The sequence below is a fragment of the Oncorhynchus mykiss genome, chromosome 11 (assembly GCF_057628025.1).
Source record: "Oncorhynchus mykiss isolate SJ-2025 chromosome 11, ASM5762802v1, whole genome shotgun sequence".
Classification (NCBI taxonomy): domain Eukaryota; kingdom Metazoa; phylum Chordata; class Actinopteri; order Salmoniformes; family Salmonidae; genus Oncorhynchus; species Oncorhynchus mykiss.
Genome location: NC_143032.1, coordinates 46059642 through 46347999, shown reverse-complemented (window position 1 = coordinate 46347999; position 288358 = coordinate 46059642). Strand labels below are relative to the sequence as shown.

Genomic DNA, 288358 nt, shown 5'->3' with positions numbered 1-288358 from the left:
CAAGAATCCGACAAGGACAGGAACAGAAACAGAGAGAGATATAGGGACCTAATCAGAGGGAAAAAGGGAACAGGTGGGAAACGGGGTGAATGGGTAGTTAGAGGAGACAAGGAACAGCTGGGGGAAAGCGGGGGAGAAAAGGTAACCTAACAACGACCAGCAGAGGGAGACAGGGTGAAGGGAAAGGACAGAGACAAGACACAACATGACAGTACATGACAGTACCCCCCCACTCACCGAGCGCCTCCTGGCGCACTCGAGGAGGAAACCTGGCGGCAACGGAGGAAATCCTCGATCAGCGCACGGTCCAGCACGTCCCGAGAGGGAACCCAACTCCTCTCCTCAGGACCGTACCCCTCCCAATCTACGAGGTACTGGTGACCACGGCCCCGAGGACGCATGTCCAAAATTCTACGGACCCTGTAGATGGGTGCGCCCTCGACAAGGATGGGGGGGGGGGGGGGAAGACGAGCGGGGGCGCGAAGGACGGGCTTGATGCAGGAGACATGGAAGACCGAGTGGACGCGACGAAGGTATCGCGGAAGAAGAAGTCGAACTGCGACAGGATTAATGACCCGAGAAATACGGAACGGACCAATGAACCGCGGGGTCAACTTGCGAGAAGCCGTCTTAAGGGGAAGGTTCTGAGTGGAGAGCCAAACTCTCTGACCGCGACAATATCTAGGACTCTTAGTTCTACGCTTATTAGCAGCCCTCACAGTCTGCGTCCTATAACGGCAAAGTGCAGACCTGACCCTCTTCCAGGTGCGCTCGCAACGTTGGACAAAAGCCTGAGCGGAGGGGACGCTGGACTCGGCGAACTGAGATGAGAACAGCGGAGGCTGGTACCCGAGGCTACTCTGAAAAGGAGATAGCCCGGTCGCAGACGAAGGAAGCGAGTTGTGGGCGTATTCTGCCCAGGGGAGCTGTTCTGACCAAGACGCAGGGTTACGAAAAGAAAGACTGCGTAAGATGCGACCAATAGTCTGATTGGCCCGTTCTGCTTGACCGTTAGACTGGGGGTGAAAGCCGGAAGAGAGACTGACGGAAGCCCCAATCAAACGGCAAAACTCCCTCCAAAATTGAGACGTGAATTGCGGACCTCTGTCCGAAACGACGTCTGACGGAAGGCCATGAATTCTGAAAACATTCTCGATGATGATTTGTGCCGTCTCTTTAGCAGAAGGAAGCTTAGCAAGGGGAATGAAATGAGCCGCCTTAGAGAACCTATCGACAACCGTAAGAATAACAGTCTTCCCCGCTGACGAAGGCAGTCCGGTGACAAAATCTAAGGCGATGTGAGACCACGGTCGAGAGGGAATAGGAAGCGGCCTGAGACGGCCGGCAGGAGGAGAGTTACCGGACTTAGTCTGCGCGCAGACCGAACAAGCAGCCACGAAACGACGCGTGTCATGCTCCCGGGTGGGCCACCAAAAACGCTGGCGAATGGAAGCAAGCGTACCCCGAACGCCAGGGTGGCCGGCTAACTTGGCAGAGTGAGCCCACTGAAGAACGGCCAGACGAGTAGGAACGGGAACGAAAAGAAGGTTCCTAGGACAAGCGCGCGGCGACGGAGTGTGAGTGAGCGCTTGTTTTACCTGCCTCTCAATTCCCCAGACAGTCAACCCGACAACACGCCCCTCAGGGAGAATCCCCTCGGGGTCAGTGGAGGCTACTGGAGAACTGAAGAGACGAGACAAAGCATCAGGCTTGGTGTTCTTAGAGCCCGGACGATAAGAAATCACAAACTCGAAACGAGCGAAAAACAGCGCCCAACGCGCCTGACGCGCATTAAGTCGTTTGGCAGAACGGATGTACTCAAGGTTCCTATGGTCAGTCCAAACGACAAAAGGAACGGTCGCCCCCTCCAACCACTGTCGCCATTCGCCTAGGGCTAACCGGATGGCGAGCAGTTCGCGGTTACCCACATCATAGTTACGTTCCGACGGCGACAGGCGATGAGAAAAATACGCGCATGGGTGGACCTTGTCGTCAGAGAGGGAGCGCTGAGAAAGGATGGCTCCCACGCCCACCTCTGACGCGTCAACCTCGACAACGAACTGTCTAGAGACGTCAGGTGTAACAAGGATAGGAGCGGATGTAAAACGATTCTTGAGGAGATCAAAAGCTCCCTGGGCGGAAACGGACCACTTAAAGCACGTCTTGACAGAAGTAAGGGCTGTGAGAGGAGCTGCCACCTGACCGAAATTACGGATGAAACGACGATAGAAGTTCGCGAAGCCGAGAAAGCGCTGCAGCTCGACGCGTGACTTAGGGACGGGCCAATCAATGACAGCTTGGACCTTAGCGGGATCCATCTTAATGCCTTCAGCGGAAATAACAGAACCGAGAAATGTGACGGAGGAGGCATGAAAAGTGCACTTCTCAGCCTTCACAAAAAGACAATTCTCTAAAAGGCGCTGGAGGACACGTCAAACGTGCTGAACATGAATCTGGAGTGACGGTGAAAAAATCAGGATATCGTCAAGGTAAACGAAAACAAAGATGTTCAGCATGTCTCTCAGGACATCATTGACTAATGCCTGAAAGACAGCTGGAGCGTTAGCGAGGCCGAAAGGAAGAACCCGGTATTCAAAGTGCCCTAACGGAGTGTTAAACGCCGTCTTCCACTCGTCCCCCTCCCTGATGCGCACGAGATGGTAAGCGTTACGAAGGTCCAACTTAGTGAAAAACCTGGCTCCCTGCAGGATCTCGAAGGCTGAAGACATAAGAGGAAGCGGATAACGATTCTTCACTGTTATGTCATTCAGCCCTCGATAATCTATGCAGGGGCGCAGAGACCCGTCCTTCTTCTTGACAAAAAAAACCCCCGCTCCGGCGGGAGAGGAGGAGGGGACTATGGTACCGGCGTCAAGAGCTACAGACAAATAATCTTCGAGAGCCTTACGTTCGGGAGCCGACAGAGAGCATAGTCTACCCCGGGGGGGGGGGTGGTTCCCGGAAGGAGATCAATAATACAATCATACGACCGGTGTGGAGGAAGAGAGGTGGCCCTGGACCGACTGAACACCGTGCGCAGATCGTGATATTCCTCCGGCACCCCTGTCAAATCACCAGGCTCCTCCTGTGAAGAAGAGACAGAGGAAACAGGAGGGATAGCAGACATTAAACATTTCACATGACAAGAGACGTTCCAGGAGAGGATAGAATTACTAGACCAATTAATGGAAGGATTATGACAAACTAGCCAGGGATGGCCCAAAACAACAGGTGTAAAAGGTGAACGAAAAATTAAAAAAGAAATGGTTTCACTATGATTACCAGAAACAGTGAGGGTTAAAGGTAGCGTCTCACGCTGAATCCTGGGGAGAGGACTACCATCCAGGGCGAACAAGGCCGTGGGCTCCTTTAACTGTCTGAGAGGAATGTCATGTTCCCGAGCCCAGGTCTCGTCCATAAAACAGCCCTCCGCCCCAGAGTCTATTAAGGCACTGCAGGAAGCTGACGAACCGGTCCAGCGTAGATGGACCGACAAGGTAGTGCAGGATCTTGAAGGAGAGACAGGAGTAGTAGCGCTCACCAGTAGCCCTCCGCTTACTGACGAGCTCTGGCCTTTTACTGGACATGAAGTGACAAAATGACCAGGGGAACCGCAATAGAGACAGAGGCGGTTGGTGATTCTCCGTTCCCTCTCCTTAGTCGAGATGCGGATACCTCCCAGCTGCATGGGCTCAGCACCCGAGCCGGCAGAGGAAGATGGTAGTGATGCGGAGAGGGAGGCGACGGAGAGCGCGAGCTCCTTTCCACGAGCTCGGTGACGAAGATCAACCCGTCGCTCAATGCGAATAGCGAGTTCAATCAAGGAATCCACGCTGGGAGGAACCTCCCGGGAGAGAATCTCATCCTTTACCTCTGCGCGGAAACCCTCCAGAAGACGAGCGAGCAAGGCCGGCTCGTTCCAGCCACTGGAGACAGCAAGAGTGCGAAACTCAATAGAGTAGTCTGTTATGGATCGATTGCCTTGACATAGGGAAGACAGGGCCCTGGAAGCCTCCTCCCCAAAAACAGATCGATCAAAAACCCGTATCATCTCCTCCTTAAAGTCTTGATACTGGTTAGTACACTCAGCCCTTGCCTCCCAGATTGCCGTGCCCCACTCACGAGCCCGTCCAATAAGGAGAGATATGACGTAGGCGACACGAGCAGTGCTCCTGGAGTAAGTGTTGGGCTGGAGAGAAAACACAATATCACACTGGGTGAGGAACGAGCGGCATTCAGTGGGCTCCCCAGAGTAACACGGCGGGTTATTGATTCTGGGCTCCGGAGATTCGAAAGCCCTGGAAGTGGCCGGTGGATCGAGGCGGAGATGGTGAACCTGTTCTGTGAGGTTGGAGACTTGGGTGGCCAGGGTCTCAACGGCATGTCGAGCAGCAGACACTTCCTGCTCGTGTCTGCCTAGCATCGCTCCCTGGATCCCGACGGCTGAGTGGAGAGGATCCGAAGTCGCTGGGTCCATTCTTGGTCGGATTCTTCTGTTATGGTGAGTGAATGAGGACCCAAAAGCGAACTAACTTAAACAGAGCTTCTTTAATAACCAAACATAGGTAGGCTCAGATAGACCGGCAGATTCCGACAGGACAGGACAAGGTTACAGCAAACATGACGATAGTCTGGCTCAGGCATGAAACACAACAAACAAGAATCCGACAAGGACAGGAACAGAAACAGAGAGAGATATAGGGACCTAATCAGAGGGAAAAAGGGAACAGGTGGGAAACGGGGTGAATGGGTAGTTAGAGGAGACAAGGAACAGCTGGGGGAAAGCGGGGGAGAAAAGGTAACCTAACAACGACCAGCAGAGGGAGACAGGGTGAAGGGAAAGGACAGAGACAAGACACAACATGACAGTACATGACATATACACTGTATTCTATCCTATTCTACTGTAGCAGTCTATGCCACTCTGACATTGCTCGTCCAAATATTCATATATTCTTAATTCCATTCCTTTACTTTAGATTGTGTGTATTGTTAGAGATTACTTGCTAGAAACACAAGCATTTCGCTACACCCGCAATAACATCTGTTTAACACATGTATGAAACAAAAAACATTTGACTTGATTTGGATAAAAAATTACTGAGGATAATAGCGGACAATATTGCCACTCCTATTTGCCATATCTTCAATCTAAGCCTACTAGAAAGGGTGTGCCCTCAGGCCTGGAGGGAAGCAAAAATCATTCCGCTACCCAAGAAGAGCAAAGCCCCATTTCCTGGCTCAAATAGCCAACCAATCAGCCTGTTACCAACCCCTTAGTCAGTTGTGTTGTGAACAGATACAATGCTATTTTACAGAAAACAAATTGACAACAAACTTTCAGCATGCTTGTAGGGAAGGACTTTCAACAAGCACAGCACTTACACAAATTACTGATGATTAGCTGAGAGAAATTGATGATAAAAGATTGTGGGGACTGTTTTGTTAGACTTTAGTGCAGCTTTTGACATTAACGATCATAGTCTTCTGCTGGAAAAACGTATGTGTTATGGCTTTACACCCCCAGCCATATTGTGGACAAAGACTTACCGCTCTAACATAACACATAGGCTGTTCTATAATGGAAGCCTCTCCAACATAATCCAGGTAGAATAAAGAATTCCACAGGGCAGCTGTCTAGGCCCATTTGTAATTTCAATCTTTATTAATGACATTCCACTGGCTTTGAGTATGCGGATGACTCAACACTATACACGTCAGCTACTGCAGCGACTGAAATTACTGCATTACTTAACAAAGAGCTGCAGTTAGTTTCAGAATCGGTTTGGGACAAAATTTGGGACAAATCATTCACTAAACCCTAAACCTCAACTAAGTCGTGTAATGAATAATGTGGAAATTGAGCAAGTTGAGGTGACTAAATGGCTTGGCGTAACCCTGGATTGTAAACCGTCAAAGTCAAAACATGTTGATACAACAGTAGCTAAAATTTGGAAACGTCAGTCCATAATAAAGGGCTACTCTGCCTTCTTAACAACATTATCAACAAGGAAGGTTTCACAGACAATAGTTTTGTCACACCTGGACTACTGTTCAGTTGTGTGGTCAGGTGCCACCAGAGTATGTGAGCGGAGAGGAGCTGGAGTGAGGAGCAGAACATGCCCAATTTGGCTGGAGCATCGGCCTTCTCGCTTCACGAGGTCAGGGCATGCCCGGCCCAGCATGCATTTGTAGTCTACTTAATTGCTGCTATAGCCCCTTGCTTTAGCTACTGTCATGGAGTTCGCTAAATATTTTCATATAGGGGGTGGCAGGTAGCCTAGTGGTTGTAGCTTTGGGCCAGTAAACGAAAGATTGCTAGATCGAATCCCCGAGCTGACAAGGTAAAAATCTATCGTTCTGCCCCTGAACAAGGCAGTTAACCCACTGTTCTTAGGCCGTCAATGTAAATAAGAATTTGTTCTTAACTGACTTGAATAGTTAAAGATTAAAATAAAAAAAATATAGAAACTGATAAAAGAGAGGTACAAAATCAATTTGACTTACAAAGATGTGGACCAACAGCAAGAGAGGGAGTGCAGTGATGTAGGTAATCTGAAAAGAGACCCCGAAAGCATGATGGTGTATGTACTACATGTGTCACGACTTCCGCCGAAGTCAGCTCCTCTCCTTGTTCGGGTGGCATTCGGGTGGCGTTCGGCGGTCGACGTCACCGGCTCTCTAGCCATCGCCGCTCCATTTTTTATGTATCCATCCTCTGCAGACATGGTTTTCATTCCCCAATCAATCTACATGTATTTATTCCTCTGTACCCATCATGTCTTTGTGTAAGATTGTGTGTGTTACGTGTGTATTGTTGATGCGCCAGGCAGGCTAGTTTTTTCCGTGTTATTTTTCATGAAGATGTTTATTGTTAAACATAATTCTTGTGACTGTTTTGCGCAACAGTCACTGACGTGGTCTTCCTGTCTGGATTGGCGCCCCCCCTTGGGTTGTGCCGTGGCGGAGATCTTTGTGGGCTATACTCGGCCTTGTCTCAGGATGGTAAGTTGGTGGTTGAAGATATCCCTCTAGTGGTGTGGGGGCTGTGCTTGGGCAAAGTGGGTGGGGTTATATCCTGCCTGTTTGGCCCTGTCTGGGGGTATCATCGGATGGGGCCACGGTGTCTCCTGACCCCTCCTGCCTCAGCTTCCAGTATTTATGCTGCAGTAGTTTATAAGTCGGGGGGGGGGGGGGGGCTAGGGTAAGTCTGTTATATCTGGAGTATTTCTCCTGTCTTATCCGGTGTCCTGTGTGAATTTAAGTATGCTCTCTCTAATTCTCTCTTTCTCTCTCTCGGAGGACCTGAGCCCTAGGATCATGCCTCAGGACTACCTGGCATGATGACTTCTTGCTGACTTCTTGCTGAACATTTTAACATTGCCATGTTCTGTTATAATCTTCACCCGGAACAGCCAGAAGAGGACTGGCCACCCCTCATAGCCTGGTTCCTCTCTAGGTTTCTTCCTTGGTTTTGGCCTTTCTAGGGAGTTTTTCCTAGCTACCGTGCTTCTACACCTGCATTGCTTGCTGTTTGGCGTTTTAGGCTGGGTTTCTGTACAACACTTTGAGATAACAGCTGATGTAAGAAGGGCTATATAAATACATTTGACTTGATTTGAAATGCTGAGCGCTTTATGTCCCTACCAGCCTATTGTGTCACACTCGCAAATGCTTCACAATGTATTTCTTTGTAGGCTATAGCCTTGAAATTATTGAAATAATAAAGTCTAAATAATTCATCTTTGTTTCTTCTTAGGCTCCCTGTCTGGCTCCTGACCTATTTAGAGTGTTTATATGCTGTTTAATATGACATGTATTGTATTTGAAATAATGTGTGCTTTTACATTCATTTTTCATTGTTTATTCAAATACTGTACTTTTCATTCAAATCATATGGTTTGGTTTCAATACTTCAAAACCAAATGGTAAGTCCAGGGAGTCACAAAATAGATGGGTGCTGGTCAAATTATGATTTTAATGAATGGAGCGAATTCGGAGCTGCAGTTTTTTCACATCCAGAGCGATAAGTGGGACTTCCAACCACTCAACTCTGCTCACATACTCTGGGTGCCACAAAGAGGGACTTAGGAAAATTACAATTGGCTCAGAACATCGATGCACGGCTGGCCATTAAATGTACATGGAGAGCTAACATTAATAATATGCATGTCAATCTCTCCTGGCTCAAAGTGGAGGAGAGATTGACTTCATCATGACTTGTTTTTGTAAGAAGTGTTGACAAGCTGAATGCACCAAGCTGTCTGTTTAAACTACTAACACACAGCTCGGACACCCATGCATACCCCACAAGACATGCCACCAGAGGTCTCTTCACAATCCCCATGTCCAGAACAGACTATCGGAGGCGCACAGTACTACTGTGCTGCTATGGTGACCAGTGAGCTGAGATAGACCGGGGCTTTACCTAGCAGAGACTTGTAGATGACCTAGAGCCAGTGGGTTTGGCGTTGCGTATGAAGTTAGGGCCAGCCAACGAGACTGTACAGGTCGCAGTGGTGGGTAGTATATGGAGCTTTGGTGACAAAACGGATGACACTGTGAAAGACTGCATCCAATTTGTTGAGTAGAGCGTTGAAGGCTATTTTGTAAATGACATCGCAATGTGATTTGATGTCCTTTTATCTGTGGCCAATGACCTTGAGCCTTCTTGGATGGGCCCTTCTAATGTAACTCTATGGCAGCACCCAAGGGGCTTCCATTTTCGAGCTCTCCCAGTAGATTTTGCAGTGATGTTGTGTCCCCATGAGTGACATAACACTGAGCCAATCACGGTGCAACTAGAATACATTACCAACCCCAACGCTCCATATTTTCCGCTGGCTGCCCCACCACTACAGAAAGTACTGCGCTAGGATGAAACACCTGTATTTTGGAGCTGCCTTACTCAAGAAAGCGAAAAAATAAATCATGTTTGTATTCTTTATTAACTCAATGATTCATTATTATTATATATATATATTTTTTACATTGTTTGCAAACTGATATGTGATGCGTATTAATGCCAAAATAATGTAACGACCTTGGGTTTATAAGCGCGGAAATCGACTCTGCCGCACGAGCATGCTTTTGCGGCACAGTCGATAGTGCGCCGGACCTCGGTCCGGGATTAAGACCTGCTCCCTGCCTGTTCATTACATTGGCATCAGAAGTAAAAACGTTGATAAAAGTTAGCCAGCTAGCTAGCTGACTTCTGTGGCTAGCTACCGTAGGTGAGAACGGGGGTTGAAAATGCTTTGAGGGAATCCGAAAGTGAAGGTGGAGGTAGGGGACGATTATGGCCAAGGAGGTGCGTGTGCATGGACGTTGGAGGATCTGGCTGAGGAGATCGCCAGGGCGTCGGACCCCAGAGGCCGCTGAAGGAGGACATTAGAGTGATGGTGGCCGAAGCGGGCATGAGTCCTTCGTCGACTGTGGTTCGAGCGGATTCTGGTGGGCAGACTGAAGGGGTGACGTCGAAGCGGCGGGACGAGGAATCTGGGGCTCAGTATGTAAACAAACGTGGAGGCGCCCAGTTCCCGGCTGCGTCCGTATCTGTTAAGACCCCAAAGTATTCCGGTAACGCGGATTGGGAAGCTTTTCATGCTCAGTTTGAACTGTTAGCTCATTTTAGCGGGTGGTCGAATGAAGATAGGGCACTGCAGTTGGCTTTATGCCTCACGGATGATGCTCTGGCCTGTTTGATATTGATTAGCCCCGAGGACAGACGTGATTATGGTGCTTTAGTGGGAGCACTGAGGAGGCGCTATGGACAGTGTGTACAGCCTGGGCTACTGCGCTCCGAACTGAGTAATTGACGCAGGCAGCCTGGAGAGCCTCTACGGGTGCTAGCTAATGACATTGAGAGCCTCTCTCGGCGGGCATATTCTCACATGCCACCCTCTGTGCAGAGCGAGCTAGCACGGGACCAGTTCATACAGGTGCTCTCTCCTACGGAGCTGCGCATACAGACCCAGCTGGCTCTTCCTGAGTTACTGCAGATAGCCTTGGAGATGGCTTTGAAGAGGGAGCTGGTGTGGGCTGGGGCTTTGGTGGGGGTGCAGGGAGACAGACCCTCTGTACGAGCTAGGGGGCAGAGCAGCCCGGAGCTGGAAAAGCCTGCATGGGTGGCTGAAATGACAGAACTCATTCGTGCTGTGTCACTACAGGCGGCACGAAACACACGCCCTGATCCCAGGGTCTGCTGGGGTTGTTGCCAGCCAGGCCATCTGCGCCGGGATTGCCCCATGTCCCCCAGAGCTTAGGGATACAGCTCGGGGTCCGCATAGACCGGGTAGTGCGGACCCCTGGCTTTCTATCCCCAACCACCATCTTCTTCAGGAGGAGCCCACCAGCACAGACGGGGAAGCAAGGCTCCACTTCCCCCAGAAGCAGACGAGGGCAAGCGGATGGAGCCTGTTGTTGTGGTGGGCCGGACCTGTGTTGGGGACCTTTGTCATGTCACTGTGGAGGGGGTGCCCTGCTCTGTCCTGGTGGACACTGGGTCCACAGTTACCCTGGTGAGGCCAGATATTGTGCCAGGTTGGACTCAATGTGAGCCCACAACTGTGCAGCTCTGCAGTCACAGGTGAGCTGACACCCATGAAAGGGAAGGGAATAATGACTCTGACAGTGGAGGCAGGTCTGTGCGTCATCCTGTGTGGGTGGAGGCTGTGCAGGACCCTTGTATACTGGGGTTGGACTTTCTTAGGAGCACAGGCTGCCAGTTAGACCTAAATGGGGCTAGAGTTAGACACTGAGCTTCCAGGGATGGCCGGAATTCACCCTAATGTCACATTCACTCAACCCAACAAACCCTTTACTCCAACAGTTAAAGGTGCAGAGACTCATGGCCTTCAACACCCTCAAACGTGCACTTCCCAGTGCTCGCCCCCTCCCTGACCTCACCTTGCCCTTTAACCTGGACACAGACGCGAGCAATGTGAGCCAGGGTGGGGTGCTGGCCCAGGTGGGGCCAGAGGGGGAGAGAGTGAAGGCGTACTTCAACAAAACATTTGACAAACATGAGCGCCGCTACTGTGTCACCCGGCGGGAGCTCTTGGCTGTTGTGGCTTCCATCAAACACTTCAAGTACTACCTGGATGGCCTGCCCTTTACTGTAAGGACTGAACACTTTGCTCTCCAGTGGCCCTTGCCTTTCAGAGAGCCAGAGGGGCAGGTGTCACGCTGGTTGGATGAGCTTTAGCCGTATGACTTCACAGTGGTGCACAGGGCAGGGGCACGCCACTCCAACGCCGACGCCATGTCCCATCGGCCCAGTTCTGCAGACGGCTGCCTCCACTGTAAGCGGAGAGAGGGACAGGAGAGAGAGCTGTATGCAGAGGAGGGGGTCTGTGCCACAGTATGTCAGGCGAGCGGGCATGTCTGTTGTGAGCTGCAGACTGTCGATGTGACTGAATGGGGGCAGCAGCAGGGACGGGACACAGACTTACAGCCAGTGCTACAGTGGGTAGAGGCGCAGGTGAGGCCACCATGGGGAAGAGGTGATAGCGCTCTCACTCACGACCAAAGGGCTGTGGTCAAAGTTTGAGAGACTGCAGCTGGCTGATGGCAGAGGAGAGGTGGCAGGTGGTGGTCCCAAAAGCATTGCGGGAGGCTGCGTTCCAGAGTACTTATTGGGGGGGAGGGGACTGGACACTTTGGGGTCACAAAAACACTGCGCTGCCTCCGTCAGGGCTTTTACTGGGGGCAGCACAAGAGGGATGTGGAGGACTTTTGCCACCGCTGTGACAACTGCACAGCGAGAAAGGGCCCCCCAGGCCGCTTTCATGCTCAGCTCCAACAGATCCCAGTAGGGGCTCCCATGGAGAGGGTGGGAGTGGATGTAGTTGGGCCGTTCCCACCACAGACAGTGGAAACCGCTGGGTGCTCACGGCCATGGACTATTTCACAAAATGGCCCGAGGCCTATACTCTGCCTGACCAGGAGGCAGAGACCATCGTCGATGCCCTGGCAGCGGGATGTTCAGCAGGTTTGGAGTTGCGGAGTCCATCCACCTCGACCAAGGCAGAACATTTGAGTCCCGTGTGTTCGCCACCATGTGTGAGAGGCTGGGTATGCACAAGACCCGCACTACTCCTCTCCATTCTCCATTCAAGTGATGGCCATGTGGAGCGCTTCAACAAAATGCTTGTACAGCAGCTGGCCATCGTCTCTTCCAAACACCAGCGTGACTGGGACAAGCACCTGCCTATGGTCCTCATGGCATGCCGCTTCGCTGTCCAAGACTCCACCTCCTGCACGCCTGCCCTCCTCATGCTGGGGAGAGAGATCCGCACCTCTGCGGAGATGGCGTTTGGTCGGCCCCTGGATAGCCCTCATGTTCCCCCGGGGCCGGAGTATGCCCGGAGACTCCAGTACCGCCTGGAGACAGCCCACACCTTCACCAGAGAGCAGTTGGTGAATGCAGGTGTGAGGCAGAATAGGAACTATGACGTGCACACCCGGGGAAGGCACTTTGTGTCTGGGGAGCTGGTCTGGGTCTACAGCCCCCTAAGGACAAAAGGCAGATGCCCCAAGTTGGACAGTCACTGGGTGGGACCCTGCAGCGTCCTGGAGAGGGTTGTTTATCGGGTGCAGCTTCCTCCCAGGGGGAGAAAGGTGGCACTGCACCGGACAGGTTAGCCCCATACAGAGGGACCTCTGCTCCCCAAACCCCAGGGCCCCCCAAAATTCCCCACTCTGGCAATGATATTCTCCAGGCACCCACCCCCAGGTGCCGCTGACAAGGTTCCAGACAGCCCACTCCCTCTGTCTCCCTCCCTGTGTCATCGCATGGTTCCCTGGAGCCATGGACTGTATTCCCTGTTCCCGCTTCCTTGTCACCCATATCCCTTCCTTCATCCCCTGGGTCCCAGAGGGGAAGCCCCCTGCCACGAATGGAGCCCCCTGTTTCACATCTGGACACTCCGTGACCATCACGGCCACGCAGGCAAAGGAGACCTCCGGGTCGCTTCAGAGACTTTGTTTGTTCCCTCGGGGATGAGGGACTTTGTGGTCGGGGGGCTGTGTAGCGACCCGCACAGACATCGGTGTTATGTGTTCGGCTATTAGTGGGTTGTGTTGTGCTTACCAGTGTTCGCAGTGTCCGACATGCCAAACAACCTGCTATCTGCCAATCACGGGAATGCCTGGAATGTTCTGATGCAGGGCATCCTGGTGGTTGGTGGAGTGGTGTTGGAGAGGGTTGGGCAGGGGAATGGAGCATTGGAAGTTAAGACCAGGTTTAGCCATTGTTCTTTCTCTTACGTCTGGCCTTCCCAAACGACGGTCACGGTTGGCTTGTGGGGTATCTTTCATTTATTTGGCATGGGCTATGGCCAAACAGTAGCCCGTGTAAAGTTAGGTTAATAAACCGTCAATTCATAAACTCAATCCTCTGAACAATTGTTCCTTTATGATCTAATTCAGGTCATTACATTGGTGTCAGAAGTGATCGTAACTTTCATCCACGACAGTGCGTGTGCTTGGCCGGTGAGCGCGTTCCTGTAAGACGTAGAGTTGCAAGCTAGCGCGAGGACGCGCTCTTTGAAAGGAGGGAGTAGTGTAAGACCCCGGGTTTATAAGCGCGGAAATCGACTCTGCCACACGAGCATGCTTTTGCAGCACAGTCGATAGCGCGCCGGACCTTGGGCTAGAAGGTCGAGGATTCGAGACCTGCTCCATGCCTGTTTTAATTACAATAACATGCAAAACAAACACAACATTATTTATTTTTAGCTAAACAGCTGTATTTTTTATTTTATTTTTGCATGTTGTTATTTTGGCGTTAATACGCGTCACATAACAGAATGACGGGTCGCCACTGCACTTACTACAGAATCATTTATGTTTTCTTTTCTTCTTTTTTTATTGAAATGGTGCATCATGTCAAATTAGGCCATAGGCTTCACTAAAGTAGTACAACCCACTGTAGCGCATGAGGCTATGTCAAATTCGCAATAGGCAAATATTAGAAAATCTTCACCTGCCAAATAAAACATTTCTAAAACACTGCACATTCTTCTTTAGTTTTAACATTCAGATCTTGCTGGGTTTCTCATCCATTGACAGACTGGTGAAAAGAAAAGTCACGTGTACCTTCAGCCGTTCTAGGGGTCCTTATGTCCATTTATTTTGTTCTAAAATGCCTAAATAAAATCCACATATTACAATAGAAAGTACGCCATATTTCATTGTCCGTAAATATGGGTTTACATTAAAGATATCCGTATCAAATGCAATGCGCCAGGCTTTTGTTTAAAAGAAAGTAACGCCCACATATGTCACACTGTAAACAGGCATATCCAGAGACGCCTATATACCCAGAGTCTTAGCGTGACCTCTACTGCAGTTGAAAACATTTGGGAACCGAGCTTGAATGAATTGGTCATTGAAATATAATTGCAGCAGTTTGATTTATAAATGAATTAATCTTAAATATCACCAATTTCAGAAAGGCTTATGTGCTCCGCGCCGCTCGATTTCCGACTCGGGGAGCTTAGTGTGACAGTTGTCGGCGTTAAGTCCATTTCAGCACAACTGCATCAACATGGTGAGTATTCTATGCCACGGCAAGCTTACCATTAACACCAGTTACACGTTAGCTTGATATCAGAGAGCAACCAGCTAAGTAGCTGGATAATATTACACATCTGCTACAGCACTAGCGCTTAATGCATAACTTTCTAATATATACTGACGTTTCACAACCAGATGTAATATTGCATGTTTAGTTCCAAGTCATGCATTCGGTTCCTGCGCTAGCGACCTAACGATATCTAGGTAGCTGACGTTAGGTTAGCAAGCTAGCTAGCTAACGGCAGGTGGCTATCCAACCTCAGACACCTGTGCAGTGAACTCCAATTAGTTACTGTTACTCGATAGCCAATGTTTTTATCCATCTTATTCTGACAAATACTTAGATTTGGGAGAATTTGGCGCTCGTGATGATCAGCAAACAGCTAGAACCTTGCTAGCTTGCCATGTTCACTTTGATTATGTCAATCATTGAGAATGTGCAGGTAGGGAAAGGTGTTTCTCACCTCTATATAGAACACTCGTTTTGACCTCAGAATGCCCTCCGCGAGGCGGTATGCTTGTGGGTGAATTTCTACCTTGCCATGTTGTGATATTGCATTTTATCCCATGTCCCTCGTACTTTTGTCTTTTATAATATTATGGTACTGGTAATGCTTGCTAAATCCTCAGGGCAACCTGTAAAGAATAACTTTAAACTTCTCAAGTTATACTTTGTATGGCACCGAATGTACAAACGATGTAACACAAAAGTAAGATCAGATTCCGTAGAATCCCTTGGCATGTTCTGAAATTCAAATGTACTAGCAAAAACCAAACACTACAATTTAAAACATTCTGAATGGGAAGATGGGCCTACCATCTCTGATCTAAATGTAGATTTACGATTGATGTCCATTTATGTTTAGGTGAATTGTGTGTTATCATAAGGTCTCTTAAACTATAGGAGAAGGAGAATTCTTAATTTAGTAGTTAGGTTATACCAAAGCGCCTTATCTTTTTCAGATTGTGCTGGAATTCATTGCAATTTAGAAAAGGGACTTGAAAGCACTCATGGTTCATTTGTGAATAATGGAAGCACAGGGGTGAGATTTAGGATACTTTGTTGTTTTAAGGATGCACTCACCCACTGAGGATAACACATTTGTAACATCATGGAGATACCTTTTTTTTAATGGCATTTATGCCTTATGATGCCTGGGCTATTCAGATTGGACATGTTAGATAAACTATTAAGCTACATAGTCATGTGTGATGGTCAGTGCAACACACAGTCAGAAAGTCACTGATTTGCCTTACCTGTACTTGCAGCTCTCATGCAATTGGCCCACGATTCACAGGTAAGGTGGCCGTAGTAAGATTTTTTAATGGGGTGCACTATGGCTGCTCAATATTAGATATGGATAATAGCTTAACAATAATCAATCAGTGCGTGTGTAGCACACCATTATTGTCTATTATTCACAAGTGATATTGGTCTACACAGAATTATTTGACTGACTTTGATATTCTTGCATGTTTTCTCTGTGAATCCATATTGCTAGTAGTGAGTACCATTTCCAGGCAGGGAAACCTTGAAGCTTTTCACCAACTGTCAGCTTAACCAGAGAGCAGGGGCAGTGGAGATGGGCTCCCCTCTCTGGTCTCCAGTTGGTTTCAGGGGCAAGATGGCAGGCCGCCTGTTGGGGGCGATTGAGCTCTGAGGTGTTTGTTATCTCCCCTGTGCCTCCCCCTGGCCTTCAATTGGCCCCTGTGTGGATGGGGTCGTGGGGACTGGGGAAGATAAGAGAGCCCATGCTGATGTTCAATTTCCCCAGGCTTGGGAGTCCTAGAGGACCCTATGGAGAATGTTCAAGACCGACCCAACTGTGTGTTAGTGTGTGTTTGACCTATATACCCTGTACATCCAAGAGTTTGAGAAATTCCATCCTGCCTGTTATTGTCAGATACCAGAGGTCACATTTCTAAAGATGTCAGATGAAGAGTAAATTGCAACATTATGGGTCCTACTCCCCCCCTCTGTGACTCTAGTGGAGGTATTGACTTTGGCTTTAAGAGTGCATGCTGCACTGTGTGATGCCTGCCTGGGGTCTCCCAAATTCCAGTCAACCCCCCCTCCGCACGCACACACACACACACACATCTATTCCCTCCATCTTCTCTTCCGCATTCTCTACCCACATCTCCCTTCACTCTCTCAAATCCAGTAATAGTGAGTGGTCAGAATCAGGAAACCAGTGAACTTAAAACACTTAATTTCTCTTATTTTCTGCTCACAGAGCCTCATGAATGTGCTACATCAGCATACTCTGCAGTAGAGTACTCTTAGAGGGGAAAGTGAGGTAAAATTAGCCATAAAATGCACAGTAGAAACACTATGAAATTCACCCTTTCACTCACATTTCTTCCCCCACATGATGACCAAATTTTCTCTCATGGTAGCAGTCTCCCAGCTGATGGAAAAGGCAGTCTCAGTTGTCCAAGGCTTCTCGATGTATTCTGAGCCAGTGTTAATTTTGTCAACAGAAATAGTGACTAAAATATTCGTTAACACCCATCTTTCCATGGTAATTGACCAGACTATCGCTGACCAAATGGACCCAGAAAAAACTAAAACCAAAATTATTTTTCTAAAATGAGACTAGACACAATTCTCTGACTAAAATCTGACTACTAAATGGACTGGAAAATAGTTTTTGATAGAGATTGAGAGCTTTTCAGTGATAATCACAATCAATATTAGCTGGATAGATGCGCAAGCGTTGAGTGTGGGCAGACAGTCTCCGCTCCGGCTCTGATTTATATACATCTCGCAGGCGACTCTTGCTTCCCAGTAGCTATTCAGTCACCACCAGCCTTCTAGTTAGCTACCCTTTGCTTGGTTAAGAAGCACCAGCTGCTTTACAAAATAAAAAAATGAGCAGCATTGAGCTTCATAGTAAAACAACAGTTTAGCTATGTTTTCTCTCCCTTCAGTATAGAAAAGTAGGCCGTTTGTGGAATTGTTGTCTCGTTAAACCCTCCCACTTTCCACGCTGGATTTCATAGCCAGGTTCTGTAGCCCATGCAGCCAAGTCTCCTTATTTTCATCAGAGAAAACATCTTGTTTCTAGCCCTTGCCGTTCAAACGATATGACCCATAATAACGGCCCAACGTTTTTTTCACTACGTTTCTTTTTAAAATGCATTGGCGGCGGGGCTGTTCTAAAACTAGGGTACTTGCAGACCGTTAACCATTTGTTTAGGCTACACCTTGTTCAGTCATGATACCTCATTGGCTAGCTATAGATGACAACCTAGGGCGTTTTCAGTAGGACGCAACATTTTGGATCGTTCAGATCGAAACATGCTATGTAGAACACACGTGTATCTGACATTTTTGAATAAGGAATAACATCAGCTCTATTCATGGAATGTCTATCTGCCACGTTCAAGATAATTTTGCAACGGAACGTGGCCCTGGTAACATCATCGTTAGCCTTTATGCAAACATTTGGTGCCACATAAGAAGGGAAAGGGATAGCAACAGTGTCTAAATGGAAAAGGGACTTAATTTTATTAAGTTAATGTAGACCTAGTGACTCAAACTTGAGCACTTGGACCAGGGCTCGAGCACTGGAACTCGGACTTGTGACACGACTCGTGACTTGACCATTGTTGACTCGGACTTGGACTCGAGCACAGGGGACTTGGGACTCGATTCGGACGAAAGGTTTAGTGACTTGACCACATCACTGGAGTCATTAGCTCTTGTTCAAAGTAATGAGCCCCTGTTCTACTTTGGACACCAATGTGGCTGTGGGGTCTGTAGAATGTTGATAACAATGGCAATGATGCCACCGAGTGATGGAGGTGAAAGCCATACTACTTTTTATTTACAGTAGCAGTCAAAAGTTTGGAGACACCCACTCATTCAAGTTATTATTTTTAAAAACAAACTATTTTCTACATTGTAGAATAATAGTGAAGATTAAAACTTTATTGAATCATGCAGTAACCAAAAAACTGTTAAACAAATACAAATTTGGGAAATATTTGAGATTCTTCAAAGTAGCCACCCTTCGTGTTGATGACAGCTTTGCGCACTCTTGGCGTTCTCTCAACCAACTGGAATGCTTTTCCAACAGTCTTGGAGTTCCCACATATGCTGAGCACTTGTTGGCTACTTTCTCTTCACTCTTCAACTCATCCCAAACCATCTCAATTGGGTTGAGGGTGGGTGATTGTGGAGGCCAGGTCATCTGATGCAGTACTCCATCACTCTCCTGCTTGGTCAAATAGCCCTTACACAGCCTGGAGGTGTGTTGGGTCATTGTTTTGTTGAAAAACAAATTATTGTCCCACTAAGATCAATACAGATGGAATGGCTAATCGCTGCAGAATGCTGTGGTAGCCATGCTGGTTAAGTGTGCCTTGAATTCTAAATAAATCACTGACTCTGTCACCAGCAAAGCACCATCACACCACCTCTTCCATGTTTTACCGTGGGAACCACAGATGCGGAGATCATCCACCTACTCTGCGTCTAAAAAAGATACGGTGGTTGGAACCAAACATCTCAAATTTGGACTCATCAGACCAAAGGACAAATTTCCACCGGTCTTATGTCCATTGCTCATGTTTCTTGGCCCCAGCAAGTCTCTTCTTATTGGTGTCCTTTAGTAGTGGTTTCTTTACAGCAATTTGACCATGAAAGCCTGATTCACGCAGTCTCCCCTGAGCAGTTGATGTTGAGATGTGTCTGTTACTTGAACTCTGAAGCATTTATTTGGACTGCAATCTGAGGTGCAGTTAACGCTAACGAAGCAGAGGTAACTCTGGGTCTTCCTCCTCATCATAGCGCTCAATGGTTTTTGCGACTGCACTTGTAGAAACTTTTTTACGGATTGACTGACCTTCCTGTCTTAAGGTAATGATGGACTGTCAATTCTCTTTGCTTATTTGAGCTGTTCTTGCCATAATATGGACTTGGTATTTTTCCAAATAGGGCTATCTTCTATATACCACCCCTACCGTGTCAAAACACAACTGATTCTCTCAAACGCATTACGGAAAGAAATTCCACAAATTAAATTTTAACAAGGCACACCTGTTAATTGAAATACCTTCCATGTGACTAACTCACCACGCACACCTCCAACTCAATCAAGTTTGCATAAGACACAACAGTAGTAGGCCTGATTGCCAACAATGATGAGACAGCCTACAGGGAGGAGGTGAGGGCCCTGGGAGTGTGGTGCCAGGAAAATTACCTCTCACTCAATGTCAACAAAACAAAAGAGATGATCGTGGACTTCAGGAAACAGCAGAGGGAGCACCTCCCTATCCACATCGACTGAACCGCAGTGGAGAAGGTGGAAAGTTCCTCAGTGTACACATCACTGACAAACTGAAATGGTCCACCCACACAGACCGCGTCGTGAAGAAGGCGCAACAGCGCTTATTCAACCTCCAGGAGGCTGAAGAAATGTGGCTTGGCACCTAAAACCCTCAAATGTTTTAAAGATGCACAATTGAGCGCATCCTGTCGGGCTGTATCACTGCCTCAATGCCTAAAGCACCCAATGTCACAGGAAGGCCAAAAAGATCATCAAGGACAACAACCAACCGAGCCACTGTCTGTTTACCCCGCTATCATCCAGAAGGCGAGGTCAGTACAGGTGCATCAATGCTGGGACAGAGACTGAGAAACAGCTTCTATCTCAAGGCCATCAGACTGCTAAACAGCCATCACTAGCACCTTAGAGGCTGTTGCCCTATATGCATAGACTTGAAATCACTGGCCACGTTAATGTTTACATACTTTGCATTGCTCATCTCATATGTACAGTGAGGGGAGAAAAGTATTTGATCCCCTGCTGATTTAGTACGTTTGCCCACTGACAAAGAAATTATCAGTCTATAATTTTAATGTTAGGTTTATTTGAACAGTGAGAGACAGAATAACAACACAAATTCCAGAAAAACGCATGTCAAATGTTATAAATTGATTTGCATTTTAATGAGGGAAATAAATATTTGACCCCTCTGCAAAACATGACTTAGTACTCGGTGGCAAAACCCTTGTTGGCAATCAGAGGTCAGATTGTTCTTGTAGTTGGCCACCAGGTTTGCACACATCTCAGGAGGGATTTTGTCCCACTCCTCTTTGCAGATCTTCTCCAAGCCATTAAGGTTTCGAGGCTGACATTTGGCAACTCGAACCTTCAGCTCCCTACACAGATTTTCTATGGGATTAAGGTCTGGAGACTGGCTAGGCCGCTCCATGACCTTAATGTGCTTCTTCTTGAGTCACTTCTTTGTTGCCTTGGCCATGTGTTTTGGGTCATTGTCATGCTGGAATACCCATCCATGACCCAGTTTCAATGCCCTGGCTGAGGGATGGAGGTTCTCACCCAAGATTTGATGGTACATGGCCCCGTCCATCGTCCCTTTGATGCGGTGAAGTTGTCCTGTTCCCTTAGCAGAAAAACACCCACAAAGCATAATGTTTCCACCTCCATGTTTGACGGTGAGGATGGTGTTCTTGGGGTCATAGGCAGCATTCCTCCTCCTCCAAACACGGCGAGTTGAGTTGATGCCAAATAGCTCCATTTTGGTCTCATCTGACCACAACAGTTTCATGCAGTTGTCCTCTGAATCATTCAGATGTTCATTGGCAAACTCCAGACGGGCATGTATATGTGCTTTCTTGAGCAGGGGGACCTTGCGGGTGTTGCAGGATTTCAGTCCTTCACGGCGTAGTGTGTTACCAATTGTTTTCTTGGTGACTATGGTCCCAGCTGCCTTGAGATCATTGGCAAGGTCCTCCCGTGTAGTTCTGGGCTGATTCCTCACCGTTCTCATGATCATTGCAACTCCGCAAGGTGAGATCGTGCATGGAGCCCCAGGCCGAGGGAGATTGACAGTTATTTTGTGTTTCTTACATTTGTGAATAATCGCACCAACTGTTGTCACCTTCTCACCAAGCTGCTTGGCGATGGTCTTGTAGCCCATTCCAGCCTTGTGTAGGTCTACAATCTTGTCCCTGACATCCTTGGAGAGCTCTTTGGTCTTGGCCATGGTGGAGAGTTTGGAATCTGATTGATTGATTGCCTCTGTGGACAGGTGTCTTTTATATAGGTAACAAACTGAGATTAGGAGCACTCCCTTTAAGAGCGTGCTCCTAATCTCAGCTCGTTGCCTTTATAAAAGACACCTGGGAGCCAGAAATCTTTCTGATTTGAGAGGGGGTCAAGTACTTATTTCCCCGATTTTAAAATACAAATCAATTTACAAAATTTTTGACATGCGTTTTTCTTTTTGTTATTCTGTCTCTCACTGTTCAAATAAACCTACCATTAAAATTTATAGACGGATCATTTCTTTGTCAGTGGGCAAATGTACAAAATCAGCAGGGGATTAAATACTTTTTTCCCTCACTGTATGTACTGTATTCTATTCTACTGTATTTGTCTTTGCAACTCCAACATTGCTTGTCCAAATATTTACATATTCTTAATTCCATTCCTTACTTTAGATGTGTGTGTTGTTGTAACATTTTTGATATTACTTGTTCGATAATACTGCACTGTTGGAGTTAGAAACACAAGCATTTCGTTACACCCGCAATAACATCTGCTAAACATGTGTATGTGACTGATTTTAATTTGGATTTGAGAGAATACCAAGAGTATGCGACGCTGTCATCAAGGCAAATTGTGGCTACTTTGAAGAATCTCAAATATAAAATTGATTTGTTTAACACTTTTATTTGGTTACTACATGATTCCATATGTTATTTCATGGTTTTGATGTCTTCACTATTATTATACAATGAAGAAAATAGTAAAAACAAACTAAGAAAAACCCCTGAATGAGTAGGTATGTCAACGTTTGACTGGTACTGTATGTTTGTCATATATCTGCTGTTGGGAAGAGAATAGGATGTTATACAGAAAAATGTGTTGGTAGGACAAGGCTATGTATGTTTGCACATAGAAGTCAGAGATTTTATATTTACTATAGGTTAATGAGGCATACAAATGTGGCGTGTGACTAAAATGTGGCACATGAAAGGGCATTTTGTTGACCACAATGGCCCACTGTTTTTGTCAGTTTGACAACTCGACTCAATCATTATTCAAATGACAAAAATGTGTCTAAGATTTTGTGCTATTCAAGGGCCTACATTTGTGTGTGCGGGCGCACATCCACATGAGTACGTGCTGATATGGCTAAGGCACTTGCAAAAACAGCCATCAGTGTGTAAAAGTTGGACTACCCTACACTGAGCGTGTAAAGTAAGAGCACGATATGAATGATTCTACCCAGCCTGTTTAAGAGAGTATTGATCCGTAAGGGTTGAAATGAAATCCCCTGTGCTAAAGCCTAAGCTGGCTATCACAGGACCAGCTTCCCACTGTTGAGTGCTGCTTGTTCTCGGATGAGCATAATAGGTGCTGAGAGTCACACATTTTTTTTTATTGCACTGATGGCTGTTTTTGCAAGTGCCTCAAATGTGCCAATAAAAACATTTAATGGTCTCACTTCTTTGTTTCTGCAGTTGTATATCATAACAGAAGAAGTGCACCTTGCTGCTGTGTAGCCTACTCCATTGTTGGAAATTATTTGTTCAGTTTCTTCCCTAACAGCCCGTAACCTGTTATCTTCCAAGGACGAAAATCAAATCGAATTGTAATTTTCAAATGTGCTGAATACAACAGACCTTACAGTGAAATGCTTACTTACAAGCCCTTAACCAACAATGCAGTTTTAAGAAAATCCCTAAAAAAGTAAGACATAAGAATAACATATAAAGAGCAGTAGTAAATAACAATAGCGAGGCGTAATACAGGGGGTACAGGAACAATGTGCCGGGGGCACCTGTGTCAGGGGTAATTACATACATGTAGGTAGAGTTATTTAAAGTGACTACGTATAGATAATAACAGAAAGTAGCGGGGGGGGGGGGGGGGGCAATGCAAATAGTCTGGGTAGGCATTTGATTAGCTGTTCAGGAATCTAATGGCTTGGGGTAGAATCTGTTTAGAAGCCTCTTGGACCTAGACGTGGCGCTCCGGTAGGGTAGACTAGTGGTTAGAGCATTGGACTAGTAACCGGAAGGTTGCAAGTTCAAACCCCCGAGCTGACAAGGTACAAATCTGTCGATCTGCCCCTGAACAAGCAGTTAACCCACTGCTCCTAGGCCATCATTGAAAATAAGAATTTGTTCTTAACTGACTTGCCTAGTTAAATAAAGGTAAAAAAAATTAAAAAAGGTCAGGTAAAGGGCTTTGTTTGTCTTAAGTTGTGTTGTATTGAGACTGTCTTGAATAAGCTAAGTAGCCAATAGCCAGAGGCTAGCATCATTTTGGATTCTCTGTAATAATGGTATGGGAATAATAATTAATTTTATTTTGTAAAGTAGTTTCTAGCATCAAACAACACATTTTCAGTCACCTTGTCTGAAGGACAAGTGGATGAACAGGTTAATGTGTAGCCCTTGTTTTTTTGTTTTTCAAAAGTCTCATGGAATGTAGGCTTACATTGAACACATTTGCTGCTACTGTAGGCTGAATGATAGAACAGCTATTTCCATGTTAAAATGTTATGGGTTGCATTTTTCACCATTATTTTTTTATGGTAGGCCCCTCGTAGGCCTACATTATGATCAAATAGCCACAGTAGCCTACTTGGCCTCTGTTAAAACTGTAACTTAAAGTGTGTACAGCCTCAGTGTTCTGAGTAAATGTGTGCTGGAAGTTGCACACAATTTTCACGATGTTCAAGTTTTGTTCTCAGCAGACCTGAAATTTGCTCAGTGCCAGATTTCTATTTTCTTTTTTTTTTTACATTGGTTATGACCTACAATATCTGCGGGTCTTTAGGAAAAAAAGCTTATCTTTACTCTCGTGTGTTGGTCGGGAGGACAAGAAGGTGAAATGACATTGAGGGACAACTAAACCAGCTTTCCACTCTTAACTGTCCCTATCTCAACTCAGTTGAAGGTCACTGTAGAAGTTCCCAAATTGATGTAATCTAATCAAATGTAAACAAGACTTCCATTCTTTGCTTGGCAGTGATTTTTCAGTGCCTTGCACTGTTTTAATGAGACAAATTGCACAAATAGTCGGCTATTTTTCTTTAAATGAACAGCTACACCGTAGTCTAGGCCCAGTACTGTACATTTTAGTAATTTAGCAGACACTCCTATCCAGATTGACTTACAGTAGTGAGAGTGCATACATGTTTTTTCCCCCTACACTGGTCCCACATGGGAATCCAACCCACAACCCTGACATTGCAAGCGCATTGAGCAGCACGGTCCCGCACCTCACTATACGATATTATCACTTTACTTAGGTGGCGATATTGCTATTCTCATGATTCTATATGTATTGTAATTCAGTACTGTGATTTGATTTTCCAAACATATGTCTGCTGCAGAGAAACGAGTTTTGGTCCGTCAGGGAAATCAAAGTGCTGAAAACATGTTGGGTCACTATTTAAAAAGAAGATGGAGAACAAGTTATAGTTTTGGCGCAGGTACAGCCAACTAACAGAGGGGGGTGGGTTAAATGCGGAAGACATTTAAGTTGAATACATTCAGTTGTACAACCCTTTCTCTTTCCTAACAATGTTTTCTGTAAGTAGGCGTACATGGAGTAGCCAGCCAACTAGAAGAAGTAGCCAGCCAGCGAGTTATTAAAGAAGAAGCTGTATTTTGCTTACCTCTCTTGATTCCACCCGAAATACACAACTAAGTTATTAAATACTTTAACGACTTTACCTCCCAGCGTTGTAAGATTTGTTGTGTATTGAGTAGAGAGACAACTTTAAAATGACTGAACATGTATGAATTCAGTGTGTTGCGTTGTTTTGGATATCGCCTATATGATCGGGGGTATTTTCTAAGTAAGTGACCTTTTTAAACAGAAAATCTGTTTTGAGATTAAAGCCATAGTTACTGTTTTGCTGCAAGATATAAATTGCCACACTGATGTTTGTTCTTCAAATGATGTATTTTATTGGCTCTGCTGCTCTGGATACTTAAGGTAAGGAAACCAATTTTGTTTTGTAATTTGGGGGAATAATCCTTTTAACTGTTTGGCCTGTCAATCATTCACTGTGGGTGGGAGGGGGCAGGATGTGTTTGAGTCACAGAATTGGTAGGGTTTCAGACCTGTCAATCACTGTGGGTGGGACTTTGAGGGAGGGCGGTAGATTAGTAATCTAGTCTGAAAAACGACTCTTTCAATTGAATGTATTGTTGCAAAAACCTAAGAATAAAGGTTGTGTTCTGTCAAGAGCATGGATTCTGTCATAAACATTGATTCCCTGTTGAGAAACAATATAGAATTGCAGGGAAATTCAACCACAAAGACCCATTTTTTTTTTTTCAAATGCCTTGCAAAAAACGGCACCTATTGGTGGATGAGTAAAACAAAAAAAGCAGACATTAAGTATCCCTTTGAGTATGGTGAAGTTATTAAATACACTTTGGATGGTGTGTCAATACACCCAGTCACGACAAAGATACAGGCGTCCTTCTGAACTTCATTGCCGGAGAGGAAGGAAACCGCTCAAGGATTTTGCCATGTGGGTAATGGTGACTTTTTAAACAATTAGAGTTTAATGGCTGTGATAAGAGAACTGAGGATGGATCAATAAAATGTTAGTTACTCCTAGGATTGCACATTTTGGGGAATATTCAATAGGTGGGGATCTTTGGGGAAGGCAACCAAAGCTTCCCCAAAGAAGGGAATTAATGGAACTATATGCAAATTAATACCATTTCAATGTAGATGTTTGCATTGGATATATGTATCATATGGAGACAAACAAACCTTTTACCTTATCATAAGTAGACAATTGCAAATTCTTAAAATAGAAATACATGGAAATGTAAAATAGTAATAAAATGTACTTACAAATTGAACTTCAATTAAATGAGTTGACTTTTCACATGAGATGATTTCACAGAACAACAAAAGAAAGGGAATATTGAATGATCCCCAATGATCCATTGCATCTCCCCAAAAGCTTTGGTTGCCTTCCCCAAAGATCCCCAAAGTTCCTTCCGCCAGGTGGCTGAGGAAATATGTTGGCATGACTGCCATATTGCATCTCCATCCCAAAGCCCTTGCTTGGAAGTGTACTTTGCCAGAGTGCCAAGAACCTTGCCCTCATCCAGGTCAAGGTGGCGAGACACGGTAGTGATGACACCATAGGCCTTGTTAATCTCTGCACCAGACAGGATGCTCTTGCTAGCATACTTGGTGTCCAACATGTACGAGCTTCAGGTAGAAGTCTTCACGCTTTTTGATGTTTTTCAAAACTGCAGTTTTCTCTGCTTGGAGTAACAGTGAAGTGGGCAGGGCAGTACGGATTTATTCTCTTACATCTGCAAGCAGAGTCTGAACATCAGACAGGATGGCATTGTCTCCTTCAATCCGTGCAATGGCTACTGCTATAGGTTTCAGGCTGCTTACCACTCTCTCCCAAAATACATAATCCGGATCCTCTTGATGTGGCTGTCCATATCGGCAGACTGTGATCTGGCCATTTCTTGGAGAGACTCCTTCCCCACCAGGAGACTGTCAAATATGATGACACCACCCCAATGAGTGTTGCTGGGCAGCTTCAATGTGGTGCTCTTATTCTTCTCACTTTGCTTACTGAGGTAGATTGCTGCTATAACTTGATGACCCTTCAAATACCTAACCATTTCCTTGGCTCTCTTGTAGAGTGTTTTGAGGAGCAGATTCAATGCATGAGCAGCACAGCCAATGGGTAGGACTCCTCCACTTTAGACCCAGCATCCTTCATGTTCTCAGCATTGTCTGTCACCAGTGCAAATACCTTCTGTGGTCCAACATATGATTTGGCAGAGTGTTTACAAATGTACACTGCTTTTCCTTCTACATTGGCTGCAGGGAAATGTCTTCACACATCAGATAGTGCCCGTGGCATTTTCCTATAAAGATTAGAAAGAAATTTAGTAAAAATATATATATTTTTAAATTCCATGTACAGATAAATAGTTAATAAGTTGGATAAAACATTTATCTTACAAAGGAGTTGTTTAAAAATGAAACGTGTATGGAAACAGGTGAATTAACACTCCTCAGTTAGCAGACGCAAGCAAGCTAAAATCCACATGGTAGCAAAAACTAACTAGCAAAAATTGTTAACAAGTTAGAAATGATTTAAACACACTTTGCTGTAGGCCACTATTTACTAGTAAACAACAAATCATGCATGTCATATAAAATTATTCACCCCACCAAATATTGTAATCAAAACTTACCAGAAAGCATGTAAGTCCTTGGCTCAGACAGTGTAGTAGTTTGGGCTCAATAGCATCTCATTCGTGTACAAGATCTTGAGAATAAGTTGCACATGTGATGGAAGAATGCGCTGTTCATGCAGAGGGTTGCAATTTCATTGAATTGGGGATAGGTTAACCAAAATATGCCACAAGACCTAGAATTGCCTTGTGTATCTCACAAAAAAAAAAAGGTTCACTGTGCACAGACGCGTATGCGTGTCCGGTTTGGTCAGCATGTTAGAGACTTATCTAGAAAGACAAACCGCTGTAATCACTGCCAAAGTTGATGTATTGACTCATGGTTGTGAATACTTATGTACATTTGTCTTTCTGTATTTCCTGTCAAAATGTGCACACATCTAACATGTTTTCACTGTCTTTATGGGGTATTGTATACAGATGGCTGATTTTTGAATTCAGGCTGTAACACAACAAAATGTGGAATAAGTCAAGGGGTGTGTACATTCTGAAGGCATTGTAAGTATCATGACATTAGCTTTTATAATGCTCAATCTGTTTTCTTTTATATTCAACATCTTCATCAAATGTTTTCATAATTTATCTGCAGATAATTGCACAAAAGCAGTAGTAGCCTAGTATGCAAATTAGGGAGCCAAATAAATGTCTCTCTCTCCGATGATTTGATTCCGTTCACCTAAAATAAGTTTTTTAAAACAGCCGTTCGGTCGCGAACAACCCATTACTTTTGCTACACTGACGAGTCACTTTAGGGGTCGCTGGCAAGTCTCGACATGGGCTTAGAATATTGGGAAAATACACACAATCGTTGGTTTACTTGTCACTATGGACATACAACGTATTTATATGATTTATGAATAGCAAAGGGATATTGGAGATTGACTTTATTCAGTCAGTTTATTTTTTTTATTGTACCATTTTCTTCGCAAGCCATAGCTGCAACTCCCGTACGGACTCGGGAGAGGCGAAGGTCGAAAGCCATGCGTCCTCCGAAACACGACGCTGTCAAGCCACACTCCTTCTTGGGACACTGCTCGCTTAACCCAGAAGCCAGCCGCACCAATGTGTCTAAGGAAACGCGGTACAACTGGCGACCGAAGTCAATGTGCATGCTCCCGGCCCGCCACAGGAGTTGCTCGAGTGCGATGGGACAAGGACATTCTGGCCGGCCAGACCCGGACGACACTAGGCCAATTGTGCACCCCTCATGGTCTGTAGTGACACCTCTGCGCCACGCTGGAGGCCCCTTATTCAGGCAGTTTGACGCCTTTTATGAACTAGTCAACACAAGTTTGGTCGTCAATCAAGGAACAGTAAATAGCCTATGTGCCCCGACTCAGTGGCTGGTTAAAGACCTATGATACATGTGAAAGAAGATGAATTATTAAGTGGATTAGAACTCATCGTTAACACTTACATGGGATGTGTAAATTCACTCACAGGAGACGATGAAGAAGCATCATGCTCTCCATTCGTGAAAATAAATGTGAATGCAGCCAACGACATCGCAAACAAAAACAACACAGAGGCAGGACAAACCGCAGACTGACAAACCAGCAGTTTCCTGTCATCGCTCGCTTTGTGACAAAGGCACATGTCCTGTCAATAGATCACTAGAAGATGCATATTGTTCATTCTAGCGGGAGAAGGCTTCACAGACTTGACTAGCGAATTTAAACTTTTAAATGAAAAGTCTAGTTAATTTATAAGGTGGAAAATACTGGAAAAGTTTCTATTGAAAGCACTGGACTTGTAGTCAAATATTGATACACAGTATTCAGACCCCTTTTTTCCATTTCTTTTTTTTTTTTTTACCTTACAGCCTTATTCTAAAATTGATGAAGTAAACATGTAATCGATCTACACACAATACCTCATAATGACAAAGCGAAAACAGGTTTTTAGAAAGGTTTACAAATAATAATAATAATAAAACTAAAACAGAAATACCTAATTTACTAGTGTTCCGACCCTTTGCTATGAGATTTGAAATTGAGCTCAGGTGCATCCTGTTTCATTGATCATCCTTGATGTTTCTACAAATTGATTGGAGTCCACCTGTGGGAAATTCAACTGATTGGACATGATTTCGAAAGTCAGATACCTGTCTATATAAGGTCCCACAATTGACAGTGCATGTCAGAGCAAAAACCAGGCCATGAGGTCGAAGGAATTGTCCGTAGCACTCAGGCAGGATTGTGTCAAAGCACAGATCTGGGGAAGGGTACCAAAACATTTCTGCAGCATTGAAGGTCCCTAAGAACACAGTGGCCTCCATCATTCTTAAATGGAAGGAGTTTTGAACCCCCAAGACTGTTCCTAGAGCTGGCTGCCTTGCCAAACTGAGCAATTGGGGGAGAAGGGCCTTGGTCAGGTAGGTGACCAAGAACCCGATGGTCACTCTGGCAGAGCTCCAGAGTTCCTTTGTGGAGATGGGAGAACCTTCCAGAAGGACAACCATTTCTGCAACACTCCACCAATCAGGCCTTTATGGTAAAGTGGTCAGACGGAAGCAACTCATTAAATGGCACATGACCGCCCGCTTGGAATTTGCCAAAAAGCACCTGAAGGAGTCTGACCATGAGAATCGAGGCCTGGTCTGATGAAACCAAGATTGAACTCTTTAGCCTGAATGCCAAGTGTCACGTCTGGAGGAAACCTGGCACCATCCCTACGGTGGAGCATGGTGGCGGCAGCATCATGCTGTGGGGATGTTTTTCAGCGACAGGGACTGGGAGACTGGTCAGGATTGAGGGAAAGATGAACAGAGCAAAGTACAGAGATCCTTGATTGAAACCTGCTCAAGAGTGTGCAGGGCCTCAGACAGGGGCGAAGTTTCACCTTCCAACAGGACAACGGCCCTAAGCACACGCAGGAGTGGCTTCGGGACAAGTCTCAATGTCCTTGAGTGGCACAGCCAGAGCTCGGAATTCTCTGGAAAGGCTTGAAAATAGCTGTGCAGCGACGCTCCCTATCCAACATGACAGAGCTTGAAGGATCTGCAGTGAAGGGAGAAACTCCCCAAATATATATGTGCAGCGTCATACCCAATAAGATACAAGGCTGTAATCGCTGCCAAAGTTGGTTCAACAAAGTACTGAGTAAATGGTCTGAATACTTAGTGGGGCAAAAAAGTATTTAGTCAGCCACCAATTGTGCAAGTTCTCCCACTTAAAAAGATGAGAGGCCTGTAATTTTCATCATAGGTACACTTCAACTATGACAGACAAAATTAGAAAATAATTTGCAAATAAATTCATTAAAAATCCTACAATGTGATTTTGTTTCTCATTTTGTCTGTCATAGTTGAAGTGTACCTATGATGGAAATTAAAGGCCTCATCTTTTTAAGTGGGAAAACTTGCACAATTGGTGGCTGACTAAATACTTTTTTGCCCCACTGTATGTAAATGTGATATTTCAGTTAATTTTTTTTATATAAATTAGCTAGCATTTCTAAACTGTTTTTGCTTTGTTGTTATTGGGTATTGTGTGAAGATGGATGAGGGGGAAAAATACAATTTAATCAATTTTAGAATAAGGCTGTAATGTAACAAGATTTGGACAAAGTGAAGGGGTCTGATTACTTTCCGAGTCCACTGTAATAGTATTCAAAATAATATTGTGATATCTAACTGTATCCCCCCTCCCCCCAACAAATGCAGCACTAATACTCAAATCTCAAATCCACCACTTCCACCCTGTATACCTTTTGGCTAGGCTGTATCAAATTAAGCACGAATTATCCTTGTTGTGCCAATACTACAAGAGACCATGCATACCAAAGCCAAATGAATGATGCTCTCATCAGAAGTGAAGGCCACAGGTTGGATCCCATACACATGGTAATGCATCTACCTTGTTCACACTGCAGGCCTTTTTCAAATCCCATTCGGTATACTGACTGTTCAAACCAGTTACAAGTGACCAAATGTGGATTTGTGTTCAGACTGAAGTCCATTTTCTGACATGGCTACGCTAGTTGTCATAGTAACGACCTGTGTGTGTGCACGGTGGTGTAGGCTGATTGGTGGTGCTCATGCTCCCTATCACTCAGAAGTTGTATAGCAAGCTAACGTGACAACAATGCCTGTCATGAACATTTCCCAGTTTTTTTGAATGTTCAAAGTCAGTGTAAGAACACTTTTAAAGGCTCAAAGGAGAAGCTGATCCAACTTTTTAAATGAGTTATTTTTGGCTAGCCACAGCAGTCAAACTAGCTAACTAGGTAGCTGTTTAGCTTTCGAGTACATTCACTAATTTGTTTGTAAACCATTCTCAAGCTAGTTGGCTACCACATGTTCTTGTCAAATGGTCAACAGAGTAGCTAACTAGCAAGCAACAAGATATGCGATAAAACAGACTAAAAACCACTTGAGAGCAAATAAATCCAATTTGACCGTCTAGTGTGCACGTACAGTGGTTGCTCAACTGAAAATGTTGAGATTATGCTGTTTGATTTAGGTAATTTGTGGTTTAGTACGGTACCCTGCGTCACTGCTTCGTTGCTCCAGACCAACGCAAGGGGGTTACTGATTATGCTTTTTGGTCCTACTGTGTCTCTAACTGACAGTGAATGGGTGACATAAACCTAAATAGAAACTAATTGTGCACGACTTCACTATTACTTACTAAAACTGTTACACTAAGGTTTTTATTTTATTTTGTTAGGATTAGTTTGCTCTTACTGTAGTACTGTAGTCCACTCCCGACTGTTCACGTTGTACAGTGGTGCAACGGTCTAAGACACTGCATAACAGTGCAAGCTGCATTGCTACAGATGCTGGTTCAATACCCGTGCCGCCCTTGACTGGGAGACCCATGAGATGATTGTAGGTTTCTCTCCCTCTAAAAACAGAAATAAATCATTCTAAATAACAAACTGGCTTAATTTACAAATTAGTAGCAAAATTAAATTAGTGAGAGACCCCATGTTCAAGAATCACCTTTTTCTCACCAATTCTACATTATTTGAAAACAAAATCATCTCAAATATTGTAATTTTTTTATTATATATTATTATTATTAATTTAGAATTATATAAAAGCCTGCTGGATATTCTCAGATATATTATTAACCCTGTTATTAGCAGGACAATATATATTGGTCATGGCTCCCGAGTGGCGCACAGTGGGATTGCCTTGCAGTTCTCCAGCTGCATCCATTGAACGCGCGCAAGGTTGAAGGTTCCATGCAAGAGGGCAGGGGCACGGGATGGGCCGCAGAGCCGCGCACAGACCTGACCCATGGGGGGAGGGTGTAATTGGTTGGACTAGAATTAGAAAATTAGGGTGTAGAAATGTTATGCTCTTAGTGTAACCTTTTATTTAACCGAGTAGGCTAGTTGAGATCAAGTTCTCATTTGCAACTGCGACCTGGCCAAGATAAAGCAAAGCAGTTCGACATGTAGAACAACAGAGTTACACATGGAATAAACAAACATACAGTCAATAATACAGTAGAAAAAAGTCTATATACAGCATGTGCAAATGAGGTAGGGTAAGGCAATAAATAGGCCATGGTGGCAAAGTAGTTACAATATAGCAATTAAACACTGGAATGGTAGAATGTGCAAGTAGAGATACTGGGGTGCAGAGGAGCAAGATACATAAATAATACAGTATGGGGATGAGGTAGTTGGATGGGCTATGTACAGGTGCAGTGATCTGTGAGCTGCTCTGACAGCTGGTGCTTAAAGCTAGTGAGGGAGATATGAGTCTCTAGCTTCAGCGATTTTTGCAGTTCGTTCTAGTCGTTGGCAGCAGAGAACTGGAAGGAAAGGCGGCCAAAGGAAGAATTGGCTTTGGGGGTGACCAGTGAGATATACCTGCCGGAGCGCGTGCTACGGGTGGGTGCTGCTATGGTGACCAGTGAGCTGAGATTAGGCGGGGACCTAGCTGAGACTTGTAGATGACCTGGAGCCAGTGGGTTTGGCAGCGAGTATGAAGCAAGGGCCAGCCAACGAGAGCGTACAGGTTGCAGTGGTGGGTAGTATATGGGGCTTTGGTGACAAAACGGATGGCACTGTGATAGACTGCATCCAATTTGTTGAGTAGAGTGTTGGAGGCTATTTTGTAAATGACATCGCCGATGTCGAGGATCGGTAGCATGGTCAGTTTTATGAGGGTATGTTTGGCAGCAGGAGTGAAAATTAATTTTAATTTGATTTAAATTAATTTGATTTAATTTCGGATTGGAGATGTGAGTCTGGAAGGAGAGTTTAGTCTAACCAGACACCTAGAATATGTGGATAACTACAAATACCTAAGTCAGAACCGTCCAGAGTAGTGATGCTGGATGGGCGGGCAGGTGCGGGCAGCGATCGGTTGAAAAGCATTCATTTAGTTTTACTTGCATTTAAGAGCAGTTGGAGGCCACGGAAGTAGAGTTGTATGGCATTGAAGCTCGTCTGGAGGTTAGTTAACAGTGTCCAAAGAAGGGCCAGAGGTAAACAGAATGGTGTCATCTGCGTAGAGGTGGATCCAAAGAATTACCAGCAGCAAGAGCGACATCATTGATGTATACGGAGAAGAGTCAACCCGATAATTGAACCCTGTGGCACCCCCATAGACTGCCAGAGGTCCGGACAGCAGACCCTCCGATTTGACACACTGGGCTCTATCAGAGAAGTAGTTGGTAAACTAGGCGAGTCAATCATTTGAGAAACCAAGGCTTTTGAGTCTGCCAATAAGAATGTTGTGATTGACAGAGTCGAAAGCCTTAGCCAGGTCGATGAATACGGCTGCTCAGTAATGTCTCTTATCGATGGCGGTTATGATATCGTTTAGGACCTTGAGTGTGGCTGAGGTGCATCCATGACCAGCTCTGAAACCAGATTGCATAGCGGAGAAGGTATGGTGGGATTCGAAATGGTTGTTAATCTGTTAACTTGGCTTTCGAAGACCTTAGAAAGGCAGGTTAGGATAGATATAGGTCTGTAGCAGTTTGGGTCTAGAATAGAGGTCGACCGATCACGATTTTCAACGCCGATACCGATTATTAGAGGACCAAAATAAGCTGATACCGATTAATCAGTTGATTTTTATGTATTTATTTGTAATAATGACAATTACAACAATACTGAATGACCAATGAAAACTTATTTTAACTTAATATAATACATCAATAAAACCAATTTAGTCTCAAATAAATAGTGAAACATGTTCAATTTGGTTTAAATAATGCAAAAACAAAGTGTTGGAGAAGAAAGTAAAAGTGCAATATGTACCATGTAAAAAGTTCCTTGCTCAAAACATGAGAACATATGAAAGCTGGTGGTTCCTTTTAACATGAGTCTTCAATATTCCCAGGTAAGAAGTTTTAGGTTGTAGTTATTATAGGACTATTTATTTCTATACCATTTGTATTTTATATACCTTTGACTATTGGATGTTCTAATAGGTACTTTAGTATTGCCAGCCTAATCTCGGGAGTTGATAGGCTTGAAGTTATAAACGGCTCAATGCTTGAAGTACAGCGAAGAGTTGCTGGTAAATGCAGGAAAGTGCTGTTTGACTGAATGCTTACGAGCCTGCTGCTGCCTACCACCGCTCAGTCAGACTGCTCTATCAAATCATTGACATAATTATAATATAATAACACACAGAATTACGAGCCATAGGTCATTAATATGGTCAAATCCAGAAACTATCATTTCGAAAACCAAATGTTTGTTTTTTCAGAGAAATACAGTACCGTTCCGTATTTTATCTAACAGGTGGCATCCATAAGTCCAAATATTGCTGTTACATTGCACAACCTTCAATGTTATGTCATAATTACGTTAAATTCTGGAAAATTAGTTTGCAACGAGCCAAGCGGTCCAAACGGCTGCATATACCCTGACTCTGCGTGCAATGAACGCGAGAGAAGTGACACAATTTCCCTATTTAATATTGCCTGCTAACATTAATTTCTTTTAACTAAATATGCAGGTTTAAAAAAATATATACTTCTGTATATTGATTTTAAGAAAGGCATTGATGTTTATGGTTGGGTGCATTCGTGCAATGATTGCTTTTTTCGCAAATGCGCTTTTGTTAAATCATCCTACTTTGCCAACTTCGCCAAGTCTTTGTTAGGAAAAAATAGTCTTCACACAGTTCACAACGAGCCAGGCGGCCCAAACTCCTGCATATACCCTGACTGTTGCACAGAACAATTTCCCTAGTTAAAATAAATAAATGTTAGCAGGCAATATTAACTAAATATGCAGGTTTAAAAATATATACTTGTGTATTGATTTTAAGAAAGGCGTTGATGTTTATGGTTAGGTGCAACGACAGTGCTTTTTTTTGCGAATGCCCTTGTTGAATCACCTGTTTGGCGAAGTAGGCTGTGATTCAATGATAAGTTAACAGGCGCCGCATCGATTATATGCAACGCAGGACAAGCTGGATAACTACACATGGTTGGTGATATTACTAGTTTAACTAGTGATTATGTTAAGATTGATTGTTTTTTTAAAATATATGTTTAATGCTAGCTAGCACCTTATCTTGGTTCCATGCTGCACTTGCATAACAGGTAGTCAGCCTGCCACGCAGTATATTTATGGAGTCTAATGTAATCGGCCATGATCGGTGTCCAAAAATGCTGATTACCGATTGTTATGAAAACTTGAAATCATCCCTAATTAATCGACCATTCCGATTAATCGGTCGACCTCTAGTCTAGAGTGTCACCCCTTTGAAGAGGGGGATGACCACGGCAGCTTTCCAATCTATGGGAATCTCAGACGATACGAAAGAGGTTGAACAGGCTCGTAATAGGGGTTGATTTGTAGTGGTCCAGATTTTGCAGCTTTTTCAGAACATCAGCAATCTGGATTTGGTTGAAGGAGAAATGGGGGAGGCTTGGGCGAGTTGCTGTGGAGGGCTGTTGATCGGGGTAGGGGTAGCCAGGTGGAAAACATGGCCAGCCGTAGAAAAATGCTTATTGAAATGATCGATTTATAATAGATAAAACTAGTTTTTCAACCACTCCACAAAGTTCTTGTTAACAAACTATAGTTTTGGTAAGTCGCTTAGGACATCTATGCATGACACAAGTAATTTTTCCAGCAATTGTTTACAGACGTATTATTTCACTTCAGTTAGTTCCCTGTACCACAATTCCAGTGGGTCAGAAGTTTACATACACTAAAATGACTGTGCCTTTAAACTGCTTGGAAAATTCCAGAAAATTATGTCATGGCTTTAGAAGCTTCAGATAGGCTAATTGACATCATTTGAGTCAAATGTAGGTGTACCTGTGGATGTATATCAAGGTCTACCTTCAAACTCAGTGCCTCTTTGCCTGACATCATGGGCAAATCAAAAGAAATCAGCCAAGACCTCAGAAAAAAAATTGTAGACTTCCACCTCCACAGTCTGGTTCATCCTTGGGAGTGATTTCCAAACACCTGAAGGTACCACATTCACCTGTACAAACAATAGTATAAACACCATGGGACCACACAGCCGTCATAACGCTCAGGAAGGAGACGCATTCTGCCTCCTAGAGATGAACTTAGTTTGGTGCGAAAAGTGCAAATCAATCCCAGAACAACAGCAAAGGACCTTGTGAAGATGCTGGAGGAAACTGGTACAAAAGTATCTATATCCACAGTAAAACGAGTCCTATATCGACATAACCTGTAAGGCCGCTCAGCAAGGAAGAAGCCACTGCTCCAAAACCGGCATAAAAAAGTCAGACTACGGTTTGCAACTGCACATGGGGACAAGATCGTACTTTTTGGAGCAATGTCCTCTGGTCTGATGAAACAAAAATAGAACTGTTTGGCCATAATGACCATCGTTATGTTCGGAGGAAAAAGGGGGAGGCTTGCAAGCCAAAGAACACCATCCCATCCGTGAAGCACGGAGGTGGCAGCATCATGTTGTGGGGGTGCTTTGTTGCAGGAGGGAATGGTGCACTTCACAAAATAGATAGCATCATGAGAAAGAAAAATTGTGGATATATTGAAGCAACATCTCAAGACATCAGTCAGGAAGTTAAGCTTGGTCGCAAACGGGTCTTCCAAATGGACCATACAAGCATACTTCATACAGTTGTGGCAAAATGGCTTAAGGACAACAAAGTCAAGGTATTGGATTGGCCATCACAAAGCCCCGACCTCAATCCCATAAAAAATGTGTGGGCAGAACTGAAAAGGCGTGTGTGAGTAAGGAGGCCGACAAACCTGACTCAGTTACACCAGCTCTGTCAGTGGGAATGGGCCAAAATTCACACCTTATTGTGGGAAGTTTGTGGAAGGCTACCCAAAACATTTGACCCAAGTTTAACAATTTAAAGGCAATGCTACCAAATACTAATTGAGTGTATGTAAACTTCTGATCCACTGGGAATGTAATGAAAGAAAGAGATCTGAAATAAATAATTCTCTCTACTGTTACTCTGACATTTCACATTCTTAAAATAAAGTGGTGATCCTAACTGACCTAAGACGGGGAATTTTTACAAGGATTACATTTCAGGAATTGTGAAAAACAGAGTTTAAATGTATTTGGCTAAGGTGTATGTAAACCTCCTACTTCAACTGTATGTATTTCATATCTGTCCAATTCCTATTAAATTATAACTTGAGTTTTCCCTCCCTCAGGGGGTGATCGGTGTGCAGCTGGTGGTTACTATGGTAATGGCCAGTGTAATTCAGAAGATCATTCCTCATTATTCCTTTGCAAGATGGCTACTCTGCAGTGGCAGGTAATGTAGAACTCTGTACCTGACATTGTTTTTAATGGTGTATTTAAGAGCCATGATTTAATCTCCTCAGTGGTTTTCCCATCAGAACAATTCATTTCAAGTCTTGACAATGCGGGAAATAGTATTTGCTAAATTTGTACACAGTCTCTTTATTCATTGTCTGCTGAAAGGGAATAAAAAATAATAATAATTTAAGTTGCGTCGCATAGACCAAAGGGCATCATCAAATATTGGGAGAACCCGAGAGGACGGGCAATACAAATAAAGCACCCGTCTCGTTTCCTCTAATTAGTGCGATATGTGGTTTTGAGTAAACAGCTCCCCAGAAAACACTTAATAATTCACCAGTGCTTGTTTTTTTTCTAGGGGGCTGTTAATGCATTTAAAAAAAATTTTTTTAGCCCAAACAGGAGGCTCAGTGTTGCTTCAGAGAGATCTGCAATTAAGTTTCCCCTAATAATTAAATAAATAAAGATGAATGAATGAAAACAAGCCCTCCATCCCTCCCTCACGCCTATGCCTCTCAGGGCTTGTGACAAAGTTAGAGTTTGCGTGAAATGTTAGTCTTCAAAAGGCTGCTCTTAAATTAGCTCTTGTTTTAAGTACAGTCCTCAAAGGACGCGATAACTACCCTCTTTGTAAACTTCTGGCAAGTATTTGTCATAGGTGTATTAGTTGTCTTGAATACATTGAATTTGCTTTGATGCTTTGAGGGATGTCTTTTGTGTATTTTCTAAGGTAAATTATCGCAAAACCCAGATTGTTTGCTAATTGATGGTCCTAATCATTTTCAATCATGAAGGCCTGGAACCACAAACAATAGAAGGGCTCACTTTTTGGGGTATGTGAGGTATAACGTCACCAATACTGGTCCTAGTGGGCCATAGCCTGTGTAAATATATTGTTCTTGCACAACACAAAAAAACAACAATCCAACTGATGTATTGGTTAGTTAATTGAGTGATGTATAAAAGCCTGAACACCCTTCATCCCTCCAGGACATGGGACCACTGGTGTAGTTCTAAAGCTACCTTGATTACTCACTTGTCTCCTCCTTTCCCAGTCTGCGGTGGTACCAGCACCCTACGGAAGATGAGTTGAGGAGCCTTGCCGGAAAGCAACAAAAAACTAAGAGCAAGAAAGACCGGTAAGGAGGGGGGGGGGGGGTGGAGCAGAGGGGAGCGAGTGGCACCTCTCATCAGGCAGGAAGGAAAGGCAGACGTGTGAGATGGATGGTGAACACGGGCGTAGCATTTGAGAGATTAAGCTGATGTGTTTAGGAGGCTTGTTCAAGGCCCGTTTGAAGTGAGAGGACTGACATATTTTTTGTTTGTTTGCCTTGCCTTGCCTTCGAGAATGGTCTCTGGCTGTCTTACGGTAGTGAGTTAAGGTGGGAGAACCTTGAATGGTTGGTCAGTCCTGGCCATGCAGGTGACATCTTTCAGTAGTGTATAAACCGTAGTTTAAGACTCCCAACAAAAAAAGCTTTAGGGCCAACCCCATGTAATGGTTTCAGGTAGAAGTCATGACGATACTATGGCGAGTTCTGAAATAATACTTACGTTATGTTGATATTTATTCCTCATCTCCATTTTGTGTTCATGCCTTTTAGCCTAATTGAAAACGAAAAGGTTTGGCAATGTGAAATGTCCTCAAACATTTGAAAATTAAGTCTCATGAAGTTTATCTTCTAGATTCTTGCTTGGAGCCATTACGTAGTTCTAGTCCAATTCCTAGGCCTCCATGAGGCAGGTTGGAGCTCAACGCCACGTTTACTAACACGGAACCCAAACCGGCTGCGTGCGTGCGCTATCGTGAATAAATGTATTGTGTCCCCCTACACCAAACGCGATCACTACTCGCAGGTTAAAATATCAAAACAAACTCTGAACCAATTACATTAATTTGACAGGTCGAAAAGCATTAAACATGTATGGCAATTTAGCTAGTTAGCTTGCACTTGGTAGCTAATTTGTCCTATTTAGCTAGCTTGCTGTTGCTAGCTAATTTGTCCTGGGATATAAACATTGAGTTATTTTATCAATAAATTTTGAAATCCATGTTATTCAATTATTTCACCCACACTGCTAGTGCGTGCCAACGAGCATCTGCGTTGCCAAGGGCTAAAATAGAAGTCATTCCTATTTCTGACGCAGATCGCGCTTCAAGTCCAGCCTCTCCCATCTCCTCATTGGTTTATAGAAGCAGGTACCCACGTGCCATCTCCTCATTGGTTATACCCACATGGGTGATTGAAAGACGAAATGTCTTGGGTTGGGAAATGTCGGTTTGGGTTCCGTGTTACGCTTCAAAAACGGACCACTGTCCCTTTGCCTGCTTGTGCCACACATCTCCATTCCTTTTGTTGTGAAGCCAAGAGCACTTTTTCCTGTCAGGTCCCCCAAAGATGCCTTGGACACATTTCAAGTTTGGCCCCAGTGTCTTGCCATAGTATTGTCCTCTGAATCCAGCACACACACACATGGCTGAACAAACACTGCCCTGTGTCCCGGAGGCCCTCTAGAAAGGTTGGCTTGTCCAAGGAACAGCTGGCCCAGCCAGTGCCGTGTGCTGCTCCTGCAGTCTGTACTGCATGTTGCACCCTGTAGCCCTATGACAAAATATTGGACTTATGAATTATATGGGCCCTACTCCTTACTACAAAAGAGCTAGCGTCAGTGCTCAGTATGCCTTGGTTGGGTTGACAATAGACTGGTTGGTTGTTAGGCAACAAAACCGACACGTGTGCAACTATGGGCCAAAACATACTGGGTTGGCTTGGATTGTTGACAACATGTAAACTATATTCAGTCTTCAAATGTTTATTGAAAACATACATTTGCACAATGAGCACTTGGTGTCTCTCAAATACATGGTTACAGTTGTTTGTTAGCTAGCTAGCTAATTTTAGCCATATTAGGGTAGACCTGACATGAATCAACTAAAATTAAAATATACAATGAGCTGAAATGAGCCATCTACGATTCCTCCCATGGCAGCTTCTTGTCATTGTTGCTAACTATCTGACTGCTCAGAAACACAACACGGCCTTCTGCCTCATCAATGTTCCAGGTCGCAATTGTAAATGAGAACTTGTTCTCAACTTGCCTACCTGGTTAAATAAAGGAAATAAAAATAAAAAATAAAAAAATGTGCGCACATAGTATTTTGTCACGTTTTTCGTGACCTCCATGACGCTAGCTATCTCGCAGATGCCCAAATGACCTTGTACACAGATTAAGTTTGATATAGTCCGGGATATGATGTGTTTTTCTTTAGGACAGCCAGTAAATTGACACGATAGCAGTAGATTTTTATTTAGCACTCTGTGCTGTGCCCGTGTTTTAGAGGTGGACTAATGACCAGAAAAATGACAGAGTACACCTGCCTGCAACATAGGACATGTCTGTCTCTCTCTTCTCCCATGTCTGTCTGGTATTGATTTGGCGCTCTGTCTTTTGTCCCAGGAGGAACAATGGCCACATAGAGAACAAGCCTCTGACCATTCCCAAGGACATAGACCTGCAGCTGGAGACTAAGTGTATCACAGAAGTGGACACGTTAGGTATGAGGCCATATCTACTGGCACCATTCAGTTATCCTCTTATCTTTATAACCAGTTTTGTTTTCCCCTCTTAAACCTCAACAAATCTTCATCGTTCAGTATTTGAGCACATCATCACAGTCCAGAATTACTGTCATAAATCAACCAAGTAACAGAACAGTAAATCAGTCATCCTCCTCTTCGTCCTCCTGCAGCGTTGCACTACTTCCCAGAGTTCCAGTGGCTGGTGGACTTCACGGTGGCTGCCACAGTGGTGTATCTGATCACAGAGCTGTACTACACAGTGGCCCAGCCCTCTGGGGAGATGAACATCAGCGTGGTGTGGTGCCTGCTCGTCCTCGCCTTCGTCATGCATCCTTCAGTCAGTACATCGTCCAATCCCTTTTTCTCTCTTTCGATCATTCCTTCTATATAACATCCATCTGTCACAATGTCCTGCTGAACAGCGATCCAGGTCTAGAGGTTGTCGGGGTTTCAGTGGAACCCCAGTCTCAACGAATGGCAACGTTTGACAAGCCAAGTCATTAATGGCGAAACGTCTATTACATAACGAAAAGACGTTACTGCGAACAGTGAACACTGTTTTTTTTTTCTCCCCTTGTGACAATACCACATGCACGATGGTACATATTCTGCTGTTTTATTTATTTATTTGCACACTGCTCAACGTACCTCGCCCCTATTTTGTCCACAAATCAAAATCGATAACACAGGTGCTGTAAAAGGCCTAGTAAAAGACTTTCATTAGAGTTCTTGCTTTTAATCACTCCGTGCACATACTGAGAATCCTACCTTTTGTTCCCTACCTGTTGCCGGTTAACATCTCTTTGTCTACGAGAGTGTAAAAAAACATGTGAGAGAGAGCCTTGATTGTTCCCAGGTTCCATTTCAGCAGGCAGACGGCAGTAAGTAGCCATAAACTGACAGACACAGCTCCAGCCACTGCCTGCCACCACATGCTTCCCTGCTACTCTCTTCTGCCGACGCGTCACCAAATCATACGCATTATCCTCCGCCGCAGTCCATGGGGATCAATCTTTCCCACGCTCCCTGGCTGAGTGCGGTCAGAAGGCATGCCATTTCCTGCGTGCCTGCTGAGGAAGATTGGAGGCCCAATTTTTCACAGCCCACCAGACTGATTTGCTTGGGAAAAGAGGTGACTGGGAGGGGGTGGTACGTGGAGGAGGGGTTGCACGGCTAGGTGGATGATGAAGATGGTGTGTGTGTGTGTTAATGGCACACTTGATTTCATATTCCCTTCTCGGGCAACCCTCTTGGAGAAGTAAAGAGCCAGAGGCTGCAGCCGGGCAACTGTTGTGTTAACCTCGACTTAACACACCTCAGCCATGGAATGGAGTCTTAAAACTGCCAAATTGGAATGGATTTAGCAGATTGCATTTTTTGTAAAGTTACAGTATGAGGTATTGGAACATTGGATTCTTCCCAAGCTCTGTGATTTCCACCTAACAGAAAGGGATTTCAATAAGCGTTTCTGAAGTTGAATGCACAACAGGTAGACATCCCATTGAGTGGCCTGTTGGTTAGCCTAGATTTACCCTGACAATCAGTGATGGTATAACGAAGTGGGCTAAAGCTACTCTCGCTGAAATGTTGCATCGAAATTTGCCACTTGCGTTCTGTGGCTGCTTCCCAAGGTGTATTTACGGCTACATTAGCAGCTGCCTCACTGAGCTCTGACAATGGGGCTTCATTGCTCCTTTGAGAGAAACTAGCTCTTAAGTTACCTTTTTTTTTTTTTTTTTTTTAAATGCAGCCTTTAGTATCCTGGTTGTGACCCCCAGGAAAAGGCAAATCCATTGGCTTGCCTACATTACCATGATTCCCCATTCAGAATGGCCTGAGAGATTGTGGAATAAAGGCTGAACTCCATCACCTTGGAGATGCAAGGCAGCTCTAGAAGCACGCTATGTCCTTACTTAGCCCCCTAGAAACACTGCAGCAAGGCACCGCAGAAAACACCATTCTAGTTCTGAGGAAGCCCGGCCCATTGAGCCCCATGGTAATGTGTGACAGCCGCTGCCTAAGAGAGTGAGAGAAGCTAGACTGCGTGTGCGCATGCTTGTTGCAGGGTCACTGTCGAGTACTGTTGCGTGCATCTGATCCTTCGAGTCCATTATGTTAATGAGCCACCACCATTACTCCAGAAATGTCTCTACACGGCCATGGCTCACAGCAATATGATTAGTAGGCTATATTTCATGAGTGGTGTGTTTCTGCTGGCATTTTCCTTAACTCCCCTGCCCCACAGTAAGACCCTGTTCTCCCTGACGGCCTTCTACTTCAAGCTGGAGGAAGGTGGCGAGCGCTCGCTCTGCATCACCTTCGCTTTCTTCTTTTTTGTCAAAGCCATGGCCATCCTCATCGTCACTGAGAACTATCTGGAGTTTGGCCTGGAGACAGGTGAGTGGGCGATGAGCCATCTGTCAGTATGGCTAGCCCACAATGCTCTTCCGTCTTGCACCTGGGTCCTATTCATTAGTATAAAACATAGCACAACATTTTGTAATGGAAAAAGAAAACTAGCGTTTTCGTCCCGTTTGCTTCCTAGTGATTACAACCCTTGGGACCCACAGGCTGTTGTTCCAGACCAGTACTAACACATCAAGTTCTATCTAACTAGCTGTGTTCGTGATGAGAGTGAACAAAAGCCTGCAAACTCTGTGCTTCCCTAGGACCAGGGTGGAAGAACACTACATTAGAGGAATAGATTAAATCTGTTACTAGAGGAATAGATTCCATTTGTTTTGTCTAATGTACTGTAATTGTTGTTTTTCTGGGCAATTTTAAAATTGAATCATGTTTTCATTTCAATCTAGGTTTTGCAAATTTCTCTGAAAGTGCCACACAGTTTTTGGAAAACCAGGGGTTAGAGTCCCAGTAAGTATGAGCTTTTTTTTTATCAGTATGCATGGGTCTTGGACTGTGTGTGTGCGCGTTTTCACAAGTTGTATGACTGTGACGTACGCTTTAGCCCAGTACAACTGGGTCTGTTCTTTTCTCCAGGGGTCCCATATCTAAACTCACCTTTAAGCTGATCCTGGCCTTGCTCTGCTCTCTGATTGGTGCATTCCTCACCTTTCCCGGCCTACGATTGGCTCAAATGCACCTGGACGCCCTCAACCTGACCACAGCCAAAGTCACACAGTGAGTCCCTCTCTTCTCTCCTGTCTTCCTCACCCTCCGCAGTTACACTGTTGTCCCATTCATAAATGGGCTGGTTGAAGTAGGTGTGAGTTTTTAAATTATTGTTTTTTTTGTGGACCCCAGGAAGAATAGCTGCTGCATCGGCAAAAGCTAATGGGGATCTGAATAAACCAAGAAGTAATGTGGTCTACTGGCTGGTCCTCAATGAGTGTAGAATAGAGGTCGACCGATTAATCGGAATGGCCGATTTAATTAGGGCCGATTTCAAGTTTTCATAACAATCGGAAATCTGTATTTTTAGGTGCCGATTTGTATTTATTTTATTTAAAAAATATATATATTTTTTACACCTTTATTTAATCTTTATTTAACTCGGCAAGTCAGTTAAGAACACATTCTTATTTTCAATGACGGCCTAGGAACGGTGGGTTAACTGCCTCGTTCAGGGGCAGAAAGACGGATTTTCACCTTGTCAGCTCGGGGGATCCAATCTTGCAACCATACAGTTCACTAGTCCAACGCAATAACGACCTGCCTCTCTCTCGTTGCACTCCACAAGGAGACTGCCTGTTATGCAAATGCAGTAAGCCAAGGTAAGTTGCTAGCTAGCATTAAACTTATCTTCTAAAAAACAATCAATCATAATCACTAGTTAACTACATATGGTTGATGATATTACTAGATAGTATCAAGCATGTCCGGTGTTGCATATAATCTGACTAAGCATACAAGTATCTAAGTATCTGACTGAGCAGTGGTAGGCAGAAGCAGGTGCGTAAACATTCATTCAAACAGTACTTTCGTGCATTTTGCCAGCAGCTCTTCGTTGTGCGTCAAGCATTGCGCTGTTTATGACTTCAAACCTATCAACTCCCGAGATGAGGCTGGTGTGACCGAAGTGAAATGGCTGGCTAGTTAGCGCGCGCTAATAGCGTTTCAAACTTCACTCGCTCTGAGCATTGGGGTGGTTGTTTCCCTTGCTCTGCATGGGTAACGCTGCTTCGATGGTGGCTGTTGTCGTTATGTTGCTGGTTCAAGCCCAGGGAGGAGCGAGCAGAGGGACGGAAGCTATACTGTTACACTTTCAAAACTAAAGTGCCTATAAGAACATCCAATAGTCAAATAGTCAATAGTTATTGAAATACAAATGGTATAGAGGGAAATAGTCCTATAATAACTACAACCTAAAACTTCTTACCTGGGAATATTGAAGACTCATGTTAAAAGGAACCACCAGCTTTCATATGTTCTGAGCAAGGAACGTTAGCTTTCTTACATAGCAAGTATTGCGCTTTTACGCTCTCCAACACTTTGTTTTTGCATTATTTAAACAAAATTGAACATGTTTCATTATCTACTTGAGGATAAATTGTTTTTAGTGATGTATTATATTAAGTTAAAATAAGTGTTAATTCAGTATTGTTGTAATTGTCATTATTACAAATACATTTTTTTTAAATCGGTATTGGATTTTTTTGGTCGGTATCGGCTTTGAAAAATCATAATCGGTCGACCTCTAGTGTAGATGATAGTATGCCATAAACATATAGTGCTCATACAGTATTCACATTGTACTCCTGGATAAGCAAAGCGTTTTACTGACAAGAATGTGTGACCATTTATTTTGTTCTTCTCTTCCAGGACTTTGCTTCATATCAACTTCCTTTCCCCTCTTATTATGGTACTGCTGTGGGTGAAGCCTATAACCAAGGACTACTTCCTGAATCCTGCCCTGGGGAAGGAGAGTATGCCTTTGTAAGTTCACCTTGTTTTGTTTGTCAGTACATTTTTCAACCACATGCATGGTCAAAGGATGAAGCCTTCCCAAAGTTTCACATCTCTGTAACATCTCTTTCCACCTCTCCCTGTCACTCCTGGCTTTCATACCCTCACATTCTCTCACACACTATCTCATCTTCTCACAATTGTCGACGTGGGTTGGCTTATTCCTTCACCCATCTCTTGCTCGCTCGCCTGCTCACTCACTCACTCACTCTCTCACACACACACACACACACACTTGCTGTGTCTGACTCCTCACCAGGATGACTGAGGAGACCTATGACACGTTGCGGTTGTGGGCCATCCTGCTGCTGTGTGTGCTGCGCCTGGCCATGATGAGGCACCACCTCCAGGCCTACCTCAACCTGGCCCAGAAGGGCGTGGAGCAGATGAAGAAGGAGGCGGGACGCATCAGCACCATTGACCTGCAGAAGATGGTGAGTGGCGCCTCAAATCAGCCAATCATTTGGCCTTGACAGATGGGCAGAGTATGATAAAACAAATGGGGTTTTAAGAGTTCCTCTTGACAGGGAGTACTCTTTTTTTCTTTTGTTTCCAAGGTGGCCCGTGTTTTCTACTACCTATGTGTAATCGCACTGCAGTATGTGGCACCCTTGGTAATGTTGCTACATACAACCTTCCTGCTAAAAACCTTAGGTGAGTTTGGCACATCATCTGAAATTTTTGCTCATATATTAAATTGAACCATTTAGCAGCCGTCATTAGTCCACCACACTGCTAATGTAGCACCCTACTCTTTGTGTTATAGGTGGACACTCCTGGGGGGTGTACTCTGAGGAAGACCTCCCCTGCCCAATGGAGATTAACTCTGACCCTGCTGTGGTTGCAGTAGCAACTGCAGCTCCAGGGCTGGCTGTGGTGGCCCAGGCATCGGTGGTCCAGTTGTCGGTGGCCCTCGGGGGCCTGCGAACAGTGTTCACCCCCTTGCTTTTCCGTGGCCTCCTCTCCTTCCTCACCTGGTGGATCGCTGCCTGCCTCTTTTCCACCTCCATCTTCGGCCTCTTCTACCACCAGTATCTCATGGCGGCATAGCAGCATTCCCCCAGGGTCAGGGTGGTGTCCCACTGGGCTCTGTTCCAGCCCCGTTCAGAAACGACTGTGTGGGGCAGGGCTCTAAGGATAACCCTTCTCCTCTCCCACAGCCACGTCACTCATGACCATATCTGCAGAGAACCCCTGGTTCACCCCCCAGTGCTTCCTTCATGGATGACTCTTAACTTGACTTTTACTACCTTTTTATTTTGAGAGCAGGATTCACAAATCCTTAACAAAAAGACACTAATATAAATGAGAGTAATGGTAATATTTATGTGTGTACAGTCTTAAACAGAGCAGCAGAGAACCTTGTGGTGGGGGGGGGGCGGCTGTGGATGTTGTAAAGGGATGTGTGAACTAAAGCAGCCAATAAGAGGTCACCACTGCGATGCTTGTCCTACTGGAGAAGGAGGGGACACCTCACTGGGAGAGTCCCTGCTGAGATCCCGTCACTTGAAACTGTTAAACTTAAATATGTCTAACTGGCTACCAAGGACGAACATGGGTTTTTAAATGTACGTTCCTTATGATTTCTGAAATATTTTATCCCCCCTTTACTGTCCTTGGTACAAACTGAGCCATACTGGAAGAGCTGACCAGTTGTGACGACAGTCAGGGAGGGCAGCAACACACAGGCCTTGGTCAAGGGAATGGTACCTGTGAATGTGAGTAAGATCCCTGCTGTTAGGTTGGTGTACAACTAAAAGGGCATGTTGATCAATAGGAGAAGTGTCAAGTCAAATGCCAATTGTAAGATACAGCCTCTTTCCTCCACCCTCCCCTGTCCCCGTCCACCCCTTGTAGAGCCAGTAGGGAAACTACCATTTTTATGTCTTCTGTTTTTGTTTCATGGATCAAATTGTGAATTTAGAAATGTTTTTATTTGAAAGAGCTGCCAAGTAAGAGTGACCCCTCCAGTGGGCTGTAAAATTTGATGACTGATAGTTTTACAGCAACAATGCGGCCTTCTGTCTTCAGAGTCCCCATGAGGAACCAATAGAGCACAAGTGTGTACTCAGAACAAGATATGCACAAGTGTATATGTACAGACTTTCATAGGCTTACTGACACTCTCTCTCACACACACACACACACACACACACACACACACACACACACACACACACACACACACATATATATATATGTCACAAGCTCAAACACAGGGATAATTGTCCAGCCCGTTCAGGAGTAAAGAACAGTTGTCTGGACAGAGTGGTATACTACAAAGCACGGTCAATGAGTTAGCCAGATAACTTTGTCAAACAGTTTATTTAATGGTTCATAATGAAAGCTAAACATAGATACAGTACCAGTCAAAAGTTGGACACACCTACTCATTCAAGGGTTTTTCTTTATTCTTACAATTTTCTACATTGTAGAATAATAGTGATGACATCAAAACTATGAAATAACACATATCACCCTCCTTATTGGTCAAATGGCCCTTAAACAGCCTGGAAGTGTGTTGGGTCATTGTCCTGTTCAAAAACAAATGATAGTCCTACCATGCTTCACGGTGGGAACCACACATGTGGAGATCATCTGTTCTACTCTGCGTCTCACAAAGACACGGCGGTAGGAACCAAAAAAAATGTGGACAGATTTCCACCGTTCTAATATCCGTTGCTCATGTTTCTTGGATCAAGCAAGTCTCTTCTTCTTATTGGTGTCCTTTTAGTAGTGGTTTGTTTGCAGCAATTCGACCATGAAGGCCTGATTCACGCAGTCTCCTCTGAACAGTTGATGTTGAGATGTGTCTGTTACTTGAACTCTATGAAGCATTTGTTTTGGCTGCAATCTGAGGTGCAGTTAACTCTAATGAACTTATCCTCTGCAGCAGAGGTAACTCTGGGTCTTCCATTCCTGTGGCGATCCTCATGAGAGCCAGTTTTATCATAGCGCTTGATAGTTTTTGCGATGGAACTTATCATTTTTTATATATATTTTTTAAAACTTTTACCCCTTTTTCTCCCCAATTTTGAGTTATTCAATTGGTAGTTAGTCTTGTCTCATCGCCGCAACTCCTGTAAGGACTCGGAGAGGCTTCTGTCGCGAGTCATGCGTCCTCCTTAACACACCCCAACCAAGCCGCACTGCTTCTTGACACACTTGCCCTCTTAACCCGGAAGCCAGCCACACCAATGTGTCGGAGGAAACACTTTACACCTGGCAACCTTGTCAGCCTGCATGTGCCTGGCCCGCCACAGGAGTTGCTAGAGCACGATGGGACAAAGAAATCCCTGCCGGCCAAACCCTCCCTTAACCAGGACAACGCTGGGCCAATTGTGTGCTGCCCCATGGGTCTCACAGTCGTGGCCAGCTGACTCAAACCAGTATCTCTAGTGGCACAGCTAGCAACTGCGATGCAGTACCTTAGGCCACAGCGTCACCCGCTGCCACTACTGAACTTGAAGAAACTTTCAATGTTCTTGAAATGTTCCCGGATTGACTGACCTTTATGTCTTAAAGTAATGATGGATTGTCGTTTCTCTTTGCTTATTTGAGCTGTTCACTGCAAAGGGTGGCTACTTTGAAGAATCTCAAATATAAAATATATTTTGATTTGTTTCTCACTTTTTTTGGTTACTACATGATTCCATGTGTTATTTCATTGTTTTGATGTCTTTGCCATTCTACAATGTAGAAAATAGCAAAACTTCAGAAAAACCCTTCCACGAGTAGGCGTGTCCAAACTTTTGACTCGTACGGTATGTTTTTGGATGTCGAGTACATTAGACCGTGCTCATTTCAAGCTTTTAAAGAGCGGTCAAGAGTCTTCACTTGTTCTTATTTATTTGAAAGGTGGAGAGTATGCACACTATGAATGTATCAATCCTGCCTAATTTCAGATGTTTCTTTGTGATTTAAATTATTGGTATGTGATTTTAATTTGTACCCTCAACGGTTAATGACTGCACTTGGCTCCTATTCCTAGCCCTATGCCTCGTGATTAGGTCAACAGAATATTATTTTTTACCTCTGAACACCATGTTTTCTTTTGTGACCAACTTTTTATTTAGTTTTGTCATTTTTCTTTTTCAGAGGGGGGGGGGGGGGGTTACAAGCACTAAAACAATCAAATAGAAGAATATGAAGCTAACCCTGACCCATCCCCCTCCTCCCGCCCACATCCTCCCTACCCACTCGGAAACTGGGTTTTAAGTTCAATATATTTTGGGGCCTGTAAAAAAATATATATAATCTTAACACCAAACATTGTATTATTGGACTATGATGTTTTCAATCAGTTCAGAAACGTGTACAAGACAAATCACATCTTTTTAGATATATATTTCCCCTGATATGTCAAAAGTAGCTGGGATACTTTTACAATCCATTGGCCAAAAAGGTGTTGTTTGCCTTGTCTGCCACCACTTTAGTGTTTTATTTAGTTAAAAAGTATTACTATTCCTCCATGTATTTATTTTTTTCTGGTTTAGTTTGTCTTTAATAAATTCCAATCATTACCATGTGTTTTGGAATTTGGTTTTGATCTCAATACTTTTTATTTACTGACTTACTGGTTGATAATTGGCCGGGATGAAATACTGCACAAGGAAAAGCTATTTTATTGGCCCAGAGGCTTATTATCCCAGAGGTATAGGTTGCGTGACTGTTACAAATAGTTACTCAGCTTGAGGGTTACATTCAAGTCTTTATTATCTAAAGTTTAAAAAATGTTTGAACAGGTTTGTTCTGAAATATTAGTGAGGACCTTTTTAGACTGCTGTTCACTTGAGCTTTCCGTATCAGAGGTGTGGACATTGCAGGAAGGACCCACTTTACCCACCATAGGCATGGTCTCGACAGCTAATGCAGACATTTGCCAATGGACAAGTGTTAAAATGAGGACTGTGAGAATATAGTGTCCAGACTCCTAATAATCCATATGTTACCAGTGCAAAACATTAGCTACAGTTTTAATTTTCTACTAGTCTTTCAGTATTGTTAGGTAGTGTTCAGTACAACACACATGGTGGACAACTTCAGAAACGGTGCCTTCCAAAAGACTGAAATGTGTCCTTGTCTTGTCCCTCCCTCTGTGTCAACCCCTCTGTCAAGGCATTGCGATGACAGTCAGTCAATGGTTGTGTTCCCCAGCTCAGACGTTGCAGCCCTCAACCAATGGTTGTGTGCCACGTCATCGATTGACAGATTTCTATAACGTATGATGTAGTTAGCTGATACTTAAAATGCCTATCTAGGCGTTGTAAGATCTGGCATTCATTAGCAATGCCTGGACAGTGGAACGTGCCCAATGTGTTAAGGCCCAATGTGTTATTGTCAATCCAAAAAGGCTCCCGTGCATCACCCAGGTAGACCTAAACATTGGCCATGGATGGGATGAGTTACATCCATACAATTTTGAGTGTTTTTAAAACCATAATGAAAAGTGCCAGATGAATATATTCTGAACAAAAAAATAAACACAACATGTAACAATTTATGAGATTTTACTGAGTTACAGTTCATAAAAGGAAATCAGTCAATTGAAATAAATTCATTAGGTCCTAATCTATGGATTTCACATGATATGCAGATATGCATCTGTTGGTCACATATACCTTAAAAAGGGTAAGGGAGTGGATCAGAAAACCAGTCGGTGTCTGGTGTGACCACATTTTGCCTCATGCAGCATGACACATCTTTCGCATAGAGTTGATCAGTCAGTTGATTGTGGAATGTTGTTCCACTACTCAGAAGCTGTGGGAAGTTGCTGAATATCGGCAGGAACTGGAAAACGCTGTCGATCCAGAACATCTCTCACACATGCTCAAAGAGTGACATGTCTGGTGAGTATGCAGGCCGTGGAAGAACTGGGACATTTTCAGCTTCAAGGAATTGTGTACAGATCCTTGCGACATGGGGCCGTGCATTATGCTGAAACATGAGTTGATTGCGGCGGATGAATGGCACGACAATGGGCCTCAGGATCTTGCCACGGTATCTCTATGCATTCGTATTGCCGTCAATAAAATGCAATTGTGTTCGTTGTCCATAGCTTATGCATGCCCATACCAAATTCCCACCGCTACCATGGGGCACTTTCTTGCAGTCAGCATGCCAATTGCACGCTCCCTCAACTTGAGACATCTGTGGCATTGTGTTATGTTACAAAACTGCACATTTCAGTGGCCTTTTATTGTATCCAGCACAAGGTGCACCTGTGTAATGATCATGCTGTTTAATCATCTTTTAGATATGCCACACCTGTCAGGTGGATGGATTATCATGAGAAATACTCACTAACAGGGATGTAAACAAAAGTGAGCTCAAAATCTGAGAGAAATTTGCTTTTTTTTGTACGGAAAATCTCTGGGATCTTTTATTTCAGCTCATGAAACATGGGACCAACACTACATGTTATATTTATTTTTCAGTGTAATACATACAGTATAATTACTGTTAGCTTGCATTATGACACTACATCCCTGCTTTTACTTAGCTCAGGGGTTGTCCAGATGGCGGGGCAGACTTTAACCAACTGTGAGACAACTCTGCAACTGTTACTGTTACAGTAGCATGTGTAACCTGGCCACAGTTAATAGCAACAACCTTTTACTGTTGCATAGTTAAACAGAAGCAAATAAAGAAATGTGCTTTAGTAAGTGGCCTTGTTATTCAAGATGTTTTGGTCCCTTCTGGCTCAGTCCAGGTTTGGTCCTCACAAGGTCAGCGCCAGCCTGTCAAGTACATTGATAAATTCATTGGTCTGATAAGCCTCTCACTCTAGATTACTTCGCGTTCCAAGGCCTCCAACTAGTCTCGTTTGAGAAACACATGTTCTACTTCATTGTAAACCAGATGCTCAAGATATGGTGTTCAATATAGTTTTGTCATCCTATATTTTGATTTAGTCCAGAATGTCACTTCAGACTAATTGGAAGTAATTGTATTACCTGAAATTGGCTAAATCAATCTATTGATTTGCTTTGCCTGTCCTCCGTTGTTGGGGTGGGGTGGTGTGTTGTAGGACCGGGGGGTCATTCTCATCCAACTCAAGCATTGTGAGGCATTCATTGGATAGTGCAGAGGAGCTATAATAAAGCCTGTGAGTGCCATTGTCCATATTCCATATGAACAGGAGAAACTGGGCCAATGCATTCATTTCAGAGGCAGGATCTCAAAACAAACCTCTGGAGAGGTTCCTTTCTTTCCCTTGAGAGGGGCCTATTCAGACCAGTCTGTTTCTCTACAGAGGGCCACAGAGTACCCCTTTGGGGGGGGTTTGGCGTACCCCTCCAGACCCCCACCACCCGATTCCACAGCAAGAATGACAGAACCTTCTGGAGAGGTGTCCCTTTAATCGCTAGCTCTCTGTCTGAGGGAGAATAGGAATTCCACCATTGTGTTATTTGGATTGTGAGAACTAGTAGCAATGAAGAGGAGCTACTCCATCAATGACCTGACCTTGCGGATTGAATGGCCCAAAAGAGGACATAACATTTCCCTGGAAGCATCTGATCTGTTTTTATAGAACATTAGCAATTCTACTTCAGATTTGGGACAAGGAAAAAACGTGGCCTGCCGAAAGGGCTGTCAATGAAATCAAGGGCAGATCACACATACCATTTTTTATAGCTTGAGCCCAGCAACAGCTTTTGTTTTCTCAAACCTGTAGTCTATTTGCAAAATCATTATCATTTGAAGCAGGGTATAGACTGAATTCGTTTGATTTGGTGTACCTTACCATCTCATCTTACCTAAGTTATGTACACAAATAAGACTCACATACTCCCTTGTATCACATTTGACTAAAGATAGACAAAATATCTTGGCCAGAATATTTGCAATGCTTCAAAAAAAGATTCCTAAAACATATTGTGCTACTGAGAGTGAACATCAAAAGGAATACTACAGTCTGAACAATCTGTGAATGGTATGGTAATGTCAGTAACACCAGTAGCCACAAGCTTACATACACCAAACATGACCTTAAAGAGGCAGTGCAGTTAAAAACGTGCTTTTCCAGGTTTTAAAAATCAAATATCCACACTATGAGGTTGAAATAACACTCTGAAATTGTGAAAATTATGATAATGCCCTTTTTGTGTAAGAGCTATTTGAAAAAATGCCTTGAATTTCAGTCTGGTTAGCCCAGACGTCACAATCTGATCTGATTATTCTGACCAATGACCAGTCATCTTTGATTTGTATCCTCTTACTTTGAAGGCTAAGTGGGGGAAAATACATTCTAGATCAGGGCTGCCCAACCCTCTTCCAGGAGATCTACTTTCCTGTAGGTTTTCAGTCCAACCCTAATTTAGCAGTTCTGATTCAGCTATTTAAGGTTTTATTGAGCAGCTAATTAGTAGAATCAGGTGTGTTAAATTAGGGTTGGACTGAAAACCTACAGGATTGTAGCGCTACAGGAAGAGGGTTGGGCAGCCCTGGTCTAGACGATCCTATCCACCAATCAGGGCTGTGTATGTAAATGTATTTAAATTCATATTGACACGCCCACACAATCAGACTGAGAATTTCAATGTCAAAAGGAGGCTCAGGGAAACAGTTGTTTTCATGAAATAAACAAACAGTAATTCATTAGACATACAAAAATACTGCATGGTGGCTTTAAACAGTGCTCCATAGCAGAGAGGAAGAGGTGAAGAGAGAGGCTTTACTGTCAAAATCTATCCACAAAAGTAAGACCACGAAGTGAGGAAATTTTGTATGAATGTCATTGAGAAAGTTTCGAATATGGTCAACAACAACAAATAATTGCTAATTTGCCACAAAGCTTATTTGATCGGATAGAAGTTTCGTGAAGGTGAGGTTGTTACGAATGCTCTGATATAAGTGGACACACGTGACATTTCGGGAACTCACAGGCGTATCTGCCCTCTTTGGCTAGAATGGTCCCACCTGAACTCGCCTCCTCCTGCATGCCCTCCATCTTTGAGGACATATACTTCCATTGTTAGAGCAGTCACTTGACTATCTTGTCAATATAATAGAACATCTTTGTCCATAGCAAATGTAGTAGGCAAGTGGGGGAGGGAGGGGGATGTTGGTCTGCAGAACATGCACACAAAAATGCAATTTAGGACCTGGGGATTTGCTGTGTATGATCTTTCAAAACCTTTTAGTTTTGGATCTTATAAAGGCCTTTGATATTGTGAATCATGAGGTCCTCCTATCCAAACTATCCTCTGTTAATGTGTCCACTGAAATTGTTGTTTGGGTGTATTCTGTATTCCTATCTGACAAACAGAAGTCAAAGGGTTCGTTTGGGGGACACTCAGTCAGACTCTCTTTAATGGTCAAGTGCAGTGGTCATTGTTGAGCTCTGTGTGTGTGTGTGTGTGTGTGTGTGTGTGTGTGTGTGTGTGTGTGTGTGTGTGTGTGTGTGTGTGTTATGTGTACATGATCGCTACGGGCCCCCCTAACATCAACAAAATAAAATAAACTCAGTCGGGGTCTCAACCAACTTTTGAGAGTTAAAATAGTAGAATACAGAAGGTGAAATTTCGACATTTGGTTGCGGAACAGCAGTTTTTCTCTTGTTATGTCAGTTTGTAGATTGGTCAGTTAGTCTAGCCAGCAATCTAAATGTGTTGTTATCATAGCCGAATACCAACTGATTATGCATGGCAGGTGCCCAGGGGCCCTGAACTCCAGGTGGCCCCCATTGATTTTGGTTGGGGCCCCCAAAAGGCTATTGCTGGCCCTGTGTGGGTATGTGTTTGTGTGAGGGGGGGCACATAACATCAGAGAGAGGACACTGTGTGATCCGTCAGAAACAAGCAAAGATGGGAAAATGAAGATTTTTCTCCCTTCACGGGCAAAATAAATCTACATCTAGTCATGAGTGAATTTTGGGTTGTGCTGGCTCCTCATAGCGATATGAAATGGCTGGCTACTCTCCTCGTAATCAACAGTGCTCTTACATCAATTCACATTGAGATGAATATTGCTCCTCTGCGGTCTCCATGGTGCATTCTAGCACAGCCTTTAATGAGCAGTTTCCTTTCTGAGCACTGTGTGTGTGTGTGTGTGTGTGTGTGTGTGTGTGTTTTGTTTTACTATCCTTGTGTGGACCAGAAGTCCTCACAAGGATAATAAAGCAAGGACAATTCGGACAAGTGGGGACATTTTGCCGGTCCCCACAGGAAAAAGTCTAATTAGGGTTAGAATTAGGGTTAGGAGTTAAGGTTAATTTTACCTTTATTTAACTTAAACAGAGTCACCATTGAGACAAAGGTCTCTCTTGCAAGGGAGACCTGCATATACAATTCACAAGATAAAATCACATCAAAATCAGATATTGTGCAAAATCTAACTAAAATACAGCAAACACAAACAAACAAAAAACTGCCACATTCCTCAGAAAGTAGTTTCGCAATCAATATTTTTTAATGCCCGAGCAGCACCAGAGCATCCAATTGCAGTGTATTTTGCAGTTGGTTCCAGGAATGAGATGCATTAAAACTAAAAGCAGATTTACCTAGTTTGGTGGAGACCCGAGGAACCTCAAGAGTTAACCAACCCTGTGAGCAGGTTTGGTATCTCATGTTTTTACACTTTTTTTGTTTTTACACTTTAAGAACCAATTTAGGTAAGTACCCCACCCCTTTTTTTAAAAAAGTTAGCTAAGTTGGAAGCTTGTAGTAGGGCTTTGCTAACAAAAAGTGAGCAATTAATCAATCTAGGGGACTTTAATGATGACCAGCCAAACTTTTGATACAGGATATAGTGGTGAGTATTTAAACTGTCACCAGTGATAAAATGGTAGACGGTATCCAAAGGTTTAAGAGTAGGGGCTGCTGCAATCTGGTAAATGGTGTCACCATAGTCAAGAACTGTCAGGAAAGTTGACTGTACAATCTGGCTCCTTGATATTTAGGTGAGAGGCAAGATCAATTTGTCATGACAATTCATGACAAAGGTGTTCGATGGGGTTGAGGTCAAGGCTCTGTGCAGGCCAGTCAAGTTCTTCTACACCTATATCAACAAACCATTTTTGTATGGACGTCACTTTCTGCATGGGGGCATTGTCATGCTAAAACAGGAAAGCGCAACAAAGTTGGAAGCACAGAATTGTCTAGAATGTAATTGTATGCTGTAGCATTAAGATTTCTCTTCACTGGAACTAAGGGGCATAGCCCGAACCAGGAAAACACCCCAGACCATTACTTCTCCTCCAACAAACTTTACAGTTGGTACTATGCATTGGGGCAGGTAGCAATCTCCTGGCTTCCGCTAAACCCAGATTTATCTGTCGGACTGCCAGATGGTGAAGCATGATTCATCACTCCATAGAATGTGTTTCCACTGCTCCAGTGTCCAATGGCGGCAAGCTTTACACCACTTCAGCCGACGCTTGGCATTGCGTATGGTAATCTTAGGCTTGTGTGTGGCTGCTCGGCCATGGAAACCCACTTCATGAAGCTCCCAACAAACAGTTCTTGTGCTGACGTTGCTTCCAGAGGCAGTTTGGAACTCGGTAGTGAGTGTTGCAACCGAGTCTGTTAGTGCATCATTCTCTACAATCTGTTCTGAGGTGACTACAGGACTCCCTCTAGTGGGATGAGATGACTTTTCAGAAATTATCCTTTCAAACAGGTGGCCAGCGAAAAGGTTATTAAAAGCATCACAAATATAAATGTTTTCTAGTATGTGACCAGAGGCTGTCAAAACTGCTGGGGCAATGAATGGGTGGAGTTTTGTTTAAAATATCCCTTTCCAGAAATTGGCTGGTTTACAACCACTCTCTGACACACTTTTCAAGAAATATGTTGATTTTAACCAGGGATAGACATCTATTTCTCAAATGTCTGAAGGAAGGCCAATCAGATGTAGAATCAGTCAGTCTTAGCCCAAGCTATACTGAACAAAATATAAACGCAAATTGTAAAGTATTGTTCCCATGTTTCATGAGCTGAAATAAAAGCGTTCAACTGGCATGCTGACAGCAGGAATGTCCACCAGAGCTGTTGTCACGATACCATCCCCCATTTCTATCCCCCATGGACTTGAAATTCCCTGCAAATTAAACGACAACCATGTTTAGCTTTCGCACTATGGTTAGGCTAGGCAGCTGGCTTCTATTTGGGGTGATGATCTGTGAGGTGACTGTAAATTACTTGTCAAGTCATGTGCTCTGGCTTTTGTATACACTGTAACAAGTACATTGAAGATTATTGATATGCTGAAAAGTGGCCAAATTAAGTTAATATTTTTGGGGCAATGGGCGCAGCCATCTTTGACTCTGACTATTTGCATTTTATAGTGAATGGAATTCTGGGATTATTCACTTGTCAAACATAAACAACTGTGGCTGTCATCATAAAGAATTGAGCTACTATTGGCTTAGCTGACACGCATCTCTTTTCTAAACAATATAAATGTCTCCCTTGTGCTCAAAAGAGAAGTGGTACATTGAAAAAAAGTCTAGCTGTTAGGTCACTACTGTCATGACTGTCCTGTGAGAATCAGAATGGGTCAGATCAGCTTGGTGGTGGATGACAGTAACCACACCTTCTCTCACCCACAGAAGAGGAGAGGAGGGAGCTGCTGCCGGTTTGACAGCTCACACCCTGTCGTACATTACAGGAGAAGAGGACTCTCTATCCCCCTTCAGTTTTAACCAAAGGAATGTCTTTGTTAGCAGACTGTCTTCCCACCAAAACTCTAACAGTTTCTAAAGCGAATACTGGAACAATATTTCAAACATAAGAACGTGGGGAATGGTCAGAGATGATATATAGAAAACTAGTGTCATATTGGTTTTTATTTTGTGATATCATTAAAAAGGTTATAAAGGAAATACTGTTACATGGAAAGTATATCCGTCAACTGTCAAGTTCCATCCTTAATGTAGTATATGAAATAAGAACAATTCTGAACTTTTCTTAACTTCTTATGGCTGGGGGCAGTATTGAGTAACTTGGATGAATAAGGTGCCCAGAGGTGCCCAGAGTAAACTGCCTGCTCCTCAGTCACAGTTGCTAATAAATGTATATATTGAAACTGTTTGAATGATGTCTGTGAGTACAAAAGAACTCACATGGCAGGCAAAAACCTGAGAAAAAAATCCAACCAGAAAGTGAGAAATCTGAGGTTGGTCGATTTTCAACTCATTCCCTATTGAAGATACAGTGGGATATTGATCATGTTGCACTTCCTAAGGCTTCCTCTAGATGTCAACAGTCTTTAAAAACTTGTTTGAGGCTTCTACTGTAAAGGAGGGGCTAATAAGTGCTCTTTGAGTCAGTGGTCTGGCAGAGTGAGAGGTAGCTCCCGGTCCATTGCTTTTCTACAGACAAAGGAATTCTGCGGTTGGAACATTATTGAAGATTTATGTGAAAAACATCCTAAAGATTGATTCTATACATCGTTTGACATGTTTCTACTTTTTGACATTTTGTCTGCTCCTAGTGAACGCGCTTTGTGACTTTGGATTTGTTTACAAAACGCGCTAACAAAAGTAGCTATTTGGACATAAATGGTGGACATTATCGAACAAATCAAACATTTATTGTGGAACTGGGATTCCTCGGAGTGCATTCTGATCATCAAAGGTAAGTGAATATTTAGAATGTTATTTCTGACTTCTGTTGACTGCACAATATGGAGGATATCTTTTTGGCTTGTTGAGTCTCTGAGCGCCGTACTCAGATTATTGCATGGTTTGGTTTTTCCGAAAAGCTTTTTTTAAATCTGACAGCGGTTGCATTAAGGAGAGGTTTATCTATATTTCCATGAATAACACTTGTATTTTCATCAACATTTATAATGAGTATTTCTGTAAATGGATGTGGCTCTCTGCAAAATCCCGGATGTTTTTGGAACTACTGAACATAACGCGCCAATGTATACTGAAATTTTTTGATATAAATATGAACAAAACATACATGTATTGTGTAACATGAAGTCCTATGAGTGTCATCTGATGAAGATCATCAAACCGTGGATTGATAGCAGCATTCGAGCGAAACTGAAAGCGCGAACTGAAAGGTGGCAGGGTAGCCTGGTGGTTAGAGCGTTGGACTAGTGGTTAGAGCGTTGGACTAGTTACCGGAAGGTTGCAAGTTCAAATCCCTGAGCTGACAAGGTACAAATCTGTCGTTCTGCCCCTGAACAGGCAGTTAACCCACTGTTCCTAGGCCGTCATTGAAAATAAGAATTTGTTCTTAACTGACTTGCCTAGTTAAATAAAGGTTAAAAAAAAAAAAAAACGGAAACATGACCGAATACAAACAGTGTAGCTATTCCCTCCGCAATGCAATCAAACACGCTTAGCTTTAGTATAGAGACAAAGTAGAGTCGCAATTCAACGACTCATACACAAGAGGTATGTGACAGGGTCTACAGTCAATCACGGATTACAAAAAGAAAACCAGCCCCATCGCGGACCAGGATATCTTACTCCCAGACAGACTAAATAAATGTTTTGCTCGCTTTGAGGACAATACAGTGCCACTGACACGGCCCGCTACCAATACTCTCCTTCACTGCAGCCGACGTGAGTAAAATATTTAAACGTGTTAACCCTCGCAAGGCTGCAGGCCAAGATGGCATCCCCAGCCGCGTTCTCAGAGCATGCGCAGACCAGCTGGCTGGTGTGTTTACGGACATATTCAATCAATCCTTATCCCAGTCTGCTGTTCCCACATGCTTCAAAAGGGCCACCATTGTTCCTGTTCCCAAGAAAGCTAAGGTAACTGAGCTAGCACTCACTTCCGTCATCAAGAAGTGCTTTGAGAGACTAGTCAAGGACCATATCACCTCCACCCTACCTAACACCCTAGACCCACTCCAATTTGCTTACCGCCCCAATAGGTCCACAGACGATGCAATCGCAACCCCACTGCACACTGACTTAACCCATCTGGACAAGAGGAATACCTATGTGAGAATGCTGTTCATCAACTACAGCTCAGCATTTAAGACCGTAGTACCCTCCAAACTCGTCATCAAGCTCAAGACCCTGGGTCTCGACCCCGCCCTGTGCAACTGGGTAATGGACTTCCTGACGGGCCGCCCCCAGGTGGTGAGGGTAGGTAACAACATCTCCACCCCGCTAATCCTCAACACTTGGGCCCCACAAGGGTGCGTTCGGAGCCCTCTCCTGTACTCCCTGTTCACCCACGACTGCGTGGCCATGCACGCCTCCAACTCAATCATCAAGTTTGCGGATGACACAACAGTGGTAGGCTTGATTACCAACAACGACGAGACGGCATACAGGGAGGAGGTGAGGGCCCTCGGAGTGTGGCGTCAGGAAAATAACCTCACACTAACATTGAGTGGCTGCTGCCAACATACTGACTCAACTCCAGCCACTTTAACAATGGAAATTGATGGAAATAGATGTAAAAAATGTATCACTAGCCACTTTAAACAATGCACTTAATATAATGTTTACATACCCTACATTACTAATCTCATATGTATATGTATATACTGTACTCTATATCATCTACTGCATCTTTATGTAATACATGTATCACTAGCCACTTTAAACTATGCCACTTTGTTTACATACCCTACATTACTCATCTCATATGTATATACTGTACTCGATACCATCTACTGTATCTTGCCTATGCCGTTCTGTACCATCACACATTCTTATAACTTTATGCACATATTATTTATCCCTTTACACTTGTGTGTATAAGGTAGTAGTTGTGGAATTGTTAGGTTAGATTACTCGTTGGTTATTACTGCATTGTCGGAACTAGAAACACAAGCATTTCGCTACACTCGCATTAACATCTGCTAACCATGTGTATGTGACAAATAAAATTTGATTTGATTTGAGGTTAGTGATTCATTCTTTCTCTATTTCAGATTTTTGTGACTCCACTCTTTGGCTGTAAAAATGGCTGTGTTTTTCTGTGACTTGGCAGTGACCTAACATAATCGTTTGTGGTGCTTTCTCTGTAAAGCCTATTTGAAATCAAACACTGTGGTGGGATTAACAACAAGATTACCTTTAAAATGGTATAAGATACTTGAATGTTTGAGGAATTTTAATTGATGAGATTTCTGTTTTGAATTTGGCGCCCTGCACTTTCACTGGCTGTTGTCATATCGATCCCGTTAACGGGATCTCAGCCCTAAGAATTAAGCTATGACTGTGATTTTAGGAGCCATCAGATAATCTCTCCTTTAAACTGTGCATAGTAAGTAGCCACGTCCCGAGTGAGGTCAGAGAGCATGTCAGACTGATGGAACCATCCCCTTCGGCCAGAGTGCATAAAATGATTGGTAGAGAGATTAACATTAGACCAGAAAAGCGTGGAGCGGTCTCTACACATTGGAACTTGGAATCTCAACACGAGGTGAAGAAAATATACTCACCTCCGAGACTAGACCAGAACATGGCTAGGCTGCAGCTGCCCGTTTGAAGTAGTTCAAACTCTGACTATCAACACGATGCGGAGAGAGGAGAAAACTCCCCTCTCTGACCATCACTGGTACGGCTGATTAGCTGTTCTAAGCCAAATATCTAGAAAAGCAAATTTAAGGGGGAACATCCCACTACTTTTCTCAAATCACCGTATCCTACTACGCTCATCACCAATGGTAACCGTCGACACGGCTGGCTAGCCTTTCCAAGGAGCATCTTCCAGAGTGAACATCCGTAGAAGACGGAACAGGGAAGACCCCTCTTGGACAATCAGAGCCATACAAGCATTCAACTGATAGGCCAACAACCTGGTTCTTCATTTTCTGTGTAACAAGCCACCATATGTTGTGTTAGTCCGCTAGGGACCCTTTTCTCATGTATTAAGTGTGCATGCTTATTCTGTGTTATTATTTAGTTAGCTAGTAAATAAATAATTTTACCAATCTGTGTAGTACTGAATCATAAGTAAGGCTAGGGTGTTTGCAGATCCTAGAAGGTTACGACTGTTCAGAATGATGATATGATATATAAGAGGTTATGATATAATATGTTGACTGTTTTATGGATGTGATAGGTAAAGACCTTTAGAGTTTTCTTCGGGAGATGGTAACTCTTTAAACAACCGCTCTTGTGGTGCCCAAAATTCCTAATGAGTTAATTGTTACATTATTAATTTAATCGGGTAACAATTAAACATAGTTAGTTGATTCGATAAATAACAGTCAGCAGATTAATGAAAGTAATGCCACGACACTAACTAACAGTGCATTCAGAAAGTATTCAGACCCTGTGACTTTTTTCACATTTTGTTATGTTTCAACCTTATTCTAAAATTGATAAAGTCCTCATCAATCTACACACAATCCCCCATAATGACAAAGAAAAACAGGTTTTTAAAAATAAAAAACTGAAATTACATTTACATAATTATTCAGACCATTTACTCAGCGTTTTGTTGAAGCCCCCTTTGGCAGCGATTACAGCCTTGAGTCTTCTTGGGTATTGACGCAACACGCTTGGCACACCTGTACTTGGGTAGTTTCTCCCATTTTTTTCTGTGGATCTTCTCAAGCTCTGTCAGGTTGGATGGGGGGCGTTGCTGCACAGCCATTTTCAGCTCTCTCCAGAGATGTTCGATCGGGTTCAAGTCCAGGTTCAAGACATTCAGAGATTTGTCCCTAAGCAACTCCTGCGTTGTCTTGGCTGTGTGCTTAGGGTCATTGTCCGGTTGGAAGATTAACTTTCACCCTAGTCTGATGTTCTGAGCACTCTTGAGCAGGTTTTCATCAAGGATCTCTCTGTACATTGCTCTGTTAATCTTTTCCTCGATCTTGAAGAGTCTCCCAGTCCCTGCTGCTGAAAAATATTCCTACAGCATGATATTGCCACCACCATGCTTCACCTTGGGGATGGTGCCAGGTTTCCTCCAGATGTGACGCTTGGCATTCAGGCTAAGAGTTCAATTTTGGTTTCATCAGACCAGAGAATCTTGTTTCTCATAGTCTGAGAGTCTTTAGTTGCCTTTTGGCAAACTCCAAGCGGGCTGTCATGTGCAATTTACTGAGGAGTGGCTTCCGTCTGGCCACTCTACCTTAAAGGCCTGATTGGTGAAAGTCCACAGACCCACTCCAAAAGGCTTTCGGAGCCATCATCGACTCAGTGGGTTTTGTCCAACATGTCTCTGGACCTACTCACTGTCACAGTCATACTCTGGACCCAGTTTTGTCCCATGGAATAAATGTTGTGGATCTTAATGTTTTTCCTCATAATCCTGGACTATCGGACCACCATTTTATTACGTTTGCAATTGCAACAAATAATCTGCTCAGACCCCAACCAAGGAGCATCAAAAGTCGTGCTATAAATTCACAGACAACACAAAGATTCCTTGATGCCCTTCCAGATTCCCTCTGCCTACCCAAGGACGTCAGAGGACAAAAATCAGTTAACCACCTAACTGAGGAACTCAATTTAACCTTGCGCAATATATCCTAGATGCAATTGCACCCCTAAAAACTAAAAACATTTATCATAAGAAACTAGCTCCCTGGTATACAGAAAATACCCGAGCTCTAAAGCAAGCTTCCAGAAAATTGGAACGGAAATGGCGCCACACCAAACGTGAAGTCTTCCGACTAGCTTGGAAACACAGTACCGTACAGTATCGAAGAACTGCTCGATCATCCTATTTTTCCAACTTAATTGAGGAAAATAAGAACAATCCGAAATGTATTTTTGATACTGTCGCAAAGCTAACTAAAAAGCAGCATTCCCCAATTGAGGATGGCTTTCACTTCAGCAGTAATATATTCATGAACTTCTTTGAGGAAAAAATCATGATTATTAGAAAGCAAATTACGGACTCCTCTTTAAATCTGCGTATTCCTCTGCCAGGACCTAGGATCAAGAGACACTCAAGTGTTTTAGTACTATATCTCTTGACACAATGATGAAAATAATCATGGCCTCTAAACCTTCCAGCTGCATACTGGACCCTATTCCAACTAAACTACTGAAAGAGCTGCTTCCTGTGCTTGGCCCTCCTATGTTGAACATAATAAACGGCTCTCTATCCACCGGATGTGTACCAAACTCACTAAAAGTGGCAGTAATAAAGCTTCTCTTGAAAAAGCCAAACCTTGACCCAGAAAATGTAAAAAACTATCGGCCTATATCGAATCTTCCATTCCTCTCAAAACATTTTGAAAAGGCTGTCTTCCTGAAGACAAACAATGTATACGAAATGCTTCAGTCTGATTTTAGACCCCATCACAGCACTGAGACTGCACTTGTGAAGGTGGTAAATTACATATTAATGGCATCAGACCGAGGCTCTGCATCTGTCCTCGTGCTCCTAGACCTTAGTGCTGCTTTTGATACCATCGATCACCACATTCATTTGGAGAGATTGGAAACCCAAATTGGTCTACATGGACAAGTTCTGACCTGTTTTAGATCTTATCTGTCAGAAAGATATCAGTTTGTCTCTGTGAATGGTTTGTCCTCTGACAAATCAACTGTACATTTCTGTGTTCCTCAAGGTTCCGTTTTAGGACCACCATTGTTTTCACTATACATTTTACCATCATTCGAAAACATAATGTTAACTTTCACTGCTATGCGGATGACACACAGCTGTACATTTCAATGAAACATTGTGATGCCCCAAAATTGCCCTCGCTAGAAGCCTGTGTTTCAGACATAAGGAAGTGGATGGCTGCAAACTTTCTACTTTTAAACTCGGACAAAACAGAGATACTTTTCTAGGCACCAAGAAACAAAGAGATCTTCTGTTGAATCTAAAAATGTATCTTGATGGTTGTACAGTCGTCTCAAATAAAACTGAAGGACCTCGGCGTTACTCTGGACCCTGATCTCTCTTTTGACGAACATATCAAGACTGTTTCAAGGACAGCTTTTTTCAATCTACGTAACATTGCAAAAAATCTGAAACTTTCTGTCCAAAAATTATGCAGAAAAATGAATCCATGCTTTTGTTACTTCTAGGTTAGACTACTGCAATGCTCTACTTTCCGGCTACCTGGATAAAGCACTAAATAAACTTCAGTTAGTGCTAAATACGGCTGCTAGAATCCTGACTAGAACCAAAAGATTTGATCATATCACTCCAGTGCTAGCCTCCCTACACTGGCTTCCTGTCAAGGCAAGGGCTGATTTCAAGGTTTTACTGATAACCTACAAAGCATTACATGGGCTTGCTCCTACCTATCTCTCTGATTTGGTCCTGCCGTACATACCTACACGTATGCTATGGTCACAAGACGCAGGCCTCCTAATTGTCCCTAGAATTTCTAAGCAAACAGCTGGAGGCAGGGCTTTCTCCTATAGAGCTCCATTTTTATGGAACGGTCTGCCTACCCATGTGAGAGACGCAAACTCGGTCTCAACCTTTAAGTCATTACTGAAGACTCATCTCTTCAGTGGGTCATATGATTGAGTGTAGTCTGGCCCAGGAGTGTGAAGGTGAACGGAAAGGCTCTGGAGCAATGAACTGCCCTTACTTTCTCTGCCTGGCCGGTTCCCCTTTTTCCACTGGGATTCTCTGCCTCTAACCCTATTACAGGGGCTGAGTCACTGGTTTACTGGTGCTCTTTCATGCCGTCCCTAGGAGGGCTGCGTCACTTGAGTGGGTTGAGTCACTGATGTGATCTTCCTGTCTGGGTTGGCGCCCCCCCTTGGGTTGTGCTGTGGCGGAGATCTTTGTGGGCTATACTCGGCCTTGTCTCAGGATGGTAAGTTGGTGGTTGAAGATATCCCTCTAGTGGTGTGGAGGATGTGCTTTGGCAAAGTGGGTGAGGTTATATCCTTCCTGTTTGGCCCTGTCCGGGGGTATCATCGGATGGGGCCACAGTGTCTCCTGACCCCTCCTGTCTCAGCCTCCAGTATTTATGCTGCAGTAGTTTAAGTGTCGGGGGGCTAGGGTCAGTTTGTTATATCTGGAGTACTTCTCCTGTCTTATCCGGTGTCCTGTGTGAATTTAAGTATGCTCTCTCTAATTCTCTTTCTCTCTTTCTTTCTCTCTCTCGGAGGACCTGAGCCCTAGGACCATTCCTCAGGACTACCTGGCATGATGACTCCTTGCTGTCCCCAGTCCACCTGGCCGTGCTGCTGCTCCAGTTTCAACTGTTCTGCCTGCGGCTATGGAATCCTGACCTGTTCACCGGACGTGCTACCTGTCCCAGACCTGCTGTTTTCAACTCTCTAGAGACAGCAGGAGTGGTAGAGATACTCTTAATGATTGTCTATGAAAAGCCAACTGACATTTACTCCTGAGGAGCTGACTTGCTTGCATTTATGAACATTTGAACATCTTGGCCACGTTCTGTTATAATCTCCACCCGTCACAGCCAGAAGAGGACTGGCCACCCCTGATAGCCTGGTTCCTCTATAGATTTCTTCCTAGGTTTTGGCCTTTCTAGGGAGTTTTTCCTAGCCACCGTGCTTCTACACCTGCATTGCTTGCTGTTTGGGGTTTTAGGCTGGGTTTCTGTACAGCACTTTGAGATATCAGCTGATGTACGAAGGGCTTAATACTTACATTTGACTTGATTGGTGGAGTGCTGCAGAGATGGTTGTCTTTCAGTATGACCATCGGGTTCTTGGTCACTTCCCTTTCGAGTCTCATAGCAAACGGTCTGAATAATTATGTAAACATGGTATTTCATGTTTTCACTTTGTCATTATGGGGTATTGTGTGTAGATTGATGAGGGAAAAAAAATATTTTTTCCATTTTAGAATAAGGCTGTAATGTAACAAATTTTGGAAAAAGTCAATGGGTCTGAATACTTTCCGAATGCACTGTATGTTTAGTTTTTTTTGGCAACGCAACCTGTTATTTAGGCAGGTTTATGGAATGAGTTGGCTGTGGTTGTGTTCCGTGTGCTGTTTGGATGATGAAGTTAAGTTTGCATTTATGTTTTCAATAAAAGGTGAAATTGAGAAATAACGCCTTTATTTCCCATCAGTATAAAACATTGTTTAGATGCTTTTCAGATATGTTTGTTGCATCATACGTTATTTTGCTACTGTTCCAATCACATATTTGCGAGAGTACGCTGCATGGAATACTCAACAATGATCACAAACATGTGATCATACATGTAAAAGGGTTCAAATTCCTAAAATGTGTTTTTGTAATAATGAGCGAGATTTAGACATTTTAACATCTCTTATAAAGGCAACGGGACAACGGTCACTGAACAAATATTCCATTGGCTGTAAACTTATGAGGGGCATTTGCTAGAATAATATCTACAAGATTAGATTTTTCAGGGTGTTGAAAGTTGGGGTGAGTTCGTTTAGTTCTCAGCTAAATTAGATTTAGCTCAGTACAAATATCTTCCAGCCCATCAGATACTGTCATCAACCAATCGAGACTCAGAGCACATATGGAGTCCGAGGGAGGGTGATACATTTCCGGTAGCATCAGGTGGTCCCACATTTAGGACTAGACATTCAAATTGCTTAGGGACAGAGGTTTCTGTATCCATTACCACATTTAAGTTGCTCTGTATGTATAAGGCGACACCCACTCCTCTGCAGACTGTATCAGATATAAAAACATTATAACCAGTCAGATACACGTCAGAGTCTGGCACAGACTTCTTTAACCAATATTCAGTTACAACCAAAATGTCCTTATTGGTTTACAATAAAATAAATTTTCGAAATCAAACTTCTGGCTTTTACACGAATCAGTTCAAGGCCGCAGCTGTGGGATTTCAGATCAGACGGATTTTCTAATACAAACATGCCATGTTCAGCAGGTAACCCCCTACTAGTTAATACCATGGGGTTGGCTTGAATTGGAATAGATACTTAGAGATTGCCCAGAACGGAACCTTTAAGCCTATGCCTCGAACAAGAGTCAATTCGGGTTACCTGTTGAGGGTAAGGACTGATATCCCATAATACATGTTTTCTTCAATATTAGCACTCAGCATCCTAGCTCCTATCCTATTCGGGTGCATGCTGTCCTTTTTTAAGAACTGAGGACGTTCTCAGAATAAGTCGAAATTGACAATAAATTCGCTCTTTCAACTCAACGATCGTGTGTAGGGATAGTGCCAGAAAAGATAATCAGCTTGTCGGTAGCCAATGGCCTTTCCCTCAGGTTTTAGAAATCCTGTCTCAACTCTCCTCATTGCCGCAGCCTGATGTTGTTAGTACAGGCATGCATGACCACCGTGTGCAGCTCCGGATTTCAGTCTAGGATGGCCGTAAGCTCCCGGTAATGTCATACACCATGGCTTCAGGGAAGCAGAAAGTCTTTGCCCCAACAACCACCACATCCCGGACAATGAAACTCCCGACGATGGCTTACCTTGGGAGGAGGGGTCGTGGATTCCCAGAGCCAGAGATCCTGGATGGCTGATGTATGAAGGGGGCGTGGCTGGCTCAGCAACCCAGGACCAGAGGTTGAGTGGGAAGGGCGTGGGAGGGCGGAGTAGGTCATTTGACAGAGGGCCGCAGTGAAGTCAGGGGGCTCAGAGCCGAAAAACAGTTAGAGAGCCGTAGGTCTGAACGAGTGGGAGAGGGAAAATTCATTGGAATCGTCCTCATCTCTTCCTTCTAACTCGATTCCACTTTACTTCTGATGGTGTAGAAGAAAATGCAGTAGATCTCCGGTTCTTGTCGGTGGGATGTGAAAGTGGTCCAAGGTAGTATCCACAGTAGCTACTGCAGAGGAGCCCAATCTCGTAGAGCACCCAGAACTTCCCCTTGGTCATTTAGAATTGTCGCATCAAAAATAGCATGCAGTCTTGAAGTCTCCTTAGCCAGAGCGTGATGTTCTCTTAGGACCCTGTTCTCCTCTAGTAGCTCAATGATCCTGGCCCTTTGAGGCACGGAGCTGTTTGCATTTATCACAAGTATATAGGTAAGTATCCTCTTCCTGTTTGACTGCAATGAACATGTCACAGGTCTCACATTTTATGGCTTTTACTATCCATTTCCACATCCGACTCCAAAATAGAGGAGTTTGACATGCTTATAACTCAGGTCAGAGACAGGAAATATCAAACGTATAGCTAAGTGTTTATAAAAAAGTATGAATCTCTGTATTACCACACCGAATGTCATTTTATTCTTATCGCCACACCAAACGTTATTTTTTTCTTAAGTTTAGAGTTAGAGGTGAGGTGTGGTGTTAAGGTTAGGGTTAGGGTTAGGTGTTAGAGAAAATACGATTTTGAATGGGAATCAGTTGTTCGATCCCCACAAGGACAGTAAAACAAACGTGTGTGTGTGTGTACAAGTTTTACTATACTTTTGAGTACCACAAGAATAGTAAACCAACAAAAATTCTGAGAAGTGAGGACATTTTGTCAGTTCTCACTTGTAAAAAGGCTATTTTAGGCTTCGGGGTTAGGTTTAGGCTTAGGGTTCGATTTAGGGTTGAGTTTAGAGGTTAGTGGTGAGGTTTAGGGTTAGGAGGTCGGGTTGAGTTTAGATTGAGGTTTTATTTGTTAGGTTTTGGCAAGTGGGTACATTTCTACGGTCCCCATAGGAAAAAGGCTATTTTAGGCTTAGAGGTTTGGTTTAGGGTTAGGGTTAGGATTAGAATTAAAGTTAGGTTAAGGGTTAGGTTTAGGGAAAATAGGATTTTGAATGGGAATAAATTGTTAATCCCCAAAAGTCCTCACAAGTATAAAACAGATCTGTGTGTGTGTGTGTGTGTGTGTGTGTGTGTGTGTATGTGTGTGCGTGCGTGCGTGTGAGGAATCAGTGAAGTGATACAATGATAAAAGATTATAAAACACAGCTACAGCAAATGTGGTTTTCAAAATAAAAACATAATAGCTGTTAGATCTGGTAGTTTATCCTTCTGTACAGGACATTTTAAACAGATAATGTAAGTACAGTAGGACAAACATAGGGCTTTGCATTAGACTTTTAGACTACAAAGGATCACCCGGAAATCAGATAGACACTGAATTGTTGCACCAAGTGGAAACACAACGTCAAAGTCAATGCCAATCAACTGATATTTTTCTTCAGGTTTGATCACTTATAGGGATCTCCTCATTTATGAAGAAACAGGGTTGACTTCCCCCTAGTGTCTATGGACAGAACTGCGCTGGATTGTCCAGTGAGAAAGCAGCTTATTAAAGCATTCATATCCAACAGAACCAGGTGACAAATGCAAATCTATACTTTTTAAGCGTAAGATCTTGGTTTCTATTCAGCAATGGTACCGCACTTCTATTTCTTTCAAGTTCCAATCATGATAGTAAGGGGTGGAATAGCCTGAAATTCTGCTGTAGTTTATAGGGATGTGGAATGAGGGTGTCTGTGATTTGAAATGCATCACACGATATTAGTGTCACACATGGAACATCAGCATGACTGACAGATTGTGACCGCTGTCCTCATCCATTGGCCTATTGTGCTATCATTACATTGCAGTGCATCGAAGAGAGTGGGGAAAAAAGTCTACCCAATAAGTAATCTTTCCCAATTCAATTAAATATTGGTCCCTGGATTGCATTTTGGTTTGATAAGATTTAGACTCTGTGATAGATTGATATAATGTGCAACACCACTAATTGAACCTCCGAAACCCTGGGCCTCACACACACACACACACACACACACACACACACACACACACACACACACACACACACACACACACACACACACACACACACACACACACACACACACACACACACTCACACACACACACACACACACACACACACACACACACACACACACACACACACACACACACACACACACACACACGTACACACACGCACACACACACACACACAGCTGATATCTGCATTATTGTGCTACAGGCCATGTTTCCTGCATGTCTCAATTCTAATAGAGTTAATTTGCAGCACAATATTTCATTAAGGCTGATGATGAACAATACATTCACGGAGTGCTACACCCAGCCCTTCCACACAGTTCCTGAAAATCAAGCTATGTTCCTCATTAAGACAATTTAACACTGTACTATACTTTCAGGAAATTACATTTAAATTAGATTGAGAACAATAGAATCTCATCATATAGAGGATATTAAACACATATAAACTATTTCATGGATCAATATACTGCTAAGTGCACAATAATGGAAATACTTGAGTAAATGATGGATTCAAAGTATATTGAAAGTAGGTGCTTCCACACAGGTGTGGTTCCTGAGTTAATTAAGCAATATACATCCCATCATGCTTAGGGTCATGTATAGAAATGCTGGCTGGGCAGGCCATTATTTGGGCTACCATGGCTATGGCCCAACAGAATGACAACAGGGCACGAGTGGTCACTTAATGACTTGATGAGCATGAAAATTATATAAATCATGTGTCATCGCCATCTCAGTTACCAGATATCAACCCAATTGAACACTTATGGGAGATTCTTTATGTTGGTGTTTCCTTTATTTTGGCAGTTAGCTGTATATTATGGAAATAATCTGGGCAATTATGCAGAAAAATACAGCAGTCTTAAGTATCCATATTTAGTGTAGCTACACTATATTTGTGAAAATAAAAATTGGATCCAAATCAACATGTTTTGGGCTTTGTTTTGACAACTGTATTTTTGTGTTTGGTTGGTTTTCAATAAGGTTGACTTGACCAAAATAAAGCAAAATATACACATATAAATGTAATTTGTGAAGAGGTTGTTAGTATCGTTGAGAATGAATGAGTCTGTTTGATGAGCGTGAATAAGGTCCTGCTTTAGAGTTATTGTTGTGATTTAATTTTGTCTCTTAAGAGGTCACATATTGACATCCACATTGACCTGACCTCTGACCTCTTCATGTCACCTGTTAGACAAATGGCGGCCTGGGAGTAACTTAGGTCATTAGGGCCATTCAGTGGAATCAATGGAGGCTCCCAGGGGAGACTGGGTCTGGCCAGGCCAGCGGACAGACACTCGGATTCCTGCACTGCCCGCAAGGCTAAGCCTCTGCTATAGCAATAAGCTGGATGATGCATGCAAAACCAAACCACTGCTGTGGATCTGCTGAATTTGTGTTCAAGTTCAAGTTTGTTTATTCGTCATGGCAATTGTCATTTGTATGTGTATGTTTTGTATTGTCTAAAAATGAAATAAGGACAAATTATATGCTGATTATTCATTATGAATAGAATTTATTCAATTTATTTTGTTTACATTATTCATTGTAACCACAATGTCACAAATAATTGAACAAACACAACATGAGTAGTTTTTTTTTTATTTGACCCCTTTTTCTCCCCGATTTCATGGTATCCAATTGTTGTAGTAGCTACTAACTTGTCTCATTGCTACAACTTCCGTACGGGCTCGGGAGAGACGAAGGTTGAATGTCATGCGTCCTCCGATACACAACCCAACCAGCCATACGGCTTCTTAACACAGCGCTCATCCAACCCGGAAGCTGCACCAATGTGTCAGAGGCTACACCGTGCAACCTTGGCTAGCGCGCACTGCGCCCGGCCCGCCACAGGAGTCGCTGGTGCGTGATGAGACAAGGAGATCCCTACCTAACCCGGACGATGCTAGGCCAATTGTGCGTCGCCCCACGGACCTCCCGGTCACGACAGAGCCTGGGCGCGAACCCAGGGACTCTGATGGCACAGCTGGCGCTGCAGAACAGCGCCACCCGGGAGGCCAACATGAGTAGGTTAATTACTAAATAGTACCTCTGGTCTTGAAAATATGGGCAGCCTGTTTCCTAGTTGGACTCTCTTTCATTCAGTTTCTTCTTCACATCAGCAAAGAAGGACTCTTCCAGAAACTCACTTTATATAGAGGGGCTATCACTCTTTCACACGGTGGTAAATAAAGCCAGTTTGTTATTTAGAATGATTTATTTCTGTTTTTAGAGGGAGAAAAACCAAAAGCCCACCGTGTCTATTTAAAAAGAAATCATCATGTCAAGTGTAATTGCGCAATTCTATTTACCCAAGTTCTCTCTCAACTCCGGGACCACCTGCCAGCTAATATATATTTTTGCCAGATGCAGGACTATAGTGCCAGAGAAGAGAGACTCTCGGACTGAAACATTCACACCTCGATTCATTCCGAAAAGATAGTCAATTTGTGCCACAGTTTAGACTACCGACAGATCAGCGTTCTAACTCATCCTTGTGTAGTGTGGTACAATGACAGAATGACGTAATTTACCACAACCTGCCACAATCTACTACAATAAGCTCAAAACATTTAATTGAGGAACAAGGTGTACATATGATAAACATGGGTACACAATGCAACAAAATGCTTACTTACATGTTCCCCTACTGATAAGCGACAACAATAGGAAAGTGATTAAGTTAATAAAAGGGTACAAAAAAATACAAGCTCAATGAATGAGAAATAGGATCAAATGTAGCTAAAATATAATACAAGGAGGCACTCAAACTAATTAAAGTAGGATATGTACACATATGCCGGGGAATTGTGCAATAGATTGTGCAATAATAAATAGACATTTTGCAGTAATATGAATAGGTGTCCAGTCAGCAAAATTGATAATGGAGTTGGTGTTGTGCTTTGCCACGTAGTCATGGGTGGACAGGGAGTACAGCAGTGGGCTGAGGACACATCCCTGGGGGTCACCAGTCTTGAGAGTTACACTCTCAAGAAGATTAAAAGGTGATATCTATAGGAGTATCCTTTGAAGAACCCCTTTTGGTTCCAGGTAGAACCCTTTTGGGTTCCATGTAATACCCTTTTCAGAGAGGGTTCTACATGGAACACAAAAGGGTTCTATCTGGAAACAAAAAGGAATCTCCTATGAAGACAGCCGCAGAACCCTTTTGGAACCCTTTTTTCTAAGACTGGGGGAGGTGTTGTTGCCAATCCCCACAGCTTGTGGCCTGCCCGACAAGAAGTCCAGGATTCAGTTGCAGACGGTGATTTCGAGACACAGAGCCCTGAGCTTGGTGACAAGTTTAGAGGGAAAATAATATGTTGAATGCTGAACTCTAGTCAATGAATAGCAATGGAGATGGCATCTTCTGTGAATCTGTTGGAATGGTAGGCAAATTTTAATGGGTCCATATTGTCTGGCAAGCTGGCCTTGATGTGGGCCATGACCAGCCTCTCAAAGCACTTAATGTTGACAGGTGTATGTGTGTGTCTTAACTATATTCATTGTGTTTCTTTACAGTCAGTTACACATGTGTACACACTTAGGAGACCTACCTACAGTGCCTTCAGAAAGTATTCACACCCCTTGACTTTTTTCCACATTTTGTTGTGTTACAGCCTGGATTTAAAATGGATTACACACAATACCCCATAATGTCAAATTTGACCTGTATTTAACTAGGCAAGTCGGTTAAGAACAAATTCTTATTTTCAATGACGGCCTAGGAACAGTGGGTTAACTGCCTGTTCAGGGGCAGAACGACAGATTTGTACCTTGTCAGCTTGGGGATTTGAACTTACAACCTTTTGGTTACTAGTCCAACAATTGGCTAAACTGCTGCCCCACTTTATTTCTCAAAGTGGAATTATGTTTTCAATTTTTTTAAACAAATTATAAATGAAAAGCTGAAATGGCTTGAGTCAAAAATATATTCAACCCCTTTGTTATGGCAAGCCTTAATAAGTTTAGTAGTAAACATTTGTTTGACAAGTCCCACATTAAGTTACATGGACTCACTCGGGGTTCAATAATAGTGTATGACATGTATTTGAACATACAATGATCTGTAATTTCCCTCAGTCAAGCAGTGAATTTCAAACACAGATTCAACCACAAAGACCAGGGAGGTTTTCCAATGCCTTGCAAAGAAGGGCACCTATTGGTTGATAAAAAAATTGCAGACATTGAATATCCCTTTTAGAATGTCACTACAAAAGGGGTTAGTCACTACAAAGACACAGGGATCCTTGTTAACTCAGTTGCCGGAGAAGAAGGACACCACTCAGGGATTTCATCATAAGGCCAATGGTTACTTCAAAACAGTTACAGAGTTTAATGGCTGTGATTGGAGAAAACTGAGGATGGATCAACAACATTGTAGTTACTCAACAATGCTAAGCTAATTGACAGAGTGAAAAGAAGGAAGCAGGTTGTCACACCCTGACCTTAGAGAGCCTTTCTATTTCTCTATTTGGTTAGGTCAGGGTGTGATTTGGGTGGGCATTCTAGTTTGTCTGTTTCTTTGTTGGCCGGGTATGGTTCACAATCAGAGGCAGCTGTCTATCATTGTCTCTGATTGGGAATCATACTTAGGCAGCCTTTTCCCACCTGTGTTTGTGGGTAATTATTTATTTTCTGTGTGTGTTTGTGTGCGCCACGGTTGGTTCACGGTCGGTTTCTGTTTACCTGTTATTTGTGAAGGTTTCACTTTATTAAAGATGTGGAATTACATGCACGCTGCGCCTTGAATCATTTATGGCAGGGAGTTTGAAGACAGTTAACATGACACAGGTACAGAATAAAACTACCCCAAAACATGCATCCTGTTTGCAACAAGGCTCTAAAGAAAAACTGCTAAACAGTTAACAAAGAAATACACTTTTTGTCCTGAATACAAAGTGTTAAGTTTGGGGTCAAATCCAATACAACACATTACTAAGTACTACTCTATATGTTCAAGCATAGTGGTGGCTGCATCATGTTATGGGTATGCTTGTAATTGTTAAGGACTTGGAAGTTTTTCAGGATTAAAAATATATGTAATAGAGCACAGGCAAAATCCTGATTCAGACACTTGGGGATGAAATCACCTTTCAGCAGGACAATAACCTAAAACACAAGGCCAAATCTACACAGTGAATGTTCCTGAGTGGCCAAGTTACAGTTTTGACTTAAATCTACTTGACAATCTATGGAAATTCTTGAAAATGGTTGTCTAGCAATGATTAACACAGCCCATCTGTAAATAGCCCATCCAACTACCTACCTCATCCCCTCATCCCCATATTTTTAATTTACTTTTTTTTGCTCTTTTGCTCACCAGTATTTCTACTTGCACATTATCATCTGCACATCTATCACAATTACAAATTTTTGCCTTACCTCCTTACTGCATTTGCACACACTGTATATAGATTTTTCTATTGCCTGTACTTTTGTTTATCTCACGTGTAACTCTGTGTTGTTGTTTTTTGTCGCACTGCTTTGCTTTGTCTTGGCCAGGTCCCAGTTGCAAATCAGAACTTGTTCTCAACTGGCCTACCTGGTTAAATAAAAAAATAATAATGAACAAATGTTGTACAATACAGGTGTGGAAAGCTCCTGGAGACTTACCCAGAGAGACTTCTACAAAGTATTGACCCAGGGGTGTGAATGTTTAGTAAATGAGATATTTCTGTATTTCATTTTCAATATATTTGAGAAAATGTCATTTTGTGTTATTGTGTGAACTTCAATCCATTTTTGAATTCAGGCTGTAACACAACACAATTTGGAATAAGTCAAGCGGATTAATACTTTCTAAAGGCACTATACAGAGTAATGGGAAAGGCGTTGCTTAATTGTCTTTACACGTCCATACTTTACCCGTGAATATGAAAAATAAAAGCCAAGTACCTTTGAAAAGAAGATGGACCAGACCACCTTTTATCAGTATCTGTTTGGAATCTTATGAAATAATAAGAATTATTTCACTTTTAGCACCTAGCAATTGTGACCACAAATGTTTTATTTATTCCTCTTACCAGTAGGCTATTATCTGTTAAAGGCTAATGTGTACTACGTTGAAAAAAGACACTATCATTCATGTTCCACAATGCTTGAAAGTAAATTACAGCATTATCTCTGTAGACATGGACGACGAGAAGGATGGACAGAGGGAGCGAGGGTTAATAAAGAGAGGGAAGGCTACAGAACAAGAAAAGGAATAAGCCTTAGTCTACAGAGTTGCTGGGAAAGATTAGGCCTGGCCCTTTCCAATAGGGCCTGTCAGATTTATTTCCAACATCAAGGGCCTCTCTCCTTTCTCCAGCCAGCCCCATCCATCAGAGACCTGTCTCGGGTTTATGTGTGGCCAGAGCCCTGGACGCAGACTGGGGACGTTGGGTGGTTGGCTAGAGGGATGAGGACTGCTCGACTAAAGGGGTAGGGGGTAGAGGGTTGGAGAGGGGGGCTGTGGGCAAGGCTTGTCTGGCTCCAGGAATGGTTGCCAGGGAACGTGGGCCAGAGGCATCCGCCATCGTCTGGTATCCCAGGGTGCAACGAGAGCATCGGCCCCCAGTAAGTCACCGGTGAAGGTGAAAAGCACTGTCCCCAAGATAAAAGGGGACTTTCCCCCTTCCTCTGATCTGTGAGAGAAATTAAAGAAAGAGAGAGATGGGAGAGAGAGCGAAAGGGAGAAAGGAGGGAGAGAAATAGAGAGAGAGCATAAAATCACTCACTGTACTTCATGTCAATACGTCTCGCATTTGAAATCCTTATTATAGACTGGGTGTGACAAAGGGATGTGTGTTCATGGTTCAGGGACATGTCCCCTCCTCAAACAAACTCCTCCCTCTCCCCCACCACTACTACCCCCACCCCCCTCGCCAGGCGCCTGTCCCACCACCTACCTACCCCTGTCGTCTTTCTCTGTGTAACCTAGCAACTATTTAATTAAAATAGCATCAGCAAAGATAGGTATTTTTTTCCTAACCCAGGATTTCTTCCAGTCTTAGGGCTTTCCAGCACAACGTGAATCAAAAACCGTGACACGTCTGCCAGTGTATAATACCGTTCCTATTCCCTGTCTTCTTTGTCGATTTCTAACATGGCCGCAGTTTGTCTTCTGCAGATGATGTCATATCCACACCAAAAACATACTAGCGATGTATGATGCTTTAACTGTGGACAGATTTACTATGGGTGTTTAAGACATCGAGCTACAGAGAACTACAAGCTAGGTCTTCACCTCTCTGTCCTTCACTTGAGGTTATCAAGAGCACTGAGGCGCCTCCTCCTCCTCCTCCTCCTCTTCAACCCCCCCCCCCCCTCCCCCCAAATCACTGACCCCTCGCTCGACCCTAAAAAAGCGCCTTTCACCACCTTTTACAAACGTGCCAGGACCAAGCAAGGCAGAGCAATTAGTGGAAATGTACAGCAGGTCCTCACGTCAACATTCATCACCCATGCTGTCATTCATACCGCATCCTGCACTTCTGTTCCGAGAAAGAAACAATGGAGTAAAATATGGTTCAGGGCTGCCAGTATGAAAATCTCCATCTTCTTCTCTCCTCTTCTCTACCCATCTATACACTCTACAGGTATAATGGAGATCCCTATGCATCCCAAAGTGATGTAATAACAACCTTAGCTTCCTCTCTGGATGCACTGTATTCTAAGTGGGCTTTTATAGGATCTCCACCATTTTCTTCAACGCACTTGAGAGGGACCTACAGTGTAATTACCAGAGGACTAGAGTGTAGGGAAAAGTCATGGTAAATGCCTCTAATGATCCTCCCTCTAAATTGGCACATTATAGGGTTGACCTGCTTTTCAGGTTCACGCCTACCTTCTAAACAGTCTAATCTTCCCTCTTATGTCCCCCCTCTCACTTTCTCCCACACTCGCCCTATTTCCATTTTTACCTCAAAATCTCTTTGACATTTGGATTCAAACACAGACAACTTAAGGCCAATGAAAGTGAGAGAGAGTTTGAGAAAATGTAGTTACATGTGCAGCTCTATCTAATATTCTCTGTGAAAATCATTTAAAAATGCAATTCAAAGAGATTAAGTCAATGCTAGGATATGTATATTTAGTGTGATATTGGTGAGGGCTGATATCAATGATGAAAATCCTCTTAAGCAAAAAGTCATTCTCTGAGCAATTTTATAAGCAGAATTTTTTTGGAGCATACTATATAACTCAGTATTTGTATTATTTATTTTATACAAGTCTTTTTTGCTCATCTTTATCAAGGGTGCCAATAATGTTGGACCTGATTGAGAATTGTTTTCATCTTTTCCCAAAAATACTACAACGCTTATTGAACATTGATAATGAACATCTTAATTTAATCAGCCTATGTGAATTGAGTGTTTTGACCTTCTAAGTCAAATAAAGATGACTCACTGTATTTCATAAATGTATGTAGAAATATATTGTTACACTAGCACTTTTCTTAAATCATTCCCTATTTCTTCTGAAAGAAGTTGAAACTGAAAAAATACCGAAGACAAATGGCATGGACAAAAGTTTTAGCACCGCAGAGCCAAGACTTGGTTGCACAGCCTTTGGCTAAGATAACTGCAGACAAATGCTTCTTGTAGCCATCAGTGAGCTTGTTGCACCTTTCTATAGCAATTTGACCCACTCTTCAACCACAACTGCTCTCATTCTTCAACGTTTGAGGGGTGTCCTCCACCAACTGCTGTTCTCAGCTCTCACCATAGTATTTTGATGTGATTCAGATCTAGACTCATCCCTGGACACTCCAGAACAATCCAGTGTTTCTTCTTGAACTATTCCAGGGTGCTTTTGATGTGTGTTTGAGGTCGTTGTCCTGCTGGAAGACCCACAACCTTGCGGATGTTCAAGACCTCCAGTATCAGGGGCAGCAAAGCAGTTTATATAATGCTGTGGGGTTGCTTTGCTGCCCCTGGTAATGGAGTAATGGAGGCCTTGAATGTGCGCAAGGAATTGTGAAATTAGCAGATTATCAAGGGGTTTTGGATATTCAACACAGATTCCAAGAACTGTGTCTCTGTTGAAGGATGTTGATCTTCCAACAGGACAACAACGCCAAACACACATCAAAGCCCACTGGAATGGTTAAAAATAGGAAGCGCTGGACTGTTCTGGAGTGGGCATCTAAGAGTTCAGATCTGAATCACATGCATAACCTATGGTGAGAGCTGAAAACCGTAGTTGGTGGAGGGCACCCCTAAAACATTGAAGAATTGCAGCAGTTTGCTGCTGAAAAGTTTGCCAAATTGCCAGTAGAAAGGTGCAGCAAGCTCATTGATGGCTACAATAATAATTTGTTGTGGAGTTATCTTGGCCAAAGGCTGTGCAACCATTCGAGGCACTTTACCGGAGAATATAGGTTGTAGAGAAAGAACAAAATGTAGGGACCTCAAATGGCTCAGCATTATCCAAAACAGAGACCTATGATGGGGTTGTTATTTTGTATTTTATAGCTTGTGTTTTGTAGTTTGTTGTTGGGAATGCAGGGGACACTTACTTCCCCTTAACATACATGGACCTTCGAAACATGCAGGTGCAAAAAGCCGCCCCTACCCTGTTTGGTTATGGGCATCCGCATAACTAAATATGCAATACTTACGCAGTTTAAGACTATGGGAAAATGTATGTATTTAAAATGTCTAAATGGCAAATAAAAAATGTTCATAGCATTTTTTTTGCGATACAAATCTCTGTGGTCCAAGAAGGCAAGAAGGGGTGGAAATTAAAGTCAGTTGAGTGGAGATGTAAAAACTAGAACTAAATTTGAGTACATTTGTCAGAGAGCTGCATTAGATATTTTTGACAGTATGTTTGTTGATATTGTGACACAATTAGTAAAAGACAGTTTTATAAATATAGCGCAACAGTTTCCATGTATGGACTGCCAAATAGAAAAGAGGAATATCATTTTGTAGCACAGAACATCAGTGCACTGTGCCCTATGAGAGACATACTCATTTTGATGTGGCAGAGTGTCAACTTTTATAAATCATTTCCTTTTTATCAAAGGCAGTAGTTTGACATTTCAAGAAAAATGTCCAGATATTTGAACCATTATATGAACACTATTTCCACGTACCACATTAGACATGGTAATGAGATCGATAGCATACTAGTAAAAAACAAAATATAGATGTTCCCTGTGAAAGCTAGTGACATTGATCAAGTTCCGTACACCCATGTTTTTGTGGAGTGGGAGGGTACAGACGAGACAGAGGTCTGTGGGAGAAGTCACGGGCTGTTTGGAAGGCTGTGCACCCTATTGGCCCTCTCTTTTACCCTTTCAGTCTGGATGACACGTGCAACAATGCTGTCCCTCCACTCGACCAACCCGACACGACTGGCTCAGACAATGGTGTGGCCTATGGCCAAATCAAAATCAAGTCAAAACTAATTTTATTTGTCACATGCTTTGTAAACAACAAGTGTGAACTAACAGTGAAATTCTTACTTACGGGCCCTTCACAACAATGCAGAGAGAAAAAAACAACAATAATCAAAAGATTATAACACAAGCAATAAATACACAATGAGTAACGATAACTTGGCTATGTACACGTGTTACAAGTCCTGAGGTGATTTGCAGGGGTACGAGGTAAATGAGGTAGATATGTATACATAGGTAGGGGTAAAGTGACTAGGCAACAAGATATATAATAAGCAGTAGCAGCAGCGTTAGAGATGAGTCAAAACAGTTAGTGTAAAGGGGGGGGGGGGGGGGGGGGGTCAATGCAGAAAGTCCTGGTAGATATTTGGTTAGCTATTTAGCAGTCTTATGGCTTGGGGGTAGAAGCTGTTCAGTATCCTGTTGGTTCCCGGCTTGGTGCGTTGGTACTCCTTGTCGTGCGGTAGCAGAGAAAACAGTCTATGACTTGGCTGGCTGGAGTCTTTGACAATTTGTAGGGCCTTCCTGGTATAGAGGTCCTGGATGGCAGGGACCTCAGCCCCAGTGATGTACTGGGCCATACACATTACCCTCTGTAGCGCCTTGTGGTCGGATGCCAAGTAGTTGCCCCACCAAGCGGTGATGGTGCAGCTGTAGAACAGCTTTAGAACTGTTTGAGGATCTGAGGGCCCATGCCAAATCTTTTCAGCCTCCTGAAGGAGAAGAGACGTTGTCATGCCTTCTTCACAACTGTGCTGGTGTGTGTGGACCATGTTAATTGACTACAGCTCAGCATTCAACACCATAGTTTATCATAGCTCATCATCAAGCTGGAGGCCCTGGGTATCAACGTTGCCCTGTGCAATTGGGTCCTGGTCTTTCTGACAGGCCACCCCCAGGTGGTGATGGTAGGAAACAACATCAATATCTTCACTGACCCTCAACACTGGGGCCCCACAAGGTTGCATGCTCAACCCCCTCATGTTCTCCCTGCTCACCCTTGACTTTGTGGCCATGCACACCTCCAACACAATCATTAAGTTTGCAGACAACACAACAGTAGTGGGCTTGATTACCAACAACGACGAGACAGCCTACAGGGAGGAGGTGAGGGCACTCGGAGTGTGGTGTCAGGAAAACAACCTCTCACTCAATGTCAACAAAACAATGTAGGTGATCATGGACTTCAGATGGAGCACCCCCCTATCCACATCGAAGGGACAGCAGTGGAGATGGTGGAAAGTTTTAAGTTCCTAGGCGTACACAGACTAACTAAAATGGTCCACCCACACAGACAGTGTGGTGAAGAAGGTGCAACAGTGCCTCTTCAACCTCAGGAGGCTGAAGAAATTTGGCTTGTCACCCCAAACCCTGACTAACTTTTACAGATGCACAATCGAGAGCATCCTGTCGGGCTGTGTCACAACATGGTACGGCAACTGCACCACCCTCAACCACAAAGCTCTCCAGAGGGTGGTGCGGTCTGCACAACGCATCACCGGGGAAAACTACCTCCCCTCCAGGACACCTACAGCACCCGATGTCACAGGAAGGCCAAAAAGATCATCAAGGACATCAACCACCCGAGCCACTGCCTGTTCACACCGTTACCATCCAGAAGGTGAGGTCAGTACAGGTGCATCAAAGCTGGGACTGAGAGACTGAAAAACAGCTTCTATCTCAAGGCCATCAGACAGCTAAAAAGCAATCACTAACTCAGATAGGTTGCTGCCTACATTGAGACCCAGTCACTGGCCACTTTAATAAATGGATCACTAGTCACTTTATACAATGCCACTCTAAATAATGCCACTTTAATAAAGTGTACATATCCTACATTACTCATATCACATGTATATACTGTATTTTATACCATCTATTGCACCTTGCCCATGCCGCTCGGCCATTGCTCATCCATATACTTATATGTACACATTCTCATTCACCCCTTTAGATTTGTGTGTATTAGGTTGTTGTTGGGGAATTGTTAGATTACTTGTTAGACATTACTTCACTGTCGGAACTAGAAGCACAAGCATTTCGCTACAATCGTATTGACATCTGCTAACCATGTGTATGTGACAAATAAATGTGATTTGATTTGGTAATCCACTTGGCCCCGCAGCATTGTGAGTGTTAACCTGTTTAAAGGTCTTACTCACATCGGCTGCAGAGAGCGAAATCACACAGTTGGCCGGTACAGCTGTTGATCTCATGCATGGTTCAGTGTTGCTTACCTCAAAGCAAGCATAGACGGCATTTAACTCATCTTGTAGGCTTGCTTCACTGGGTGGCTCACGTTTCCCTTTGTAATCTGTGAAAGTTTGCAAGCCCTGCCACATCCGACAAGCATCAGAGCCGGCGTAGTAGGATTAGATCTTAGTCCTGTGTTGACTAAGGGAAAAGTGATTACAAAGGGAAACGTGAGCCACCCAGTGATTACTTTTTTTTACGTAACAGCACTGGAGAGAGAGAGGGATGTGAAGCAAGCCATGTATTGGGTTGATTACTGCACTTCTCAAAACAAAAACTGGTGCCTCCTAACATCACTGGTGAGTGTTGTCAATGCTGACTCAAATTTGATGCAGGACATCACCCTCAAGTTTCTCGAGCCGGGACACACCTTCATGAGTGCAGACAGTTTTTGTCATGGTGTGGAACAGGAAATTAAATCTCGACCTGGAGGTATGGTGTACGACTTCGGGGAACAACTTCGGGGACTTCCTCCATGTGGTCGCCAGGCAAGGTGGAGGTGGTTGAAATTAAAAGGGAAAACATCCTGGCATGGAAAGCTGGCCATTCATTCGTCAAGCTGAAGAAGGCAGCGGCACCAAAGCTGGCAGAGATGGCTGAGATCAAGGTGAGGCATGGATCCAGGAGCCTCTTCTACAAAATCTCCCATGAAAAAAAGGACTTCACAGAGCTTGACTTTATCATGAAGAAAGTCACTCTAGAGACACCCTCGACATTAGATACACAAGATAGAGGGATAGAAGAGTCCAAGAAGATGGACATAATCACCAAGATGTGTCCTCTGATCCCGGTCACACCTTGGGTGTGAACAGCATTGCTGAGGATGAGGAGTGATATGGAAGAGCACTGAAGAAGTTTTACTTAAAAAGTGAAATGTTACTGAAAAATTAAATGTAGCTTTTCACATTTTAGCAATTGTAGCTAAATGTCATTTGTGTCCTCTTATGAATATGAACATGTCAATATGTTTAAAATGTTTTCTTAAAGCTGTTATTTATTTATTCAAGTGTCATTTGAAAAAATAAAAATAAAATGTTTTTATTAGCAATCTCATGGTATTTTTTTAATAATTGGTATTACCCTATGTCATACTTCTATCATGTTCCATCATTATATATTACAAGACAGGTAATCATTTCATGTAATTCAAACAATTGCAGGGCTGCTTTTCACATTTATTCTTATAACAAGACATGGGCTACTTGTCAAACACCGTATGTGATGTGACTGACGCAGAACCTACATCGCTACGTAAATGCAACTGGTATCTTAGTGGAAGACACACAAAGGATGCAGTTTCATCTCTGTTACATTGTCAGTAATTACACTGCTCTTTTATTAATAGCATAAATGAGAAGTATAGTAAACTAACAAATGAAAATGGCAGATACTGCTCTTTGCTTTGGTATTACCCTGCAATTTATAACATATCATGCCAAGGAAGAAGGCAGTAACTGCCGTTTAAGGGTCAAAGGTCATGTCCGAGGTCAGGGTCAACATGAGTAAAACATTTACTCATAGTAAGGCAACAGATCACTACATCTCCAATGATATCCCTAGAATTCATTTGGCTGGACAATTAAGAAACTTTGAAGCCATTTTTATCAGTTCCACACTATGAGCAGTTACTGCCTTCTTTGCTTGGGAGGGCAGTATGGGTCTCCCAATCACGGCCGGTTGTGATACAGCCTGGAATTGAACCAGAGTCTGTAGTGACACCTCTATCACTGAGAGGCAGTGCCTTAGACCGTTGCACCACTTGGGAGCCCAAATGAAGCCAGTAACTGATGTATTAAACTCCTCAATGTTATCGGATGAATCCTTGAACATATTCCAGTCTGTGTTAGCGAAACATTCTGTAGCTTAGCATCCACTTCATCAGACTACTTCCGTATTGAACCCGTCACTGGTACTTCCTGATTGAGTTTTTGCTTGTAAGCAGGAATCCGGAGGATAGAGTTATGGTCAGATTTGCTGTATGATCAAATTTGCCATATGCTGCGCCTGCGAACAGAGAGGTGTCTTCCGGCCAAACGTCCTGCCAGCCTAGAGGTATGAGAAAAGCCTTTTGCTGCAATGAATACTACTGACATGAGAATCTGTCTGACAGGCTGTACTGGGCTGTTTTTTGGTAAGGGTTTTATGAAGTGGTGGTTAACTTTTGTCAGGGGGAGGTGCCTTCCCATTGTACTGATCAAGAATTGTAGTGAAGAACATGTATTGGATGACTCCAATGAATCCCTAGGATGCCATAATGCTATATAATGGAATAAAATAGCTGCCAACCATAGTATTTCAACCCTATAATGATAGTTATTTTGTCCTAGAATATCCTAATTTAACCAGGACAATTACATTGGTTGAAGAATCCAAAAAATATGCCCTATTAACGATGGTCAAAGGTTCTTTTTATGGTGGAAGGTTGCGTCTCAGCTTGTCAACAATTACATGAACAACTGATCTATCAGATAGGAATATTTCTTCATCATGGTTTATCACCCTTTGCAGCTGGGCCACTATTACATACCCAATCCTCACATCCCACTCAGCCCCATGCTTCAAAACCCTGCCGCTACACACACACACACACTCACACACACACACACACACACACACACACACACACACACACACACACACACACACACACACACACACACACACACACACACACACACACACACACACACACACACACACACACACACACACACATAAAAACAACATGGGGATGAGGTAGGTAGATTGGATGGGCTATTTACAGATGGGCCGTGTACAGCTGCAGCGATCGGTTAGCTGCTCAGATAGCTGATGTTTAAAGTTAGTGAGGGAGAATATAAGTCTCCAACTTCAGCGATTTTTGCAATTTGTTCCAGTCATTGGCAGCAGAGAACTGGAAGGAAAGGCGGCCAAAGAGGTGTTGGCTTTGGGGATGACCAGTGAGATATACTGTACCTGCTGAAAGGCATGCTACGGGTGGGTGTTGTTATCGTGACCAGTGAGCTGAGATAAGGCGGAGCCAGTCGACGAGCACATACAGGTCGCAGTGGTGGGTGGTATATGGGGCTTTGGTGACAAAACGGATGGCACTGTGATAGACTGCATCCAGTTGGCTGAATAGAGTGTTCTTGTCTGTCAGTGTATCAGTGTTTTGTTACTTCTCATATTTTATGCTGCTTCAGCAAAAGTTAGTGAGGATCTGAATAAACCAGTAAAACCCCTCACACCTCTATCGCATGCATTTATTAGCACTCTGGTAACAAGCTAGCTCCCTCCATTCACACCCCAAGACCCTTTCATTAGCATGACAGTGGGTAGCAGCGGCCGCAGGACCACAGGCAGCAGTGCTCTCTCCACAGGGCCCCTGATTAAAAGGAGAACCTCTCGGACGCAAACCTTTCATCTTCTTTCATCATCCTCACGTGTTGCACCTCTCGACTGATCCCTCGCCCAAACCGCAAACTGTCAAGTGTACCTGTTTCCACGGGCCCCACCCCTTCCCATCTCTGTCCTCTCCGCCCTTCATCCCTCTCACCTCACGCCATTCCACTCCAGCCCACCACCTACTGCTCAATCTAATTGTCACCTCATTTTCCCCACTAGACCCTTGTGTTTTTTCTTCTTCAGTATAAGCCCTAATGTATGTATAGAACAGTCTGTCTTCAGATACAATATTTTCAGGTCAGCTCTTAGCTTTACAATGGCCCATAGTGACCCCTCCACTATAAAGGGTCTCTCTCTCTCTCCCTCTCTCTCTCTCTCTCTATCTCTCTCTCTCTCTCTCTCTCTCTCTCTCTCTCTCTCTCTCTCTCTCTCTCTCCAGTTTAGTTCAAGGGGCTTTATTGGCATGGGGAACATATGTTAACATTGCCAAAGCAAGTGAAATAGATAATAAACAAAAGAGAGAAAGAAACAAAGAAATGAACAGTAAACATTACACTCACAGAAGTTCCAAAAGAATAAAGACATTTCAAATGTCATATTATGTACAGTTGAAGTCGGAAGTTTACATACACTTACGTTGGAGTCATTAAAACTAGTTTTTCAACCACTTCACAAATGTCTTGTTAACAAAATATTGTTTTGGCAAGTCGGTTACGACATCTACTTTGTGCATGACACAAGTAAATATTCCAACAAATGTTTACAGACAGATTATTTCACTTATAATTCACTGTATCACAATTTCAGTGGGTCAGAAGTTTACTTACACTAAGTTGACTGTGCCTTTAAACAGAATGGACAATTCCTGTCATGGCTTTAGAAGCTTCTGATAGGCTAATTGACATAATTTGAGTCAATTGGAGGTGTACCTGTGGATGTATTTCAAGACCTACCTTCAAACTCAGTGCCTCTTTGCTTGACATCATGGGAAAAACAAAATAAATCAACCAAGACCTCAGAAAAAAATGGTAGACCTCCACAAGTCTGGTTCAACCTTGGGAGCAATTTACAAACGCCTGAAGGTACCACGTTCATCTGTACAAATAATAGTATGCAAGTAAAAACACCATGGGACCACGCAGACGTTATACCGTTCAGGAAAGAGACGAGTTCTGTCTCCTAGAGATGAACGTAATTTGGTGCAAAAATTACAAATCAATCCCAGAACAACAGCAAACGACCTTGTGAAGATGCTGGAGGAAACAGGTACAAAATGATCTATATCCACAGTAAAACGAGTCCTATATCGACATAACCTGGAAGGCCACTCAGCAAGAAAGAAGCCACAGCTCCAAAACTGCCATAAAAAAGCCAGACTATGGTTTGCAACTGCACATGGGGACAAAGATCGTTATTTTTGGAGAAATATCCTCTGGTCTGATGAAACTGTTTGGCCATAATGACCATCATCATGTTAAGAGGAAAAAGGGGGAGGCTTGCAAGCCAAAGAACACCATCTCAACCATGAAGCACCGGGGTGGCAGCATCATGGTGCTTTGTTGCAGGAGGGACAGGTGCACTTCACAAAATAGATGGCATCATGATGGAGGAAAAGTATGTCGGTATATTGAAGCAAGATCTCAAGACATCAGTCAGGAAGTTAAAGCTTGGTCTCAGATGGGTCTTCCAAATGGACAATGACACCAAGCCTCCATAAAGTTGTGGCAAAATGGCTTAAGGACAACAAAGTCAAGCTATTGGATTGGCCATCAAAAAGCCCTGTCCTCAATCCTATAGAAAAGTAGTGGGCAGAACTGAAAAAGCATGTGCGAGCAAAGAGGCCTGCAAACCTGACTCAGTTACACCAGCTCTGTCAGGAGGAATGGGCCAAAATTCACCCAACTTATTGTGGCAATGCTACCAAATACTAATTGGTTGTGTGTAAACTTCTGACCTACTGGGAATGTGATGAAAGAAATCAAATCTCAAATAAATAATTCTCTACTATTATTCTGACATGTCACATTCTTAAAATAAAGTGGTGATCCTAACTGACCTAAGACAGGGACTTTTTACTAGGTTTAAATGTCAGGAATTTAGAAAAAACGGATTTGAAACGTATTTGGCTAAGGTGTATGTAAACTTACGACTTCAACTGCATACATACAGTGTTGTAACGATGTGCCAATGGTTAACGTACAAAAGGGAAAATAAATTAACATAAATATGGGTTGTATTTACAATGGTGTTTGTTCTTAACTGGTTGCCCTTTTCTTGTGGCAACAGGTCACAAATATTGCTGTTGTGATGGCACACATTGGTATTTCACCCAGTAGATATGGGACTTTAACTAAATCGGGTTTGTTTTTTAATTCTTAGTGAATCCGTGTAATCGGAGGAAAATTTGTGTCTCTAATATGGTCATACATGTGAACAGAGCCCCAGGACCAGCTTGCTTAAGGGACTCTTCTCCAGGTTCATCTCTCTGTAGGTGATGGCTTTGTTATGGAAAGTTTGGGAATCGCTTCATTTTAGGTGGTTGTAGAATTGAATGGCTCTTTTCTGGATATGGATAATTAGCTGGTATCGGCTCTACATGCATTGTTTGGTGTTTTACGTTGTACACTGAGGATATTTTTGCAGAATTCTGCATGCAGATTTGGTGTTTGTCCCATTTTGTGAATTCTTGGTTGGTAAGCGGACCCCAGACCTCACAACCATGAAGGTCAATGGGTTCTACAGCACATCTCCATTTTGGATAGATATAGTGCCTTGCGAAAGTATTCGGCTCCCTTGAACTTTACGACCTTTTGCCACATTTCAGGCTTCAAACATAAAGATATAAAACTGTATTTTTTTGTGAAGAATCAACAACAAGTGGGACACAATCATGAAGTGGAACGACATTTATTGGATATTTAAAACTTTTTTAACAAATCAAAAACTGAAAAATTGGGCGTGCAAAATTATTCAGCCCCCTTAAGTTAATACTTTGTAGCGCCACCTTTTGCTGCGATTACAGCTGTAAGTCGCTTGGGGTATGTCTCTATCAGTTTTGCACATCGAGAGACTGAATTTTTTTCCCATTCCTCCTTGCAAAACAGCTCGAGCTCAGTGAGGTTGGATGGAGAGCATTTGTGAACAGCAGTTTTCAGTTCTTTTCACAGATTCTCGATTGGATTCAGGTCTGGACTTTGACTTGGCCATTCTAACACCTGGATATGTTTATTTTTGAACCATTCCATTGTAGATTTTGCTTTATGTTTTGGATCATTGTCTTGTTGGAAGATAAATCTCCGTCCCAGTCTCAGGTCTTTTGCAGACTCCATCAGGTTTTCTTCCAGAATGGTCCTGTATTTGGCTCCATCCATCTTCTCATCAATTTTAACCATCTTCCCTGTCCCTGCTGAAGAAAAGCAGGCCCAAACCATGATGCTGCCACCACCATGTTTGACAGTGGGGATGGTGTGTTCAGGGTGATGAGCTGTGTTGCTTTTACGCCAAACATAACGTTTTGCATTGTTGCCAAAAAGTTCAATTTTGGTTTCATCTGACCAGAGCACCTTCTTCCACATGTTTGGTGTGTCTCCCAGGTGGCTTGTGGCAAACTTTAACCGACACGTTTTATGGATATCTTTAAGAAATGGTTTCTTCTTGCCGCTCTTCCATAAAGGCCAGATTTGTGCAATATACAACTGATTGTTGTCCTATGGACAGAGTCTCCCACCTCAGCTGTAGATCTCTGCAGTTCATCCAGAGTGATCATGGGCCTCTTGGCTGCATCTCTGATCAGTCTTCTCCTTGTATGAGCTGAAAGTTTAGAGGGACGGCCAGGTCTTGGTAGATTTGCAGTGGTCTGATACTCCTTCCATTTCAATATTATCGCTTGCACAGTGCTCCTTGGGATGTTAAAATCTTGGGAAATCTTTTTGTATCCAAATCCGGCTTTAAACTTCTTCACAACAGTATCTCGGACCTGCCTGGTGTGTTCCTTGTTCTTCATGATGCTCTCTGCGCTTTTAACGGACCTCTGAGACTATCACAGTGCAGGTGCATTTATACGGAGACTTGATTACACACAGGTGGATTGTATTTATCATCATTAGTCATTTAGGTCAACATTGGATCATTCAGAGATCCTCACTGAACTTCTGGAGAGAGTTTGCTGCACTGAAAGTAAAGGGGCTGAATAATTTTGCACGCCCAATTTTTCAGTTTTTGATTTGTTAAAAAAGTTTGAAATATCCAATAAATGTCGTTCCACTTCATGATTGTGTCCCACTTGTTGTTGATTCTTCACAAAAAAATACAATTTTATATCTTTATGTTTGAAGCCTGAAATGTGGCAAAAGGTCGCAAAGTTCAAGGGGGCCGAATACTTTCGCAAGGCACTGTAATTATTTGCGTTGTTGTTTGTTTATTGTTTTCCAATTTTTGCAGAAGTGGTTAGAGTCTATGTATTATTCAATTGCGTTGAGCTGATTTCTGATGTGCTGTTCCTTCTTTTTCCGTAATGTATTTCTGTATTGTTTTAGTGATTCCCCATAGTGAAGGCGTAGACAAAGGTTTTCTGGGTCTCTGTGTTTTTGGTTGGACAGGTTTCTCAATTTCTTTCTTAGGTTTTTGCATTCTTCATCAAACCATTTGTCCTAGTTTTCTGTTTGAAATTTTTAGATTTGATGGGGAATCTGAGAGGTCAAATATACTGTTTAGATTTTCTACTGCCAAGTTTACACCTTCACTATTACAGTGGAGCGTTTTGACCAGGAAGTTGTCTAAAATGGATTCAATGTGTTGTTGCCTAATTGTTTTTGGTAGGTTTCCACACTACATTCCTTCCATCTATAGCATTTCTTAATATTACTCAGTTCCTTTGGCTTTGATGCCTCATGACTGATTATTGCTCTGTTCAAGTAGACTGTGATTTTGTTATGATCTGATAGGGGTGTCAGTGGGCTGACTGTGAACGCTCTGAGAGACTCTGGGTAGAGGCCAGTGATAAAGTAGTCTACAATACTACTGCCAAGAAATTAGCTATAGTTGTCCCTACCATTGGAGTCCACTCGAAGCCTACCATTGAGTATTTACATACCCAGCATGCGACAGAGCTGCATGAGTTGTGACACGTTTTTGTTGGTTATGTTGTCATATTTGTGCCTTGGGGGCATGGGACTACCAGCTCTCTGTAACCAAGAGGGCAACCAGTGGGTCTGTCTAATCTATACCATATTTCTTGTAGTATGACAATGTCTGTATTTCTGATTTATTTGATGAAGTCCAGGTTCCTGCTCTTTAGGCCAAAGGCAGATGACCTCAGGCCCGGTTATTCCAGGATGAGATAGTAAATGCTTTGTCTCTCTCTCTTCTATGAGATGCATATGTCTTGGGGCTTATCTGGACAGCTATACCTGACTGGGATGTCATTTTCAGGCTCTGTCCAACAGGGTCTCTTGTCCAGAGGGGAATTCAAGGCAAAACGTCTCATTAGCTCAGTTCCTTGAAAGATGGGGCACTGCATTTTAAATTCAGTTAGACATTCCCTTTGAATGGAGGGAAAATGAGAACGGGGGAGAGAAAGAGGAGGGGAAAAAATTGTGAGAGATGGGCTCAACACAGAGACAGAGAGAGAGAGAGTTGAGGGGGAATACAGTCTGCTGAGACTACAGTGATTTCATGCCATCATTGTCACCTTGGGCAGGAGACATATTCTAATGTAGTTTCTGTGAAGATCTCCTGGACAATAAAGCTATTGAGAGATAAACATGTGGTTTGTGTGGAGTTGGCTTCCCATGCCACATTGAAAGGTCTGAGCATAGTTGAATTGTGACATAGTGAGAAATTGCAATCTGAGGTGAATGTTATAGACTGGATAAAAGCCTATTCTTTTAGTGTGTCATATAATGAGTGCATTGGATACAGTATAATTTTAACTAATTGTGTGTTAATGGTGTTAATTGTGTATTCATCCAAAGGGTGACATTTCTCTGTTCAAAGGAGCAAAGCAGAATTGGTCAGTGGTCTGACAGTTTGATAAACTCTACTTTTTCTATTCACCCTTCCAATAAAGAGTACTGTGAAGCAGAGCAGCAGTATATCAATTACCCATGTACTCAAATGAAAGACTGTGACCCATTGTACAAGTCCCTCTCGGTATCTAGTATTTAAATAAGTAAAATTAATCTAAAATGCCCTCCCAGCCATTCACCACTCTGCCCTGTTGTCACAAGCAGGAAGGTGGAATCGCCTTGATCCAGTCACCCGCGCCCCAGCCCCAGCCCCGGCCTACAGAGCACTGTGCCCAGACACATTTGATATTAAGTGCCATAGTGGCACCATAGCTATAAGCTGAGTGGTTGGATCAACCTCCAGTCTGTGGCAAGTGGGTAAGTTTGGACCCGTCCTGGTTCAGAATTGTCTCTTAGAATGCTGGTCTGAAACCCTCCCGCCTATAGCCATGAGCACGCACGGGCATAGCCATGGTAGTCGTTTACCTCTGTCACTAATGATGTAGACTGATATGCTGGAATACAGCAGGGGTAACTGGGTTTCTCCAAATGAGGACTTTCTCAGAGAGAGGACTGTCAAGGGTGGCAGGGCCAGGGAGGTGAAACACCACAGCCAGAGAGGAGAGACGTTCCTCTTTCCAGTCCTCCAAGTGAGCTTATAACTGTGATTAGCTGATGCTATAGAAGGCACCCAGGGAGTCTTGGTGGCCTGCTGGTTCCATGATGAATGTCCAACATCTAATAAAGCAATGAGACAGAAAAGGGTGTGTGTTCCTTGGATTATTGCCAAAGCTATGATCCAGTCAAAGGAAAGATGCAAAGCCAGGGAGTCCAAATGGTATATCAGTCAATTGGTACAGACCTTACTGTGTAATGACATTCTCTGTGCTCACAACTAGAGTGTGGTAGCAACTATCCTGCTGTTTGCTCTACAGCCACCCCTCTGTCGTTAAGGTGGACGGGGGTATTTATTGACCACCTGTCACCCATCCTCTACCCCCTCAGCAGACCCCTTAATAAACACTTCAGGGGGCCAGGGGCTGGGTTGTCATGAGGAGGACCAAAGGAATTAGACCTGTTCTTTGCCAGACAGACTGATGAACTGAAATGGTTAAGGTGGTGGACAACCTTGGTTGCAGATGTAACCTTTCTCTTAGATATAGTTTTTGTGTTTAATTGTATAATCCATTTAGACAAATCCATTTAGACTTTTCAGTCTTCCCAAAAATGGTGTGATTTGATTTCAAATCCGCAGTAAATAGACCTATGTAAGTATTGCCAGTTCTTGAATTCATTCATTGAATGTATTTTGATTTGGCATCATGGAGCTTGATTTCGGTATGTAGAAACTCTGCTCTCCTTTTCAATCAATGGACTATTTATAATGTCCGTATATGTGTGTTTTATTGTCTACACCGAGTGTACAAAACATTAGGAACGTCTTCCTGATATTGTGTTGCACTCCCTTTTGCTCTCAGAACAGCCTCAATTCAACGGGGCGTGGACTCTACAAGGTGTCTAAAGCATTCCACAGGGATGCTGGCCTATGTTGACTCCAATGCTTCCCACAGTTGTGCCAAGTTGGCTGGATGTCCTTTGGGTGGTGGACCATTCTTGATTCACAAGGGAAATTGTTGAGCGTGAAAAACCCATCAGCGTGAAAAGCCCATCACTCAAACCGGTGCGCCTGGCACCTACTACCATACCCCGTTCAAAGGCACTTAACATTTTCTCATGCCCATTTGGAAGGTAGCCTTGCGGTTGAGCGTGTTGGGCCAGTAACCGAAAGGGTAATGGTTAGAATCCTCGAGCCGGAAGGGTGGAGAAATCTGCCATTCTACCCTTAAGCAAGGCAGTTTAACAACAACTGCTCCTTGGGCAGCAATGACAATGGATGTCAATTAAGGCAGCCCCCCGCACCTCTCTGATTCAGAGGGGTTGGGTGAAATGTGAAAGACACATTTTGGTTGAATGCATTCAGTTGCGCAACTGACTAGGTCTCCCCTTTCCCTTTCCCTTCACCCTCTGAATAGCACAAACGCTGGCGAGCATTTGTGCCCTACGGCACACTGCAGGGGCTAAACGTTCCTCCACATCTGCCAAGACAGCTGAGAGACCGGGAGGCAGATACGGGATTAGCATACCCCGCTGTCACCGTAGGCAGTTTCTACCAGAGGTGCATGGCTGCTCACATACACACACATGTAGCTTTTCGTGGAGGGGAGAGTAGGCTCATCATTGAGATACCCCCACTCGGAATGCAAATTTTCAGAGAAAACGCACACAGATCTCATTGAGTCTTTCCTTTATCAGGTTTTCACTGAGTTTGTCAACGGGTTGGTGGTGGTGATTCTGGGAGGATACGTTCAAGCTGTGTTTTAGTGGGGTAATAATGGTCGGAATCACATTAATTCCAGGTACTAATGATTTAAAGGTATTACGATGTAGGCTTACTATATCTGATTATTTACATTTCAAATCTTTAATTGAAACAATAACAAAGCGGTCACCCCACCTACATTTTATTAGAAAGCTGAGGGATGGGCGTTGAGAAATGTAACCACTCTCAAATTCATAGACCGAGCTATGGATGCAAGGGCTGACCGACCATCCATGATATCAAAATCATCAAATTTAACCATGTTCTGAGGCTATACAGTGCTTGTTTACATCTACATTGTTTATGCCGTCCCTAGGAGGGGTGCGTCACTTGAGTGGGTTGAGTCAATGACGTGATCTTCCTGACCGGGTTGGCGCCCCCCACTTGCTTTGTGCCATGGCGGAGATCTTTGTGGGCTATACTCAGCCTTGTCTCAGGATGGTAAGTTGGTGGTTGAAGATATTCCTCTAGTGGTGTGGGGGCTGTGCTTTGGCAAAGTGGGTGGGGTTATATCCTACCTGTTTGGCCCTGTCCCGGGGTATCGTCGGATGGGGCCACAGTGTCTCCCGACCCCTCCTGTCTAAGCCTCCAGTATTTATGCTGCAGTAGTTTATGTGTCGGGGGGCTAGGGTCAGTCTGTTATATCTGGAGTACTTCTCCTGTCTTATCCGGTGTCCTGTGTGAATATAAGTATGTTCTCTCTAATTCTCTCTCTCTTTCTCTCTCTCTTTTCCTTTCTTTCTTTCTTTCTTTCTTTCTTTCTCTCTCTCTCTCAGAGGACCTGAGCCCTAGGACCATGCCTCGGGACTACCTGGCCTGGTGACTCCTTGCTGTCCCCAGTCCACCTGGCCGTGCTGCTGCTCCAGTTTCAACTGTTCTGCCTACGGCTATGGAACCCTGACCTGTTCACCAGATAAGCTACCTGTCCCAGACCTGCTGTTTTCAACTCTCTAGAGATAGCAGGAGCGGTAGAGATACTCTGAATGATCGGATATGAAAAGTCAACTGACATTTTGCTGACCTGTGGCACTCTCGACATCCACTGTGATTGTTATTATTTGACCCTGCTGGTCATCTACTAACATGTGAACATCTTGGCCATGTTCTGTTATAATCTCCACCCGGCACAGCCAGAAGAGGACTGGCCACCCATCATAGCCCAGTTCCTCTCTAGATTTCTTCCTAGGTTCTGGCCTTTCTAGGGAGTTTTTCCTAGCCACCTTGCTTCTAGACCTGCTTTGCTTGCTGTTTGCGGTTTTAGACTTGGTTTCTGTACAGAACTTTGTGACATCAGCTGAAGTAAGGAGGCATTTATAAATACAGTACATTTGATTGATTGACAAACAGTGGTGGAAAAAGTACCCAATTGTCATACTTGAGTAAAAGTAAAGATACCTTCATACAAAATCATTCAAGTAAGAGTGAAAGTTATCCAGTAAAATACTACTTGAGTAAAAGTCTAAAAGTATTTGGTTTAAAATATACTTAAGCATCAAAAGTAAATGTAATTGCTCGCAAATATACTTAACTATCACATTTTGAAACTATAATTTCAAATGTCTTATATTAAGCAAACCATTATTATATATTTTTTAAGATTTTAATTTACGGATAGCCAGGGACACACTCCAACACTCAAACATAATTCACAAACAAAGCATGTGTTTGGTGAGTCGCCAGATCAGTGGCAGTAGGGATGACCAGGAATGTTCTCTTGATAAGTGCTAACAATTCAAAATGTAACGAATAGTTTTGCTTGTCAGGGATAATGTTTGTAGTAAAAATTGCATTATTTTATTAAGAGTATAGTGAAGTAAAAGTTGTAAAAAATATAAATAGTAAAGTACAGATACTCCAAAAAACAACTCAAGTAATACTTTCAAATATTTTTACTTAAATACTTTGCACCCCTTTTTACAAATATTGTATTTTGGGTTCTGATGGGGTACGACAGTTGAACTAAGCTCATGATACATTTGTAAGTTATATTCTTTAAGAATCACTGGGTATACCCTGAGTGTACAAAACATGAAGAACTCCTTCCTAATATTGAGTTGCACCCACCCTTTTGCCCTCAGAATAGCCTCAATTTGTCGGAGCATGGACTCTACAAGGTTTCGAAAGCGTTCCACAGGGATGTTGGCCAATGTTGACTCCAATGCTTCCCATAGATGTGTCAAGTTGGCTGGAAGTCCTTTGGGTGGTGGACCATGCTTGATAAACATGGGAAACTGTTGTGTGTGAAAAACCAGGAAGAGTTGCATTTCTTGAAAGACTCAAGCCGGTTTACTTTGCATCAACTACCATACCCTGTTGAAAGGCACTTGAATATGTTGTCTTGCCCATTCACCCTCTGAATGGCACACATACACATTCCATGTCTCAAGTTGTCTAAAGGCTTAAAAATAATTGTTTAACTTTACTTCTCCCCTTCATCTACACTGATTGAAGTGGATTTAACAAGTGACATCAATAAGAGATTATAGGTTTCACCTAGATTCACCTAGTCAGTCTATGTCATGTAAAGAGCAGGTGTCCTTAATGTTTTGTACACTCAGTGTATATCATTACTGTCACATCCTGATCCGTTTCACCGGTCTTTGTGCTTGTCTCCACCCCCCTCCAGGTGTCGCCCATCTTCCCCATTATCCCCTGTGTTCTCTATTTGTCTGTTGCCAGTTTGTTTTGTTCATCAAGCCTAGCAGCGGTTTTCCCCTGGCTCCTGTGTGTTTCCAGTTCCTGTTTTCTAGTTTTCACAGTTTTGACCATTCTGCCTGCCCCGAGCCTGCCTGCCGTTTTGTACCTTGTCACACCACACTGGATTATTGACCTTTGCTTGCGATGACCCTGAGACTGCCTGCCGTTCTGTACCTTTAGGAATGATCTGGATTACTGACTGCCTGCCCTTGACCTGTCGTTTTGCCTGCCTGTGAAGCAGTAACAAAAGCGGAGGATCGGACAGTGAGGAAACAGACAGGATGTCCTGGTGCTCACCTCTCTTAGGGGCTTTCATTTACAATATTAACAGGTGTACGAATAATTGGCCAATAAACCTTGTACAGAAAATAACAAATGGGACGTTGACAAAGACTTGAATAAATCAAACATATTCTCAGTATAAATTATTTTCCGGCAACAACTCTTTGCCTATAACAAAGGGCAGGTATAACTCTGCTCTAGCCAACCTGTTGCCTGCTCTCCCTCAGGGAAAAGCCAAATGAGCACCTAAGTACTCTTTCCAGGAACTCTCTTCAGCTAAGAATGTTCCATCATGATAGCCATAAAACACATTTCTACCATAATGCATAATTTCCCATTGACATGTATTATAAACAACAGTTTTACATAAACACACTCTTCAATAACTTGTGCCATAACTTCTACTTTAAGTCACACAATACACATTCATGAAGTAATTCACCGCCACGATAATTCATCCCTTTTTGTTATTCCCGTCAACCAATAAATGTTCCTTGATGACTAGTAGACTAATTTGCCTCATGCATGCTTAATGCACACCTACACTTCAACAAGGAAATAGCACGGCGCTTCAGACAGAGGTAGGTTAAATTATATGGTTATACTCTACTAACAGAAGTAGAGTTAAATTGTTATTCTAATAATACATTTCACAATGCTAGAGCATGTACAATTAAATGGGCAGCTTTATACACAGTAGAAACATTGTTAGCAAGTTACATTGTTTTAGTAACTGGCGTGCGCAACAAACATTTGACTTTGGCGCAGTATTGTTGGCAAATGGAATGTGCTACTCAATCCAACATTCGCTTTGGTTTCAGGATTCTTGGCTATACCTTGAAGAGATACAATAAAGAGTCTTTCTTCAACCAATAATTTGTTTCAGTGTCATTGTCTACAAGTCATGGACATGCGCTCCGGGATACTGCCCCTGTTCCAGTAATAAACTTTTGTTACTTCGACATTGTCTGCATCTGGGCTTTCCCTGAAATGCATGAGCACTAACTGGCCATGACTGACCCAGCAGACTCTGACCAGCTCCACAACGCCATCTTCTCCAAAGGAGCCACCATTGGTAGGAACGAGAAGTTGCTTCGTGATCTCATGGAAGGGTTCCAGACCTTGTCTGAACGGCATGACTGAGCGTTGAAGACATTGCTGGAGCAATTCCGCGGGTTGTCTGTTAGGCAGCCTACCGCAAGATGGCGACGACAGAGATGGTCACCTCGCTTCAGGTCCTTAGAAAACTATGCATTTATTATTTTTTTATGTACTATTTCTTACATTGTTAGCCCAGAAAATCTCAAGTGTTATTACATACAGCTGGGAAGAACTATTGAATATAAAAGTGATGTCCACTTACCATCATTACGACCAGGAACACGTCTTTCCCGAAGCAAATCCTTTGTTCGGACCTCCACCCTGGACATGCGATCTTATCGGTCGCCGCAGGAGAGTCAGACGGAGCGGCCTACTGGTCAGACTCAGAAGGTGAGCACACCATCCATCGCTTCCTAGCATATTACTCGCCAATGTCCAATCTCTAGATAACAAGGTGGACAAAATTAGGGCACGAGTTGCCTTCCACAGAGACATCAGAGATTGTAACATTCTGTGTTTCACGGAAACATGGCTCACTCGGGATACGTTGTCAGAGTCGGTACAGCAACCCGGTTTCTTCACGCATCGCGCCGACTGAAACAAACATCTCTTTGGTAAGAAGAAGGGCGGGAGTGTATGCCTTATGATTAACAACTCATGGTGTAATCACAACAACATACAGGAACTCAAGTCCTTTTGTTCACCTGACCAAGAATTGCTTACAATCAAATGCCGACCGCATTATCTTCCAAGAGAATTCTCTTCAATTATAGTCACAGCCATGTATATCTCCCCCCCCCCCCCCCCCCCAACCAGATACCTTATCGGCCCTAAAAGAACTTCACTGGACTCTATGTTAACTGGAAGTCATACATCCTAAGGCTGCATTTATTGTAGCTGGGGATTTTAACAACGCTAACCTAAGCTAACCTATCAATACTCCCTAAATTCTATCAGCATATCGAATGCACAACACGAGCTGGAAGAATTCTGGATCATTGCTACTTGAACTTCCGTGGTGCATGCAAAGCCCTCCCGCGCCCTGGCTAAGGCAAATCAGACCATGAATCCATGTTGCTCCCAGCCTATAGACAGAAACTAAAACAGGAAAAGCCCATGCTCAGGTCAATACAACGCTGGTCTGACCAATCAGATTCCATGCTTGAAGATTGCTTCGATCACGTGGACTGGGATATGATAGCCTCAGACATCGGAGATATCATACCCGCTGTGACTATTAAACCCTTCCCTAACCAGAAACCGTGGATTAATGGCAGCATTCGCGCAAAACTGAAAGCGTGAACCATTGCTTTTCATCATGGCAAGGTGACCGGAAACATGACTGAATACAAACAGTGCAGCTATTCCCTCCGCAAAGCAATCAAACAAGCAAAGCGTAAGTATAGAAATATAGTAGAGTCGCAATTCAACGGCTCAAACACGAGTCATATGTGGCAGGGTCTACAGCCAATCACGGATTACAAAAAGAAAACCATCCCCATTGTAAACATAAATGTCTTGCTCCCAGACAAATTAAACAACTTCTTTGCTTGCTTTGGGAACAATACAGTGCCACTGACACAGCCCACTACCAAAGCCTGTGGGCTTTCCTTCTCCGTGGCCAACATGAGTAAAACATTTAAATGTGTTCACCCTCCCAAGGCTGCCGGCCCAGATGGCATCCCTAGCCGCGTCCTCAGAGCATGCACAGACCAGATGGTTGGTATGTTTACCGACATATTCAACCAATCCCTATGTTGTCCCCACATGCTTCATGATGGCCACCTTTGAACCTGTTCCCAAGAAAGCTAAGGTAACTGAACTAAATGACTATCACCCCATTGCACTCACTTCTGTCATCATCAAGTGCTTTGAGAGACCAGTCAAGGATCATATCACCTCCACCCTACCTGATACCCTAGACCCCACTCTAATTTGCTTACTGCCCCAACAGGCCCACTGACGATGCAATCGCCATCATACTGCACACTGCCCTATCCCATCTGGACAAGAGGACTACCTACTAAGACTACAGCTCAGCATTTATCACTATAGTACCCTCCAAACTAGTCATTAAGCTTTAACCTCCACCCCGCTGATCCTCAACACTAGGGCCCGACAAGGCTGCGTTCTCAGCCCTTTCCTGTACTCCCTGTTCACCCATGACTGCGTGGCCATGCATGCTTCCAACTCAATCATCAAGTTTGCAGACAACACTACTGTGGTAGGCCTAATTACCAACAACAACGAGACGGCCTAAAGGGAGGAGGTGAGGACCCTCAGATCTGTCTGTCCCCTTCCTCAGATCTGTACCTCAACACTATTGTGTCTCGGAGCTCTATGGACAATTCCTTTGACCTCATTGCTTGGTTTTTGCTCTGACATGCACTTTTATCTGTGGGACCTTATATAGACAGGTGTGTGCGTTTCCAAATCATTTCCAATCAATTGAATTTACCACAGGTGGACTCCAATCAAGCTTTATAAACATCTCAAGGATGATTAATGGAAACAGGATGCACCTGAGCTCAATTTTGAGTCTGATAGCAAAGTTTTTCGTATTTAAAACATTTGCAAAAATGTCTAAAAACCTGTTTTCACTTCACCATTATGGGGTATTTTGTGTAGATTGATGAGGATTTTTTGTTAATTTAATCCATTTTCGAATAAGGCTGTAACGTAACAAAATATTGATAAAGCCAAGGGGTCTGAATACTTTCTGAATGCACTGTATAGACTGAATACACTGTACACACACACACATACACACACACACACACACACACACACACACACACACACACACAATAGCGACATGCCTGAGGTGATGAAAGCATTCCAGCTGCAGTGTCCCTGTTGGGAGTGGGGCGGACACACAAACACACATATAAAACGACCTTCTATACTATAGCCTGCCTTACAAAGGACCCACAAAGTTCACATCAGTGCACTATGTGCTAGTTTATTCTAGTTTTCAGGTAGCCATATAATAACTTTGAAATTCCCTCACAGGGCAATGTATCGGGTTGTGACATCGTTATGGTAGAGTTGGAGTTAATACTTGAAGATGGACCTAAAATGTATAGCCTTACAGTAAGATGAACATTTACAGTAAGTCATGGGTTTTTCAATGGTGTGTTACGATGCACTATTTCAATGCTTAATTCAAACTTTTGCTTAGTTCATGCTTCACTTTACACCTCCCGATGTGTCATCACTATTACTCAAAGAGAGGTATAAAAAATAAATGGCAGACAATTACTCTCTCTCTCTCTCTCTTTCAACAGTTCTGCCCATTAACAGTCAGGGGCTGTGATTTGAACCTAACCCAGAATCTCTTTAATGAGTGCAATGATCCACAGCGAGAGCACAGGTAAAGTGCTTCTTATGAGAGGGTCCCTATTCCAGCGGCCGCTTTTATTCCATATCCTGCTTCAAAGCAGTGCTTCAAATCAAGCCGACGAGACTCCATCGCCTCTTATCTGCCACTGTGTAGGTCCTCCAGAGTGCAAGTGAAGATGTAAAGGAATGATGGGGGAGGATGTATTGCATGCAGGGTGGCAAAATTCCAGGAACTTTCAATGGATTCCCTGGTTTTCCAGAAGTCCTGTTTGGAAGATTCTGGATTTCCTGCTTATTTACTCCTGAATCTTCCAACCGGGATTTCTTGAAAACCAGGGAATTTGTTGAACGCTCCTGTACTTTTTCAGCCCTAATTGCATGCACACGTGGATACAGGGGAAGTTAGCTGAATTCGCTGCATACGAGGTAGGAGAATTCCAGGGAGTTGATCGAGGCCTACATACACAGCTCTGTCCTTGGTGAGGAGTGTACAGTTCTACCTGTCTCTGTTCGTGTTCTTCCTTCCTCAGACCTGTACAGGCACTTCAGTAACTGTAGTGAAGGGATGTAACTGTAGTAACTGTAGTGAATTGACATTGGAACTCAGTCCGGGTCCCAACTTACTATTGCAAGTTAGAATAGTAGAATACACAAGGTGCAATTTAGACATTTGGTTGTGCATCAGCAGTTTTTCTCTTGTTATGTCAGCCATTGACAGTCACTCAAATAGCCCACGTCAGCTAACATGTTTTAGATTGGTGAGTTAGTCTAGCGGCTAGCTATCTAAACTTGTAGTAATCATGGTCAAATTTACCTCCATTGATTTTGTTAGTCACTCTAAACACTGCAAACATTTCTCTCCACCGTATGGCCAAATGTGTAGAATTGCAGGAAGTTAGATGTTAAAACTGCCCAAAAAGTATCTGCCCCATGGAAACATTTGTAGAATTGCATGAAATTAGATATAAAATTGCAAAAACTTCTCTACGCCCCATTGCAAAATGTGTAGAATTCCAGTAAATGTGCTTTCTAACTGAAACATTTTCTCTATGCTCCATGGCAAAATGCACAGAATTGCAGGAAATAGACTGTGAAACTTCATTTGTTTTCTTCGCTGTCAAGGCGGGAGCTGCGGGGGCTCAAATGTTTGCTTAGGACCCCCCAAAGTCTATGGCCAGCTTTGACTGCATGTGTGGGTGTTGATGTGGGTATGCAGACCCGTGAGCCATTGTGGCCCATCATGATGAGTTCAGATTTTTCGTGGCCCCCAACCCCATCAAGTTGCCCATCCCTGCTGTATTGAAAACAGTATATTTCAGTTGGAGTATGAACTATACCTGTTCAAAGTTAGATTGTGTTACATGATTGGTGTCCTAAAGGGTGAGGATTGGTGAGCATCTATGTGAACAACCTTGTGGTGACCCTTGGTGGAAGTCAGTCACACCCACGGGCCCTTTGTGGGGCTATAATTAAGGCCCTCATTTATATTCAGAGTGGAAATGAAATGGCCATCTGAACAACTTTATGTGCCCTCGTAAATAAAGCCTAGGACTTCCAATACTTTTTCCACAAAGGAGGTTAACTTGTGTGTGTGTGTCCCTGCGTGCCCGTTTGTGCTAGCTCGTTTGCTGAAGAATCAGTATTTGTAAAACCTTTGAAATACATTTGCACCTTCACGCTTGACTGTGGATGGAAATAAAGTATTAGAAATAAGTATCAAAACTACACTGTAGACATCGGGTTGTTGTGCGCAAAAATGTGTGTGTGTGTGTGGGGGGGGGGGAGTACATTTTTATTGTTAGATCATTACTCAGTTCTCCTGGTGTTCCATTACAATGTGATAGACATCCTACTGGGTAACTACATACAACTTGAACGGCCCAATCTAGCTAATAACAAAGCATCTTGTGCAAGAGAAATACAGTTGGATAGCTTTGAGGTTGGATTGAATGAATGAAAAAAGGAAATGTCACCAAGTCCATACCCGAATATCTCAGAGAGAGGCTGACAAGGAACATACATCAAAGGGAGATGCAGACCCCACAGTCTTCAAAAAGGCACACTGAGAAGTGCATTCAGGGTTATTAAATAGATTAATATTGACAGGATCTTTCCTATTCGAGGTGAACGGAAGAAAGGGGGCAGAGAGACAGTGCGCACAGCCTAACACTCTCCCCCAACTTGCTCATTGGACCGAGCCGTTGCTGAGCCAATCAGGGTAAGTTTTGTTGGCACGAACTCTGAGACGTCCTTCAACACTTTGGCCCCATTCATCTCGCCAAACCACCCTCCTAAGAATTTAACTGGCGGGCAAACACAGAGCGTTCCAGTAATGGTGGGGAAACCTTGGCTGTCTGTGTGAATATTTACCCTTTCATCAAAGGAGGAACATGCATATAAATCTCTACCCTGGTTTGGAGGCTCAGGATCAGGCTTTATGAAGGAAGAGGAGAGGAGGGATGCTGGGGGAAATGATGAATTGTCAATGGCCGTCTATGGAGGAGAGATTACTCAGAGATGCACAGCCAGGTATATGGGTGTAGGAGGGAGCACCATTGGAGGAAACACAGTGATAAGATTGCTTTTCAGACCCACAAAATCCAAATTAAAAGAAAGTACGAGTTTTGAAGATCTGTTTAAGACAATTTCTACTCTACTATGAAACTTAACACCATTTTGTACATAATGTAGCTGCTACAGTCTCTTATGACTGAAAGTAGCTTCTGGATATCAGAACAGCGATTACCCACCTCGAACAGGACAAATATTTTTTCTTTCATGAGTCTGACGCGAAGGATATACTGCTTCTCAGAGACCAGGCCCAAATCCCCGTAATTTGCGTGAAGAAAAGGTGGACGCGGTACATGGGGCGGAGATCGGGGTGCCTTGTGAAAATTTGTCTGCGAGTGGGTAGCCCACCTCTACCATCTGTTCTATTGGCCAACTTGCAAACACTGGAGAATAAACTGGATGATCTCCATTCGAGACTATCCTACATCAATAACAGCTGGTCTGCAATGTCTAATATTAAGGTATTGGTCGCGTGAGATAGAGTACCTCTGATTCAGAGGGGTTGGGTTAAATGCAGAAGACACATTTCAGTTGAAGGCATTCAGTTGTACAACTGACTAGGCATCCCCCTTTCCTTTCCTTTCATGATAAACTGTAGACCACACCATCTACCAAGAGAGTTTTCATCTATATATTTCATAGCCGTCTATTTACCACCACAAGCCGATGCTAGCACTAAGACCTCACTCAACGAGCTGTATATGGCCATAAGCAAACAAGAAAAGCTCATCAAAAAGCAGCGCTCCTAGTGGCTGGGGACATTAATGCAGGCAAAACCTGTTTAAAACCATTTAACCTAATTTCTACCAGCATGTCACCTGTGCAACCAGAGGGGAAAACATCTCTAGACCACTTTTACTCCACACACAGAGACGCATACAAAGCTCTCCCTCGCCCTCCATTTGGCAAATCTTCTCTCCTCCTGATGCCTGCTTACAAGCAAAAACTAAAGCAGGAAGTTGTAAGCAGGAAGTACCAGTGATTTGTTCAATACGGAAGTGGTCAGATGACACGGATGCTACGCTACAGGACTGTTTTGCTAGCACAGACTGGAATGTGTTCCTGTCACCGGCTTCATCAATAAGTGCATCGACGACGTCGTCCCCAAAGTGACCATACGATTATCCCTACCAGAAGCCATGGATTACAGGCAACATCTCTACCGAGCTAAAGGCTAGAGCTGCCGCTTTCAAGGAGCAGGACTCTAATCCGGATGCTTACAAGAAATCCCGCTATGCCCTCAGACGAACCATCAAATAGGCAAAGTGTCAATACAGGACAAAGATTGAATCCTACTACGCCGGCTCTGACGCTCGTCAGATGTGGCAGGCTTGCTACTATTACAAGCCTACAAGCCTGCCGCGAGCTACCTAGTGACGCGAGCCTACCAGACGAACTAAATGCCTTTCACGCTTGACTCGAGGCACCCAAATTTGAAGCATGCATGAGAGCATCAGCTGTTCTGGACGACTGTGTGATCACGCTCTCCATAACCAATGTGAGCAAAACCTTTAAACAGGTCAACATTCACAAGGCCGCGGTGCCAGATGGATTACCTGGATGTGTACTCAGAGCATGTGCTGACCAACTGGCAAGTGTCTTCACTGACATTTTCAACCTCTCCCTGACTGAGTCTGTAATACCTATGTTTCAAGCAGACCACCATAGTCCCTGTGTCCAAGAAGGCAAAGGCAACCTGCCAAAATGAATACCGGCCCGTAGCACTCATGCCGGTAGCCATGAATGCTTTGAAAGGATATTAACGCTTCACATCAACACCATCATCCCGGAAACTCGAGACCCACTCCAATTCGCATACTGCCCCAACAGATTCACAGATGACGCAATCTCAATCGCACTTCACACTGCCCTTTCCCACCTGGACAATAGGAACACCTATGTGAGAATGCTGTTCATTGACTACAGCTCAGTGTTCAACACCATAGTGCCCACAAAACTCATCACTAAGTTAAGGACCCTGGGACTAAATACCTCCCTCTGCAACTGGATCCTGGACTTCCTGATGGTCCCAGGTGGTAAATGTAGGCAACAACACGGGGGCCCCTCAAGGGTGCGTGCTTAGTCCCCTCCTCCACTCCCTGTTCACCCACGACTGTAAGACAGTCTATAGGGAGGAGGTCAGACACCTGGCAGTGTGGTGCCAGGGCAACAACCTCCCCCTTAACGTGAGCAAGACAAAGCAGCTGATCGTGGACTACAGGAAAAGGAGGGCCGAACATACCTCCATTCATGTTGTCGGGGCTGTAGTGGAGTGAGTTGAGAGTTTCAAGTTCCTTGGTGTCCACATCACCAATAAACTATCAATAAACACACCAGGACAGTCATTACGACAGTGGGGCGGCAGGGTAGCCTAGTGGTTAGAGTGTTGGACTAGTAACCGGAAGGTTGCAAGTTCAAACCCCCGAGCTGACAAGGTACAAATCTGTCGTTCTGCCCCTGAACAGGCAGTTAACCCACTGTTCCTAGGCCGTCATTGAAAATAAGAATTTGTTCTTAACTGACTTGCCTAGTTAAATAAAGGTAAAATAAAAAAATAAAATAAAAATTAAGAGGGCACAACAACACATTTTGCCCCTCAGGAGACTGACAAGATCTGGCATGGGTCCCCAGATCCTCAAAAAGTTTGACAGCTGCACCATTGAGTAGTGCGTACGGCACAGTACATCACTGGGGCCAAGCTTCCTGCCATCCAGGATCTATATACTAGGCAATGTCAGAGGATGGCCCAAAAAATTGTCAAAGACTCCACTCACCCAAGTCATAGACTGTTCTCTCTGCTACCTCACGGCAAACAGTACCGGAGCGCCAAGTCTAGGTCCAAAAGGCTACTTAACAGCTTCTACCCCCAAGCCATAAGGGTTTCTGTACAGCACTTTGAGATATCAGCTGATGTACGAAGGGCTATATACATAAATTTGATTTGAAAAATACATTTGATTTGATAAGACTAATCAAATGGCCACATTTATTACATTTACACTGCTGCTATTCAGTGTTTATTATCTATGCATATTCACTTTACCCCGACCTACATGTACAAATTACCTAGACTAACCTGCACATTGACTTGGTACCAGTACCCCCATATATAGCCTCGGTGTTGTTATTATATTTTTTACTTCAGTTTATTTAGTAAATATTTTCTTAACTCTATTTCTTGAAGTGCATTGTTGGTTAAGCAATGACTGAATTGTAAGACACATAACATGAAAGCTCGTTATTTGGAAAGAGTAGCATTTAATTGCCAGCTGTAACAAAGACATCTGAATAGACAGAGGAGATCTGTTACTTTTATTAACCTGTGCTGGTTACACTATGTTACACATTGGATAGTGACCTGTATCTCACTCACTGACGCTAGTGAGCGGGAGATCATCAGCTGGAACTATCTCCAAATTAACTGAACCTGAATGGGCCTTGAGGCTAACACATAGAAAATGATAGAGAGAGCATCCCTATGCACTTTCCATTATGTCGACTGTAAGCGCACGGGCAGCACCATTGATGCAATCTCCAATTTTATTCTCCAGTTCCATCTTCAGTTGCAGAGAAAAACCCACATCTCAGACTGGCCAATAATAAAAAAAAAGATCAAGATGGGCAAAATAACACATACACTGGACAGAGGAACTCTGCCTAGAAGGCCAGTATCCCGAAGTCGCCTCTTCACTGTTGACATTGAGACTGGTATTTTGCGGGTAATATTTAATGAAGCTGCCAGTTGAGGACTTGTGAGGCATCTGTTTCTCAAACTAGACACTCCAATGTACTTGTCCACTTGCTCAGTTGTGCACTGCGGCCTCCCACTCCTCTTTCCATTCTGGTTAGAGCCAGTATGCGCTGTTCTGTGAAGGGAGTAGCATTGTATGAGATCTTCAATTTCTTAGCAATTTCTTGCATGGAATAGCCTTCATTTCTTAGAACAAGAACAGACTGACGAGTTTCAGAAGAAATGTCTTTGTTTCTGACCATTTTGAGCCTGTAATCAAACCCACAAATGCTGATGCTCCAGCTCCTCAACTAGTCTAAAGAAGGCCAGTTGTATTGCTTCTTTAATCAGAAGAACAGTTGTCAGCTGTGCTAACATAATTGCAAAGGAGTTTTCTAGTGATCAATTAGCCTTTTAAAATTATAAACTTGGATTAGCAAACACAATGTGCCATTGGAACACAGGTGTGATGGTTGCTGACAATGGGCCTCTGTACTGTACACCTATGTAGATATTCCCTTAAAAATCATCCGTTTCCAGCTACAATAGTCATTTACAACATTAACAATGTCTACACTGCATTTCTGATCAATTTCATGTTATTAAAATTATTTTCTTTCAAAAACAAGGACAGTGTAGATTAATCTATTTTAGAGTAAAAACACATTTTGCTTAAGGGTTTATAAGTAACACACAGCAGTCAGCATGGTCAATTAGATATAAACAAGCAGAACATTGAAAGTTTCATTAAACTTCAGTCTGATATATTTTAAAAAAATGTTTCATTTCTTTTATTTAACTAGGCAAGTCAGTTAAGAAGAAATTCTTATTTACAATGACGGCCAAACCCGGACGACGCTGGGCATATTGTGCACCGCCCTATGGGACTCCCAATCACGGCCGGATGTGACACAGCCTGGATTCGAACCAGATACTGCAGTTTCATAGTCCAATCATCAAAATAAAGATTCCCAATTTCCCCAACCCTCCAACTTTCTATAATTCACTAATGCCTTATAAATTATTTATAATGTTACAAATTAAATAGTATCGAAACCATGCAAAAAAGTTATAAACCATGAGTGTCCTGAAATACAGAGCTATGCTTACTTGTAGGGGAAATTCCAGGAGAAATTCAGATGACTCTTTTTACTTGGGGGAGTTGTGAGATACTGGGGATCTCTAATGCATACAAACAAAATGGCTTCCATTCTTCAATAGAAATAAGCACTACTGCTCTAAAGGGAAAGAGCTGATGGAGTGCCAAGGAACCTCTCCTCACACACATGGGAATGTGTTTCACCCTCAAGTACTGAACCGTTATTCCTTTTCCCCTTTTCCTCTCCATGGGAATGCGAGAGAGGGTGGAAGGCAGGCATGAGGGAGGTTTTCTCCCCTGTCATCTCTCAATGCTAGCGAGTGTGCTCTGCTCTCAGATCAACAAAGCCCCAGTAACATATTATGTGTCGGCTCTACGCGGCTCTGCAAACCTGTCAGAGACCCGAAAGATACGGGTACATTAAAAAAGGATGACCTTATTATGAGGTAGAAAAACAGGTTATATTTTTCTGGTATGTAGACAGAGTAAAGGTAGTAATGGCAGGACCAAATGTTTTATTTATTCATTTGTTGACGTCTATTCATAATTTAATAGCTCACTGTGTAAGCTTCAAATGACGTCGTAAGACTACAAGCGGTACAATGCAAATGGCCATCTACTTAGCAGGGATGAATATAACAAAGAAGCAACTCACAATATTAATATTGCAAGATCATGTTCCTCTGTACAGTAGCAATCAATATATTGCATAATATTTACATAAATATAACTCCATAGAAAATAACAGCATAGAATATTAATGTGAAAATAATCTAACAATGTACTCTTTTGGTTTGTGGTTTCACTAGTGTCAATACGGCTATGTCCCAAGCCTTGTGAAAAACCATTTCAGATAATACACCTCAACATTATCAGCTGAAGAAGTTATCTTGCCTCAGTCATGTTCCTCTTTTCAAAGAAGAACCATGCATAATAAAACATTGTATTACTTCCACCAAATTTAAAGTTGTATTTTAATCTACAACATATCTAATGTCATGAGTGATTCATTATTTCCCCCGCAAAAAATGTAAATAAGATTTTAAAACAAGATTTAAAACCCCCTTTTTTAAATTTTTTTTTTTTTTTTTTTACATATTGGTAAGATTCCCCTCAAATGGATTCTGCTATGAACATGACCCTAAGTTTTACATTGTCTACTTGGAGATGTGGAAGACCAATTCTGATCCATGCCTCACAACAGCACAACATCACAGCAGTGTCATCAGCACATATCTCTCGGGCCTTGGTAGGCCACCATTTTCTCTCTCTCTCTCTCTCTCTCTCTCTCTCTCTCTCTCTCTCTCTCTCTCTCTCGCTTTCGCTGCAACGCTGTCTCTTAGTTTGTCGGTCTATCGGTCTCTCTCTCTCTCTCCCATTGCTATCTCATGCCTACACTTATTTATTTACACTCATATGTTTGTAGAGCCACAAACACCCACGTACATAAAATAATCATCCGGTTAAAGCATTCACAAATCTTCAAACTCACAATCCCCCCACTCCACAAACGCACACACACGCACGCACGCACGCACACACACACACACACACACACACACACGCACACAGCCCTTTGTGCTCTCTCCCACACCAGCACTCCTCTGGGGTCCTATTCTGTGCTCCAGACCCCTTTAGAGGGGCAGCAAGCCGTAAAATGACCCCATGCTGTCCCCGCTCGGCTCGGCCCCGCCTGGTTCCGCCTGTTTCCCAGGGATCCGCTAAGGGGCCAGCTCCCCCAGGCCCTCCTCTCACGCCACACCACCTCCTAGGGCCAAACGCTAAAGAAGGCTCCCCGCCCAGGACAATGGGGGCTGGAGAACGTGGGAAAGAAATGTCATAAGGCTCTCTGACAGCGACAATGCGACCCCTTGACCCCCAGGCCTGGTCCCATGAGGGTCCTTTATGTAAACAGAGGTTGGCCAAACAAAGCAAGCCTCCGTGTTAATTAGATTCATAACCCTTATGAGGAGCTATAGAGCTGAGGAGGTGAGTGAGGCTGTGTATGGACAGCTCATGACAGCTCATGACCAGCTCATGATAGAGATGGAGCTGTCCTGAATGTGGCAGAACATGCCCTCTTACCGGTCTGTGGAACAGGCTCCACAAATTGCAGATCATTTATTGATAACATCCTAATCTTGGCAAACTTTTCTTGTCTACACCAAAAAGTTATACACATTAATTTACAACAAAAAGTAATCAAAGGTCTTAACTTATATTCATTGGGGCTAAACAAGGCATCAGCCAACAGAAGGGATTCAAGCAACAATATTGAAGAGACTCCACTATTTAATAGTCGTCAACAAAGAGGGAGAACACTAGCTCAAAAGCGGTGTGGTGTTTACAATCTCATCTCCTTGTTAACAGTCCTGGTCATTTAACCTTTGACCTTTGGGTATGACTAATTCAGACCGCTGGTCTTTCCATATGGGAGATAGAGATGCAGGTCAAATAGGGATGGCAGGACAGTCGGTTGGGGAGGAGGAGTAGGAGGAGGAAGAGGAGCGAGATGTAAAGGGGATAGACACTCCACTGTGGTGTGGGATGGTTGACCAGTCAATTGAAGGTGTGCTGGTCACTTCCCACCCTGACCTCTGACCTTATGTGTTGTTGATGGGGTTACCCCAAGAGAGAGCTTCATGTTGGGTAATTTGTATAGTGGTTTTAATGGTTGTCATTATGTTGGAGCCTTCATTATATACAAAATAAAATATCTGTAAATAATTTATTATAACTCAATGGAAAATACATCTGGAAATTACTTGTGCTGTTAATTGGAATCTTTCAATAAAACAAAATGTGTGTACTCAAAACAATTGTGGTTATGGTCAACCAAGGAATCAACCGAATCCAACATCTTGTTGTGTATTTGACGAACAGGCATCTTAACCATTGACCCTTAATAGTGGTATTATCACCAGTACCGTGGCCTGAGCCCTTATTAAAGCAGGCCACGTGCCAGTTATCAAGGTTCAGAGGTCAGCCCATGATGGTGTTGGACAGCGTGGTGGTTGGCCGTCCCATTCACACTCAATGGCCTTATCTGCTTGCTCACGATCCCTGACAACATCCCATTGGTGACCTCATCTGGACACCAACACATGTCTGGGTCAGGTCACTGTGGTGGCTCGGGGTCAGAGGCTGAGACCTGGTTCCCAGGGGGGATCATGGCTATTGACTTCACGTTCAGTTAGTGGACATCATTTTTAAACAACTCAGGCAGGACAGGGATGAGGAGAAATCCACCCCAATGCTTTGCTGATGGCTGGTATTATAATTCTGCTATAACGTGAACATGAAAATTCTCTGTGGAAAGGTATGTAGAGGGAAAATTATGATGTGTAAATTGGAGGATGATAATTAACTCTTTGAAGTCGGACACTTTAAACTCAAGGTTAACGATGCCACGTGTAAATATGGGCTGAGGGCTCTACATTTCAGACCAGGTATTGTCAGGAACCCTACAGTACCAAATTGGATATGTGAATATTTGATATCAGTTGAATTAAGTGTAGCACCATCTCACAGCATCATGTTCCACAAACTAAATCATGTTCTATTCATCCAACTGTGAAGATCATCATCACCACATCCCTTGAGATATGCCCAGTTGAATCAAATCAAAATCAAGTCAAATTGTATTTGTCACATACACATGGTTAGCAGATGTTAATGCGAGTGTAGCGAAATGCTTGTGCTTCTAGTTCCGACAATGCAGTAATAACCAACGAGTAATCTAACCTAACAATTCCACAACTACTACCTTATACACACAAGTGTAAAGGGATAAAGAATATGTACATAAAGATATATGAATGAGTGATGGTACAGAACTGCATAGGCAAGATGCAGTAGATGGTATCGAGTACAGTATATACATGAGTAATGTAGGTTATGTAAACAAAGTGGCATAGTTTAAAGTGGCTAGTGATACATGTATTACATAAAGATGCAGTAGATGATATAGAGTACAGTATATACATATACATATGAGATGAGTAATGTAGGGTATGTGAATATTATATTAAGTGCATTGTTTAAAGTGGCTAGTGATACATTTTTTCCATCAATTTCCATCAATTTCCATTATTAAAGTGGCTGGAGTTGAGTCAATGTCACGTTCTGACCTTAGTTATTTTGTTATGTCTTTGTTTTAGTATTGTCAGGGCGTAAGTTGGGTGGGTTGTCTATGTTTGTTTTTCTATGTTGTATTTTGCATTTGGCCTGGTATGGTTCTCAATCAGAGGCAGGTGTCGTTAGTTGTCTCTGATTGAGGATCACACTTATAGGTAGCCACCCACCAGTGTTTCGTGGGTGATTACTTTCTGTTCTGTATTTTATGTATGCACCGTATAGGACTGTTTCGGTTTCATTTCGTTCTCTTTGTTGTTTTATTATTTAGTGTTCTGAGTTTATAATAAATATAATGAACACTTAGCACGCTGCGCATTGGTCCTCCGCTCCTTCCTACTACTCCTCCTTGTCAGAGGAGGAAGACGAAAACCCTTATAGTCAGTATGTTGGCAGCAGCCACTCAATGTTAGTGATGGCCTTGAGATAGAAGCTGTTTTTCAGTCTCTCGGTCCCTGTTTTGATGCACCTGTACTGACCTCGCCTTCTGGATGATAGCGGGGTGAACAGGCAGTGGCTCTGGTGGTTGTCCTTGATGATCTTTATGGCCTTCCTGTGACATCGGGTGATGTAGGTGTCCTGGAGGGCAGGTAGTTTGCCCCCGGTGATGCGTTGTGCAGACCTCACTACCCTCTGGAGCCTTACGGTTGTGGGCGGAGCAGTTGCAGTAACAGGTGGTGATACAGCCTGACAGGATGCTCTCGATTGTGCATCTGTAGAAGTTTGTGAGTGCTTTTGGTGACAGGCCAAATTTCTTCAGCCTCCTGAGGTTGATGAGGCACTGCTGCGCCTTCTTCACAACGCTGTCTGTGTGGGTGGACCAATTCAGTTTGTCCGTGATGTGTACGCCGAGGAACTTAAAACTTACTACCCTCTCCACTACTTTCCCGTCGATGTGGATAGGGGGGTGCTCACTCTGCTGTTTCCTGAAGTCCACAATCATCTCCTTTGCTTTGTTGACGTCGAGTGTGAGGTTATTTTCCTGACACCACACTCCGAGGGCCCTCACCTCCTCCCTGTAGGCCGCCTCGTCGTTGTTGGTAATCAAGCCTACCACTGTAGTGTCGTCCGCAAACTTGATGATTGAGTTGGAGGCATGCATGGCCATGCAGTTGTGGGTGAACAGGGAGTACAGGAGAGGGCTCAGAACGCATCCTTGTGGGGCCCCAGTGTTGAGGATCAGCGGGGTAGAGATGTTGTTACCTACCCTCACCACCTAGGGGCAGCACATCAGGAAGTCCAGTATCCAGTTGCACAGGGCGACCCAGGGTCTCGAGCTTGATGACGAGTTTGGAGGGTACTGTGGTGTTAAAGGCTGAGCTGTAGTCGATGAACAGCATTCTCACATAGGTATTCCTCTTGTCCAGATGGGTTAGGGCAGTGTGCAGTGTGGTTGCGATTGCATCGTCTGTGGACCTATTGGGGCGGTAAGCAAATTGGAGTGGGTCTAGGGTGTCAGGTATGTTGTAGGTGATATGGTCCTGGACTAGTCTCTCAAAGCACCTCATGATGACAGAAGTGAGTGCTACGGGGCGGTAGTCGTTTAGCTCAGTTACCTTAGCTTTCTTGGGAACAGGAACAATGGTGGCCTTCTTGAAGCATGTGGGAACAGCAGACTGGGATAAGGATGGATTGAATATGTCCGTAAACTATCCTCGACTTCACGATGTCATTTAAAAAATATACTCCAACACTCTACTCAACAAATTGGATGCAGTCTATCACAGTGTATCCATTTTGTCACCAAAGCCCCATATACTACCCACCACTGCGACCTGTACGACCACCTGTGGTGGTCCTCATGAGAGCCAGCTTCATCATAACGCTTGATGGGTTTTGCGACTGCGCTTGAAGAAACGTTGAAACTTCTTGAAATGTTCCTTATTGACTGACCTTCATGTCTTAAAGTGATGATGGACTGCTGGACTGCCAAAATATATGTTTATTTGTTTAACACTTTTGTGGTTACTACATGATTCCATTTGTGTTTGATGTCTTCACTATTATTCTATTATTATGCCCCCACTCATTTGGGGGCAGAATAATAGAATAATATAAGTTATTGGCCAGTATTCCAGTTATGGCCCTGAAGCTCCTGCACTACCCCATCTGAGTGAAGGAAGCAGGGAGAACAAGCCATGGCTCAGGTGGCTGGGGTCCACGATAATCTTCTTGGCCTTCCTGCAACACCTGGTGTTGTAGGTGTCCTGAAGGGCAGGCAGTGTGCACCCAAAGGGGCGTTCGGCTGAGCGCACCACCCTCTGTAGCTCCTTGTCGTCTGTGGCGATGGAGTTGCCGTACCAGGTCATGATGCAGCCCGACAGTGTCCTCTCAATGTTGCTCCTGTAGAACACTGTAATGCCCTCTGGGACGGGATGAATTTCTTCAGCATCCTGAGGTTGAAGAGTCACTGACGTGCCTTTTTCACCACAGTGTCCGTGTAGTTTGACCATTTCAGCGTCTCAAGATGTGCATGCAAAGGAACTTGTCCACAATCAGCTCCTTTGTTTTGCTGACGTTGATGGAGCGATTGCTTACCTGGCACCACACCGTCAGAGTGCCTACCTCCTCCGTGTAGGCCATCTCGTTGTTGTTGGTAATCAGGCCTACTACTGTCATGTCGTCAGCAAACTTGATGATGGAGTTGGAACTGTGTGTGGCCACTCAGTCATGGGTTTACAGGGAGTACAGGTGGAGACTGAGGATGCACCCTTGTTAGCATTGCCTACATTCACCACCTGGGGGTGACCGTCAGGAAGACCAGGACCCAATTACAAAGGGAGGAGTTCAGTCCCAGGGCTGTGAGAGTTGTGGTGAGCTTAGATGGCACTATGGTATTGAAGGCCGAGCTGTTGTCGATTAACAGCATCCTTACATATTCCTTACTTTTGTCCAGGTGGGTAAGAGCAGTATTCAGTGCAATGGCGATTGCATCGTCTGTGGATCTGTCAGGGCGGTAGGTGAATTAGAGAGGGTTAAGTGTTTTGGGGAGGGAGGAGGTGATGTGGTCTTTGACCCAACGTCTGGAAGTACTTCATGATGATGGAGGTGAGTGCTACGGGACGGTAGTCATTCAGTTCAGTTACTTGTCTTTCTTAGTCTCAGGGATGATAGGGGACATCTTGAAGCAGGTGGGGGTAGCGGCCTGAGCTAGAAAGAGATTGAAAATGTCAGAGAACACAACAGCCAGCTGGTCTGCACATACTGTACGCTGAGGGCGCGGCTTGGGATGCTGTCTGGGCTGGAAGCCTTGCGAGGGTTAACACATTTGAATTACCTACATACGTCCTCCACGGATACCGTACGTACGTAGCCCTAGTTGTCCCCTGGGGCTCTCCTAGGCAGCTCAAGGTCTTCGTTGTGCTGTGAGGGTGTTTAGCTCGTTTGGTAGGGCAGCGTTGATGTCCACAATGTGGCTTGCTTTCTTTTTGCACTCCTGGATCATTAGGAGCCCCTGCCACATACGCCTCGTGTCTGAACCGCTGAAATGCTCCTCCACTTTAATCCCTATACTTGTGTTTCACCATCTTGATCGATCTGCGTAAGTCGTCATCTCCCTGTTTAATTAACCAAACTATTGTCCCCGGTCACCTTGCCGTGTTCATAAGCAGCATCTCTCTCCTTCAGGTTCCCTATAAGGGTGCCATAAATCTACGGTTTGGATTCAGGTAAGTTTTGATCACTGTCGGTATCACATCATCTATGCATGTTTTTATGAAACCAGTGACTGAATCAACATATTCATTGATGTTATCCACAGAGGCAACCCGGAATATATTCCAGTCCAGTGATCAAAACAGTCTTAGAGCTTGGATTCTGATTTTTCGGACCAGCGCTGTACAGACCTGACCCCTGGAACTTCCCTCGAGACTTTGTTTGTAGACGGGGATAAGCAATATGGCGTCGTGATCAGATTTACCGAATGGAGGACAGGAGACAGACTGCCTTATACAGTGCCTTGCGAAAGTATTCGGCCCCCTTGAACTTTGCGACCTTTTGCCACATTTCAGGCTTCAAACATAAAGATATAAAACTGTATTTTTTTGTGAAGAATCAACAACAAGTGGGACACAATCATGAAGTGGAACGACATTTATTGGATATTTCAAACTTTTTTAACAAATCAAAAACTGAAAAATTGGGCGTGCAAAATTATTCAGCCCCTTTACTTTCAGTGCAGCAAACTCTCTCCAGAAGTTCAGTGAGGATCTCTGAATGATCCAATGTTGACCTAAATGACTAATGATGATAAAATACAATCCACCTGTGTGTAATCAAGTCTCTGTATAAATGCACCTGCACTGTGATAGTCTCAGAGGTCCGTCAAAAGCGCAGAGAGCATCATGAAGAACAAGGAACACACCAGGCAGGTCCGAGATACTGTTGTGAAGAAGTTTAAAGCCGGATTTGGATACAAAAAGATTTCCCAAGCTTTAAACATCCCAAGGAGCACTGTGCAAGCGATAATATTGAAATGGAAGGAGTATCAGACCACTGCAAATCTACCAAGACCTGGCCGTCCCTCTAAACTTTCAACTCATACAAGGAGAAGACTGATCAGAGATGCAGCCAAGAGGCCCATGATCACTCTGGATGAACTGCAGAGATCTACAGCTGAGGTGGGAGACTCTGTCCATAGGACAACAATCAGTCGTATATTGCACAAATCTGGCCTTTATGGAAGAGTGGCAAGAAGAAAGCCATTTCTTAAAGATATCCATAAAAAGTGTCGTTTAAAGTTTGCCACAAGCCACCTGGGAGACACACCAAACATGTGGAAGAAGGTGCTCTGGTCAGATGAAACCAAAATTGAACTTTTTGGCAACAATGCAAAACGTTATGTTTGGCGTAAAAGCAACACAGCTGAACACACCATCCCCACTGTCAAACATGGTGGTGGCAGCATCATGGTTTGGGCCTGCTTTTCTTCAGCAGGGACAGGGAAGATGGTTAAAATTGATGGGAAGATGGATGGAGCCAAATATAGGACTATTCTGGAAGAAAACCTGATGGAGTCTGCAAAAGACCTGAGACTGGGACGGAGATTTGTCTTCCAACAAGACAATGATCCAAAACATAAAGCAAAATCTACAATGGAATGGTTCAAAAATAAACATATCCAGGTGTTAGAATGGCCAAGTCAAAGTCCAGACCTGAATCCAATCGAGAATCTGTGGAAAGAACTGAAAACTGCTGTTCACAAATGCTCTCCATCCAACCTCACTGAGCTCGAGCTGTTTTGCAAGGAGGAATGGGAAAAAATGTCAGTCTCTCGATGTGCAAAACTGATAGAGACATACCCCAAGCGACTTACAGCTGTAATCGCAGCAAAAGGTGGCGCTAAAAAGTATTAACTTAAGGGGGCTGAATAATTTTGCACGCCCAATTTTTCCATTTTTGATTTGTTAAAAAAGTTTGAAATATCCAATAAATGTCGTTCCACTTCATGATTGTGTCACACTTGTTGTTGATTCTTCACAAAAAAATATAGTTTTATATCTTTATGTTTGAAGCCTGAAATGAGGCAAAAGGTCACAAAGTTCAAGGGGGCCGAATACTTTCGCAAGGCACTGTACCTGTGTCTAAAAGGCAGTGAACAAGCTTAGAATTTCCACAAGTATGAAAGTTAATTTGTTGGTAATAATTTGGGAGACGGACCTCTAATTATCTTTGTTAAAGTACTCTGCCTCTGGGTATGCGGGTATGCGATCTCCAGTGGAGAGCATTTTTTTTAGTGTCTGCTTGGGGCGGGATGTGCACAGCCGTGGTCAAGGGTTAAATGGCTGATGTCAAGGGTTAAATGGTTGATGTCAGGGGGTAATGGCCCTCTGTGTGGGGAACCCTTAGATCACTGAGAGGGTGTTGAACATGTGTACTTAGATTGGGAGATAGATTGAGATAGTGACAAGTGTATGTTTTTTTTGGGGGGGATTGGCAATTGGCTAAACTGTAAGCATGGACAATTGTAGTGCTAATTAAACCTGAATTTGATGGAAGTCCTAATCATAGAGTGGTTATTCTGAATTGACAAATGCCAGATATCCCAACAATATGTATTAAAAACAGAATAAATCCCTGTTTTGTAGCCACTCCCCTCACTAAATCTTGTTGGCCCAGATTAATGCCGGTGCTGGTGCTGTGGCCAGGCACTGGCTGTGTCCAGGCAGATAGGGGCTCAGGCCAGGCCAGTGCAGCGCGTCGCTCTCTCACCAGGCCTACAGATTAGAACACGTCCCCCCGCCACCCGCTTTCATCCACAGCCAGCTCCCCAGCAGAGCACAGACAAGAGACGGATCCGCTTTCTCTCTTTTCGCTCTCTCCCCCTCCTCCTCCACCTCATCCTCCCTCTACCTCTCCTCTCACAGGGGGATAGAGAGCTAAGGCGCGCAGGGACAAACCTGGCGCCGTGGAAAGAGGAGGAGGAGAGAGAAAGGGGAGAAAAGGGAGAAACGTGCATTGTGCTTTTCAAATGGATGGGAAATGATTCGGTGGGATTTGCTGACAATTATACGGTGGGGTTTAATCAATTCGGCCCATTCACAGTATGGAGAGGGCTGATCCTCCAGTACAAAGGGTCTGGCCATAGGGGGGCGGTACCTGAGAAAGCACCGGCCTGGTGTAAGTAGCATGGGGCAACACTCCCCTCCTCACACACGGCATAGGAGCATATGGCCTCGCTCTGAACTTATTAACTGCCGGATTAAGGGCAATTGCAGAGACCTAAGGGCCACTGTCCGCCCCCCTCCTCACCCCCAGGAGTAGGGTTGACTGACAATGGACATTGTGTGAGGTACCCAGCTCGTCACACCCCTTACTTACCCTGTCATCCGCTCCTGTTTGATGAGGTTATTTAGAGGAGAAACCTGGTTCTGAACAACCATCTACATCCGTCAACACACTTGTCTGGAGACTTTGTTCTGTGTTCAAAATGTTGAATTTCTTAATTCCAAAACTACCTAACACACCCATAGTTTCTACTGTATTTAAAAAAAAACATGTTGTACCTAGAGATTTCATATTGAATAGACTAAGTGCACTTGAATGTGCCCACAGATCTAATAATCGTTGCTACTCACCAGGCCTGCTCAACATGAGGACTACAGGCAGAGAAAAGGCCAATTGGCCATGGGGTTGATTAAAGGTCCAGTATGCACCATTGTAATTAGTGACTGGCTAAGAGTAGACATGTATGGGAACCGAGAGGGGCTTGGTGGTGGAGTGTGGGTCTAGGGGTGTCGACACGATCTCACGGAATTGCTAGTTTGACTTCAGAGTCTGACGCTTATCCACGTTTCTACAAACACACAATTTTGAAGTTGCTCCAAATATCAAATTGTGTTTTTGGTGTTTTTGACACCATCAGTTGCTAATCCTGCTCATATAATTTTGAGGTTAAGGGTTAAGGTTTTGGATATGGTTAAAACATTCCATTTAGGCATGAACATCAAACATTCGGATTCGGAGTCATGGGATTGCGCACATCCACCTCCCCCATCCACAACGCCCTAGCAAAACCCATGCCTACTTGATGGCAATAGCCTAACCCTAATCCTTTTCGTCATGAATCTTGTTCTGGAGGTAGCTCTGCAAAGTGGTCACAAGCTGGCACAGTCACAAAGTTAGAAAATCTGATTTTAAACCCAACCCTAAGCTTAACCATGACCTCAACCACACTGCTAACACCAATACCTAACCATAACCTTAAATAAATTTTGTTTTCATAAATATTTACAATAAAGGCCATTTTAACATTGCACCTGGCCTATATAACGGGAAATCTCTCAGTTCCCCATCCAGGACAATAAACGTCAACCTGCGTCTTGGACAGGAGCTGTAGCTGGGAGAGTTCACCCAGTAACACCTGTCTGGCCTGTCTAAGTATTCATGGGGATATTTGAAGAGAGGGGAGCCTCTCTAAGCCCTCATTTGACCTAGAGAGAGGCAGGTGATCCTGGCTCATTTTGTGTAGCACTGTGGGGGTCCATCTACCCAAGTGACCTCCCTTACCTGGTGTCTATCAGCGTACCTCATTTACGGGGGAACAGAAGGGCTAATGCAGCCTCCGGTGCCCACCCATAGTGAAGCTCCACCTGGTCTCACAGGGTGCAGGGTCACTCGGTCAGCTCCAGACTGCGACGGTGAGGATTTTTGGGGCCTTCTCTGCTAATCCACTCACACAGAGCAGACCCAAAGGTCAAGGCAGAGCAGAGGAGTCCTTCCTCCTCATTCTTAAAACAGGATTACAGGCCCAGCAGGGGTGGGTCTTCAGGAGCCTGGACTCATGCCGGAGACCACAGAGAGACCATACAGAAGACTACAGATAGGACCCTTAAGAATGGACAGACGTGCTCAGCGATCTTCCCCCTCTCCTGAGACCACCTGTGACCTCTGACCTATAATACACTTCAGGCTACACACCACAGCCCTACAAGATTGACAGCCAGTCACACCTCTTTCAAAGCATCCATTCTGGGTCCGTCTCTGCTAATGTCTAGAATCATGTGCCTGTGTCTTATGGTTACCTCCGAGTGTTTGTTTGTTTTCTTCCAGGGAGAAGGGCTCGTTAGTCGGGCGCTGAGCGGTTGATCTTTAATGAGAGGGGAATTGCTCTTCCCCCCTGCCCCCTTTTGCTGCACGGGCTCTCTCTCTATACCTTATCTTTAAAACCCCTCGCTGGCTTTCATGTGGCTTGTCGTTGCAAGGTGAGCGGCTGCTCCTCAGAGAGGCTTCTGTCTTTGAGCACCACTGATTAATGCTCTTTGAGGACAGGCGAGAGGCAACAACACCTCCCCTATTTTACATACAAAGCAAAGAGACCCTGTTTTCTACACAAACAGTAATGCCACGGAGGAAAATGAAAAGCAGAAATATACAGCCCTTGCTGGCATTTCATATTAATTTAGGTAAATGGCCGCCTAATGGTCAAGTCTTTTTCTCTCCCGATCGCTTCCCCACACGTGGGCTCAATCAGATGTTTGTGTGTTTTATATCTCACCGCTGGCTTTCTTGACACTACCTCACTTTTCCAAACACTTTGGTAATCCAGTATCATTAAAATTATTTATCGTGACAAAATTAGCCACAGTATGGGTTATGATAGCTATTTCAAGAATGAATAAAAAGAAATATAGAATTGCAATGCACTCAACACATATCTTAAAAGTGCAGTGCTGTAAAAAATGAGATTTTCCTGTGTTTTATATATATTTCCAAACCATGCGTTGATGATAATGCCTTTTTAGTGTAGGAGCTGTTTGAAAAGACCGCCTGGAATTTCTGCCTGTTTTGGTGGGATAGAGTTTTGGCCTGACTGGCGACATCACCAAGTGGTAAATTAGTTAAAGTTGCAATATTTAACTTTTTGGGTGACCCAACCAGATTCATATTGAAATGTGAGTTATAGATCGGTAATTCACATTTAAAGCAAGTCTAAGAAGCAGTAGATCTGTTCTAAGTGTGCTATTTCTATGCTCCCAGTTCTTAAGTTTAGTTTTTGCGTCTTTTACTTTTGGTTTTGTAAACCAGCTTCAAAGAGCTGAAAATAAATATTGTGGGTTAATGAAAATATATTTCACAGCGGTTTTGATGGTACAATGATTCTTTACTCTATACATTGCTTGTTTTGTCACATAAACTGAAATTAGGCAAATTATTCAAATTTTTTAAACCAGGAAATGGTTGAGCAATTTTTGCAGATTGCACCATTAATAGACTCCAAGTCAAGAACTGGCTTAAACATTCATACATCATCAGATAGAATTGATAGCAAGCATTAGAGAGGGGGTGGGAAAATTAAAGGGACATAAATTGACAATAATAATAATTATATATTTTATTTGGCAGATGCCTTTAAGGACACTCAAGGACATCTTACATAAAATCCACTGGTGTAAATAGAATCTATTTAATTTAGGCCTACGTAATGAATTTGAATTATGCTCGATTATTTACTGGGGAAAAACAATAAAAACAAGTTGTAAAAATAAAAAAATGGCTTATCAATTTCAAAATAATGGGCAGGTTCTGGCACATGTGCTACCCACCATTAGCCAGTTAAGACTCACTAGCCAATTTGGCTAGCAAAAACAAACAAAAAAGCCAAACATAGCTCACTGTTAACATTTTTCAAGAGGCCATGTATAGAAGAGGACATTGGAGAATTTGCCAAGTTAATTGATATCAGTGATTCCGCCATGAAGGGCTAAGTCCCCCTCCAAATAAATCACTGCTTGCATTGATCTAATCGATGACCCTAATGTCAGTTTCAGTACATTCAGAGACAATGATCAGCACTACACCACTGTTTTATTTAACACTTTGAGTAATCATGAAACACGCTTCTTCACTTCGACTCACACCTCCACTGAGACATGACTATCAGTCCAGTGTAATAAAAAAATCTGATATTTCAATTTATGCTCCGATGTGCCTTGCAAGTAATAGGCTACAAGAACTACCCTCTTACCAGTGTTATCATATATTGTAGCTTGAGACTCTAGTTTTGATTTATAATGGGACTACATGGATAAATTATTATGCATTATTTACAATAAAGGGTAGGCCTACATGGAGAAAATCAAACCTCTCTTATTATATATGAAAATAGGCAAATACATGAAACAATATTTATTTCCAGTCAATGAAAATAGCCTATACATTTTAGAAATTACATTTAATTGGAAATATAACTTTGCCCTGTGTTTTTTTGCCCATGCACTACAGTTAGGCCCTATAGGCTATTTATCATTTAATTGATATCACACAATACATTGTTGTCACACCCTGATCTGTTTCACCCGTCCTTGTGCTTGTCTCCACCCTCCTCCAGGTGTCGCCCATCTTCCCCATTATCCCCTGGGTACTTATACCTGTGTTCTCTGTTTGTCTGTTGCCAGTTCGTAATGTTTGTCAAGTCAACCAGCGTTTTGTCTTAGCTCCTGCTTTTCCCCAGTCTCTCTTTTTCTCACCCTCCTGGTTTTGACCCTTACCTGTCTTCACTTGGAACCCGCCTGCCTGACCACTCTGCCTGACCCTGACACTGCCTGCCGTCCTGTACCTTTGCCGCAAACTCTGGATCATCGACCCCTGCCTGCCTTGACCTGTCATTTGCCTGCCACTGTTGCTGTAATAAACACTGTTACTTCAACACAGTCTGCATTGGGTCTTACCTGAAACGTGATAATTGCAGGCACACTTGATCGCTTGCGCCCAGCAGAGAATTGAACTCAGTTTGCATTTTGACTCCTAAAGTGATTTTGACTAAGAAAAGGTAAGTGACAACTGTTCTAGTCTATTTAGGCTATGGTTGAATATTACTGTTATATCAGGGCATTATGTTCTAGTATCATAGTTTATTAACTATAAGCCTAGGGTTTATTATGTGTAGGTCTATGTGAATTACATGTTAAATGCAAGTCAAGGATTTACGTAGGCCTACAACACTTTGGTCTGTAATGCGAAATCACATGTCAGATGGTTTATTGTGTGCAATCAATTACAGTAGGGCAGGGGTAAGCAAACCTGTTCCTGGAGTGCCACAGGTACTGCAGGATTTTGTTCCAACTGGGCACCGCACCTGACCAACTAAGCTAATTGACCAAATTCAATACACCTGGTCTTCCAGGTTGGTTAAATCAAAGACATCACATACCTGCAGCACTCCAGGACCAGGGTTGCCTAACCCTGCAGTAGGGTATCCAGTGCATTTGGAAAGTATTCAGACGCTACAAGCTTGACACACCTGTATTTGGGGAGTTCCTCACATTTTTCTCTGCAGATCCCTCAAGCTCTGTCAGGTTGGATGGGGAGAGATGCTGCACAGCTATTTGTATGTCTCTCCAGAGATGTTTGATCGGTTTCAAGTCTGGGCACTGGCTGGGCCACTCAAGGACATTCAGAGACTTGTCCTGAAGACTTGTCCCGAAGGCGTTGTCTTGAATGTGTGCTTAGGGTCGTTGCCCTGTTGGAAGGTGAACCTTCACCCCAGTCTGAGGTCCTGAGTGCTCTGGAACAGGTTTTCATCAAGGATATCTCTGTACTTTTGTCCATTCATCTCTCCCTCCATCCTGACTAGTCTCCCAGTCCCTGCCACTGAAAAACATCCCTACAGCATGATGCTGCCACAGCCATGCTTCATGATAGGGATGTGCCATGTTTCCTCCAGAAGTTAAGCTTGGCATTCAGGCCAAAGACTTCAATCTTGGTTTCATCAGACCAGAGAGTACTTTTAGCAAACTCCAAGTCAGCTGTCATGAGCCTTTTACTGAGGTATGGCTTCCGTCTGGCCACTCTACCATAAAGGTCTGATTGGTGGAGTGCTGCAGGGATGGTTGTCTTTTTGGAAGGTTCTCCCATCTCCACAGAAGACCTCTGGAGCTCTGTCAGAGTGATCATCTTATTCTTGGTCACCTCACTGACCAAGGTCCTTCTCCCCCGATTGCTCAGTTTGGCTGGGCAGTCAGTTCTAGTAAGAGTCTTGATGGTTCCAACCTTCTTCCATTTCTGAATGGTGGAGGCCACTGTGTTCTCGGGGACCTTCAATGCTGTATAAATATTTTGGTACCCTTCACCAGATCTGTGCCTCGACACAATCCTATCTCGGAGCTCAAAGGACATTTCCTTCAACCTCGTGGCTTGGTTTTGCTCTGACATGCACTGTCAACTGTGGGATCTTATATAGACAGGTGTGTGCCTTTCCAAATCATGTCCAATCAATTGAATTTGCCACAGATGGACTCAAAGTTGTAGAAGCATCTCAAAAAGGATCCATGGAAACAGGATCCCCTGGAGCCCAATTTTGAGTCTCATAGCAAAGGGTCTGAATACCTATGTAAAAAAGGTATTTCTGTTTTTATTTTTAATACATTTGAAAAAAAAATATAAAAACCTATTTTCACTTTGTCGTTATGGGTTATTGTGTGTAGATTGATGATGCAATTGTTTTATTTAATCCCTTTAAAATAAGGCTATAACGTAACAAAATGTAGAAAAAGTCAAGGGGTCTGAATACTTTCTGTTTGCATCCTTTGACACATAAGAACACGCATGTGTGATCATTCTACAGTGGTCCCTGCAGCATACGCTGAAACCTGTGTGATTAGAACACTTCATTAGAACGTCTAGTTACGATTGACACAACAGTCAGCGTTTGAGCTGGCCACAGTTTTTTCACAGAAACATTTAGCAAAAAGAGTCTTTCCGATGATATGTCCTCCATTTGAGCAGTTTATTTCTGGATGCAATGTTCAGACATTCACAGAAGTAGTAACAGCACAACAAAATGCTCATCCAAATCAGAATATGTAGTCTACATTAGTCCCAATGCTTATCGAGGAAAGAGTGAGCTAACACAAGCGGTCATATTTAGATAAATCTCAGCTGATAGAAATCATAATATGAATTAGCTAATAGCAGCTACTACAATTCATCAAATCCCGAGTGAGCTCACCAGAGATTGAAATAATTTAGTAAAACACTTTCTAAAAGTATAAAGTAATCTGACTGTGGGTAGAGTTTATGCACGCAGCCATGTTTGTTTTTCTGCGTCAACCAAAGATAAGAAGAGTTGACAAGATAAGTTGGGTCTGATTGCAGTATGCATGTTGAAGGGGGTGTGTCGTCTACCATCACTCACTTCTGGAAATTTACTCAAAAGACGAGTGAACCATCCCTTTACCTCGTTTTGTTATAAACTCTTTGGTTTGACAACCACAATGCATTGTATGATGTCAACAAACATAGCTCCACACATAGCTGGCAATAAGCTTAGCATTAGCTCATCATAATTAGTACACCATCAAAAAAAAATGGATTTCACGCACATCATATAGTTGAAGTCTGAACTTTACATAGATCTTAGCCAAATACATTTAAACTGAGTTTTTCACAATTCCTGACATTTAATCCAGTAAAAATTCCATGTCTTAGGTCAGTTAGGATCACCACTTTATTTTAAGAATGTGAAATGTCAGAAGATTTGTAGAGAGAACTATTTATTTCAGCTTTTATTTCTTTCATCACATTCCCATTGGGTCATAAGTTAACATACACTCAATTCGTTTTTGGTAGCACTGCCTTTAAATGGTTTTACTTCGGTCACATGTTTTGGGTAGCCTTCCACAAGCTTCCCACAATAAGTTGGGTGAATTTTGGCCCTTTCCTCCTGAGTCAGGTTTGGAGGCCTCCTTGCACGCACACTCCTTTTCAGTTCTGCCCACAAGTTTTCTGTGGGATTGAGGTCAGGGCTTTGTGATGGCCACTCCAATACCTTGACTTTGTTGTCCTTAAGCCATTTTGCCACAACTTTGGAAGTATGCTTGGGGTCATGGTCGATTCGGAAGAGCCATTTGCGACCAAGCTTTAACTTCATGACTGATGTCTTGAGGTGTTGCTTCAACATATCCACATCATTTCCCATTCCTCATGATGCTGTCTATTTTGTGAAGTGCACCAATGCCTCCTCCAGCAAAGCACTCCCACAACATGATGCTGCCACCCCTGTGCTTCACGTTTGGGATGGTGTTCTTCGGCTTGCAAGCCTCCCCCTTTTTCCTCCGAACATAACAATGGTCATTATGGCCAAACAGTTCTATTTTTGTTTCACCAGACCAGAGGACATTTCTCCAAAAAGTACAATCTTTGCCCCCTTGTGCAGTTGCAAACCGTATTCTGGCTTTTTAATGGCGGTTTTGGAGCAGTGGCTTCTTCCTTGCTGAGTGGCCTTTCAGGTTATGTTGATATATGACTCGTTTTACTGTGGATATAGATACTTTTGTACCTGTTTCCTCCAGCATCTTCACAATGTCCTTTGCTGTTGTTCTGGGATTGATTTGCACTTTTCACATCAAAGTACGTTCAGTTCTAGGAGACAGAACGCATCTCCTTCCTGAGCGGTATGATGGCTGTGTGGTCCCATGGTGTTTATTCTTGCGTACTATTGTTTGTACAGATGAACGTGGTACCTTCAGGCATTTGGAAGTTGCTCCCAAGGATGACCCAGGCCTTTTTTTCTGAGATATTGGCTGATTTCTTTTGATTTTCCCATGATGTCAAGCAAAGAGGCCCTGAGTTTGAAGGTAGGCCTTGAAATACATCCACAGGTCCACCTCCAATTGACTCAAATTATATAAATTAGCCTATCAGAGGCTTCTAAAGCATGACATGATTTTCTGGAATTTTCCAAGCACAGTCAAAGGCACAGTCAACTTAGTGTATGTAAACATCTGACCCACTGGAATTGTGATTAAGTTAAATAATCTGTCTGTAAACAATTGTTGGAGAAAGTACATGCATCATGCACAAAGTAGATGTCCTAACCGACTTGCCAAAACTATAGTTTGTTAACAAGAAATGTGTGGAGTGGTTGAAAAACAAGTTTTAATGTCTCCAACCTAAGTGTATGTAAACTTCCGACTTCAACTGCATGTGTCCATTACAATCTGCGCAATAATCGGAATGTATGATTTGTCACCAGTACTTGAAAATGTGAATAAAACAGTATATAAATAAATTATTACCACACAAACCATTTGTTGATAATGATTTATTAATACTAGTGCCGCGTGCCGGAAGTCAATCACGTAACCTCTGACACCCACTCGGAACCATTCAGTGTTGTTTATGTATGTAGTTAGTGGACTATGCTGTAGCATTAGCAATGTCTTTCGAAAGGAGACAACTCATAAATGTGGAAATTCAGAAGATTTTTGTTATTTATGACAATGAGTCTGAGTATGAAAGTGAGGAATCAGATTCTGACAGTGACAGTGAGGAGCTGCCCCCCAACCTGCTGGCCATTGAGAACCCTGAATATGAAGACCCCTTGTCCACCAATGAAGTCCTAGGTTCCTCTGAAAATGCTGGTGGTTATGAAGGCAGAACAACAGTTGGTGAAGAATGGGAGGTCTGCGGTAGCTGTAAGGCCTCCAGCCATTTCACCCCTCCAGGCTTTGCTGAGTTCCAGTCTGGAGTGAAAAGCCCCTAGCCATCTCCCTCTGAGGCAGAATGCTTCGAAGCTGTTTCTGACAGAAGAGCTGGTGGGAGACATTGTGGAGAAGACCAATCGCTATGCCTTAGAGCTACAGGAGAAGAGAGAGCCCGGAGTGAGGGGGAAGCTCGCTAAATAGGTGACAACCAAAAATAGTGAAACGTATACTCTTGGTGACAGTCCTTCTCATGGGAATAGTGACCTGCCAAGATACTATGCCTTTAGGATTCGGGGATGGGAATTAAGTTTTTGTTGTTCAATCACTACACGAACATTGAAATCTGGGTTATGCGTATTAAGAAGTCGTCAGTCTTTTCTTGTGTTTTTTTTCTCTCCCTCTATAGCAAAACTAGCTTTTGTTTTTGTTGCCATTACATATGGTATTTTCTTGCAGTTTTTCCCTCAAGTAAAACCGTAAAGGCGTGTACGTTCAAACCCTATGTGGCTCGCCTCAATAAAAGCTCGCCTCAATCTTCAGCAAGAAAGATGTCCGGCTCCAGACAAAATCACAACTAGAATGATATAAAACACAGTAAGAAACAGTAACTGAAGAGCTCCACAAGGGGGCAGGGCAGCTGAGAGCAGAGCTATGCTTAACAGGCCACGTGGCTACACAGGCCATGGTCCTGATAAGGCCAGGGCAGCTTCAAAGGAAACAACACAAACTAATACTTCTGCATACTTGACCTGGGGAATTACTGGGGGAGTACTTGGGCTCTCATCGAAGAGAGAAGTTAGTCCGGCTCATCTAGCCCATCATTAGAATAGCATGCCTCAAACATAAATTGGTCTGCCACTGTGAAATGGGCTACTTCGACGTGAATTAAGGAGGAGGCAGAACACACCTAATTTAAAACTGCTGTTTGAAAATAAACTTTTTTTGAAAATAATTTGAAGTTGAAACATAGCCTATAGATAATTAGCAGGCAGTGTGCCTGGGTTTAAGGGCAGTGAAGGGTTAACTGTTCTGTTGAGTAACAATCACATTTTGGAACAGTGAGCACATTCTGATATTACACACATATAAAAACTCACGCTGGGGGGACAGTTAGAGATATTTGGAACTCACATGTAAAAAGGTTAACGATGATTTGAGTGCCCAAAAGGGACAGTGAGAGATATTTGGAACTCACACATGAAAAGGTTCATGTTTTTATTGCCCGAATGTTGGCCCACATAAATTTTTGCTAGCTCTGCCATCAATGGATTTCTTCCTATGCCACTGCCCCTCCCAGACAGTCCCAGCAAAATTCTTGCTTGAGAAATGTTGCTTTCTTCATTGACCATTTTAATTGAAAACAAATCACTTTAAAGTACTTGATTGTTAGCCAGAAATGATTGGATATTCAAATAAAATGGCTGTAATGGACCTTTCAAAGTTATCTTTAAATTAAAAAGGTAGGCCAGATATTGTGTTCCTCATTGGCATTGATGGCTAGGAGAAATAAGAGCCATCCAGACATGACTGAAAATGGCCTGGGATATACTTTTGATGATTGCAATGCGAAACCTTTGGCATGCCGTAGTGTATTAGATGATCAAAATGATCAACCTTTGCAGAGTTTGAATACATGCGCAGACGTTAGCATTTCAGATTAACCTAATGCTAACCCTTTGGCTCATTTGGCTCATTTGCTGCCATTAAAGGCTGAAAGAGATGCAAACCTGGCAGGAGTCCATCTCTCTTGTCATAGCGCTCTCTCGCTCACTATCAAAGCCCAGTCAAATCGAGTTAGCAAGTCAAATCAGGTTAGACCCTCTTTAGCGTCGAACTACACTTTTTTAATTCAGTGCATCACTTCATCAGCACCATGCCCACGAGTGTCAGCATGCCAACACCAACGTTCCTGACCTGAGAACTCGCCGTGGCGCTGATCCGTGTCCAGCAGGGTCAGCCCGGATCAGGCACAGGTTTTGGGCTATAGGATGCGGTTGTGTGAGGAGGAGAGGAGTTACTGACACTTCTGACTCTCCTTCGCTGTGACGTGTGTTCAGAGGTCTCCACACACCTTGTCGTCCCCCTCTGTGCCCTGTCGGCTGTCACTGGGGGTTGAGTGTGTGACAGTGTGTCGCTGTTTGTGCTCCCATGGAGTGGGGTTGGAGGGGGTGGCAGGGGCCATGTCCTGGCTGCCAGTCACTCCACACAGGGTTGGGCCTGGTGGAAACACACACAGTCCCCACCTCCACCATATCATCCACTCTTCACCACCTTCCCTCCTGCCCCCAGTCACTCATGGATATGCCTACTCTCTGGCTCTCCCTTTACTCAAAGTCCACCTCAGTTGGTGACCAAAATTGTGCATTCCCAGACATGTGCCCAAAGACACAAACAAAAACGGAGCGACGCATGTACACACACACGCACGCTCACACACTCGCACACACACGTACGCATCTATCTATCTATCTATCTATCTATCTATCTATCTATCTATCTATCTATCTATCTATCTCACACACACACACACACACACACACACACACACACACACACACACACACACACACACACACTCACACACACACACACACACACACACACACACACACACACACACACACACACACACACACACACACACACACACACACACTAACTGTTATCCCATCAAAACACATACACCCTATTATTCCACCAAAAACATATCGGCTAATGCACCAGTCCATTTCCATTGGAGAAAACTGCCATAGAGTGAGATACATTCAGGGAGCACATCGGGGAGAGATAGTCCTTTATTCTGATGTTGATACTCTCTCTACTGTTGCCTTAGGGCACCTTAACCTCAGCAGGGACTAATAGCAAGGGTCTGACCGTCTTTGCAAAATCAAAGAATAATGGGACTTAAACATGCATTAAGCACTGTGTCACCCACCATGACACACAAAACAACCACAACAACTGCTAAACCTTCAGCCTACAACGCATACAACATTGTTCTGATACAGACATGGCTTCAATACAGTCTAAGTATACAAAATAAACATCAACCAATCAATCAATAAACATAAACATCAACCACAATGGTTTTAGATTTAAGAAAAATATCTTGCCTCTGCGTTATGTAAATCATTTTCAGGCATGACAGATCATTTTCAGGCATGACAGATGCAAAGGTCACTATATTAAACCTGAGTTGATTTGGCTGATAATTGTTAAAGCGCATGCATATAAGATATGAGCTTTATTTAGACTCTATTAGGGAGCGGAAAGCATGTACTTCTCATTGTCTGGATTTTCCTGCTTCATATTTTGCAAATAACAGCAATAAAGACACAGACACGGCAATATACACTGAATATACAAAACATTAAGGACATCTGCTCTTTCCATGACGTAGACTGACCAGGATCCATTATGCTATGATGTCACTTGCAACATCCACCTCAATCAATGTGGAGGAAGGGGATGAGCCAGGGTTAAAGAAGGATTTTTAAGCCTTGAGACAATTGAGCCTTGGATTGTAAAACTCAGCAAGAAAAGAAATGTCCTCTCACTGTCAACTGCGTTTATTTTCAGCAAACTTAACGTGTAAATGTTTGTACGAACATAACAAGATTCAACAACTGTGACATAAACTGAACAAGTTCCACAGACATGTGACTAACATAAATTTAATAATGTGTCCCTGAACAAAGGGGGGTTAAAATCAAAAGTAACAGTCAGTATCTGGTGTGGCCACAAGCTGCATTAAGTACTGCAGTGCATCTCCTCCTCATGGACTGCACCAGATTTGCTAGTTCTTGCTGTGAGATGTTACCCCACTCTTCCACCAAGGCACCAGCAAGTTCCCGGACAGTTTTGGGGGGAATGGCCCTAGCCCTCACCCTCCGATCCAACAGGTCCCAGATGTGCCCAATGGGATTGAGATCAGGGCTCTTTGCTAGCCATGGCAGAACACTGACATTCCTGTCTTGCAGGAAATCACGCACAGAATGAGCAGTATGGCTGGTGGCATTGTCATGCTGGAGGGTCATGTCAGGATGAGCCTGCAGGAAAGGTACCACATGAGGGAGGATGTCTTCCCTGTAACGCGTTGAGATTCCCTGCAATGTCAACATGGGCCAGCATCCCTTTGGTACACTTTCGACACCTTGAAGAGTACATAGGCCAATGAATTGAGGCTGTTCTTAGGGCTAATATTGCAACACAATATTAGGAAGGTGTTTCTAATGTTTGGTATACTCAGTGTACGTCTCTGAATGTACGTATCGCTCTGATCTTCTTTATAAATACTATATGGGTGGAGATTTGTCTAATACCTACAGTATGTGTATAAGCGCGTGTAAAATAACTTGAGGCTACTGAGGCTGCAGGTGTGAGTCATGCATGCAGAGAGGCAGTGGCAGCTGTCCTGCCACTGGGCACAGATGTCAATTCAACATCTATTCCACGTCTATTGCACATTTTCAAATTGTGATTTCCATTGGTGCAAAGCCAACCCAATTGTCATACTTGAGTAAAAGTAAAGATACCTTAATAGAAAATTATTCAAGCAAAAGTGAAAGTCACCCAGTAAAATACTACTTGATTAAAAGTCAAGTATTTGGATTTATTAAATATATTTACGTATCAAAAGTAAAAGTATAAATCATTTCAAATTCCTTTTATTAAACAAACCAGACGGCACCATTGATTTAAAAAAAAAAAAGTTTTACTTATGGATAGCCAGGGGCACACTCCAAAACTCAGACATCACTTACAAACAAAGCATTTGTGTTTAGTGAGTGCGCCAGATCAGAGGCAGTAGGGATGACCAAGGATGTTCTCTTGATAAGTGTGTGCATTTGACCATTTTCCTGTCCTTCCAAGCATTCAAAATGTAACGAGTACTTTTGGGTGTCAGGGACAATGTATGGAGAAAAAGTACACTTTTTTCTTGAGGAATGTAGTGAAGCAAAAGTAAAAGTTGTCAAAACTATAAATAGTAAAGTAAAGTTCTTATTCCCCACCAAAATCCTTAAGTAGTACTTAAAATTATTTTTATTTAAGTTCTTTGCACCACTGATTATATTCTTAAAACATTCTAGTAACAAAAAAAATAGTATGCTTTGTTTTGCTTAAAGCTATTTATATAGTATAAATCTCCTGTTGTTGTCAACATGAAGTCATTCATTCAGACACATTGGCTGACAGGAGGGATGTGAGTGTGTGTGTGTGAGAGAGAGTTCACTGAATCAAGGGGGCTGCAGGGTCTTGGTGTAGGCGTGGTACCCTAACCCTTCTCTGAATACTGCGTAGGCTGTGTTAAATACACTTCAGCCACAGCCTAGAGCCACTTTACCATAGGAGATAGCCTGAGGGGCCTCTTTCTCTGGTCCCCCCCTCTCTCCCTCCTCCACCTCATTTTCAAACATGTCAATTTCCTCTGAATGAGGATTTCTAACCTTTTTCAATGCTACATGTAAGCTCTTTCTTTTCCTCGCTTTTTTGGTTGCAATGTATTGCACTCCAATGCAACCTAGTGTCAATGTGAAGAATACATTAATTCTCTAAATCAAGACACATTTTGATTTAGGGGTTGTCTTTTTATTTTATTTTATTATACCAAAGGTATAACTAGTTATTGCCTATCCAAATGATTTCTAATGGAATGAGGCCAACTTAGATTCCTACCAGTATGATTAAGATGTTGATTTAGAATTAAGCAATAATGTGATCATCAAACTATTACAAAAGCATACACAGACAAACCACAGTCCCTTTACATGTTTGTTACAGTTCACATTATTTATAATATTTAGTCCAATGCACATCGCCCTCTGTTGTTGGAATAGGGAACAAGCTGTTTAATTATTGAAAATGTTCAGTAGTAGGCTACAGCACAAGTTTTCATAATATATTTTTAACTCTGTATTTTATCAATAAAAATACACAATATTGTAACGCATGAAATATACTGTATGACTTAATCGTTTCGTAAAAGCGATTTTAGCATATCAAATTATGAGTGATGCAACACAAAATTCAAAAAACAAATTAAAATATAGGGAGAGGTCTGCTATAGCACAGAATGTGATGGAAGTGAGATGTAGACAGAGAAAAGGATGATCAGTTTTGATCAGGAATTTCCCCTGGATAATTGTCAGGATACATTGTTTGGAAGGTGACTTACAAAGGAAAAATATGACACGGGTATTTGTTGGGGAAACATGAATATGTGTCAAACTTCCGTCAAACAAAGAAATACAATATTTATGCTGTTTTTGGGACTCTCTCTCTCTCTAGACACACACACAAACATATTCACAGATATGCAAAAAGCTAATTTATATTCCAAAGCCTTTCCTATGTCGTCATACAGGCAAAAAAAGCTTGTTTACATAACAATGACAAGAGTCCTTTCAATGAGGCAACACCATACAGTGTGGAAAATCATCCTAATTATGTTATTAATGGAGGCAAATGCAAAATAGCAAAACTGTCACCGAAAGTATACTGAAAGGATGCATAGACTGAATAAAACCAAAAGCGTGTATTCTGAGTTAAGTCCTTCTCTACTTCTTTTTAGACGCAAAGAGAGAAAGACACACCAGAAACAGTCCTCAGTTGAATTAGATTAATGACAATTTAATATGCATTAATGATGCATTTTACAGAAGCTGATTGAATGGTATCAATTAAATTGAAAATCACTTTATAGATACAGTATAAACCTCAAATTATAGCTCAGCATTCTTTCCCACCGTGCACAGATGTCAGTTCAACGTCTACAGTGGCTTGTGAAAGTATTCACCCCCTTGGAATTTTTCCTATTTTGCTGCCTTGATTTTTTGGGGGGGTTTGTATCATTTGAGTAACACAACACGCCTACCACTTTGAAGATGCAAAATATTTTTTAATTGTAAATCAAAATAGAAATGTGACAAAAAAAAACGGAAAATTTGAGCGTACAAACTGCTCCAGCTCCTTCAAGTTGGATGGGTTCCGCTAGTGTACAGAAATCTTTAAGTCACACCACAGATTCTCAATTGGAATGAGGTCTGGGCTGTGACTAGGCCATTCCAAGACATTTAAATGTTTCGCTTAAAACACTCGAGTGTTGCTTTATCAGTTTCTGATAAAAAAATGTATAACCCAACCCTGATCTGTACTTCTCCACAACTTTGTCCCTGAACTGTTTGGAGAGCTCCTTGGTCTTCAGGGTGAGGCTTGCTTGGTGGTGCATCTTGCTTGGTGTTGCAGACTCTGGGACCTTTCAGAACAGGTGTATATATACTGAGATCACGTGACAGATTATGTGACACTTAGATTGCACCCAGGTGGACTTTATTTAACTAATTATGTGACTTCTGAGGGTAATTGGTTGCAGCAGATCTTATTTAGGGGTTTCAAAGCAAAGGGGGTGTATACATATGCACAGCCCTCTTTTCTGTTTCTTGTTTTGTTTTTGTATTTTTTGAAACAAGTTATTTTTTTCATTTTACTTCACCAATTTGTACTATTTTGTGAATGTCCATTACATGAAATCCAAATAAAAATCTATTTAAAATACAGGTTGTAATGCAACAAAATAGGAAAAATGCCAAGGGGGATGTTACGTTCGTTGTTAGAAGGAGACCAAGGTGCAGCGTGGTAGGCATACATTATACTTTTATTTTAAATGACACCAAAAAACAACAAAATGCAAAACGAACATAAAGCTAAATGCAGTGCAGAAAGCAACTAAACACAAACACAAGATCCCACAAACTCAGGTGGAAAACAGGCTGCCTAAGTATGATCCCCAATCAGAGACAACGATAGACAGCTGCCTCTGATTGGGAACCATACCCGGCCAACAAAGAAATAGAAAACTATAATGCCCACCCAAATCACACCCTGACCTAACCAAATAGAGAAATAAACAGGCTCTCTCCCCCCCTCCTCAAAGGTGCGGACTCTGGCAAAAAACCTGACTCTATGAGGGAGGGTCCAGGTGGGCATTTAGCCTCGGTGGCAGCTCCGGTTCGGGGTGTAGACCCGCTTGTTGATCCCTAAACTTCAGTGGAACCGGACTGTGGATCGTCGCTGGAGGCTCCGGACCGTAGATCATCGCTGGGGACTCCGGACCGTAGATCATCGCTAGACTCCGGACCCTAGATCGTCGCCGGGGACTCCGGACCGTCTCGTCGCTGGAGGAACCAGACCGTGTATCGTCGCCGGAGGCTCCGGACCGTGGATCGTCGCCGGAGGCTCCGGACTGTAGATCGTTGCCGGGGACTCCAGACCGTAGATCGTCGCCGGGGACTCCAGACCGTAGATCGTAGCCAAGGACTCCATACCGTAGCTCGTCGCTGGAGGCTCCGGACTGCTGACCGTCGTTAGAGGCTCTGGACTGCCGACCGTCGCTGGAGGCTCTGGACTGCCGACCGTCGCTGGAGGCTCTGGACTGCAGACCGTCGCTGGAGGCTCTGGACTGCCGACCGTCGTTAGAGGCTCTGGACTGCCGACCGTCGTTAGAGGCTCTGGACTGCCGACCGTCGCTGGAGGCTCTGGACTGCCGACCGTCGCTCGAGGCTCTGGACTGCAGACCATAGCTGGAGACTCCGGACCTTGGATCTTGACTGCAGGCTCCGGGCCATGGATCATCACTGCAGGCTTCGGGCCATGGATCATCACTGCAGGCTTTGTGCCAAGGATCATCACTGGAGGCTTCGGCGCATGGATCCTGGATCGTCACTGGAGGCTTCGGCCCGTGGACCGCCTCAGGAGGTTCCGGACTGTGGACCACCTCAGGAGGTTCTGGACTGTGGACCGCCTCAGGAGGTTCCGGACTGTGGACCGTCGCCAGAAGCTCTGGAGTGGGAACCGTTGCCGGAAGCTCTGGACTGGGAACCGTTGCCAGAAGTTCTGGACTGGGAACCGTCGCCGGAAGCTCTGGACTGTGGAGGCGCACTGGAGGCCTGATGCGTGGGACCCTTACAGCTGGCACAACCCGTCCTGGCTGGAGGCTTACTTTAGCCCGGCAGTGCGGGGCGCTGGCACAGGACGTACTGGGCTATGAAGGTGCACTGGAGACACGGTGCGTAGAACCGCATAACATGGTGCCTGAACGGTGACACACACCCCAGGGTGAGTGCGCGGAGTAGACACAGGACGCACCGGACTGGTGAGGCACACCGGAGGCCAGATGCGGTGCACATGACACCGGACTGGTGTCACGCTCCACAGCACGCCCGCTCTGCAGCGCTCTCAACGCCAGCACTTCTCTCCGGAATCTTGCGCCGAGCTCCTCACTCGACTCCCTGACTGGCTCTGGTTCAACCCTCGGCTCCGCCGACCACTCCGTGTGCCCCCCCAAATTTTTTGGGGGGGGAGGCTGCCTCTCGTGCAAGATTCCTGATCTCGTCGCCGTTCCTCTCTCGCTGCCTCCGCCTTCTTCCATGGCAGGGTCTTGTCCCCTGCCATTACCTCCTCCCAGGTCCATGATGTCCTCCACTCCTGGGCACGCTGCTTGGTCACTTGGTGGTGGGATCTTCTGTTACGTCCGTCGTCGGAATGAGACCAATATGCAGCGTGGTAGGCGTACATTATACTTTTATTTTAAATGACACCAAAAAACACCAAAATGCAAAATGAACGTACAGCTATATTGCAGTGCAGAAAGCAACTACACACAAACACAAGATCCCACAAACTCAGGTGGGAAACAGGCTGCCTAAGTATGATTTCCAATCAGAGACCACGATAGACAGTTGCCTCTGATTGGGAACCATACCCGGCCAAAAAAGAAATAGAAAACTAGAATGCCCACCCAAATCACACCCTGACCTAACCAAATCTCTAAGTTCAGGGCGTGACGGGGGGTGAATACTTTTGCAAGGCACTGTAGTTTTGATTTACATGTGGTTGAGTTGTCAACTAACGTGATATCAACGTGAAATTCTACCAGAAAACTTGAATTGATTTGAAATCAACAAAATATTTCACAGTCATTGGATTTAGGTTAAAAGTATTAGTTATATTGATAAATTATATCAAATCCAATCAGTTTTCCATGTTGATTCAACATCATCACATGGAATTTCTTGGTAAAAATGACGTGAAAACAACGTTGATTCAACCAGTTTTTGCTTAGTGGTTTAACACTTGACTTCACTTATTCATCCCAATTTCCTTCAATGCAAATCCCTTCAAGACAACAGAGACAGTTTCTTTTGGTATACAGTATACAAAGAAACTGTGCATTTGCTCATATTGCTTTGAAAGATGGGTTTACAAAAATACTAACTGAGATGAAACACAGAAAAATTAAGGACTTAATTGTGAATGAGATATTATTACTTTTAATGCAATCAAAAATAGCAAATTGAACAGGGCATGGGAAACACATCAAGCTATACAGACACGGTTGTCTTTAGAGTCATTGTGTCTGACATTGTACTTGTGAGAAAGAATGTACAGTGAGATCTTTCTTTCCTCGTTTCCTGAGCAACCTAACCTCCAAATTAATTATAGCCTTCTCCTCTATACACCTCTGGCATAGACACAAGCACACACACACACAAACACACGCACATGCACACGCACACACACACACACACACACACACACACACACACACACACACACACACACACACACACACACACACACACACACACACACACACACACACACACACACACACAGAAAACACAAACCTCACAAAGCATTTCATCCCCAGCCTTTGGGGGAGGGCCTTATTATCTTTTGGGGGATTCTGGCGCAGGATTTGTGTTGGTTTTAGTTTTGCACCCTCAATCAATACCTAACAGGAAGTGCTTTAATCATGTTTTTAATGTGGTGGTACAAGAGGTGGGCAGGGTATTGTCCACATGTGAAAGGCTGGTCGGAGGGGAGTCCTTTGGTGTTTCTTTACATTCACCTGCTGGGCCCTATTGGGTCTCTTTCAGAGAGAAAGGGACTGGGGAAATGAATAAAGAAAACAGGCAAAGGGGTCCGTTAGACTGGACTATGGTTTAATGAATGGCTACCTGTAATCTCCATAGTGTCTCACAGTGCTGGCAGTTTGTACGTCTCCGGTGCTTCCCCCCACTCTCTTTACCATAGCTATTCAAACCCACAGAGAATCTGAGACAAGACAAACAGGGTGGCCCATAACACAACTATGAGCTAATAATATGCTGCTCTAATTTGTGTGTGTGGAAAAGAGAGCGAAAAAGAGTGAGCGAGAAAGAGGGAACGGGATATAGGCTATACATAGCTTGCGCCATTAAGAATATTTCCAAATCGTGATGGGCATATCCCAGCACAAATCAATTAATATCGTAAATATTATAAAAAACCCACGGTATGCTAGTGGTTGATGTAGAGCAGTTTCTGTGTTGGGAGATTGTTAGGTTGAAAAATGAACCCATTAGCCTGTTAATAACGCATAGTGATGAGCTAAACTATAAATTAAACAGTAAGAACATTACTTTTCTGGGCGGTCCTTATTAACTTCTATGTGAACAATAACCATATGATTTAAATATACACCACACTGAAGACATTTCCCCTGAAAGTTAACAAATGCATCCTTGCATTCCTTTACCAAGAGTATTGTCCAAAGCATCAGAAACCCACGTAATAGTACCTTGGCACCATCTAGTGGATATTATATTTACTGTAACTATACTATAGTTATCACTTAAGCTGGGTGATATTGGTCTTTTTGTAGGTGCATCATACACACACACACACACACACACACACACACACACACACACACACACACACACACACACACACACACACACACACACACACACACACACACACACACACACACACACAGAGAGAGACAGAGAGATCCTTAAAATGCATTATCCCGAATAAAATAGCATACCATTTAAGACAAAAGCACTTCCTACACAGAAACCCAAAGCCTTTGCTATTGACCGTGCACATGAATCAAGCCATCCATACCTTGGAAATTGCTTGAATCAAATCAATAATTAGAGTGCTGTTGAATTGAAATGTGAGAGAAAATTAAAGAGAATTCATGGACCCATAGGCATTATGGGCTTAATCAAATTGTCTTTATAGTTAGCAAAAGGGATGCTTTATATAGCCTACAATAGAAATGCAACATGCACATACCAAATTGTATTGTCTATTCTCTAAATAATGATTTAGGAAATGAATTTGTTCCAAAAATAAGAGGAACAAAAATGATGGAAATGATTTTGGAAATTAATATAGCTTAATTCTAAATTCTAAAATCCCTGCATGAGCAGCATGATCAAAATGCCTCAGTTAGAAAGCGTTCAATTAAAAACATGTCTAATGCAAATATGTGTTGTATTATATGCCAGTTGTGAACTTGTTCCCAGTATACCTACCCCTCTGGATACACACTGGTTGAATCGATGTTGTTTCCACATCATTTCAAGGAAATTACAGTGAACCGATGTGGAAAAGACGTTGAATTAACGTCTGTGCCCAGAGGGATGCTATTGTTTAACTTGTCTCCGTCTCATGTCAAACCCCAATCTTTTTAGGTGTTCACTAAAAGGTTAGGACTTCCATTTGCAATATTTATAGAATAAAATGATTGTAATTGCCAAACTACTAGAGTGTTTTAAAATGATTTGAGTGTGATTTAAACTGCACATTTGTCAGGGAAAACAGAGAACTTGTGACTGCGATGCCTGATCCACCTGCCATGCATTTTGTTGAAGTCCCTGGAAGGCTTGACACGTTCAGCGGTGAATCATCACTGGCCATTTAATGCTTTTCATGTGAGGGAAGGCAATTAAAGACGGCATAGATCATAGGGGCACCTCGTGATTATAGTGCAGCACTTCAGCCAATCAACACCCAGCTTCTAACCCTCGAATTTCCAATCAGTAATAAAAACTAAAACAGCCTCCATAAACTCAAATATTGCCGTTTTTTTTCCGGTACAGCCTATCTCATGTCTTAGATTAGCCTATTTGAAAATGACAGGACATCCCTGATAGGCCTACTAGTAATTTTTTTAAATTCTATTTATTTAGCTCAAATAAATGTAAGCTTCACCACAATGTAGGCTAATTGATGGAATGCACAACTATTACAATATCAGACAGAAGGCCAATGGAAACATGAAACAAATATGGCTTGTTTATCACTGGTAGGCCTATTTGAAGCACTGAAGCATTGATATTTCATTAAGCAATAGGCTATATTGTATGACAATACAAACAAGGTTAACAAAATGGAACAAAATATTTTCGCTGTGCGTTATTAACAGGCTAATGTGTTCATTTTTTCAAACAAACAAACAATCTCCCAACACGGAAACAGCTCCACATCCACCACTAGCATACAGTGAGGTTTTCAGATATTTAAGCTACTCATTGATTTGATTTGGGATATGCCCATCATGACTTGGATATATTTTCAATGGCGCAAGCTATGTATAGCTTATATCCCGGTCCCATCTCAATTCCAGTAGCTACTAGCTTACAAGAAAATCAGAGGAAAACCTCCGCACCAAACCACGAGTAGTAGGACATACTGTAAAGGTAGGTTATACAACCTATCTTCATTCAGTCAACCTTGTGCATCTTTCCATTGGAGCCTCTCATGTATTTCTCCATACTTTACACTGCTGTCCATGGAAATGTTCATTCTCACATGCTCCCTCTCTCCTCTCTCTATTCGATCTCACTCCCTCTCTCACTCACTCTCTCTCTCTCTCTCTCACTCACTCACTCACTCGCTCGCACACACACACACACACACACACACACACACACACACACACACACACACACACACACACACACACACACACACACACACACACACACACACACACACACACACACACACACACACACACACACACACACCAGAGGGGCAGACAGAGAACACATTGCACAGACAGGTCATACATTACTCAAGCAGCAGCCTACATGTATCCATGTCGGTGGAATGGGCTGGCTATTTGGAAAGGTGCGGACATGGCACATTGATATAAAGGGTCATTTGGAAGACTTTGCAGGGGCTGTGTACTGTGAAGGATTGGATTTTCACATGAATGCCTGCACTTTCACATCTCTCTCCCCTTTTCACCTCGGGATGGAGACAGTCTGAGTGACAGAGCACAATATGGGTCTTCAGCCTGTGTCCACATATGTATCAATATTTACAAAGACATACAGTACCAACCTTGAAACACAGCCTCTTACCCAAACTTTTGTAGTAGGTCTACACTTGCAGCTAACATTCACACACTAATGGATCCATAAAACAACAAAAGCAGAAACATTGCCATAGCAGATTTGTATTCCTGGTGAATGCGTTGATAAATTTGATCCAATAACTTGTCCATTGGTATATCCGAGGAGGGATTCTTGAGTGCAGCCCAACCATTGTCTACCAAGGACATCTCTGTTAGACTTCTATTAGACGGTGGAGCATCTGATTTCAGCGAACCTTCAAGTCAGTCTTTTGAATGAATCCAGAAATGAGTTGCAATGTGAGCAAGATCCAGCCAATAAGTGAATAAAATATTGGCCTTGGGGTCTTAACATTCCCCTTAAGGATGTGCATACATCTTTAATGTAGCTTGGAAGGTACATTGGGGTTGTAATTCAGACCAGATAAGTAATATTGTACTAATAGAAACACTTACTTCTGTCAGAATTCCTTACTTCGCTCTGTATGTGTGTGTGTGTGTGTGTGTGTGTGTGTGTGTGTGTGTGTGTGTGTGTGTGTGTGTGTGTGTGTGTGTGTGTGTGTGTGTGTGTGTGTGTGTGATATATCACCATACATTTATGGAAATAAACTGCCAGCAATTTATTTCTGCCCTTTTCCTCCTCTTTCTTTGCTCCTCCCAGTGTGGATGGATAGATGGATGAATTGATGTGTTTCCAGGGGAGAAGAGTAGAGCTGGTTCCCTGCCTGTTAAGAATGCACATCACGTAAAGCAGGTCCGTGTTCCTCCTTTAGTGCGCTACTGTACAGCTGTGGAGTTGGCGCACAGCGTATGCAAATGTGTCTGGATTTGAATGGAGAGAAGGTAGACACAAAGCTCAATTAGGGAGAGGGGTGGAAGGGGAGCGCTAGCTGTCTGAGGGAGAGGGGGAGGGGAGGGAGGAGGTTTAATGCCAACCTGGCTGGCTGGAGAAACCCATACACACTCAGACAAACACACACACATACACACACACACATATGCACACGGGCACTCTCACAAGTTAATCTGATACAACAGAAAGCACTTACATTGTCAGATCAACAAGTTTGGTGACATAATGTATGTGGGATATATCCATACAAAAAAAGACTAAATTAATAACAAACAAAAAACTAATTTGGTTTCATTACTGATCAAGCACAGGAGTCGATTCTGTATCAGTGTAATTCCATTCACACACTCCAGTGGTGGTGAGGTGTGCTCTTGAGGGAGCTCTATGTCAGTACTCACCTGACCCAATGCATGTCCTTGGGGGAGCTACTGACATTACCACAGCAACTCCTGGTCACCATGGCAACCACTGCATCAAGGGTGGGTAGGGAAATTAAAAGGGGTGGGTATTGTGGAGAGCAATAATTAATATTGGCATGATGGGGATTTAAATAAGGAATTACCTGAGTCTGTCTAAGCCAGAATACACATTGATAAAACAAAAAGTAACACTGATTGTCACGTAATATAGACTAACATGTTGGTAAGGAAGAACGGGCCATAAAAATAACATGCATCATTAAGAATTGATACACACATCTGTACAAATAAACAGCATTTTAACTCCAATCTCAAACCAAATGTTATGTAATTTTCTGTCAATGACCACTGCCAATACCTGAATGCCATAACATGATTCTGAGAAAAGTTAATAACAACCATGAAAATTAAAAAACAAACTCAAAGGTAGGAACCCATCATTATCATCATCAACCTGGTCAACACCCTCATAATCATCATCATAACCATCATCATCATCATCATCATCATTGTTCCATGGTCATCATGGCTCTAATCAGTTTTCTTCATCATAATCCTAATCATACTGACTGGGTCCACAACATATAAGGTTGATTGGTAGAGCAAGTAGCCTTCCTTTTGGCCTGTCTTGTCCCTCATCATGGTAACCACCTTACAGAGGACAGGTGTGTAGTGTTTTTAGAGAACATTTAGAGCTTCTAGATTCACAAGGAATAATAAACGGTAGGCTAGTATTGGACCCGCTAATTTTAATTGCACAAAACATATATTCAATTTGAATGGAAATCCTTTAGTGTCTGGTATTCCGTATGTGGTACAGTGTAATGCTTGTAAAAAAAAAAAAGTGTCAATCAATCACTCAGATAGCAATATGCACTACAATCAGATCATGACGACGACATCACAAAAAGCATCATCACAGTAAAGTACAGCCAACAAGGCAATCCCCATTCCACACTATCATTCCTATTTCATATTCAAATTGCTGCTCAAAGACAATCTCTATGTGAATCTCTGGAAGTAGCAGTAATGTGTCAATGCCTAAAGGTTTTTAGAGGAAGCAATATTTTTGCATCGTGCTGCACAGGCTAGTGCGAATGCAGTTCATTTTAGACTAAATAAGAGTAACTCGATCAGGGTGTTGCTCAGATCATTTGGTTGATCTGCTGATGCCAAAGCAACCCTGTGTGATTTCCCACCACTCACATTCTGTCAGAACGCATAAACACAGCCCTTAGTCACACAGATAGCAATATGTATCAAGACTCTCTCTCTCTCTCTCTCTCTCTGTCTGTCTGTATTTCTCACTCTTTCTTTCTTTTTCTCTCTCTCACACAAACACACACACACACACACACACACACACACACACACACACACACACACATACACACACACACACACACACACACACACACACACACACACACACACACACACACACACACACACACACACACACACACACACACACACACACACACACACACACACACATACCCACATCCCATACACAGGGGAAAAATAATGCAAATAGGGAAACTAGGCAACATATTGTTGACAACAACAGGAAAGTGTAGATTTATGCTATATACATGCCTAGCTGCATGTTATCAAATGCAGGGTAAAACCACCTAGAAGTGAACACGAACACACCCACATACACGCACATATGCACACATGGCGCGCACACACACACACACACCATAGCTTGTATACGTTGCTATGGTCTCATCAATAATGCATTGATGCTTCATGTTTATGCAATTCACAGGGCAAAGAACGAGCGGTCGGTATTGTAGGCTAGATACAAGCTCCCTGTACATAGCATGCCATAATAAAACCATATCTGTTAAAACGCTCAGACTGAAAATGTACTGCCAATTGACAGCGTGTGCAAGAAATAAAAATATTGAAAAGTCCCACATACCTGCTATAGCATTTCCTTTGCTTTTGGTTCAATATGCAGGCTTTAAGGGCTTCGTGATAACACCGCACACAGGACATACAACTGTAGTGCTATGATGATATTCAAATGAATGGCTCCCACTGAACGCAAGGACATTTATTATTCATACATTTCTAATGTTTATGCAAATAAGGCAATACGGAACCACTAGGTAGAGTGGGGGTTGAGTAAACCTTTTTTGTCTGCTATAGTAAACATTTGATTCAGTTGCTGATTTTTATATTTCAATTAGAAACCTTTCTCAGAAACAGTAAATTTGTCCTTGATTTTTTTTGATCTAACTAGACAAGTCAGTTAAGAACAAATTCTTATTTTCAATGATGGCCTAGGAACAGTGGGTTAACTGCCTGTTCAAGGGCAGAACGACAGATTTGTATCTTGTCAGCTCAGGGATATGAACTTGCAACCTTTACAGTTACTAGTCCAACGCTCTAACCACTAGGCTACCCTGCCACCCCATTGACTGGCTAAAGGCTAAAAAATATCCCCTTCTATGTTTTGGCCATAGCCTATGATTTTGGTGGGACGGATCTGACAAATAGACAAATAAAATTGGCCAGGAGATGACATGGCTTTTAGTTTGGTGAATAGATGTGGGGGTTTCAGTGATTCCAAAGAAATGTCTTGTCTTTAGCTTGTAGCAAGCCTCTGCATACTTGTTATTTCAAATGTCAAGAGAAAATGGAACTCAACGGGTTGTTAAATGGACATTTATTTGATATTTAATAAAAACTATGTGCTGACAGTGCCTATAACAACAACTAAACAATCATCTATGTTGATGCCCAAATTTTTCTAAATGGAATAGGCTACCACTGATCATAGGTTATGTTCTCCTATGGCCAAAAGGCCAGCTTGTGTATCCACACCAACCTTGGTCTTTCAATTTCTGACGTTCTTCTCAGCATAAAGCCCTACCCATAATTGTACTTACAGTGGGGCAAAAAAGTATTTAGTCAGCCACCAATTGTGCAAGTTCTCCCACTTAAAAAGATGAGAGAGGCCTGTAATTTTTTATCATAGGTACACTTCAACTATGACAGACAAAATGAGGAAAAAAATCCAGAAAATCACATTGTAGGATTTTTAATGAATTTAATTGCTGCTCTCTCTCTCTCTCTCTCTCCTTCCGCTCGCTCTCTTTCCCTCTCTTTCTCTCTCTGTTTGTGTGTGTGTGTGTGTGTGTGTGTGTGTGTGTGTGTGTGTGTGTGTGGGTGTGTTAGATAGATATGGAGAGTTATGTTGAAGAGCTGTTTGCCTTTGATATAATCAGTTATCAAAATCACACTACCACAGCTTTATGCCCTGAACAAAAGAGCCCCAGCTGTGATGATAAAAAATCATATAAAGGTGTAGTCTAATTATTCATCCTAGGTGATCTTGACTTTAACCCATACATGCACCCCACTGTACAGTACAGCAGGTTGACGTGTATTGTCATGAATCCTGGAGGCCGCACTGAGCAATTTCCATTTGATGTGCCAGCTGCTGAGTCAAAATTGTATATATGATAAAATTCATGAAAACAAAAATGTGCTTTTTGGTCTTAATTTAAGGTTTGGTTTAGTCATTAGGGTTAGCAGTGTGGTTAAGGTTCAGTTGTACATTGTTTGTTTTACTTTGTGGCTGTTCTAGCTACTCACCACTCTTAAGAGCTGCCTCTGGGTCAAGCTTCATGACAATAAATGCTACCTGCCCACCTACATGCGCATATCAATTTGCGCACTTTACCATATATTACGGTACAACTACGCAATGGACATGCTGTTGATATGAATGTGCAAGCTACTTGCTAAGATAGTTAGTTACTTTCAAAATCATAAAGATATTAATAGTTTATCGAGCTAGCAAGTTAGTTATATCATAACGTTTGTACGGATCATCTGGAGTTTGATTAGACAGCTAGTAGAAGCTTCGCTAACAAGTCGAACAGCAACGACCGACTAGATAGTGCTAGCCGGCTGTTGCTAACGCCTTAGCTACCATCGGCTAGCTAAACGGTAAGGAAAGAACGGGGCCTCTTCTTCTTCTTCAATGTTGCCAACCAGCTTGCTTAATACTCGCTACCGCTTAATGTCACTTGCTTCTTTAAACTAGCTATAATATTTTCTATTGGACAGGCAACGAACTATCAAATGCTATAGCATAGGCTAATCCGTTTGTTGGCTTGCTAACGTAGCATGCACATGTGATGTTATGTAACTCTTATTCAAGTAACAGTATTTGACAATCAATTTTCTGTTATGTGCAGTCAGAGCTTCACCATGTTTCACATTAGCTCACAGAAAAAGTACTGGACATTCGACAATGAAGAAAGTCTGGAACAACTGAGATATGAAGCCAACCAGAAATATCGCAACAAAATGCTTGCCAGTGGGAAGGTAAAATGATTTAAAACATTTGACATTAGGCTAGTGTTAAAAGGCCAGGTGCAGACAACGTGATTTCCTGTGTTTTATATATATATATATATAGTTGAAGTCCGAAGTTTACATACACCCAATGGTGTGACTCTGACCCAACACACAGTAAGGCTGTAAATGTGTGCTCATTTTATTTGCCGGCCTCCCAAAGACAGACACACAAGTTGAAGTTGGAAGTTTACATACACCTTAGCCAAATACATTTAAACGTTTAATCCTAGTAAAAATTCCCTGTCGTAGGTCAGTTAGGATCACCACTATTTTAAGAATGTGAATAGTCAGGGTAATAGTAGAGTGATTTATTTAAGCGTTTACTTCCTCACATTCCCAGTGGGTCAGAAGTTACCATACACTCAATTAGTATTTGGTAGCATTGCCTTTAAATTGTTTAACTTGGGTCAAACGTTTCGGGTAGCCTTCCACAAGCTTCCCACAATAAGTTGGGTGAATTTTGGCCCATTCCTCCTGACGGAGCTGGTGTAACTGAGACAGGTTTGTAGGCCTCCTTGCTCACACATGCTTTTTCAGTTCTGCCCACAATTTTTTTTATGGGATTGAGGTCAGGGCTTTGTGATGGCCACTTCAATACCCTGACTTTGTTGTCCTTAAGCCAAGTATGCTTGGGGTCATTGTCCATTTGGAGACCCATTTGCGACCAAGCTTTGACTTCCTGACTGATGTCTTGAGATGTTGCTTCAATATATCCACATAATTTTGGATATATGCCATCTATTTTGTGAACTGCAGCACCCCCACAACATGATGCTGTCACCCCCGTGCTTCACGGTTGGGGTTGTGTTTTTTGGCTTGCAAGCCTTTTTCCTCATGTGCATTTGCAAATGTAGTCTGGCTTTTTTTATGGCAGTTTTTGAGCAGTGGCTTCTTCCTTGCTGAGCGGCCTTTCAGATTATGTCGATATAGGACTCGTTTTACTGTGGATATAGATACTTTTGTACCCGTTTCCTCCAGCATCCTCACAAGGTCATTTGCTGTTGTTCTGGGATTGATTTGCACTTTTCACACAAGTGCGTTCATCTCTAGGAGACAAAACGCGTCTCCTTCCTGAGAGGTATGACGGCTGCGTGGTCCCATGGTGTTTATACTTGTGAACAATTGTTTGTACAGATGAACGTGGTACCTTCAGGCGTTTGGAAATTGCTCCCAAGGATGAATCAAACCTGTGGAGGTTTACAATTTTTTTTCTGAGGTCTTGGCTGATTTCTTTTGATTTTCCCATTATGTCAAGCAAAGAGGCACTGAGTTTTAAGGTAAGCCTTGAAATACATCCACAGGTATAGCTCCAATTGACTCAAATGATGTCAATTAGCCTATCAGAAAGCCTTCTAAAGCCACGACATAATTTTCTGGAATTTTCCAAGCTGTTTAAATGCATAGTCAACTAAGTGTACGTAAGCTTCTTACCCACTGGAATTGTGATACAGTGAATTATAAGTTAAATAATTTCTGTAAACAATTGTTGGAAAAATGTATTGTCATGCACAAAGTAGATGTCTTAACCGACTTTAGTTTGTTAACAAGGAGTGGTTGAAAAACGAGTTTTAATGACTCCAACCTAAGTGTATGTAAACTTCCAACTTGGAGGTTGGAATAATACTGTGAGAATAATGGTGTATGCATCCAGTTGACGTTTGCACACTCAGATGTGAGAATGCCAGTGGGAAAAGATGGATTCTTTCCAAAATTCTGCACATTTTTCTTATCGCTCTCAATGCAATTTTCTGTTCCCAAAACTAAAATCTTTTACGAACAGAATGGACTAAGTTTAGTAGACTTTACCCCTTGCCAAAGTAAAAAAATAATAATAATCTGTTTAGGAGTGCAATGGTGAATTGAGTTATTGCACACTTCAGAGTATGCGTTCCCTAACGGAATTATGCAAATAGATGCTAGAACCCGACAATAGGATCTCGTGCTTGGCTCTTCCCACCTCCTCGCTTGTTCTGCACACTGATTAATTTGCTCCTATTGTAAAATAACAGGCTGTGTTCTATCTTGGGTAAGTTATAACAAATATTTGGCTTTGGACTGCCTGGTGAATTAGGCCTAGTTAACAGACCAATAAGAAAGAGTTCCAAACTTCTCTGCCAATAACAGCTAATTTTAAGTTTTCCACTCCCCACTCAGACCACTCCCAGCAAAATTATTGCTCGGTACTTGCTACACAGAAATGATTTGATTTAGACATTTAAAAAAAAATTCCTCATTGGATCTTTTAACTTTGATTATAGTTGCCACCTGCTTCCAACATTGAATTTGTTAATGCCCTTGTTGTTCCCCCTCTCATCCTTTCCTTTGACCCTGCCTTGATAAAGCCTGGGGTTAGTGACGCCGTGTTCCTGGAGGCTCACGAGGAGAATGTCCTTTTCAGACACTATGAGAAGAGACTCCTTGACTTCTGTAATGCTTTCAAGCCTGTGATGCCCAAGTCTGTTGTGGTATGTATTTTGTAAGGGTACACTGTAAATCAGATCTAGACCACCTGGATTTATCTAAGGGGCTTAAGAGTGCAATCATCTCAACAGGGTACAGCTATCATGTATTTCCGGAGATTTTACCTGAACAACTCACTGATGGAATACCACCCCAGAACAATCATGTGAGTAGTAAAGGGCTTGTCTTTGACCAGTAGTCCCAGAGCCTTATGTTGAGAAACTCCTATTTAGATACAGATACACACTTTATTTTCTGAACTCACTGTACATAACCTCTCTCGCCCTCATTCTCTCACGTCTTTCCCTTCTCCCAACCTTCCTTTACTCTGCTCTTTTTTTCTCTCATCCAATCTCCTTGCCACCCTTATCCCTTTTTGGCCCACCTCTTCCCTGTCTTCTTGCTTTCTTTTATTTTCTTTCAGGCTGATCTGTGCCTACCTGTCCTGTAAGGTGGATGAGTTTAACGTGTCCAGCACCCAGTTTGTGGGGAATCTTGTGCAGGAGAGTGCGGCTGGGCAGGAGAGGGCTCTTGAACAGATTTTGGAGTATGAGCTCCTTCTCATTCAGCAGCTCACCTTCCACCTGGTGGTGCACACCCCCTACAGACCTATGGAGGGCCTGCTCATAGACATCAAGGTGGGTAAGATGGAAATGGAGATACTTACTTGGTCAATGATGCGCAGTAGAGATACAGCAGATGAACATAAACCTGGTGGAGTGTTGTGCAATTGTATGCTGCTGAGATTGAAAGAGCCATGTTGTGGACTTGGTTGATTTTGTAAGAATAGAAAACCCAGCAGGTTGTGTGCCAACTAAGGCTTCAGTCAACAGCTCTGTCTATTGGTGACCTTTTCCGCAGACAAGGTACCCTCTTCTGGAGAACCCAGAGTCTCTGAGGAAGAGTGTTGATGACTTCCTGACGCGGGCCACCCTGACAGACAGTGGGCTGCTGTTTCCCCCATCTCAGATAGCCATGACAGCCATCCTGAACAGTGCGTCGCGGGCCGGCCTCAGCATGGAGAGGTAGGCCACTAACAGGGCTCTGTGTTCTAGACTAGAGCAAGGCCATGTTCCAGGGGATATGGGCTGAACATGGCCTAGAGAGCAGCAAGTGAAAACATTATTCCATAGTGTATTGTAGACAGGGTAGTATTCTCACAATCTGTTTTCATGAATTATGATCAATTTAGTCTTGAACTAGTTTTGTTGTCCCTTTTGTTATAGCTATCTGACTGAATGTATGGGACTGAAGGAGGACAAAGAAACTCTCTTAAAGATGTACGACGCGATGAGACGTGAGTAGTTTTTCCCTGCATTGTTGCATTTACCAATTACAACCACTTGGTGGCAAGTTAGATCTGTTTGACAGCACATCAACATTCTACAAAGCAACATTAACATGTTGTTTCAGTGACAAACATCAAAATGTATTTTTCCTTTTCATACAGGGATAAAAAGTCTCATGAAAAAGTATGAACTTCCAAAACCAGACGAGGTGAACGCTTACAAAGTGAAACTGGAGAGGGTCCATGCTGACTTTGGCACAAACTCCAACATGTACGTATAGCCTTCTTGAGTGCATGCATCTGTCAGTTACAAACGCACACATTTGTTAGATTGTATTTGTGCAGAGTGTATGGTTACATGGTGCACTACCGCACAATTAGGGAGTGAATTTCAAGGTAGAAATGATCAGCTGACTTGAGTAACAGGTTAATATTGTGTGATAGGAATGGCTGACCGGTAACGAGAGGATATTCCGGCTTCTGAGACTACTATAACAATCAGGACTCATCCAAACTCCCTTCATAATAAATAGTCTAGCAGCAATACCTTTCTCCATACATACTAAGTTTTTATTTAGCCAGGTCGATCAAGTGTATATAAGATGCAAAAGATTCACGGTTCTGTCTATCAGATAGAAAAATAAAAACATCAGCTATATGAAATAAAGAGGAAGCAGAACAGTTTCACGCTCCATGAAGCACAGCTGACATTTTATATATTTGAAGAGTGGGGTTTAATCTCACCCATATCAAGTCTATGAACACTTGGGTGAGGTATGTAAAGTCTGTATACTCTTCAGTGCATCTAAATTAAGTCTGACTTTTAGAGGGGTTTGAATGAGCAGTACTAAGTCAGCCAGTTCTCATCCAAATGACAGAGAGGTGAATCTGTATATGGCCTGCACAAAATTAATCAAGTATCTTGGTCAGTGTGGTGTTGGCTTGTTATCACCAAGGAAAGTGGGTTAGTGAGGGTTACATTTGAAGTTGCAAATATATGAAAGCTTCAGTTGATGTGCCCAGGCATAAAGGGAGGATTTCTCAGTTCCTTTAGTTTCTCAGAGCAGCACATACTGTATGTAGGCCCAGTCATCGGCAGTTTCCATAGGGTTATACATGCACATGTTACAAATAGTTCTTACAAACTGTTAGGTTAACATTTTGTATGATAAGCTATCATACAACAGGCAAAGCAGCATACAAAAGATATAGCTAGTAGCTTCAGTGCTATATACAGGTAACTGAAAAAATAAAGATAACCCCAAGTGTCTTAATAGGACGTTGGGCCACCACAAGCCGCCAGCTTCATAGCGACCTTGGCATAGATTCTACAAGTATCTGGAACTCTATTGGAGGGGGGCAACACCATTCTTCCATGAGAAATTCCATCATTTGGTGTTTTGTTGGTGGTAGAAACGCTGTCTCAGGCACCGCTCCAGAATCTCCCAGATATCTGGTGACTGAGACGACCGACCATGGCTTACATCGTTTACAAGCTCATCAAACCATTGTGACCACGCCAGGAAAATGCACCCCACACAAGAGCCTCCAGAACCCTCATTTACCCAGGGGTTTCCACTATTTTGGCAGTTACCTGTATAAGAAGCTAGTGTGAATTGTAAACTACCATTTTGGAGTTAGGGTTGTGAAATCAAGTGGTGTGTGTTAAGGCTTGTGTCTTGGAGGTGCTATGTTAGATTTCCCTGAAGATCGTTGTTATCGCTACGATGGTTTGGCTCACCGCTGCCCCGAGGCCCTCTGGGAAGGTTCCACTGTTGAAAAGGCAGTGTCTCTAGGGTTCAAGTCAGGCCCCCTCCCAATTTCAGGACAAAGGCCAAGCCAATCAACATATAGGTGATCCAGTTCTGTTTTCTTTAGCTGTCTGTAAGCTATAATATAACTGGCAAAATAGGCTAGCAGTGTCCTGTTCATGTCAGTCTGGCCCTCTCAGCTTGAATATAGTTCAACCTAGCATTGGGTTAGGAGTTCTTCCTTATTTCACCAGTGTCTGTTCCAGGGCTTTGGGACTGGCAAGAGATTCCCAGATCCAGTCAGCTATAGTGGACCGACACATCCAGAAAGCTACATGCTCAATACAAATTCACCTAGTCTCCGGTCCAGGGCTTGATGGCGGTTTGGTTGACTGACCAACCCGTCCAGTCTTTGTAGAATTCACATTACCTGGATGGTGGCAGCCAATGCCATGATGGTGCACTCGGTCCTGCAAGACAAAGTGTACGCTGTTGAAAAGGCCTCACATTGATCAGTTACATCTTAATACCATTTATTTAAGACTGCCACCCTACCCCTTCTATATCCATTCAATCGGATATGAACTCTGGAGAGTCACTTTGCAGGGTGTTCACCGTGGTGTCATGACAGATGACATGGGACTGGAGATGTGCATGACTTGAAGGGATAACATGTTTAACAAATGTGGCCTGCTAAAACAGCTTCCAGCAGACTGATCTCCATGATTCTTTACCTTCCATAAATCCAGTCAGTTTTAGCCTACCGGTCACCAATACTTCATATACCACCCAAACAAAAGATTGTGCGCTCTTTCATCTGACAGTCAAATCTTAATCCGTTCTACAGGAAAAGAAAACGAGGATATGAGGATGACGATCATGTAGCGAAAGAGCCCCGCATGACAGAAGAAGTGAGTGAAACCACATACATTTTGGCTACCAGTGCCTCTACATTTCATGTCATTAATAGCATGCTGTGTTTTCTAGGAGGAGTGGACGGATGAAGATTTGGATGACTTATGAAAACAATTAGTGCTTTATTCAATCTGTATCCCTGAATTTCCGATTCAGCTGACATATTGCCTTTAAATCACTAACGCTGAACTTCTGCTATATGGATTGAATAGATCACCCAACCATTTTGCCACTGAAGGATCAGCAATATTGTCTCATGGCCTCACAGGTGGTCTACCCAGTGTGGGGGGAAAAAATCCACCATTAGTGTTCTTATCAGGCCATACATTATGGTCTTGTAATATAATAAACCTATTTTTGTACTTGTTTTATGGTGTCAACCTTTACATACCAAATGTGTTTCTCTTGTGATAACGTGCTATAACTGTATGCTTGAATATTCCATGGAAAAAGTTCAGGTGGGCATCCTGTGTCTGAGCAGAGCTTCAATACACTATAACAGTGCGCTATGATACAGAGCTGCACTTCTAAATCTCAGACATGTGTTCTCAGGAGAAATACACCAGTTACCTGGGGAAGAAAAGATTCCACTATCTACTTTACAAAAAAGTTTAATAAGTGCATGCATGTCTGATACAATCTGTACTGCTGTTTCTTTGATTATGTATCTTGTCTGGCATTGAGACTGAACTAAACAAACATGATACAGTTGGAAAACAAAACAATTCAGTTTGTCTCAATTATATACTCATGATTCCAGCAAGAGAATTTGACATACTTTCTGTATTAACATTTCCAAACTAAAACCGAAAAAAAAAAAACACGACATACAAGAAACGCTAGTTTCAGCACTTTGTGGATATTGTCACAACCATAAGGAATCAGTCAAATTACAGTATAAAGCATTATCGCTCATAATCCAGTTATAAGAAACAGGTTTGACTTTCCTCATAATGGAGATGGCAAACATGTCTAGGGTATGTGACGCTTTGCAATAAAATCTTTGACCCTTGTAATAAAAGGGGTACGATACATACAGAATCATTAACAGTTTGGTTCTGTTTGCTGCTGTTCTCATGGCATGGGAAATTTTGGCGGGGTGGTGGGCGGGGCTTTCGGAGATGAGGGGTGGGTTGCCATGGTGATGGGTGGAGCATGCTTGGTCGGTTCCCGTGTGCAACTCCGTGCGAGGAAAAGGCGGGATGGATGGAGAGGGGAGGAGTGCTGTACTACCTGTTGCTGTTGGACATGGCATAGTGAACCTGTTTCTGCTGAAGGAGCTCAGTGATGGCCAGCAGCTTTTTCAGCACGTGCTACAAAGAGAAACATGAGACCGCCATGGTTTACAATCATCATGGCATGTTTGGTACCATGTCATTAACAGATTCCAAAATACTTTTTGGCCTTTCAATCACTGGTTGAATGCACTTGCTACACACACACACACCTGCTGTGCTCCCCTCTCGTTGCTCAGGGTGCGGAGATCGTCTGAGTGAGAGACACAGATCTCATGCAGGGCTGCAAGGTCACGGGACAGGTCTGTCCTAAAGTGCTCTGTAACTTCAGGGAGGTCAGGGACATTCTGTGAAGGACACGCATGTTAACGTCTGACCTAGACATTGGAACAGAACTGCCACATGTCTGCAGGTTGCTAAAGACTTCCAACGATGTCTTAACAGAAATGGAAACAAGTAACCTACCCCCAACTCATCCAGAAACATGATCATCCTATGTTTGTTGTTTTTGATGAAGGGGTTCACACCCTCCATGTAGGGCTCCTGGATTGAAAAGAGGAACACACTCCATTAACATCTATGTCAGAAAGTAAAGATATAAATACTGTTCCCTGAAGGATGGAAACAAGGTACAGCGCTTAGACAACAGGGAAGCAAATGTCCCTACACGGAACAGTGTAGGAGCTTTAAGATGGTCGTACCTTAGCACCAAACTCCACCAGGTTAGCCAGGTTCTGGACAGACTTGGCAATCAATGTGAGGGTACGGCCTGCTGTTGCAGAGGGAGGGTCTACAAAAAAAAGATGAACAAGTAAATTAAGCAATGTATGGACACACTCTTCATTCCATGCTAAGAAATAATCTATTTATGCAATACCAAATACAAAGGTTAAAGGCTCACCAGCAATGATGTTGAACATTCTTGGGTTGAGGATGGCAGGACAGATCAGTCTCAGGAACACAAAGCCACTGGAAGAGCGAAACAAGTATCCGTTAGATCAATGCTTCCCAAACATTCCTGATATAGGCCCCCCTTGACCAAAGGCACCATAACACTAGAATGGTTTCTAATGATCTAATGCTGTGAGCTGCCTATCCATGAGGGTTGCAGATGGCAAAGTAGATCCATGGTGGGTACAGTTAGTTACCTTACGACTCTGGTTCTCATGGTGGTGTTGGTCGGCCATTTCTGCTGCACTGATTTCTGCAGACACCCATAGATATACCTTAGAGTCCTGGAAGGGTCATGGAAGAGAGAGTGAGACTGAATTTACTGGAACATGACTTAAATAGAAATTTATGAACTTCAAGCTAGCCTATGGATGTATTTAATGTGTTCAGTTCATTTGTTGGTTTGTCTGATGACATAATAGATTGACTAGATTGTACAGGAGAATGTCATGATATACAGGGTTCAAACTATGGAGATGGTTATTTAAAATGGCAGTGTATATTTAACCGGCAGAAAATGAATGGCGGCGTTACGCTTACCCCAATGTTACTTTTATGCCTCACTGAAACTATTCCTAACCTTAAACTCAATTTCGACCCCTATGCCTAAACTTAAGTTTTTGTTCTGCCGGTCGGATATACACTTCCTTACTTATTAGGGTTGGGCCGATGAATGATGTCATCGGGTGACGATAATGATTGACAGCCATCGTCGATGGGGACGTCATCGTCGATGACAGATGATAGCCTATTTACACTTGACAAAGCAGAACAGTACAGACAGTGACATTTCAGAATTCTAGTCAAATTAACGGATTGATTCGTCCTTTTGTTAGTCCAAATCAATGAGTCCCGATCGACGATATGCCAAAAGTTCATACATCGCCCCAACCCTATGTGGATGGTTCCCGTGTTAGTTTGTTGGTATGTGCAACGTGGATTGGTGTGTGCTTACGGGGGCAGGATCTCAGCAGCCATGAAGATCTTCTCCACCAGCTCAGACAGGATGTTGAGGAGGTGGGCTAGGTTCAGATTCACATCCTCGTTCTTCTCCAGTTTTGAGGGATTCAGCTAGTGAGGGGGACACAGAAAAACAGGAAAGGAAAGAGAGATGTTTCATTATACAGACAGAAGTGTGCTCGTGAACAAAAACAAGATGGGCTACATAAGATTATTTCACTAGAGTAGGATTTACTGTTGAAAGCAACTGTGGAAGATAATGTGTAATGCCCTCTGTTCCACTGGAGGAGACAGTCAGTCTGAAGAGTCCTGTGAGATCACAACAGCACTGTGAATCTGTGTCATTGTGACATGAGTTACTGTTTTGTCTTCTGTGTAGCCAAAGTACTGATATGATGTTATAAATGCCAAGTGTTCCACTCCACTCGGGAGATAAAGTGAAGAATAGCTGAGTTGTTGCCCACACACTTCTCTGCTGAAAGAGTTGACTAAAGTAACTTTACAGACGTAAGATGTTGCCAAACTGATACAGTAGGTAGAGCTTGGGCTAAACGAAATAAGGCTAAAGCCTTTCTGCATGTCAGAAAATGTGTATGTGTTGTGTGTTTACCTCGCAGGACTGCTTGCTCTCCATGATCTTAAGGATGGTGTCTTTGAGGGCGTGGTGGACGAAGGGTGTGGCCGTGGCCTTCATGTACTGCTCCATCAGCGTGCTGGCCAGCGTGGTCGCTCGGAACAGGGTTGTCGCCTCGTCTGGGAACCACCAGAGAGAGGGGACTTCTCATCAGCCAAGTGTGTGTGTGTGTCATAGCTTTCATGTTGGAATCATAAATACAAAGCATCTAAAAGTGGAGATTGGCTCTTTATCATTGTGAAGTAGGCTTTCACAATGTCGCTACAACATGCAGAGGTGTGTGTCTTTGTCTTACCCTCCATGTTGATCTCTCGGTCATTGAGTGTCCTGAGTAAGGGGGCCTCTGTCTTCTCGTGTCTGAAGATGCGCAGCAGGATGCTGGCCAGCAGGGTGCGGTCCTGCCCACACACATGGGCCAGAGCATAGATCACATGGAACTCTTTCAGCAGGATCAGCTGTGGGGATACACAGACAACCAGACAGAGTCAATGTCAGTGACCTATGGTCAAACAGGCGGCCATCATTTTGACATGTAGTTTTCCAGGACACATACTATGTACCTCACACGTAATACAGTGTTTGTTACTAACTGCTGATCCATGTTTTGGTGTCTCACTTATTGCAACCGAGTGCTGGTCTTTGTACCTTGACTAATGGTAATCCTTAATTAACCTCTCTAGGGTATGTGGGGCGCTAGCGTCCCACCTGGCCAACATCCAGTGAGATTGCAGAGCGCCAAATTCAAATACAGAAATACTCATTATAAAAATTCAGAAAACAAAACATATTTTACATAGGTTTAAAGATGAACTTCTTGTGAATCCAACCACTGTCAGATTTTTAAAAATGCTTTACGGCGAAAGCATACAGTACGATTATTTGAGAACATAGCAGACAAATCATTACAAACAGTAACCAGCCAAGTAGAAGAGTTACACAAGTCAGAAGTAGAGATAAAATGAATCCCTTACCTTTGATGACCTTCATATGGTTGCACTCAGAAGACATTAATTTACTCAATAAATGTTCCTTTTGTTCAATAAAGTCTCTTTATATACCCGAAAACATCCATTTTGTTTGCGTGTTTTCTTCAGTAATCCACAGGCTCAAACGCAGTCAAAACAGGCAGACCAAAAATCCAAATTGTATCCGTAAAGTTCATAGAAACATGTCAAACGATGTTTATATTTAATACTCAGGTTGTTTTTAGCCTAAATGATCTATAATATTTCAACCGGACAGTAACGTCGTCAATATAAAAAGGTAAACAAGAAAGGCACTCTCTGGTTGCGCGCATGAAAAAGCTCTGTGACACAGCAAGGTCCACTCATTCAGACTGCTCTTACTCCCTAATTTTTCAGAATACAAGCCTGAAACAATTTCTAAAGACTGTTGACATCTAGTGGAAGGCATAGGAACTGCAATTTGAGTCCTAAGTCAATGGATACGGTAATGGCATTGAATAGAAAACTACAAAACAAAAACCCTGCTTCCTGAATGGATTTCTCAGGTTTTCACCTGCCAAATCAGTTCTGTTGTACGCAGACACTATTTTAACAGTTTTGGAAACTTTAGAGTGTTTTCTATCCAAATCTACCAGTTATATGCATATCATATCTTCTGGGCCCGAGTAGCAGGCAGTTTAATTTGAGCATGCTTTTAAACCAAAATCCCGAATACTGCCCCCTACCCTAGAGAAGTTAATGAATGACTTCATCATCATCTTCATTAATAAGTGTGTGTGTGACCTCTTTGAATTCGCTGTACTCCTCCTCAGGCATTATCTTCTCCATGGAGTAGCGGGCTCGCACCCTCAGGGAGCCCGGCTCGATGCCTTTCAGAGGCACGTGGGAGCTCAGAGGGAACCACTCGTCTATCATCTGGCCCTTCTGCAGTCGGCTCAGCTGGCAACGCATGAATACTGAAGCAGATGGAGAGAGACATTTAGTGGAACACAGATAATAAAACGCTGATTTTCTCATATCAATATGGAATGGGATTATAAAGAGATTGTTAGATTTCGTGACATAGCTCTAGTCTAAGTAGAACAGACTCACAGATGTCACTTTCTTTGCTCTTCTTTGTCTTGTTACTGAGGCTGATTTCAAACCTGTTGATTTCACTCGACAAGTCACTGAAGGGGGGAAATTTTTTTAACAATATTGTCTGTCAATATAGTGAACCCAAACATGATTGGACAGCTGATGGCAATGATTACATCAGTAAGTGCAGTATGGAAGCCAAATAAAAATGTCCCAATTCCCCCTAAATTGCCAATAACACTTTGAATGAAGATGGAATTAGGACTCACTCAAAGATGAACTCCTCAGTGAAGACTGGGTTCTGGCCCTCTCGAGGGTGGGTCTTGGCCACCTGCACACTGTTCAGGTAGATGTTGCAGTAGGGGTTGGTGAAGTGCTTCACCGGCAGCTTGTGGGCCTCCTCCACGTACAGGACCAGACTGCTCACCTGATGGGACACATACCAGGTCAACAGTCAGGCAGTCAGTCACAGCCAGGGCTTCTGATGACTCAGCTGCTTGGAACTACAAATTAGTAGGTTTGAATCCCGCATGGGCCACCTACATGTGTTCGCTGTAAGACACTTTGGATAATGGCATCTGCTAAAATGTCCAAATCTATAATTAAACTTTTTTCTTTGGAGAGTGAAGGCCCAACTTGGATTTCAAGATTCAATACTTTTTTGCCATATCAAACAAAGGAATTTCATTTGGCGCAGCTAAAAATAAAAAGAGAAACGCATATTGTGCATATATTTGTAAAAATACTTATATATATTTTTTTATGTATGTATGTATGTATGTATGTATGTATGTATGTATGTATATATATATATGTATATATATATATGATAAAAGCACAATAAAAATAGCACTTGACATTGCGTTTGTACCTGTCGGAGCCTCTTGTTGGGAGTGGGCTGGGTGGGTTTCCTAAGGTTACTGCAGAACGTCTGCAGACATTTCATCCAGTCCTACAAAGAGGGAAAAAAACACTGTTAGATTAAAGAAAGGTGTGATTGAAGAATGTCCCAAAGAGAGAGAGTGTGCGAGACAGATCAGTACAAACCTGTGCCTGTTCAGGGGTCTCGCCAGCAAAGTAGAATATGTATTGTTCCTCACTAAAGTGCTGGATGACAACTTGGAAACAGTTTGGCCTGCAAACAAAAACAGGAGCAGATTGTTGTGACTCAACAAGCACGTGCCCAATCGAATGTATGCACTCCTATCAAACTCAGACAGAAGAACTTAAAGAAAAGAAAAAGAACTTAAAGAAAATTAACAACCAACCATAGGCTTATGTTCTGTCGCAATGATTAGTTCTTGTCCCATTCAATGTTCTCTCAGATCTAGGATCAATGGTAAATGGGTGAAATGTCTCACCTGCCAAACAGACTGTCGTGCACGCCATACACCGAGCACACGCTCAGGTCAATCAGGCCTTTGGGTTTAGTGGCCCTCTTCTCACTCTCAAAGTAGATGAGCTGGGCGTCGTTCCCCTCCAAGATGAAGTAGAGGTTCTTCCACCGCTTGCCTTTGCCTGGGGGTAGGAAGAGGAGAGGGGAGAAGACATGAGGCCAATTCCCTCCCATCTGCCTGCACTTGTTCACTCCCTCTCAAGTTCAAGGGGGAGTTTGCATCATATTTATTATTACACCAATCCGTGCCTTTTAAATCCACGAGGGGTGGTATATCAGTGACCACTTCAGGGAGAAGTGGGAGAGAGAGAAATGGGCTACGGTCTGGAAGATTACATTTACAGGCATTTGAGCGTAAAAACATATGGGTACCTTTGTTGAATAGGAGGTAGCCTTTCTTGACAATGTTTTTGTAGAAGGCGTCTTTCGTTTTCCGTCTGATAGTGTTATAGATCTCCTTGCCGTCCACCAAGTCTGAAAGCACTTGTTCCTGTTGCTGAAATACACAAATGTCAATAAAACCCCACATCAACACCATTAAATACCTGTACATCTATAGCCGTCTCAAACTGTTATGGACAGAAGTAGCACCACAACGGAGGTTAGTGGACTCAGGCTTACCTGCACTGAAACAGCATCTTTCAGGTTGTAGCCCTCCACGATCTGCTCTTTCTTATAATGCTCAATAATGTCATCAACACTGCCAGAGAGAGAACAGACAAGAGCACAGCAGTTATTTCTAATGACCAGCACTAACCTCCATACTCGTTCCTAATGCATCAGACTTTTATATAGTCATTTCTATATAACCTCCACTATGTGGAACTGTATACCTGGATATCACCACAGCTTTATACTGTATGATTACAGGTAATGCCAAAAAGGATTTCCTGACCACATCCCACAACCAGGAAAACCTCCCGGCACTATTTACAGGCCAGGTTATTTTCTGATTCTACTAAAAATCTAGATTCATCACTACTGCACTGGGAGACCGTACGTGCCCCTGCTACACATACCTGTTGTAGTATCTCCCCCCCATCATGTACTGATTGTTGGGCGTGGGGCATATCTTAAACCTTTGGATGTTCTCATTGGTGCGAAAAAACAGGGAGTAGTCCCCGGGTGTGTTGTCTGACGGCCGGACCAGGAAGCTGGACACTTGGCCAACTAAATAAGGGAGAGAGAAATCACATTGATTGTTGACACTGACAGTATTGGAACATACAGTACCGGTCAAAAGTTTGGACATCTACAAACATCTACACATTCCAGGGTTTTATTTGACCATTTTCTACATTGTAGAATAATAGTGAAGACATCAAAACTATGAAATAACACATGGAATCATGTAGTAACCAAAACAAAAAGTTAAACGAATCTAAATATATTTTACATTTGAGATTCTTCAAAGTAGCCACCTGTGCCTTGACAGCTTTGCACAACCAGATTCATGAGCTAGTCACTTGGACTGCACTTCAATTAACAGTTGTGCATTGTTGGAATTTCTTTCCTTCTTAATGGATTTGAGCCCATCAGTTGTGTTGGTATACAGAAGATGGCCATATTTGGTCAAAAGACCCGGTCCACATTATGGCAAGAACAGCTCAAATAAGCAAAGATAAACAACAGTCCATCATTACTTTAAGACATGAAGGTCAGTCAATACGGAACAGTTCAAGAGTTTTGAACATTTCTTCAAGTGCAGTCGCAAAACCCATCAAGAGCTACGAAACTGGCTCTCATGAGGACCGCCACAGGAAAGGACGATCCAAAGTTACCTCTGCAGCAGAGAATAAGTTAGTTATCAGCAATTAACTGCACCTCAGATTGCAGTCCAAATAAATGCTTCAGAGTTCAAGTAACAGACACATCTCAACCTCAACTGTTCAGAGGCGACTGATATCAGGTCTTGATGGTCGAATTGCTGCAAAGAAACCACTTCTAAAAGGACACATGTTCAGGGGCGACTGGTAGCCTAATGGGTAGAGCGTTGGACAAGTAACCGAAAGGTTGCAAGATCGAAATCTGTCGAAATCTGAACAAGGCAGTAAACCCACTGTTCCTAGGCCATCATTGAAAATAAGAATTTGTTCTCAACTGTCTTGCCTAGTTAAATAAAGGTAAAATAAATAATAACACCAATAAGAAGAAACCAAGTAACATACACAAAGGACAGTAGACCTGTGGAAATATTTCCTTTGGTCTAAGGAGTCCAAAATTGAGCTCTTCGGTTCCAACCGCCGTGTCTTTGGGAGACGCAAAGTAGGTGAATGGATGATCTCCGCATGTGTGGTTTCCACCGTGAAGCATGGGAGGTGGTGGTGTGGGGGTGCTTTTCTGGTGACACTGTCAGTGATTTATTTAGAATTCAAGGCACACTTAACAAGAAGCATGGCTACCACTGGTTTGCTGGCTACTTTGAAGAAACACTTTTTTGGTTACTACATGATTCCATATGTGTTATTTCATAGTTGAGGTCTTCACTATTATTCTACAATGTATAAAATTGTAGAAATAAAGAAAACCCTTGAATGAGTAGGCATGTCCAAACTTTTGACTAGTAGTGTATATTTTAGCAACAGAAAAGGTTTGTTGATAACAGATCACAGATATGGGAGCATAATCCGATTGTACTACATTAATCGTGAGGAGAATGTAAAATCTAAATACAGAATATAGTGCTTGCTACCTGTCATCAGCAAGTTGTAGGCCTCTTGTTTGCTGATCTTGCCGTGATACCAACTACAGAGAGGATGAGGATGGACCATTAGAGATAAAAAAGGGAGAGAGGAGGGAAAAGAAAACCGACAGGTCAATAATGTGCTGGGTTTAAGGGGGGGGGTTTAGAAGGGTCAGATCAGAGTCTACGATGATGAATCACAACCTGATAGATCCTATTGGTGAACTCCAAACAGCAAGTCATTCATTCTTTTTTATTTTAACCACCTTTTCTCCCCAATTTCGTGGTATCCAATTTTTTTTTTTGTAATTACTATCTCGTCTCGTCACTACAACTCCCATACGGGCTCGGGAGAGACAAAGGTCGAAAGTCATGCGTCCTCCGAAACACAACCCAACCAAGCCGCACTGCTTCTTAACACAGCGCGCATCCAACCTGGAAGCCAGCCGCACCAATGTGTCGGAGGAAACACCGTGCACCTGGCGACCTTGCACTGCGCCACAGGAGTCGCTGGTGCGCGATGAGACAAGGATACCCCTACCGGCCAAACCCTTCCTAACCCGGACGACGCTAAGCCAATTGTGCGTCGCCCCACGGACCTCCCGGTCGCGGCCGGCTGCAACAGAGCCTGAGCGCGAACCCAGAGTCTCGGTGGAACAGCTAGCGATGCAGTTCCCATTTTGTTTTGTAATTACTATCTTGTCTCCATCACTACAACTCCTGTACGGGCTCGGGAGAGACGAAGGTCGAAAGCCATGCGTCCCCCGAAACACAACCCAACCAAGCCGCACTGCTTCTTAACACAACGCGCATCCCGGGAGGCCAATGTCAGTCATTCTAACGTCATCTCACTCCAAATACTCAAATACTCGTACAAAGCAACTTTAGTTAATTAACAGATACAATACAATTTCTTTAATGTTGGATTTGTAAAATTCATTTTTCACATTGTACATACAGTTGAAGTCAGAAGTTTACATACACTTAGGTTGGAGTCATTAAAACGGGTTCTTCAACCACTCCACAAATGTATTGTTAATTAACAAGCTATAGTTTTGGCAAGTCGGTTAGGACATCTACTTTGGGCATGACAAGTCATTTTTCCAACAATTGTTTACAGACAGATTATTTCACTTATTGTAACACTTATTGTAACTTGTAACACAATTCCAGTGGGTCAGAAGTTTATACACACTAAGTTGATTGTGCCTTTAAACAGCTTGGAAAATTCCAGAAAATGATGTCATGGCTTTAGAAGCTTCTCATAGGCTAACTGACATCATTTGAGTCAATCGGAGGCCTATTCAAGGCCTATCTTCAAACTCAGTGCCTCTTTGCTTGACATCATGGGAAAATCAAAAGAAATCTCGCAAGACCTCAGATATAAAAAAAAAATTAACCTCCACAAGTCTGGTTCATCCTGGACGCAATTTCCAAATGCCTGAAGGTACCACGTTCATCTGTACAAACAATAGTATGCAAGTATAAACACCATGGTACCACACAGCAGTCATACCGCTCAGGAAGGAAACAGGTTCTGTCTCCTAGAGATGAACGTACTTTGGTGCGAAAAGTGCAAATCAATCCCAGAACAACTGCAAAAGACCTTGTGAAGATGCTGGAGGAAACAGGTACAAAAGTATCTATATCCACAGTAAAACGAGTCCTATATCAACATAATCTGAAAGGCCGCTCATCAAGGAAGGAACCACTGCTCCAAAACCGCCATAAAAAGGCCAGACTACGGTGTGCAACTGCACATGGGGACAAAGATTGTACTTTTGTCCTCTGGTCTGATGAAACAAAAATAGAACTGTTTGGCCATAATGACCATCGTTATGTTCGGAGGAAAAAGGGGGAGGCTTGCAAGCCGAAGAACACTATCCCAACAGTGAAGCACGGGGGTGGCAGCATCATGTTGTAGGGGTGCTTTGCAGCAGGAGGGACTGGTGCACTTCACAAAATAAATGGCATCATGAGGCAGGAAAATTATATGGATATATTGAAGCAACATCTCAAGACATCAGTCATGAAGTTAAAGCTTGGTCACAAATGGGTCTTCCAAATGGACAATGACCCCAAGCATACGTCCAAGTTGTGGCAAAATGGCTTAAGGACAACAAAGTCAAGGTATTAGAGTGGTCATCACAAAGTCCTGACCTCAATCCTATAGAAAATTTGTGGGCAGAACTGAAAAAGCGTGTGCAAGTAAGGAGGCCTACCAACCTGACTCAGTTACACCAGCTCTGTCAGGGGGAATGGGCCAAAATTCACCCAACTTATTGTGGGAAGCTTGTGGAAGACTACCCAACATGTTTGACCCAAGTTGAACAATTTAAAGGCAATGCTACCAAATTCTAATTGAGTGTATGTAAACTTCTGACCCACTGGGAATGTGATGAAAGAAATAAAAGCTGAAATAAATCACTCTCTACTATTATTCTGACATTTCAAGTTCTTAAAATAAAGTGGTGATCCTAACTGACCTAAAACAGGGAATGTTTACTGGGATAAAATGTCAGGAATTGTGAAAAACGGAGTTTAAATGTATTTGGCTAAGGTGTATGTAAACTTCCAACTTCAACTGTATGTCTGTCTTTGGGAAGCCGGCAAACAAAATGAGCACACATTTACAGCCTTACTGTGTGTTGGGTCAGAGTCACACCATTATTGTTAGAGATTCATTGAGCCGTGTAGATGCAAACATGGATTATGTCAAAGTCAGTAACGGCGCATACTGTATACAGTATGCTCTCAATCAAGCTTCCCTATCCATTCGTGCACCACATGAAAACATAATTTGGCTAGAGGATAGGGTAAACATGGGTTGCGTATGTCGAGGCAGCCAGAAGGCAGGGACGTAATGAACCTCAAATGATAGGCTGTCTAAAAATATCCAAACAGTCATTTTCCGGAATTAATATCACCTATTGAGTGAATGTTTTGTGGGGGGTTGGATAATGGTGGGTATTGAGAAAAGTGTTGATGAAATTATCTGTATTGACAAAGGTTTACATATGAAATAACATATACTATACATAGACATTATGGCAACCTAAGAGGAAAAAGCCAAATCAGAACTTACACTTTGCCCTCGTGTGGGTCCTCCTCCCGTCCCTGAAAATAAGCACGAACAAATCAGTGGAGACGTAACAACAAATGAAAAAGAAAACACCTGAATAGACCCATAAAGACTCCAATTGCCAGCTGAGTAGAAAAGGTTGAGAAAATAAATGTTTAAATGGCAAACCATGACTGTCCCAAAATGCACCTTATTTCCTGTATATAGTAGTGCCCTACATAGGGAATAATGCAATTTGGTTATGGGTTAGGGCTGATCCCAGACCTGTGCAGAGCAGACATTGTGCTGTACTCAACTCACCACCTCCTCCACCAGGTCCTCCACAATGAGGCCCTGCTCCTCCGTCCTCACGTTGGTCACCCACATCCAGCCGTCATCCAGTTCATTGTGAACGATAAACATGTCCCCTTTCAGGAAGCTAACAGACATGGAGAAGAGGGAAGAAAAATAAAAACTGGGGGCAAAAAATATGTGTTACCATCTTAATGTGCTGCTACACATGAACTCACACCTGCATCTTCTGTTTCACAAAAACCGACTATAATGCACTAGAAACAGTCTTTGTTCTTTTCAATTACAATTAACTATTTAGTTATGAGATCTAAAGGCAGTGCGGACGCTTGAGGCTTTACAGCTTATTCCCGACTGAACTATTTTAAAAATATTTTATATATATCTTTTTTTTACATATGGGTCTTTGGGTGTCGTACCAGCCATTCTCCACAAGGTGTCTCATGTAAGCTACCAAACACCTTTGTGAAGAACGATAGCATGGTTCTTTCCAGCCAGCTAAGTCTGTGCTAGCAGTGTGTCTGTGTTAAGGGTTCAGACATTTTCTCAGATCTGACAACATGAAGAATAGCCAGGCTCATCTGTTCGCATGCTGGGATTTGCTAAATGAAAGGGAGAGGTCTGTTTTTGTCCTATTCAGATAATGTGATCTCCAACAGGGCAAACACACACTTTCACCTTCCACAAATGTCTTACGCTTCTTGTAGGGCTTACCTGATCTCATCGGTCTCTGGCACTTTGGTGTATGGAAGAATGGCTCTCACTCTCCTCCTGTCCTCCACAGGCTACACACATGAGCATAGACAATAAAAACACAGGACTGCACATTAACCCATGCCTCCACCAAAATCTTCCTATCTTCAACCCCCCTCGGAATTCCAAATTAAAAGTATTCCACCAGACACCCTCCAGGATGATTTCACAGCCTCACACCACTCATTAGTATTTTGCCTGGCTTCTCTCCTGAGAGTGGTTATGATATATGGCCTAGGGTGTAGGGGGAAGTAGATATTTCCCAGATATATTGAGTATGTGTCTAAGAAATTCTAACTTCCATTTCTACTCGAGTGCAATGAAATCTTACTTCTGGGGGTGCCACGGGCGATAGCAGCTTTTCACCTTTCAGCAGGCAAGACACAAAGCTGTAATAACCAATCAGGTCCGACAGGGACGAGAACCGCCGCCCGCCTATGTAATAATCTCCACACATGGCGATTATCCTGTAAACACACACAACACTAAGAATGATTAATTGATCAGCACAATGCATGCACAGACTGCAGAATGTATGAAAATACAAATAGGCCAAAGCTAAATTGACAGTTTGAACAATTTATCAGCAGACAACAGGTCTACATTTGCCACAATGACCCAAAACATCAAAGAGTACAAGAGCAGAGCAGCACAGTGCTAAAATTAGGCCCAGTTGCCCTGTTGCATCTATGAAACAAAAGGAAAAGACATGCATTAAACCACCATGACTCATCAGATAATAGTCTTGAGTGAAATTGCTCGAGTAATGATGAAAATTACATGATTAAAGTCTTGGCGAGGCAGCGAACAGAGGGGAGCACATCTCAGTCAGACTATGCGGTAATGTAGACTAGACACCATTCAAATACATCTTCTTATGGTTAGGCTACATGTTTAACCTTGCCTTCCTAATACCAATCCACACAGGTTCCTATAAAGCAATGTTGTGAATGAGATGTCATCATTTCTTTGTATGTTATCAATCGTCTACTGAAGTGCCTGGTGTTGATCAGGTCTAGGAGGTATTGGTCATCAATGAACGTCGGACCTCATTGACAGGTCTTGCAGACGCATTGGAACAAATACAGTTGAATAAAATAAAAATAAAAGTTTAAAACAGTATGCACTAGGGCTGGGAATTGCCAGGGACCTCACGATACAATATTATCACGATACTTAGGTGCCGATACAATATGTACTGTGATTATCACGATACATCTGTGAGTCTTTCTGGGTAAGTCTAAGTGCTTTCCACACCTGGATTGTGCAACATTTTTCCATTATAATTTTCAAAATTCTTCAAGCTCTGTCAAATTGGTTGTTGATCATCGCTAGACAAGCATTTTCAGGTGTTGTCAAAGACTTTCAAGTAGATTTAAGTCAAATTGCCACTCAGGGTCTTCTTGGGAAGGAACTCCAGTATAGATTTGGCCATGTGTTTTAGGTTATTGTGCTGAAAGGCGAATCAATCTCCCAGTGTCTGAACCAGATTTTACACTAAGATTTTGCCTGCGCTTAGCTCCATTCGGTTTCTTTTTTATCCTGAAAACCTCCCCAGTCCTTAACGTTTATAGCAATACCCATAACATGATGCAGCCACCACTATGCTGAAAATATGGAGAGTGGTACTCAGTAATGTGTTATGCTTGGGGCAAATCCAATATAACACTTTGTATTCTGGACTAAAAGTGAATTGCTTTGCCACATTCTTTGTAGTATTACTTTAGTGTCTTGTTGCAAACAGGATGCATGTTTAGGAATATTTTTATTCTGTCCAGGCTTCCTTCTTTACACTCTGTCAATTATATTGACTTACTGTAGCAGTTTTGCACCAATCCACGCAGCTATGGATGCCTCCATCTGACAAAACGGATGTTCCGCTCCATTTCCCGGGTTACGTTTATACACAGGTGTTCGGAGCACGCTATATCAACTCTACATTTTATTTGTCACATACACATGTGACATGTGGGTGTAGCAAAATGCTTGTGCTTCTAGTTCTGACAGTGCATTAATATCTAACAAGTAATCTAACAAATTCACAATAACTACATTATACACAAAATGTAAGGGGACGGAATAAGAATATGTACATATAAATGTATGGATGAACGATGGCCATGCAGCATAGGCAAGATGCAATAGATGGTATGAAATACAGTATATACACATGAGATGAGTAATGTAGGATATGTAAACATTAAAGTGGCATTATATGTAAAGTGACTAGTGCTACCTTTATTAAGTAAATGTTTTAAAAAGTCTCCATCCAGTGATTTGGGTCTGTATGTTGGCAGCAGCCTCTCTACATTAGTGACAGTTGTTTAACAGTCTGATGGCCTTGAGATAGACAGAAGCTTTTTTTCCCCACTCGGTCCCCGCTTTGTTGCACCTGCACCGACCTCGCCTTCTGGATGATAGCGGGGTGAACAGGCAGTGGCTTGGGTGATTGTTGTCCTTGATAATCTTTTTGGCCTTCCTGTGACATCGGGTGGTGTAGGTGTCCTGGAGGGCAGGTAGTTTGCCCCCGGTGATGCGTTGTGCAGACCTCACTACCCTCTAGAGAGCCTTGCGGTTGTGGGCGGAGCAGTTGCCGTACCAGGCGGTAATACAGCTCGACAGGATGCCCTCGACTGTGCATCTGTAATTTTTTTTTATGGTTTTAGGTGACAAGCCAAATTTCTTCAGCCTCCTGAGGTTGAAGAGGCGCCAGTTACACCTTCACCACACTGTCTATGTGGGTGGACCATTTCAGTTTGTCCGTGATGTGTACGCCAAGGAACTTGAAACTCTCCACCATCTCCACTGCTGTCCCGTTGATGTGGATATGGGGATCCCTCTGTTGTTTCCTGAAGTCCACAATCATCTCCTTTGTTTTGTTGATGTTTAGTGAGGTTGTTGTCCTGGCACCACACTCAGAGTGCCCTCACCTCCTCCCTGTAGGCTGCCTGTTGGTAATCAAGCCCACTACTGTTGTGTCTGGAAACTTGATGATTGCGTTGAAGGCGTGCATGGCCACGCAGTCATGGGTGAACAGGTAGTTCAGAGCAGAGGGGCTGAGCACGCACCCTTGTGGGGCCCCAGTTTTGAGGATCAGCGAAGTGGAGATGTTTCCTACCTTCACCACCTGGGGGCTGCCCGTCAGAAAGTCCAGGACCCAATTGCACATGGCAGGGTTGAGACCCAGGGCCTTGAGTTAATGATGAGCTTGGAGGGTACTATGGTGTTGAATGCTGAGCTGTAGTCCATGAACAGCATTGTTACGTAGGTATTCCTCTTGCCCACATTGGATCGGGCAGTGTGATGGCGATTGCATAGGATGTGGACCTGTTGGAGCGGTGTGTAAAATGAAGTGGGTCTAGGGTGGCAGGTAAGGTGGAGGTGATATGATCCTTGACTAGTCTCTCAAAGCACTTCATGATGACAGAAGTGTGTGCTACGGAGCGATAGTCATTTAGTTCAGGTATCTTTGCCTTCGTTGGTACAGGAACAATGGTGTCCATCTTGAATTTAGCGACACCAGACTTGGCTAGTGACTGATTGAATATGTCCGTAAAACTCACCAGCCAGCTAGTCTGCGCATTCTCGGATGACGCGGCTAGGGATGCCGTCTGGGCCAGCAGCCTTGCAAAGGTTAACACGTTTAAATGTCTTACTTACGTCGGCCCCTCCCTCTCCTCCTCTGTGCCCGACGTGAGTAAGACATTTAAACATGTTAACATTTGCAGGGCTGCTGGTCCAGACAGTATCCCTAGCCGCGTCATTGTCTGAGGCTTCCCGGAACATTTTCCAGTCTAAGTGATCAAAATGATCTTGAAGCATGGATTCCGATTGGTCAGACCAACGTTGAATGGTTCTAGTCATGGGTACATCCTGTGAGTTTCTGCCTATAGGACTGTACGAGCAAGACGAAGTCGTGGTCGGATTTGCCGAAGGGAGGATGGGGGAGGGCATTGTATGCATTGCAGAATTTAGAGTAGCAGTGGTCCAGTGTTTTGCTTAAGCAGGTACCACAGTCAACGTGCTGGTAGAATTTAGGTAGCCTTGTTCTCAAATTAACTAATTAGCACAGGTGGTCGGCTCGTCTTCCGTCTGTTTTCCATAAACAAGTGCTGTAACATCGAGATATGGCCGTGTGGGAACACTAACCCTAACCGTTTTAAGGTGTGTATCAATTTAATTTCTTACTGAAATGAAAGATAAGATGCAAAACCGTACATGCAAGCGATGCATGTTAATGTTCAGACAGAGTGTCAGGGGATCTTACAACTGCCCCTTACAGAAGACACCTTTGTCCAATGACTTAATGTGTAATGTAATGGAACTGAGTCATGATTAAGGCTGTCGTGGTCACGGTATTGTCAGCCAGTGATTGTTAAGCAAATAACTGGTCAGTCTCAAGGTAATTTACCGTTAATTAACAAACATATTTAGCATCTCCTAGCTTCCACACATAGGCTTTTTAAAATGAATTTTGGCTGATAAATCCATTTTAAAAAGCCCAATAAATCCATTTTAAAAAGCCCAATAAATCCATTTTAAAAAGCCCAATAAATCAATTTTAAAAAGCCCAATAAATCCATGTAATATAGCCTACGCCTTCCCAATAAATCCATTATTTATTATAGACAGGTCTAAAGAAGACAAAGACAATGTAGTCTATTTCAGAAGAAATTAATAGCATACTCCGAGTTGTCCTTATGTGGCTATGCCAAATAGCTGTGGGCTGCACTAGTTCATTTAGCAGACAATATTTTTTTTTTACGAGTTATGCAACTATGATTTGAAAAAGTCACAAAAAAAGGCATTGTTTCATGTGCTGGGCATCATTCACAAGAGATAATATATCATTCACAAGTGAAAGGCTAATATTGTCACCCATTAGACTATTCTTGATTTAAATCTGATCTTTACATATACTAAATAATGTGTGACATTTGTTTCAATTTAGAATGGACCATTATCGTATTACCTGTATCGAAAACAGGGGCACTTAAGTAGCGAATGGCGGAAACTTTTCCCCACGGTTTATTGTCATGCCAGCCAGGTAGGCTATACTCCTGTTTTAAATAGAAGCATTTTGCTTAATATTAGGAAAGTTGAGAAATAAATATAGGCCTTGTCTTTTTATTAGCAGACATCACCATGTTTTCTTCCGCAATTGCATAGCCTATAGAAATGTTGCGCAACATGAGCTCATGGGCTCTCGTGAACTGTTTGATTACATTTGCATTGATGTCAGATTGATTAGAGGGACAATAGCGTGCTGAGTACCAGTCAGTTAGAAAGTTTGGTAGGCTACTAAATGGCAAATCAGCAGCATCAGAGCTTGGAGAATTGCCGTGACTAAACAGTCATGTGGAATTTGACTGCCTTTATGACTCATGACCGCCGGTGTGGAGGTAATATGGTCACCGCAACAGCCCTAGTCATGATCAAGTGTTTATATGCTCAGTGTCTCTCTCGGTCTGTGTGGGTACTGACCTGAAGTGGTTGACCACACTGGTCATGCTGAGAAAGGACAGGACAAAGGAGCCGGGCCGGCGGTCACTCTCCCTGATGAGGTAGCTGCCGGGGGTCCTGGCCTGCCGCAACCGCTCCTCAGCAATGGTCCGGTCCAGCTTCCCATGGTACCACCTGACAAACAGACAGGGAGGGAAAGCTACAGTCAGCCTCGGGTGACTAGACCTGCATTTACATTATGTTGGACTCCGTTGTTTTTTTCCCTCTCGGGAAAACGTTGTCAACACGAAGACTATGTGCTCTATTTAGCGTACCATCCGAGAGGATTCCAGGAGGGAGTGACATGTGCACAGTTACACACAAACAAGGTCTTCATGTAGGCTTGTTACACGGCATGACATTATTCAAACATACTTCAGCCTAATAGCAGTGCAAGTTCAAATTTGGTTCACATCGTAAACACTATGAATAATTAAAATCACTGAATTGATGAATAAATATGTTGGGGCCATAAATAAAATAGCCTACTTACCTCATTCACCCAAACACCCACTCCCTTGTTCGCCCATTATTTTAGGCTACTCCATTTCAGTCAAATTAACTATCACTACTCGACTATTCACTAGTTCTCAAATCAACCACTCAGTTTGTCACACTTGTTCCCTCACATGCATAGACTCAATGGAGTCACATATTCAATGGACATTACACTCGTTTGTTCATTCATTCATTCATTCATTCAAGCTGCAATATTTAACTTTCTGGGTAACCTGGCTAAATTCGCACAGAAATGCGAGTTCTAGATCTGTCATGCTCATTGAAAGCGAGTCTAAGAAGCAATCGGTCTTAAGTTTTGTTTGAGTCTTACTTTTGGGTTTTGTACACCAACTTCAAAACAGCTGAAAATACAATATTTTTGGATATGTAAAAACAACAAATTCACAGCGGTTTAAATGGTACAACAATTCTCTACACTATACTGAAATTAGGCAAACTATTCCAATTTTAGCAACCAGGAAATGGCGGTGCGAATTTCTACATAGTGCATATTTAACACTCATTCATAATAATACACCGATTTTTGGGGGGATGGATTCAAATAGCCTACTGCTAAAAAATTACGTTGTAGTCCTAGTAGGCTGGGTCTTGACTGGGAGTGCTGTGGGCTTGACTTGAATAAAATAAAAACTGCGGGTGTGAGCAAAACATTACATTGATATCTTCTGAAATATTAAGCCAGTAAGAAACCGCACTAAGATTTTACCCTTTAGTGTACCTAGAGAGCATTCACTCTAAAACAGGCGAGAGGAGAGTGGAACGGAGCGCAAATGCTAAAAGCTTTTTAAGCTTCCACCTCACCATTAAAACCAGGCTGATTTTTTAATTAAACAGTAGCTTTTCGAACAACACTGGTTAAAATTTTAGCAGGTTACTGACTTGACACTCCTGACAGATGGAGGGGGGGGTGTACACGCTGGCCCAGATTTGGGCTAGCGACCTCAGGACAGGGGGCCTGGGGAGGCGGGATGCATGAGGTGCTGCAGTAGCTCTTTTCACACAGGACGTTAAGGGCTCCCATCTGGCTTAGAAGAGCAAGGGTCTGCACTTGTAAAATAATAATGAGAATGTGAAGTCTGTGGTGGTGGAGGAAGGCGTGCTGTGAAGGAGGAAATGGGCCAGTGGAGCTCCTGGGAGGGGGTTAGGGGACTGGCTAAAGGATTTGTGTGATGGAGAGAGTATTGAGGAGGACAGATGTGAGAAGTGAGTGTGTGATTGAGAGAAGCGCTAAGGAGTAGGGCCTATGACTTAAAGAATGATTGAGAGCAGTGAGTGCAAGTGTATCTGTGTGTGAACTACGCGTAATATGTAGCTTACGGGTGGAGTGCATGAGAATAAACTAGGTGTGTGAAGTGAGAATAGGCTAATGGTGTACACGTGACATCCAAGCCAGGGCCATTTCAAAGCAGTTTTCAGCAGTAGGCTTATGTGAGGAGTTAAGGTCCAGAGTGTAGTACCTATAAGAGAGGTCAATCAGTGGCTGTCAGAGGTAGTGAAATGGATATGCCGGTCAGGATGTGGTTAAATTCCATGTCATCGAGGAAGTTGACATTTAAAACATTAAACATTTTGCCCTCAACTACTGATGGCAGGGCCGGCTCCCAGTTACAGAAAAGCAGACATCCCTGTGGCATAGGCCTTAATGGGCAAGGGGTTGGGGGAAGGCACAGGCGGAAGGGGGCCTTCTCCTCCCACCTCAGTCATATCTGTCAGCATAGACAAAACATGAGACTGACTGTAGTACAGCGGAGTGGAGTGCCTTGCATACAAACCAGGTTGGCCAGAACCAACAGTGTTGCTGCTGAATTGGATGTTCAGGTCTATAGAAGGTCCACAGTAAACAGTGTGCAGATTTACACTGAGTCGAGTGGAAACACTAAGGCAGCAGAAGATGAGTTCCATGCAGAGAAACTCCCCCAGGCTGCGTTTGTCTTCCGGAGCTCAGGTGTACTGGCCTGCTATGGGTTAGACAGATGTCCAGGTATAGGCTACTGTATCAACTGATGGGCTAAATCATATTGCAACTGCATCTGAGTGAATTCATTTCGCCTAGATCAGAACTGTCAATAGCTGTTGGTCACTATGGTGTCTGATAGAGGATGTGCGAGTCTAGCTGTGAACGTTTCTTGGCTCATACTGTATTCTTGCATACATTCAAAAACTGCAACTCCCGCAGATGTGATTTTACTGAATCATATGAGATGTTTGTCATATTTAATTGCGCCACCAGTCATAAGTGTTCCAACCCCACCATGTCTGAAAACGCTTGTGTGTGCAAGTTAATGAACTGCAGTGAGATAAATATTCCACCGACCTATGTGCAATATCCATAACCAGCTAAAAGTTACTCAACAAGCTACTGCACACAATAACTTTAAAAGCAACAAAAACATGGCAACCAAACGAGATGTCTTATCAACATTAAAATAAGTTGAAGGCTACGAGCAACGCAGTCCTCACTAATGTAAGAGCTTATTTTCAATAGGCCTGTCTGTACGGTAGAACATTTTGGAGGATGGGTGGAGGGGTTAGCCAGGGTGTTGTGATATATGCAGTATGACCATAACCCATGACAGCAGCGATAGGACACGCTGGTTTTAGCAGTCTGAGGAATGCCGTGTCGTGTCGGTGCATGAACCGAGAGCAGCAGTGACGCTCTATTCTGCTCTGCTACTAGTTTAATAACACTCAAGCACTACTCTGAAATAAGGCTGCTCTGTATCCTGCATACTGTGCCGTGTGCACTTCAAAAGAGCAACAACCGAAACCTGTCAACAATAAAACTGATTGGTCATGCTGCAAAAAGAATTGCATCAATAGGCTAGTTAAAAACCAAAGAAAACTTCTGCACAAACATACAATGCAGACCTGATCTGACATAGGTTTGTTAAAATAGAGACCTAACACAATGTTAAATCGTAGCCCTGGCAGTAGCGTTACAGGTTCGGGGGTGTCCAAAATATGTTCCATTTTCACAACCGGAATTATGGGTGGAGTAGCGCGAAAGAGCTGGGTTTTGTTGAATAAACAAGCTGTGGGTGTCTGGAGCCCCTCACTAGCCAATCAGAATGTGCTCCATGGCTAAATACGTGGTTGCTTCAAGTTGTGTATTTACGGTCTTTAATGTAGTGTACGGTCATCAACTAAAAATTGAATTTTAGTCTGTTTATGGACTAGTTTGTTAAATAGCCTGCACCATATTAGCTAAATATTTTGTTTGCAGTCAACATTGTTATAATTGCATTGCTTCAACAAGGAAATACATTGGTAAACATGGGCTACAGCAATCGCACTATATCTATATTATGTTGTAAATTGATGTCCTAACCAACTTGCTAAAACCATAGTTTAAGAAATTTGTGGAGTGGTTGAAAAACGATAGAGATAGATATACACACACACACAGTTGAAGTCGGAAGTTTACATACGTTGGAGTCATTAAATCTCGTTTTTCAACCACTAAACAAACTATGGTTTTGGCAAGTCAGTTAGGACATCCACTTGTGCATGACAAGTAGATTTTCAAACAATTGTTTACAGACAGATTATTTCACTGTAACACAATTCCAGTGGGTCAGAAGTTTATATACACTAAGTCGACTGCGCCTTTAAACAGCTTGGAAAATTCAAAAAATTATGTTGTGGCTTTAGAAGCTTCTGATAGGCTTATTGACATAATTTGAGTCAATTGGAGGTGTACATGTGGATGTATTTCAAGGCCCAACTTCAAACTCAGTGCCTCTTTGCTAGACTTCATGGGAAAAATCAAAAGAAATCCGGCAAGAGCTCAGATAAAAAATAAATAAAAAAAACTGTAGACCGTCACAAGTCTGGTTCATCCTTGGGAGCAATTTACAAACGCCTGAAGGTACCACGTTCATCTGCACAAACAATAGTATGCAAGTATAAACACCATGGGACTACGCAGCAGTCATACCACTCAGGAAGGAGACGTGTTCTGTCTCCAAGAGATGAACCTACTTTGGTGCAAAAAGTGCAAATCAATCCCAGAACAACAGCAAAGGACCTTGTGAAGATACTGGAGGAAACAGGTACAAAAGTAACTACAGTGCCTTGCGAAAGTATTCGGCCCCCTTGAACTTTGCGACCTTTTGCCACATTTCAGGCTTCAAACATAAAGATATAAAACTGTATTTTTTTGTGAAGAATCAACAACAAGTGGGACACAATCATGAAGTGGAACGACATTTATTGGATATTTCAAACTTTTTTAACAATCAAAAACTGAAAAATTGGGCGTGCAAAATTATTCAGCCCCCTTAAGTTAATACTTTGTAGCGCCACCTTTTGCTGCGATTACAGCTGTAAGTCGCTTGGGGTATGTCTTTATCAGTTTTGCACATCGAGAGACTGACATTTTTTCCCATTCCTCCTTGCAAAACAGCTCGAGCTCAGTGAGGTTGGATGGAGAGCATTTGTGAACAGCAGTTTTCAGTTCTTTCCACAGATTCTCGTTTGGATTCAGGTCTGGACTTTGACTTGGCCATTCTAACACCTGGATTTTTTAAAATATTTTTATTTCACCTTTATTTAACCAGGTAGGCTAGTTGAGAACAAGTTCTCATTTGCAACTGCGACCTGGCCAAGATAAAGCATAGCAGTATGAGCAGACAACACAGAGTTACACATGGAGTAAACAATTAACAAGTCAATAACACAGTAGAAAACAAAGGGGGAGTCTATATACAATGTGTGCAAAAGGCATGAGGTAGGCGAATAATTACAATTTTGCAGATTAACACTGGAGTGATAAATGATCAGATGGTCATGTACAGGTAGAGATATTGGTGTGCAAAAGAGCAGAAAAATAAATAAATAAAAACAGTATGGGGATGAGGTAGGTAAATGGGTGGGCTATTTACCAATAGACTATGTACAGCTGCAGCGATCGGTTAGCTGCTCAGATAGCAGATGTTTGAAGTTGGTGAGGGAGATAAAAGTCTCCAACTTCAGCGATTTTTGCAATTCGTTCCAGTCACAGGCAGCAGAGTACTGGAACGAAAGGCGGCCAAATGAGGTGTTGGCTTTAGGGATGATCAGTGAGATACACCTGCTGGAGCGCGTGCTACGGATGGGTGTTGCCATCGTGACCAGTGAGCTGAGATAAGGCGGAGCTTTACCTAGCATGGACTTGTAGATGACCTGGAGCCAGTGGGTCTGGCGACGAATATGTAGCGAGGGCCAGCCGACTAGCGCATACAAGTCGCAGTGGTGGGTGGTATAAGGTGCTTTAGTGACAAAACGGATGGCACTGTGATAGACTGCATCCAGTTTGCTGAGTAGAGTGTTGGAAGCCATTTTGTAGATGACATCGCCGAAGTCGAGGATCGGTAGGATAGTCAGTTTTACTAGGGTAAGCTTGGCGGCGTGAGTGAAGGAGGCTTTGTTGCGGAATAGAAAGCCGACTCTTGATTTGATTTTCGATTGGAGATGTTTGATATGAGTCTGGAAGGAGAGTTTGCAGTCTAGCCAGACACCTATTATTTTTGAACCATTCCATTGTAGATTTTGCTTTATGTTTTGGATCATTGTCTTATTGGAAGACAAATCTCCGTCCCAGTCTCAGGTCTTTTGCAGACTCCATTAGGTTTTCTTCCAGAATGGTCCTGTATTTGGCTCCATCCATCTTCTCATCAATTTTAACCATCTTCCCTGTCCCTGCTGAAGAAAAGCAGGCCCAAACCATGATGCTGCCACCACCATGTTTGACAGTGGGGATGGTGTGTTCAGGGTGATGAGCTGTGTTGCTTTTACGCCAAACATAACGTTTTGCATTGTTGCCAAAAAGTTCAATTTTGGTTTCATCTGACCAGAGCACCTTCTTCCACATGTTTGGTGTGTCTCCCAGGTGGCTTGTGGCAAACTTTAAACGACACTTTTTATGGATATCTTTAAGAAATGTCTTTCTTCTTGCAACTCTTCCTTAAAGGCCAGATTTGTGCAATATACGACTGATTGTTGTCCTATGGACAGAGTCTCCCACCTCAGCTGTAGATCTCTGCAGTTCATCCAGAGTGATCATGGGCCTCTTGGCTGCATCTCTGATCAGTCTTCTCCTTGTATGAGCTGAAAGTTGAGGGACGGCCAGGTCTTGGTAGATTTGCAGTGGTCTGATACTCCTTCCATTTCAATATTATCGCTTGCACAGTGCTCCTTGGGATGTTTAAAGCTTGGGAAATATTTTTGTATCCAAATCCGGCTTTAAACCTCTTCACAACAGTATCTCGGACCTGCCTGGTGTGTTCCTTGTTCTTCATGATGCTCTCTGCGCTTTTAACGGACCTCTGAGACTATCACAGTGCAGGTGCATTTATACGGAGACTTGATTACACACAGGTGGATTGTATTTATCATCATTAGTCATTTAGGTCAACATTGGATCATTCAGAGATCCTCACTGAACTTCTGTTGAGAGTTTGCTGCACTGAAAGTAAAGGGGCTGAATAATTTTACACGCCCAATTTTTCAGTTTTTGATTTGTTAAAAAAGTTTTAAATATCCAATAAATGTCGTTCCACTTCATGATTGTGTCCCACTTGTTGTTGATTCTTCACAAAAAAATACAGTTTTATATCTTTGTTTGAAGCCTAAAATGTGGCAAAAGGTCGCAAAGTTCAAGGGGGCCGAATACTTTCGCAAGGCACTGTATATCCACAGTAAAACGAGTCCTATATCAACATAACCTGAAAGGCCGCTCAGCAAGGAAGAAGCCACTGCTCAAAAACTGCCATAAAAAAGCCAGACTACGGTTTGCAACTGGGGACAAAGATTGTACTTTTTGGAGAAATGTCCTCTGGTCTGATGAAACAAAAATACAACTGTTTGGCCATAATGACCATCGTTATGTTTGGAGGAAAAGGGGATGCTTGCAAGCCGAAGAACACCATCCCAACAGTGAAGCACGGAGGTGGCAGCAGCATGTTGTGGGGGTGCTTTGCTGGAGGGGGGACTGGTGCACTTTACAAAATAGATGGCATCACAAGGAATGGAAATTTAAGTGGAAATATTGAAGCAACATCTCAAGACATCAGTCAGGAAGTTAAAGCTTGGTTGCAAATGGGTCTTCCAAATGGACAATGACCCCAATCATGCTTCCAAAGTTGTGGCAAAATGGCTAATGGACAACAAAGCCAAGGTATTGGAATGGCCATCACAAAGCCCTGACCTCAATCCTTTAGAAAATTTGTGGGCAGAAGTGAAAAAGCGTTTGCGAGAAAGGAGGCCTACAAACCTGACTCAGTTATACCAGCTCTGTCAGGAGGAATGGACCAAAATTCACCCCATGACAGAAGGCAACCGAGACACAATCACTACAACATGAGAGAAGAGGGCCTCCATTTTTCAATCAGTGTAGATGAATCAGGGTTAATGGGCAAGACAAGATTTAAGTGCCTTTTAACGGGGTATGATAGTAGGTGCCGCCAGGCATACCGGCTTGTGTGTGTCAAAAACTGCAATGCTTTCGCGTTCAGCAGTTTCCCGTTTGGGTAGTAGACTATTCTTGATGCAAAGGACATCAAGCCTACTTGACAACTGTGGGAAGCATTGGTGTCAACATCGGCCAGCATCCCTGTGAACGCTTTCGACACCGTGTAGTCCTTGCCACGACAAATAAAGGCAGTTCTGAGGGCAAATAGTGGGGTGCAAATCTATATTATGAAGGTGTTCTTAATGTTCTGTACACACACACAAAAAGTTGACACCTACTCATGCAAGGGTTTTTCTTTATTTTTACTATTTTCTATATTGAAGAATAAAAGTGAAGACTTCTAAAGCTACACAAAAACACAAATGGAATCATGTAGTAACCAAAAAAAACTTAAACAAATAACATTTTATATTTGAGATTCTTCAAAGTAGCCACCCTTTGCCTTGATGACAGCTTTGCATACTCTTGTCATTCTCCCAACCAGCTTCTTGAGGTAAATCACCTGTCATTTCAATTTACAGATGTGCAAAGTTAAGTCAATTTATAAAATGTCTTTCCTTCTTAATGCTTTTAATAATAAACAATGGCAAGGACAGCTCAAATAAGCAAAGAAAATGACAGTCCATCATTACTTTAAGACATGAAGGTCAGTCAATCTGGAAATTTCAAGAAAGTTTCTTCAAGTGCAGTCACAAAAACCAAGCGCTATGATGAAATTGGCTCTCATGAGGACCGCCACAGGAAAGGAAGACCCAGAGTTACCTCTGCTACAGATAAGTTCTTCAGAGTTAACTGCACCTCAGATTGCAGTCCAAATAAATGCTTCAGAGTTCAAGTAACAGACATCAACATCAACTGTTCAGAGGAGTTGAAATCAGGGCTTCATGGTCAAATTGCTGCAAAGAAATCACTAAAGGACACCAATAAGAAGAAGATACTTGCTTGGGCCAGTAAACACAAGCAATGTACACTAGACCAGTGGAAATCTGTCCTTTGGTCTCATGAGTCCAAATGTACAACCGCTGTGTCTTTGTGAGACGCAGAGTATGTGAACGGATGATCTCCGCATGTGTGGTTCCCACCGTGAAGCATAGAAGAGTTGGTGTGATGGTGCTTTACTGGTGACACGGTCAGTGATGTTTAGAATTCCAGGCACACTTAACCAGCATGGCCACCACAGCATTCTGCAGCTAATTGCCATCCCATCTGGTTTGCGCTTACTGGGACTATTTGTTTTTCAACACGACAATGACCCAAAACACACCTCTAGGCTGTGTAAGGGCTATTTGACCAAGGAGAGAGTGATGGAGTGCTGCATCAGATGACTGTTCCTCCACAATCACCCAACCACAACCAATTGAGATGGTTTGGGAAGAGTTGGACAGCAGACTGAAGGAAAACCAGCTAACAAGTGTTCAGCATATGTGGGAAATCCTTCAAGACTGTTGGAAAAGCATTCCTCATGAAGCTGGTTGAGAGAATGCCTTGATGACAGCTTTGCACATACTTGGCAAAGGGTGGCTACTTTGAAGAATCTCAAATATATTTATTTAACACAGTTTTGGTTACTACATTTTATAGTTTTGATGTCTACACTATTATTCTATAATGTAGAAAAAAAACAAAAAACTTCAATGAGCAGGTGTCCAAACTTTTGACTGATACTGTATATGGATAATTTAAAGCCAGGCAAATTTAATAGTTAATTAGGTCTACAATCAATAGCTTAAGTTGATGTTTCATGTCTCTTCAATTTTCTTAGACAATTAGGGTAAGGCAAGGGCTGGTTCCTCACCTTTGCTGCTGCTGCCTCCGCCGCATTGTTCTTAATCCCAATATGCTGGTTAACTTCGCTATTATGCACACAGCAACATGGGGAAAGGCACCAATTCTACGGCACACTGAAGATTACGTTTCAGAACCGCGGACTGTGACCGTTACCAACACTGCAGAAAGCGCATTTGTTATACATTTTCTTGGGGGCGGATTTATTAGAGTTTCGCCATTATTTGTAGATGTGAGACTGAATATTGTGTATCTTGTCTTAAGAGTGACAACTGTGCCATTCCGCAATGGATTAGTCCACTGAGACAGGCACAAATCAGACAGGTGTCTTGTGCACCATAAAAAAACTAAAATTGCAACTGCCCAGCTAAAGAAATCTTTGTCCACCAACAGCCTATCGACCAAACGACTAAATGTGGTCAGCCCTAGAAACATTGTAGAATTTAGGCTACCTGATTTTGTGTGCGATTTCTCTACAGATTTCTCTACACACTGAATGGTATTTTCAGTATGTAAAAATGGCCAATTAGAAGCAACAGGTTTAGAAATTAGCTTTTCACCGCTTGAGCGACAACTTCGACCCTGAAATGGTTTGAACACAAGGCAAAAGCCTATATACCATGTACTGCCCCCCCCCCCCCCAGGCTCCTCCTGAGATGAAGCAAAAATGCTTCTGTGTTGTTTGAGTATTCAGGATGTGACCTCTGGTTAGACCTGGACGGCTGGCGAGCAGGGATGGAGGGAGAGCGCGGGACTGAGACCTCTGGATTTGCAAGGGCTACGTCTCTAAGGCTTAGAGGGCACTTGGCTTGTTGTTGCTTGAATGAGGACTGAGTCTTATTCTCTCGCTCACTAGTTCTCCCTTGTGCATTTGCCTCTGCTGTTTTTCCCTCCCTCCGCCATGCAAAAACATCTCCGAAGTCGTCCAGTCACTGCTCATCAACGTCAACAAGTAATGAAACTGCACCACCACTTTACATTAGCAATATGCCTCGGCGGAGCTGCCAGCTGTCAGAGGGGAAATGGAGCTCATCGTGTCTTCTCTGCACGGATAGGACTGTCCTCTGTCACTGGCACTAACAATGTTTAGCCAAACAGTCCATATTTAAATGTATATTCCACACTAAATTGGAGATAATGAAGCTTGTCCTAATATTTATTGACACTGGCCTACAAAAACAACTAGATGCTCCTCTAGAATTTACTACAGGAGGAAAACATTGGGGACACATTTCTACACCATTATATGCACACACACACCAGCTTTTTAATCTATATCAATGAATCCAATTAATGTGGACTCAATCAATAAATATATGAATGTAAACTAGAATCAAAGCAATAACTCACCCAAACACAGCTCCAAACAAAAGCAAAGCATTACAAAAATATATTTAGGGGAAAAGGTATGGGTAATTCCAAAAACCCAACTGTCTGGGAGAGATTAATAAACAGAGAGACAAAGAGATAGAACATGCAAATCCTATATATCCTGTCCTACCAGCCTGTTAAGAGAGTAAAAGGAAAGCTGGCTGGCTAGGTGCCCCACTTACGCAGAGTTGGCTCTCTGCTGCATCTTGTCGTTTGTCCCGCTCTCTCACAAGGTGTGCCCGCTCCACTGACGCTACTTATTCTGCTGCTGAGGAGAATGTTGAGTCGGAGTGACTAGGGTCTGAATGCTCCGGCACGGAAAGCAACTCAAACACAACTCTAAATCAGTCTGTGCCATGATGCTATAAACCTGCTGTCCCGATAAAGTCAGTCCGCACTCTAGGGTCTGTGAGCAGCAACCGAAGGGGGCTGCTGGACTGGACCAGACCTCACATATGCTGGAAGCCTTGCTAAGCGATTTGAAAATATTCTGATAAGTTGTCCAGTTTTATTATCGTCCAAAAGGTTTGAGGGACAGTTTTTTTCTTACAGGATGAGGAGGTTGAGTCAGTCTGCATCTTAAAGGCAAGCAGAATGAACGTCTCTTTCCCTCTCTTTCTCTGGAGTCTAAAATAAAGCCACGCATCATGATCATGCAGCCAATTGGCTTTAGGAAAAGTGGGGCAGTGTAGGTAGGGAGTGACGTCACACGAGTATGGTTGGAAAGCAACAACACATCAGGGCTTGACATCCAGGTAAATTTGCCAGCGGCACACTGGGCCTGTGCAAACAATGCTACTGGTCAGAATGAAAATACTGGCCCAAGAAAGCTGGTGACGCACGCATAATTTCAATGCATCTTTTTTTACATTGATGGTGCAAATGTTTTATTTTCCCCCCTCAAACGATCTAAAAAAAGGGTGTTATTCTTAGCGATTTTCAACAAATCAGCAGTCATATATATATATATATATATATATATATATATATATATATATATATATATATATATATATATATATATATATATATATATATATATATATATATATATATATATATATATATAGGGCTAAAATAGGGCCCTAAAAAAGTCAGTTTTATTTTTGCTAAATTAAATTTTTCACTCTCACACTTTTGTTTACATACATACACACAAAATAAAAGAAAATACACATTTTGATGTTCTAAGTCCACAACAGTACTTACACCACATCGGGAGACCACTTATGAGGTCTGAAAAAAGTTGCCCTCTAATTAATTTGTGCACTTACCAAGAGAAAAATGGGTTTGGCAAGCAGCGTTTCTGTACAATGTACAGCGTAGGCTAAGTGTGACGGCAGGTTTCAAAACAAATTGATACAAATCCACATGATATCACTCCGCCAGGTAGGCCTACTTTGCAGTTAACATTTAAAATTGTTAAGGTTTACAGGGAAAGCCTATAAAACTAGAGTTTGACCGATTAAATTGGAATGGCCGATTAATTATGGCCGATTTCAAGGTCTCATAACAATCGGAAATCGGTATTTTTGGACACAGATTTGGCCGATTTCTTTTTTACACCTTTATTTAAATAGGCAAGTCAGTTAAGAACACATTCTTATTTTCAATGACGGCAAAGGAATGGTGGGTTAACTGCCTCGTTCAGGGGCAGAATGACGTAATTTTACCTTGTCAGCTCGGGGGATTCCATCTTGCAACCTTACAGTTAACTAGTCCAACGTTCTAACCACATGATTACATTGCACTCCACGAGGAGCTTGCCTTGCAGTAAGCTAAGGTAAGTTGCTAGCTAGCATTAAACTTATCTTCTAAAAAACAAATCAATCATAATCACTAGTTAACTACACATGGTAGATGATATTACTCGTTTATCTAGAGTGTCCTGCGTTGCATATAATTGATGCGGTGCGTATCGTTGCTCCAATGTGTACCTAACCATAAACAAAGTTTTTCTTAAAATTAAATACACAGAAGTAAATATTTTTAAACCTGCATATTTAGTTAAAAGAAACACAGGTAAGCAGGCAATATTAACCAGGTGAAATTGTGTCACTTCTCTTGCTTTCGTTGCACGCAGAGTCAGTGTAAATGCAACAGTTTGGGCCGCCTGGCTCAGAATTTTACGTAATTATGACATAACATTGAAGGTTGTGCAATTTTACCCGGAATATTTAGACTTAGATGCCACCCGTTAGATAAAATACGGAACAGTTCCGTATTTCACTGAAAGAATAAATGTCTTGTTTTCGAGATGATAGTTTCCGGATTAGACCATATTAATGACCTAAGGCTCGTATTTCTGTGTGTTATTATGTTATAAACTAAGTCTATGATTTGATAGAGCAGTCTAACTGAGCGGTGGTAGGCAGCAGCAGGCTCGTAAGCATTCATTCAAACAGCACGTTCGTGCGTTTTGCCAGCAGCTCTTCACTATCGACTCCCGAGATTAGGCTGGTGTAACCAACGTGAAATGGCTAGCTAGTTAGCGGGCTGAGCGCTAATAGCGTTTCAAACGTCACTCGCTCTGAGACTTGGAGTAGTTGTTCCCCTTGCTCTGCAAGGGCCGCGGCTTTTGTGGAGAGATGGGTAACGCTGCTTCGAGGCTGGCTGTTGTCGATGTGTTCCTGGTTCGAGCCCAGGTAGGGGCGAGGAGAGGGACGGAAGCTATACTGTTACACTGGCAATGCTAAAGTGCCTATAAGAACATCCAATAGTCAAAGGTTAATGAAATCCAAATAAATGGTAGAGAGCGAAATGGTCCTATAATAACTACAACCTAAAACTTCTTACCTGAGAATATTGAAGACTCATGTTAAAAGGAACCACCAGATTTCATATGTTCTCATGTTCTGAGCAAGGAACCTAAACGTTAGCTTTCTTACATGGCACATATTCCATTTTTACTTTTTTCTCTTTGCATTATTTAAACCAAATTGAACATGTTTCATTATTTATTTGAGGCTAAATTGATTTTATTGATGTATTATATTAAGTTAAAATAAGTGTTCCTTCAGTATTGTAGTAATTGTCATTATTACAAATACATTTTAAAAAGGTCGGCAGATTAATCGGTATTGGCTTTTTTTGGTCCTCCAATATATCGGTATCGACGTTGAAAAAAATCATAAACGGTCGACCTCTAATTCAAACGGCGCATGATGACTTAAGACTAAACTTTTGGAATACCTATTGTTGTCTAAGCATTTACTGGTAGATAAGTTTAAATGTATTTCCTCATTCTTCATTCTGTGAGCTCTTTCATGCAACAACCAGTTGAGAGCTGCGCGCTCTTGCTGCCTGACAGATTTCTCAGCTCAAACTAGGTTTATGTGCGCATGTGATAAATAATCTATATAACGAACAGCTTTGGGAATTTATATATTTTTTTAATTATAAATTATATAGCCCAGATTAAAAATAGCATTGTGATAATCTTTTTTTCCCACTGGCCCAAGCAGACCACTGATGTGGATGATTGACTGGCCCAGAGGGATTCCAAAACCTCCACTGGCACGGTGGGCAGCCCTGTATGTCGAGCCCTGAGCATGCTGCCATAACCTCTGTGGGGCTTCTGTGAGGATCTTACATACAACCACATGTCACCTGTAACTAGCTGTGTGCGTGGTTCAAGACACACTCACCCTGAAATTCCATATTGATTACAAACTCCAGGATTATTTTGGTAAATGTACAAAAACACAACATCTTCAAATGTAAACACTACATGGGTTTATGTACCAACCGGATCAGAAAAATGACCCATGTGCACCAACATGAGAAGTTTATAGGAGCATGTCACATTGTGTCAAATGAAAGCTAAGAGTCTATACTTTTTTATAAATTAAGGCATATACATTTTTCAATACAAAATATTTGGAAAAAGCAAAGGCTTGATTACTGCTCTATTTTTCTTCACAGATGGAGTGTCACAGCTTGTTACCCTCAGTCAGGGAGAGAGTGACAGCACACAGGGACTAGCTTGACGCACACAGATGGAGGGCTAAGGGCATCCTCCAAGACTTTAAAGCCCAGTCAGAATGTTGCCCCATCTCCATCACAGTGCCCACACAGAGAACAAATCTCCAACCTTATGGTTGCCAATCATGTTCCCTACAAAAGCTACTCAAAGCTTTTGACCCATTTAATCAGAGGGCCATTATGGGAATTCTGACTGCTTTGCTCCTCCAAAATGACTAGCAATCATGTTCCATCGGATTTAACCTGTTAAACTCTGATCCACTTTGATGGCATTTTCTAAACAACACAGAGTATCGTATACTACCCTCCAGGTACATTTTGGTTTCAAAACTACAAGTCCTACCAAAACCTGCTTAGTACTGTTAGTACTTTAAGAACTGTGGGATTATGATAAAGTTGTTACTACTACAGAGGCAACCCCCAGAAGCGTAGCAGTTCTTGACTCAAACCGGTGCACCTGGCACCTACTACAATGGTTGCTCAACTAAAGGTTTTGAGATTATGCTGTGCGACTTAGGTCATTTGTGGTTTAGTACGGTACCGTGCGTCACTGCTTCATTGCTCCAGACCAGCGCAAGGTGGAGTTAGAGCACTGATTATGCTTTTGGGTCCGAAGGCGCAAGTGTCTAACTGACAATGATTGAATGGACGACATAAACCAAAAATAAATTGATAATTGTGCACGACTTCAAAATTGAATTTCAATTGACTGAATGATGATATTCTGAGTGATTGTATTTAGAACAATAGTGTAAGAATTGCAATTCCTCTGTCCAGCATGCGCATACCCTGAAAAAAATAAAATAGTATTTCTACTTGTCAGTATTACTTACTAAAAAAAACTGTTACACTAAGGTTTTTATTCTAAGAGAAACTAAAATGTTAAATTATATTCTTAAGATATACATGTTGACTAAATATAAGCAAGTGATGTCGGCTAAATAAATGAAGTTGACGGCGCAGGCATATAGCCTCGGCACCTACATAAAGTTGAGTGACTCATTCATGGATTTGGATCAAAATAGACCTGGACACCATGTATAATAATAGCCCATTATGGGCTATCAGCAGGACAATAGACTCTTGCCAACACTTCCCTGTATTTTGATACTTTGTGGAAGGCAATTGATCAGCATTAACGTTGTGGATGGGGCCTCCCGAGTGGCACAGCGGTCTAAGATACTGCTGTGCAAACTGAGTTGATACAGATGCTGGTAAGATACCCGTGCCTGCCGCGACCAGGAGACCCATGAAATAGTGGGATTTTGGTTTCTCTCCCTCTAAAAACAGAAACAAACAACTAAATAACAAACTGACTTTATTTACAAAATGAGTAAGAATGCCTTTTTCCTCACTCACTTTAGGTTATTTGAAAATGAAATCTCCAAAATACACTGCTCAAAGAAATAAAGGGAACACTTAAAACAACACAATGTAACTCCAAGTCAATCACACTTCTGTGAAATCAAACTGTCCACTTAGGAAGCAACACTGACTGACAATAAATTTCACATGCTGTTGTGCAAATGGAATAGACAACAGGTGGAAATTATAGGCAATTAGCAAGACACCCCCAATAAAGGAGTGGTTCTAGAGGTGATAACCACAGACCACTTCTCAGTTCCTATGCTTCCTGGCTGATGTTCTGGTAACTTTTGAATGCTGGCGGTGCTTTCACTCTAGTGGTAGCATGAGACGGAGTCTACAACCCACACAAGAGGCTCAGGTAGTGCAGCTCATCCAGGATGGGACATCAATGCGAGCTGTGGCAAGAAGGTTTGCGGTGTCTGTCAGCATAGTGTCCAGAGCATGGAGGCGCTACCAGGAGACAGGCCAGTACATCAGGAGACGTGGAGGAGGCCGTAGGAGGGCAACAACCCAGCAGCAGGACCGCTACGTCCACCTTTGTGCAAGGAGGAGCACTGCCAGAGCCCTGCAAAATGACCTCCAGCAGGCCACAAATGTGCATGTGTCTGCTCAAACGGTCAGAAACAGACTCCATGAGGGTGGTATGAGGGCCCGACGTCCACAGGTGGGGGTTGTGCTTAAAGCCCAACACCGTGCAGGACGTTTTTCATTTGCCAGAGAACACAAAGATTGGCAAATTCGCCACTGGCGCCCTGTGCTCTTCACAGATGAAAGCAGTTTCACACTGAGCACATGTGACAGAGTCTGGAGACGGCGTGGAGAACGTTCTGCTGCATGCAACATCCTCCAGCATGACGGGTTTGGCGGTGGGTCGGTCATGGTGTGGGGTGGCATTTCTTTGGGGGGCCGCACAGCCCTCCATGTGCTCGCCAGAGGTAGCCTGACTGCCATTAGGTACCGAGATGAAATCCTCAGACCCTTGTAAGACCATATGCTGGTGCGGTTGGCCCTGGGTTCCTCCTAATGCAAGACAATGCTAGACCTCATGAGGCTGGAGTGTGTCAGCAGTTCCTGCAAGAGGAAGGCATTGATGCTTTGGACTGGCCCGCCCGTTCCCCAGACCTGAATCCAATTGAGCACATCTGGGACATCATGTCTCGCTCCATCCACCAACGCCACGTTGCACCACAGACTGTCTAGGAGTTGGTGGATGCTTTAGTCCAGGTCTGGGAGGAGATCCCCCAGGAGACCATCCGCCACCTTATCAGGAGCATGCCCAGGCGTTGTAGGGAGGTCATACAGGCACGTGGAGGACACACACACTACTGAGCCTCATTTTGACTTGTTTTAAGGACATTACATCAAAGTTGGATCAGCCTGTAGTGTGACTCCAAATCCAGACCTCCATAGGTTGATACATTTGAATTCCATTGATCATTTTTGTGTGATTTTGTTGTCAGCACATTCAACTATGTAAAGAAAAAACTATTTAATAAGAATATTTCATTCATTCAGATCTAGGATGTGTTATTTTAGTGTTCCCTTTATTTTTTTGAGCAGTATATACAGTGCCTTGCGAAAGTATTCGGCCCCCTTGAACTTTGCGACCTTTTGCCACATTTCAGGCTTCAAACATAAAGATATAAAACTGTATTTTTTTTTGAAGAATCAACAACAAGTGGGACACAATCATGAAGTGGAACGACATTTATTGGATATTTCAAACTTTTTGAACAAATCAAAAACAGAAAAATTGGGCGTGCAAAATTATTCAGCCCCTTTACTTTCAGTGCAGCAAACTCTCTCCAGAAGTTCAGTGAGGATCTCTGAATGATCCAATGTTGACCTAAATGACTAATGATGATAAATACAATCCGCCTGTGTGTAATCAAGTCTCCGTATAAATGCACCTGCACTGTGATAGTCTCAGAGGTCCGTTAAAAGCGCAGAGAGCATCATGAAGAACAAGGAACACACCAGGCAGGTCCGAGATACTGTTGTGAAGAAGTTTAAAGCCGGATTTGGATACAAAAAGATTTCCCAAGCTTTAAACATCCCAAGGAGCACTGTGCAAGCGATAATATTGAAATGGAAGGAGTATCAGACCACTGCAACTCTACCAAGACCTGGCCGTCCCTCTAAACTTTCAGTTCATACAAGGAGAAGACTGATCAGAGATGCATCCAAGAGGTCCATGATCACTCTGGATGAACTGCAGAGATCCACAGCTGAGGTGGGAGACTCTGTCCATAGGACAACAATCAGTCGTATATTGCACAAATCTGGCCTTTATGGAAGAGTGGCAAGAAGAAAGACATTTCTTAAAGATATACATAAAAAGTGTTGTTTAAAGTTTGCCACAAGCCACCTGGGAGACACACCAAACATGTGGAAGAAGGTGCTCTGGTCAGATGAAACCAAAATTGAACTTTTTGGCAACAATGCAAAACGTTATGTTTGGCGTAAAAGCAACACAGCTGAACACACCATCCCCACTGTCAAACATGGTGGTGGCAGCATCATGGTTTGGGCCTGCTTTTCTTCAGCAGGGACAGGGAAGATGGTTAAAATTGATGGGAAGATGGATGGAGCCAAATACAGGACCATTCTGGAAGAAAACCTGATGGAGTCTGCAAAAGACCTGAGACTGGGACGGAGATTTGTCTTCCAACAAGACAATGATCCAAAACATAAAGCAAAATCTACAATGGAATGGTTCAAAAATAAACATATCCAGGTGTTAGAATGGCCAAGTCAAAGTCCAGACCTGAATCCAATCGAGAATCTGTGGAAAGAACTGAAAACTGCTGTTCACAAATGCTCTCCATCCAACCTCACTGAGCTCAAGCTGTTTTGCAAGGAGGAATCGGAAAAAAATTCAGTCTCTCGATGTGCAAAACTGATAGAGACATACCCCAAGCGACTTACAGCTGTAATCGCAGCAAAAGGTGGCGCTACAAAGTATTAACTTAAGGGGGCTGAATAATTTTGCACGCCCAATTTTTCAGTTTTTGATTTGTTCAAAAAGTTTGAAAAATCCAATAAATGTCGTTCCACTTCATGATTGTGTCCCACTTGTTGTTGATTCTTTACAAAAAAATACAGTTTTATATCTTTATGTTTGAAGCCTGAAATGTGGGAAAAGGTCGCAAAGTTCAAGGGGGCCGAATACTTTCGCAAGGCACTGTATATATTTTTTTAACAAAGTGATTATTATTATTTAATTCATTCATTCATTCATTCATTCATTCATTCATTCATTCATGTATAAAAGCCTCTAAGATTTTCTCACAGATCAGATTTGCCCTAACAAAAAATGCCCCTTAGATATTAATTTAGAATCCTCCAATCCTCTAAATCCAAGGGGCATTTTTCATTAGGGCAAATCTGATCTGTGAGAATATCTAAGGGGCTTTTATATAATTCTAAATTAATTAAATAATAATCACTTTGCTTAAAAATAATTATATTTTGAGATTTCGTTTTCAAATAACCTAAAATAGGGGAGAAAAGGCCATTCTTGAAAATGGGGTGGGACAATTACTACATTTGTAAATAAAGCCAGTTTGTCGTTTAGAATTATTTATTTTGTTTTTGAGGGAGAGAAACCAAAAACCCACCGTCGCCTCATGGGTCTCCCGGTTGCGTCCGGCACGGGTATCGAACCAGCATCTGTAGCAACGCAGTTTGCAATGCAGTGTCTTAGACCACTGAACCACTCAGAAGGTCCCATCCACAAAGTTACTGCTGATCAACTGCCTTGCAAATTATCTATTGTCCTGCTAATAGCCCATAATGGCACTGTACAACGTGACCGGTCAGGAGTAGGCTACAGTACGAAAGTAAGAGCCAAATAATCTTAACATTTCCACACCCTAATTGAAGTCCAACCAACCAATCGGAGACTGAGGGAAAATAAAAAGCTAATTGATTTATCAAGACCAGTCCCCATGCTTGTCTCAGAGCAGCACCAAATGGTACTGAAATAGTTGACCACACGCTGGTAGGCTATTGCTTCAAATCATATTCCTTCTAACTTAAAAATGCTTTTTAAATAAGACCCACACCACGTTATTCAACACTAGTGAGACTCATGTCGCGTACGGTAGGCCTATAGTATATGGAAATGTGTATATATATATATATATATATATATATATATATATATATATATATATATATATATATATATATATATATATATATATAGAGTGGGGCAAAAAAGTATTTAGTCAGCCACCAATTGTGCAAGTTCTCCCACTTAAATGAGAGGCGCCTGTAATTTTCATCATAGGTACACTTCAACTATGACTGACAATTATTAGCAGATTTGGATAGAAAACTCTAAAGTTTTAAAAACTGTTAAAATAATGTCTGAGTATAACAGAACTCATATGGCAGGAAAAAACCTGAGAAATATCCAACCAGGAAGTGGGAAATCCGAGGTTTGTAGTTTTTTTAACCTCTCTGGGATATGTGGGAAGGTAGCATCCCCCTTGGCCAAAAGCCAGAGAAAATGCAGTGCACCAAATTCAAATAAATTCCCATAAAAATCAAACTTTCATGAAATCACACATGTAAGATACCAAATTAAAGCTACACGTGTTGTGAATCCACCCAACATGTCAGATTTCAAAAAGGCTTTTCGGCAAAAGCAAACGATGCTATTATCTGAGGATAGAACCTCCGTAAACAAAAGAGAGAAAACATATTTCAACCCTGCAGGCGCGATACAAAATGCAGAAATAAAAATATCAATCATGCCTTACCTTTGACGAGCTTCTTATGTTGGCACCCCAATATGTCCCATAAACATCACAAATGGTCCTTTTGTTCGATTAATTCCGTCCATTTATTTGGCGCATTTGATCCAGAAAAACACCGGTTCCAACTTGCGCAACGTGACTACAAAATATCTCAAACGTTACCTGTAAACTTTGCCAAAACATTTCAGAACTACTTTTGTAATACAACTTTAGGTATTTTTTAAAGTAAATAATCAATAAAATTGAAGATGGGCTGATCCGTGTTCAATACAGGAAGAAAACAAACTGACGCTAGCTCTCTGGTCATGCGCCTCTATCAAACAGTACACATGAAGTGACCCTCTTTTTGAAAAGGGCTACTTCATTACACAAAAAAAAAACCTCAACCAATTTCTAAAGACTGGTGACATCCAGTGGAAGCAGTAGGAACTGCAAGCAAGTCCCTTAGAAATTTCTGGATTTCCAATGAAAACCCACTGAAAAGAGTGACCTCAAAAAGAAAAAGCTGAATGGTTTGTCCTCGGGGTTTCGCCTTCTACATAAGTTCTGTTATACTCACAGACATGATTCAAACAGTTTTAGAAACTTCAGAGTGTTTTCTATCCAAATCTACTAATAATATGCAGATCTTATCTTCTGGGGATGAGTAGCAGGCAGTTGAATTTGGGCGTGCTTTTCATCCAAAATTCCAAATGCTGCCCCCTATCCTAGAGAAGTTGATCTTTAATCATATGTTTAACGCTCGTATCTTTAATCAATGTTTATGATGAGTATTTCTGTAATTTGATGTGGCTCTCTGCACTTTCACCGGATATTTGTTTTAGACAATGCATTTCTGAACATAACGCACCAATTTGAAATCAGACTGTGGCTGGATTAACATGAAGTTGATCTTTAAAAATGGTGTACAATACTTGTATGTTTGAGGAATTTTAATTATGAGATTTGTTTGAATTTGGCGCCCTGCAATTTCACTGGATGTTGGCGAGGTGGAAGGAATATTATGTGGATATATTTCAGCAAAATCTCAAGATAGCAGTCAGGAAGTTAAAACCTCTTAGTGATCCCTTCACGCGCCAATCCCATTAACGGGATTGATTTGACAAGACCCAGTGAAAAAGCAGCGTGCCAAATTCATGAACAGAAATACTCATAATAATTCACAAATTATACAAGTGTTAAACACCAGTGTAAAGCTTGGTTGCAAATGGGTCTTCAAGATGGACAATGACCCCAAGCATACTTCCAAAGTTGTGGCAAATTGGCTTAAGGGCAACAAAGTCAAGGTATTGGAGTGGCCATCACAAAGCCCTCACCTAAATCACATAGAACATTTGTGGGCAGATTTGAAAAAGCGTGTGTGTGCAAGGAGGCCTACAAACCTGACTCAGTTACACCAGCTCTGTTAGGAGGAATGGGCCAAAATTCACCCAACTTATTGTGGGAAGCTTGCGAAAGGCTACCCAAAATATTTGAACCAGGTTAAACAATTTATAGGCAATACTACCAAATACTAATTGAGTGTATGTAAACTTCTGACCCACTGGGAATGTGATGAAATAAAAGCTGAAATAAATCTCTATTATTCTGACATTTCACATAAAGTAGTGATCCTAACTGACCTAAAACAGGGAATTTTTACTAGGATTAAAATGTCAGCAATTGTGAAAAACTGAGTTTAAATGTATTTGGCTAAGGTATGTAAACTTCCGACTTCAACTGTGTGTGTGGCATACACACACACACACACACACACACACACAAAATCAAAATAGCACATTTACACAAGTATTCAGACCCTTTACTCAGCATTTTGTTGAAACACCTTTGGCAGCGAAAACAGCCAGGAGTCTTCTTGGGTATGACGCTACAAGCCTGGCACACCTGTATTTGGGGAGTTTCTCCAATTCTTCTCTGCAGATCCTCTCAAGCTCTGTCAAGTTGGATGGGGAGCATAGCTGCACAGCCATTTTCAGGTCTCTCCAGAAATGTTTGATCAAGTTCAAGTCCAGGCTCTAGCTGGGCCACTCAAGGACATGTATAGACATTGTCTTGGCTGTGTGCTTAGAGTCGTTGTCCTATTGGAAGGTAAACCTTTGCTCCAGTTGGAGGTCCCGAGCAGGTTTTCATCAAGGATCGCTCTGTACTTTGCTCCGTTCATCTTTCCCTCGAGCCTGACTAGTCTCCTAGTCCCTGCCGGTGAAAAACATCCCCACAGCATGATGCTGCCACCACGCTTCACCGTAGTGATAGTGCCGGGTTTCCTACAGACGTGACGCTTGGCATTCAGGCCAAATAATGCAATCTTGGCTTCATCAGACCAGAGAATCTTGTTTCTCATGGTCTGAGAGTCCTTTAGGTGCACTTTGAAAAAATCCAAGCGGCTGTCATGTGCCTTTTACTAGAGGAGTGGCTTCCGTCTGGCCACTACCATAAAGGCCGGATCGGTGGAGTGCTGCAGAGATGGTTGTCCTTCTGGAGGTTTCTCCCATCTCCACAGAGGAACTGGAGCCCTGTCAAAGTGACCAACGGGTTCTTTGTTGCCTCCCTGATCAAGGCTCTCCTCCCCCGATTGTTGAGTTTGGCCGAGCGACCAGCTCCATGAAGAGTCTTGGTGGTGCCAAACTTCTTACATTTAAGAATGGAGGAGGCCAATGTGTTCTTCGGGACCTTCAATGCTGCAGAAATTTTTTGGTACCCTTCCCCAGATCTGTGCCATGACACAATCCCTCCCGAGTGCTACGGACAATTCCTTCGACCTCCTGGCTTGGTTTTTGCTCTGACATGCACTGTCAATTGTGGGACCTTACATAGACAGGTCTGCCTTTCCAAATCATGACCAATTCATTTAAATTTACAAAAAGGTGGTATCCAATCATATTGTAGAAATATCAAGGGTGATCAATGGAAGCAGGATGCACCGGAGCTCAATTTCCAGTCTCATAGCAAAGGGTCTGAAAACGTATGTCAATATAGCAGTTGTAACCAAAAATCTCAAATTTGGACTCATCAGGACAAAGGACAGATTTCCACCAGTCTAATGTCCATATACTCGTGTTTCTTAGCCCAAGCAAGTCTCTAATTCAACACGCAGTCTCCTCTGAACAGTTGATGTGTCTGTTACTTGAACTCTGAAGCATTTACTTGGGATGCAATTTCTTAGGCTGGTAACTAATGAAAATATCCTCTGCAGCAGAGGTAACTCTGGGTTTCCTTTCCTGTGGAGGTCCTGAGAGCTAGTTTCAACATAGCGTTTGATGGTTTTTGCAAAGTTCTTGACATTTTCCAGATTGACTGACCTTCATGTCTTAAAATAATGATGAACTATTGTTTCTCTTTGCTTATTTGAGCTGTTCTTGCCATAATATGGACTTTTTTTTTTTTACCTTTATTTAACTAGGCAAGTCAGTTAAGAACAAATTCTTATTTTCAATGACGGCCTAGGAACGTGGGATTAACTGCCTTGTTCAGGGGCAGAACGACAGATGACCTTGTCAGTTTGGGGATTTGAACTTGCAACCTTCCGGTTACTAGTCCAACACTCTAACCACTAGGCTACCCTGCCGACTTGTTGATTGGTACCGTATGTATGTATGTATGTATGTATGTATGTATGTATGTATGTATGTATGTATGTATGTATGTATGTATGTATGTATGTATGTATGTATGTATGTATGTATGTATGTATGTATGTATGTATGTATATATATATATATATATATATATATATATATATATATTCTAAAAACCTGTTTTCGCTTTGTCATTATGGGGTATTGTGTTGATTAGGGAAGACACATATTTTTTATTCCATTTTAGGAATAAGGCTGTAAGTTAACCAAATGTGAAAAACGGGGTCTGAATACTTTCCAAATGCACTCTCTCCCCTTCGCATAGAGTTTATCAGGCTGTTTGTTCATTAGCTGTCTGGTCTCAGATGATCCCGCAGGTGAAGATGCCGGATTTGGAGATCTTGGGCTGGCGTGGTTATACGCTGTCTGGGGTTGTGGGGCCGGTTGGACGTACTGCCAAATTCTCTAACAGAACGTTGGAAGTGGTAGATAAAAGAGAATTACATTCTCTAGCATCAGCTCTGGTGGACATTCCTGCAGTCAGCATGCCAATTGCACGCTCCCTCAGAACTTGAGACATCTGTGGAATTGTGTTGTGTGACAGAACTGCACATTTTAGAGTGGCCTTTTATTTTCCCCTGCACAAGGTGCATCTGTGTAATGATCCATGCCGTTTATTCAGCTTCTTGATATGCCACAGCTGTCAGGTAGATGCTCACTAACAGGAATGTAAACACATTTATGTGCAAAACATTTTGGAGAAATACGCTTTTTGGGCGTATAGTAGATTTCTGGAATCTTTTTATTTCAGTTCATGAAACATGGGACCAACACTTTACAAGTTGCGTTTATATTTTTGTTCAGTATAGATAAAATCCCAAACTATTGTAGAAAGTCTCTGAAGGTCCTATGGAGGCCACAATGAGCAGCTCAGAAGTCCTGAAAACAGGATGCAGGAGAAAAAGGCAGGGCAGTGTGGGTACTGGAGAGTCATGACAGGACATTGCGTATCATGCAGAAAATGCTTGGAAACCGTATGCCTTACCAATGCACCGAACAGAGCATGTGATCTAATATGAATGTTACCGTTACTGCAATGATGTATGCATTAGTTTGTAAGATGACAAACTTCATTTAGCAACAACTAAAGAACTTTCAACCAGCATCCAGGCAAAAAAGCTGAACACTGCAATACAAGCTGTATTTAGTTTTAGTGGCGCGGCTTGTGGTTTTTCCAGTTGTGGCATTGCAGAAATTTCAAACGCTAAGGCCCAGGAAATTAGGCTACATTCTTAATAAGGCTCTCCGAGGCCTACACTAATTCTAATTGTTGGGATTACCAGTCACCAAATCTTTGCAACGACAGACAAAAAAGTGAATTGTTATAAAGGACTGTCTCCTCAACAAGAGGATAGGTATGTGACTGGATCCTCGCGCCTTTAGGAATTCCACTGGCACCACATGTCAAAAAGGCAATTAGAGAGTGTGGGTGCTCAATTAGCCCTTCAGCAAGCAACGTTTTCATGACCAACTGCTATCTGGCAAACTCAATCACACACCCGCTGATCTACAATGCCTCCAGAAAGTATTCACACCCTTGATTTTGTGTTACAGCCTGGATTTAAAATGGATACATTTTTAAATTTCACTGGTTTACACACAATAGCTCAATGTCAAAGAGGAAATGTTTGACATTTTTACAACATAATTAAAAATGAAAAGCTGAAATGTCTTGTGTGAATAAGTATTCAACCACTGTTATTGCAAGCCTAAATAAGATCCGGAGTAAAAATGTGCTCAACAAGTCACATAATAAGTTGAATGGACTGTATGCAATAGGGTTTCACATGATTTCTGAATGACTACCTCGTCTCTGTACCCTAAACATACAGATCATTGTAAGGTCCCTCCCCTGTGCAGTGAATAAAATAAAAAAGATTCAACCACAAAAAACAGGGAGGTTTTCCAACGCGTTGCAAAAAAGGGCACCCATTTATACTTAATAAAAATAAAATAAAAATTTTTAAAAAGCAGACAGAATATGCCTTTGAGCATGGTGAAGTTAAGAATTACACTTTGGATGGTGTCTCAATACACCCAATCACTACAAAGATGCAGGTGTGCTTCCTAACTTAGTTGCCTGGGTGGAAGGAAACTGCTCAGAGATTACACCAAGAGGCCAGTGGTGACTTGAAAACAGTTACAATTGCTGTGCTAGGAGAAAACTGAGGATGGATCGACAATATTGTAGTTACCCCACAATACTAACCTAATTGACAGAGTGAAACATATTCCAAAACATGCATCATGTAAGGCAGTAAAGTAATACAGCAAAATAATGTGACAAAAAAATGATTTTGTCCTTAAAACAAAGTGTTATGCTTGGGGCAAATCCAATACAACACATTACTGAGTACCACTCCATATTTTCAAGCATAATGGTGGCTGCATCATGTTATGGGTTTGCTTGTAATCGTTAAAGACTGGGGAGATTCAGGATAAAATAATACACAGGTAAAATCCTAGAGGAAAACCTGGTTTAGTCTGCTTTCCACCAGAAACTGTGAGAAGAATTCCCCTTTCAGCAGGACAATTTTCTAAAACACAAGGCAAAATCTACACTGGAGGTGCTTACCAAGAAGACGGTGAATATTCCTGAGTGGTCAAGTTGCAGTTTTGACTTGAATATGCTTGAAAATCTATGGCATGACTTGACAATGGTTGTCTAGCAATGATCAACAACATATTTGACAGAGCTTGAAGAATTTTGAAAATAATAAAATGGGCAAATGTTGCACAATCAAGGTGTGGAAAGCGCTTAGAGACTTACCCAGAAAGACTCACGGCTATAATCGCTGCCAAAGGTGCTTCTACAAAGTATTAACTCAGGGCTGTGAATACATAGGGAAGATATATTTCTGCATTTCATTAACAAACATTTTCAAAAACATGGTTTTCACGTCATCATTATGGTGTATTGTGTGTTGATGGTTTAGAGAAAAAAATGGAATTCCATTTTGAATTAGGGAAACAGTTTACGACTCAAAATCCTCTTTAATCTTCATGGAAACTCAAAATCAATGGCTTGTTTCCTAGTGCCCTATTTGTTTTAGTTCAGGCACAGGGACGGTGTTCTCGGAGGTGGGGAGTGTGGCATTAGGGCTCCTGACGTCTCCCTTGCCTTCTTCGCTAAGCAGTTGTTAGCGTGAAACACTGATCCCACCATTGTTGATGAATAAGCCTCTGTTGTACAGGAGGTGTGATCGAGTCGCCCTCTCCGTGGCGTGCTACAAAGTGCTATGTTTAGCAGACTCACACTCTGGAAGAAAGAGTACGGAACCATGTCCAACTCTGTGAATGATTACCACCTCACTCCCGGCCTGCATGTTGGTGCCAGCTAACATGACACAGAGGAATAGCCTACACGTCCAGTCATGGAGCCTGATCACAGGACTCACAGAGAGGGGGGGGGGGGGGGGGGCTAAGAATCATAGAATGTGACAGACCACGGAACAGTAGATAAGCTGCAAATAGCAGGTCACCTCAGAATTGGAAAGCTTGATGACAGGCAGTGCAGAACTAAGGGCCACGTTGCTAGCCAAGTAACAGACCTTCTCAACTAGCTAGCTAACCTTAGCTAGCTATATGCCTTACTCTAACGTTACAATGTTACAACAGACAGTATGATTACTTTGGTTTGCAAGTCCATAAATATGGATATTATTGTACTTTCTTTTATAGACTTATGTTGGATCTTATTTTATTTCAACCAGGGGAGAGCCAGTCTCCAAATAGAGCTTTCCAAAGAGGATGAATAAACATTGTCACTGAATAAAACCATTGCCAGTTCATCTTCTAGATCCATATTCCTAAAGCGTCTTAAAGTAGGAGTGCTGATCAAGAATCAGACCCCCCCCCCCCCCGTTTGTAACTTCTTAAATATGGGTTGTGGTAATTTTCACTTCATTCTTAACCCTATCCTGAAGCAAGCAAATTCAAGAAGAAACCTAGCCAGCTGATTTCCCATCATGTAACAGGACAATATCTCTATGTCTTGCTGGGTTAATCACCTCTAGGTCTGTGAGGGACATGAAAGAATGACTGCTCAGAAATTAGGCTATTACTATCTGTATATTTGTTACATGTCCAAATGCAACTGAATAAGAAAAGTAAGTCACTGGTGTTTAATTTCAATTGTTAACACTATGGATTTTTTTCAAATTATTAATTCATCAAGAAGTTAAAATAAAAGTTAGATTTTTACTTTGTTACAGTAGAACAATGATACATGGGAAGTTCTACAGATAAAAAGTTTTACTGATAAATACAAACAGAACAATACATGTTTAGCGACAACAGTTGAGCCTAATCCTGACAGGGTTTGACTGTCAGGCTAAGCCAACCACATCCCAAGCTAGCCTGGCACCTAAAGCTGTTTCAAATCAAAACGGGAGCATTTCTCCACTCCAAGTTGGACCTCATCCACCCCCACAACTCACTGTACTTCACTTTTGAGAGAATGTTTCTTTTAAAACCAGGAAATGCTGTGAACTCTGCCTGGTTTGGTTTTGAACAGCTCTGCCTCCCTGAGAACCTCCACAAAAGCTAAAATGTCCCTGGTCTGTCAAGCAGCATGATGGACAGCATGTAGCCTAATGGTTAAGAGTGTTGAACCACTAACCAAAAGGTCTCTGGTTCAAATCCCTGAGCAGACAAGGTGAAAAATGAATGCCTCCAACTCAACATCTGGTTTCCATCAAGTCATCGAGTACACCAATGGACTTGCTAATCCTGTCTGCTGCTTGCTCAGTCATGTTTGGACCCAGGCTCTTCAAAATTGACTTAAAAGAAGTTGAGGTGTTCCAAGTCAAGAGTGATATTCTTTCCCTTCCCATTCCAGAACCAGGTAAGACTGTGCCAACCAAGGGCAAAGACTTGCAAGGTCAGTAGACGGGTACTGTAGGCATAATGGCTTTGACCATAGGCCTTGTAGAACAGAGCTACAGTGTATAACCTCAACCTCTCCCTCCTTTACTGCATCCTGTATGTTGGACAGGAAGAAGGGGTCTTGTTTTTGTGGTCCCCCTCACTAGACCCGGGGCGTATTCATTACGAAAACCATTTAAGAACAAAACAGGGGGGGGGGGGGGGGGGGGTATTTGAAATTGTCCAATAGAAACTTGTTTGCATTAACTGTTCCTATAGCAGCATCAACACCAACCCCCTCAAGAGCAGCCATTGTTATAATTTGACTTCAGCGCCCAGTACAGGTGCCACTCGTTGATTATCTGAGGACGTTGATTGGTTCCGCCATATGGTGGACGGAAGGGGGGGCTCAAAGGGTTTGAATCTAGTCATGGCCAGACTAGGCTTGGGTGATCTACCGTTTTACCGGTCAGACTTAGCTTGGGTGATATACTGTTTACCAGCGTATTTCAAAATGCCAACGGTATGATTTTAAAAATCCTACAAAAGAATTCAAAGAATATTTTTTTTTTTTTTATGCACAAAACTATTTTAGGGCTACAGGGCTCTTGATCCAGGAGGGGATTGGATGTCTCTGTTGTAACCTAAAAGCTTGATATCTAGCAACTTAGTTAGCGAACCAAATGCCAGTTGTGGAAAAAGAACCCAATTGTCATGCTTGAGTAAAAGTAAAGATAGCTTAATAGAAAATTACTCAGTCACTCAGTAAAATACTACATGAGTAAAAGTATTGTTTTAAATATACTTAAGTACATCATTTTCTTTAGAAACATATAAGTTGTCAAAAATATAAATAGTCAAGCGCTTAAGTAGTACTTAATACAGGGGACGGTCCGCCCAGGTCTTACCTAGGGTGCATAGACAGAGTATATACTGAAGGTATATGTATGCCCGCAGGCCTCTTGCCTTAAACACTCCCAAGGTGCCTTCCCCTTCCCCCCTGGGAACAAAAAAAGAATAATACTAACTTAACGTGAACAATTTCAATAATCAAAACACAGTCCTTATGATAAAAACATAACTCAGCAGGACCGGCTACAAAATACTTTACAAAAAAACTGTGAGCAACAACCAACACAGGACATACTAATAAGCTCTCTCTCTGAGCAAAGCAACACTGGCTTTTATACAGCTGGCGAAAGACTATGTAATTGCAGACAGCTGTATCCCCTGACGAGAGGGCGGGGTCAGCTCCACTCTGCAATGGGGCCGACCAATCAGCTGCTTGGGGGAATCCAGGAAGCCATTTCCTGAAATACATACAAACAAACCCACAACACAGAAACTGGGGAACCTAACACGTCCACCCCAAAACCTGCAAACTGTAAGTTTGCAATAACAAAACCCAACAGTTACAATCCTCAGTTACTAAACCCGTGATAGAGCATCGGCAACCACATTCGCCGAACCCTTCACATAGTGAATCTGTACATTGTATCCTTGTACAATCAGAGCCCACCGCATAAGGCGGTATAGGAATGTAGTTAGTCTCCATCTAGCCAGTGCTATGTGCGAACACTGGACTGGTGCCAAAATGAACACACACACTTGATACAAAAGACACCATTACTGTCTGGGCCTATTATGTTAGTGGGCTTATTTTATTAGTTTTCCCAAATATGCAATCTGCAAGACAGTTGGCGCAGATCTATCATTTGGACCATGTGATTGTGTTCATGATGAGATAAGATTCTAATTTAGCTAGCTAAAAACAATGTGTGAAACTAAAACGAGAGCAGAAAGCATTTCCCTGCATGAGTATTTGTTAACTCCTTGGAGCATAATGTGTTAAAATGGTGTTTTTCATTCTACAATATAGCTTCAGATATAAATCGGCATCGGACCCAAAAATCCCATATTTGTCAGGCTCTACCAAAAACCTTCTTAATTAAAATGGTAACTACAAAGTAGTCTATGCCTGCTTGGCAGAATTATATCATGAATTTTGCATCAATCCAGTGGCCATTTGTTTTTCAAACTCTGCAATCACATGACACTACAGAAACAACGGTTTCTTGCTGGTGCACACTTGCATTAAAAGGGTAACTATACACAAAAATATATTTTCCCAGGGCTCAAAATTGGTCTGCTGATGTGGTTTAAGCGTAGTTGTGGACTTAATAGAACAATTTAGTTGTTTTTCAAAAAAATACATATTTTGAGCGCGAAAACATGTAAAAAAAAAACTGGGAAGAACGTTAACCAGGAAAAACTAAAACAGAGAAAATGGAATAAGAGATTTTATAGGATCTTAACTGTGCACTTGTCTGCCTGTTTATCAGATGATGCATCATCCATGGGACGGCACCACTGCTTCAGACAGTCACCTCTCCACAGTGGATTAGTGGCACATGCGGATAAGACCCGTGTCTTAACTGGGTCATCATTTCGTGGCAAGGGCGGAATCCTCTCAACTACACTGTCCTCAAGAGGCGCCCATTACACTGCCAGGGATGTTAGGATGTCCAGCCCTGAGAGTGACAGTGTAAGGAGTCGCCTATGGACTTGGTGTGTGGACGGATGGTGTGTCACCACTAAGGCCCTGGTCGACAGTGTGTGCACTTTAATCAGCGAAGGTGTGCACTTCAATCAGCTTGATAAACAATGCTGATAATTCCACTCGGGCTAGATAGCTAAATTAGCCTACAGACAACATTTTGTTATTATTAATGCTGTTACAACAACAAAACAGTTGGAAACAAATATTTGGTGAAACTATGATGTGATGTATGACAGGATTGGATGTTGCATGCAATTTCAATGTTGTTCGAGTTGCTTTGTGTATTGGCAAAATTGTTTGAGAAAATGTCACTGCAACACTGCATCCATGTTGCTTCAAAGAACCACCAGTCACGGCGAGCTCCCCATCCACTCAGCCTACTAGCTCACCACCCACTCAAGTCTGTCTTTTCGGACTTCCTGGTAGTTTAACATGAGAAAATAAAACTCTTACATTTTGTTATGTTACAGTCTTATTCTAAAATTGATTAAATAGTCCCCCTCATAACACCCTATAATGACAAATAAAAAATAAAAACAGGAGCGCCGCAAAGCGGTAAGCTCACAGAACAGGACAATGCTGTTGAAGGTTGCTCGTAAAAATGGTCTGTCCTTGGTTGCAACGCTCACTACCGAGTCCCAAACTACCTCTGGAAGCAACATCAGCACAAGAACTTAGTCGGGAGCTTAATGAAATGGGTTTCCATGCCCGAGCAGACGCACACAAGCCTAAGATCACCATGCAAAATGTCAAGCGTCGGCTGGAGTGGTGTAAACCTCACCGTAACTAGAGACTCTAGAGCAGTGGAAATGCATTCCGTGGAGTGATTGATCACTCTTCACCATGTGTTAGTCCGATGGACAAATATGGATGCCAGGAGAACGCTACCTGCCCAAAAGCATAGTACCAACTGTAAAGTTTGGTGGAGGAGGAATAATGGTCGGGGCTGTTTCTTGATTTGGGCTAGGCCCCTTAGTTCCAGTAAAGGGAAATCTTAACGCTACAGCAAACAATGACTTTCTAGACAATTCTGTGCTTCCAATTTTGTGGCAACGGTTTAGGGAACGCCCTTTCCTGTTTCAGCATGACAATGCCCCTCTGCATAAAGCGAGGTCCATACAGATATGGTTTGTTGATATTGGTATGGAATAACTTCACTGGCCTGCACAGAGCTCTGACCTCAACCCCATTGAACACCTTTGGGATGAATTGGAACGCTGACTGAGAGCCAGGCCTAATCGCCCAACATCAGTACCCGACCTCACTTATGCTCGTGGCTGAATGGAAGCAAGTCCCCGCAGCAATGTTCCAACATCTAGTGGAAAGCTTTCCCAGGAGGCTGTTATAGCAGCAAAGGGGGAGACCAACTCCATATTAATGCCCATGATTTTGGAATGAGATGTCCAACGAGCACGTGTATACATACATTTGGTCATGTAGCATTAAATGTTTTATCAGAATAACTGTTTGAGACTTTTAAGGCATGAGCTAAAATGTATAAGGGCCTCAACTATGTGTCAACGATAAGTGATGATGGAAAATTGCTGACTGTAGCAGATCTGTAGTGCTATGCTACATTGACAACAATAAATATGAAATCAGGCAAAGAAGCCATAATGCTTAATGCAAAATAGTTTATCGGAGTCTTGATGTTGAATTGCAATGCACTTTGTTTTGTCTGACAAGACTGTGTACGTACGGTAGGGTAATTTGTAACCTTTGGCACAGCATGTCACACCAGGCACTAAGCCTGAACATGCTAGTTTACAGTGGCCAGGTCACCACAACTCAACCCACAGACCAGATAAAGAGGACTTGTGTTGCAGCAGATTCCAGTTGCGTGAAATGTCCCTATAGTTGATCAAAAAATACATTTAAAAAACAATTCTGACATCTCTCATTGTGGGGAAAAAAACAAGGGTAAAAAAAAATGTCCCATTCATTACACGTGACATTGTGTCACTGGCGCCCCTACAGAAAGGGATATAAAGGAAATTGTGGTGAAACCACTGGCGTTGTGCTAAACATTTATTTTCACTGCTTGTAAGCAGTGGATTTCCAGTTGGGCTGCTTCCAAAGCATTATTCATCACAAATGTAGAGACGAATGGGAGCTAAAAAGTTGGCCTTCCCCCTTCCTCTGCAATCTGACAGGGAGATATGTAGCTCCTAAAATAAGAGCTGATTCCACACTTCAGCCCCAGTCACTTCCATATCTCACAGCGTGAGGCCAGAAATGATAAAGCTCAGCACTTCTCTAATGAGACTGTGACAAACGCGAGTGCCACAAGCGCACACACTACAAAGAAAATATACATAGGCCTATATGATTGTGTAAGGAAACCCAATAAGTTCCATCTCCCACAATGGATAGTCCTACTGCAGCACACTGACACAAAAGCCTACAGTCGGAGGGCATAGGCTAGCCAAATACCTCAACTCCATGATGATTTCTCCATGGAGTTGAAGTGCAGAATAGCGTTTTTGAAATTACCTTGGACTTAAACATTTACATTTCTTAAACATTTACCATGTAGGCCTACCTATGTTTGTCCTCTGTTGTAGCGTGCTTTTTTGTTTGCTGAAATGTAATAAAACGTTAATGAAATTACAACCACCGACTGTTCTTATTGCTGTTGCTCTAAGATAGAAACTCAGTGTGAATATGCCAATTCAATTGCTAGAAGGAAACAGTCAGTGGTTTTAATTGATTAACGTTTTATTTAAGAAATGTGTATTTCAGCAAACAGACACGCAACAGAGAACAAACATATGTACACAGTAAGGTTTAAATAATTTACATTTGAAGTATCGACTGCATACTGACTCAAAGGAGTCTGGGGTTTATTTTTTATTTTTTTTAACTCTACATTTAAAAAAAGGAACTTCTGCGCCATCATATTTTGTACCTTTACACGATCAATGTATATTTCATGGTGGAATTATACTGTCTGTGGTAGAATTTACTTAAGGGGATAATCCACCACAAACCACTAATTCCTATGATTAACAGTGGTAAAGAGCCTTAAATAACACTAATATGTGAAAATAATTATTTGTGAAGAAATTGTTCATTTTGTCTTTATATAAAGTTGGTAGCAACATGTGAAAATCATTGCAGAAATCTGTTGCAGCTCAACTACAAAATGCAATGCTCTCTCTGGGTTGGGTGGCTAGCTAGCTACAAAACGTAGTTACACACAATAATACCAAAGTCAATATCAGCATGTGAAGTAGCTAGCTAGCGAGCTGTAAAATCGCATAACAAACTGGACTATCCATTTAGGCGTCTATCTCACAGAGTTCAACTGCAGTTCGCCTCTGCCCAGTGCAGAATACGCAGCTAATGCAACAATGGCCCTTCCCCAGGTTACCCACAGGGTGCTGTGCGATATGGTACTTGAAGGAGAAACCGTTTAGACACCGTTTAGATTGAGCACATCTAAGCGAAATATATACTTTGTCAAGATTATATAGACCGATGGATGTTTTTAGACAAGTATGCCCATACCCTCTATTGGATGATTTGGCAATCTGTAGTGCAGGTAATTGTTTTAAAAGCGTTATGAAATGTGATAGTGTGTTATCCCCTATCTCCAGTGATGAGAACCATGTAGCTATGACGCGTTCCTACACAATTTCCTGATTTCACAAATGGACCACTTAGAAGTGAAATCATAGGGATTGAACCTAGGCGTAAAAAAAAAATTGAATGATTTTTTATCTGGCTGTGGATTATCCCTTTAACTCAGTGAAACTTGATGTGCAGCAGATTAATTCATGTAGAAATTAACTAATCAAATTTCCTTCTGTCAAATGTATATATTTTTTAACTAAGTTAAATAAACAACCACATGTAAAAAGTTGAAAGTTTATGTAACTTTCACTGTCATTGTAGTTAAACTGGCCTGTTGGTTTGTTCCCTGCACTACACTGTTTACTGCTGGCTTAGGAGTTGGTAGAGAAGCTCAGAGAAGAGAAAGAAGCAGATGGGTGTACAAAGCTCCCTTCACTATACCAGTTATTTGGAAATAAAACTTTTGAATGTAAAGGGAATTTTTCATTTAGTTAGGACAAACAACTCAGTGCTAAAACTGACAACATTAATTTGGGAGGTACTGGTTCTAATTGAGTTGAAACATGAATACATTTTATCAATCGGACAATAATTTAAAATTATTATTTCTCAATTATTTCTCAACAGCATTTTAAAATGTAGATCTGTATTCATTATTTTTTTACAATAAATGATCTGTTTCCAGTAGTTGCAAACTATTGTCCTAAAATGTTATTGTCGATCCAAATATAATTGTGTGTGTAGTCTGAGCCCAACTCTGGATGAAATCATTGTGGAGTTCTTGGCTAGGCATGGGCTAGCCTTATTCAGGAGGGGGACATGTGAGATTAATTATTTCATGAGAACACCAATTAGAAAATCAGTCAATAAAAAAATTAAAAAGATGGCCACATGATTCTGTGGATTAAAAGAAGATCCTAATCGGTGCTCAGAATGATGAAGCAAAAATATTTTTGACAGGTGCTAGATTGGTTTCACATCTGCTACACCTGCCACAGGCTGACCAAATAACTTTAGTGTGGCCTTGAAAGAAACGCATTACAATTATTCCGGGAATGATATTGCATTCATAATTGTAAGCAAGTGAACGAACTGGTTTAGTTGGGAAAATAAGGCAACCAGTATGCAAATATTTCTCTACATTGAGAGATTCATGGAAATTGTTCTCGGGTATATACATTATTCATTACTTCGCTAGATTTGTGATTAACAACAACCTAGGTTAATGGAACACCCTGACATCTACCCCTTTAATTTGACTTGCTGCCATTAGCGACATCAGCTGCAACAAGTATAATAGAAACTTGAGCACTGGTGATGGCCGCAGCAGGAAGGAAATATACCCGGGTCGTTTAAACATACTATTTTGGTTTTCAAACTAAGTGTCAATGAACAATACACATAACAATTTGAGTGTATATAAAACAAATACTTACTGGTTCGTGGGCGGCGCTGAGAGGGGGAAGACCACCTCCTCTTCCTCGTATTCAGGTCCATCCTGCATGTCGCTTTCATCCACAGTTCCGAGTCCTCCGTAGCCTGGGGGCGGTGGGGGAGGTGGTGGCAGAGGGGGGAAGACACTTGACCCGTCGGGACCCACCGAGGTGGGTGACATCCGGATGCCGGGTCCCTCCGAGGTGGGGGAGTAGCACACACTGCCAATGGTCCCTGAACTTGTTCCTATAATAATTGCATGTCCGCCACTCCCTGTAGCGGACAAGGCAGGTCCGGCAGTATCTCCTCCAGACACGGGGTAAATCATACTTATATCAGGGGGGGAGTCTGGGGAGGTGTTCAACGGGTGGCGGAGGTTTGTTGCAGCTCCCTGGCCCAAATCAGTGACCCGCAGTCTGGTCGGGTTGGGATAAAACGGAAAATGGGCCGTCTCTGGGCCTCCACCGCTCGCCACCCCTTTCCCTGCCGAGACAGAGCCCGTATCCTCGCTACTGACCTCCGCAGCCATCATTTTCGGAAAATACGTAGAGGGGAATAAGTCGAGAAGGGAACCTGCCCTTCCCCTCTAGTCTTGCAGCACCCCCTCACTGTTTGGGTTGGTAAAAACAACACCAAAAGTTTATTGGAAAACAACACATTAACGGTAGCCAGCTAGCGCTAGCTAGTGGTTAGCTAATAACGCAAACTCGTAAGCTAAACTCTAGCCAAAGCTAGTTAGCTACAGTAGCTAGCTATGAAGACACGAGTTTTCATGAGTTTAAAGTTCTACTATAATTGCGGTTTTGAAAATAACGTTTAAATACCTGAAGGGAGAGGCAGATGACGTATTTAATTCCTTTTTTTCCCTAGTCCTGCCTGCTCCCTCGGCAGCCACCAGTCTACTTGTCGGTAAGTATTATTTTATTGTCACTGCCTGTGTGTGCAATCCTGTATTGTGCTGTTGTTGTTTTGCTCCTACGGAGTTCCCAAATGTCTTAGGTTGCCACCACAAACGGCCCCTTCTGTCGCCTGAACCTCTGGTGGACTTAGTTTAGCCGATGTAGCCCACCAACTGAACAAATTACAGCACTTCGTTCTTGCGTAAATTCGCGTTTCTTTCTCGATTACGGGGCTGGAGGCTTGCTGCTGCCGCCGCTATTCGCTCCCTCCCTCTCCCCACTCTGCTCGCGCAGGCCCAGCCAAGAGAGTACCGAGTAATTGCACGACGCGAGCTGCATCCATTATATCTGCTATCGGTGGTGAGGAAGTGAAAAGCAGTCTCGACACAGGATTAGACTACAATCCCTCCATTAAAAGGAGGGAAATATCATACCATTCACGCGATGAATGTGGCACGCCACATGTATGATACGCGTTACCTTTTGAATAGTAATTCAGAACCAACCACACATTGGGACCCTTTCAATGGTGATTTTAACTGAGACCGCGTGCGCATGTTCACCATAGAAGCCAAAACATTTCCCGGGATTTATTTTGTGTCAATTTCCTGGGTTTTCATATTTAGATTTAGCATGATTCTTATAAAAGCATGCTTGAATTATGAATTGGTGAGCTGTTTAGACCCTGATTGTAATAGTTTCGTAGTCTCTGAGCTAGCTAAATTAGCAAGTATTGACAAAAGAATGTTAGTTACGGCAGCTAGCTATAAAATAATTTTTTTGTAATTATTATTATTATTATTATTATTAAAGATTAACTAGCTAACGTTAGATGTAATTTCTCTGTTCCACTCTAGTCTGTTCCCACTCTGATGACTTCTCCCATCACTCGGGTGTGTTCAACAATTCCTTTCAATGTTTGTCTCAAAATAATAGGTAAAACACTGACGGGTGAAATATATAATCAGATTAGCTAGCTACTTGTCATTAGCCTTTTAATTGGGAAATCAGCAGTTTCTACATACATCTTTGGATCTATAAATGAATTATATGTACCCATTGATTCTTGAAGAATATAACTAATGCCTTATGAGCTTAGTTCAACTGTCATACCCCCACCAGAACCCCAATTATAAGATTGTTTTACTCCAATGTTTGTAAACAAAATTAATGAAAACACTGTATAGCCTCAAGCAATATCTTGGATGGTCAGTCCTAGCTTCCATTGCTCTGTCTAAGAATTTGAGAGTGGTAACATTTCTCCAGCCCTGTCAAATATAGTATATATATATATTTTTTTTAACCAACACAGAGACATGGAAGAAACTTAATTGCAGCTTTAGTGCTTTTCATTAGCTTCATATTGTAACCTGCAGTAGGCTATCTATGTGAGTGAAGTACAATGAAAAGACTGGTTCCAACTACCCTGACCAAGGGCTGTTGGTCTTGCTGGCAAAGGCTAATCCCCTGTCAGTTAGACCACATGGCCTGAAGGCTCTTATTCAAAGACTAGGAAACACTTACTTATACCCATGGTACAATTTAATATTTCTTATCTTTGTTGTTGTTGTAGGAAGACTCCTCATAATGACTAACATCAGGGGCATCCTTGTGTATTATCATGAACAGGGTATGAAAAGGAGGTCCTTAGCCCTGGTGATGGAGGCTGCTGCAGCTACAGGACTACCTGTGTCTTTAGTTAAGGTATGAAATGGAGGGAAGAGGTGGGGCGTGAGACGAAGGGAGGTGGAATTAGAGACGTGACTATAAGGTTGGTGGATTTTGAGGGGTTAGTGGCAAGAGGGGATTGGGGGGACAAATTGATTTTGGGGAGAGTGGGGAAAGAAATAGGCTGTGTTCTGATACCCTGCATCCAGAAGTGTTCACACTTTCATTTCACCCACTGCAATCAAAAGCATTGGATTGGTGCAAGCATAATGGGGAGACATTCCACCATAGCACAAAATTACTGACTGACCCCAGGCCAAGTTTTTTTTGGGGGGGGGCAATCCACTACCTAAAACACTGCTGATTAGGGAAGATCGGGCAACAGTGTAAAATCATGTTTAATTACTGTACTGTAAACAGCATTTTATCAACATAGAAGTTATACAGTGTTATGCTTGAATGTTTTTAGTTGACTTACATCTAATGACAATGCTTTCCTTTGAAATTACAGAACTGGATTTGTAACTATGGGTGTTCACTTAATACCTCCTGCAACACCCGGCGCCGCAAAGCTGCTGGTTATAAGTGCAGTGTCTGCCTATAACTTGTTTTGCGCAGAGCTGCTGAAGGGGAAAGGTATGTATTCTCAGATTAATGTTTATTCCAACATAAAAATCTAGTCCTACATTCTGATGTGAAATGTTGAGAATTGCTCTATCACTTTCACTTCTCCATTCCATAATGTGTCTTCCCACAGTAGTCCTATTTTAGTCAGAAAAATAAGATATATTCCTCATTTCAAATAAGACTGTTTCCTGCTGGATGTTTTTAAAGGGGGTTTTAAGTAAGAGTTTTATTTAAACAATGGTATTAATTCATTTTAATTTGGCGGACGCCTTTCAGGACACTCAAAGACATCTTACATTAAAAGTAGGCCTACATCAAATGAAATGTGATACATAAAGTCATACAATGAAGTGTGTCAATCAACAGTGCAATATAAAATAGAAACAATCTAAAATCAAAGGACCAGACAAAATAGGACAGATAAAAAAAAAAGGAGAGAGGGGTTGGGAAGAGGATACAAACCCAATTTAGGGCAAGGGTTTGGTTTAAGGTGGTGGGTTACCCAGTTTAGGGTAAGGATTTGGTTTAAGGTGGTGGGTTACCTGGTTTAGGGCAAGGGTTTGGTTTGGTTTAAGGTGGTAGGCTACCCAGTTTAGAGTAAGGGTTTGGTTTACGGTGGTAGGGGTACCCAGTTTAGGGTAAGGGTTTGGTTTAGGGTGGTAGAGTTTGGAATAGGAGCTGAAGAACCGGGCACCCATGGTGGAATGGGGGGAGACAAGGAGACCAGCAGTGGAGGAGCGGATGGAGCGGGAGGGGGCATAGACTCGGAGAAGATCAGAGAGGTAGGTTGTGGAGGGCTTTGTAGGTGAGGAGGAGGATTTTAAAGTTAATACAGGATACCACAGGGAGCCAGGATTGGTTTGATGTGTTCAGATGATCTGGTGCTGGTGTGAATTCTGTCAGCAGTTCAGAACCAGTTGGAGTCTATTGATGAGTTTGGTGGGGATCTGGTGAGGAGAGTGTTACAGTAGTCTAGTCGGTGTCACGTTCTGACCTTAGTTCCTTTGTTTTGTCTTTGTTTTTGTATGGTCAGGGCGTGAGTTGGGGTGGGCAGTCTGTTTGTTTTTCTATGTTGGTTTTTGTGTTCGGCCTAGTATGGTTCTCAATCAGAGGCAGGTGTCGTTAGTTGTCTCTGATTGAGAATCATACTTAGGTTGCCTTTTTTCCACCTGGGTTTTGTGGGTGTTTATTTTCTGTCTAGTGTGTGTTGTCACCTTACAGAACTGTTTCGGTTTCGTTGATTCACGTTTATTATTTTGTTCCAGTGTTCAGTTGTGTTTTTTGAATAAATCAATATGGACACTTACCACGCTGCGTTTTGGTCCGATCCTTACTCCTCCTCAGACGAAGAGGAGGAAATCCGTTACAGTCAGGAAGTAACGAAGGCATGGATGATGGTTTCGGTGCTGTAGTGGCGGAGGTGGAGGAATGCTGTCCGGGTGCTGGTTTTTATGTGGAAAGAGGGAACTATTCAGGAAGACACCAAGGCTTTTGACTTGTTTAGAGAGGGCCCAGGAAACCATCTTTGGTGATGCTTTGAAAGAGTGGATTTGGCGCTGATGAGCATGACCTCTGTTTGTTGCTGTTGAGTTTGAAAGGGTTCATGCTCATCCAGCTCTGGATGTTGTGAAGGCAGGGGAATGGTGGGTTTGGTGGAGAGGTAGAGCTGGGTGTCATCAGCATAGCAGTGTAAGTGAACTTTGATGTTGCATGATCTTGCCCAGGGGTACGAGGAATATGGATTCTTCTGACAATAAGCATGCATGGTTGAGGAAGATTTTTGCACATTAATTAGTGATTTACAGGAATGAGGTCCATGGTTTGAATCACAAGTGAAATGTATTCAGAAATCTATTACTTAAAACTATGTGGTTCACTACAAATCACTTGTCAATCCATAATAATTCAGCAGTTGTGAGATGGGATGCCTACAGTAAGTGGTAATGACAGTGTATCTATTCACGCAACATCAAGCTGCCCTCAAACCTATATAACTAGTACACAATAATAAATGCAGTATCAACATTGTTCTGAAACATGTTGACTAGAGTTGTGCTGTTATCTAACAACCAGTACTGCTTGACTGTAATTACATAGCAGTTACATAGCAGTAAGTACAAAGTGATGCCATGTTTCTTAATTAGTTTCCAAGTGAACAGTAAGAAAGCTTTTTTATCCAGGGTTAGGGCAGTGTGCAGTGTGGTTGAGATTGCATCGTCTGTGGACCTATTGGGGCGGTAAGCAAATTGGAGTGGGTCTAGGGTGGAGGTGATATGGTCCTTGACTAGTCTCTCAAAGCACTTCATGATGACGGAAGTGAGTGCTACGGGGCGGTAGTCGTTTAGCTCAGTTACCTTAGCTTTAAGCGACTAAGTCGCTTAAAAGTGTCTGCTTAATAATGGCGTATATTATTAGATAATATTATGTGTGGACTATAACTTTATAATATTGATATATCATGGGTCACGTGTGTTATTGTGTGTTTATAACCTACTGTATCTGGCCTGTTAATCAGTTTAATATCTGATTAAATAGTGAAAGAACATGGTATGCTCGCCTTAGCTCTGTCACGGTAGAACTGTAATTTCCGCTGAGCGGTCCCTGTATAGGGAGCGGACCACCTCCATAAAAGGTTAAAATCTATTAAATTAATTCCAGCTGTATTAAACACAATGCTGTCTTACACTGACCAAGATTAGTACAATGTACAGTATATGGTTCATGTTACAGGAGTGATGATGGCTTTTACATTAATCATATAACATTGCTATCATGCTTTATGACAGGTGTTGATCAGGTGTTACAGATAGTATGCTTTCGATATATTTATTTATATACAGCATCGTTTTTTTTAAAGAAAGAGAAACACAATATCAACATATATATATATATATATATATATATATATATATATATATATACACACACACAGTACCCAGTACATATATATATATATATATATATATATATATATATATATATATATCAACATAAATATACTGTATATACACAGTGTCTTTAGAAAGTATTCATACCACTTGAATTATTTAACATATTGTTTTGTTACGGACTAAATTTTATATGGATTATAAAATAATTTTACCCATCTACACACAATAACCCATAATGACAGTGAACAGGCTTCTTCCTTTTCACTCTGTCAATTAGGTTAGTATTGTGGAGAAACTACAATATTGTTGATCTATCCTCAGTGTTCTCCTATCGCAGCAATTAAAGTCTGTAACTGTTTTAAAGTCACCATTGGCCTCATGGTGAAATCCCTGAGCGGTGTCCTTCCTCTCCTTCAACTGAGTTAGGAAGGACAGCTGTATCTTTGTAGTGACTGGGTGTATTGACACACCATCCAAAGTGTCATTAATAACTTCACGATGCTCAAAGGAACATTCCATGTCTGCTTTTGTTTATTTTTACCCATCGACCAATAGGTGCCCTTCTTTGCGAGACATTAGAAAACCTCCCTGGTCTTTGTGGTTTTAAATTCACTGCTTGACTGAGGGACCTTACACATGATTGTATGTGTGAGGTTCAGAGATGAGGTAGTCAAATGAAAATCATGTTGAACACTATTATTTGCTTGCAAATTATTATTTGACTTGTTAAGCACATTTTTACTTCTGAAATTATTTAGGCTTGCCATAACAAAGGGTTTGCCTACTTATTGATGCACATTTCAGCTTTGATGCAACATTTCAGCTTTTCATTTTTAATTAATTTGTAAACATTTCCAAAAACAAAATTCCACTTTGACATTATGGGGTATTGTGTGTAGGTAGGCCAGTGACAAAAAAAACAAAACATTTTAAATTCAGGCTGTAACACAACAAAATGTGGAAAAAGTCTGAATACTTTCTGAAGGCACTGTAATATGCTGAATAATATATTCAAAAGTCATCTCAGTGAGTTTCTCTTTCTCTTTGACCATGCTGAGTGGATGTTTCCCGATGTGACTAATAACCATAAACATAATGTAGTCATAGGAACCGGAGAGCTGCTACAAGTACATATGTGTGTCATCCCTCTCCACCGGTGCCTTTGATCTGATAACACTGCAAACTCCCCTCTAGTTATCCTCCTAATGATCTTGCCAATACACATTAGCTCAATGTCTGTGTACCATGTGGTTTAGGTCATGCAATTAATTGCGTTGGCCTGTACAGTAGGTGGTCGGAAAACGCCCGGCCAAAGACATGACATGACTATATAAACATTGTAAACCCTGCTAACTCTGCTATCGTGGTTAAGAAACCACATTATCAGTCCTCAGTGTATGGCATGATTGTGTTCACTGCCATGATTTGTGAACCATGCTTTGCTTCAAATAAGCATCTCAGCATCATAAGCACCTCAGCATCATCTAGGCTAGCCTGCCATATTTTGTACACTCGGCTGTTTTGTTATATTACATTTAGAGTGCCAGAGAGCTGTAGAGGCACCAGGGGAGATAAAAGGTAGAGTGCGATACGTTTTGACAGGTAGAGCAGGCCAGGTGCGAGACGACGTCAAAGACCTTTTTCAGCCGCTCAGTGGGATATGATTGGCCTAGTGGCATACACTGTGCGGCAGCCAGCTGCTGAGTCGAGTGAAGTTGCACCTAGACACTGATCTATGGCTATTTTTTTGTTTTTCTCTCGAATGGTTAAGAATAGGATTTGGGCAGGTAAGCCGTTCCTTGATCTGCAACTTCTACCCCGGAGCAACAGGCTTCAGAGGTGGGAGGCAGCCTCCTGTGGTGCTACTCCCACCTCCTCCTGCTGTGCCATCGGGTGTCTGTCTGCCATTACCTCCCCACCACAATGCTGCTGCTTTGTCTGAGAGCTTCGGACACATACAGCATTAAGCATCTCTCGCTCTCTCTCTCGCTCTCTCTCTCTCTCTCTCTCTCTCTCTCTCTCTCTCTCTCTCTCTCTCTCTCTCTCTCTCTCTCTCTCTCTCACTCTCATTTCAATTTAAGGGCTTTATTGGCATAGGAAACGTGTTTACATTGCCAAAGCAAGTGAAATAGGTCATAAACAAAAGTGAAATTAACAGTAACAAATTAACAGTAAATATTACACTCACAAAATTTCCAGAAGAATAGACATTTCAAATGTCATGCTATGTCTATATCCAGTGTTGTAATGAAATATATTGATGAATCAAAAATAAAGTGGTTTGATTAATCGATTAATCCTAAAAGTTGTCATGTGTGCAAATACTTAAAGTAAAAAAGGGAAAATAAATATACATAAATGTAGGTTGTATTTACAATCCTCTCTCTCTCTCAGTTCAGTTTCCACCTCATTTGTGGGTAGTGTGCACTTAACTTGTCTTCTCTCGAGAGCCAGGTCCTTCTACGGCGTCCTCTCTCAATAGCAAGGCTATGCTCACTGAGTCTGTGTATATAGTCCAAGCTTTCCTTAATTTTGGGTCAGTATTACTCTCTGTTTATTCTTTACAATATGTTAAGAGCTTTTTAGAGCGAGAATAAAGACAACTTTCGAGTGGTAAGACATGTATAAAAGCAACAGATACCATTAATAAGAAGGGGCTAGAAGTGGTATAGGAAGACATCCTTTTCTGCAAACCACTGGAAACCAGGACAACAGGAGAGGATATTTTTAAAGTACTGGACAGGTTTTGTGACATTAAATGGACTTTGGTGGTCAAGATGTGTTGGTGTCTGTACTGATGGCGCAAAAGCCATGACAGGGAGACATTTGGTATTTGGTATTTTATTAGGTTAGGTATTTTATTAGGTTCCCATTAGCTGTTGGAAAAAGAAGCAGCTACTCTTCCTGGGGACAACACAAAACATGAAACATGACAATACAGAACATCAATAGACAAGAACAGCTCAAGGACAGAACTAGATATACATTTTTTAAAGGCATATGTAGCCTAAATATCAATGCATACACACAAACTATCTAGGTCAAATAGGGGAGAGGTGTTGTGCCGTGAGGTGTTGCTTTATCTGTTTTTTTAAACCAGGTTTTCTGTTTGAGATGGAAGAAAGTTCCATGCAATAAGGGCTCTATATAATATTGTATGGTTTCTTGAATTTGTTCTGGATTTGGGGACTGTTAAAAGACCCCTAGTGGCATGTCTGGTGGGATAAGTGTGTGTGTCAGAGCTGTGTGTAAGTTGACTCTGAAAACAATTTGGGATTTCCAACACATTGTTTCTTATCAAAAGAATAAGAGACGCAGTCAGTCTCTCCTCAACTCTTAGCAAAGAGAGACTTGCATGCATAGTATTTATATCAGCCCTCTGATTACAATGAAGAGCAAAACGTGCCGCTCTGTTCTGGGCCAGCTGCAGCTTAACTAGGTATTTCCTTGCAGCACTGGACCACACGACTGGACAATAATCAAGATCGCCGATACCGATTATTGGAGGACCAAAAATAGCCGATACCGATTACTCTGACAACTTTTATTATTTATTTGTAATAATGACAATTACAACAATACTGAATGAACACTTATTTTAACTTTTAATATAATACATCAATAAAATCAATTTAGCCTCAATTAAATAATGAAACATGTTAAATTTTGTTTAAATAATGCAAAAACAAAGTGTTGGAGAAGAAAGTAAAAGTGCAATATGTGCCATGTAAGAAAGCCAACGTTTAAGTTCTTTGCTCAGAACATGAGAACATATGAAAGCTGGTGGCTCCTTTTAACACAAGTCTTCAATATTCCCAGATAAGAAGTTTTAGGTTGTAGTCATTATAGGAATTATAAGACTATTTCTCTCTATACAATTTGTATTTCATTAACCTTTGACTATTGGATGTTCTTATAGGCACTTCAGTATTGCCAGTGTAACAGTATAGCTTCCATCTCTCTCCTCGCTGCTACCTGGGCTCGAACCAGGAACACATTGACTACAGCCACCCTCGAAGCAGCTTTACCCATGCAGAGCAAGGGGAACAACCACTCCAAGTCTCAGAGCGAGTGATGTTTGAAACGCTATTAGCGCGCTAACTAGCTGGCTAACTAGCTAGCCATTTCACATTGGTTACACCAGCCTAATCTCGGGAGTTGATAGGCTTGAAGTCATAAACAGCGCAATGCTTGAAGCATTGCGAAGAGCGGCTGGCGAAACGCACCAAAGTGCTGTTTGAATGAATGCTTACAAGCCTGCTGGTGCCTACCATCGCTCAGTCAGACTGCTCTATCAAATCATAGACTTAATTATAACATAATAACACACAGAAATACGAGCCTTAGGTCATTAATATGGTCCAATCCGGAAACTATCATTTCGAAAACAAAACCTTTATTATTTCAGTGAAATACAGAACCGTTCCGTATTTTATCTAAGGGATGGCATCCCTAAGTCTAAATATTGCTGTTACATTGCACAACCTTCAATGTTATGTTGTAATTACGTAATATTCTGCCAAATTAGTTCGCAATGAGCCAGGCGGCCCAAACTGTTGCATGTACCCTGACTCTGCGTGCAATGAATGCAAGAGAAGTGACACAATTTCACCTGGTTAATATTGCCTGCAAACCATTCTTTTAGCTAAATATGCAGGTTTAAAATATATATACTTCTGTGTATTGATTTTAAGAAAGGCATTGATGTTTATGGTTAGGTACACGTTGGAGCAACGGCAGTCCTTTTTCGCGAATGCGCAACGCATCGATTATATGCAACGCAGGACACGCTAGATAAACTAGTAATATCATCAAACGTGTAGTTATAACTAGTGATTATGATTGATTGATTGTTTTTTATAAGATAAGTCCTCTCTGATCTACCCATCCCGGATCCGGGATCGTGAATACAAATGCAAATGAAATTAAATAAATATGCTAGCTCTCAAGCTTAGCCTTTTGTTAACAACACTGTCATCTCATATTTTCAAAATATGCTTCTCAACCATAGGAAAACAATCATTTGTGTAACAGTAGCTAGCTAGTGTAGCATTTAGCGTTAGCATTAGCTTTAGCATTTAGCAGGCAACATTTTCACAAAAACCAGAAAAGCATTAAAATAAAAATAATTTACCTTTGAAGAACTTCAGATGTTTTCAATGAGGAGACTCTGTTAGATAGCAAATGTTCAGTTTTTCCTGAAAGATTATTTGTTTAGGAGAAATCGCTCCGTTTGGTGCGTCACGTTTGGCTACCAAAAAAAAACGAAAATCCAGTCATCAATACGTCAAACTCTTTTCCAAATTAACTCCATAATATCGACTGAAACATGGCAAACGTTGTTTAGAACCAATCCTCAAGGTGTTTTTCACATATCTCTTCGATGATATATCCTTCGTGGAAGTGTGCTTTCTGTTCTGAATCCCAGGAGAAAATGACCGCAACTGAAAATTACGCACCAATTTAGACAAAGGACACCGGGCGGACCCCTGGAAAATGTAGTCTCTTATGGCCAATCTTCCAATGATATGCCTACAAATACGTCACAATGCTGCAGACATCTTGAAGAAACGACAGAAAGTGCAGGCTCGTTCCTGCTGCATTCACAGCCATATAAGGAGACATTTGAAAACAGAGCTTCAGAGATTCTGCTCATTTCCTGTTTGAAGTTTCATCTTGGTTTCGCCTGTAGAATGAGTTCTGTGGCACTCGCAGATAATATCTTTGCAGTTTTGGAAACGTTAGACTGTTTTCTTTTCAAAGCTGTCAATTATATGCATAGTCGAGCATCTTTTCGTGACAAAATATTGCGCTTAAAACAGGCACGTTTTTTATCCAATAATGAAATAGCGCCCCTATAGACTTAACAGGTTAATGCTAGCTAGCAACTTACCTTGGCTTCTTACTGCATCCACGTAACAGGCAGGCTCCTCTTGAGGCAGGTGGTTAGAGCGTTGGACTAGTTAACCGTTAGGTTGCAAGATTGAATCCCTGAGCTGACAAGGTAAAAATCTGTCGATCTGCCCTTGAACAAGTCAGCTAACCCACCGTTCCTAGGCCGTCATTGAAAATAAGAATGTGTTCTTAACTGATTTTCCTTGTTAAATAAAGTTGTAAAAGAAAATTGGGGGACAAAATCGGCGTCCAAAATTACCGATTTCCGATTGTTATGAAAACTTGAAATCAGCCCTAATTAATCGCCCATTCCGACTAATCGGTCGACCTCTAGTTGATTGTGAGATTTGTATTTGATAATGTGTATGTTTTTGCTGTTTGTTCTTTGTTGTTGAGCCAAAAGGATTGGAGAAGTGGTTTATTCATACATCTCCATTTTAGATAACTCTTCATGTTGTTATTTGTTTAGTGTGTTCCAATTTTCCCAGAAGTGGTTAGATTCTATGGATTCTTCAATTACGTTGATCTGATTTCTAACGTGCTGTTCCTTTGTTTTCTGTGGTGTATTTCTTTATTGTTTTAGTGATTCACCATAGTGAAGGCGTAGGCTCAGGTTTTCTGGGTCTCTATGTTTTTGGTTGTATAGGTTTCTCAATTTCTTTCTTAGGTTTTTGCATTCTTCCTCAAACCATTTGTCATTGTTGTTCATTTTCTTATGTTGTCTGCTTAAGTTAGGTTACTGATTAAGCTTTCTACTGCCAAGTTTACACCTTCATTACTACAGAGAAACATTTTGTCCAGGAAGCTGTCTAAAAGGGTTTGAATTTTTTGCTGCCTCATTGTTTTTTGGGTAGGTTTCTACTCTACTTTGCTTCCATCTATAGCGTTTCTTAATATGATGCAGTTCCTTTGTCTTTGATACCTCATGATTGAGTATTGCTCTGTTCAAGTAGACTGTGATTTTGCTGTGATCTGATAGGGGTGTCAGTGGGCTGTCTGTGAATGTTCTGAGAGACTCTGGGTTGAGGTCAGTGACAAAGTATTTTACAGTACTACTGCCAAGAGATGAGCTATAGGTGTACCTACTATAGGAGTCTCCTTGAAGCGTACCATTGACTTTGTACAGACCTAGCGTGCGACAGAGCTGTTTTGTCATATTTGTGTCTAGGGGGGCATATTTGGGAGGGGATGCTGTCACCTCCAGGTAGGTGTTTGTCCCCTTGTATGCTGAGAGTGTCAGGTTCTTGTCCAGTTCTGGCATTTAGGTCGCCACAGACTAGTAAATGTCTCTGGGCCTGGAAATGGTTGATCTTCCCCTCTAGGATGGAGAAGCTGTCATCATTAAAGTATGGGTTCTCACTCTCTCTCTCTCCTCCCTTCCTCTGTATCCCTCTCTCTCTAATCTCTTATTCTCTGCATCCTTTAGACTTTCCTTTCTCTATATATTTCAGTCCTTCTACCGTCTCTGAATTCTCTCTTTCCCAGGGCATGGAGGGATATCAACATCTCATTCTTGATGACAGCACCACTGTACATTCCACAACTGGAGTGATTTCACATATTTTCAGGGCACAAGAATGGGATTTAAGGAGAGCCATAGAGAGAGGGAGAGAGGGAGAGGGAGCGAGAGAGAGAGAGAGAGAGAGAGAGAAAGTAAGTAAGTAAGTAAGTACTGGGTGACATCTCCTGTCTCTCCCTATCTATGTTTCCACGTGGTGGCCTGGGCTAGCCCCCTGCTGACTCACACTCGTTTGTTGATCTAATGTGACTACCATCCACTTCACCCCCCCTTTCTTCTACCCCCACTCCTCCGAAAGACCGCTTGGCCGTTCCACGAAAAGAGCGCATTTGGATATTTTAAGTAGAAATTTAAAACCCTGTTATATTAAATGAAGGGGGGGTGAAGTCCTTTAATATAGACTACATGAATAAAGGCTTGCTAAAGTGTCAAAATTCAGCATTTTGACTTCTAGGAAGATTTGAACCTACTTAATCACAACACTTCTCAGTTTCACCCTAGTAATTTTGTTGCTTTGACAAAGTAATTTCTGAAGATTAGTATGTATTTAATGTGACTAGTGATTTATTTACATCTGTCCCTCCTTTAAAGGTCAACTTGTTACTCTCCTTTTAATATGGTGAAACTATTCATTTTGAGAAAAAAAAATTCAAAAGAAACATTGAACATCTAATAGTCAAATCGTTGCGTAAAAGCAGTTCAGCTGGTTCTTCTTTTTTTGTGCCAATTTTCTGTTATTTTGTGGTGGAAAACTGAGCTGGTCGAGCATAGCACATCAACCCTGTTACCCATAGATAAGCTAGAAATGTTTAAACAGTTTCATTTGTTTTTTTGTGAAGCTTGCATTCAATTGCCACTCCCTGTTGCACATAACAAGCTTCCATTCCTCCTGTCACAAGGGGATTTATGTATGATTTAATTAAGAATAAATAGTCAACCCTGTTACAGTCAATCCTGTTACACAAATGCACAGACATCCACATACACATCAAGAATGTTGCTTGATTGGAAGACAGAGCCCCTTGTGACTAGCACTTTGGCTAGCGCTCCAGCAAGCATGGTGAGACCAGTTTGGCCTGGTTTGGTGGTGTAATCTGGGGGAGCAGGGTCTTCACCTGTCCCTCTGCCTGTGTAGCTGTATCCCGCGGGGCCTCCCAGGCTGAAGGTAATTAGATTTCCGGCAGGATGTGGCTAGTTGCTTTTACCTGGAAGGCAGACTGGGTGGAAGAGGACCAATACCCAGTGCTTAGTTTGTAGATCCTCCCGATGTGCATTTGCGTAGTGGCATAGAGCAGTAGATTAGAAGCACACATGGGGATCATTTTTAGTAGCCTAGGGTCTGGGAAAAATGTGGCCTTTTAGAAACGCATTTCATGCAATTCTAGGTGAATTTACACAACTGGAGACTTCGGCAGAATCTTTTTTAATACAGCACAAATTATCATAATGGCAGACTACTTTGACACTGACAAACTGTGATAAAATAAAAACCTTGTCTTGAATCCACCAATAGCCTAGGCCTAGGTTTGGAAACATACTGTAGGTTCCAACATGAGGAGAAAATTATAGTCCTAAAAATGTTTTCCAGTTTCACTGACTCACACAATGATGGCGCAGCTCACTTCTTAGTGATGGCCCAGGTGATGCTCTTCCCAAAAGCCTATATCTCTCTCTTGTTTAACTTTTTAATAATATTTGGAAATGTATCAAATATTTTGGTAGTCTAAAGCAGACAGATTAGAGTCTTCTCTTTTCAGGAGGAGCCATTTGCTTTCCAACCTGTGTTTTCCTGCTATTGCATTTGAAATATTGTGAAAGGCATGTTGTCTGCATGCTGTTTGTTTACTGACAGATTTGCTGCACGTTCCCAACTGCAGACTAAGTCTGGTTATTGGGCTACATCCACAGCTAGGCTATTTAAATAAACAAGATATTGATCATCTGTGGCTAAATTATAGGCAATTTCATGTATTTTTCTGAAGACTATTTTTTCATTCTATAACTTAGGAATTTTTTTTTTTTTTATCAGCGGAGCTTTTGCGCAGCTATGATTCTATAAGGAAATAAATTATGAAGTGCAACGCTGGAGAGATGAGAGTTGCAGGCCCATGTCTATCAGAGAAGAGAGAGATCATAGAACGTCAATCTCATTCTAGTTCTGTGAGAGAAACTGGCGTGCTTCTCACACAGCGACTGCCACGCGTTGGTCTCATACATAGATTCCAATATGTTGTGCAAACCATAAGCCCGGATCCTGTTCCGGCAGGATGCGGCTAAAATTAAGCACGGCCAATTCCTGCTGAGAAGTGGAGAACTCCACCCTCGGCCTCACCTATTGGTGGAGGAAAGCAGTAGTTAAAACCTGGAAGGAGTTAGGAGGAGCCACTGGGAGACCAGGGGGTATTCTGACAGACAGCCAGAGGGAGAAAGGGTTTATGAATGAGAGCAAGAGGGCAAAGTCAAATTCTGCTATGTTTCATAGTAACCGGTTTGTCGGATGAGAATACCAGGCACTGATTTGAGAATAGTGGGAGCCTGACTGAGTGCAGAGATGTTCTCATTCATATTCAACACTGAATTATCATAAGGCTTAATTCAGCAGACCTCTCAATCAAAGTCACACTTCGAAGCATCATTCTTTGTTGTTTTCCATGAATGGTCTTAATGGGAGCTACTATCAGACATAACATCCCTTGGTTCATCTAGATTGTGCATGGCAGAACTCAGTCTAGAATAGCAACATTCTAACTTCCTCCCCTCAGCTTCCTTATTCACCAGACTCTATGTGATATGTCTCTGACCCCCTCATGTCTGTTTTAAGTGCCTAGGTAAGTGGGGAACATCTGAAGGGGAATCCTCTGTACACACATTGACACTTTGTCTCCAAGCCTCTGGACCAGTGCACTTGTCCAAATTGCCTTTATTTCCCCAAATGAATGGGGGAAGAGAGACTGAGACTGAGTGACACATGAGGGTTGGCATGACTGAGGGTCGTTTGGGAGGTAACGTCTTGGTTCTTCAACATTACTATCCTGGGACCTAAAAAAATGTGTCATGTCCAATGTTAACCACCTGCTTAAAAATGTATGCTATCTGCACTTTTGATTTTAGAATGAAGTAGTGCTATGAAACATTAAGTAGGCTAGTCCTCCAGTAACAAACTCAGATAAATTAGTTTCTTAGAGTGTGCTGAAGAAGATTGTGCAAGGACAGAAAGGTGTGTTCCCAAACTCACTCTCACATCCAAAAGTACACTCCGACGCACAACTACACACAAATGCACACACACTTGCATATGCACAAGTACACACAAGTGATTCCAACATTTTAATTGGTAACGTAACTGATTTTTGTGATCATATACACAAGTACACACACACCCTAACGGCTTATGTTTCCAAAGGTCGACCCTGGTCTACATCTACGTCAAGAAGAAAACATCCTCTTTTGGGTCATAGGGAAATGCCATCTCAGCATACACTCCCGCCGCTGTACTCTCTCCATGAACACCTTCACCTGAGATGGGCCTCGCTTTGCTCACCAGGAGTGTAAACAGTTCCCTCTGCCCCTCACACATGTCAGCAGAAAAACCTGTGAGTTTGTGTGTGTGTACAGGGTGACGAGTCACTGAGTGCCTGCCTGGGGCGTGTGTGTGTGAGAAAGAAAAGTAAAGTGTATGTGACAACTGCCTTCAGAAAGTATTCACACCCCTTGATTTTTGTTGTGTTACAGCCTGAATTTAAAATGGATTACAATTAGATGTTGTGTCAATGGCCTACACACAATACCCCATAATGTGGAACTATGTTTTTAGAATTTTCTTTACTAATTATTTTTTTTTTTTAATGAAAAGCTGAAATGTCTAATAAGTATTCAACCCCTTGTAATGGCAGGCCTAAAAATGGAAAGGAGTAGACATGTGCTTAACAAGTCACATAATGAGTTGCGTATAGTCACTCTGTGTGGAATAATAGTGTTTAACATGATGTTTGAATGACTACCTCATCTGTGTTCTTTATTTTACTAGGCAAGTTAGTTAAGAACAAATACTTATTTTCAATGATGGCCTAGGAACAGTGGTTTAACTGCCTTGTTCAGGGGCAGAACAACAGATTTTTACCTTGCCAGCTCGGGGATTCGATCTTGCAACCTTCCAGTTACTAGGCCAACACTCTAACCACTAGGCTACCTGCTGCCCCGCGTACCAAAAAATGCATCCTGTTTGCAATAAGATACTAAAGTAAAACTGCAAAGAATGTGGAAAATAAATTAATTAACTTTGTCCTGAATACAAAGTGTTGTTTGGGGCAAATCCAACACAACACATCACTGAGTACCACTCTTCATATTTTCAATAATGGTGGTTGCTGCATCAGGCTATGTGTATGCTTGTAATCGGCAAGGCCTAGGGAGATTTTTTAAAGATAAAAATAAGAAGCCACTAGCACAGTCAGTGTAGTCAGCTTAGCTATCCCTATTGAGACCGTGTCTGTGCCTCGACCTAGGTTGGGCATAACTAAACATGGCGGTGTTAGCCTTAGTAATCTCACCAGGATTAAGACCTCCTCCATTCCTGCCATTATTGAAAGAGATCGTGATAAATGATCATAATGATCAAAATAGGGCTACTTAATGTTAGATCCCTCACTTCAAAGGCAGTTATAGTCAATGAACTAATCACTGATCATAATCATAATCTTGATGTGATTGGCCTGACTGAAACATGGCTTAAACCTGATGAATTTACTGTGTTACAGTAGTGACCATATCCCCCGTTCACCCCGCAAAGGCGGAGGTGTTGCTAACATTTACGATAGCAAATTTAAATTTACAACAAAAAAAAAGACGTTTTCGTCTTTTGAGCTTCGAGTCATGAAATCTATGCAGCCTACTCAATCCCTTTTCATAGCTACTGTTTACAGGCCTACTGGGCCATATACAGCGTTCCTCACTGAGTTCCCTGAATTCCTATCGGACCTTGTAGTCATAGCAGATAATATTCTAATTTTTGGTGATTTTAATTATCACATGGAAAAGTCCACAGACCCACTCCAAAAGGCTTTCGGAGCCATCATGGACTTATTGGGTTTTGTCCAACATGTCTCTGGACCTACTCACTGTCACAGTCATACTCTGGACCTAGTTTTGTCCCATAGAATAAATGTTGTGCATCTTAATGTTTTTCCTCATAATCCTGGACTATCGGACCACCATTTTATTACGTTTGCAATCGCAACAAATAATCTGCTCAGACCCCAACCAAGGAGCACCAAAAGTCGTGCTATAAATTCTCAGACAACACAAAGATTCCTTGATGCCCTTCCAGACTCCGTCTGCCTACCCAAGGATGTCAGAGGACAAAAATCAGTTAACCACCTAACTGAGGAACTCAATTTAACCTTGCGCAATACCCTAGATGCAGTTTCTCCCCTAATAACTAAAAACATTTGTCATAAGAAACTAGTTCCCTGTATACAGAAAATACCAGAGCTCTGAAGCAAGCTTCCAGAAAATTGGAACGGAAATGGCGCAACACCAAACTGGAAGTCTTTCCGACTAGCTTGGAAAGACAGTACCGTGCAGTATCGAAGAGCCCTAACTGCTGCTCGATCATCTTATTTTTCCAACTTAATTGAGGAAAATAAGAACAATCCAAAATGTATTTTTGATATTGTCGCAAAGCTAACTAAAAAGCAGCATTCCCCAAGTGAGGATGGCTTCCACTTCAGCAGTAATAAATTCATGAACTTCTTTGGGGAAAAGATCATGATCATTAGAAAGCAAATTACGGACTCCTCTTTAAATCTGCGTATTCCTTCAAAGCTCAGTTGTCCTGAGTCTGCACAACTCTGCCAGGACCTAGGATCAAGAGAGACACTCAAGTGTTTTAGTACTATATATCTTGACACAATGATGAAAATAATCATGGCCTCTAAACCTTCAAGCTGCATACTGGACCCTATCCCAACTAAACTACTGAAAGAGCTGCTTCCTGTGCTTGGCCCTCCTATGTTGAACATAATAAATGGCTCTCTATCCACCGGATGTGTACCAAACTCACTAAAAGTGGCAGTAATAAAGCCAAATATAAAAAACTATCGGCCTATATCGAATCTTCCATTTCTCTCAAAATATTTTGAAAAAGCTGTTGCACAGCAACTCACTGCCTTCCTGAAGACAAACAATGTATACGAAATGCTTCAGTTTGGTTTTAGACCCCATCATAGCACTGAGACTGCACTTGGGAAGGTGGTAAATTACTTTTTAATGGCGTCAGACCGGGGCTCTGTATCTGTCCTCGTGCTCCTAGACCTTAGTGCTGCTTTTGATACCATCAATCACCACATTCTTTTAGAGAGATTGGAAACCCAAATTGGTCTACACGGACAAGTTCTAGCCTGGTTTAGATCTTATCTGTTGGAAAGATATCAGTTTGTCTCTGTGAATGGTTTGTCCTCTGACAAATCAACTGTAAATACCGGTGTTCCTCAAGGTTCTGTTTTAGGACCACTATTGTTTTCACTATATATTTTACCTCTTGGGGATGTCATTCAAAAACATAATGTTAATTTTCACTGCTATGCGGATGACACACAGCTGTACATTTCAATGAAACAAGGTGAAGGCCCAGAATTGCCATCGCTAGAAGCCTGTGTTTCAGACATAAGGAAGTGGATGGCTGCAATCTTTCTACTTTTAAGCTCGGACTAAACAGAGATGCTTGTTTTAGGTCCCAAGAAACAAAGAGATCTTCTGTTGAATCTGACAATTAATATTGATGGTCGTCTCAAATAAAACTGTGAAGGACCTCGGCATTACTCTGGACCCTAATCTCTCTTTTGACGAACATATCAAGACTGTTTCAAGGACAGCTTTTTTCCATCTACGTGACATTGCAAAAATCAGAAACTTTATGTCCAAAAATTATGCAGAAAAATTAATCCATGCTTTTGTTACTTCGAGGTTAGACTACTGCAAAGCTTTACTTTCCGGCTACCCGGATAAAGCACTAAATAAACTTCAGTTAGTGCTAAATACGGCTGCTAGAATCCTGAATAGAACCAAAAAAATGTATCATATTACTCCAGTGCTAACCTCCCTACACTGGCTTCCTGTTAAGGCAAGGGCTGATTTCAAGGTTTTACTGCTAACCTATAAAGCATTACATGGGCTTGCTCCTACCTATCTTTCTGATTTGGTCCTGCCGTACATACCTACACGTACGCTACGGTCACAAGACGCAGGCCTCTTAATTGTCCCTAGAATTTCTAAGCAAACAGCTGGAGGCAGGGCTTTCTCCTATAGAGCTCCATTTTTATGGAATGGTCTTCCGATCCATGCGGGAGACACAGGCTCGTTCTCAACTCATCTCTTCAGTAGGTCCTATGACTGAATGTAGTCTGGCCCAGGGGTGTGAAGGTGAATGGCAATGCACTGGAGTTACGAACCACCCTTGCTGTCTCTGCCTGGTCGGCTCTCCTTTCTCCACTGGGATTCCTTGCCCCCGGCAGAGGGAGTTTTTCCAAGCCACTGTGCTTCTACACCTGCATTGCTTGCTGTTTGGGGTTTTATCCTGGGTTTCTGTACAGCACTTTGAGATATCAGCTGATGTAAGAAGGGCGATATAAATACATTTGATTTGATTTGTACAATCCAGGTGTGCAAGGCTCTTAGAAACATATCCAGAAAGACTAACAGCTTTAATCGACACCAAAGGTGATTCTGACATGTATGAATACTTATGTAAATTAGATATTTCTGTATTTCCTTTTCAATGAATTTGCAAAAATGTCTAAAAACATGTTTTAACTTTTTGTTGTGTGTCGATGGGTGAGAAAACAAATATATTGAATACATTTTTAATTCAGGCTATAACACAACAGAATGTGAATGAGGTCAAGGGGTAGGAAAACTTTATGAAGGCTCTGTATGTGCCTGTAAATGTATACGGTTGAATATAAGTTTAGGAATTTATGAGTGGGTATTGGTGTGTGAGTGTGCCAACTGTTTCCCACTGTCCTAATTGGGTCTGTGGAAGCCTCCTGCTGCTCTCTCACAGAGGCCCTGCTCTCCAGTTGTATCGTACAGATACAAATGGGCCGGAGAACGTATGGCACAGGCTGCTGATCCACACCTCCCACAATCCCCTGAGAGGACGGGGAAGCAGATGGGGAATCTTCCGTGGTGCATTATAAGTGGATCACCGAAGGCTGTGTGTGTGCATGCATGTGCACAGTTGTCCTGAGACTGCACAGAAAAGCCAGGACCTCAGCTCAATGGAGACACGCAAGTTTTTTTTAAATCCTGTCGAAGTCTCCCGTGCCGGAGTCTCCCGTTCGTCCGGTGCTGCCGGAATCTCCCTTCCATTCGGGACCCGGGGCTAGGGTCCCCAGTCCGAGGGTCCCCAGTCCGAGGTCGGCTGCGAGGGTCACCGCTCTAAAGAGGCCATGGAGGCAGGTGAAGAAGCGGACAAAAACTATGGTGGAACCCTATAGGTTCAGGTCTTGCGGCCGGAGTCCGCACCTTTGGGGGGGATGGGGTACTGTCACGTTCTGACCGTAGTTCCTTTGTTTTGTCTTTGTTTTAGTATGGTCAGGGCGTGAGTAGAGTGGGTTGTCTATGTTCCTTTTTCTATGATTTGGGATTTCGGTGTTTGGCCCGGTATGGTTCTCAGAGGCAGCTGTCAATCGTTGTCCCTGATTGAGAACAATATTTAGGTAGCCTGGTTTCACCTTTGAGTTGTGGGTGATTATTTCCTTTTTAGTGTTTTTGTCATTCACCTAAAAAATTAAAGAACAGCTTTTTCCCACCGTCGTAACATTGCAAAAATCTGAAACTTTTTGTCCAAAAATTATGCTGAGAGCTCATCTATACTTTGTCACTTCAAGATTAGATTACTGCAATGCTCTACTCTCCAGCTACATGGATAAGTCCCTAAATATACTTCAGATAGTGCTAAATACAGCTGCTAGAATATTGACCAGAACCAACACAATTTATCATATTACTCCACTGCTAGCCTCTGCCTTACTGGCTTCCTGTTAAGGCTAGGGCTGATTTCAAGGTTTTACTGTTATCCTACAAAGCATTACATGGACTTGCTCCTACTTATCTTTCTGATTTGGTACTACCGTACATACACTACATTACCAAAATTATGTGGGCACCTGCTCGTCGAACATCTCATTCTAAAATCATGGGCATTATGATGGAGTTGGTCCCCCCTTTGCTGAAATAAAAGCCTCCACTCTTCTGGGAAGGCTTTCCACTAGATGCTGGAACATTGCTGCAGGGACTTGCCTCAATTCAGTCACAAGAGCATTAGTGAGGTTGGACAATAATGTTGGGCAATTAAGCCTGGCTCGCAGTCTGCGTTCCAATTCATCCCAGAGGTCATCCCATTTCATCCCAATGGGGTTAAGTTCAGGCTCTGTGCAGGCCAGTCAACTTCTTCCACACCTATATCAACAAACCATTTCTGTATGGCCCTCGCTTTGTGCACTGGAACATTGTTATGCTGAAACAGGAAAGGGCCTTCCCCAAACTGTTGACACAACGTTGGATCGTCTAGAATGTCATTGTATGCTGTAGCATTAAGATTTCCCTTCACTGGAACTAAGGGGTCTAGCCCGAAACATGAAAAACAGCCCCAGACCATTATTCTTCCTCCACCAAACTTTACAGTTGGCACTATGCATTGGGGCAGGCAGCATTCTCCTGGCATCTGCCAAACCTAGATTCGTCGGTCGGGGCAGCTATAGCAGGCATACATTTGACGAACTGATTTGTTGGAAAGGTGGCATCCTATGACCGTACTACATTGACAGTCACTGAGCTCTTCAGTAAGGACATTCTACTGCCAATGTTTGTCTATGGAGATTACATGCCTGTGTGCTCAATTTTATAAACCTGTCAGCAACAGGTGTGGCTGAAATAGCTGAATCCAGTAATCTGAAGGGGTGTCCACATACTTTTGTATATATAGTATACCTATACGTACACTACGGTCATAAGACACAGGCCTCCTTATTGTTCCTAGAACTTCTAAGCAAACAGCAGGAGGCAGGGCTTTCTCCTATTGAGCTAAATTTTTATGGAATGGTCTTCCGATCCATGTGGGAGACACAGGCTCGTTCTCAACTCATCTCTTTAGTCGGTCCTATGACTGAATGTAGTCTGGCCCAGGGGTGTGAAGGTGAATGGCAATGCACTGGAGTGATGAACCACCCTTGCTGTCTCTGCCTGGCCGGCTCTCTTTTCTCCACTGGGATTCTCTGCCTCTGGCCCTTTTACGGGGGCTGAGTCACTGGCTTGCTCGCACTCTCCATGCCGTCACTAGGAGGGGTGCATTATGTCATGCCTGTCCGGTTTTGCACCCCTTCTGGCTCATGCAATGAGGTAGATTTTCGTGGGCTATACTCATCCTTGTCTCGGGGTAGTAAGTTCGAGGTCTGTTGATATCCATTTGCTGGTGTGGGGGCTATGCTTTGGCAAAGTGGTTGGGTTTATATCCTGCCTGGTTGGCCCTGTCCGGGGGTAACTTTGTGTGTGTGTGTGTGTGTGTCCCTGACTCAGAGTCACTGTCAGGTCTGGTATAATTCTCCTGTCTTATTTAGTGTCTTGTGTGATCTTAGGCATTCTCTCTCTCTCTCGCACCTGCTCTCTCGACATCTGAATGCTCGGCTGTGACAAGCCAACTGACGTTTACTCCTGAAGTGCTGACCTGTTGCACCCTCTATAACCACTGCCTCTTCTTTGCTTTCTTCCTAGGTTCCTTCCATTGTAGGTAGTTTTTCCTAGCCTCTGTGCTTCTACATCTGCATTGCTTGCTCTTTGGTGTTTAAGGCTGGGTTTCTGTATTAAGCACTTTGTGACAACTGCTGATGTAATAAAGGCTTTATAAATAATATGATTGATTAATACACAACACTGCATATACACTCAACACTCACTTTCTAGTTTCAGATGTAAGGAGGTTTAGCTATATATCTGATGACCACAGCAAACCTCTGTTCAGCCATTTTGTCTCCTACTGACATTGACATTGTAAGCTACAGTGAGTTTGAGCAGAAGGAATCTCCCTGTAAAGTTGACCCACTTTCACTGGGCAGACTGGGTGGCTGTTTCTCTTTTTTTGGGAAGGGGGTTGGGGGGAGGATTGCAGCTGCCACTCGATGGCACGTATAGGCAGCAGGGTGGTGGGACCGGGTAGAGGGGGAGGCACATGGCTCCCTCAGTCACCTCTATGAGAGGGATGATTGGAGGAACTGGGCTGAGGTCCACATCACGCATCTGCTTCAGTGTGTGGGTCGACAAAGGAAACTTTCCAAATACTGAGAGAAACAGAAAGAGGGAGAGAGGAAGAGACCAATAGAAACAGATGGATATGGTGTGTGTGTGGGTGTATCTGAATTTTGAGACATTAGCTGCCGCTGTTTTACAGTCAGACAAAGCCAAACTATGCAGATTAAGGCCTGTTGTATAGCGGCAATCACACAGAATGTATACTACAATATTTTCATGGAGATGCAGAATCAATGATAGTGTTGAGGAATTTGGTTTCCCTTAAAAAAAAGTACTGCATTTATTATGCATCTTTAAGGTCATAATCAGTGTAAAAATTGCTACTGTTGGACTGCCTGGCTGTTTATGGCAACATTTGATGTCTTTTTTTTCTTTGTCAAAGCACCATAGACTATATACAATACAAATAGAAACACTGCAATTAACACCTCAGACCATCAATGAGAACAGACAGACTGTAACGATCGTTGCTGGAAGGATTGGACCAAGGTGCAGCGTGGAAGGCGTTCATCATGTTTATTAATGTGAACCAGCAACCAAAACAATACAGAGTAACAAAACGAACGTGTAGCTTTGTAGTGCAAAAAGGCTACAATACAAAAACAAGATCCCACACACAACAGGTGGGAAAAGGCTGCCTAAATATGATCCCCAATCAGAGACAACGAATAACAGCTGCCTCTGATTGGGAACCATACTAGGACAACCTAGAAACGAAAAACCAAATAGAGAATTAAAAGGATCTCTAAGGTCAGGGCGTGACACAGACAGTTTACACAGACAGTTTTCTGAATCTCATGCTTGTTTATCCTTATTTTCAGAGCATCTTTTTCCCTTTCTGTTTCACACAGGCTAAGACAGTATGTGAATGCCTTTTGAGGGCTGCATAGTGGAAGGACCGAAACTGAAAAATGTGTGGCAATCAAATGTATCCCCACTGCCAGCCAGCCAGGGAAGCATGCATCAGACCAACTCATTTGCATTCCGTTATGAGAGTCGTAATGCCAAACAGAGCATTGTCACAGCAAATTGCATGTGTGAGTGTGGTTAATAACTTTTAATTGGGAAGGATTGTTAAATCAGACTGGTTTGCCACTGTTTTGGAAGGTTTGGGGAAAGTCAGTTATCTGTTTGCATGAATGAACATTTAAGGCTTTCATGTTTCCTGCTTTTGTTTTCATGCTGTAATAGGATTGGTTGTGTTAGGGTTATGATGGCCCAAGTGGAGAAGGGTGTGCTAAGTATATAGATTTGAGGGAGTTTAAAAGTGAATGACAGTGTCTGTCCTGTCTGTCTGTCTGTCTGTCTCTGTCTCTGTCTCTGTCTATTTATTAATCTGATCTTGAGCATAGCTGCATGTCTTATAACCAAACCTTTTTGAAAACACTCTTGTCCAGATGGGCACTTGTGGGAAGTCAGAGCACTCAAGCACAACTAGAGTGACATCTGATACCAACCCATAGCCATCTAATGCAGTACAGCAATAAACCACTGAACTAGTGAGATACAAGTTCTATCGATAGTTAGCCACTGATTTTACTATTTCAAGGTAGACAAGTATGATTTTGATCTGCAAACCTTCCAAGTTAAGTAGTGTGCATGGCTTCCCATCTATGTATTGTATTATGACCCAATTTGATTCCTCACACTGGATCAAAATATCCCAAAAACACGCACGCACACACGCACAGAGTGAGAACAAGAAAGATTTCTCTATGAAAATGCTTCATGTGGCTCAGTTCACGTATTTGAGCTTGATGGCATTATCAGACGATATCGCCCTGGCATAGGCAGTCAGGGCAGTCCCTATTCCCGTCTGGAGTTACCATGGGAGATGGACAGCAGCATTCTGGGGGTCTAATGTGAGGGGTCATTATGAAAAGCACTTCCTGCAAAAATAAGTTACTATGCACAAATATCAGAAACACGTTTTGATTCATTCATACAGAAAAAGAGAAAAAGCATACGTTATGTTAATTTCAAGTTTCAATTGTAAGTTTGACGTTTTATTACATCGATTCCACCTTGCCTCTGAGGTATTCTGGAAGTCCCCGACGTCGCCATTGCCGAGAGGACCCGAGGCTGCTTGAGCTCCCTCAAGAGTCTCCAAAGTCTGTCAAATCACGTCTTCCTTAACCGATGCAACTAGGCAGAGCTAGGCTGTGCCCAGCCAAATGTCTACACCAGCTTCACAGGAAGAGTTGCCTGTATTGCGGGACTACTGGTCATTTCAGGTCCTCCTGTACACTAAAAGACCAGGCTCACCAGTAGGGGAGAGTACTCTGGTGCGTCATACGGATAACTTTTCCTCTCCCCTTACTCGCACCCATTTCCATGCCATCCTGCTGTGGGGGAACCAGTTGAAATCTCTCCGGGTATTCATCGACTCTGGGGCCGATGAGAGTTTTATGGACGCTACACTGGGGTCCAAGCTGAGCATCCCCACTCAGCCCCTCTCCATTCCCATGGACGTTAGAGCATTGGATGGGCGCTCTATAGGCCGGGTCACCCACAAATACCACTCCCATCAACCTACGAGTGTCAGCGAAGCACAACGAGGCTAAGTCTCCTCAGGTTCCCGTGGTATTGGGATTCTCTTGGCTCCAGCGACAGAATCCCTTTATTGACTGGACTGCTGGTGCCATCATGGACTGTAGCCCGTTCTGCCACTTGCCTGGAGTCAGTGCAGCCTGCCCCGGGAAGTCTTCCGGTGGGCTCGGAAGTTGCCCTGCCAGTCCCACGGAGTATCAGGAAGGCACGGGTCACTTCACTTCCTCCGCACCGACCATATGACTGTAGGATCGACTTTCTCCCAGGCACCACACCGCCCCAGGGATGACTGTATTATCTTTCGGGCCAGGAGACAAAGGCTATGGAGACCTACATCGATGACTCCCTAGCTGCAGGGTATATCTGTCCTTCTGCCTCCCCCACTGGCATGCATTGACTACCTGGGCCTCACTGACATCACGGTGAAGAACCGCTACCCTTCGAGCCGCTCCAACGGGCCACCGTTTTCTCCAAGTTGGACCTGCGGAACCCCTACCACCTGGTGTGGTCAGTGGTCACTGTGAATATCTGGTCATGCCATTTGGCCTCACCAACGCCCCAGCAGTGTTCCAGGCCCTGGGCAATGACGTTCTCCGCGACATGTTGAACTGGTTCGTCTTCGGCTACCTTGACGACATCCTAATTTTCTCCCACTCAGCCCAAGATTAGGTGCTCCACATCCGACAGGTCCTCCAGCTTTTTGTGAAAGCAGAGAAATGCAGATTCCATTGCTCCACCGTCCCCTTCCTTGGTTACATCATTGTTGCAGTGAATGTACATATCAATCCCGGGAAGGTGAGAGCAGCGTTGGATTGTCCCCAGCCTACGTCCAGAGTGCAAGTGCAACGTTTCCTGTGATTTGCCAACTTTTATCGCCACCTTATCCGGGGCTACAGCAATCTGGCTTCCACCATGTCTGCACTCACCTCTCCCAAGGTTCCGTTCACATGGTCCCCAGCTGCTGACCAGACGTTCCGGGACATCAAGCACTGCTTCACCACAGCCCCCATATTGGTTCATCCTGACCCCTCCCGTCAGTTTGAGGTGGAGGACGATGCTTCAGATGTTGGAGTGGGGGCTGTCCTGTCCCAGCGTTCTGCCCTGGACCTCAAGTTACATCCCTGCACCTTTTTCTCCCATCGCCTCAATGCCACAGAGAGGATTTACAATGTGGGAAATTGTGAGCTTCTCGCTGTGAAGATGGCATTGGAGGAGTGGAGACACTGGTTGGAGGGGGCGGAACATCAGTTCATTGTGTGGACGGATCACAAGAACTTGAAATATCTCCGCACCGCCAAGCATCTCAATTCCGAGCATGCTAGGCGGGACCTGCTTTTCACCCGGTTTAACTTCTCCCTCTCCTACCGGCCGGGATCCAAGTATATCAAGCCGGATGCGCTATCATGCAGCTATAGCCATGTGGCAAAACCCTAGGACCCCGAGACCATCCTTCCCACCTTGTGCCTGGCGACCACACTCAGCTGGGGAATAGGGAAGCAACAACCTCCCCTGCTCTGCCGCTGGGCTCTCACCTTTTGAGTGTTCCCTGGGATAAAAGCCATTGATCTTCCCGGAGAAAGAGTATGAGGTCGGTATACCCTCGACCCCGCTGCTGCTGTACCTGGTAGAGAGCCCGGTCAGCTCTTCTCAAGACCACCTGCAGGTATCGACGACAAACGGACCGTCACCGAACCCTGGCTCCCCGGTATCGTCTCGGGCAGAGGGTATGGCTGTCCACTCGAGGCATGCCCCTCTGGATGAAGTCCAGCAAACTTTCCCCCCGTTTTTTGGCCTTTTCCCCATCTCCAAGCCCTTCTGCTGTTTGTCTTCTGTTGCCCCCGTACCCTCTGTATACATCCTACTTTTCATGTGTCTAGGATGAACCTTTTTGGGATAGGGGGCAGCATTTTCACCTTTGGATGAATAGCGTGCCCAGAGTGAACTGCCTCCAACTCTGTCCCAGATGCTAATATATGCATATTATTATTAGTATGGGATAGAATACACTCTGAAGTTTCTAAAATTGTTTGAATGATGTCTGTGAGTATAACAGAACTCATATGGCAGGCAAAAACCTGAGAAATATCCAACCAGGAAGTGGGACATCTGAGGTTTGTAGTTTTTCAACTCTTTGCCATTCCAATATACAGTGTAAATGGGGTCATATTCCCAAGGCTTCCACTAGATGTCATCAGTCTTTAGAACGTTGTTTCAGGCTTCTACTGTGAAGTGGGGGCGAATGAGAGGGGATTGAGTCAGGTGTCTGGCAGAGTGCCACAGGCTCTGAGGCGCGGCCATGAGAGATGTTAGCTCTTGTTCCCTTGCTTTTCTACAGACATAGGAATTCTCCGGTTGGAACATTATTGAACATTTATGATAAAAACATCCTTAAGATTGATTTTATACTAAGTTTGACAAGTTTCTTCGGGCTGACGTCCGACGTTCGGCTGGACCTGAACGCACGTTTGGATTTGTTTACCAAACGTGCTAACAAAAGAAGCTATTTGGACATAAATGATAAACTTTATCGAACAAATCAAACATTTATTGTGGAACTGGGATTCCTGGGAGTGCATTCTGATAAAGATCATCAAAGGTAAGTGAATATTTATAATGCTATTTCTGACTAATGTTGACTACACAATATGCTGGATATATTTTTGGCTGGTTTGTTGTCTGAATTCCGTACTCAGATTATTGCATGTTTTGCTTTTTCCTTACATTAAAAAAAAATCTGACACAGCGGTTGAGTTAAGGAGAAGTATATCTCTAATTCCATGTATAACACTTGTATTTTCATCAACATTCATGATTAGTATTTCTGTGAATTGATGTGACTCTCTGCACAATCACCGCATGTTTTAGAACTACTGAACGTAACGCGCCAATGTAAAAATAGATTATTTGATATAAATATGCACTTTATCGAACAAAACATACATGTATTGTATAACATGAAGTCCTATGAGTGTCATCGGATGAAGATCATCAAAAGGTTAGTGATTCATTTAATCTCTATTTGTGCCTTTTGTGACTCCTCCCTTAGGCTTGAAAAATGGCTGTGTTTTTCTGTGAGTTGGTGGTGACCTAACATAATCGTTTGTGGTGCTTTCGCTGTAAAGCATTTTTGAAATCAGACACTGTGGCTGGATTAACGAGAATTGTATCTTTAAAATTTTGTAAAATACTTGTATGCTTGAGGAATTTTGATTATGAGATTTTTGTTGTTTTGAATTTGGCGCCCTGCACTTTCACTGGCTGTTGGCGAGGTGGGACGCTACCGTTCCACATATGCCAGAGAGGTTAACCCTCTGTTTCCCCTCATGTCTTTGTCGGTGATTGTTTATTGTTAAGTGTATGCGTACGTCTGTACTGGTGCGCGTCGGGTTATGTTACCCATTTATTTTAATTATTATGTTTTCCTGTGGGTTTTTGTAAATAAACTGCGCCGTTGGAGACACAATTATTTCTCTCCTGCGTCTGACTTCCCTGCCACCAGTTAAACACCATTACAGGTGTTCCTCTTGTCCAGATGTGTTACGGCCATGTGAATAGCGATGGAAATGGCATCTTCCGTGGATCTGTTGGAGTGGTAGGAAAATTGAGTGGGTCCAGGGTGCCTGACATGCTGGCCTTGATATGAGCCATGACCAGACTCACAAAGCACTTCATGATGACAAAGGTGAGTGTGACGGGCTAATAGTCATTTGGGCATGTCATCTTGTTTTCTTGGGAACTGGGACGATGACTACAACCTGGGACGGGGACTGGTTGATGATGTCAGAGAAGATGCACGCTAACTGGTCAGCACACAACCTGAGGACGTGGCAAGAAATTCTATCTGGGCCAGCGGCTTTGTGAGTATTCAGTGTTGATAGTTTTCCTTGCGTCAGCCTCGAGAGAAGAAAAACCTGGTTGTCCGGAGCAGCGAGAGTCTTCCTGGATGCCTAGGTATTGTCTGCCTCGAAGCGAGCATAGAATGTGTTAAGCTTGTCTGGGAGGGAGGCTTCGGTGGGCACCACACAGCTGGATTTGTCTTTGCAGTCTGTGATAGTCTGTAGTCCTTGCCATATGAGTTATGAGTTGGCAAACATCAATTCAATCTTGAGTCTGTATTGTCTTTTAACTTCCCTAATGGGTTTGCGGAGCTCGTACCTGCTTGCCTTGTGCATGTCGCGTGTCACAGACTCATCAGGGTTCATTCAGCTGACATAGAATGCTGCAGTACGGGCTCTGTAAATCCATGGTACGGATATCTCTGTACCTCCAGGGTGAAACTGGAGGGTGCACAATTCAAATAAATAATCATATAAATTCTGGATATTAAACATGTAGGTACATACAAATGTCCTCCTGATTCCTGCTTACAATCAAAAACTAAAGCAGGAAGTACCAGTGACTCGCTCAATACAGAAGTGGTCAGATGATGCAGATGCTACAGGACTGCTTTGCTAGCACAGACTGGAATATGTTCTGGGATTCATCCAATGGCATTGAGGAGTATTCTACCTCAGTCACCAGCTTCATCAAAAAGTACATTGATGATGTCGTCCCCACAGTGATCGTGCATACATATCCCAACCAGAAGCCATGGATTACAGGCAACACCTGCACCAAGCTAAAGGCTAGAGCTGCCACTTTCAAGGAGAAGGACACTAATCAGGACGCTTGTAAGAAATACTGCTATGCCCTCAGACGAACCATCAAACATTCAAAGAGTCAATACGGGACTAAGATTGAATCCTAGTACACCGGCTCTGACGCTCAACGGATGTGGCAGGGCTTGCAAACTATTACGGACATCAAAGGGAAACCAGCCGCAAGCTGACCAGTGACACGAGCCTACCAGATGAGCTAAATGCCTTTTATGCTCGCTTCGAGGCAAGCAACAATGAAGCATGCATGAGAGCACCAGCTGTTCCGGACGACTGTGTGATCAAGCTCTCCGTAGCCGATGTGAACAAAACCTTTAAACAAGTCAACATTCACAAGGCCGCAGGGCCAGACGGATTACCAGGACGTGTACCTAGAGCATGTGCGGACCAACTGGCAAGTGTCTTCACTGACATTTTCAACCTCTCCCTGACTGAGTCTGTAATACCTATGTTTCAAGCAGACCACCATAGTCCCTGTGTCCAAGAAGGCAAAGGCAACCTGCCAAAATGAATACCGGCCCGTATCACTCATGTCGGTAGCCATGAATGCTTTGAAAGGATAGTAATGCCTCACATCAACACCATCATCCCGGAAACCCTAGACCCACTCCAATTCGCATACTGCCCCAACAGATCCACAGATGACGCAATCTCAATCGCACTCCACACTGCCCTTTCCACCTGGATGAAAGGAACACCTATATGAGAATGCTGTTCATTGACTACAGCTCAGCGTTCAACACCATAATGCCCACAAAGCTCATCACTAAGCTAAAGACCCTGGGACTAACCCATAACTGGATCCTGGACTTCCTGATGGGCGCCCCCAGGTTTTAAGGTTAGGCAACAACACATCTGCCACGCTGATCTTCAACACTGGGGCCCCTCAGAGGTGCTTGCTTAGTCCCCTCCTGTATTCCCTATTCACCCAAGCACGACTCCAACACCATTATTAAGTTTGCTGAAGACACAACAGTGGTAGGCCTGATCACCAACAATAGCCTGTAGGGAGGTGGTCAGAGACCTGGCAGTGTGGCGCCAGGACAACAACCTCTCCCTCAATGTGAGCAAGACACAGGAGCTGATCGTGGACTACAGGAAAAGGAGGGCCCCCATTAACATGAAAGGGGCTATAGTGGAGCGGGTCAAGAGTTTCAAGTTCCTTGGTGTCCGCATCACCAACAAGCTTTCATGGTCCAAAAAACACAACGACAGCTGTGAAGAGGGCACAAAAGACCTTGTATGGGTACCCTGATCCTCAAAAAGTTATACAGCTGCACCATTGAGAGAATCCTTACCGGTTGCATCATCGCCTGGTATGGCAACTGCTCGGCATCTGACCGTAAGGCGCTACAGAGGGTAGTGCGTACGGCCCAGTACATCACTGGGGCAAGCTTTCTGCCATTCAGGACCTATATACTAGGCGGTGGCAGAGGAAGGCCCAAACATTTTTCAAAGATTCCAGTCACCCAAGTCATAGACTGCTCTCTCTGCTACCGCACGGCAAGCGGTACCAGCTTCTACCCCAAATCTATAGGACTGCTGACCAGTTAATCAAATGGCCACCCAGACTATTTACATTGCCCCCCCCCCCCCCCCCCCCCCCCCCACACACCTTTGTTTTTACAATGCTGTTATTCGCTGTTTATTATCTGTGCAAAGTCACTTTACCCCTACCTACATGTACAAATGACCTCAACTAACCTGTACCCCTTGACTCTGTACCAGTGCCCCCTGTATATAGCCTCGTTATTTTATTTTATTATGTTAATTTTTATAACAAATTTTACTTTACTTTATATAGTAAACATTTTCTTAACTCTATTTCCTGAACTGCTTTGTTGGTTTGGGCATTTAGGAACCGTAAAATTGATTATTGTAAAATGGATTAAAGTAGCTGTACTGTAAAATAAATTACAGTAATATACTGGCTTATTGCTCACAGTAAGTGTCACGACTCCCACCGAAGGTGCCTCCTTCACCTGTTCGGGTGGTGCTCGGCAGTCGTCGTCACCGGTCTACTAGCTGCCACTGATCCCCTTTTCCTTTTCTGTTAGTTTTGTCTTATTGGTTACACCTGTTCCTTGTTTGGGTTTTGGTTAGGGCTATGTAAGCCGGTTATGCCAGCCTGCTTTTGTGCGGGCTTGTTCCTCTGTTAGTTTGTGGATGTGCATTTTAGTTTCTCCGGACTGTTTGGGTTGGTCAGTTTTATGCGGCTATGTTTTTGGCGTAACCGTTTTGTACCGGAATAAATATGATTGTCCTAACCCTCTGTTCCTGACTCCAAACCCACTACTCCTAGAAGACCTGACAGTAAGTTACTGTCAATTTTACAGGAAATGTTTTACAGTGCACCGCTACCTCCTGTCCCCCCCCCCCCCCCCCTTCTGCTTTTAGGCCCCTGTGTTTTATTCATGAACTTCCTATTGCTCCTGTCAACTCACATCGTGTCCACAGGATGGTAGAGTGTAAATAATTGAGATTCCCCAAAGACAAGTTCAATGCTGGCCATCCCAGCTCCGCGCCACACTCCTGTGGAGGGGGACAGGAGCGAATCTCACCCTCCCTTACAAAAAAAACACATTACATTTCACATGTAAAAATATATATATTTTTTTTCTAAATCCACATAAAATGTTCATGAGTCAGATGTGGTTTTTGGACATGTGTGGAGTTTCACATGTACATTTTTCACTACTTAGACGTGGTTTCCAAACATTTCACATGTGATATTATAAATTCCTGGTCAGCTTTTGTAACTGGCGGGATTAAAACCCGGTCTCCCATGGGAGAAGCCAACGTCTTTACCATTCGACCAAGTAGGCCAAAACTAATTTTGAAGTCTCTACAATTTCACATGTGCATTTTCACATTTTAACGTCACCTAAAGCTGTCAAACAATATCTAAAAAAATGTAGTTTATTGATGGATTCAGAACTTAGATTTTTTTTTATTTAAATTATTTTTCAAAATTCTTGCAACCAATAGAATGTTTCATATACACTGCTCAAAAAAATAAAGGGAACACTTAAACAACACAATGTAACTCCAAGTCAATCACACTTCTGTGAAATCAAACTGTCCACTTAGGAAGCAACACTGATTGACAATAAATGTCACATGCTGTTGTGCAAATGGAATAGACAACAGGTGGAAATTATATGCAATTAGCAAGACACCCCCAATAAAGGAGTGGATCTGTAGGTGGTGACCACAGAACGCTTCTCAGTTCCTATGCTTCCTGGCTGATGTTTTGGTAACTTTTGAATGCTGGCGGTGCTTTCACTCTAGTGGTAGCATGAGACGGAGTCTACAACCCACACAAGAGGCTCAGGTAGTGCAGCTCATCCAGGATGGCACATCAATGCGAGCTGTGGCAAGAAGGTTTGCTGTGTCTGTCAGCGTAGTGTCCAGAGCATGGAGGCGCTACCAGGAGACAGGCCAGTACATCAGGAGACGTGGAGGAGGCCGTAGGAGGGCAACAACCCAGCAGCAGGACCGCTACCTCCGCCTTTGTGCAAGGAGGAGCAGGAGGAGCACTGCCAGAGCCCTGCAAAATGACCTCCAGCAGGCCACAAATGTGCATGTGTCTGCTCAAACGGTCAGAAACAGACTCCATGAGGGTGGTATGAGGGCCCGACCTCCACAGGTGGGGGTTCTGCTTACAGCCCAACACCGTGCAGGACGTTTGGCATTTGCCAGAGAACACAAAGATTGGCAAATTTGCAACTGGCGCCCTGTGCTCTTCACAGATGAAAGCAGGTTCACACTGAGCACATGTGACAAATGTGACAGAGTCTGGAGACGCTGTGGAGAACGTTCTGCTGCCTGCAACATCCTCCAGCATGACCGGTTTGGCGGTGGATCAGTCATGGTGTGGGGTGGCATTTCTTTGGGGGGCCGCACAGCCCTCCATGTGCTCGCCAGAGGTAGCCTGACTGCCATTAGGTACCGAGATGAGATCCTCAGACCCCTTGTGAGACCATATGCTGGTGCGGATGGCCCTGGGTTCCTCCTAATGCAAGACAATGCTAGACCTCATGTGGCTGGAGTCTGTCAGCAGTTCCTGCAAAAGGAAGGCATTGATGCTATGGACTGGCCCGCCCGTTCCCCAGACCTGAATTCAATTGAGCACATCTGGGACATCATGGCTCGCTCCATCCACCAACGCCACGTTGCACCACAGACTGTCCAGGAGTTGGCGGATGCTTTAGTCCAGGCCTGGGAGGAGATCCCTCAGGAGACCATCTGCAACCTCATCAGGAGCATGCCCAGGCGTTGTAGGAAGGTCATACAGGCACGTGGAGGCCACACGCACTACTGAGCCTCATTTTGACTTGTTTTAAGGACATTACATCAAAGTTGGATCAGCCTGTAGTGTGGTTTTCCACTTTAATTTTGAGTGACTCCAAATCCAGACCTCCATGGGTTGATAAATTTGATTTCCATTGATAATTTTTGTGTGATTTTGTTGTCAGCACACTCAACTATGTAAAGAAAAATGATTTAATAAGAATATTTCATTCATTCAGATCTAGGATGTGTTATTTTAGTGTTCCCTTTATTTTTTTGAGCAGTGTATATACAGTGGGGCAAAAAAGTATTTAGTCAGCCACCAATTGTGCAAGTTCTCCCACTTTTGTACTTTTCATCATAGGTACACTTCAACTATGACAGACAAAATGAGAAAAAAAATTCCAGAAAATCACATTGTAGAATTTTTTATGAATTTATTTGCCAATTATTGTGGAAAATAAGTATTTGGTCAATAACAAAAGTTTATCTCAATACTTTGTTATATACCCTTTGTTGGCAATGACAGAGGTCAAATGTTTAACCCTAACCCTCATGATAAACATCGCATTGTTGTTGTTAGCTGTATAGATTATGTATTTTGGATGTTTTCAGTGTAATTTGAATGCTGAAAAAAAAATAGGCACAAACATTTGAAAAAATGTACTGATTACATCTGACAGTGCTCATTTTTACATGTTAAAAGGGATAAATAAGGAGATGCAGAGCGCTAACTTCTCTGATCTTTTCTCTGGGCTAGTTCCAATGGTCACTGACCAACGTAGGAAGAAGAGGCATGCACCTGATACAATAACACTCCGAATGGATGGCTCAGAAATAAGAAATAATGTAGTTATTTTTAACACCTGAATTAGTTTACTCAGGTAGGCTAAGTTACCTTTTTACAGAATGGCATTACAGAATTTGCAGTTACATATGTTGAAACAATGTTATTGCAGCATGTTAAACACCACCTTTTCACATGTGAGGAGAATAACACTTTCACCACCACATGTGAACTTGCAATTACAGTATATACTGTATATGTGAAAGTTAGATTTTCACATGTTAATTTTTCTTACATTTGAAGCTGCAAATTTGATTTTCAGATGATTGTTTTTCACTTGGGAACTTGCAATTCCATATGTTTTCTTTCATATGAAACTGAAAATGTGATTTTTACATGTAATTCGTTTTTTACATGTGAGAATGCAATTCCTTTTGTGAATGTGAGATTTTTACATGTGGAATTCTCTAACATGTGAAACTGCCATTTTGATTTTCCACTTCACTCACCACACACAGACACAGACAGTCATGGGTGTCACATTCTTTATCTCTGTCATGTGTATAATTAACACACATAAACACAAACATTGGAAAATGCAAAGCAGCTGAAATGAATAAAATATATACAAAAATACTCTTGCATACATTAGCCACATTAATGCCATGTCATAAACTAACATACAGCTTGGCTATATGGTGCCATTGTCTCATTGGCAACTATACTACAGTAACACATGAATATTGTTGTATTCTCTCCTATCGCTTATTATGACCATTGATCCTGTACTGGATTGCAACTGATATAATGAAATTAGTGTCACATCCAGTCATCACTAGGATCTTTAACGTTGATCACCTCCAAGCATTCTATTGACATCATGTTTGGCAGAGGTGCTGTGAAGGAGCAGTCCATCAATGACTGCCTGTAGGATCCAACAGTAAGACACCTAATGAGATTCATAGATCAATGTGTTCTTCCCTCTAAACTAACCCAGGGAGAAATCAGACCGGGGCCACGGCGTGTGTGTATTTGTGCGCGTGTGTGTTTGACCCTCCCTCTGCTCCCCATCCCAACAGCATGGCCCAGGAGACAAACATTGGGCTGAGGATGACAACGTTTTTACAGTGTACATTGTGAACTAGTCCCACAGGTCTTGATGGACGTGTTATGCATCAAGATATCTGTGTTGGGGACTAATCCAGGTTGGGCTGGGTGAATAGCTCTCTAAGGAGAGGGTCCCTGTCATTGTCATTGTCCTCCTCCCTCACTGTAAGAATCCTCCTTTGTCAATTTGCAGGGCCACAGAGAAGTTTATAGCCTACTAGCTATACACACATATGATATACTGTACAGACCACATAATGATTTCAATGCTGTAATGCATAGACAGGTTAGCCAATAATATGTAGAGTGAAGGTTAACCTGTGATGTATAGACATGATGAAATCCCCTTATATAGGCAGATTGTGGGCTTATGATATACAGTACCGGATGTGGGTAATCTCTGTTTGTATGTTGTCACTGTCTCTGTGTGTCTGTGTAGAGTAATGACTGTATCTGTACTAATGAATGGGAGTCCCTTTAGAGCTGATCTGAGCACATGTCAAAAGACATACTGCACCACATGGCGTGTGTGTGTGTGTGTGAAAGTTTGTAGAAATGACAGGTCAAACTTTAGTACATTACAGCGTATTTAGGCATATTTGAAATGGTGAAATTATGACCTGAGGAGTAACTTATTTTCTGTGGCAATTTCCTACCATCCACTAGGGGCAACGCGAGCAACTATTACTATCTAGTAGACTCACAATTGGGTCGAGGATGGGCTTAAACCGTGAGCTTCGGTTCTAAGGATCGTGGGTTTAATCCCAGTGCTAGGCACTTGTTTTGTAATTTTTTGTTTTTCTCTTTTAACCCTATCCCAAACCTTAACCCTTACCTTAACCACTCGATATGAAAACCTCAATTTAACCGTCAAGATTAACCCTATCCCAAACATTAACCCTTACCTTAACCACTCAATATGAATACCTCAACTTAACCGTCAAGGTTAACCCTATCCCAAACCTTAAGAGCTCAGACACACCAATAGTCTTTGCTGGCCGGGAGTACTTAGCACCTCTGAATGTAATTTGCGAGGGTGCATCGATTTTACATGTAGAATCATGTGAAAAATGTCACCAGTCAGACGTCTACAGCGAGTGGTCCCTAAAACACAGCGCGCTGAAAAATCTCCAGAGGGTCAGGCACTGTGTACAACACACCTCCCTTTGTTCATGCATTAATCTCCACTAAGCATAGCAAACCTTTCATTTACATTGAAGCTGTATTCCAACAACCCATGCAACCCCCCTACAGCTCAGCTATGATACCCAGATATTCATTTTTTTAATTATGTTTGATCTGTCTGCATTTGGCTACCAATGCCTAATGGATATGTGGCTACTGGGAGCTATGCTATGGGTTGACTTGTAGATACTGTATACACTGAGTGTACAAAACATTAAGAACACCTGCTCTTTCCATGACATGGACTGACCAGGTGAATCCAGGGGAAAGCTATGATCCCTTATTGATGTCACTTGTTAAATCCACTTCAATCAGTGTAGGAGACAGGTTAAAGAAGTATTTTTAAGCCTTGAGACAATTGAGACATGGATGGTTTATGTGTGCCATTCAGAGGGTAAATGAGCAAGACAAAAGATTTAAGTGGCTTTGTATGTATTTTTTTTTGTTTTTTTGTAGGTGCTAGGTGCACCGGTTTGTGTCAAGAACTGAATCGCTGCTGGGTTTTTCCACGCTCAACAGTTTCTCACGTGTATAAAGAATATACTGTGGAATGCTTTCGACACTTTGTAATCCATGCCCCGATAAATTGAGCTTGTTCTGAGGGCAAAATGGGTGGGGATGTGCAACTTAAAATTAGGATGGTGTTCTTAATGTTTTGTACACTCCGTGTATACTGCGTGTGTGCATGCATGCGTGTGCGTGCATGTAGCCTCCAGGGGACGCATATTCCCTGTAGCCCCCTGACACATAAATCATATCTAAACTCTTATCTCCTGCCTGGTATAGGCTACAGTACCTCTCACACACACATTCATTATCCGAGGATGTTATGTCTTCCAAGGATTTGTTGCTCAGGGAATGCAGCACAGTATTATTGCCATTGGATTCTTGTTGGACATTGAGAAGTACGGTAGTACATTCTGAGTACATTCTGAGGATGCGAGGGTGTATCCAAATCTCTAGGGAACTCTATACATCAATATCATAAAGTACAGGGGCCTCCCAAGATAAACATGTATGCACACATGACTGTAAGTCTATGGATAAAAGTGGCTGCTAAATGGCATATAATATTATTTATATTGCTATTTTACCATGGTTTGTTAAATTACGTTCACTCATAGAAACAAACCATCTCTTGCTTTCCTCACACAACATAATTTAGATCATGGCTTATTTGAGATGTCCATCTGTTTAGTTAAGTAAGTATAAGTACATCCAAGCATGAATAACGTAAGATAATTTTAGGTTAACACAGATTGGATTGAGGAACCTTTGGGAGAAGTTGGAGCAAAAAGGTAATCTCCAGTCTGTTTTAGGGATATTTTATTTATTGCAGCAAAATTAGATAAAATATGTGTTCTGTTTAATTGTGATAAAGTTATACCACAACAGAATGGCTCCCATGGATAAAACCAACATGAATGAATGAGATGTGGTGGTTGTGTATTAGCTTGAGGAACAATTAGGGGTTAGACATCGCTGTCAATACTGCCACTGCAGGTGGGAAAATAGAACAAGCCATTATGAGACCACAGACTGAATATGAATCTAACGTTGAACTCATTCCAGCTACCAGGATACTAGGATTGCCATGGAAGACTTTCAACAACTACTGTATGATTCATTCAAATGTAATTATGTTTATGTGTACATGTGTTAACCCTCATATGGAGAAGACATTTCCACCCAACAGGAAAGGACAATCGAGCTTTTCTCTGGCAGCCAAGTATATTACACTTAACAAGTTGAAAGGAAACAAACAAGAAAGCAGGCAGAGGTCAAGGAGGCAGTGGATGAACTCTGCCGGTCGTCCACCCAGTCCAATGGGTATGGAAGAGGGATATCAACGAGGAGAGAAATAGCCCCATACTCTATTGAGTGAAGTTTCGTCATCTGTTAAGAGTTCTGAAGGGGAGTTGGTTTGTCATTCAGAAACAGAGATGTTTAAAGAGTCTGAAGTGTCTAACCATGCTCGATGTGTCTCCACTGCAAAAGCCAGGAAACAGACCTTCAGTTCCTGTAATAAATATAATCAGTACATGCTGGTTTATATCCATCCCATTGTGTTCAGAGCCTCTGTATTGTTTGTCATCATTGCCCTCCTCCTACCCACAGGTAGCATTTGGTTATAACTGTGAAAAAGCATGACATACAGTATCTGTCGATCCCCCGTTGCGCATGTTTGGAGTTTCTTTCCTAAATCATCTTTTAAATGGATTGTTTTGCTCAATTATTTCGTATAAAATCATTTTAAGATGCATGGTAAAAGGGGAAGAATTGTTACATTGTGTCTTTCTCTGAAATACTAGCATTGAGCATTTGCATATTTGCACAAGCAGAACCAATGGGTCAATTTAAAAACACTGACTCCTACATACTTCAAAGACAAATAGGGGTGGAGAGCCTGGCGTGGTTTTGGCTCTGCTTCCTAATAGTTGTTCCAGGGAACATTGCAGTGATTGTCAACCTTCGTCAAAACCAAGATCTATCCAGTTCGAGCCAGATGCTGATGTTGAACTTGGCTTCTTGTGACCTGCTTTGACCCTTCACCCTTCCTTTGGTAATCTACAACCTATTCTTTACCTGGAGCCTGGGTCTAGTCCTCTGTGAGCTCATCACCTACTTTTTTTACTGCAGTGCCTACACTAGCCTGCTGACTGTCACACTATTGAGCATTCCAGTGCTACCTCTAGGTAGTGCAGTCCCACAGCTTGGCCAGAATGGGAGTGCCAAAGGAGAGGGGGCTGCTATATGTCCTGTTGAGGGTAGCCGGGGTCGTGTCTATCCCTAATAGGGTGTTGGTGCGGGATGTGACGCAGGATGAGAATGGATGGGTCCGGTGCCGGTATGCTTTTGCATCAGACTCTCCTGTTATTTGTAGTTTATTTCTCCATGGCCACAGCCTGTATCTGACTCCACCAAAAGGGTGGACCAAACAGCTTTCTTCAGGAGCCCCAGGATGATCAGATTAGTAAACCTCATTGGAACCTTCATCGTTCTATGGAGTCCTCATGTTATGAATGTGCTGGGAATGGTGGCCAACTTACTGAAGAATAAGGCTCTGAGAGGGTTTTGTGAGGCCAATTGGAGGATTGCTGGATCTCTGGTCTTCATCAACAGGATCCATCCCAATATGCCTTTGTCTTCAGAAACACCCTAACATAGAGCAGTGACAGTCAACTAGTGACCACGAGTAGTTACAATCTGTACGGTTTCAAGCCACTCATTGGTAATTTCAACTATTGAAATATACCCCTTGATTAAGATAAATATGACCTTATTGAGATGAGCACAACTGTCTTAACTTATAATAACCACAACAAAAAATAAACAAAGGACCTGTATGCATTCATGTTTTTATAAAGCTTAACATTTTGTTTAAATAAAGTAATGTTGCTCTCATTACCATTTGAAAAACCCTTTTTGGTTCCAGGTAGAATCCTTTTCAGAGGGGGTTCTACATGGAACCAAAAAGGGTTATCCTATGGGGACAGCTAAAGAACCCTTTTGAAACCCTTTTTTTTGGAAGACTGTACTGATTAGAGTATGATTCTCAGACTGGGGCAGGCAAGTCAACTTTTGGCCTCCTTGGCACTTGCTGTAATGATGGTGACCTCACATGATGATGTTTAGACAGATCTTGATTCTGTTACTCGGGCAAACTGCAATTATTTCCCCCAATGGCTCCCCCAAAGTTCCTTTGATAACTTGGGTTAGGAGCACTTTCTAGTTGCGGGTGGAATATGCACTGCAACATTAGAGTACTTTCTTACTCTCTCTCTTAGGAATACTTCCAGCTTCCCAGATTAAAGGATTGTAATAATACATATGTAATATGTACATGGATGCAGGGCGCAACTTTGGTTTTAGAAGTGGGGGGGAGATGTTGTAAATTATAAATTTTTTTTATCAAGTTGGATAAACACTCCAAACAGCCTACCGGATCGCTCGGAGGCTTCCGCATGGTCCTAAGGCATTCCGTTGCCTCGTTTTGTGTCACATTCCAATGATAAAGCTGGGGGACACAAACGCAATTTCTGAATGTGAGGGGACACATACACATGCCTTTCCTCCTTTCCTACTTCTCAGTAGGTATTCAGACTTACCTTTTGCAGGTGCATAACGGGCTTTGCTTCATGGTTCCCTTGGGCACATTGTATAAATGTATTTATGCATATTTAAATGCTAACCCTCCCACTTGTTGGCCAACAGATTTTCTTGTGGAGTTTTAATTCAATAGGGGTTTCAGCACATTTATCTAAAAGCCATCCCTTTAAATTTGGTGTACCTTTAAATATAATTTTCTTCTCGACAGACTCACTAGAACAGACTCACTAGAATATATCCAGAGAATGTTTCAGAATATTAGGAATCAATGACAGAAAGCCATGTAAACTGAACAAAAATATAAACTCAACAGTCCAATGTTTCATGAGTGAAAATAAATGATTCAGAAATGTTCCATACACTAAAAATATAAGATAATCCATCCACCTGACAAGTGTGCCATATCAAGAAACTGATAAACAGCATGGGCATTACACAGGTGCACCTTGTGCTGGGTACAAACGGCCACTCTAAAATGCGTAGTTCTGTCACACAACACAATACCACAGATGTATCAAGTTCTGAGGGTGCGTACAATTGGCATGCTGGTTGCATGAATGTCCACCAGAGCTGTTGCCAGATAATTAAATGTTAATTTCTCTACCATAAGCCCCCTCCAACGTTGTTTCAGAGAATTTGGCATTATGTCCAACTGGCCTCACAACAGCAGACCACATGTAACCATGCCAGCCCAGGACCTCCACATTTGGCAGCTGATGAAACTGAGGAGTATTTCTGTCTGTAATAAAGCCCTTTTGTGCAGGAAAAAATGTATATTTTTTACACATATTTATTAGTTCCAAATAGGAACTAACACATTGACTCTGTACCGGTACCCCTTGTATATAGCATCGCTATTGTTATTTTACTGCTGCTATTTAATTTTTTCTCAATTGTATTTCTTACTTTTTTTGTAGATAGTTTCTTAAAACTGCATTGTTGGGCTTGTAAGTAAGCACTTCGCTGTAAGGTCTACACCTGCTGTATTCTGTGCATGTGACAGAATTGTATTTGATTTGATCAACAATTACAGAAATACATTTGTATTTTTTTCACACGTACACCTCAAAGAGACAAAAGAGACAAACATTACAACCAAATATTCACAGAAAAATGACAGAAAATCACATTTCCTTACATTTCCAAAAATAAAAATGCACAACAATAAAATATGCAGTTGCAGATAATGCAGATTACACTTCGACTATAGCCAATGTTCAACTAAACAATTTAGAATATACAGATTTACAATTCCAATGCTTCTACAATATCACCGGTTTGCAAAACTTCACGAAACAGGGCCCAAACATCATGAAACTCTGGGGCTTTTTGGACATAGCTAATTGGACATAAATAACGGACATTTTCGAACAAATCAAGCATTTATTGTGGACCTGGGATTCCTAGGACTGCATTCTGATAAAGTTCATCAAAGGTAAGGAAACATTTATCATGTATTTTCTGGTTTATGTTGACTAATTTTGAAATTGACTAATTTTTTAAATCTGACACAGCGGTTGCATTAAGGAGAGGTATAGCTATAATTCCATGTGTATAACTTGTATTATCATCTACATTTATGATGACTATTTCTGTTGAAAGGATGTGGCTATGCAAAATCACTTGATGTTTTTGGAACTAGTGAATCTAATACGCCAATGTAAACTCAGATTTCTTTACATAAATATGAACTTTATCAAACAAAACATGCATGTATTGTGTAACATGAAGTCCTATGAGTGTCATCTGATGAAGATAATTCAAGGTTAGTGATTCATTTTATCTTTATTTCTGCTTTTTGTGAATGCTATATTTTGCTGGAAAATGGCTGTGCTTATTGTGGTTTGGTGGAGACCTAACAATCGTTTGTAGTGCTTTTGCTGAAAAGCATATTTGAAATCGGACACTTTGGTGGTATTAACAACGAGAATAGCTTTAAAATGGAGTTGTGACTAGGGGGCAGTATTTTCATTTTTGGAAAAATAACGTACCCAAAGTAAACGGGATATTTTGTCAGGACAAGATGCTAGAATATGCATATAATTGACAGCTTAGGATAGAAAACACTCTAAAGTTTCCAAAACTGTAAAAATATTGTCTGTGAGTATAACAGAACTGATATAGCAGGCGAAAGCCTGAGAAAAATCCAATCCGGAAGTGTCTCATGTTTTGAAAGCTCTTGCATTCCAATGCGTCCCTATTGAGCAGTGAATGGGCTATCAACCAGATTACTTTTTCTACGTATTCCCCAAGGTGTCTACAGCATTGTGACATAGTTTTACGCATTTATGTTGAAGAATACCCGTAAGCGGCTACATTGTGTAAGTGGTCACCTGATGGCTCTCAGAGTGATTCTCTCGTAAAATACAGAGGTAGCCATTTTCCTACTGAAAAACCAAGTGTCCCAGTGGATATATTATCGAATAGATGTTTGAAAACACCTTGAGGATTGATTATAAAACAAACTTTGCCATGTTTCTGTCGATATTATGGAGCTAATTTTGATTTTTTTTCTGCGTTTTCGTGACTGCAATTTCCGGTCGATTTCTCAGCCAAACGTGAAGAACAAACGGAGCTATTTCGCCTACAAAAATAATATTTTTGGAAAAAAGGAACATGGGCTATCTAACTGGGAGTCTCGTGAGTGAAAACATCCGAAGCTAATCAAGGTAAACAATTTAATTTGATTACTTTTCTGATTTCCGTGACCAAGTTACCTGCTGCTAGCTGGACATAATGCTATGCTAGGTTATCGATAAACTTACACAAATGCTTGTCTTGCTTTGGCTGTAAAGCATATTTTGAAAATCTGAGATGACAGGGTGATTAACAAAAGGCTAAGCTGTGTCTCAATATTTTTCACTTGTGATTTTCATGAATAGGAATATTTTCTAGTAATATTTATGTCCGTTGCGTTATGCTAATTAGTGTCAGTCGATGATTACGCTCCCGGATCCGGGATGGGGAGTATCAAGAGGTTTTAAGAGACCTATGTTTTAGGAATTGTAATTATGAGATTTCTGTGGTTTGAATTTGGCACCCTCTATTTTCACTGGTAGTTGTCATATCGATCCCGATAGCGGGATTGCAGACATAGCATGTTTTAATAGAGAGCATTTCTAATGTGGTCAAGGGAAGTTGTAAGGCAAATTGTTTTTAGACTGGAAATTTTAACTATTTAAAAAAATGATTTTAGTTCTTTAAACGACATGAGCCCTTTTTCATTGCATAAGTCCATTATTTTAACAATACCTTTTCTTGCCCATTCTTTAACCTCTAGTAGCACTTAGCCATCCCGGATCTGGGATCGTGAATACAGACTCAAGCTCATTACCATAATGCAACGTTAACTATTCATGAAAATCGCAAATGAAATGAAATAAATATGCCATCTCTCAAGCTTAGCCTTTTGTAAACAACACTGTCATCTCAGATTTTCAAAATATGCTTCTCAACCATAAGAAAACAATCATTTGTGTAACAGTAGCTAGTTAGCGTAGCATTTAGCGTTAGCATTAGCGTTAGCATCCAGCAGGCAACATTTCAACAAAAAACAAGAAAAGCCTTCAAATAAAATAATTTACCTTTGAAGAACTTTGGATGTTTTCAATGAGGAGACTCAGTTAGATAGCAAATGCTCAGTTTTTCCAAAAAGATTCTTTGTGTATTAGAAATAGCTCCGTTTTGTACATCACATTTGGCTACCAAAAAAACCCGAAAATTCAGTCCTCAAAATGCGAACTTTTTTCCAAATTAACTCCATAATATCGACTGAAAACATGGCAAACGTTGTTTAGAATCAATCCTCAAGGTGTTTTTCACATATCTCTTCGATGATATATCATTCGTGGAAGCCTGGTTTCTCCTCTCTATCAAATAGAAAAATACTTGCACCTGGCGTTGCGCACCAATTTCGACGCAGGACACCAGGCGGACACTTGGAAAATGTAGTCTCTTATGGTCAATCTTCCAATGATATGCCTACAAATACGTCACAATGCTGCCGACATCTTGGGGGAACGGCAGAAGGTCTAAGCTTATTCCTGTCGCATTCACAGCCATATAAGGAGACATTAGAAAACAGAGCTTCAGAAATTCTGCTCATTTCCTGTTTGACGTTTCATCTTGGTTTCTCCTGTAGAATGAGTTCTGGGGCACTCACAGACAATATTTTTGCAGATTCTGAAACTTCAGTGTTTTCTTTCCAAAACCGTCAATAATATGCATAGTCGAGCATCTTTTCGTGACAAAATATTGCGTTTAAAACGGGAACGTTTTTTATCCAATAATGAAATAGCGCCCCCATAGACTCAACTGGTTTAATCCCAAGTCATTTTTACCAGGAGTGAAATTGTCCGTCCCTCAAATTGGTGTAAAACTGGATAATACAGGGGATCGCCCAGATATTGCTGAACTTCGTGCCATATAGTTATGGTGTTTTTAAAGGGAGCAGAGTACTAATATCCATCCCTCGTTAAGCCTTTTGTGGGCAGCATTTCAGTCTGCAGCCAGGGTAAGTATGGTTTATTGGAGCCCTCAATTGTGCAGCCCAGTAATACCACTAGATTTGGAAGTTGCAATCCCCTCTGTCATCGGGCAAATAAAGAAGAGAAAGTCTAAGCCTTGGTTTTCTGTTGCTCCAGATAACATTTGAGAGTATCTTTCTGATCTTTGGGAAAAATAAATGTGGTGGAGCATAAGGAATTGATTGAAATAGATAAAGACATTTAGGCGGAATATTAATCTTAATGATATTTATTCTACCAATAATAGATATAGGCAATGATGTCCATCTATTGATGGATTCTGTTACACTCGTTACCATGGGTTCATAATCATAATAAGGAGCTAATTTCTGATGGTATTAAAATCACATGATTTGTGAAATCTTGTTCTGTAGTCAAATGGATGCTGTACAACTGGATTCAGTCTCTCTTGCTTGTTTAGGAAAGGGATAGAATATTTGGTTTTATTAACTTTAAACCCAGAAAACTGATCAAAGTTATTAATTAAATTGGAGAGGGTGTAAGAACTGACGCTGGAGATGAGAAGCAGGTACGGAGAGTGAACATTTAATATTGCACAGACATGGAAAAGAGTCAGAACCGGGTAACGACAATTAATGTTGAAGCGGAGAACAGAGCTGATGAACAGACAGATAAAGGGGAGGTGATAACACAGGGGATAGAGTCCAGGTGAGTCCAATGAATCGCTGATGCGTGTGACCTTCCCCTCAGATCGCTCCAAAATAGCCTACCTCATCACGCTGATGTCTGGGAGGGCTCTCACTTGGGCTACTGCCGTGTGGGAACAACAGCCGGCCATATGCGCTAGTCTGGAGGGGTTCGTGGGAGAAATGAGGAACGTTTTTGATGCCCTGTTCTCCAGGCGAGAGGCCGACCTGAAGCTAATCCAGCTTCGGCAGGACTCTGGTAGCAGAGAGTACTTGGAATCAAGAGGCACTGTTCTATATGTTCCTGCACGACGTCTCGGAGGAGGTCAAGGACGAGCTTGCAGCCCAGGAGTTGCCTACAGAGATCGATTCCCTCATCGCTTTGACCATCCGTATCGATGGGCGATTACGGGAAATATCTTGTAATATCTATTGGTGGCCCATGTGGACCTGCCGCTTTACAAGAAACTAAAAACTAGTTCATACAAGAATACTCCCTTTTAGACGGGTTCTGAGTCCTCCAAGGTTCACATAGATTTAAGTCCTTAATGACATGATCTACTCTGGAGGTGGGAAGTGTCTACAATGTAAAAAATGACTCACGGGCTTAGTAAATATTGCAAAAGAAAATCAATGATTTTTACTTAAAATAATAGGTTTCTGGTTTTACTTACATTTTTGAATATAGTAATTGATTTATATGTGTTGAAAAAGATTGGATTTTGCAAATAAAGGTCTACGGTAATATGCTGCTAAATTTGAACTAATATTTCTAAGTATCAATCAGCAACTTAAAAATATGATATTCAAATTATCATTATTATGTTGGACTGATATGATAGATCTAGTTATGAACGTCAATTGAGGAGGTGCCAAGATGGCGTCTTGAACAGACGCTTTTTTACCGAGCTCCGTACCAAACTTCAGAAAGATTGTGAAAAAAAAGTTTAGTCATTACTATTTTTATTTGTTCAAGATATAAGACCTTTCCTGTGACTGGAATAATAATTGGATAATTTATTTTGGCATGTCCATGCAAAGTCGTGACAAAAAAGAAAGGAAGAAGTTAGCCGTTCTATTGCTAATCAACAAGAGAGAACGTGCTTATAGACAACTGCCATAACTACGCTTGGCCTATGGATAATATCATGCTTTCGAATGCTGTTGAAGATGACGAATTCCTCTCTTTACCGATTACTCCGTGCAAACCTCCACCCTCCAAAAAACCCAACATGAACTCTGACATCGTGGCTACCCTCTCCTTACTTATCAACTCCAGGTGTGACGCCATTGAGAAAATGGTTGGCGCGAACACCATGGTTATCGAAGGCTTGAAAAAGACTGGAGTTTGCATGTGGTGAAATCAAGGATGTGAAAACGAGAGTGGAAAAAGTTGAAAAAAGTGTGGAAAAGAACAACAATGTCTACCATAGACGTCTCACTGATCTGGAATAATACACAAGAAAATGGAACCTGAGACTCTACGGCTTGCCAGAGGTGGAGAATAAAGATGTGCGAGGAGAGGCTATCCGCATCTGCCAAGACGTTTTGCCTGCAGAGAAGAACAAAGTTGGTGATACCATCGACGTTGTGCATCGCCTCGGCAAGAAGCAACAGCAAAACGATTCAAGACCTAGGGGTATCATCATCCTCTTCACTGCCAGATTCTACAGGGATGCTGTCTGGAAAGCTGCTAGGAAGAACGCCTTCCTTCAGAGTCATGGTATGTGTTTCGCCGAGCATCTCAGCCCGAAGGACATAGAAAGAAGGAACAAGTTGTGGCCAACGATCAAAAGAGCACAAAATGAGGGAAAGGCTGCTTACTTCGTCGGAGGACGAGGCTTCATCAACGGTTCAGAAATCCATATCCTCCCTAAAATCTCACTAGAAGGAACAGGTTGATCGTTTCAGCCATGGTATTCTAATTTTCCTTATGTTTACCTAACAAGCATCAGGTGACTATTTTTCAGGAATACTCAGGTATTTCAATTTATTAGTTTGTTCTTGTATGACCAGAAGACCTATTTTGTTTACAAACTTACGAAGAAGATTGAAAGCTGTATTTATTTTTTATGTATACAGTAACTAAGATACTGTTTTAAAGGGCATACAGGTCTGTTCTGACTTTACACGGTTATTGTTCTATTTAGTTATTAATACTTATTTCCAAAAAACGTCTTAGGAACGTGTATATGTAAAACATTTTTTTATATGTAAATTATTTTATGATCAGTTGTCATATGCACTTAAAATAGTAGGTACCCCTTTATTTAAACTATTATTTGTTATTTTATTTCTCAGAATAGTTCCTGATTACACTAAAGAGGGTTTTTAGTCTCTCTTACTACAAGAACCCTTGGTTTGGTCTTGAACATAATTTTCAGTTGAGTTGAATTTCAAAGCCGGATAACGTCTAGCTCAAAGGTTATGGAATAAGCTATTTTCACTTTAAATTGACTTAAATGGTGCTGATCTCGGTTCCTTGTCGTTTACGTTCACTGCTCCTATCTCTTTGAATCATCCTACTACAGTTTATATTTTTATATAATCTTTGTTGTTTTGTCTTTGTCTATAGTTTCTCTTAATGCTAGGGGGATACAAAACAACGTGAAGCGCAAGGCCTTATTTTTATTTGCTAAACAATTTCTAACAGATTTTTTGCTTTTCTCAAGAGTCTCACTCAATTTCAGCTGATGCCAACTTCTGGAGGTCATAGTGGGGCAACGATATTTGGCTTTCCCATGGATCTGAACACTCCGCTGGTGTCACTACAATGAAAAATACCTTTGGTAATATTCTACACTCAGAATGTGACCCCTTTGGTCACTTTATTTGTCTTCTAATCAGTTACAATGACATAACGCTCATTACTGTAAACTTTTACGGGTACAACACCAAACATGAGAATCATGAGTTGCTTGAATCTATAGAAAAACATATACTTCATTAGTTATCTAAATTTCCCAATTTCTTATTATTGATAGGAAGGGACTTTAACATTACTATAGATAATTCAACTGATAGATGGCCCCCAGGTAGTCCAACCAATCAGAATTTGGGTTTAATACTTGTCATGGAAAAGTTTGATCTTACTGATATATGGAGAGAGAGGTTTCTGGCCGACAGATCATTCACTTGGAGTAACACAACAGGTTCCAGACAATCCAGCATAGATTTTTGGCTTATATCCACATGTATTGATAGTGACTGTGTTACTACAAATATTTGTACTACTCTCCTCACAGACCATAGGGCTATTTACATTGATATCAAAATATTTACTCCCTGATACTAACCTTGGTAGAGCATCCTACTGGAAGCTAAATAGCTAATTATTAAATCATGATATAGTTACATTTGAGGTTAAAGATCTGATCTCACACTTTTGGGAAAGGGCTTGTGAAGAAAAATATTGCATATTGCAAGAACTGGGAGCTCTTTAAATTTGAGGTGTCCAAATACCTTAGGAAATATGGTAGTAATCTTGCTAAGACCAGAAGAGCTGAGGAGGAAAAGGTGATCATTAAGATAACTTCCCTTTAAGGTCCCCAGCCGACCTCTCGGGGGAGGAGAAGATGGAACTAATTGAGTTACAAAATAAACTGGATAATATATATAAATTTAAAGCAGAAGGAGCCTTTATTAGATCTAGGAAAAATGGATTGAGGAGGGAGAACAGAATTCATCCTATTTCTTTCGACTTGAGAAATTTCACTCTAAAAATAACACTATCCATAAGTTAAACATTGATGGTGTATTTACAGATGACCAAAAATTAATCGCTAAATACTGTAGCAATTTTAACAGAAAATTGTATAGCTCTACGTACTGTCAGGAAACCACATGTTTTTTAACTCACTGAATAAGGTTCACTCTATCAGTGATATAGAATCTAAACGTTGTGATGAACCCATCAAAGTTGAAGAGATTATTGAGTATATCAAACATCTAAAGAACAATAAATCACTAGGTGTTTATGGAGTTACATCAGAATTTTACAAATTATTTTCTGAACAAGTAGCTCCCTTCCTATTTGAAGTCTTTTTTAGAGAGTATTAAAAACAATGTTCTCCCTCCTACAATGAGTCAGGGGTTAATAACACTGATACCTAAAACCCCAAAAAGAAGTGCTGCTCATCGATAACTGACATCCAATTTGTCTTCTTAATAATGACTAAGATATTAGCCTTACTACTTGCAAAAAATAATTAAAGAAGTCCTGGATGCAATCATTGATGAAACACAGTCTGGCTTTATGAGGAAAATACATATTTCTAACAATGTCAGACTAGTATTAGACATACTTGACTACTCAGACCTAATAACTGAGGATAGCTTCATATAATTTTTTTGATTTTTATAAAGCATTTGACACAGTAGAGCATCAGTTTCTCTTCCACTCCCTTGAGAGACTTTGCTTTGGGGATTTTTTCTGTTAGGCTATTAAGATTCTCTATGCAAATGGTAACAGCTCTATCAAATTGAAATATGGCACCTCACCTAGATTTGAGTTAAAGAGAGGAATTAGGCAAGGTTGTCCTATCTCTCCGTACCTGTTTTTATTAATCACCCAACTTCTTGCAAATTCTTTAAATAATAGTCATGTACAAGGTATTTCCATAGCTGGTAAAGAAATTATTATAAGCCAGCTGGCTGATGATACTACACTTTTTCTGAACGACGCTAACCAAATTCCCATATCGATCAATGTGATACAATCCTTTTCCAAAGCGTCTGGTCTATATCTTAACATTAATAAATGTGAACTCATAGCTGTCAAAGACTGCGTGACACCTTCATATTATGGTATTCCAATAAAATAATAACTTACATATTTAAGCATAACCATTACAAAGGATCAGAAGTCTAGAGGCTTACTAAATTTGAACCCTCTAATTAAAAAACCCCAGAAGAAGCTAAATCAATGGCTACAGAGGGACTTATCTTTAAAAGGTAGAGTCCTAATAACCAAGGCCGAAGGCATCTCTAAGACCAACCTATGGCACGCTATCTTTATATCTTGACGGTAAAATAAGCAAGGAGATAGACCAGATGCTTTTCAACTTTCTTTGGAGAAACCGTACCCATTACATTAGGAAAACTGTTGTAATGAACACTTACGAGAATGGTGGATGAAATTTTCTGGACTTTACTACTTTAAATACTTTTAAGATCAATTGGATAAAACAATTCCTAAGGAGACGCACTTCTATCTTGAATTATATTCCTCATGTCTTCTCTACTTTTGGTGGCCTTCATGTTGTTTTGCAATTATAATATTGACAAAGTTCCAGTTCATTGGCAGGTTTTCTTGTCATGGTCCTTCATTTATAAACACAATTTTTCTCCACACAGATATTATATATGGAATAATCGGGATATATTGTATAAAAATACTTACTTTGTTTTTAGCAGTGCGGCTTGGTTGTGTATCGGAGGACGCATGACTTTCAACCTTCGTCTCTCCCGTGCCCGTATGGGAGTTGTAGCGATGAGACAAGCTACTAAACAATTGGATACCACGAAATTGGGGAGAAAAAGAGGTAAAATTAATTTTATAAAAATAATATTTAAAAAATAATAATAATTGAAATTATATGTATGTTCCTTAAGGTCCTTGTGTAATTGTAATGTGATATGGTACCCCCTAGCTCGATTGTCCATTGTTTGTAATCTATGTATGCTTTTGTTCCCTCATGTGCTTGATGTATTGATTTGTTGTTAATAAAAAAATAAAAAAAAGTTATGAACGTCAATTGTGCTTGGAACATTTCAACGGATGTCATCTTGACCTTTCTCCTCGAATGGCCTTGCGGCAGGTAAGGACCAAATTATAACTTGGAATGTAGATCGGATCTCTCTACACATTCTTTCGCTAGTTAATGGCCGTTATGTCTGTATAGTTAGCTAGTGGTGGCATGCTACTAGCTAGTAAGTTAGCTGTGTATTTACTTACCTCAGCACTGTTTCTAACGTTTGTCATTTTTGTGTAAGTTTTACATTAACCCGAAATAGCTATGTAACATATTAGCTACCTAGCTTACCAAAAAATGCATCATCAGCAAACATTACAGTAGAACGGAACACATGTGCCCCTGCAATTTCATGTTTGCCTGCTAGCAAGCTACCCAGGAATTTTGTTATTGACCAAATACTTATTTTCCACCATAATTTGCAAATAAATTCATTAAAAATCCTACAATGTGATTTTCTGGATTTTTGTTCTCATTTTGTCTGTCATAGTTGAAGTGTACCTATGATGAAAATTACAGGCCTCTCATTTTTTTAAGTGGGAGAACTTGCACAATTGGTGGCTGACTAAATACTTTTTTGCCCCACTGTATATCAAACTTATAAACATTAGTTCTGGGACATGAAGGACATAAGCAGGTCAACAACAACAAAATGTTCTGAACCAGATAAAATTAAGTTGAATAAAATGAATTTTTGAGATCCTGTTAATTGTTTGTACTTAATATATTTGAGTTTGTACTGCACTAAAAGCTAAGTATATTATACTTAAAAGATCTTCCTTGTTGGATTTACTTAAAAGGCTGATGTAAATAGTTACCTACATTTTTCTAAAGTAAAAGGGGCACAATATCTTTTAGTGTAAACTAGAGGAGCGATCTAGATTAGGATCAAGAGTGCAATTAAAATTCCCTGCCATTAGGACTTTACCAGGAAGGGAGGCTATCAATAGGAATACATTCTCAAATAATTTGGATTATCATCATTAGGACCATAAACATTAAACAGATTATAACGCTCATTCAAAAGTTCCCAGTATCAAAATGTTTCTACCAGGTGTATCAGTTATAATATTATCCACTTGAAACGGAACAGATTTGTGAATTAAAACAATAACACCAAGAATGAGAGGAGAAACAGAATGCAATTACTTTCCCTTGCCATCGCCTGCATACTTTAAGTAGCCCATCCTTCAACAAGTGAGTTTCTTGTAGGAACACAATCGATGAATGGAGTTATTTAAGCCTAGTAATAACCTGTTTTAAGCTTGGATAGTTTACAAACTCCTCGGAGATTCCACTAAGTAAATGTCAGTTTTACATTTGAAGTAATTTAACCAAAGATGTAAGCATGGAATAAGCTATAGCATGAAGGCATATCTAAAATATGTTTAGTAACCACAAGGACCGCATTAATATTTTGGTGTGCGGAAAATAGGTGAAGATCTGTTGGAACAAACAAACATAAATCTATCCTAAAAGTAAAACACTGAACCCCATTCCCTTGTCTCCCTAAACGAGACACATAACGCTTCCTCTCCCTCCTCCCCCTTATCGTAGAGTGTAGCCTAGAGGATGACTGATCCATTATAGGGAGCAGTCTAACCTAAGCGAAACAAAACATAGTGTCTCCTACCTTCTCTCGACCATTACTCCTCACGAACAAAACAAAAGGCATATCTTGCAAGATGTTATGTGAAATGTCAAAACAAAAGGCATATAGCAAGATGATATGAGAAACATGTAGTATTCGTTTGAAAAGTAGCAAAGAATAGATCCACCTAAAACAGTAACACTAGTCAGTGAAGCCTGACTAACGTTTACATTACAGTATGGAGAGTCCAAAATAGCTGTGAATGATGATCCACAACATAGGGTCTGCTGCTAGTAGCTACAGTGGCTTGCGAAAGTATTCACCCCCTTGGCATTTTTCCTATTTTTTTGCCTTACAACCTGTAATTAAAATGGATTTCTTTGTGGGTTTGTATCATTCGGTTTACACAACATGCCTACCACTGAAGATGCAAATTAATTTTTATTGTGAAACAAGAAATAAGACATAAAAACAGAACTTGAGTGTACTATAACTATTCACCCCCCCAAAGTCAACTTTGTACTTTGTAGAGCCACCTTTGCAGCAATTACAGCTGCAAATCTCTTGGGGTATGTCTCTATAAGCTTGGCACGTATAGCCACTGGGATTTTTGCACATTCTTCACTGTGGAGATGGTGTTCTCGGAGTGATGAGAGGCGTTGGATTTGCACCAGACATAGTGTTTACCTTGATGGCCAAAAAGCTAAATTATAGTCTCATCTAACCAGAGTACCTTCTTCCATATGTTTGTGGAGTTTTTACATGCCTTTTGGTGAACACCAAATGTGTTCGCTTATTTTTTACTTCAAGCAATGGCTTTTTTCTGGCCACTCTTCCGTAAAGCCCAGCTCTGTGGAGTGTACGGCTTAAAGTGGTCCTATGGACATACTCCAATCTCTGCTGTGGAACTTTGTAGCTCCTTCAGGGTTATCTTTGGTCTCTTTGTTTTCTCTCTGATTTAATTCCCTCCTTGCCTGGTCAGTGAGTTTTGGTGGGTAGCCCTCTCTTGGCAGGTTTGTTGTGGTGCCATATTCTTTCCATTTTTTAATGATGGATTTAATGGTGCTCTGTGGGATGTTCAAAGTTTTTGATATTTTTTTATAACCCAACCTTGATCTGTACTTCTCCAGAACTTTGTCCCTGACCTGTTTGGAGAACTCCTTGGTCTTCATGGTGCCGCTTGCTTGGTAGTGCCCCTCACTTAGTGGTGTTGCAGACTCCGGGGCCTTTCAGAACAGGTATATACGGTATATACAAATACAATTTGATTTGTACTACTCTATTGGGTCATATTAGATCTCAATAAAATTAAGCAGAGCCCAGCGAATCTTCCTCTCCCTCGAAAGCAACAGGCCATGCCCTGTCCTCCTAAAAATAGCCTGCTGTTTGCTTATTTGTGAAGCTATGTGCATTGTGCTTATTTTTCAACCCACTAAATAGGACTAGATAGGAATCTAAGCTTTGAAATTAAACAGGCCACAAGGCTCCACAGCTGATAGCAGATTTCTTATATTCATTATGGCCCATTAGAAAGAGGCTCTTGGATACCCCTGGCCATGGGGATGTCTGGAGAGAAAATCGAAGGAAAGAAAGAGAACGGAAGAAGTCAAAATGACATTGTTTCGGACCAGAGATCCTGGATTAACCAGTCACGGGACACTATAGGCACAGAGACCAACAGACTGGCTTCTGCAGATAGAACACAATCACAGCCACACACACATTGTGCCCAGCGTATTTGGAGCAGAAGGCCCATGCAGCCACCCCCTCTGAGGGCACCTCCTTGTCGACTCGATCACAGATGGGCATCTGTCACCTACACTCAGTTTCACACGCTTATCAGCATTGTACACAGAAGACAGGCCACACACACCATATTCACAATTGTCAATCACACACACACACACACACACACACACACACACACACACACACACACACACACACACACACACACACACACACACACACACACACACACACACACACACACACACACACACACACACACACACACACACACCCTCACTCACACACACACACACACACACACACCCTCACACACACTCCCTATGTCAAGCTCACACACACACTATTGACATAGGAGGGAATTCTGACCCAAGTTTCAGTGGCTTGCAATAGTATTCACCCCCCTTGGCATTTTTCCTATTTGATTGCCTTACAACCTGGAATTGCGCCAGACATAGCGTTTTCGTTGATGGCCAAAAACCAACATTTTAGTTTTATCTGAACAGAGTACCTTCTTTCATATGATTTTGGGAGTCTACCGCATGTCTTTTGGTAAACACCAAATGTGTTTGCTTATTTTTTCTTTAAGCAATTACTTTTTTTCTGGCCACTCTTCTGCAATGCCCAGCACTGTGGGTTGTACAGCTTAAAGTGGTCCTATGGACAGATAATCCAATCTCCGCTGTGGAGCTTTGCAGCGCCTTCAGGGTTATCTTTGGTCTCTTTGTTGCCTCTCTGATTAATGCCCTCATTGCCTGGTCCTTGAGTTTTGGTGGGTAGCCCTCTCTTGGCAGGTTTGTTGTGGTGCCATATTCTTTCCATTTTTTAATAATGGATTTAATGGTGCTCTGTGGGATGTTCAAAGTTAAAGATATTATTTTGTAACCCAACCCTGATCTGTTCTTCTCCAGAACTTTGTCCCTGAACTGTTTGGAGAGCTCCTTGGTCTTCATGGTGCCCCTTGCTTTGTGGCGTTGCAGACTCTGGGGCCTTTCAGAACAGGTGTAAATATACTGAGATCATGTGACAGATCATGTGACACTTAGATTGAACACAGGTGGACTTTTTAAAAACGAATTCTGTAACTTTTGAAGGTAATAAGTTGCACCAGATCTTATTTAGGGGCTTCATAGCAAAGGGGGTGAATACATATGCACGCACCGCTTTTCTGTAGTTTTTCATTTTTTCAAACAAGCCTTTTTTTTCACTTCACCAATTTGGACTATTTTGTGTATGTCCATTATATGAATTCCAAATAAAAATCTTTACATTGCAGGTTGTAATGCAACAAAATAGGAAAAACGCCAAGGGGATGAATACTTTTGCACAAAGTGATGTCATGGCTTTTGAAGCTTCTGATAGGCTATTTGACATCATTTGAGTAAATTGGAGGTGTACCTGTGGATGTATTTCAAGGCCTACCTTCAAACTCACTGCCTCTTTGCTTGACATCATGGGAAAATCAAAAGAAAATCAGCCAAGAGCTCAGAAAACAATTGTAGACCTCCACAAGTCTGGTTCATCCTTAGGAGCAATTTCCAAATCCCAGAAGGTACCACGTTCATCTGTACAAACAATAGTACACAAGTCTAAATGCCATGGTACCACGCAGCCGTCATACCGCTCAGGAAGGAGATGCGTTCTGTCTCCTAGAAATGAACATACTTTGGTGTAAAAAGTGCAAATCAATCCCAGAACAATAGCAAAGGACCTTGTGAATATGCTGTTGGAAACAGGTACACAAGTATCTATATCCACAGTAAAACGATTCCTATATCGACATAATCTGAAAGGCCGCTGAGCAAGGAAGAAGCCACTGCTCCAAAACCATCATAAAAAAGCCAGACTACGGTTTGCATGGAGACAAATATTGTAATTTTTGGAGAAATGTCCTCTGGTCTGATGAAACAAAAATAGAACTGTTTGGCCTTGGTGACCATCGTTATGTTTGGAGGAAAACGGGAATTCTTGCAAGCCAAAGAACACCATCCCAACTGTGAAGCACGGGGGTGGCAGCATCACGTTGTGGGGGTGCTTTGCTGCAGGAGGGACTGGTACACTTCACAAAATAAATGGCATCATGAGGGAGGAAAATGATGTGGATATATTGAAGCAACATCTCAAGACATCAGTCAGGAAGTTAAAGCTTGGTCGCAAATGGGTCTTCCAAATGAACAATGAGCACACGCATACTTCCAAAGTTGTGGCAAATGGCTTATGGACAACAAAGTCAAGGTATTGGAGTGGCCAACACAAAGCCCTGACCTCAATCCTATAGAAAATTGAAAGTATGTGCAAGCAAGGAGGCCTACAAACCTGACTCAGTTACACCAGCTCTGTCAGGAGGAATGAGCCAAAATTCACTCAACTTATTGTGGGAAGCTTGTGGAAGGCTACCCAACATGTTTGACCCAAGTTGAACAATTTAAAGGCAATGCTACCAAATACTAATTGAGTGTATGTAAACTTCTGACCCAGTGGGAATGTGATGAAAGAAATAAAAGCTGAAATTATTCATTCTCTTTTCACGCCCTGACCGTAGAGAGCTTTTTATGTCTCTATTTTGGTTTGGTCAGGGTGTGATTTGGGTGGGCATTCTATGTTATTTTTTCTATGTTTTGTATTTCCTTGTTTTGGCCGGGTATGGTTCTCAATCAGGGACAGCTGTAGCTTTTTCCTACATAGTTTTTGTGGGTAGTTATTTTCTGTTTAGTGTTTGCACCTGTTTCGGTTTCATTTATTCTCTTGTTATTTTGTATTACTGTTCAGTTCAATAAAAAAACATGAACACTTACCACTTTGGTCCGACTACTCTTCTTCATCCGGCGACGAAAACAGTTACATCTCTCTACTATTATTCTAACATTTCACATTCTTAAAGTAAAGTGGTAATCCTAACTGACCTAAAACAGGGAATTTTTACTGGGTTTAAATTTCAGGAATTGTGAACATCTGAGTTTAAATGTATTTGAGTGTATGTAAACTTCCGACTTCAACTGTATGTACATAGTCACTGTGGTGACGACATCATCAATGCACTTATTGATGAATCCAGTGACTAATGTGGTCTACTCCTCAATGCCATCGGAAGAACATATTCCAGTCTGTGCTAGCAAAACAGTCCAGAAGCTTAGCATCTGCTTCATCAGACTACTTTTTTATTGACCTAGTCACTGGTGCTTCCTGCTTTAGTTTATTTTTGTACGCAGGAATCAGAAGGATAGAATTATCAGATTTGCTAAATGGAAGGCGAGGGAGAGCTTTGTATCCGTCTCTGTGTGTGGAGTAATGGTGGTCTAGAGTTTTTTTTCCCCTCTGGTTGCACATTTAAAATGCTGGTATAAATATATTACCTTTATTTAACTAGGCAAGTCAGTTAAGAACAAATTCTTATTTTCAATAACTGCCTAGGAACAGTGGGTTAACTGCCTGTTCAAGGGCAGAATGACAGATTTGTACCTTGTCAGGTCGGGGATTTGAACTTGCAATCTTCTGGTTACTAGTCCAACGCTCTAACCACTAGGCTACCCTGCCTCCCCATGAGGTAAAACGGATTTAAGTTTCCCTGCATTAAAGTCCCCGGCTACTGGATGAGTGTTTTCCTGTCTGTATGCAGCTCATTGAGTGCATTCTTAGTGCCAGCATCGGTTTGAGGTGATAGACAGCTACAAAGAATATAGATAACTAGGCAAAAAGTGTGTTCTACAGCTTATCATGGTATACTCTACTTCAGGCGAGCAAAACCTTGATTCTTCCTTAGATATCGTGCAACCGGCTGTTGTTTACAAAAATATATAGACCTGCATCTCTTCTCTTACCAGAGGCTACTGTTCTCTCCTGCCGATTCAGTGCATCACCCGCCAGCTGTATGTTATTCATGTCGTCGTTCAGCCATGACTCAGTGAAACATAAGATATTACCGTTTTTAATGTCCTGTTGGTAGGATATACATGCTTATAGTTTGTTTATTTTATTATCCAATGATTGTACATTGGCTAATAGGACCGATGGTGAATGCAAATTACCCACTCGCCGCCGATCCTAACAAGGCACCCCGGGCCTTGTTGGGTGTCTGGAGTAAGTCACTCTCGTCCGACTCATTAAAGAAAAAATCTTCCTTCAATACGAGGCGAGTGATCGCTGTCCTGTTATCTAGAAGCTTTTTTCGGTCATAAGAAACGGTGGAGGAAACATTATGTACAAAATAAGGTACAAATAATGCAAAAAAACACACACAATAGCACAATTGGTTAGGAGACAGTAAAACGTATTACCATTCTCTCCGGTACCACTGTTCACACTAATGTTATAGCTGCAAATACTAATGAAAATAGCAAGATATACTGTATATTATATGAAGTCTATTGTCTTTCCTTATGTCTCTTACAACAGCACAATCTCTGTTATGTGCTGAGTTTCTATGATATGTAGGCTACTATCCAAGGCATCTCTATGGAGGAAAAGTGTGTTTAAAGCACCCTCTCCTGGATGGAGACTTGTTAAAGGGGTAGTACAAATATATATAGTATTATAAAATAACATTTCACTCTGATATTTGGACTTCGCTGTATGATATTAAAGAACAAATTTGTCACTTCACAAGAACCAAAGTATTCTGCTCCATCTGAGGGGTTTAGCTTAAACAAATGAAAAGGGCTGAGGTTTCATTATTTATTTCAGTCATTCCTTGTGTTTGTATAGAGTTTCTGTAGACCCCCCCCCCCCCATTTGCAGTGACCAGGGAGTAATAAAATGCTGACCCGAAGCCTCCAATGGCAACAGTACACCGTTGTTTCTGAGTGTGCCACTGTCACAAAGACCACATTGATGGGAGACATGTCCTCCAGTGTGACGAGTCATAATGGTGACAGTGTGTGCGCCACACTGCTTCTGGTCTGTAAAAAACACATATTGACACATGCTGTGTTGGTCATTCAGAGTATAGAATAGCCATTAAATAAAGAGCCACTGTTAAAACCAAACACATAAATTCACACACACATATGCGCACAAACACAGACACACAACACACACATATTAGTAACAATGTCCAACAAGAGGCTTATCATTAATTTAAACTATATATATATATATATATATATCATGTTTATGTTATACCAGAAGGTATATGATTACGAATGTACTGTACTTAATTTCTACTTTTATTCCACCTCATAATATTGCAGAACATAGTTTGTCCAACAGAGGTCACTATTACAAAGGGAACTGAAACACTTGTCTGCAAATATCATCAGTTTGTGTCCAAAACCATTATGAAAAGACCCATACGTAATGTCTCCCACATCCCTTCATTATATATATCTGTTATACAAGTTGAACAGGCACACATTTCCTCTACTGCTCGTACAAAAGGACCCACCGACAATTTGTTGTTGAGAAGGCAAGCATTCTTAATTCACAATCTTGATACAATGTTGCAAAAAGGTGTTTATAAACAACATTCATCCAGCCCAAAACAATATGAACTATCCCATCTGTGCTGACACATTATATAACCTCTTCTTTGATATATTTTCTAATTATCATGCCAATGCTCGCCTGTCAAGCGTTTTACCTATGTAATCAAACAAAGCAAGACAATCCCATTGGAGAATCAATGCCGGGACTAATGTACCAAACACTTCCAAACACAGCGTGTACGTACACAGGCACCATGTTCTCACATCTGGGGAACAATGAGAGAGAAAAAAAGGACAAATTACGACCCCTTCAGTTGACTGGGCCAGGCCTTCCCGGATCTCCACAGCCCCGCATGGAGTGGCCCGCCCAGCAGCCATAAATAAGGGTGATTGTACAACTGCTTAATTAAATGACATAAATCCTATTTACGATGCCTGGGCAGAGGAAACATTTCCTGAGCCACTGAACTGGGGAGTGGTTGTGCTGGTGGTCTCTCTTTCTCTCTCTCTCTCTGTCTCACTCTTTCAATCTACACTGTCTGCTTCTCTCATAGTTTCCTGCTCACCTCCCTCCCATTCCCCGTGTCTGTTCCTGTGTTTAAAGGTACTCTGTCTTGTTATTTTCCCTCTCTCACGTTGTCCTGAGTTGTGTGTCTGAGAAACATTGGGGACTTAGAGAAATGATTCATCTGAGTGTGCAGGGCTGAGCGCTCGCTGCTCCAGCCAGGGAAAGGTTTCTGGTACTCAAACCCCACTTCGCCAGCCTCCACCAGCCAACTGCCCGTGACCCTGCGATCTTCTGAACGGATATAAATAGGCATGGTGAAACTACTATATTAGACCATATTAGCAAGGGCATCTGGAATACATCTGTATCCCAGCAATACAAATTATGATCATAGCACTTTCAGATGGGAGGCAGAGTGATTGCTTTTATGCCATACAGTCTGGAACGAGCAGATACATCTGTTGACATTTGCTGGAACCCAAACCCATACCAAGCCTATGCATTTCACCACTGCACTTTATCTCCGAAATAAAAAGGCAGGACTTCAGTTATTTTTTTCTCTGATTTTCTGTCTCTGACTCTCTCTCTCCCTCAGTAGTTTTACTCAGTGAGAACCAGCCCCTTGTGATTGATTGATATTATATTGAACTGGTTGTTGTTTCAGCACCATTGAGTCTAGGCACTGTCGCAGCTCAAGTTTACAACACTGATTGTATTTCAGTTTTGAATAGAAGGTGCCGGAATAACTGAAGTTTTCTGTTTGGTTCACGCGGCATGTTTCGTGCCATTTGCGGCACTCAGAAAGACAAATTGTGTGCATTACCACCAGTCTAATGTTAATTTATTAATGGTATAATGAAGTTGCTTGGGTTTGTCACGTTATTATGTTGTACACACACTGTTCAGGGAATTATGTTTTTTTCCACAACCCCATAAGTCATTTTTGATACTGGGTTGGCGGTTATTAATGTCTGTGTGTGATTGGGAGTTAAAACCACTGTGTCTGCTCCCCTGACTGGCCACACAGACGTATACCGTGTCTGCTTGAATGTGGTGGCTTCCTGTTCAATCAGCTGTAGACCATTACTTAGACGGTTGGATTCTGCTCACATGTTGCATAGGAGAGGTATAATCATGATTAAGGATGATGCATTAGCTTCTCCAACAGGTGAACTGCCACTTGTATTCTGGAATTGGATCGGTTTTCACAACCAGACTGCAGCCATGCATCAAGCAAATCTTGACTCCTTTTCAGATTTGGGAATCTTATTTGATGGAATGTACACTTACGCAATTTAACACGTTACAAATGCATTCACAACCACCTCAACAGCTAGATTGGAGTGGATTATTTTGTCCCTAAATGCATTTCAAATGTATTGGAAATAGGTTATCAAGTCAATGCACTTGCCATGGAACATGTTAGAATTCAAAACCTCATGTCTTAATCGTATGTGAAACTTAGGTAGGGCTTGGCCGTTGAATTTCACAGGTAAAAATTACTATATAATCCAAAATGTTTTATGCAATAAATGCATTATTCCCTACAGGAAATTATAGTGTACCACCAATACATCCTAACATTCCACTTGTGGGCACGCTGGTGCCTATAATTGGTCAGGGCATAGGGTTGTAGTTAAAACCACGAACAGTGTTGATCACAGTGCACTGCACTCCACAGTGACAGGACAGGAGCCCAGTCCGTCATGCTAACCTGCAATAACACTCTTAAGAAAACACACGAAGGCCCCATCCTGCAGTACTAGTCTGGCCCCAAAATGTAACGAAGTTTAGCCTACGATGTTAATTAAATAAAATAGTGCACAGTGGCAACATTGGTTGAACATTTTTATATTTTTGGTGTCCTAAATTATTATTTGGAAGGGGCAACTGGGGTCTAACACTGTGGCTGAGCAACTCCCTCTGTCAATCTACTTCCTTTTGCTGTCCTCTACAAGCATTTTGTTGAAGCAGTACAACTTCATTTTCTCCATTTCCTAACCATTTCCCCCCTATACAATATAGAAACATCTCATGCCCTTGAGGGGGCAGAATGATTCCTATACTGTATATTTTGAATATTTACTTCACATTTATCGTCTGTGTATGAGATATTGAGTACGTAGTGAAAAGCAGTGATTTTGTGGTTGCTGACTGAGATGAATATCTCTTGTTGATCATTTGTTTAGTTGTGCTGAGATGAGCTGCTGCAGTGCTCAGTCTGGTCCCGGACGTCTTGTCTAAAGCATAGGTGTAGACAGTCAGAGCTTCTTCTGGCACATTCTGCTTTTCATTCTGCAGCTCCTCCTCTCTCCCCATCCCTCTATATCAAGTATGGATCCTGGTTTGTTGATTTGTTGCCCACATTAGATGTATTATGATTGAAGAAAGGAGAAAATAATGTAACTCATTAATGAGAAACCCTGGCACAGCCCCCAGTGACAAACCATTGTTATTGGTTCTGTATTGGATTGAAGACATTTATCTAGATGTTGGAACATTCCTGCGTGGACTTGCTTCAATTCAGCTACAAGAGCATTAGTGAGTTCGGCCACTGATGTTGGATGGGGTTGGATGGGGTTGAGGTCAGGGCTCTGTGCAGGCCATTCAAGTTCTTCCACACCGATCTTGACAAACCATTTCTGTATGGACCTTGCTTTGTGCACAGGGTATTGTCATGCAGAAACAGGAAAGGTGGTATCATATGATGGTGACACATTGAAAGTCACTGAGCTCTTCAGTATAGGCCATTCTACTGCCAAGGTTTGTCTATGGAGATTGCATGGCTGTGTGGTCGATTTTATACACCTGTCAGCAATGAGCATGGCTGAAATGACCGAATCAACTCATTAGAATAGAACTATTGGCCATGTAGTGTATATAAAGTTGCAGATCAAGTTCAGAATGACACAATTTCATGTGTACAACATCTAAAGACCTCCATCACTATACTGAGAGCTTTTCTGTTTCTAAAATAGAGATACGGTTGTAAAAAAGTGAAAATGTGAATGTTTTATTAACCAGACTGGAATTGGAAGCAGTTCCATATAAGTAATGCCTTTAGAGTGGGTCAAAGGTTAAACACAGTGTAGTGAAGGAGAACACAGTGAGACCTTTCTCTAATTGCCTATTTTTTTGTACTCTTAGATATTTCTCCAACTATAAGGGGCCAGATGACAGTAATTAAAAAAATACCAAAAACGATCTACCACCGCACTATTGAAGTGGCTCCAAGTAGACCTCTGATGTGAACTTCAATGGAACCAAAACCTCAATATACAACAGAAAGTGAAAAACACAAAAGGGTGAAGTGAAATCGGCAAAGGGAACTGTGATGGAATACTCAAAGAGCTGCTATATAAAAACCAGCCTGACTTCATAGACAAGCATTCAACTTTCTCTTCATGAAAGTATTCAATTTCATTTAGATCAAGTGAATGGTGAACAGTTGAGGTAAAGTCGGAGACATTAGATGGTTAATCGTGAATGCCTATTTCATATTGCAGACATTCTCTGAAAAGTAATTCACTTCTTAGAATGTAGTTTCATATTCTCAAACAAAGAAACTCATGAGAAAATCCCATTAAATGGTGGAGGAAGATTAAAGAACAGAACTTTATGTTTAAAAGTATATTGGACTTAGAAGATAATTGAAATTCAGTTTAAAGATTTTACAGAACTCAAGAACATTGAATTATGTGTATTTTTATCTCATTTATTTAGGTAACAATTACAGCATAGTAATTGATATCACTATTGGGCTTTTAGGTTTTAATGAAAAGGTTTCGTTCAGACTGAGCTTTGGCACATTCCTATAATTTGATCAAATGGCTGTTTCATCATCATGGCTGATAAGATAATTGAATATTTGATAAAGATTAGAAAACCCCAGTATTGATCACCATAATGGAGAAGAGCCATTTGATCCAACTGGACAGTAAAATGTGCTGTATTCTATGCATGATAACAGGCTTGTATCAATTGCCTAGATAGTTAACAAGTCTCTCTGGTCATCATTCTCTTTTGTCTCCTTAAAATAGGCTATTATGTGAGCATCTTTATGGACTGTAATCCATAAACATGTCGATTTTTATCTAACATTCTGTCGTAACACAGATCCTTCTGTTTTGAAGAATTTGAACATTTTCTAAATGTTCTGTTCCAGAAGGTTCCGGGCATTTCCATGGGCCACATGTTCTATTCCAAGCCTCCACTTTATGAAAGTGAATAAAGTCAGCTTGGATTTACAAATCAAAGCGTTAGCAATGTGAGGGAGCTATCCGAATGCAAGAGAAGAAGAAAGACGCTAGACATGAATATCTCTCGGGCAGCGAGTCCTTGTTGATGCCAGTCTGTCCTTCTTGGAATTTGGGAACGGTTGGTGGGCCCGTGCGTCCTCCTGTCATGCCCTGACCTTAGAGAGCCGTTTTATTTCTCTATTTGGTTAGGTCAGGGTGTGATGTGGGGTCGGCATTCTATTTTATGTTTTCTAGGTTTCTTTATTTCTATGTTTTGGCCGGGTATGGTTCTCAATCAGGGTCAGCTGTCTATCGTTGTCTCTGATTGGGAATCATACTTAGGTAGCCCTTTTTCCCTCCTTTCAGTGTGGTTAGTTAACTTTGTTTGTGGCACTTAGCCCTGTAAGCTTCACGGTTGTTTCTTTCGTTTGTTGTTTTGTTGGTGACATTTTTAAATAAATTAAAATGTACACTCACAACGTTGCACTTTGGTCCACTTCTTTTGACGGCCGTGATAGAAGACCAAGCACCACCAAAAGACCAAGCAGCGTGCGCCAACAAGCTGGACCGGGGAGGAGAGAATGGCAGGGGACAAGACCCGGTCACGGAAGCCCGAGAGGCAGCTCCAAACATTTTTTTTGGGGGGGGACACACGGGGAGATTGGACCGGCATGTGACCGGTCAGGCACCGTGTTACGGGGTGATGCACACGGTGTCTCGAGTGAGCATTCACAGGCCGGTGTGCTCTGTGCCAGCGTCCCGCATTTGCCGGGTGGAAGTGGGCATCCAGCCAGAACGGGTTGTGCCAGCTCTGCGCTCGAGACCGCCAGTGTGCGGCCCAGTGTAACCGATGCCCGCCCCACGCACCAGGCCTCCTGTGTGTCTCTCCAGCCCGGTGAGTCCTGTGCCTGCTTCAAGGACCAGGCCTCCTGTGTATCTCCCCAGCCTGGTGAGTCCTGTGCCTGTGCCCAGAACAAATCCTCCAGTGATGATCCATGGTAAGACGCCTCCAGTGATGATCCATGGCACGAAGCCTCCAGTGATTATCCATGGCACGAAGCCCCCAGTGAGGATCCATGGCACGAAGCCCCCAGTGAGGATCCATGGCACGAAGCCCCCAGTGATGAGCCTCCCAGCGACGGCCTCCAGTCCGGAGCCTCCCAGCGACGGCCTCCAGTCTGGGGCCCGCGGCGAGGGTCCCCAGTCCGGGGCCCGCGGCGAGGGTCCCCAGTCCGGGGCCCGCGGCGAGGGTCCCCACACCAGAGGCGCTACCAAAGCCTCCAGTGATGATCCATGGCACGAAGCCCCCAGTGATGATCCATGGCACAAAGTCCCCAGTGATGAGCCTCCCAGCGACGGCCTCCAGTCAGGAGCCTCCAGCGATGGCCTCCAGTCCGGGGCCCGCGGCGAGGGTCCCCAGTCCGGGCCCGCGGCGAGGGTCCCCAGTCTGGGGTCGGCGGCGAGGGTCCCCACACCAGAGGCGCTACCAAAGCCTCCAGTGATGATCCATGGCACGAAGCCCCCAGTGATGATCCATGGCACGAAGCCCCCAGTGATGAGCCTCTCAGCGACGGCCTCCAGTCCGGGGCCCGCGGTGAGGGTCCCCAGTCCTGGGCCCGCGGCGAGGGTCCCCACACCAGAGGCGCTACCAAAGCGGGGTGAGCCAGAGGTGGAGCGGGATCTACCTCCCGCACCAGAGCCACCACAGCGGATAGATGCCCACCTGGAGCCTCCCTTCCAGGTTTTGCAGCCGGAGTCCACTCTTTTGGGGGTGGGGTTACTGTCATGCCTTGACCTTAGAGAGATGTTTTATTTCTCTATTTGGTTAGGTCAGGGTGTGATGTGGGGTGGGCATTCTGTTTTTTGTTTTCTAGGTTTCTTTATTTCTATGTTTTGGCCGGGTATGGTTCTCAATCAGGGACAGCTGTCTATCGTTGTCTCTGATTGGGAATCATACTTAGGTAGCTCTTTTTCCCTCCTTTCAGTGTATGTAGTTAACTTTGTTTGTGGCACTTAGCCCTGTAAGCTTCATGGTGGTTTCTTTTGTTTGTTGTTTTGTTGGCGACATTTTTTAATAAATTAAAATGTACGCTCACCACGCTGCACTTTGGTCTACTTCCAACGACACCCGTGACACCTCCACTGTTGTTTTTGATCAGTGAAGGGACCCACTCTTGTGTCGATTAAATGACAGAGTGTATTGCTGTCACATCCATCAATCCCACGCATTAGCGATTCACTTTGGGGGATAGAGAAGTGCTGGCATCAGGGGCAGAGTCAAGTGAGTGATGTATTTGAATGGGCTCCCGAATGGCTGTCTGAGGCAAAAGTGTGGGGTGCCACTTGGCATGTCGGAGAGATATTCTCTTGAAAGCCTACGGCTCTGTGCGGTCATGCAGATGGTGCTGTTCTTCCATGGAAGAGAACAACAGCGACTGTTCTCTGGAACATACTGTAGAATAAAGAAATAATACAAACTGGCAGAATAGATCATATGAAGGGATTTGGGTCAGAGAATCAATTTAAGACATAAATGGATCAAGATTTACACAATGTTGCTTCAAACGTTATTTCTTTGTCTTTGCTGAATTACAGTACTTTCCACTGACATTCATGTGGTCTGAATAACATACAATATACTATAAAACCTTTCCATTACTGATTCAGATTGTGCAAGCGGAGTCGTCAGGGGGCCATAGTCTTTCCTTCAGCCCTCATCACATTTCCTGTTCACTGCTCTCCCCAATCCTCCTCGCTTCTGCTCCTTTAATCTCTCCATGGCCACCTAGCCATGGCATTACGGTGATTGGGCCTAGCTGGGAGCGAATCCAATATTACCGCTTCATCTGCTTCATACCAGAGAGGGGTTGGAAGACCACAGCTGTATGGACTACAGCTGACTTCAGAGCAGCAAGTTCTGATCAACCCCAGGGGTGCATGATTCCATTATGGGGAGACCTTTTCCTACTCTACAATGCGGTGTCTAATTATTTTTTTATTACGCAGATGGGAAAGAAGAGCTGAGCAATTCCCCCTCGATTAACCACTGTGGGAATACAAAACCAAAAGGGATGAAGATAAACTTTTTTGTACTGAAAAGTCATCCCCAATCTTGTTGGAAAATGCGAATAACTCAAATCTACCCGTTTTGAGGATCATTAGTGTACTTCAGAAAGTTCTGCTCTTTCCCAAACTTTCTTCTTAAATGAAGCCTCACTAGAGGCACCAGCTCTTGAGGATGCCCTGAGAGAGAGGTTCGCAGTGGGATACTCCATGTTGCTGCCTGCCTGTCTGCAGCCTTACTGCTACTACAAAGAGACCCACATTTACACACCAACTCAAGTAAAAATTATAACGGCATAAAATTAGACATTAATTCAACCAACAAAGAGGGGCTCCGATCGTCCCTTGACATGTACAGTGTGTTGTTAGTAAAGTGTGGTGCCGAATGAGGTCCTGGGAATCCTCTGGTCCAAAGGGCTTTGAAAGGAACCATTCAGAACATGGCTGAACCGGGACCAAGCCAAACGACGCCTGCTCCTTTCATCACAACATCTGGGATGCCCCAAGAACATTCTGGAAGGGTCCAGTCAGCAGATAACCAAACAGCTCCCAGCACATCTATCTCCATCCCTCACCGCCTCCTCCGGCATCACCCTCCTATCTTTTCCCCATTCTGTGCTGGACACAAGCCTCTCATTCATACCATACTGTTCATTGGTGCCAAGGAAATTGTTGTTGTAACACGCCTGCCAACCCACCACTGACAGACAAAGGCTGGTATTAAGATGTCTGTGTATACATTTTAACTGCACACAGTGCTGTAAGTCAATGTGACAGGTTAGCCCTGAGCTGCCCTCTGCCATCCATGCTTCTGATGACAAGAGTATGTAGGTATCCATCTAGAGTCTGGCTCTTCCAGTGGTTCCCTCATACATACTGAACAAAAATATAAACGAAGCATGTAAAGTGTTGGTTCCATATTTCACGATCTGAAATAAAAGATCCCAGAATCGTTTCATATGGACAAAAAGCTTATTTCTCATTTGCCAAAATAATCCATCCACCTGACAGGTGTATCAAGGTATCAAGAAGCTGATTAAACAGCATGATCATTAAACAGGTGCACCTTGTGCTGGGGACAATAAAATACCACTCTAAAATGTGCAGTTTTTTTACATAACACAATGCCAAAGATGTCTCAAGTTTTGAAGGAGCATGCAATTGGCATGCTGACTGCAGGAATGTCCACCAGAGATGTTGCCAGATAATTGAATTAATTTCTCTACCCTAAGCATTTTAGAGAATTTGGCAGTATATCCAATCGGTCTCACAACACAGACCACTTGTAACCACGCCAGCTCAGGACCTCCACATCCAGCTTCTTCAACTAGCTTTGCCAATTTCCTCCCAAGCCCACCCATAACTATGCCCTTGCCCAGTCATGTGAAATCCATAGATGAGCCTAATGAATTTATTTCAATTGACCAATTTCCTTACATGACTAACTACTTTAATGGAAGCTATTCCGGCTTACGAAGTCCACTGTTGCCAAATGACAGTGGTGTAAAGTACTTAAGTACAAATCATTTAAAGTACTACTTAGGTAAATTTTTGGGGTATGTGTGCTTTACTCTTTTTTTCTTTTACAACTTTTTATTTTACGTCACTACATTACTCCCCAGACCATAACAGACCCTCCACCTCCAAATCAATCGCGCTCCAGAGTACAGGCCTCGGTGTAACGCTCATTCCTTGTACGATAAATGCAAATCCGACCATCACAAAACCGCGACTCGTCAGTGAAGAGCACTTTTTGCCAGTCCTGTCTTGTCCAGCGATGGTGGGTTTGTACCTGTCCCGCAGAGGCTTCGTGCCATGGATCATCACTGGGGGCTTCGTGCCATGGATCATCACTGGGGGCTTCGTGCCATGGATCATCCCTGGAGGCTTCGTGCCATGGATCATCACTGAAGGCTTCTTGCCATGGATCATCACTGGAGGCGTCTTGCCATGGATCATCACTGGAGGCGTCTTGCCATGGATCATCACTGGAGGCGTCTTGCCATGGGTCATCACTGGAGGCGTCTTGCCATGGATCATCACTGGAGGCGTCTTGCCATGGATCATCACTGGAGGCGTCTTGCCATGGATCATCACTGGAGGCGTCTTGCCATGGATCATCACTGGAGGCGTCTTGCCATGGATCATCACTGGAGGCGTCTTGCCATGGATCATCACTGGAAGCTTTGTTCTGGGCACAGGCACAGGACTCACCAGGCTGGGGAGACACACAGGAGGCCTGTCCCGCAGGTGTAATGTTCAGATGTACCGATCCTGTGCAGGTGTTGTTACACGTGGTCTGCCACTGCGAGGACAATCAGCTGTCTGTCCTGTCTCCCTGTAGCGCTGTCTAAGGCGTCTCACAGGACAGACATTAC

The 288358-nt window shown here is 42.6% G+C and overlaps 3 protein-coding genes, 2 long non-coding RNA genes and 1 pseudogene across 12 annotated transcripts; 4 read left to right on the top strand and 2 right to left on the bottom strand.

Moving 5' to 3' along the window:
• Nucleotides 1–14287: 14287 nt before the first annotated feature.
• On the top strand, nucleotides 14288–51588 carry LOC110535726 (transmembrane protein 161B). The gene is made up of 12 exons (XM_021620928.3): nucleotides 14288–14554; nucleotides 38432–38535; nucleotides 39599–39682; nucleotides 42003–42100; nucleotides 42295–42451; nucleotides 44370–44521; nucleotides 44938–44998; nucleotides 45125–45265; nucleotides 46907–47020; nucleotides 47310–47484; nucleotides 47608–47704; nucleotides 47817–51588. Exons 1-12 carry the CDS (start codon nucleotides 14552–14554, stop codon nucleotides 48098–48100), a joined length of 1470 nt encoding a protein of 489 aa, XP_021476603.1. The 5' UTR covers nucleotides 14288–14551; the 3' UTR covers nucleotides 48101–51588.
• A 22506-nt stretch (nucleotides 51589–74094) lies between these two features.
• On the bottom strand, nucleotides 74095–149398 carry LOC149979599 (uncharacterized). The gene is made up of 2 exons (XR_016484498.1): nucleotides 149286–149398; nucleotides 74095–79224 (listed from the first exon to the last, which is right to left on the bottom strand). It is a non-coding gene; the product is annotated as an uncharacterized LOC149979599 (long non-coding RNA).
• A 1624-nt stretch (nucleotides 149399–151022) lies between these two features.
• ccnh (cyclin H) lies at nucleotides 151023–158519 on the top strand. Of its 3 annotated transcripts, none has more exons than XM_021620926.3 (10): nucleotides 151023–151324; nucleotides 151576–151705; nucleotides 154081–154203; nucleotides 154291–154364; nucleotides 154623–154836; nucleotides 155060–155223; nucleotides 155425–155495; nucleotides 155649–155757; nucleotides 158085–158148; nucleotides 158225–158519. In XM_021620926.3, the coding sequence occupies exons 2-10, from the start codon at nucleotides 151589–151591 to the stop codon at nucleotides 158258–158260; spliced, it is 972 nt and encodes a 323-aa protein (XP_021476601.1). In that variant the 5' UTR covers nucleotides 151023–151324; nucleotides 151576–151588; the 3' UTR covers nucleotides 158261–158519. The 3 variants fall into 3 exon arrangements, with proteins under 3 accessions (XP_021476601.1, XP_090046330.1, XP_090046331.1); XM_090190204.1 differs by having other exon boundaries at nucleotides 151034–151324; nucleotides 158228–158519; XM_090190205.1 differs by lacking the exons at nucleotides 158085–158148; nucleotides 158225–158519 and adding an exon at nucleotides 155931–156042 and having other exon boundaries at nucleotides 151034–151324.
• Nucleotides 158520–158747: 228 nt separating this feature from the next.
• On the bottom strand, nucleotides 158748–216486 carry LOC110535722 (ras GTPase-activating protein 1). 6 transcript variants are annotated; one of them, XM_021620921.3, is made up of 27 exons: nucleotides 215820–216479; nucleotides 214998–215603; nucleotides 177664–177816; nucleotides 172511–172646; nucleotides 172141–172211; nucleotides 171436–171553; nucleotides 171139–171170; nucleotides 168063–168115; nucleotides 166390–166540; nucleotides 165992–166070; nucleotides 165743–165866; nucleotides 165336–165492; nucleotides 165022–165109; nucleotides 164846–164926; nucleotides 164244–164401; nucleotides 163990–164066; nucleotides 163681–163853; nucleotides 162228–162387; nucleotides 161909–162051; nucleotides 161294–161409; nucleotides 160991–161095; nucleotides 160536–160622; nucleotides 160289–160356; nucleotides 160089–160177; nucleotides 159853–159930; nucleotides 159600–159734; nucleotides 158748–159465 (listed from the first exon to the last, which is right to left on the bottom strand). In XM_021620921.3, the coding sequence occupies exons 2-27, from the start codon at nucleotides 215525–215527 to the stop codon at nucleotides 159382–159384; spliced, it is 3246 nt and encodes a 1081-aa protein (XP_021476596.3). In that variant the 5' UTR covers nucleotides 215528–215603; nucleotides 215820–216479; the 3' UTR covers nucleotides 158748–159381. The 6 variants fall into 6 exon arrangements, with proteins under 6 accessions (XP_021476596.3, XP_090046328.1, XP_021476597.3 ...); XM_090190202.1 differs by lacking the exon at nucleotides 160991–161095; XM_021620922.3 differs by having other exon boundaries at nucleotides 214998–216478.
• On the top strand, nucleotides 216456–229436 carry LOC110535721 (uncharacterized). Its single transcript, XR_016484497.1, has 3 exons — nucleotides 216456–217598; nucleotides 218074–218198; nucleotides 228402–229436. It is a non-coding gene; the product is annotated as an uncharacterized LOC110535721 (long non-coding RNA).
• A 27286-nt stretch (nucleotides 229437–256722) lies between these two features.
• Nucleotides 256723–257538, top strand: LOC149979598 (delta-type opioid receptor-like; annotated as a pseudogene).
• The last annotated feature ends 30820 nt before the right edge of the window (nucleotides 257539–288358 follow it).

Coding starts and splice junctions, on each gene's coding strand:
- LOC110535726 (XM_021620928.3), top strand. Junction 42,452..44,369: donor CTCGTCCTCGCCTTCGTCAT/GCATCCTTCAGT, acceptor CCTGCCCCACAG/TAAGACCCTGTTCTCCCTGA. Junction 45,266..46,906: donor ACCACAGCCAAAGTCACACA/GTGAGTCCCTCT, acceptor CTTCTCTTCCAG/GACTTTGCTTCATATCAACT.
- ccnh (XM_021620926.3), top strand. CDS start 151,589: ATGTTTCACATTAGCTCACAGAAAAAGTACTGGACATTCGACAATGAA. Junction 155,224..155,424: donor GCCGGCCTCAGCATGGAGAG/GTAGGCCACTAA, acceptor CTTTTGTTATAG/CTATCTGACTGAATGTATGG. Junction 155,758..158,084: donor TTTGGCACAAACTCCAACAT/GTACGTATAGCC, acceptor TCCGTTCTACAG/GAAAAGAAAACGAGGATATG.
- LOC110535722 (XM_021620921.3), bottom strand. CDS start 215,527: ATGATGGCTGCGGAGGTCAGTAGCGAGGATACGGGCTCTGTCTCGGCA. Junction 172,647..177,663: donor AGTGTGGTCAACCACTTCAG/GTCAGTACCCAC, acceptor GTGTGTTTACAG/GATAATCGCCATGTGTGGAG. Junction 166,541..168,062: donor CTACAACTTGCTGATGACAG/GTAGCAAGCACT, acceptor TCCCTTATTTAG/TTGGCCAAGTGTCCAGCTTC.